Raw genomic sequence first — 288358 nt, forward strand, 5'->3', positions numbered from 1 at the left:
GGAGGGAACTGCCTTTCCTCACTTCTGTGGATGGGAGATTATATGAGTGGAAAGCTACACACAGGGTTCAAGCCACTATTTCTTTGAAAGCATTATTCAAGTACGGTAAATTATTCAGACCTATTTATATTTAGTACATAGTTCTACACATGTGCACACGAGTCCCACAGATTTTTGTGTCAGGCTGTGTCATATCTCTAGCCTCAATCTCCCCATCTCCATCTCAGGAGGGGAAGAGGTATTGCCCAGGGATCCTTCATCCCACACTCCAGAACTTTCCAGACCTGAGGGCTTGACTTTACCTGACACCTCAGACACAGAAGACCCACACACGGAGACCTCACCATAGTTTCCAGTGGTTGCAGGTTCAGGCAATTGGCCTTTAGGAAACACAGTTTTTTTCTGAATGGGTGAGGTTAACAGCAGGTGAAAATCATGGCATCTTGAAAAGGTCACAGCAGGCTGCAGAAACAATAGCTCTCTTTGGGTGAGTTCCAACTAATGTTTGCCTTTGTGATCTGTCCAGGGTCCTGGCAAAAGATACTGCCTTGCCTTTTGTGATCCACCATAGCTTACCATAATTCCATTTGCTCTTCTAGTAATTGCCACTTCTTCAAACCAGCCCCCCCTTGGGGCCTTGGGGCCACAACAGGTTGCAACGTAAGGCAACTTTAAAAAAAATAAAGTGCCAGGTAGCATGATAGCACTATTGCAGGGAAGCATATTTTCTGTAGGTTACAATAGACCTGTATTTGAAGATAATTTCAGACCATATGGAATTCTTATACAAAATGTGCATTATATTAAAGACAGATGTTTGTGTTAAAATAAATTTTAGTAAGTATTAGAATAATTGAGTGAAGCATTAAGCACTTTTATATTCCATTTATTTCAGGGAGAGTTAAATGCATGCTCAATTTTCCATCTTTAAAAATCAAATCAAAGTGCTAAACTTTGCGTGAAGTGCACCTAATGGTTATACTCGCAACATTATGTTACTCCCTTTGCTAGAATAACTTAATTTTAGAATCACTTATTATTTTCCCCATTTTATTCTAAAAATCCACTTGTGAATCAGAAATGTTATTATTTGCACTCCAAGTAATTTTGTTTTTCCCTGTTCAATGTATGTAATACCCCATTCAAATCAATATTCTCGTAACAGCAACTATACCTGTAGTTTGCAATCATTGATGGAACAGCAGGGGAGTTCAATTCCCTCTCAAGGCTTCCAGCTACCAATATTAATTAGGTGGAAAATACAAGGAAATATATCTGTGAACAAACAATGCTGCAGTAAAAATGCCAGGGCAGAGACCATTTTTATGTACCTTGTATAGTTTTATGTTTTTACTGGTGAAAGAAGATCTACTCAATAAAGGCCAAATAAAAGACATATGTGGATAAAGAAATAATATTACAAGGCAGAGTCTACCTCTACTATTTACTTTACAGCTTCTGAGAAATGGAACAACTAATAGGGCCTCCTCTGCCCCCTGAGGGGGTCTGTAGGGCTTTAAACGCTAATGTGAGCATCTGGATCTAAGCCTGGAAATGAACTGGCAACCAATGCAGCAGTTTTAAAACAAGGGTTATGTGAGATCTTATTGGAAGCCCAGCCACTAATCTGCTTGCTGCATTTTGAACCACTTGACATTTCCAAGTCATCCTAAGTATGTAAGTTACCAGAGAATGTATTGCAGTGGCCAGGTTATTTATGTCCAAAAGGGGTTGTTTCTGGTGAACCAAAAAGATACTTCTGCTCCAGAAGGCTACTGTGGTCAACAGTATCAAAAGCCACCAACAGATTGAGAATGAGCAGCGTTGCACTCTCCCCATCTCTCTCCTGATAAATATCATCACCCAGGGTGACCAAGGAAATTTGAGTGTCATGACAAGGCCTGAAGCCAGAGTAGAACAGATCCAAGTAATTAGTTTCCTTCCTGAAGCTGGACCACCATCACCTTCTCAAGCACCTTGCCTCAAAAGGGGATATTTGCCACCAGACAATAGTTATTTTAACAATTCTGGATCCAGTGAGGTCTTCTTACCAAGGAGACACACCACTGCCTCCTTCAAGGCAGGTGGCACCTTCTTCATTAAAACATTAATCACTTTCTGGACCCCCCCACCAGGCAACCCCCTGAAGAAGCCAGAATGCCAAGTAGCCCTGAATATGCTAAAATAAAAAGCTAAATACCTCACCCCTACACGTGCTGCTTCAAAATTCAACGTACCTATAGAAAACAAAGGTAATATTTGCAAAGGTGAATGTTTTTAGCACCCACCTTTGCAAGTTTAAAATTGTTCTCAATGCTGTTTTTATACTGTATCTTGCTCTGGGACCTTAGGCATAGCAGCCAGGTCCTAGGGGCTGAGGTTCCTTCGCCCCCACCCCAATACAATATTTGAAAGGGCCGGATCCCCACCCCCGAAGTTGATGACCATTGCCATTCAAATAGTGTGTGGGCTGCATCACTGGCCCTCCTGCCTTAGGGTGGAGGGCGGGAAGTAAGTAAGTAAGTAAGCAAGTAAATAAATAAATAAATTCGACGGATGTTTGTTCCTTTATTTTTCTTAAAAGGATAGTTTGTAGTTAAAATAATTTCCCCAAGGCTTAAACAGCTGCCGTGTCGAACAGTTTCGGAAGTTGCGGACTAGCAATAAATGCGCATCGGCTTTTGGATTCCTAGCTGCGTAACACCTGGCCTCCCTCGCAGACGGAGGGGCGAGAAACTTTGCAGCCAGGTGCGCGTGTCCAGGGAGAGAAAAGAGGGGCAAACGGAAGCGGGCGAGAAGCGCGCCGCCTGCCCGTTGAAGTCTGCGGTGGCGGCGCCGCCTCTTCCTGTGCAAGGGAGCGAAGCCGCTCCAAACCAGGCAGACCGCGAGCGAAACTGAAACACTTCTTCGGTTGACGTCCTGCCTCCTTGCCGTCTCTTCCCCCCCCCAAAAAAAGTCTATTTGTGCCAGTAGGCGCGCGCCGGCAGACGCACGTGACAGGACTAGCCCACGTTTCCCAGCCCCTTGCGAATGCGGGGGGGGGGGGAGGAGGACGGATAAAGAGCGGGCGAACTGCCTGTTCGAACTCTCCTCCCCTTCGATCCCGCACGTGATTCCCCCTCCCCGGAACGTGGTATTGTGTAATCACGTGACCCCCCTTTACGGGGCTCGCGCCTGCGCGCGCGCGCGCACGGGGAGAGTGGGGGGGTAGGTGGGCCGTTGAGGGAGGGCTCGCGAGTGCGGTGGCGGTTGGTTGGTAGTGGTGGGTGGGGGGAGGGGGGCTGCGTACGCGACGGAGCGGGGTGCGAAGATGGCGGACGAGGAGGCCGAGCAGGACAGCGGCAGCCACGGCCCTGGCGGCGAGAGCGGCCTCCTCCCTCTGGATATGCGGCGGTTGAAGGGGCGGCTGCTGGAGCTGGAGACGGGGCTGCGGGAGAGCCGGGAGCCCGCCGTGGAGGCGGCCGCCGAGTACTGTCAGCAGCTCTGCCAGGTCAGGACGGGGCCGGGGCGGGCAGGCGGGAGGGTCCTCTCTCTCCTTGCCTCCTCCTCCTCCTCCAGCGGGAGCAGGAAGGAACTGGGCCGCGCTGCTGCTGCTGCTGCTCTCCTCCTTGAAACTGGCTCTGAGGGAGGGAGGGAGGGAGCGGGCGGGCAGAAGTGGCCCGCCCCCCTCGCCGGGAGGGGAGTTCATCGCGGGCCCGGAATCCCCTCCCCCCGAACCTGTCTTCCCGGCAGCTCCCCACCCCCCACGCGGCTCCCTCTTCGACTCGGCCCCTTTGTTTTGCTGCTGCCGCCGCCTCGGGTCTGGAGGGGCCTTTGTCTGCTGATGGCGGCGGCGGAGAGCCCGTGCCCCTGGCCCAGCGTGAAGGAGGGGAGGGGAAGGGTGGCTTCTTCCAGCGGGAGGAAGCGAGGGAAGGGGCTGGCTATGGGGGCTCCCTCACCCGCTCGGTTGTATCTCGAGGACTCATGCTCCAGGTGCCAGAGAAGGAAGTCCTGCCCCGGTTTCCCCCTATGCCACAAATATTTCAATATAACCACCAGCTTGCCCATGGGAGCTAGCGCGCATCTGCCCCACAGTAGCGCACCGGGAGGCTTAGTCGTAAGGCTCCCTTCATATGTTACCCCCATAGACGAGCATAGGAAGAGTCTGCCCAGTGATCAGGGTTTCCGGAGTATCTTTAAGCCAGTGTTGTTGTGGTTGAACGATCTTTCCAACTGCCCTTGGATTTTGTCAGTTAAATCAGGTTACTCTAAACGAACATGGTATTTGTAGTGCTTGCTCAGGATGCACACTATTGCTCTTTCCACAAATGTCTTGCCCATCAAATGTCTGTTTCCGCCAATTTGTCGATTGGGAAACTGTCATTTCAGAAATCCACTTAGTTCAAAACTTACATATTTGAATGGAAGACATGAACTGCTTTAAACAATCATGCTTGAAACAGATACTTTTTGATACAATCACACAAAAATAACATATTGGCCTGGTTCTCGTGTCACTTAAAGTATCATTCACCTAAGTGGCATGCTGTTGAAATGTCTTACTCCGGCTCCTAAGCCATAGTTTGGTCTTAATGTTATGTTTGAACCCAAACTCATGATTGGTTTCTTTCTAAACTACGAGTAGTAAACCAAGGTTTGTGTTTGTTTACCACTCGTGTGTATGGCTGACTTGGTATAAGACAGCTTTCTATTTCTGTGCATGTTTGCTCAAAAGAAAATCCCGCTGTGTTGGGTGGAATTTAATTAATTGTTATTAAGTTTCTTTTTCTAGGTCAGAATGTTTTTTTAAAAATTTAGGCCTATAATAATGGATCACATTCAGTTTTTGTCCCTCTGTATACATAGTCAATAGGGAGTCAGCCTTAGGATTTACTCCTCACCTCTGTCAAACCATTTACAACCATCCCATCATTTCCCATGGTTTTGTGTTGCAAGTTCACAGGTGCAAGCAGTGGTTAACAAATTAAGATCCTTTGTCAACCGAAGGATGAATGATCCTCGTTTTTTGTTAACCATAGTTTGCATCAGTGCCATTTAACAATAACAATGAAAAAAGTCCCAGTATTCCTACAGGCTGGTCCTCTCTCGCTTGTCTAGGATAAAAATTTCTGTAGAGCAACTGTCATAGACTAAATTCCCATCTTCTTTGACATTATGCATTATACTTGAGCTAGAAAGAATAAGATGTTCCTTTTTGCCTATTGAGAACTCCTGAAAGTAGGAGTGAATAAAATCAACAGTGTAGTTGAGCTCTTGTACATCAGCTCAGTGTCTCTTGATCATATATATTAATTGAGATTTGAAATTGTGCATTTTTGAGAGAAAGGGAGTCATGCTTGACACTCTTTTCAAGCATGCCTCAAGCCATGAAAGGCTTCAGTTTATGTATTTCTAAAATGTATCAGGCCTTGTTCATGTGAACTAGCTATGGCATTTAACTTTATCAGTTGCCTTTTGGGGAAAAAACACCTTTGTTCAAGTTGATGTAATAAAATAGATAATCCTGATTTTATGAGATGAAATTCTAATTATTTCCATTTTACCTGTTCTTATTCCATTCTTCCACCTTTTCTCTTACACACAATCTAGCTCTTAATTATAAGTTTGTGTGTGTGTGTGTGTGTGTGTGTGTGTATACACACACACACACCTTATTTGTTGTGTATATGTATATCTTAATATTTACTATGATTTGTTCACTATTATGGATATTGATGTTTATGTGATTAATAATAATAAAATTCAGATTATGTAAACAAGATGGGTGGATGGGAGCGTGCCTTGCTGGATCCAAGGAACAGCCGGGAACTTTGGCTCCTGATGGTTCCTTTGGAGTCCCATCTTTACCCACACCATATCAGATGTCATGCATGGTATCAGGTGTGGGATGTGTGGGTATGACTTCCTAAAAATGGCCTGGTGGGTGGGTACATGGGTCTGAGGTTCCCCACCACTGTACTATCAGTGACAAGAGTGAGAATTCCTGACTCCCTAGCTGTGTATGCCCCTTTCTGTGATAAGGCGTGTTCAAACTGGCTCAAACAGCAATGCCAGAATAGGGTATAATAGTAGGAAAATCTATAGCATTTTAATTGATAGACTCCCCCCCTTTTCTAATACTTAATTTATCCTTCAATTTTAAAAGAAATTTTGTGATGGGTGTTTATGAAACATGTTACATCTAGCTAAAAGGCAGTCGTATCTTATAGCTATGCCTCTGTTGCAATCAAAGAAATTTGGGAGAGTCAAGTACTTCTTAGCTTTATAGAAGCTTGGATAAAGAATGGTATACCATGTAAAATTAAAGGGGACTTTCCTTTTACCTGCCTTTGTATTCTCTCAAGTCCTTGCATCTTCATTGTAGTGGCAGGCCAGACACAGGCCTGCCTAGTTAGAAGGGAACTCATCAAAAACTCTCCACCACAGTGTGATGGTGCTTTAACAAGTGAAAATGATTTCCAGGACTGAACTTACCTGGTGTCTTTCATGTATTAATGTAATTATGTAATTATATTTTTATTTCGCTTTTCAGACAAATATTGTATCCCAAAATGGCTTACATCAATCAAATGTTAGATACTGGCCCTGCCCTCAGACTTACAAACTAGAAAGACAAGACGTACAAGGGAAGGGGACTGGAGGGAAAAGGTAAAGGAGGGAGATCAATTTAACAATGCCAAAATAAATTGATTAGTTGTAATCAGGCATTTGTATCCAGTTGAGGTTAGGTGATCTTTCCTTACTGGTGTTTTTGAACAGATAGGCATGGTGTGGCAACCTGGCGATCCTTAGTTCTGACATTAGCAGAAGCCAGGTTGTCCTTTTCACAGTCTTGGGGAAATTCTTTGGGTGCAAAAGTCCATAGTGACTCTGAATTTGCACTTGGCAGTACTGCTTTGGAACAATTGGCCTAGCTCTCATAAAGAAAGGAAATAGAGAGAGGGCCAGATTTGTCCTCCTTCACAGGTGTTTGATACCCCCTCCCTTAGTGATCCTGCTCAGATGTATTAGTAATGTAAAATGAAATTTATTGTGTATAAATTATTGCATGTTAATAGATAATGCATGCTTTCTGCCACACTTCAGATTCTTTGAAGAAAAGGTCCAATACGATGTTCATGTATTATTCTCTATGTAGTAATATTCTCCTTTGGGGTTTTCCCAATTGAAGCCTCTGTTTCATGGCATCAATCTATAATGTTCATAAGGGTTACTTCCCATTTGGTAACTCTGGTTTTTTAGAATTAAATGATTCTTCACACTAGTTGAAAAAATATTCTAATATCCCCCAGAATTCATTCAAAGTTCAGTTGACAGCATGTAGTTCTTTATGATAGACCATATTAGTTTTGGGCAACAAAACAAAAAGGTCATGGAAATATAATAATTAAGAATTTCATTTTAGTGTGCCTCACTGGCAAAGCGTTCATTGTTATCTGTGCTAGGAGAATTCTTTGTGATTTATATTTGTGTCTCTTGAATTATTCCTATTCCCCTGCTATTCTAGTGGATTAGGAGACAAAAATCATTATGATTAATATTTCATTTTTAATTGTATATAGAATAGTCTCACTTGCTCATGGCACAGTACCAATCATTAGGCAGAATTTGAAGATACCCCTTGTCTACAGTAACATTACCAAGTTTAGCTCTAACATTACCAAGTCTAGATCTGCATTTCTATGCACCGTTAAATAGGAGTAAGTTCCACGCAGTGGGACTTGCTTTTGAGTAAACATGCATCACATTTCAGTGCATATTTTTTTTAAGCTTTATTGCTTTGTTAAAGAGAAGGACATTTTAAAAAATCATTCTACAGCTAGGCAGTACCTGGAAATCTCAGAAGCCAGAGGGGGTTAGACAGTACACAGAGGGTTTATTTATCTTCTACATATCATGTTGAATGAGCTGTGAGTTTTCTGCACAGTTTTCTCTCACTGTCCAGGCCCAGCTATGCTTGACTGAAAGCTTGAACACCATGTACCTCAGAGCCTCTCTTTCTCCAAAATGGAATTTTTGTGCTCTGCATAGCTCTGTACTATTACAAATTGGCTGACAAAAGCTGAGTAATAAAATACGCAAATACATGCATAGTTGCATACACTGGTCTCATCAGGAAATAATGAACTCTTCCAAAAGCAAGTGCAAGAGATATTTCTTAGTGTTTCTACTCTCCTCTGTCCCTCGTCCCTAAGGTAAGGCTAATAGGTCATTTTCCAACTCACAAAATTCCCTGTAGAGTTGTAGTACTAGACCAGAAATCCAGTCTTTTCTGCTTGTCCAATGGAGCTGTTATGAAGGGTGAGTGACATTATTTCAGCCAGCTACATCATGCACTACTTTAATTGTCCAGTCCTGCTATTAAATAACTCCTTTCCCAAGAAAGCTATGGCCCAAATACAGTGTTCTTAAGTACCTGCTACCATAATTAGGATTAGAGAATCACATCCCAGTTGCTGTGCAACAACTGGTAATATGTCTGTGGCTGATTGCAGCAGTTGCAACAGCTACCAGCCAGGGAATAGGATGCCACATGCTTGCAGCTTTGTGTTGGAGCTGTTGCATTAATAGTGGTGCAGAGCAGCTGTGATGTGCGGTCTCTCAATCCCATTTGTTTCTGAGGTTTGCTGTGTCTGGTATGTCAGCACAGTGCTTTGCAACAAACATATAGAGGTTCAAAGCACATAAATGTTCCTTCTCTTATGCTCTTTGGTGGGACATGGAAGAGAAAAGTCTTATTCATTTGGTAGATTCTAAAAATGTACAGTATAATGTTGAGGGGGAAAATGGTGAATGTGTCAAGTCTCATATCAGTGAATAAAATGGAAAAATGGACTCCAGTCTTGATTATTCCATCTTCATGTTTTCTCAACAGACACTTCTTGAATATGCAGAAAATTGGAAGACATCTGAGGATCCCTTGCCTTTGCTGGAGGTATACACAGAGGCTATCCACAGTTATGTTAAAGTGCGGTCTTACCTTACCTCTGAATGTGAAAATGTAGCCTTGGTGCTTGAACGCTTAGCACTGTGAGTATACTATAATTAGTTTTACGTACACTTGTTTTATATTTTCAAGCTACTTTGGAATATAATGCTGTATATAGTGATGGATAGTTCTTTTAGATAGTAAATGAGGGCCTGACGTACATCTTTAATACATTGGTGAGAGGAAATGGGACTAGATTCAGCTACTGTTGGACTAGGACCTGGGAGATCAGGGTTCAAATACCAACTCAGTAATGAAGCTGGGTGACCTTGGGCCAGTCACATTTACCACCAATCGGCCCACTGGCAATTAGATACCTTATTATTGGCACTGGGAATACTTGCCCCACAGCTGACATCACATATGACACAAGGTGAATGTGGTTTGTGGGACGCTACCTCATGGGCCAAATTAGGATCTGTGTCAGACCCAATTAGGCCTGTGTACTGGAGGTTCCCCACTCATGTTGTGAGCAGTGAGAAATTAACTGATTTTGCAATCTTTCTTTTTCAGAAGCTATGCTGAACTTCTGCTATCCCTGCCTCTTGAACTGCCTGAAAACCAATGGAAAGAGTTTCAGTCCTTTATTCAGGTAAGAATTTGGTTTCTTAACCAACCTATTCAACTGGAGTCATAAATATATAATGTTTGGTGCCTCGTGTTTCTCCTACAGTGATGAGTTCTGTTGTGTGTCAGTCTCTCAGATTTATTGTGATCTAAATCTCAGTGAGATGATGGTTTATAGTTCTGCCAGGGGAAAATTGTTCAGATGGAAAGTTTGGTTTAGTTTAGTAGCCTTCCATTTTTTCAAGTAAGTCACATAGCTACTCACCCCTTGTGTTTTGGCAAGGTAAAGAAACTTTGTGATAAAGGGGAATTGAAAATTTGAAGCACTCCACAGTTCTTATCATAATCCTCCATATTCTGAACAAGAATAGTATTGACGTACATAAATCTGTATAAAAATATGAACAAAATAGTGCAGGAACTCTTTGATTGCGGTACCTTTTTTAAAAAGCATGCTTTCTGTCCCACCAAGTTATTTTGCTTAGTGTATGATCCTGCTTCGTAATCTGTTAGCATAACCCCTTGAGTTGTAGGTGTGTTAGTTAGTTAGGGGTTTTTTTATTAAAAAAAAAGTATGATTGGAAGTGAGTTGCGAAAGGCAGATAGCAGTGAGCACTTCAAAAACTCAGTGTTCTTATCTCTTCTCAATCCGTTAGGTGCTATCCAGCTAACATAGTTTAGAGACCCATTTCAATCCCTGCTCAGTTTATTCAATTTAACAGAGAAACAGGAAAGATTGTAATTTGGAATTAGGAAGAATGGTACAAAGATACGATTACATGGCCAGAAAATTAATGGGAAGTGCTGCGCTTTTACTCTTCAGTATTAGAGCCTGCACTCTACAGATGTGAAGTGAAGATTTTATACAAGGTCCACCAGACAGGACATTGGAATATCCTTTGAAATTCCATGTACAGTACAGCATTGATCATCAACTGGAGAAGCCACCCATGCCTTTTAAAAGGCGGCATATCAGTCAGAAATTTAAAAGGCGTGACTGTCGCCCACTGTTGCATTTATTGAATTCCTACCTGTCACACAGCTTTAAAAGGATACGACTCCTTTCATCTCTTTTCTCCCTTCTTTTAACATATTTAGTTTGGTTTGCACAGAATGCTTTCAAAGTTCTCAAACAGAAGAGAGCACTGTGTCTGGTGGATGGACTAGGAATTCCATTTTTGTAGCCTACAGAGACCCTTCTGCTGTATGAAGCTGCATTCCCTTTCTTCATCTGTGGTTTCCTGAGGAATACCATATGATTGCCAGCTTCCTATCATTCAATGCTGTGATTGCATACCTAGTACACTAGTGCCTGAATAGAAGAGTATGTGAGCGCTTGGTAGCTTTTTCTGGTATTATTATTCAACTGAAAAGATAGTAGAGCTTAGATAATTAGCAGTTAAACTCCGACAGAAGGTGACAGGGCATTGTCTTATTTTCAGAGCTAACATTCATTTTGGGTTGGTTCACACCAAATGCTTTTAAGCTGTGATTTAGAGCTAGGTGGATGAGACTCCGCAAGCCAGAGCAAAGAGTTGGACTTGTATGAGAGCCAGTGTGGTGTAGTGGTTAAGAGTGGTAGTCATGTAATCTGGGGAACCGGGTTCGCATCTCCGCTCCTCCACGTGCAGCTGCTGGGTGACCTTGGGCCAGTCACACTTCTTTGAAGTCTCTCAGCCCCACTCACCTCAGAGAGTGTTTGTTGTGGGGGAGGAAGGGAAAGGAGATTGTTAGCCGCTTTGAGACTCCTGAAGGGGAGTGAAAGGCGGGATATCAAATCCAAACTCCTACTCCTCCTTTGCTTCTCCTGCACAGCCAGGAATCCTAGCTTAGGAAACAGGAATCGTAGTTGAAAATTGCAGTTGCTAAACAAGCCAGCTTCAAACAACAGCCCTCTGTTTAGAACAGCATCATTCAACTTAAACATGCTCCCTCTTCTCCTATCATGCAGTGTGATAAAGGCATTGAAAATGGTCACAGTTCAAAAGAGCAAATAGAAGTGGCAGAGAGAAACTATAAAAACTAAAAGAAGCTCTTTTTCACAATGTTTTCAGTGTACTGCAATATCCTTGTTCAAAAAGGCATGCTGATATGAATGTATATTTAATTTAAAATTGGCTTCCACTTTGTTCTTCATTAACAGTTCTTACCAGTGTTGCATTCAGGACTGAACATCTGTCATGTCAACTGTGGCAACGTGCTTAGTAAAAATTACTTAAACGTTTGATTATTAAAAGCCCAAGAGCTATTATGAGTTTTATGTAATTTGATGTACATATACTTGTTAAAACTATTTTGGTGTTTTTTTTCCAAGATGGCACACACAAAATTGATGGAAAGTGGCAGCTGCCAGTTGCATTTCTTATCTCTTCTTGCTCAAGAAAATGGGACTTGGAAGAATCCAGTTCTTTCTAGTATCCTTTCCCAAGAGCCTCTGGATCAGGATGAGGGTAAGTTTACAAAGGAAATGTAGGCTGAAATGTAGCCTACTGTACAAAGCTAAGAGTTGCATCCATTAGTCTGCTTGCTTTTGCCCCTGGCCCCATGCAGTCTTTGGGTGATTCATCGCAAGGGAATGTGGCTTTTGAGCTTGAAAGGTTCTCCAACCCTGCTATTAATTCTTTGCAGGATAAGGCACTTCTGCACTTCAGTTTCTGCCCCCTGTCCAACACATAGATTATTTGCAGAAATCCTCACACACTGTCAGGTAGGCTACAGCTACATGAAAAGACTTGTGAACTGAGAGATACTAACCAACTTTAGAAGTTGACAGTTATGTGTATTTAAATTAGTTCTTACTATAAAATAAAAGTATCCTTATTTACCAATTGTTATATCTTCCTGTATTAAGTGGAAATGGGAAGACAGAGAATTGGAAATAAGCAGAGAGCTTAAAAGTTTTATGCCTTACACGGGGGGAAAGCCCACTTTGAGTACTGGTTCCAGAAAGGTAGAGATAGTTATGCAGGGGCTGGTTCTGGGGTTGTTCTGACTATGTGCAATTTCAGCTTTACACACAGTCCCTGGAACCTAACCCCTGTGCAAGTTGTGAATCAACTGTATAGACAATAGTTTTCTGTTTGTTGCCCAATTATTCCACCTTTCTTCATGGTGTCTAAGATACAGCATTTTTAAATCTCTTCTCTCCATGAGAAATGGCATTATAGAATGCAAGTTAGAGAAGAAAATTCTTCGTAATTCCATGTATAGTGATTAGTTTATACGTGATCATTAATGACGGAGAAAAAGAAACGCACCATTACTTTTGAGTCAATTCTTCTATGGTAAAGCTTTCTTGTGGAAGCACCCATATTTTAAGATTTGTGAGTTAATACTTACCGTGGCAAGCATCCAGAGGGCAAACTATTTAGCTCTAGTGTAATCATGTGTTCAGTACTTCCTTGGTGTCTCGTCTCATCTTTAAAGTAATAGTTAGGCGCTTCCCATATCAGTGATCCATGTGTTCAGCTGGATCAGCTGGTGGCATGCATGAATTAAGGCAAAAATAAATAAAAATGCTACCCGTGCATTTAATTGGCATGGCACAGAGATACCTGCATACAAAATATTAAAATTTGTCACTGCCGTGTTACATGGCTGCAAGGGCCATTTTCTTTCGCTTCTTCTTTAAGGACTACTTGGGCTTAGTGGGAGTATGAAGACATGCATAGCAGAGATATGAGGAATGCTGTTACTGCCTCCTTTGGGAAGCAGTGGTTGGAAAACAGTTTAAGTGCTCATCTGCCATGATGGGAAGGCATGTAAAGAATTTGATTTTGCTTTGTATTTGTAAGCTTCCTTTGTCTTAAGAGAAGCAGGATGGTGATGTTTGCCACACCCCAATAATTGCTTGCAAAGCTATTTAATGTGTGGAAATCTGGGAATTAATTGAATATTTTATTTTTATTTTACTTATTAAGTGCATATCTCACATTTCTTCCCAAAGGACCAGGTGACAAACACTTCAAGTAATAAAAACACAATTTAAAATGAAATACTGACATAGAGTTGTATCTGACGAAGTTGTCCTATTCATGCAAAGGCAGATTCCTCCTCCTTCCCCTTCTTCCCAAAAATCTGTTACAGGGGTTTCCCCACCCTCCAGAACATTTTAGCAGGGTACAAGGAGAGGGAGGAGAAGTTTCATTGTAGAAGTGGAAATCCTTGTGCAAATTGGACAGCTTCGTCGGATACAACCCATAGAGTCTGGGAAGACTGACATAATGTTTGACACTTTCAGGGTTACCAAGGTGCTGAGGTACTTTAAGAGTTTAGTCCCTTAGTTATAATGGTCTGAATGAAGTTTGCATTAATTTCCATGCTGTTATTAATTACCATCTACAGTACATACAAATGGTATGTTTATGAATAGTGCTGCTCACACTAGAAATTTAGTTAGCACAATATTAAATCTTGAATTGAGGCCTCTTGCCAAATAGGGGTTGGGCTTAAGTTTATTTATGTAAGAATACAACTAAAACTATGATAAAACCATAATAAACACAATTAAAAATGTCCTGCACAGTAGGGATAGCCTTTAGGAGAAATGAAAGAACATCATAGGGGGAAACTAATGATTGAGGATTTATTTTGATAAAGAATTGTATTAGATGTGGTATGGGTGGGCGTCTGAGAGATAAATATTGGGTTTCTATTGTTCATTGAAGATTGAGCAGAGTGAAGTTTATAGTAGCTTAAAATTTATTTTTGTATTCTAAAATATATCTTGTTTCTGCATTGACTGTGTTATTTGTATTATGGTTGTGTTTTTGTAGCATAACTTGGTCTTGTGATCATCCTTGCTCACAGGTTAACTGTACCGTGAAATTAAAGGTTGCTGTGGATTTGCAAGAGGAAAACTAAAACCTTGACATTAAAACTCCAAATGTTAATAATATTAATGTGACGTACAGTTCCGATTCATGAGTTAAAAATGGACTTTTTTTAAACCTCAAGGTCCTTCCGTATCTTATTTCAGTGATAGCAGAGAATGTTCCTCTGTTAATGCAAGACAGGTTACCTGAAATGATAAACACGGTGGTTTAAAGGATTATTAGGGACCGTGGGTGGAAGAGCAAGGCTAAAAAATAAGAAATGTAATTAGTCACTGAATCATGTGGAAGATGGAAAAGAATATGAATGTTTTGGATTGGGCATGGAAAATGAACATTGAATAAATGCATCATTTTGTGTTTAACAATGAACAGTACTAAACCTTTGCATATACAGAACTGTCATCTCTAGTTATTAAAATAACTTTCTCCCAGATTTCACAATGGCCTGTGTGTGCATTTCTTGTTAAGAAAGCATGTCTGTGTTGCATAGCTTAGGAAAATATATTCTAATTTCTTACTTAGCTTGTCATTATCTTTTTTTAAAACTTAAGCTGATTTTAATAAGTTGCACAATTAAATATGCAAAGTGAGGCAGTTACTCTAATCACATAACATGGAGTAACTTCTCAAGTATGATTTGATTATCAGGAGCGCCATTGTGAACTGAGACAGCCTGCTCTTCTCCCCACCCCTGCCATGGTGTCAAAAATAGTTAAGAGTTAAATGTCACATTGCTTGACTCAGGCAAATGATGGTTACTACTAACCACAGTTTGTACCCAGACCAGATACTGAAACCAAGACGTGGTACACTGGACCGTTGTCTTGCCTCAGTAATGGACTGGACAAGAGCCAATAAACTGACAATCTACATAAGACTGAGACATTGTTATTGGGTGGTTCCCTAGATTAAATGGATGGGAGTGTGTTGTGGACACTTGGTCTAAAAATTGTAGACATGAGGATTAGCTAGGTAAGCCTAGGTAAGAAACCTGCCAAATTACAGACAAAGGTTTGTGTATTAGCCACCTGTAAACTCGATTGAGGTGACAGAGAGAACTAAAGGTGGTTTGCTTTATGCCCTGTGGTTTTGTGAGCAACTACTTTTTAAAATGGCATATATCATAGAGGTGCCTATAAGAAAGGAGCGTGCAAAATTTCAAAGGAATGGGGCCAGGGGCTAGTGACTTACATGATTGAAAAAAATCATGTTTGTGTTCTATTCACTTGGCACCAAAACTCCAGAAACAATGCAAAGCTGATAAATAGGAGTGGATGTGTAGCACAAAGGCAAAAGGGCATCAGTGTCCGGCATTTTCAAGTGAGCATTGCTAGCAGAACTAGCAAAGAACACAGAGCATACAAAAACAAGATGATACATCAACATCTGTTCTCCAAAGAACAGTGTTTAAAGAGCTTCTGTAAATCCATTCAAGGTTTTTCTGTGGATATGACACAGTAAATTTGCAAAACATTTTAATGTCTGAATATAGCTGTGTTAAAAGTTCTGAAAAATAGCAGTTTTGATACAATATAAACATTGTCTGGTTTTTTGTTTAGTGATTATAAAGTAATGGTTTAATAGTGGCAAAACAAAGCAATTTTGTATCTCATTTGCATGCTTTTAAGTGATCCTGATAGTTTACTCTATTTTTCTATTTTAATTTTAAAGAAACGTTTATTCAAAATTCTGCAAAACATAGTGTTGTCAAACAGAATCTGATGACCATATACATAGTCCACATACAATTATAGATCACTGTTCAACAAAAACAGACATAAAATAAAACCAAAATAAATAAACATCCTCCCATCAGATGTCAAGGAGATAATTAATTACACAACTGTAGAAAATATTTGAAGCACTACATGTGCAACCTGAGTAGGATTACGGGTGGTGCCATTTTGTGTGTGTCCAATTGACGCACAACCACCATTGTACACATCATTTTTGGCCCTGGAATGGAGGTGGAACAGGCTTATAGTGACCCAGAACACAACTCCTGCACAAGCGGGGAGTTGCCAGTACATGTATTCACTACAATTGTTGTCATTGCCAAAGTCACTGTTCAGTATAAGAAGAGGCTTCTCTTCTGCCATTGGGAACTAGATGTACATGTAGCTCTCTCACCATTCCCATGCAGGCACATCACTTCGTTTAATTGCTGCTGCAGTTAATGAAAAATATACCTTGACATTTGATTTTGGAAAGCATTGCCAAAGCATTTCGAGTCAGTATAGGGAGACTTATTGAAGACTGTTAAGTTTTTGCCTGTTACATATTTGTTTGACCCTTCCAAAATTACAAAGTTACAATTGCTTTCCATGCTCACTTAAGTTAAAACTTTGTCTTTCTTAAATGATATGGACATACTGTTTCACTTTTCAAAAACATGAAGATAAAGATTGGCTGAATAGTTCACTTTAATTTACGATATAGTTCACAATTTTAATTTATGAAATTTAGAAACTTAATTGTGAAGGCTTTATAACAAAAATACAAGTACATAGTTAAGGTATAAATACTAGTTGTAAATATTAACTAGTCTTAACTGATTCACACATACATTGGTGTTAAATATTTAATGGGCAGTTACTGATCACATATTGTTGTTTCACCCTGTTTGCATTTCACATTTTAAAGTGGAAAGTTCAATCACCTTACAGTTTGGTCTGAAACAAGTCTAATTGAAAGTACGCCTCATTGTTATCAGTGAAGCTTTCTTGCTTTGCAGCATTAATGTAGTAATGTTCTAGAATGTAAGCCAGTGCTTAGCTGCATTGGACTGATACTGTATTGTGTGTTTTGATGTAGTAATTTTAACACTTAACATTGGGTTTATACATTTTTATGTGCCTGAGATTCCGTAACAAGAACGGACAAAAGGCAAGTTTGTCTGTTGATGAATACATATTATTCTTGGTTTCTGAAATTTTAATTATAGGGATATTCATTAATTGCATTTAAGACTCTTACCTAAGTTGTAAAGAGCATTTCTAGCAATGTACCTAATGTTGGAAGATAGTATAAAACGTGTTTGTTTCTTGTATTTGAAATTATTATTGTGAGTTGTATTATCATTCAGTGGATATCACTGATAAAGCCTGTTTTTAATCAGTGTGTTAGTTAAAAAATATTATTTATTATTATATAATATATAATATAATATTATTATACTGGAAAGTATCTTTGTAAATAATTTATGGCTGAATTCAGATGAGATTGACCTCTGAATCATAAATCACAATTGTCTTTTTGTAGCTGTAATAATACTGAATCTGCCTCTTTCGTCCCATTTCATCAGCTTGCTCTCTGAAAAGTAATTAGAACGATTAATTTATCTGCAAGAATATCTGTTTTCATATTATAAAGCTACTTAATCCAGACAGGCTGCAGTGACATTGATTTTAATCTATTTCCGTAACCTTTTTGGTGGATCTTTTTTAATTAACTTTCGCATCCTGGCTTTATTGATTTATTTTTGTTTTTTTACCTTTAGACTCTATAGATGAGTCATAACTTTATATATAAAGCCATCTGGATTCTTCTCCAATTTCTCTCTCATTTTACCCCTTCTTCTAAAGACCAGTGTCTAAAATCTCTTTGTAAATATAAAAATGAGTGTGTGCGGATGTGAGAAAAACAAGTAGGTTTTAATCAGGGTTTGTTTTTGTTTTCTTTTGTTTTGTTTAAAAAAACATTTTAAATACTGTAATTTTAAATTTGGTTCTTATATGTGCAACTTAAAATATATCTGGAGTGTCTCTCTTGATGAAACCTAGCCCAGCCAGGTGGGTTTCAAGGTGGGTCACAATTTGGTCCCACTGCAGTGTGCACCCCAGTTCATCACTTCCCTTGTTCACATAGGTGTGCATAGCAGTCATTACCCTCCACCCATGCTGCGACTGGCTTTGGGCTGTTGCACAAGGATGCTGCCACCCAGCAATAGAGAGGGGTGTCACCACCACCTCTCCAACACTTCCGCCTATTGGTCAAGCTTGACCCCGGGAGTGGAGGTGTGGCCAGCTTGCAGCATTGGGCCGCCACACAAGGAAGCTGTCTCTGCAGATCCCTCATACACCAGATCCCTCTCAGCTGGCCCTAGAGTGGCCCTAAGGAGAAGGAGCTGCTGCCGCCGCTGCCCAACCCCAAAGGCTGGGCTTGGGTGCTGCTTCCTTCAATGAGGGAACCTGTTTTGGGGGTGCCTAGTTGCACACCCTCAAAAGAAATGTGTCTGGAGCTGCGACCCTCCCCGTCCTGCCCTCTCCATGCTATGCCACTGGCACTGGCTCTTATATATGTTCATCGCTGCAGCTTTCTTTGTAAGTGCTAGCTTGAGAGCCATAGGTGATAAGGAACTGCATGTCAGAGGGTGCATGGAATTCCATGGCAGTGAACGAGCCAGTGGAGGGGGAATGGAACACTGTTCCTACTGTGCACCCAGTGTAGAAACCAAGTAGGGTGCCAGAATCTGGTGCTTAGCATAAAAATACAATGAATTGTTGCAGGAAGGAAATACTTCTTTGTCTCCCTCTGTAGCCCCTCCAGTCCCTCTCCTGTTATAAAAAAATACATAATTGCAGACTAGTTTGTGGTCTTATTTATTAGGATTATTTGTTGGTTCTACCAATCCTGTAGTCATATATTTGTACAATTGTGTGCCGAATGAAATCTTACCTTGACACCATCCAGCATAAATTGTTCATTAAGAAGGTTGTTCAGCCCCCTCTCCCCTCATTATAACTTGTGTTCTCTGAAGTAAACTATGTTGAAATACAAATAATATTACTGCAAAAAAGGTAATCTCACTTATTTCCCATACCATAATTAAGAAAAGTTGGTATATCATAGGGTTTGTTCAGAAGTTGTCCCTGAGAAGGAATCAAGGTAGCATTTGGGTTTATGAACACCCTTACCCATGTTTCTACTTCTCTTTTCTTGATAACTGGTGACAGAACAGGAGCTTCTATACTCTTATGGTGAGAGGGATTGAGGAGGGAATGTACAGCAGTGAAATCATGTCCAAACTCTTAACCACATTGATGATCAGAGGGAAGAATTGAAGCTCTGGCTTGCTTTTTAAAAATTGAAATAGGTTTACTGTAGTCAAGTTGGGCCCTTTCAAAATCCTTCTAACAGTTAGTGCCTTTGCCTTTCATGATAAATACTGGTATGTAGACCTGTGTTAACACTTACTGCATGGTGAGCTAACAATATGTCTAATTGTCTTTCAGTGAATCAGTTTTTAACCTTTGAAGGCCCTATGCTACTGGATGTGCGCATTAAGCATTTGATGAAAACAAAGCAGTTAACTCAAGCAACTGCCCTGGCAAAAGTGTGCTCTGACAATCCAGAAATCAGCAGCAAAGGCAGTTTTAAGCAAACCTATCTAGTCTGCCTTTGTTCTGGGTCACCAAATGAAAAGCTAATGCAGGAGGTAAGTATGTTTTAGAAATATGCCTTGTGACTTTCACAAAACATCAGTAATAAGAGTATTGGGAAACATGGTTCAGAAGTGCATGTTGTAACATTCTCTGAAGAAAGAATTACTTGTGTTCTAGAACAGTTAAGCTTGAGTCAGTGCAAACTGTAAGGTATAAAACATCTTGGGCCAGATTCAACTACCCCATTCATGGAAGCTAGCACAAGGACTCCACCTAGCTCAATGGAGCTTTCCCCCTCTCTTCCCCTGTACCTGCTCCATATCCTCCCTGGAGAGTTGGGAGAACCCCCAGAACAGCATGGCAGGGAGGAGAAGGAAGATTGTTCCATCTGGCAAGCAGAAATGCTCTCATTGGTGGTATATTGAATTCCACCCATTAACTCTTATCCCTTAAAAAAAGAATTGTTGAAGTGTTTGCCATATTTTATTATATGGGGGTCTATTCGTTAATGTATAGTACCCATTATTTGGATACAATGGCTTTTAAATTGGAACAATTGGGCATAGAAAGGTTAGGAGGGAATTCATGATTTTGAATAATTCTGGGAGATTAAGGTTTTCAGGGAAGCTCTTAAGACAAGGGGTAATTAAATATTCTCAGTGGTCAGTCTTTGAAACATTCATATCTGTTAGACCCTCTTTGGCAGTAATCAGAAAGGAACTGACAGCCTTGTTCGAGCTTTTGAAGAGAAATGACAGAATGACTCCATTTGGCATTAATATATTTTAAAATGCCCTGCCTCTTTCAGCATTAACCACACTACCTGGTGAATGCTAAGCTTTTGACCACCTTCAAATCCTCTAACCATGGCTGGCATTGACCTCAGCGCAGATGCACTGCTGCAGCATTGTTAAAGTTGAAAAGGGTTAGAAGAAAGGGATTCTAGTACTGTATAAGGAAAGGAAGGCAGTTCATGAACTTGCTGAAGCCCAGAGGTCGCAATCTCTTAACCAAAATTAAGTCCTTTGATTCCTGGAGTCCGTTCACTTGGATTATTTTATATTTGGGAAAGATTTGTCCAGGTCCTTACAAACATAGGGTAGGATTTCCCTAACAAGACCTATCAGCAGAAGCCCTGCACAAAACATTTTGCTTGCACAGTGGGGCTTTTCCCCTCCGCCCACCCATGTGTGTTGGTAAGGCGAATCCCCAGAACAGTACTCAGAAGGTGGAGAGGTGAGTGGTTATTCTGTTTGGCAAACGGAAATGCTTGCACTGACAGAAGGATCAGAAGAGTGTGACGTTAAATTCCTCCCATAAACTAATAAAACATATACATAGAGACTTAAGTATTTTTGTCTATGTTAGCAGTATTTTTAGTCTCTCTGGATAAGTGTAATAGAAGATGCTGGTGTATAAATTTAAGAGATCATTGAGATGATTTATGTAATGTATAAACTGTACAATTTAGATTTTTTTTCTTTTTGATAGTCTATGTAAAAACCATGATTATCAATGTTTAAAGCAATTGCTTAAACTGCTGATATGTACTATGCATGTTTTGATGTAATCGGATTTAATATTTTAACTGAAAACAAATTACTTAATCTTTTTTTCCTCACTCTTCAGATTGCAGATATAGACTGCAAAGATGCTTTAGAAATGATCTGTAATCTAGAATCTGAAGGAGATGAAAAGAGTGCTCTTATTTTATGTGCAGCATTTTTATCTCGTCAACTGCAGCAGGGAGAGATGTATTGTGCATGGTAGGTTTGAATCCTTTGAACTATGTTAGTTAGAATATATTATACAGCAAATATACAAATGGAGTAATGGAACAGAAATATTATAAAATTGAGTATTTTGTCATAACTTGTGATAGCTAGTGCCATTGGTGTCTGTAATTCATCCAAATTAAGGATCAGATAGCAGATCAAATATTACAAAGCAACCGTAGTTTTATCTCTGTAGGAACCAAATTCTACAGCTCTTAGTAGACTGGTGTAATAGAAGTTAAGTTAATATATCTAAAATACTTACCTCATCATTGTGAGATTTTATTGTACCAGTACATTTCCAAGTACTATGCACTGAAATGACTAGTAAACTGTTCCTTGTGAACATAAACCAGAGCATATTTAACGCTGAAACGTGCATCCTTACCATTTATATCCGTATAAGATAGATATTGAGTGGGAAAACATAATACTTGGAATAAAATGCTTAGTCATGAAAATGTTAGCACATTTAACATTCAGGATTTTTCTGTAAATTTTATTAAAATAAGATTTCAATCACTAGAATGATGGATTGTAAATCACTCTTAGTTTTATGCTGCTCAAGATGCATTAAGCAAGCCAATTTCCCCATCTCAAGTATTCAGAAAGAATGACTTCCTTTCCATGTGTCCAGGCATAGTTTAGTCAAACAGCTCTCTTATATAAATAGAAGTGTACTTCATTTTAAATGTACTGTAATGTTTCTCCTGTTTTTGGCCAAAATATAATGCAGGTAGGCTGCCTCTGAAGCTATTATTTTTCTTTGTATTCCAACTGTTTCCAAAATTTCCCAATAAGTAGAAGCTGCAGGGAATTCCCAAGGTGCCATACTAGCAATTGTTTACCTTAATTTATAGGACATGGGGCTGCCACCTCTGTTGCATTGATTGCCAACTCCCAACCCCCTCCCTTCACCCCTGCCCACTTGCTACCCCTGCCAACACAATACCCTCCCCATTGTGAATCCCCATCCTTCCACATCTCTCACAGCTCGCCCCAATCCACTGTGAGAGGGTGAGAAGATGAGAAAGTATTTCATCGCATTCTGCCAGAAGGAAGTGTGCATTTTGAAATTCCCACTTCCTTCCAGGAGCAGTGGGAAAAGGAGAGAAAGACACACACACCCTTCTAGTGACTATAGTGTTTCGATGTTAGTATAGTTTTAACTTTGTAAATCTCAATTTTCAGGGAACTGACACTCTTCTGGAGCAAACTACAGCAAAGGGTAGAGCCTTCTGTACAAATATATCTAGAGAGATGTCGTCAACTTTCTGTGTTAACAAAGACAGTATACCACATTTTCTTCCTAATTAAAGTAATCAATTCAGAGGTAAGGATGTGCAGTAAGGTTATTTGTGATGCTGTGAATTGAAAATCTACTTGGTAGTGACTTGCAAAGTATAGTGCACCTACCTCATGAAAATACAGTTCTTCGCACTTCCAACTATGGTATCTGCATGCGTAAACTAGCAGTCAGAAGTTCCTGTGAAGCATAATTTCCTCTTGTCTCAGAGAATGCTGGCATGACAGTGTGCACTTTGCACTCAGTATCTCTGGCTGCCAAAAATGTCCAAAACACTAACCATTTGCTTAGAACATCTTTTAAAGAAAGTGAGGGACAATGAGCCCATCTGTGGGAGAGAGCTTTTGATTGCTTTTGACCATTCTAGATGGCCTTGACTCCTACATCAGTTTTATGAAGTAGAAAGATTGCATTGGGTACAATACAGCCAAATTTTGCTCACTCTGTTTCAATACCATCCTGGGTAAAGTATTTATTTTCCCATTAGGGCCAGTAAACCAGGTTACAAATAAAAACAGCTCAAAACTTAGAAGTCAACAGCTAAACAAAATAAAGAAAAAAAGTCAAATGCAGAGCAGCACCAAAACAACCTCCAACTGTTAAAAAGCAAACATCAAAATACAGCAAGAAACCAGGCCAGCATGAAATCAAGACCAAAGGAACAATGAAATAATAAAACAATTGTAACAGAACAGCCTATAGTGTGGAGGTAATACAAGTATAGGGGAGATAGTTCCACATCCTGTTGTTTCAGGATGATGTGGGCAAGTGGATGTTCTTCCAGGGAATAGGTCTTAGTAGGTCAGTTGTATTCCTTAGTTTGGGACCTTAATTTGCTTGACTCTGCCTTAAATTGTATAGCGATGTCTGCCCAAGAGTTGCTAAAGATGCTAGGTTGGATCCAGGGAAGAGGACATTTGCACAAGTAGATTTTCTTCATCTGTCCTTCACATGAAAAGCTACATGATACTGCTGTCTGATTTCAGCTCATTCATTCCCATTCTAGCATCTCATCTTCCAGCCATCAGAAACCTTTTATTTGATGGATGCAGGTAGCTGCAATTTGGGTTGGGAAATTCTTTTCATGCAAACATCCTTATGCTTACGTTTCTCTGGATACAACCCAGAGATATTTGAGAATGGCATTTACATGTAATAGCTCTGATAAATGTTGAGCCTTGCGGGACACAGCTGAATTAAGGACAAAGAAGTTGCTCTTTTCTCCAGTATTATTTTTTGTGCTTCTATATATTGTAAGGCAGTTGCTTGTTTCACTTAATAATTATGGGTTTTTTCAAGAGTTTGTAACAGGACCACATTAATCAAAAACTGAATTCTATAACTGTTCCTGGAAGAAGTGATTAATTTTGACAAAATGTAGACCATTATCCATTTAATGCAAAAATAAGGGTTTTTTAATTGTATGTTTAATGTTCAGATGTAAGGGAAAGAGTTTGAATAATCATTTATAGAATTTACTGAAATCAATTATAAGCATTACATAATGTTTTAAATTACTTTTTAATTTGTCTCCTCTTTTACAGATCGATGCTGCTGGACTTGCAACGTGCATTGAACTTTGTGTGAAAGCATTGCGTTTGGAAGCCAGTGAGAATACAGAGGTCAAGATTTCCATTTGCAAGACTATATCTTGTTTGTTGCCTGATGATTTGGAGGTTAAACGTGCTTGTCAACTGAGTGAATTTCTCCTCGAGCCAAATGTGGATGCATACTATGCTGTTGAAATGCTATATAATCAGCCTGACCAGAAATATGATGAAGAAAACCTTCCAATACCAAATTCATTACGCTGTGAGCTCTTACTTGTATTAAAAACTCAATGGCCTTTCGATCCAGAATTTTGGGACTGGAAAATGCTAAAACGTCAGTGTCTTGCATTGATGGGAGAAGAGGCATCAATTGTATCATCAATAGATGAGCTGAATGACAGTGAAATGCATGAAAAAGCAGAGGACTGCCAAGATGAAAACAAAGAAACTTTAGTGAATGGACTTTCTGGATGTTTTGATGAAGCTACAAACTTACTTAGAAGCATTAGAGATAAAAAGCAGAAAAACCGAGAAATAAAGAAACTGAGAGAGCGAGGGTTCATATCTGCTAGATTCAGGAACTGGCAAGCATACATGCAATATTGTGTGCTGTGTGACAAAGAATTCCTTGGACATAGAATAGTAAGGCATGCACAGAAACACTACAAGGATGGGATCTATAGTTGCCCGATATGTGCACAGAATTTTAATTCTAAAGAAACATTTGTTCCGCATGTCACACTACACGTTAAGAAGTCTAGTAAAGAGAGACTGGCTGCAATGAAACCACTGAGAAAATTAGGAAGACCACCTAAAACAGCAACCACTGGTGTGAACAAGAAGAACAATACTGTAGTTAAGCAGGAACAACGGCACATAAAAAAGAACAGCCTTTATGCAGCAGACTTCATTGTTTTTAATGATAATGATGGTTCTGATGATGAAAATTTTGAAAAAGACAAACCTTACATTCCAGAGATAACACCAGTTGAGAAACCATTGCCTGTCAATGAGTTTACATGTCCTGTTAGCTTGTGTAAGAAAGGCTTTAAATACTTTAAAAATTTAATTGCACATGCGAAAGGTCATAAAGACAATGAAGAAGCTAAACGGTTTCTTGAAATGCAGAGCAAAAAAGTCATTTGCCAGTACTGTAGACGCCATTTTGTAAGTGTTACCCACCTCAATGATCATTTACAAATGCATTGTGGCAGCAAACCCTACATCTGTATCCAGATGAAATGTAAATCTAGCTTTAATAGTTATGCTGAACTTTTGAGTCATCGGAAAGAGCACCCACTCTTCAAGGCAAAGTGTATGTTTCCGAAATGTGGGAGAGTGTTTTCAGAAGCATACTTACTTTATGATCATGAAGCACAGCACTATAATACCTTCACCTGCAAATTTGCAGGTTGTGGAAAAGTTTACCGCTCCCAAAATGAATTAGAAAAGCATATTGAAGACCATACTAAATCATCTGAAAAAATACAGCTGTCTGATGGTGAGAATAATTCTTCCCAACCTTTAGAAGAAAATGAGAATGCTGAAGAAATCCATCCAAAAGAAACATTTGTTCTACCACCTGAAAATGGTATAAATATCTGTGCCAAAGCAGAAAATTATGTCTCGGATCAGTTCAAAGATGAATCTCTCAGGACCGAGGGAACAAAAATGCCAGCTAGTGTACTGGAACAGATTAATTCAATCTCTGTAGAAAGTGTGGAGCAACCTATACCTGCTCCTCCTGCAAAGGCAGAACCGGTAGCTGTGGCCAGCAGTGTTTTGATGCCTCTTCTAGGCCAAAGAATTAGAGAAAACATGGCAAGAAAAGGTAAATTACCTGCTTTGAGTAGTAAAATAGATACTGGTGCATCTGTAGTCCAACAGTTATGCCCAGCAGTTGAAGATACTTGTAATGATCTTGCAGTGTTCCAGGAAGGAAAGGAACATGACTGTGTTGGTGAGTCCCAAACAGTTTCCATGCATTCAGTTAAACTTGAACCTGAAGTTCTTGCATCAAAAAGCCCTGAAAAAGAGATAAGTCTTATGTCCTTCATGCCGAATCAAGTAGGCTGTCAAAATTTACTCTCTCCCAAACTTCCCATGGAAGAGAACATTAAGACTGCTCCCAATTTTTATAATTTGCCTCTAAAGACTTTAGAAGGGATTGCACTTGCTCCAACCCAGAGCAGCCTCGGCACTCCTTTTGTTCCAGTCATACCACTGGCAGCTCCAGTTCAGAAGTTCACTTGCCAAGTTGATGGATGTACTCGAGTCTACAATTCTTGCCAAAGCATTGGCAAACATATGAAGACAGCCCATCCTGATCAATATGCTGCATTTAAGATGCAGCGCAAGAATAAAAGGAGTAAAAAAACAAGCAGTTTGCAAAACCTGTCAAATGATAGCAAAATTGTTTATTTTTTACCATCACAAGTATCTACTCCCACTAGTGATGCTTTTCTTCAACAAGCCAAGACCACTTCAAATCCCCCTTGTACAAGCCAACTGCAGCAGCTGTCTAACGCCCTTTTTCCAACACGTCTGGAAAGTATGACTAATTCCCTATTACCCAACATGGAAAATGTTATAAATATAGGTCTATCATCCCATATTAAAAGTGAAACAGAGAATACATTAGGCGCACAATTGGGAAGTTTGTCCAGTGCAACTTTACCTTCACAGCTGGACGAACTAGAAAAACCAGTTATGCCTCTGAACATTGACAGTGGTTCAGATCCTTTCCTTCCTTTACCTTCAGAAAATGGTCCAATTTCTCTCTTTCCTTCTCTTGCTGATAATGGTCCGAGTTCTGTTTTCTCACAAATGGAGAACAATACCAGTCACTTTTCCTCCCTAGAAGGAAACAATAACTCTGCTTTTACAAAAGAGGAAAGTGTTGATGTGCTCTTCCCTTCACAGGTAAATAATGAGAGTAACTTCAGTGAAACCACTCCGCAACTCCTTGTTTCAGAAAAAGTGAAAAAGGTTCGTAAGCGAGATCCAGATGGAAAAGAAAAGAAGCCAAAGCGTAACAAGCGGGCAAAATGGCCAGCAATAATCAGGGATGGCAAATTTATTTGTAGTCGATGTTATAGGGTTTTTTCTAATCCTAGATCACTTGGTGGCCACCTGTCTAAACGCTCCTATTGTAAGCCCCTAGATGAATCGGAAATTTCTCATGAAGCTCTACAGCTTAATGGACAATCTTCTCTTCTTGCCAGTATGATTCTTTCTTCAAATGCATTGAGCTTACAGCAGCAACAGGAGCCAACTTTTAATCCAGAAGTGTGTTTTAAAGAGCCATCATTCCTTCAGCTGCTGGCTACTGAAAATCGGTCAACTGCTTTTTTCCAGAACTTGTTTCCACGGACTAATACGACTACCTTCAATGCAAGCGAAAATGAAGAAGGAAATGAAATTATCAAACAGGCCTTGGAAACTGCAGGCATTCCAAGTACTTTTGATTCTACAGAAATATTACCACATGTAATTACAACTAGCTGTATCACTGGTACTACTGAAATAAATGCAACAGTTTTGCCAAATCCAGGTGTGTCACCTTCGTTACCAACTACCTTGCTATCAGACCAAAACAGAACAATTAACACCAAAATTTCCTCAGTAGAAGAATGCAACAGCTTACCAGTATTTCCAGATGACTTAATACTTAAGACTATTGAAAACGGCTTATGTTCCAACTTGGTTTCTAATTCTACTGCCACAGCACATAATTTTGGAAATAATACTTCACGTATTTCAGTCATAAGCAGCATCAAAAATTCAGAATTGAGTAACTTAAAGAAAAAGGGGGTTGGTGGTTCGAAGAAAAAGAAGAAAGCTGCTGCTGACATTTCACAGAACTTAGTAATTAATGATTTGTCAACATTGGGGCTTTTAGCCAGAAATGCTGAAGAAAATGTGCAAATATCGACAGAGAATCTCCAGTCAAATGTATTGACAAAATATGAGTCTCACGTGTTAATGGAAAATCTTACACAAAAACTGAGCAGTGTGGACAGCGAGTTAATTGCCAGTGTCAAAGAGAACTTTAATACTAGTCATGACACTCATGAAGAAACAGTTTGCTTATCAGTGAAATCTGAAAATGACAACTCTCAGGTCACTCTAGATTCCTGCATTCAGGAAAATTCCAATTTGGAGATTTCAGAGCAGAATGTAATTGAAAACTTTGAGAAGACCCTTGAAATAATTAAAACAGCTATGAACTCTCAGATGGTAGAAGTTAAAATGGAAAACCAGGAAGTGTCGATTGAGTCATTGCAGAGTCAGCAAATCAGTACTCCTGAGTGTACATCAGAAAACCCTTCACAAACTGTTCAACCATCCAACCTTGCGCAACACATAGCAGACATACAGAATGTCACCCTTGATAAAATTAGCCCTTCTAAGTATGACACCTCTCACAAAGATGATATTCAGATTATGGAAATATTAGAAGGGTTGAAAAAGCTGAAGTTAGAAAGTGAAACTTCAAGTCAAGTGTTTGACAGTATAATTCATTGTCTTCCAGCAGATTCACTACCACAGATTCTTGTTCCATTTGTAACAACTGAGAGCACTTCTCCTGTCCAGCCACCTTCAGAAACGCATAATCGGTTCAGTGAAAAAGCCCATAAACCTTTTATGTGCCAGGCCCCAAGCTGCAGTTACAGTGCTATGACCAAGGATGCATTATTTAAACACTACAGCAAAATACATCAATACACTGCAGAAATGATACTGGAAATTAAGAAACACCAGTTGAAATATGCACCCTTTAAATGTGTTGTAGCTACCTGTCCAAAAACATTTACAAGAAATTCTAACCTCCGGGCCCACTGTCAGCTGGTACATCACTTTACAACAGAGGAAATGGTAAAACTAAAACTAAAAAGACCCTATGGGAGAAGATCCCAAAACAAAACTGCAAACTTAACACCAAGGCCTGTTGAACTAAAGAGTATACCTTGTGTGCTAATGGAAAGTGCACAGGAAGCACAATTGACTAAAGATCTTGAAATAAAGAAAGAAGCATGTATAGAATCTGTGAAAGTGCCAGAAATAGTGGTGCCAGAGAGAGTGATCCCAGAGGAGGTGGTGCCAGAAAGTACGCCAGATGTTTCTGAAAAAATGGAAAAACCTCCACAAGTGGTTACCATTCCTCCTGAACTTTATAATGTTGCCACACTAAAAAACATACAGGTACAACCCAAAGTACGCAAAATTAGAAGACATAGGAAAGAAAAAGAGGAGAAAAAACACCCCAAACCAGCATGTAAAACTTTAGAACTTCCTACTAGTTATAGTCCCTACAGACCTTACAGATGTGTACATCAAGGTTGTTTTGCTGCTTTTACAATACAGCAGAATTTGATTCTTCATTATCAAGCTGTACATAAATCTGATCTGCCCTCCTTCTCGGTGGAAGGAGAAGAAGAAAGTGAGCCCAGTAAAGATGAGGAGTTTTGTAAAGAAGAAGACTGTGATGAAACTGAAACAAATGTAGTTGTAAAAGAATTCAGATGTGAGGTGAGAAATTGCTCAAGGATATTTCAGGAAGTCACTAGTCTTATTCAGCACTACATGAAGCTTCATGAAATGACTCCTGAGGAAATTGGAAGCATGAAGTCAGCCTTGGATGTTGGAAGATTCCCTTGTGATCAGTCTGAATGTAAATCATCCTTTGCAATGTATATTAATTATATTACTCATTTAGAAGTGGATCATGGAATAAAGATAAAACAAACAAAAACAGAGGATGGCATGTACAAGTGTGATTGTGAAGGCTGTGATCGTATTTATGCAACAAGGTCTAATCTCCTACGACATATTTTTAATAAGCATAATGACAGGCATAAAGATCATCTGATAAGACCTAGGCGATTCTTGACACCAGGTCAGGAAAATATTTCAAGTAAGGCTAATCAGGAAAAAAACATGAAAACTAAGCATAAAGGATTAAAATATAGGGCAGGAAAGCATGGAAACAAAATATCAATTAGGACTAAGCGAAGGAAACTTATAATTGTAGAAAACAAGAACTCCAAAATGGGCCAGATCCTTGAAAATAAGGCATATACTTTGAAATGTGGAAAGTATGTGTACTCAATAAAGAGTAGGCATGATGCTTTATCTGAATGTTCAAACACTTTGGTCACACAATATCCATGTATGATAGAAGGCTGTTCGTCAGTGGTCACAAGTGAAAATAATATAATTAGACATTATAAATGTCACAAGTTGTCTAAAGCATATACTTCAAAACACAGAAATATCCTAATTGTCTCAAACAAACATCCTGATTCATTGGAGAAAGAAGTATCTTCACAAAATGAGGCAATTGAGGACAAAACATGTGATGCAGAATTGCAGCCACATTTGTCTGAAACCCCTGAGGACTTGAGAGCCTCTACACCAGTGGCACAAAAAGAACCTGAGAAGAGTGAGAAGGATGAAGTGGATGAGCTTGCAGAAATGTTCATTACCAAACTTGTTAATGAGGACCTCACAAGTTCAGAGAATCATGGAAAGCCTTCTTCTGATGTAAATAATGACTGCCAAGAAACTAGTTCTTTCCTTTCGGAAAAGCAAAACGTAAATGGTAACTTAAAAAGAGCAAACAAAGAAAAAAATCCTCAGATTAAAAAGCGGAAAGTTGAGAAACAGGAAGAAATCTTAGCTGTTGAAGTAAGTAGTGTGCGGAGAGAGGAGGAAAATGCTGTCGCTGTTCAAACTGCTGAAGAGCAATCCGCATCTTTTGACTGGAGTTCATTTAAGCCTATGGGATTTGAAGTATCTTTCCTCAAGTTCCTTGAAGAGTCTGCAGTGAAGCAAAAGAAACCTACAGATAGAGCCTGCAATAGCTGTGGAACCAGAAAAGGTTCTCATTCAAACTCAAGAAAATCTAATGACAAGTCCTCGTTTGCAAGAACACGATCATGTTCTGAAAGTGAAATCTATGTACAGTTTGCTAACCCATCACAATTTCAGTGTAGCGGTACTGTAAAAATAGTTTTAGATAAGACTTTTAAAAATTGCACTGAGCTTGTGTTGAAGCAGCTTCAGGAAATGAAACCTATTGTCAGTCTGATAAGACTTGATGGACATTTGGAGAAAAATCCAGAGGTTACAAAATAATCGGGTAATATGTGTGGACTCTATGTTCTGATGATTAATGTCTAAACATGACCTGTACTGCATTTTTTATTTTATTTTAGTAGGAAGCCATTGAGCATGAGACTATTTCTTAAGGTTTTCTGTTGAAGTGATTTAACCTAGCAAAATCATGACAGTTGTCATGTAAATTTCTTTGTTTTTATCCCTATGGGACATGGAACAGAATCATTGTTTCAGTTTTGTAAATAATTGATCAGAACCTCAATTTTTTATCAGATTTTTGTCCTTTTCCATGACTCAAATATTTGTGTATTGTCTGTGGTATTTTTCACTGGGTCACAGCTCATATATAACAGTACTTTTTATTTGTAGATACATTTTTGTATATATTTATTATTGTAAATCATTTGCTGCTGTTAGCAGTCTGTAAGTCTGAAATATTAAATGACACGTTTATATTCAGAATTTTAATTTGTAACTAAGTGATCCAGTTTTTAAAATATTCTTTTAAACTTTTTAAAGTAACAACTAGGTAAGTCTACCATATCCAGTTTCGTTTTGCATAAAATGTGTATACAGGAGAAGAGATTGATCAGATCACACTTAATTGGTTAAAATACATACTGACACAGTTGTGTTTGTAACTTGAAACATCCAATATCTTTGGATGGTATTCATATGTACTTAACTCAAACTTTTTCCTATAACTGCATTTGCATTGCTTTTAATTGGATCGAAATTCTTCCACTTCCATAATATAATGGAAATGTAAATTTTAAATAGTTTGCTGACACTGAAGATTTTAAACAACATTTTGGTATTGAATAACCCATCGTGAATGTGATAGAAAATTAGTAGTGTGGAGCAGTGTATATTTTTGAGGTGGTGATTTGTGAAGTAGCCCAGTATTGCCTTAAATAAAATCACATTTCATTTCTTGTTTTATACATGTTATCTTACAAAGGTCCTTTTTGTTTTTGAAATTTAGATTTATTTATAGGGTAGCATCTACAACACAGCTTTGGAAACAATCTTTTTTAATGAATGCATTTTTACACTACTTGTTTTGATATTACCACCCTGGTATCTTTTTTTGTAAAATATATACTATAACATCATTAGAAACATAATATTTGCTTTTTCAATGGAAGATGAGAGTTTGTGCTCTTCCGAGTATAATTACACAGCTTTCTTAATAGATGACAGCCTCTCTTCTCATTCACAGTTACAGTAGAAAATGTAAGTTTCCTTCTGCTTTTTTAAGAATTAAGTTTCCTTGTCATTTGAAGTTTACATTACATGCACACAAAGATACTACTAGCACATCAGGTTGATCCAGGATAGTATTAAGGCAGAGAGACCACTGTCCCATCCACCATATTGAACTTCGCTCAAGATGGCCCTGCTACTGAGGCATCAAACAAATGACTTCAGGCTCTGCCTTGTATCTCAAAAACGTCTTTCCCGGCAGCAGAGCAAGGGAGCAGTAGGTGAGAAAGAGGAATTAATGATGAGCTGGTGTAGCATAGACTTACTCCTTTACTTGGCACCACGTTGAGACAGATTATTAGCAACCCAGTACTTGCCATCATGGTAGCAGTAAAGATTTGTATTTGAGCTCAAAATACTTGTTCCTACTAAATGTTTTATGTCACCAAGGTCAAAATAGAAGTGTGATACTGCCATAATAAAGAGTACATGTACACACAAGCCAGAAAAAATAAGCACAACTTCCTTTTCATATATAAATATATGGCTGATGCAGCTGGAAAAGGACTGAATTTTGATGGGTCAAATGGATTCTCTTACTGATTGTTAGACTTCAGCGAAGCCTATAGTAGATAAAACTGACTAATTTATCTTCTGCAGGTTATCACTATTGCATATTTCACTTGATAAGTTGAATTTGAATGTCAAGTATGGATAACATACCTGTTTATAATTTTAAAATGTCTGTTAAAGGAACAAATATGCAACAGTAACCACTTTTTTCCCCCACCCCCTGGGTTGTGCCCGGACTCTTCAAGAAGCATTGTTTGGTCACCATACTTCTCTCACTCTTGCTTCATGAAAATACTTGAGGGATTAAAAGGAGGAAGAGGCAAACATGAAAGGAGAGGCCCTCCTTTTTTCTTGTTTTGTCCCTCCACAACAGAGTTGGTAATATGCCCCTCCAGATACTGTTGGTACTCCCAACATTTATGAAACCTAGCCAGCTCCAGTGATTAGAGGTAATGGAATCTGTAGGTGAACAACATCTGAAGGGGTTCAAGTTCCTCATTCCCAAGAAGCTCACATACTGTTCTCTCAGGCTTTTTTTATGCTGTGTGATCTAGAAAAGGGTAAGAACATGAGAGCTTCCTGGATCAGGTCAGTAGCCCATCTAGTCCATCCTGTTATTGCAGTGGCCAATTAGATGCCCATAGGAAGCATACAAGGTAGACCTGAGCACAATAGCACTCCCCTGCAGTTTCCAGCAACTGGTATTCAGAAGCATTCTGCTTCTGATTATGGAGATGGAACATAGCCTTCATGGCTAGTAGCCATTGATAGCCTTATTTTCCATGATTTTGTCTAGACCTTTTTCAAAACCATGCAAATTGGTGGTCATCACTTCCTCCTATGGGAGTGAATTCCATAGCTTAACTATGAAGAAGTACTTTGTTCTGAATTCTCCCAACCTTCAGCTTTGTTGGATGTCCACCCTATTCCTGTGGGAAGCCCAAAGAAAGGACAAAGCTTTATGAGACGGGAAGAAAAACGCCTCTGCCCACTTTCTCCATGTCATGCATAATTCCATGCATTTCTATCATTTCTCCTCTTACATGGCCTTTCTCTTAACTGAAAAGTCTGAAGTAATGCAACCTTTCCTTATCCGCTTGATAATTTTGGGTGCCCTTTTCTGAACCTTTTCTAATTATAATATCACCCTCAGGAGGTTATGGACTCTCCTTCTTTGGAGGTTTCTAAGCAGAGGTTGGATGGCCATCTGACATGGATGCTTTAGTTGAGATTCCTGCATTGCAGGGGTTTGGACCAGATGACCCTTGGGTCCCTTCCAACTCTACAATTCTATGATTCTACCTTGTTTTCAGGAGACCAGAGCTGTATGCAGTATTCCAAATGTAGTCATACCACAGATTTGTATAATGTAACGGTATTGGTAATTTTAGTCTTATTTCCTTTCCTAATGATCTGTAGCATGGGATTTTTTTCTACAACTGCACATTGGATTGCTGCATTCTGGCTACCTGCTATGACCCAGTCACTGCCAGTTCAAACCCAATAAATGTATATGTGCAATTAAGATACTTTGCTCTGTTTGTCACCTTACACTTCTTTATGTTGAATGACATTGGGCATTTTACCATCCATTCCATTTGGAGAGGTCCTTTTGGAGCTCTTCACAGCCCCTTTTTGTTTTAATGACCATGAATGATTTTGGATCTGGCAGATCTGGCCACCCCACTGCTCACCCCCAACCCAGACCAAGCGCAGGTGTGTTTAGATGATGGGACACAAAATTGCACTTGTGGACAACTTATGAATGGCAATTTGCCTGACAACCCTTTCTCCCCGCCCCCTCTCATCACAGTTCTTTTGTAGAACCCAACAAATTGTCCAGAATAGGGCATGAATGCCCTTCCCCATCCTTCTGCAAATAGGAATCCCTATTGGTTACCCTCTGAGCCCTACTGTCACTGGCCTAGCACCCATCCTTAATAACAATCATTCCTTCATAGTTGATGTATCTTCATTCAGGAGCCCCGCCCCCAGTTTTTGGAAAGCAATCTATTCTGGGGGGTGAGTTATCTGTTCATTAGGCAGTTAGAAAGAAGTTAGCCCTCGGAAGAGTTGGGAAAATTGATACATAAGTCAGAGGCCTTGCTTGTTAGGAAATTGTATGGGTGCAGACCCCAAAACCCACTTTTGCCCTCAGCTATTGGATATAGTATGTTGGTGTCAGGGAACTGCCATCGGAGGAACGGGAGGTGGAAGGGCTCACAGAGGCTGGGAGGGAGTCAGCAGCAAAAGCAGGGACCAGCAGGGGGAGAGAGGGGTCTCTGGAGGAAGGTCTCATGAATGCGGAGAGAGACGCAGCAGCTAAAGCAGGAACTAGCAGGGAAGAGGGAGGGATCAGGGACACGTCCAGCGAGAACAGCGGGGAGGTGTCAGAAGCTCCCATAGGGAGACCCATTCTTCGCCGGAAGCTGCCACGTCGTGAGTCCAGAAGACGCGTTTCCGTTAAGGAGCTTCTATGCTGGAAACGCTTCCGCAGACAACCACTGTCGGAATCTACAAGTGACTAGGGCAGACATGTTTGAGGAGCTCTGTCACACACAGAGGTTTGTGGAGTTGCACAAACTCTGAGGGACCACGATTTTACGCACAAGCAGCTAATCATCCCATCACAGCATTCCGACAGTCTTTGTAAGCTGCCTGTGCAGGAGAAGGCATCATGAGCGACCCAGCCGGAGCCGGAGAGGCAGGAGTTGGAGCGGGTCCAAGCTTGGAAGATAGGTACCGAGCGTTGGAAATCCAATTGGCGCTGCAGACGGCTAGGCTTGAGGAGAGAAGGGCTCAGGATGCAGACAAGAAGGGGAGAGCCACCCAGTTCAACAGAAAGGTACCAGGATTGGTGCAGAAATTTGGGGGGGACCCCAAGGACTATCATGCCTTTAGAACAGAGATGCAATATGCCCTCAATGTGCAGTTTGATGAATTCCCTGACGAGGAATCGCGAGTGGCTTTCGTGATTGGGCATCTTGAGAGGGGGGCGAGAGACTGGGTTAGGCCCCTGATGGCAACGCACAACGACGTCCTAAAGGACACCATGAAGTTCTTTCGTGCAATGGATCTCATGTTTTCTAGCGATATTGAGGAAGGAGTGGTGCGCAGACAGCTAATGGCTTGCAAGCAGGGAAGCCGATCTGTCCGTGAGTACTGGACTGAGTTCACTATGCTGGTTCACAGATTGGGGTGGGACTTATCGGCGGCACCCATTCAAATGCTATTTGAAGAAGGCCTGGCTTCGGCCGTGAAAGACGAACTGTCCCGGGGTCCTAGGGCGGATTCCATGGATCAGCTGACTAAATCTGCGCTGACCATAGGCGCGCGCCAGGAGGCTAGAGCTTTGGAGAGGCGGGAAGGGAAAGGGGAACGCTGGAAGGAGTTCCGCATTCCTGAGATTCCAGAGACAACTTTCCCGCCGGCAGAGCCGATGGAAATCGGAACAGCGCGCGCGCGCGCAGTTTCAAAGCCCAGTGAGGGGGCTAAGAAGGAGGGAAAAGGCGCCCGGAAATGCTATCTCTGCCAACAGCCAGGCCACTTTGCCAGAGTCTGCCCCCAGAGGAAGGAATGGCAAGGGATGGTGGGAGCTGTTGAGGGAAGAGAGCAGGGAGAACCGGAGCAGGTAAAAGCCAACGCCTGGTTGCCACAGTCGGGGCACAGCAGCCAGGCCAAAGAGCAGTGAAAGTGCCCATGCCAGAAGCTCCTCAACCTGCTCTAGTGATTGAAGTGTCACTTGAGCTGCAAAATGGACACCCCCTAAAGATAAAGGCGCTGTTGGACTCAGGCAGCTCCTGCAATTTTATGAGCAAAGAGTTTGCTGCTGAACACCAGATACAGACGATCCCTTTAAGCAACCCCCTGCAGGTGACCACGATCGATGGCAGGGAGTTGTTGGGAGGAGGAGTCAGCTTGCAGACCGTCCCAATGATAATGAGGGTGGCAAGGCACACAGAACTGATAGCGTTTAATGTGGCCACCTTGGGAGGCGCTCCCATTATTTTGGGAATGAGCTGGCTAGCGCTACATGATCCGCTGGTGGGCTGGCATCAGAGAGTGGTTTCTTTTGGTTCAGCACATTGCTTAGAACACTGCAAAGGGGAAAAGGGTTCAGCAGGGGCCCAAGCCACCCTAGCAGGGACAGAAGTAATGGAGAAGGTGAAGGTACCACCACAATATGCAGATCTCAGCGACGTGTTCAGCGAGAAGGAAGCTGACCAACTACCCCCGCATAGGCCCTTTGACTGTCAGATCAATTTACTCCCTGGAGCACAGCTTCCTGTAGGCAAGTTGTATGCCATGTCAGACAGAGAAATGCAGGAGCTGCGAGAGTTCATTGACAAGAACCTGAAAAGAGGCTTCATCAGAGAGTCCAAAGCAGCGGGGGGTAGCCCAGTGTTTTTTGTGGATAAAAAGAACACGGACAAGCCGAGACTTGTGTGTGACTTCAGGGGGTTAAATGCAGTGACAGAACCAGTGGCTTTCCCTATGCCCAGGATTGATGACATTTTGACCAGGGTGCGGAAGGGAAAGATTTTTACAAAGCTGGATCTAAGGGGGGCGTACAACCTGATACGTATAAGGAAAGGGGATGAATGGAAAACCACCATGTTCACCCCTTTGGGGGCATTTGAATATCTCGTTATGCCATTTGGATTACAAGCAGGCTCAGCGTGCTTCCAATCGTTTATGAACCACGTACTGGGGCCTTTGCTTTACAAGAATTGCGTGGCCTTCCTAGATGACGTGTTGGTGTATTCGGAGAATGAGGAGCAGCATGTGAGAGACGTCAGAGAAGTGTTGAGCAGGCTGCAAGCCAACAGGCTGTGGGTGAAACTGGAGAAGTGTCAGTTTCATACCAAGGAGGTGGAATTCCTGGGGTACCGCCTGTCAGACAAGGGATTGGCCATGGATCCCGGCAAGGTCCAGGCAGTGCTGGAATGGAAAACACCCAAAACCAAGAAGGATGTGCAGAGGTTCCTAGGGTTTGGAAACTTTTATCGTAAGTTCATCCGAAACTTTGCACACCTGACGGCGCCCATTACGGACTGTCTCAGCAGTAAGAAGAAATTTGTTTGGACTGCGGAGGCGGAGCGAGCGTTTGAGGAACTGAAAAGGGCCTTCGCCTCTGAAGGACAACTTCTGCATGTGGATTTACAAAAAAAGCTGAGGGTCGAAACAGACGCATCTGACAGAGCCATAGGGGCGGTGCTGCTTCTTCTGCAGCCAGGGAAGGAGGAGTCAGAGTGGCGACCGTGTGCCTTCTTTTCGCGAAAGCTGAACAAATCCGAGAGGAACTACACGGTGTACGACCGGGAACTTCTTGCTATTCATGAGGCTTTCCGGAGATGGAGGCACCTGCTAATTGGTGCACAACATAAGGTGCAAGTGTGCACGGACCATAAGAACCTAGAGTATTGGAGAACTGCGCGAGTGCTCAACCAACGGCAGTTGAGATGGGCCCAGGAGTTCTCCAAATTTAACTTTGAGATTTGTTACGTGCCAGGCCCAGAGAACGTTAGGGCGGACGCTCTCTCACGCAAACCTGAATATTTGGAGGGGGAGGGAGCACCCGAAGAAACCCATGTCATTCCAGAGGACCGCTGGGTGTGTGGGGCGGCATTGGTGGGGCAAAGGGAACTGGTAGAGGGAACGGTGCATGATGAATACGCCCAGGACAAACTCAGGGGTCTCAGGAGGGAGGGAGACAAACCCGGGGGTTTTGAGGAGAGAAACGGGGCGTTGTATTACAAGGGAGCGTTATATATACCTGAAGGTGAATTGAGGGAGAAGGTACTCAAGCAACTGCACGATAGCCCCACAGCAGGGCATTTTGGGCAACACAAAACCATGTGGCTGGTTACCAGGGAATTTTGGTGGCCCAAGGTCAGGGAAGATGTGCGGGAGTATGTGAGAGGGTGTGACCAATGCCAACGAGCCAAGGGGGAGAGGCGGGCACCGGCAGGGTTATTAGAACCACTACCCACACCTGAAAGACCATGGGAAACAGTGGCAATAGATTTCATGACTGATCTGCCAAGGTCCAGAGGGAAAACAGCCATCATGGTTGTGGTAGACCTGTTAACCAAAATGGCCCACTTTATAGCCTGCTCACATGCGGTCACGGCAGAAGAAACCGCTAAATTGTTTGTAGAAAATGTGTTTAGGTTGCATGGCGCCCCCTTGAGGGTGGTTTCAGACCGAGGGAAACAATTTACTTCCAGGTTCTGGAGGAAGCTCATGAGCTTACTGCATGTAGAGGTTAATTTCTCAACTGCCCGGCATCCTGAAACCAACGGGCAGGCGGAAAGAGCTAATGGCGTCCTCCAGCAATATTTGAGGTGTTATGTGAATGACAGAGAGAATGATTGGGTGGAGAAGCTGGCGTTGGCAGAATTTGCCTACAACAATGCAGAGAACGTGTCCACGGGGATGAGCCCCTTTTTGGCTAATTACGGGTGCCATCCCCGAGCCTTCCCAGAGGGGGAAGGGGAGAACTGGAGCGTTCCAGCTGCAGAACAGTTCGTAGAAGAAATGGAAGCGATCCATCGCCAGCTCCAACTTAACTTAAACAGGGCCAAGGAGGAATATAAGAGGCAGGCAGACAAAAACAGAAGAGAAGGTGAAACCATTAGGGTGGGGGACCAGGTGTGGCTGTCAACCCAAGGGTTACCATTCAAAGGGGGTTGTAAGAAGTTAAGACCCAAAAGACTGGGTCCATTTGAAGTCACGCAGCAGGTCAACCCGGTGGCTTTCAGACTCCGGTTACCGAACCACATGAAGCTGCACCCAGTTTTCCACAGGTCGTTGCTGTCACCGTATAAAGGGGACAGAGAAGGGAGGGTCACTAGGGGACCAGCAATGGAGGAGAAGGAACACAGCTACCATGTAGCGGAGATTCTCGATTCCAGGTGGAAGGGAGATCAAGTAGAGTATTTGGTAATGTGGGAAGGGGAACCGGAGTCGGAAAACACCTGGGTCATGGCAGAGGATGTAGATGACGAGGTTTTAATAGAAACTTTTCATCAGAGGTTCCCACGTAAACCTCAGCCAGTGGCGAGGTTCCGGAGGGAATACTTTGCCACCACCGACGAAGAAGAAGAGTTGGAGGGGTTCCCTGATTCCGAGGAGGAGGAGGATTCAGCGAGCCGGAACGAAGACCGATGGAGGGAAATGTTCGAGACGTCTGAAGATGAAGAGGATTCTTTTCGGGGTTTTATCTCCTCACCGCCCAGAGGAGAGAGAATGGGCGGGGGGGAAGGGGGCCCTGGAGGGGAGGTGGATGTCAGGGAACTGCCATCGGAGGAACGGGAGGTGGAAGGGCTCACAGAGGCTGGGAGGGAGTCAGCAGCGAAAGCAGGGACCAGCAGGGGGAGAGAGGGGTCTCTGGAGGAAGGTCTCATGAATGCGGAGAGAGACGCAGCAGCTAAAGCAGGAACTAGCAGGGAAGAGGGAGGGATCAGGGACACGTCCAGCGAGAACAGCGGGGAGGTGTCAGAAGCTCCCATAGGGAGACCCATTCTTCGCCGGAAGCTGCCACGTCGTGAGTCCAGAAGACGCGTTTCCGTTAAGGAGCTTCTATGCTGGAAACGCTTCCGCAGACAACCACTGTCGGAATCTACAAGTGACTAGGGCAGACATGTTTGAGGAGCTCTGTCACACACAGAGGTTTGTGGAGTTGCACAAACTCTGAGGGACCACGATTTTACGCACAAGCAGCTAATCATCCCATCACAGTTGGTGTCTGTGTTCCCTTCCAAAACATCATGTAGGAAAAGGCCCACAGACATGGCAAATAAGATAGGCTTGAATACAATTAGAGTGGTGAAAATGCAAATCTTTTTCACTTTAATAAACGGTAGTTTTTTTAAAAAAATACAAAACTGAAGTCAGTGTTCACATGGAAATAACTTTAATATGTTTGCTTATTTCATATTTTATTTCAGCAAAAATTGCTTTGATCTAAATCTGCTGACATCACACTGTTGCTCAGAAAAAGTGGGAGCAACTTGCCAGCTAGCATTTAGTATTCTGGGGTGTGTTAAGCTTATTTCTGTAAAAATATGTCATGAGAATTGTATATGTTTGCTTTGTAACAAAAAGGTAATTGATTTAATAGCCTTCAACAGTGACCTTTTTTGTTCTTTGACATTTTCTCATGTCAAATCCTCATGCAGTGCTTTCAGATGAGCTTTACCAGAGCCATAGCTTAGTGGTTGAGCATGCAAGAAGGTCACAGGTTTTATCCCCAAAACCTCTTGGATGGAGCTGGGAATGCTCTTTGTCTGAACCCCTGGAGAACTACGGCCAGTCAGGATGGATAATATTGAGCTAGACGAAGCAATGGTCTGGCTAGTTATAAGGCAGCATTCTGTGTTCTTGTGCCCTTGGATAAACTACTTGTAACACCACAAATCACCAATAGCTTATGTGTTCTAAATCTTGATGGATGTTAGATTTAGCTGCCTTATTTTATTCCAGACACATCATTTTGGATTTCAGAGCCAAACATATTGGGAAACTTTAGCATTTGATTCTCCTCAGTGTGTTTATGCTCTTTTTCTGCCCAGAGTGGCTTACAAAAATGAAATCAAAACACAGGCAATTAAAATCCAAGAAAACAAAAATGGCAGCAAAATTAACTTACAAAATTAACGAGAACAAGTTTTCAGATTCTAACGGGTGAAGTGGGAATTGATCACAAAGAGCCCATCAAAGAAAGAAGATCTTTTAAGAGTCAAGATTAATATTGTGGGAGTCAGCATCATAGCTGTCAAATTTTCCCTTTTCTTGCGAGGAATCCTATTTGGAATAAGGGAATTGCCCTTTAAAAAAGGGAAACGTTGACACTATGGTCAGCATTCCTTTAAATGCTTTTGACCCAAATCATTTTGGGTGTTCAATGATAATAAGCAGCACTTAGAAGTGAGCTCAGAAACTAATGAAACCAGTTCAGGTCAGCCAAAATTGGAATTATATCCTGCATTTTAAGGGCTATGCTCCTGCTCACTCCACTAACCAACCCGCTGCCATTCCTCCCACATTAACACAGTAGAGCTCCCCCTTCCCATCCCATGCAACTACCAAGCTTGCTTGTCACATACCCAATCCTATTTCTGAAGCCACTTTGCTCTTCTGTTTTCACCTTCACCTCCATGTCCCTCCACATTTTGTGCAACCTTTCCTTGCACACTAACCACCCCCATGGTTAACTCCTGCATCTTCTTACTCCCAAACATTGCAACTACTAAGCATCCTTTTCACTTTCCACCCAGCTATGAAGCCACCATCTCTTCCTGTTCTTCAGACCTTTTCATGCCCCTGCTTTCATCTTCAACCCTATTCACATGCCTCGTCCTCTTTTTTTTTTCCTGCAACCCCTTTCGTACCCCCGTTACATTCCCCCTTTTCCACCCTCTTTTTTTCAACTCTCCTACACAGATCACTGCTATTTCCCTATCTCCTTTACAGTGGTACCTCAGGTTAAGAACTTAATTCGTTCTGCAGGTCCGTTCTTAACCTGAAACTGTTCTTAACCTGAAGCACCGCTTTAGCTAATGGGGCCTCCTGCTGCCGCAGATGAGGAATAGAAGAGGGAGAAGTTTAAAACAGAAAAAACCGCCCCTTACAGTGTTGCTCCCTTCTTGCTGTACTCAGTGGCAGAAGTTTGAGTAAAGTAGGGTGGAGTTACACTGAGGGGTGTTCTTTTATAAAAAAAACAAACCAGTTTTAACATAGAAAAATGAGCAGGGATGGGTACAACGCAAAAGTTAATGCAAAAAAGTAACACAAAACAGTGTTTTCCAACTTCCTTCTCACTGTACAGTGGTGCCTCGCAAGATGAAATTAATCCGTTCCGCGAGTCTCTTCGTCTTGCGGTTTTTTCATCTTGCGAAGCACGGCTATTAGCGGCTATTAATGGCTTAGCGGCTATTAATGGCTTAGCGGCTTTAAGAAAAAGGAAACAAACTCGCAAGAACTCGCAAGACGTTTCGTCTTTCGAAGCAAGCCCATAGGGAAATTCGTCTTGCGGAACGACTCAAAAAACGGAAAACTCTTTCGTCTTGCGCGTTTTTCGTCTTGCGAGGTACCACTGTACTCTAATATTGTTTCAAACTGCCCTTTAACCCCTGCCTTCTCTACTCAAACCTTTGCCATTGTTTAAAATTGCCACTAAGTTTCTCTCCATCCCTGCTTTATTCAAACCTCTGCTGTTCTTTAAAACTGTTATTTTACTCTGTGCCCTTTAGTGTTTAAAACCACCATTCCCCCCCCCTTTGCGTCCCTCCCTCCTCTCCCCATGTCATAGCTACTGCTGTGGTGCAACAGTTCCTTTTTGCTCCCTTGCTACTCCAACTTGATGCAAATCCAAGACTGTGATGAAACACAACCAATCCTCCAATGGGGGCTGCGTGATGACAATCTTATTTATTTACATTTATTTTTGTAGGAAAATAGAAACCTAGGTATTTAATGTAGTCTTTATTATGTACTGCTTAATAATATTTTTACAAAAATGAAGTGGTTAACACGAGATATAAGTAGAAATAACAAAAACATGTAAAAATATACACAATAGCGTTCATATGAGCAACTAAGTGGAAACAGAATTAAACTGTCTCATAAGTAAAATGGGGCAGTACATGAGGCAAGAAGCTTCAGTTGCAAATGCAGTGTGTCAGTACAGGGATGGATCTAAGAATGGTAACCGGAGTCTCACTTACACAGTTGAGGCTAGTAAGTTACTATAACCAGCCAATGGCAGGGTTGCCTTAATGGGTAAGGTCTTGTCTTTGGGGCTTGAAATAAGAGAGGGGGCTTGAATCTTATGATGTCCATGTATAAGTGGAACAGTCATTATCTCATGACCCCTCCAAAATCTGTTTCAGATAGATGGGAGACCAGAGCAGATCTAGAGGACACCTGGGGGAGAAGGGGAAAGCCGGATACTCTACTTACACAATCTTGGATTTCACCCAATTAAATTGTCTTTTTAAACTGAATTGTTGTGCGAAAACATTCAAAGTGACTATTGAATTTACTGTTCTTTTCAGCATTCTATATCATAAATATCAATATTTATACATCTTGAGGAAATGTCAGGTTTTGCATCTTAAACTTGGTGAACCTAAATAACTCCCAAGTCTGGAAAACACAGCCTGCTGATTAAAATCCCAAGCTGTCCTAAACTCATTAAAATGCATTTTAATTAACATTGTGTGCCTGTTATTCTTGCTGTTGGCTGGTGGGCAAGATTCTGCCATCTCCTTGGATACCGAAGATAGTGACTTCATCATTGCCCTGAAATAAGGTGGTTCCATTGTGATTCACAGAACTCGACTTTTTGTCTTCACGTTTGGATTCTTGAACTCTCTCGATGTAGCCTCTGAAACAACATTTGATGGAGTACTTGAAAACCAAATAGGTGAGTTCGATTACATTTAAGATGATGCACAAGGAGGACGTCACCACCACAATGTACAAGAAGACTCTTTTCTCTGTGGGCTTGGAGATGTAGCAATCGACGGTGTTGGGACATGGACTCATGTCACATTTCACAAGGCGGGGCACGTTGAATCCGCCGTACAGCTTGTAAAACAAAAAGAGGAAGCCGAGTTCAAATCCTGTTTTGGAAAGGAGACTGATGAGATAGGTGCATAGCAACCCTCCATCCATGCTTCCTGGGTCCTTATACAACTTCTTTCTGTGTCTCTTTTCCCTGCTTTCTCGATAGGCGACGTGGAGAACAACAAGAAGGGATGGGGTGGAGACCATGATCAATTGTAAGGCCCAAAGCCTCACCTGGGAAACTGGGAAAAAGTAGTCAAAGCAGACATTTTCACAGCCAGGTTGCCTAATGTTACACTCAAACTCCTTCTGTTCATCCTTCCAGACTTGTTCTGCAGCCACAACGTAGACAAGGAGGCGGAAGATAAACACAATAGCCAACCAGATTCTGCCGATTCCAGTTGAGTATTTGTTCACCCCGCTTAGGACATCACGGAGGAATGACCAGCTCATTGCTTCCACTTCAGAAAGGGGAAAGGAACTGTAACAAAACAAATACACAAAATGAGAATGCCCTCACTTTATTTTTATTTACACAACACACAGGACATCCAAACTGAATTACATTACTCGTTAGATTGTAAAAGTGATGTTCGATCCAATTGTACAATAACTCACGATTATAATTGGTTGTTCAGGGGGACCAAGTGCTGGATTTGAGTTTAAATTCCATCTGTAAACTGGAAATAACAAAACTTTCCTTAACTCCTCTCATTAGCTCCTCCCATTGGAATGTAGATGCCAAGGGTATTCTTAGGTGCTGGGAACAGTTCATTATCACCCCATACATGAATATATATATAACATACATGTAATATATATAACAGGGATGCAGGTGGCACTGTGGGTTAAACCACAGAGGCTAGGACTTGCCGATCAGAAGGTCAGCGGTTTGAATCCCCGTGACGGGGTGACCTCCCATTGCTCAGTCCCTGCTCCTGCCAACCTAGCAGTTCAAAAGCACGTCAAAGTGCAAGTAGATAAATAGGTAGCGCTCTGGCAGGAAGGTAAACGGCGTTTCCGTGCACTGCTCTGGTTCACCAGAAGCGGCTTAGTCTTGCTGGCCACATGACCCGGAAGCTGTACGCTGGCTCACTCGGCCAATAAAGCGAGATGAGCGCTGCAACCCCAGAGTCGGTCACGACTGGACCAACACTCGGGTAACGTATGAGGCAGTTCTTTTTGTCATGCATGATTTTAAAGAATAAAACCAAGTTCAGATTTGGGAGTTGTAGGCAATGCTAGTAGTTCCAATGACTTCAGTATCCACTCCTCCCCAGTGCCACCCCCAAAACTGCTCCATATGGTACCCCAACCCTCAAGAGCTGGCTTTGGAGGGTGCATGGGGTGCTGGAGGAGACAGAAGAGGAATCTGAAACTCTGTGGCATGCATGAAAGCACATGGTGCCATCAGAGCTGTAGCACTGGAGAAAGCCCTCTTATTATTTTCTCATGTCCATGATTTCTTTGGTCATTCTAGATTTGACTAGTATGGTTACCTAGTTTCCAAACCAGTAGTCTTACTAAATTCCCCATCCCCAAGTATTTGCTTAGGCCAAACACACCGTGAAACGGTTGGACTTGTCAAAGGCTTCAGGGGTGTAGAGGGCAGGGCCAGGTCTGAGGGGCCCTACAAGTACTTGCGGGGATAATAATGATAATTATGAAAAGACTGATAGGGATGGTTAAGGTAATAACATATAGTACCCGTAGGCCTCCTTGTACTTCGGTTTACATAATACAGTGGTACCTCGGGTTACATACGCTTCAGGTTATATACGCTTCAGGTTACAGACTCCGCTAACCCAGAAATAGTGCTTCAGGTTAAGTACTTTGCTTCAGGATAAGAACAGAAATTGGGTTGCAGCGGCGCAGTGGCAGCGGGAGACCCCATTAGCTAAAGTGGTGCTTCAGGTTAAGAACAGTTTCAGGTTAAGAACAAACCTCCGGAACGAATTAAGTACTTAACCCGAGGTACCACTGTATTTTATACTATTGTGTTCACGCTTGGAGATATTTTTGATGAAACGGTATATAAATCTGACTAAGTAAATGAAATAGGAATTTGATAGCATCATTAAGTGTCTACAGAATTGCTTGATGATGACCTATTATTTACTATTCATTAATCTACTCCTGCTATCTGCTTTCATGTCATTTTCCACATTTTCTCATAGCAAGAACTCCTTTCCATTATCAGACTTCCCAAAATATGAGCAGGTGAAATGGCTCACAGGTTCTAGCCTACAGCTCCTAGCATTAGCATGAGGGAACACATGATCCTCTGGGTTCCTTCCAACTCTACAATTCTATGATTCTCCCATCAGAGTAGATCAACTTTCAGTTCCACAGTTTTGCTGAGAGGTGGCACTGTTCTCTCACTTTATCATTAGTCTGTGTTACTTTCTCTTGCTGTATCACAATAAAAGGCCCCAGAGCAGCATCTATGCTACTATAACACCTGTCAAGTCATGTACTCTGGAGTCGAGGCCTTGATTTAGAACAGATTGCTGCAAATAATAAGGGGGAAACAGATACAAGGAGAGAGCGCATCATGGCAGGATGCATAAAGCCCATCACACGCGGAGGCCCTTTGCATCAGTGGAGTGGAAACTTTCTAAATCTTATTTATAATCAATTAAACGTAAAGCACAGATGGAGCCTGGATATATAGCCAGCCAGGCAGATCCAAAGAACTTAATTAAGTCAAGGAACCATTTCTCTTCTAGTTACTCCTTAAGTTGAACTTTAATTATCCGTTGTCATGCCTGCCTGGATAGCTCAGTTGGTTAAGAGTGTGGTCTGATAATGCCAAGGTTACAGGCTTGATCCCTGTGTGGGACAGCTGCCTATTCCTGCGTTGCAGGGGGTTGGGACTGGATGACCCTCAGGGTCCCTTCAAATTCTACAATTCTATGATTTTACACACTCTCTAGGCTGTGGATACTTGAAAAAGAAAAAGGCGGTTCTATTAAAGTGATTGGACAAGATTCTAACAATGATTCACAGAACATCACAGGCACTCCGTTGTTTTAACCCTGCCTCCTGACTTCTGCCAACTTTAGCTCCCCAGGCTTGTGAAAGCTACTCATCAGGATTGAGGAAGAACCTTTAGATAAGGATGGAGGAGATACTGATCCCAGTGCACATGCACAGTGAAATTGCTAGGTGTGCCTTCTGCTAAGAGAAATGAGCAAGCTGCTGGTGGAAAGCAATAGGGTAGGAGTGGCTAACCTGTGGTCCTGCAGGTGTTGTTGACCTGCAAGTCCCATCAGACCCAGTCAGCATGGGCAAAGGTCAGGGATGAAGGATGTTCAGCAACATCTGGAGGGCCAAAGATTAGCCTCCCCTATGGAATACATCCATGAATACAGGTCTCTCCCCCCCTTTTTTAAAATAAATCTCATGGTGGGGGGGGAATTCAGTGAAGAAGAGGAGCAGGTCAATGCTGGACCTTATTATTATTATTATTATTATTATTATTATTATTATTATTATTATTATTTCAATCAGCTGCAAGGTTTGCACCTTTTAAATAAACTACCTGCTTGCATCCAAAGTAGCCTGTTCATGGAAGGCAATATAGGCTGTGTACATGTGATATTTGATTCTAGATTCAATAGCAATTGGGTAGTTATTTATTCTACACAGTCCACACACAATCTAGATATATTGCATGTTTTTTTGCTCCTGAAAAGTGGGTTCATAGAATCGTAGAACTGGAAGAGACCATGAAGGTCATCAAGTCCAACCGCCTGCAATGCAGGAATCTTTTGTGCCCAATGTGGAGCTGGAACCCACAAGCCTACGATTAAGAGTTACATGCTCTACCAACTGCGCTATCCTTTCCCCAAAGTTCATTGCAGATTGATTCTGCATTACCCCATAGTGCGCCCATTTGAAAATGGATGCAGGCAGTCCCTGCAATTGGTGTGTATGTGTATCCACACCCGTCCAATGTCGTGGTGGGTATGCTGAGATTACAGTCATCATGTGCCTTCTTTATGCATCTGGGGCATGTGCAGAGTGGAAAAGGCATGGATAACCTAATCAAGGGGAGGGTTTTTTAATCTGTATCAGGTAACCACAACCACACTTGTGGTTCTAGTAGCAGGATCTAGTAGCCTGTAGAGGAGGAGCGTGAGCAATTGCAGATTGAGAAAAAAAACATTTTTAAAATGCTACGCTACAAACAGGTTAGCGTGTGCACAGCTGTAGACTGCATCACTTCCATGCATACATTTCTGTAGAAGATCATTTCTTTATCATTGGTTTATTTATTACATTTTTATTATCATTACCTTCCTCTAGAACACATTGGCTACCCTCACCTGGTTTGGCCAGCTAGTCAAAGCCATTCCCAGGGTGTGACCGCTGTCGCCTGCTGACAGCTTCTAGGAGCCACAGGTGAGAGCCGAGTGCAAAGTGGGGGTCAAAGGTGGACAAACGACCCCAAGAGGAGCATGACATGTCCCCCATCAGAGGTACTACACCTCCCCTAACACCCCATACCCCCTTTGGAAGCATACAGTGGCATGAGAACATTGCCATCTTGGCTAGTAGCCATTGACTCCTTAGACCTATGGAACTGTGAATCAAAAACAGCACTGTCCACCAAAATGGGAGAACACTGACAGGTAACATGGAGTTAAACATGAAATATTCCACAGCAGCTGCCGCTCCCATCATATGAAGAAATGTAAGTAGACATGTCATTTGATGGAGGCTCTGGAGACTGCTTTACTCTTTACGGGTGATCATGTTTGCCACAGGTACTGTTGCAACACAGGGAACACTGGTCACATTCCAGGGGCATGTATCAGACTGGGCACCCAGTGGGTCTTTTCCTTTCTCAGCACAGCAACATTGCAAGCAAGGGAGTGGCTGCTGCATCTGTGCTTGTCTAGCCTGGCGGTGAAAAGGTGAAGCACGTGTGCCACAGGGATATACAATACCCTCATTAGGGTTAAGGACATAACAGACCAATCCTGTGAGTTCTTGTATGAGCAAAGCAGTTTGTAAGATCAGTTGTTATGACAGAATTCTGCAGATTAGCCTTCCCTTTCTCCTAAAAATTTAAAAACTACTGCCATGTAACATGGAGAGAAATCCAGCAAAAATCAACCCTTTTCTGCCTACACCTCTTTGCCCTTTCCCCTCAACGTGTCCCCTCTGTACGTGATGGCTATATACACCCCACACACCTAAAGCACATTGAAAGGGCATAGCTTCCCCCAAAGAATTCTGGGAAATGTAATTTAAGGGTGCTTGGAATTGTAGTTATTTGAGGGGTGAACTACAGTTCTCGGGATTTCTTGGGGGGAATTGATGCACTTTAAATGTATACACGAGAGAGAACTGAAACATTGAACGCTTTCATATACCTTAACATCAATCTTTTCATAATTATCAGTTGTGAAATTCCATCCTGCTAGTACTTAATGCTAATTCTTAGGAGAAGCTACAAGAACCACTTAATAAGCTAGATTCAGTTAGGTAGCCGTGTTGGTCTGACATAGTCAAAAAAAATAATTTTTTTAAAAATAAAAAATTGTCCAGGAGCACCTTATAGTTTGTTCTGAAAGAAGTGTGCATGCACACTAAAGCTTATACCACAACAAACTTAGTTGGTCTATAAGGAAAATTTATTTTATTTTATTTCCACTTAAAAAGCTGTTCAGTGCAATGTCTTGTCAGGAACTAATTGTCTTTATATTTTATAATGGCCTTTAATGATCATGTACATTGTGAAGTCCCGTTTGCTTTAAGGCAGGCATGTCCAAAGTCAATTTCAGGGGCCTAATCCGGTCCACCAGTTGGTTTAATCTGGCCCCTGTGGCAGTTTATCTCCTGGGGTAAAATCCTAAATTTTCCACCTACAGAATCGGCCCTCACGCATGTTTACTTCATCAAATCTGGCCCTTTTCTCTTTGAAAAAAGTTTGGGCACCCCTACTTAAGGAAACTATCCCCTTGGGTAGTTCAGTAGGTTCATCATCAAGAGAACTCCAGCAGATGCAAGTTCTCCTACCACAATGCAGGAACAGCTTATCTTTCTACCATATTCCCTCCTAAATCATTTCCAAAGGCACAAAAGCTCTACCCCACATTGCAAGGGCCTCCATCCTTCCCATACCTTGGGGGAGGGGCATTTCACACCAGCCTTCAACAGGGGATTCACATCAGACTCTTCATCTTAGACATCCTTTTCCAACCAGAGGATTTGGTGCCACAACTTCCAGTGCTGGTCAGACACCAGGTTGGTGAAGGCTAATTCTCACCTATTCCTTCTTAGATCTGCCCTCCTATTGCCTTAGTTTTACGTTTGCCTTATTTCTCTTTCGCTTCCTTCTCATTCTCCTTGTTAAAAAAAGCTGACACGGTGACCTAAGGCAGGGTGTGACCCACCCTAGGTAAGGTTGGTGGTGATGCACTTGTAATTCTAAGTGACATGGCCCCTATTAAATTTGCTTCTACAATACAGGATTAGCCTTTTTAATTCTTACTTTGTCTCTTTATACTTAAAAAAAAAAGTTTTTATTGAAATATTTTCATGGATGACAAAGGTACATATAGCAATGCTGCAAGTAGATTTCCTGCACATTCTTGGCTACAAGTACTAATTCTCATCATATTTTCTGGTTAGTTGAATTGGAAATATTTTTTTCTTTTGGTGAGAGTTAATAGAGTGTAAAGAGAGTCCCCAGAGTAATCGATAAGCAAGTGGTCGTGTTTACAAACGCTAACACTTTTTAACAACCAGCACAGTAAAAAATGGAGAAGGACCGGGATCCAAGCTTTAAGTCCCTCGCAACTGACCATTACAGAACGACAGGTCTTCTTGCTACTTATGATAGCAAAACATCCACCCACCCACTTCCACAACAGCTCCCCCCCCGACTCCTATTCCATGAGCATTTGTACATTTCTGAGCAAAACACTTTTGCTTGGCTGTATTCTGTTGCTGCTGATGCTGCACTTAAGATTTTAAAAAGCTGTTATACTTCCATCCTGTTTAAAAAGAACACACATATACGCACACTTTATCATAAGTGGAAAACAGACTTACCTTGCAGAGCAGCAGATGGCTGTCAAAAAAAAGCACGCAGCAGGTTTCTGGTACCATTAAAAATTAATCATTTGCTTTCCCAGAAACGGAGTTTTACAGCGTCAAGCGTTGAAAATGGAGTATGATGGTTTCCTAGGCAGTGTAACCTAAACAGGTGTAACCTGATCATTTGTTCAGGCATACTATTCAAATGAGGGTGTCTAGAGGAGTATCAGGGTAAATAGAAACTAAGAACAAATGCTTTAAGCCATATATTGCTGCTGTGCTGTATGTATGGACACACACACATATATACACAGTACATTCAGATTCCCAAGACTGATGTATAATTTGAAAATTCTCATCAGACAGCATGGTATAGTGGATTGTGTATTAGACCTGGGGCAGGGCAATAGCTCAGGGGTAGAGCATCTCTTTGCATGCACAAGGTACAAGGTTCAACCCTGGCATCTTTAGGTAGGGCTTGGAATGTATGCTGCCTGAAATCCTGGAGAACCATGGCGAGTCAGCATGGCCAGTTCTGAGCTAGTGGCCTGACTTGGTGGAAGGGCAGTCTCCAACGTCCTTGTGTCAGCAACAAAGCTCACTTGGTGACTTTGGGCTAGGCACACATTCCTAGCCATTAAGACACTGTGACACAGGAGAAAACTGCTCTGAGTCCATTGGAGGAATGGTGGGATCCCAATACTACTAAGATATACCCCAACCTCTGTTGTTGCTGCCATTCATGTGTCTTGAGAGATAGAATGGAGTGTGCCTCCAAAGTCAAGCCGTTAGCAACACCAAAGTGACCTGTCTGGGGCGCAAGCCTGGGCAGTGTGTGTGGAGGTCCTGGGATGCCAGACAACAATGTGGTCCAAAGGGAAGCAGAGCAAATGTTTGGCACCAGCTTGGCTGCAGGAGTTGCCAGAAGGAGGCACACAGGGCGCCATCCAATTGTCTTAGGGACTGCACTCTGGTTCTGTGTAGGTTTTACTCCTTAGCTTTATCTTCTCCTGAAGATTCCTCACAAGGCAGCAGAGGTTTGGGTTCTGAGTTTTTCTTCTCTATGCTTAAGTTATTGTCATGCCGATCACTGTGGGCTTCCCACCCAACCACCCATCATTCTGTTTGAAAATAAATGTTTGGAAAGTTTGCTTAATCCCCCTCTCTTTCTAAACCCAAAGCTATCTGGTGATTGTGATTCACTACCCTAAAACTACAATAATCACCTTGCTTCAATTTTGTTTCCTGAAATTTGCATCTATGGAAAGCGATTTATAAATGGCAGCAACGCAGCCGGCTTCAACTGAAGCTTTCTTTTAATGGGAACTTATTTTCTTCTGAATTTGACATGTGCTTCCAACGATCCCAACGCAGACACCCTCTAGTTCTAATACAATACCTTTCAAAATTGGTGGACCTTGCTTGTGGGAGGGAATCCCACAGATTATGTGCTGTATGCAGGACCGTAGCTAGAGGGTGGTGAGGTGAGCCCCTGCCAGGGGCACAGGAAAGGGAACGCACAAAATTGGCTAAAAATATGTCCATAAATACGTCTATAAATAAAAATATTGATTATTGCATCATAAGAAAAGGTTTTAACTAGAGGGTGAATTGAATTGAATTGAATGGGGGTGGTGCTGGAGGAGAGGTGGAAAGAAGAGTTGATTTGTCCGTAGCTAGGGGGCAAGATCACCTAGCTAAGGCTCTGGCTGTATGAAGAAGTGTTTTATCTGTCAGCCCTGAATCTTCCAATATCTGGTTTAACTGGATGTTCCCAACTTCTAATATATTGAGCTCTATCCAGTTTCTCTGCACTCAGTGAGATCTGACTCTGTCTACACATTACTACTTACAGCACAGTTAGGAGGTTTATTTTCACAAATCAGATCAAAACTGGTTTTGGGGAAATTGCACCAAAAAGCAGTATTTCATCAGAAACGGCCAGATAGATACAGAATGCTGATTGTGGCTAATGTCATTCCAAACCAGCAGTGGAAGTGCACTGGGTGCAGAATAAACAAGAATGTGTATACAACCCAATGGAGTTTCTGATGTCTCAAAGCATCACAAGCGCATCATCTACCAAGGGACAAATTCTGTTATGTAGGAGAGGCTGCCTGGATTCTTGCTTCAATTTTTAAAACCTCTCTAATTTAATTTCCTATGTTTGGTAGAAATCAGACTCTGCTCTAGGAAAGGTTTTTGGCTGTGGGATGCAGCCATTACTTTACAGCATTGTTGAGTATGACTAGACCATATTACAATGAAGGGAACAAAACACTATTTGCCTACCGTGTTCTCTTCCTCTGAGATGATTCATTCTGTATTTTAAGGTGAACAATTGCTTTAATCTTTGCTGACAAAGGGCAAGGTCAAGCAATCTAATCCACCTGCTTCTTACAACAGATGATAAGATGGAAACAGCAGGGCTTTACTTCTGATATGATCTTTCATTTTAAAAATGTAAGTATTCACTACAATTGCTTTTTAACATTACCTCTTTGAACCCTCACACATATGCAAAGCTTAGTTCTTTTATATATCAAAATTTTTGTTAATGGAAAGATACAATAGGATAGTAGCCAGTCAGCGGCGTAGCGTGGGTTGTCAGCACCCAGGGCAAGGCAAGTAATTTGCGCCCCCTAACCCCTAACCTGCCGCCGCTGCCAGCTTCTTCTTGCTGCTGCCTGGTCTGGTGTGGTTCTCTCCCGCACTCAGCGCTGCGCTGGGCGGCCGCTGCACTGTCCCTCCCCCAGATAGTCCCTCGCTCTCTCTCCGCACCGCACACCTGGCACCCACCCCCTCCACAGTGGGCAGCGACCCAGCGGCTCGGATCGGATTCGCACAGCCAGCACTGCAGTGAGAGAGAGTGAGTGAGCCAGGTAGGGGCAGAGAGCTGCGAGTGCGAACGCCCCCCCCAGATGTTGCACCCGGTGCGTCCAGCCCCCCCTGCACCCCCCACGCTACGCCACTGTAGCCAGTCTTTTGATAAAGACTAGATACAATGGTTTTTTAATTGTGCTAGCTCTGTTAGGAATAAACTACAGTTCTCAGGATTCTTTGGGGTAAGCAATGTGCTTTGAATGAGTGGAGGCATATTTGCATCTAGCAAAAGGCTCTTGGTTGTTTTTTACATTTATACTTATTTTTAAGTTAAGAGGGGAAATGGTCATTTGCTGGTGTGGTTTGAATCCAAGCCACATCTGCAAATGGACTTCAAAGGGGTCTGCCAATCAGCTGATTGACTGTTACTGTGAGCCCCTGCCCACCTTTAAAAGTTCACCTATGGGAAGGGGAAGGGATTAAGGATCATGTCTCTCGGATGGATCCAGTTAGCCACACCAGAGATAGACAATACTGAGCTAGATAGATCACTGGTCTGCCCTGAAATAAGGCAGCTTCCTACATTCCTTTGTTTTAAATAAAAAGTATCTACAATAACAGAAAGAGTGGGAGGGGAAGCAGATGTTAAATATGCCTGTTTTATAACACTGTGAATATGAATATAAACCTCAAATTATAACGCAAAGTGATCTTTTTAATAAAACTGGGTATGCCCCAGTTTAAAACTGAACATTTCTAAGCCCCGCTGATTTCAACATAAAAGAGAAAATCAAATGCCTAACTCTTTCATTTAAATCCATCAGCCGCAAATGTCCTTAATTTTTATTGTCTGTAATTGGAGTGAGGAAAGTTTTGAACCATGTTTTGATTTGACTTCAGATAATCACAACGGCAACACACACAAGGGTCTTGTGAAAGCAAGCTTCTAATCTCAATTGCACACTATATGATGCAACACAGCCGAATACGATCTTGTCTGTTGACTTTTCAGTTTAACTACCATTAGCTCAATATCTGTGCTCATCATTGTGAATATGAGAGGGACAACCTGTATACTCCTCCTGATATTGCTGGAGTACAAATTTCCTAATCCCTGACCACTGGCCATGGTTGTAGTCCAACAATACCTGGAGGGACACACAAGTTCTCTATGGCTGCTATAGGAGGTCTTCAGCATCTCTGCATATGCACACTGGGCACCACATAAAAAGCTTCTCTTCCCAGTTTCATCTCTATGGGGATATAGTCCCCCTGCTGCATTAGTAGGCAACATTTTTAACAGGAGCTTTCCTAGTTATATGGAAAATAATGGAATCCAGCTAATATTATTTCTTTGTTTACTTCTCTGCAGATTCATCATAAAAGCTGTTGCCACAATAGCTACCAGTACAGCAGTTGAAGTGCAAGTTAAATATTGACAGAAAACACAGATGGCCCATTCAGTTCTCTAGTACCAAAGTAGAATCTCCGAATTTCCTACTTTCTAATATTTGCAAACTAGTGGTGCACGTGAATTGCATTCATAGTGGCTGGCGAATTCTCTTCCTTTAAAGTTCTTTTTCTTTTAATCCAGCAGTTGTGTAAAAGAGGAAGAAAAAGGGGAAGAAGAAAAAAACCCCAGCAGGTGTCGCTTCTTCTTACACCGGTTAAAGGCGCAGGAGGCCCGCTCTGGCGTTTGAAGCCAAAGACATTTTTGGAGCCCGCTTTACAGAGCAATCTTCAGCACGTTTACTCAGAAGTAAGTCCTGCTGCTTTCACCGGGTCGCCTCCTTAATTTCCTCCCGCCTTTTGCATGGTTGGCCGCATGATAAACTGCTAGATTATTGTCTAGGGTCCCAACTGCGGTGAAGACCGAAGCTTTCACAACTCCTGCAGTTTCTCTCCACCCTCCTCCACTCCCCTAATGCGGAAACAAAGCGGGGCGGTAATGGTGGTGGTGGGGGAGGATGTTAACCCTTCCTCTAAAGCGGCCTGGTGCCTTCCAGACGTTTGGACTTCAACTCCCATCAGCCTCAGTCGCGGTCCAAAATGGCCGGCCTGACCGGGGGCTGATGGGAGTTGTAGTCAAAGACGTTGGGAGGACGCTGTTTAGAGGAGAGCGCTGGCTTAGGTTTCGGAGGCGAGCGAAAGAGCGAGCAGGAGATATCTTTCTCCTAGGCCGCCCCGTGTGAGGAGCAGATCCCGAAGGTGCGCCCCCCCCCGCTCCCTTCTTTCCCTCAGGTCGCGGCTGCAGTATTGGATGCGGTGCCAGGTTGAGGGAGGTGTGGGGTTGTGCTCTAGTTAGCTGGCTTTGAGCTTGTGGGTCTGGAGTATCAAGAGGGTCGCGCGCACTCATGGTCTCAAGGTTGCCAGCCAGGAGGCGTAGTCGGGGTGGGTGAGAAGGGTGGGATTAGCTGAATAAACATTTGTGCAACTTGATGACCTACAGCTGGTTTCCCCCTCTTTTGTTATGCCTGTTCTGCAAAGTGTGTAGCGAGCCACTTGTTTTCAGTGCCTAGAAAACTTATATATAAGTTTTGAAACTTCTGGTAGTGAAACGCCCACAGCGTGAGGGGTGAGGTTATATTTGGTGGAAGATGTAAGGCCTGCTGCTGCTCACATTTACCTGGAAATAAACTGCTCTGGGTTCCGACGGATTTACTGCCAGGGGACCGGGTGGCGCTGTCGGTTAAACCACAGAGCCTAGGACTTGCCGATCAGAAGGTCAGCGGTTCGAATTTCCGCGACGGGGTGAGCTCCCGTTGCTTGGTCCCTGCTCCTGCCAACTAGCAGCTCGAAAGCACGTCAAAGTAGATAAACAGGTACCACTCCAGCGGGAAGGTAAACGGCGTTTCTGTGCGCTGCTCTGGTTTGCCAGAAGCGGCTTAGTCATGCTGGCCACATGACCCAGAAGCTGTAGGTCGGCTCCCTCGGCCAATAAAGCGAGATGAGCGCCACAACCCCAGAGTCGGCCACGACTGGACCTAATGGTCAGGAGTCCCTTTACTTTAAAATATGGATATGAACAGACTATGCAACATGTTCCTTCCTGCAGGCTGGAGCTGATGGGCTTGAAATACATATAAATAATATGCTTTCAAAGTGGTGGGGGAAACTCATTAACTGGCTAAACCAGGCATCCCCAAACTTGGCCCTCCAGATGTTTTGGGACTACAATTCCCATCACCCACAATCACTGGTCCTGTTAGCTAGGGATGATGGGAGTTGTAGTCCCAAAACGTCTGGAGGGCCGAGTTTGGGGGTGCCTGGGCTAAACACTCTGGCTGTAGTTATGGCAGGGTTTGTAGGAGTTGAAATGCATGTGCTGCTGCTATGGTTTATTTACACATATACTACCTGAGCCTAAGAGGAAAGGGTTCACAGCATAACACCCTAACAGATCTTGCTTCTCCCTCAGTCACAGCCTTGGGTTACAGCACGAATCAAGCACAGAGCTGTATATTGTACATGTTACCTTTATACATGTTTTTAGAACAGAACCCCTAAGCGAGCACTTACCTAAACCAAACTGTTTTATGCAGCAGTAAGATGTCTTCAGCACCTCAGCCTCCAGATTTACAACATGAAGCACCCAAAGAGAAAGACTATCGAACTCCCGGATTCCGAAGTGTCCGAACTACCACCTTGTTCCGTGCTGTGAACCCAGAACTTTTTATTAAACCTGTAAGAAACTTGTTAAGAAATAGCCATGATACGTGTGTGTGCATTCATTATATTACATATTACATCTAATTATAGATTGGGTTTTTTTTTATTATTCACAAGCAGCACTTGCTTTGATGGAAAAAATGAAGTTGTTAACTAGCTAATCAGAAATGTGTGACATATTTGGAGGTGGGGGGAAGCCAGACTATCTCCAGTGTGTTTTTTAATGTTCACAGAATGGGCAAATTGTTATGGTGTATGTACAGTCATGATCTAATAACTAGCTACTGTCTACATTTAAGCATTTTATAAATACCGGTACATGTTTTTACTATCGAGTTGGGTAAACTTCATTAAATCTATGAAGTAAAGTGGAGCTAAGTGCACCAAGATTTTGGTTGCAAAAGTTATGTAGATATACTTAAAAAGAGCAATGACTATCAGGCAAATGGTGTCCTGTGACAGTTTATTTATTAGATTTATATCCCACTATTTCATGGGTTCAGAGTTGACTATAGCAGTTTTTCCAAATACAAAAACTTCATCCCCAAGTGTCATGCAATCAAAGTACAGTGGTACCTCAGGTTACAGACACTTCAGGTTACATACGCTTCAGGTTACATACGCTTCAGGTTACATATGCTTCCGCTAACCCAGAAATAGTACCTCGGGTTAAGAACTTTGCTTCAGGATGAGAACAGAAATTGTGCTCCAGCGGCGCGGCAGCAGCAGCAGGCCCCATTAGCTAAAGTGGTGCTTCAGGTTAAGAACAGTTTCAGGTTAAGAACAGACCTCCAGAACGAATTAAGTACGTAACCAGAGGTACCAGTGTAATTAAAATGTTTGAGGTATAAAAGAAGTCAAATCAGTCAATATTTTTACTTTTTATATATGTTGAATTGTAACAGTGGTTAAACAGTTTGATTCTGTATGTTTCCATTCCCCATACTAAAAGCTGAACAAAAATGAAGGAAGTAACTGAAAAGTTGATAGCCCCCACCCACCTGTGCACACACAGATGTTTGTATATGAATTGGATTAAGTACAATATTTTGGATTTAAATACTAGTATGTATTTTTTCTTATCTTCACAGAACAAACCAGTTATGGCTTTTGGGCTTGTAACGATTACTCTTTGTGTAGTCTACATTGGATACTTGCATGCACAACAAGAGAATAAAAAAGATCTTTATGAAGCTATTGACAGTGAGGGAAAGCGACATATGAAGCGGAAGACTTCTAAATGGGACTAAAGAAACGCATGACTTGCACATGATCTGCATGTCAGGCGACACAAAAAAGTGGTATATTTAGTTTTCTGATTTGTGACTTTTCAGGATTTTGTGTGGAAAGCCAGCAATTTTCTTGGCAATAATGGATGTTTCTTTTGAAATATAATGCCCTTTAATAACTAGGAAAAATGATATTGCCTGTACTGAATAAAAAGCCAGCATTATTAAGAAATGTAATATTTGTAACAACTGTTGCAGATATTCTAAGAATAATCACCTTTCTTTCTTTCTTTCTTTCTTTCTTTCTTTCTTTCTCTCTCTCTCTCTCTCTCTCTCTCTCTCTCTCTCTCACACACACACACACACACGCCTGTTCTGTGTTTGTGTATAGAATGCTACACCGACTTACAAAATTTTAAGAGCAGAAAGGATAACAGAAAATCAGAAAAAGAACAATACATGATAATAAAAGCCATACAATAAATAACCTATAGAATATAGCCAGTTAAACAGCAGCAAAAGCATAATAATCTGTCTTATTATCTGGAAAATAACCTAAGCTTTTATTAAATGCTTGACTATCCTGTGTAAACTACTTGGGAGAGCACACAAAACTTTTTAAAGTTATTTGTTTAAAGGATCTAAAATGCTTTTGTGAGCAAAGCTTACCCAGCCTAGCAACAGTTACTGGGTGAGAAGTTAGCCTATATTATGAGACCTCTCACAGCCACATGATAGGCAGAGCTCCTTAACACCAGGGCTGCAGCTGAAGCAGGTATCATCTTGCCATCAAATAATCTCACCAAACAATGGTGAAACCTTTCTCTCTCTCCCCCTAGCATGCACAGATTCTAAGAAGACAATTCAGTTTAGGCTATGAGAACTAAGATTTCGCTTCCTCATCTAGTCCTCACTTGTCATTGGAGGAGGAAAAATCTTGACTGCAATCATGATTAGGAATCCAGATTTTGACACATTTGTTTGTTGTGCTGTTTGTTCAAAACTAATTCCACCACCTCCTAGACCAGAGACTTTTGAGCGGATTCGAGAATACAAGCCTTACAAAACTCGGTATTATACACACAGAGATATATTGGGTGAGTAGATAGTTACTTTATTTAATTTTAGATACTCACGCCTGTCCACCAAAAAGCCAATATATCTGGTGCTCAGTTGTTTTCATGCAGACATTGATCGCTCAGATGCACTTAAGGTGTATCCACACATATTACAGTAATTTACAGTTGCAGTAATCCCCATGTTAAACAGGATAAGAGTAAAATCTGGAGAAAATGCAGAAAGAAGGCCACAAACACAAGAGGGTAGAGACCTTAGTTCCGTCAGTTAGGGGAAGGGCTTTTAGCTTATAAAAAGATGTAAGTGTGTGAGAGACATGATGGAGAGTTTATGAAAGTTTAGGAAGAGTATAATAATTACTTGTCTCCCTGTCAACACAATCAATATAGTCGCATGACACTGGTTTGGGACAGACCAAAAGCAGTGCTTTATACAACGTCTAATGTACCTATGGGATTTACTGCTGTAGGACAGAGAGACTCTGATGGCCTCTAGAACTAACCTTCAAAAATTATTTGTTGTGAATGCATTTTTTCTTGATAAATATGTTAATGGATGAAAGTTTGACCAGTCATTTGATTAGCTTGTCTTAAGATCCGTGGGCATGTTAGCAAGAGCCAGGACCCGCTGCCCTGTGTGGCGAATCACCAGGGCTACAGGGTTTGTAGCATTCCTAGACTCCCGAACTCTCCTGCCCATTAGCCACTGCTTTCCCCAGCTAACAGCCGAGGCTGTTCCTCGATTTGTGACCACAGATTACTGGTTCCTGGATCTTGCTTCCCAGTGGCCAAAACCCAGTCTCCTGACAAAAGCCTAGTACCACTTGATGCAATGTTCATTCATCGCCCTATAGTGCCAACTGCTGGAACTGCACCCTTACCACTGTGCTCCGTGTTGCAGTTGCTCATGTAGGTGCCTGGTTGGTATGGTCTTCCTTTCTGCTTTTTGAAAAGGAAGAATGGGCATCTGCACTGTGGGGTGGGAATGCAGAGTGCCTGCTTCAACTGGGAAATCGCCTTGCTGGTGAGGGAGTGCTGCTGCTGCTGCTGCTGCTGCATTAGCACAGAACGTAGGAAGCTGCCTTATACTGAGTCAGACCATTGGTCTGTCCTAGCTTAGCGCTGTCTATTGCAGCCCTCCAGTATATTAAACGAGTCTCTTCCAGCCCTATCTGGAGCTGTCGGAGATTGAACATGGGGCCTTCTGCATGCAGAGGAGGTGCACTACCAGTCAGCTACAAAGATGAGCACAGCTGGGCCCACCAGTTACCGACACAGAATTTGTTTGTGCCTGTGTGGGGCAGTTGTGTGCCCTGTGGAATTCCTTGGGTTGTGCTACATGGTGCAGATTGTGGCTTGCTTTTTTAATGCGCAGGCCCAGAGAGCAGCTGAATCCCACATGCCTACTACGTGTGAATCCTACAAAGGCTCTCCTGAATGGGGCCAATGCATGCCATCACTTCTAGGTGTAAGCCTGATGTTAGTGCTTGCTTGTGTTCTGATGTAGCTCACTCGGTAGAGCATGGGACTCTTAATCTCAGGGTCGTTGGTTCAAGCCCCACATTGGGGGAAAAGATGCTTGCATTGCAGGAGTTGGACTGGATGACCCTAGTGGTCCCTTCCAGCTCTACAATTCTATAATTCTGAGCAGTCAAATCTGCTAGCAAGTTGATCTGGGTAATCATTTTTTATATACTGAAATCAACCCAAGGCATTAATGATGGGGGTGCACCAGCCTTCAGGAAATTATACGTGGCTGAATAATATTAAATAAAAATACCTTAAATCTTAAAGCGTCTATCTTAAATGTTCAAGCAAAGGAACAGGTGGCATGCGTAGTTTATGTATAACCTGTAGTGTTATGTTCCCCAATTGTGTGTTTTTTTGGCATACGTAGAATTGGGAGCTGACATTAAGCAAGCAGAAGCAGATAGAAGAGAAGCAGAAGTACAACAACGAATTGAAAAAGTGCAAGCTAGACTATTGCTTCAGGTACAACTGTTCTGCTGTCATCGCATTATCCAATCTGTTGCACTGGGGCCTTTCTGTGAATATTTACTGATGTATAATGCAGACAGCAAATTTTACAGAAATATGTGATATGTTGGGTGGGGAACCTGTGACTCTCCAGAGGCTGAGGGGCTCCAGCTCCCATCAGCCCTGGACAGCATAGCCAATGGACTTGGGGATGATGTGAATTGCAGCCCAACAGTATGGGCTATAACTTGCCTAACCTTGCTATATATGATTACCGTATTTTTCGCTCCATTGGACGCACCAGACCATAGGACGCACCGGACCATAGGAGGGGGAGAACAGGGGAAAAATTTTTTTCTTGTTCTCCCCCTCTAAAACAAGGTGCGTTCAAGGTACATTCACCAGAGCTTGTGGGGCTGGCAGTGGGGGGAAGCGCTGCTTTCCCCCACCGCCAGCCTCAAAGATCCCTGAAGCCTTTGGAGCGCAGCGCCCCGCTGCCCTACAGAGGTTTGCGCACAGCCGTCCCCAAGCTAGAGCAGCGAGACGGAGCCCTCTGTCTCGCTGTTCTGGCTTGGGAACAGCCTTGCTAGCTTCTGCAGGACAGCGGGGTGAAGGCACCCCGCTGCCCTGCAGAGGTTTGCGTGCAGCCGTCCCCAAGCTAGAGCAGCGAGACGGAGCCCTCCGTCTCGCTGTTCTGGCTTGGGAACAGCCTTGCTAGCTTCTGCAGGACAGCGGGGTGAAGGCACCGTCCCCAAGCTAGAGCAGCGAGACGGAGTGCTCCGCAGTGCTCCGTCTTCCTGTTCTGGCTTTGGGCTTAGCGGCGCAGCCTGCATTCGCTCTATAGGACACACACACATTTCCCCTTAATTTTTGGAGGGGGAAATGTGCGTCTTATAGAACGAAAAATATGGTACATGAGTTTTATAGGTTTTACAATGTTTTGCTTTTAGTGTTTATTTTGTAATCTACCCCTCCAAGACTATATTATTCAGTGTGGGATATAAATATTTATTTACTTAATAAAATAATTGAATAAAAATACCATTGTATGGATCAGTTCTGTATTTATTTTTCTGATGTGTTAATTTGGGGATCTAACTCACCAGTGTTATGGATCAGGGTTCAGATTTGCTCATTAGCAACCCAGTATGGCAGGGAATAAAGCATAAGCCAGTGCCAAAGATCACAGACTCAATATTATAATTGAACCAAATCAATTGATTTATCAGTACTACAGTGTTTTATTTAAGGCATGTTATTATCTTCATGTAGAAGATAATGATATTTTGAAATTAGAACAACTTAAAGATAGAGCAAATTAAAGCAATGTAATACAGAAATATAGTACCTTTAGAAAATAAATTTTACAAATGACATAGGAATAGCATAATAATTACATTGACAAAACAATGAATCAGTGTCTTCTTCCTGCCCTTCTCATTGGAACCTAGAATTTCTAAGTTTTGCAGCATATTAGCATTTTGGAATAAAGTTCATGGTTACCCAGCCAGCGTTGTGAGCTAAGATCTTGTGAACTTCAAAAGCAGAGTTAGATAAACTGCAAGCAGAGAGAGAGGGGGGATTCTTTGAACTGAGGATCTGGACTGCGAGGATGGAATTTCCCACTGTATATCAATTTCATTACTCTATCTTGGAGTAGGGAGAGGGAGTGAAACTGCAACCCTTGCCTCTTCATCAGCTCTTCACTTAGGACAGGGATGGGGAACCTGTGGCCCTCCAGATGTTGGACTACAACTGCTGGGGCTGATGGGAGTTGGAGTCCAAAACATCTGAGGGGCCACAAGTTCTCCATTCCTGGCGTAGGGCTTGTGCACCATTGACACATCCCAGGATTTGCTTTCCAAAACAGTTCAGTGTTCTGATCCTACATTTGTTTAGGCATTGTGGCTCATTGTCTTTAAGTTCCATTACACTGATGGTATGGTGTTTCCTTCTAATCTTCTCATCCAGGATGCCGAGATCTCCCATAGGCAGCAAAGAAACATGGCATAAAGTTCCAAGCCACCTTTGTATAGTGTCACAGAAGCAAACTTTTCATCCCTTTAGTGCATTGTGGCTGCTCTCCTGTGTGCTTGACATTGGTTCTGCTGGTGCCGCAGGGTCCTGAGTAACACAATCTACATGCAACACTGAGGCAAAAGCTATGAAATAGCCATTAAATTACTCCTGGGGAAACTACTGCCACCAGCCATGTAGAAACAGCAGCATCTGTCTTTTCATGGCAGCAATTGGGAATTTGTGGCCTTCCAGATATTGCTCTCTTCCCTGACCATTTGTCCAATGGCTCTTGTGCCAGCTCACCACCTTTCCCAGAAAGCTCTGTTTAGGGGTTTTCCCCTGGCTAATGCGAATTCTTCTGGTGCCGCCTCTGCCTGCCCATTTGGAAAAAAAGGTTTGGATTGTTCTGCCAACATGTTTCTGGGCTGTACCACTTTCAGACTGCAGGTGGGCATGTGCACAGTTGAATGGTTTGCTGTAGAAATAAAACCCCTGCACACAGGTTTGGTGTAAAAAAACAAACCCCCAACCCTTCACATAGAAAACCTAGACATTTGATGAGGCCCAAACCCTTCTCCCTGCTACTTCTCTGTACAGTGGTACCTTGGTTTACGAACTTAATCCATTCTGGAAGTCCGTTCTTAAACCGAAACCATTCTTAAACTGAGGTGCACTTTCCCTAATGAGGCCTCCCACCACCAGTGCCCTTCCACCATTCGGATTCTGTTCTTAGACCGAGGTAAAGTTCTCAAACCGGGACACTATTTCCGGTTTTGCAGAGTTTGTAAACCGAATCGTTCTTAAACCGGACTGTTCTTAAACCGAGGTACCACTGTACAGGGAACTTACTTTGTATGGAAGAACAGACAGTTGTGTAAGCTGCCACCTTTAGTCTGGAGTGGTAAAGCTCAAACATAGGCATATCCTCTATTCTGCTGCTTATGAGAACTACTGCTGTGCTGCTGCTTTAAAAAAGAAAAGTAATGGGGAAATAATAAATATAGGGTGATATCCAACTAAGTCATAGAGCAGACCCATTTAAATTAAGGGACTTGTTGCTTAAGGTCATTGATATTAATGGGTCTGCTTTGACTATGACTTAGTTGGATATCACCCAGAGCGATCTAGCTGATGTGCAGCATCAGAATGTCCTCGGCACAGTTTTCTTCATGGCTATGCATTGTTTTGTAGGCTGCAACAGAAAGAGAGGATGCTGTGGAAGATGCCCTCAATCGTGCAGCTGACCTACACCAGCAAGATATTGAAGCCCTTAAAGAGAAAGACGAAAAAGCATTACAAGTCAGTAGTCGTTTTATTTTTGTTTGCAACATGTCAAGAGACAATGCCTTGCATTCGGAGTTGTGTGGGGACGTATTCCTACCAATTGACACCCCCACGTCTGGATCCCTCTACAGTATGTCCCGCACCATTCCCAAAGCCGCCCCCCAAGTTCTCGGGGAAGGGAGTATGGGGCTGCAGAGGGAAGGGTGGAAGAAGCGGATAAAGTCCCACTCCATGAACTGAAATCTGCTTTGTTTATGAATGAAATTTTGGGTCCAAACCTACATAAACATGCAGAAGCTGCATGTGGCACAATTTCTCTTGTAACAAGTAGGTGGATGGGGGGGGGGGTTGTTCTTGAAAACTCAACTGAATTTAAAAAAACACCACCACAAATGAAAATCTAGGGTGTCAAGGTAAAGATTCAGCTGAAACCTCACTGACATGCAATGAGGGTTTGTTTGTTTTTTTAGATGGGAGCAGTGCTTTTTTTGTAGGGGGACACCTGGGGACACATACCCTTAAACATTTTGTGAATCTAAGTTTGGCCCCATTGAGGGGCAGTATTTCAATATGAGTAGGGAAATGAGACTATCCCTTAACATTTTTTTAGAAAATAAAGTACTGGATGGGAGAGTTCAAAACTGATTCATTACTGGCATTTTGACATCCTTTCTAGTCTGTGTCTCATTCTATTTCTACACATAAGAGCCGGCTGTAAAACTTTTTTTTAGAACTACATTTATCTATTTATTTAAACTGTAAAAGGGCATTTCATTTTTCATAAATATATAAAACTTAAGCGGTCAATGCACTGGTGAGGCAGTCACCAGAAAGATAACCTCAGTAAGCTATGTGGCTGAAGCATTTGAACTTGCATTTTCTACATCCAAAGTGGTTTATAAAGCGTGGTGCGTTCTTTCTAGGCTCGTCTTGTTTAAAAGAGGGATGAAGCAGCCTAATCCCTCCTTTCCTACTCTAATTTGTTTTTCTAACACTGCTGCAGGAGGCTGTGAAGAACACAAGGATAGAAATGCTCCATCACCTGGAACTGGAACTGAAAAGAGAATCGGAAGCTGCTGAGCAGAGGATGACACACAAACTTCAACGACTCATGCTGGAGCTCGCGATGGAGAAGTCGAAAGCCATTGCTGAAGCTAGACAGGAAGAGAGGAACAAAATATCTGGAATGCTTGACAAGCAAAACAAGTACTTGGCTTAACAACCCCATTTCATATTTTAAAGCAGGGATGGGGAAACCACTGGACTACATCACCCATCATCCCTGATAGTTGACCATGCTGGTTGGGGATGATGGGATAATGAGTTCAATGCCACCTGGAGGGACTTGGGCTTCCCATCCCTGTTGAATATAAGGGGATGGGTTTAAGAGAGCTGCACCTGACCTTGTTTGCATCCAGATATCTGCAAATATAGTACTTTCCACCACCAGTGTTCCTCCAACTAATCTGCAGGAGCTGGATGTGCAGTGGGTGCTTTCAAAAGTGGGATTGGTTTGCTAATGGGTCACTGAGATATTGCAAATGGGACATGGGCAGCAGTAAATCTGGATTAAATTGATGGGTATTTTGATGCCAATGGCATTGTGTGGATGTAGCTTGTGGTTAGTGAGGAGAGCACTTAAGCACAAGCCGAGGTTCAGGTGACATGCTAAATCAACTCTTAGCTTTTTAAAAGAGCCTCTTTTAGGTTGGGCTCCTCCTGGAAGCCTGCATGTTGATACAGCCCTGGTAAGCCATTGTTGGGCTTACTGTGATTTGCAAACAAGGCTGATGTGATCAGTGGAGTTAACTCCCTGTTATGTGTACTGTTGGATAGTACCAGATTTAATAGAATCTGATAGTAAAGATGGGCAGGGTGGGGGTTAGGTCTTCAGAAGTTTTGCTATCTGGTTTCCACCTACAGATTTAGTCCAGTTTATTGGAAGGCATTTTGCTTTGCCTCCAGCTGAAAGAAATGTGCAGTTCACACAAGACTGGCTTTCAAATTGCCAGTAATGAAAAATAATGTTGAAGTTATCATATGATCTTTTCTCTCACCCCTCCAGGAAGTTTTTGGAACAATTCCGGAAAGCTGGAGAGATTGCCAACGAAATTTATCAGAAGAACCTGCAGCAGTTGTCCGTGGAGAAAAAATATGAAATGGAAATAGCCTTTAAAATCTCCCAGAAAGAGTTTCAGGAAGAAACTGAGAAACTCATCAAAGACGCAGAAAATCTCCGTGAGGCTCAGTTGGAAGAGGTGTCACATGAGGTGAGCAGGAAAAATGGCGAGATCCTGACTCTTAGCCAGCAACTGGAAAGCATGACAGACTGGAAAGATAGCCTGGAAGCAGAAATATTAGAAACAAGAGAAGCATTTCAGAAATACATTAACCTCACATTTCCACAACTTGCACCAGGGCAAGCAGACTTTATCTTACCATTCAGAAAAGTATCTCAGTTTGTTGACTCTGGTGTAGAAACGTAAGCTGAATGACAACCAGGAAGGAGTTCTGCCCGTTTGCTGCAGCCATCCAGTCTTGCTGTAGAAGAGTTGCTTAACTGCTGGGGAAGGAGGAGAAATAAATCCAGCTTCTCTCACTAAGGTTTAACTGTGTGCCTGTGTCTATATTTCCCTTGGATAACTCATGAACTCCCCTGTGACTCAGACTGTGAAGCTGTGCTCTTTGAGGGGTGGATGGAGAATCTTGCTTCTGTATACTAAAAGCGAGCTGCTTCTGTAAAAGTTAGGGAGCACGGATGTCTCAATTTGAGCCCTGAAACTAGCAAGTGTGCCTCTGGACATGTGCAGAGAGCCTATCCCACCTTGCCACGGGGTTAACTGTAAGCTGCCTCCATACATATTTTATTTGAAGATGATATACTGCCATCTCAAGAAGGGTGGCTTCTAACAACTGCAAGCCCCAGCACCTTAAAGAATAATGAAAGGGGATGGAGGAGCTAGCAAATTGCTCCTGATTTACTGCAACACATTCTAAGGCTATGTGCACCTATCATAAAGGTGGCAAAGCTGTGGACTTCCAGCTGTTGCTGGACTACAACTCCCATCACGTATAAGCTCATTGGTCTTGCTGGCCGGTGCTGATGGGAATTGGAACACAATCAGATATAGGTGTGCCCTATTAAAGTGCATGGAAGTGTTGAGGAACAACAAATCAATCACCCCCATGACTTTTCAGTTAGGAAAGTGATGTGGAAATGCAGTGAAAGATGCAGAATAATGACTGATGGACACAAAATGAAAGCTCTATAAGCTCAATAAAGAGCAGACACTGTATAATCTCTGCATCAGCGAGGCTGGGGGGTGGGGTCTTGTCACCTGACAGTCCAGGACCTACATACACACTGCCCAGGCTTGCACATCAAGAGTTCACTGCTGTGCTGCTAATGCAGCAAAAACCTGGGAGATCATGGTTACCAGCCTCTACAGCAACAGCAGTGCTGTGATTCTCCAACAGTTTGACTTCACCCCACAAGGTGTACCCCATTGTCTTTTAAAAGAGACGGATGCCAACAATGTTGTCCTGTGCGATTGTCAAAAGGATCAAGCAGACTGCATTAATTAGCTTGCAAATAGTGTTCCCTTGCTCAGGGGATTCACTTTAGGAAAGTCCTCCCATAGGCAGCATGCCGAAAACAGTTCTCACAATCTCGTGTGGCCCAACAGTAACCAGTGTGTCCAACACAGTAGTTCCACAGTAGACGCTATTAAGAGGGGTGCAGAAAACAGCTTCCAAATGCCTCTTAGGTGGATTTGGGAAGTCACAATCTCTTGAGTTTTGTGTGTTTTAAAACCTAGCGCATAGCTGCTAGGAAGAGATGCTGCTTTGAAGAACATTTCTCCGGCTGCGTTTCCAGCAAGAGCAACAAAGAATGACAGGCTGGCGACGCATCCTCCAGCAGGGTGGGACGTGTGCTTGGAGACCCCTGTGGGCTATTACGATTCGCACCGTGTCCTGTGGGATGCAACCATAGGCATTGCCAGGGGGGACTGGGGCAGCTGCCCCCATCAAGTAAAACAGTAGAAATACTTAACTAACTGACCAATCACGTCGGCCCTGCTCCCCCTCAAATGTCCTGCCTCCCCTAACCAAGTCCTGCCCCTCACCCAAAAAAAAACCCCCTAGCTATGCCCATGGATGCAACGAGTGTGTGTATGTGAGAAACAGGGGAGGACAGTGGGGTAGGCAAGCGTGGGGACAATAAGCTCCGCGGCGGGGAGGCAGGAGCTCACAGAGGTCGAGAGGTGGATTAAGTCCCCCAGCGAACACGTGCGCGCCCATTCCGAAGACCGCTGAGCCTGACCTGAGACTGCGCCGCCTCCGGCCTTCTAGCTCCGCCTACTCCGAGGCCCCGTAGGTCTCCATGGAGACGCGGCTCCTCCGCGGAAACACGACGCGGGCGCTTCTTCCCTTTCAGGGGCCGAGAGAAGGAGGCTCCGAGGGCGCCGCGTGAGGCGGGAGGGGAGAAGCAGGTAAATCTCCGTGCTCGTCTTGGGCGGGGAGAGACTATTGTTATTTACAGAGACGGGAGGGCCAAGGGGCGGGGGGAGAGTTTTACTGGATCCAGGTGAGCGGGGTGGCAGATCACATACTGTTAAATTCCTTCAAGAGGGTCGCCAGTATCCCCTTCCTCCATCTGCCCAGGACTCTGGTGCTTTTCCTTGCTATAGAGAACAAAGAAATTACACAGGTGAAGTTTCCCCACTGCTGCACTTCGGGGGGGGGGGAGTATTAAACACCTGTTGAATTTCTTCATGTCTGCCGCACAGCTGAGGGGCAAAGGAATCCCACCAAGCGGGAGGAGAAAGTGGGGAATAGAGCAGTGTTCCCCAACCTTGGGCCTCCAGCTGTTTTTGGACTACAGTTCCCATCATCCTTGACCACTGGTCTTGCTAGCGAGGGATGATGGGAGTTGTAGTCCAAAAACAGCTGGAGGCCCAAGGTTGGGGAACTCTGGAATAGAGCACTGTTTATACCAGAAATAATAATAATAGTAATAATAATTATAAATTTGTATACCGCCCTATATCTGCAGGTCTTAGGGCAGTTACAACATAAAATCACAAAATAGATAACAAAAACAGCCCAATAAACCCACACCCCTCCCCAACATTTAAAAAGGGCATGGGCTGTAATTAACTCTGGAAGCCCAAATAATGTAATGTGGAGTCCAAGGACGGGACACAGCCAGGCAACTCTGCCATGAGTGCCAACACTTTTCTTGTAGCTGTGCAATATTTTGGCTTAAATTGCCTGTTGTTGCTTCAGTTTTCTGTACACTGCTTAGATATATTTTAATCCATTAAGCAGCATAATCAAAATCAAATGGTAGCTGTGTAAAAACACAGCCCATGACAGAAAAGGGCATGCACAGCTAGGGAGTCAGGAATTCTCACTCTTGTCACTGATATCACAGTGGTGGGGAACCTCAGACCAATGTACCAAACATGGCCCACCAGGCCATTTTTAGGAAGTCATACCCACACATCCCACACCTGATACCATGCATGACATCAGATATGGTGTGGGTAAAGATGGGACTGCAAAGGAACCATCAGGAGCCAATGTTCCCGGCTGTTCCTTGGATCCAGCAAGGCACACTCCCATCCACCCATCTTGTTTACATAATCTGATCTTTATTATTATTAATCACATAAACATCAATATCCATAATAATGAATAAATCATAGTAAATATTAAGATATACATATACACAGCAAATAAGGTGTGTGCGTGTCTATATATACACACACAATCTAGCTCTTAATTATAAGTTTAAGAAAAAAGGTGGAAGAGTGGAATAAGAACATGTAAAACACAAAAGTAATTAGAATTTCATCTCATAAAATCAGGATTATCTATTTTATTACATCAACTTGAACAAAGGTGTTTTCCCCCCAAAAGGCAACTGATAAAGTTAAATGCCATAGCTAGTTCACATGAACAAGGCCTGATACATTTTAGAAATACATAAACTGAAGCCTTCCATGGCTTGAGGCATGCTTAAAAAGAGTGTCAAGCATGCCTCCCTTTCTCTCAAAAATGCACAATTTCAAATCTCAATTAAGATACAGGTATGTATAATCCCTAACTAAAGTACTGTATTATATAATATTGTTTCTTTATGCAGAAGTAGGCAGCTTCTTGAAAACTTAAAAGATTGAGGAAGTTTTAATTGCATGTGCAATCACAATACTGTCAGTTATTCTGTGAAAAAAATTACCATGTATTGTAACGTGAGCCCTTCATATATTGATAATGCAGAATGACTCACTCTCAAGCTGAAAGTGTCATAAAGAATATCATCCGTGAAATAGGACAAGAATGTGCCATGAAAGGTCAAACCGTATCAGAAACTCTGGTGGCATTCATGGTAAGTGCAAAATACACAGTTTGCTAATGTGCTTTATTTAAAAGCTCTTCTTTCTAGCAGTGTTAGAAACTGAAATATGAAAGCTAGGAGCTAAATGGCACCTTAAACATAGGTTATGGGTGCCGGTGTTATGTACTGAAGTTCTCACCCTGGGCCAGCAGGGGGATACTGTAGATAGTTATGCAAATGAAGGATCGAAAAGTGACATTCAGTGATTGGATAGTTTGTATGCAAATGAAGGATCGAAAAGTGACGTTCAGTGATTGGATAGTTTTAGAAAATGGCAACAGTTGCATTGTTCTGGAGCTCTATATAAGCAGGCTGACTGAGCTCCTCAGCCTAGTTCTGTTCTGGTATCTGAATAAAGAAGAGCTGTTTAAAGAATCGCTGTGTTGTCTGACAAGTTCGCCCACAACTTAACAGCCACAACCGAATGTCTAGGCACGCTTTTTTAAACAACAAGAATACCAAGCTGAAAATGAATGAACTGCAGCGAAACCTATCAGTTTGCCTGACGCTGTATCAATCTCTTGGAAATTGAGGTGAGGGGAATTTCTCCTCTTAGGCCCTCAGCGCCAGCAGTGGCAGTTTTAATCTGAAATCTTAGACGCGGTACTGTGCCCAGAGCTCAGAAACTGCTCATGCGAATGAAATTCCCTGTTGCAAAATGCGCCTAGAACAATAGGAGTCTCAAACGCTGCTTTCTAGTCATGTTAACATGTCACTCCTGTGGCATTAAAATAATGTTAAAGGAACAGAACATCACAAAACATGATTGTCTTGGGGCTAAAATGCAAGTACAGTGGTACCTCGGGTTACATACACTTCAGGTTACATACGCTTCAGGTTACAGACTCCACTAACCCAGAAATAGTACCTTGGGTTAAGAACTTTACCTAAGGATGAGAACAGAAATCGTGCTCCGGCGGTGCGGCGGCAGCGGGAGGCCCCATTAGCTAAAGTGGTGCTTCAGGTTAAGAACAGACCTCCAGAATGAATCAAGTTCTTAACCTGAGGTACCACTGTAACACAAGAGTTATGCAGGCAACCCTTGGAACTCTAGAACCCATGGACAACTAAGGAAGCTGAACGTTGAAAGGTTCAGGACACACAAAAGAAGATGCTTTTTCACGCAGCACATAGTTAAACTGAGGAACTCACTTCCAAATGAAGCAATGATGACCACCAACCTGGATGGTTTGAGAAGAGTATTCATGACTTTCAGTGGCTACTAGCCGCAATAACAGTGCTCTACCTCCACTTGCAGACTGGGAAAGACTCATTGCTTCTTGTGCTTTCCACAGTAGTACACCTACTCTAGCATTTTGCTTCTTGAGCTGGGCAGGTAATGATGACATTTGTACTTACTTCCCCAAATGCTGGGAATGAGGCCCCTATATTTCTTCTCTGGAGCTCACAACCACACTTCTCCAAGCAATGTTTAAAAGGAGGCTAGAACTGAGAGCAGAATAAAACCTCATACTGGGTTGCTTCTATCCAGTGCCACCATAATGGCTGTACTTTTGGGGCTCTGCTCTATATTTTATTTAATAGAATGATAAATTAACCACTCAACCATTTATTGCATATTTAAAAATTATTTTTAGTTCCCATTGATTTTGATAAAATTTCCAAGTAAGTATGCTTGCTAGGACCAGGAAGTTAGTCCTCATGCCTATTAAATTAAACTGGGAAATGACATTTAGTGGGGAAACCTTGAGCAGTTGGGACATTTAATTTGTTTTATTCTGCGGTTGTATTTGGCAGTAATATATATTTAAGAGCACAAGATAAATATTTAACTGGAAGCCTGGTGTTTTTTGTTTTTGCTTTTTGTTTCTTTTTACTTATAGGTGAAAGCTGTTGTGTTGGATCCAAGGAATGGATTTAATGTGGACAGGACCCTTACAAAGGCTGATGTGCAAAAACTTATTAAGGTAATTTTGTGAATCTAAATATTTGTTTAACTATTTTTATACTGATTTCAATGAACTTACTAAGACTTATCAACAAATTAAAGCAGTCTCTCAAGCAACTCATGAAGTCTGTGGGAATTAAGCAGCCTAACTCTACTCAGGATTACAGCCTAAATTTTTGTTTTGTGTATAGTGTTTACCAAATTAATAAAAAGCTACGTTTCAGACCACAAAATCATTTAAGGCCTATTCTTTTAGAGCCATCTAAAGCCACATATCACTCAGTGATAAACCTTTGACTGCTGTCCATTTTCTCATTATACATTGAAATCTCCCCCAACTGCTTCTCCAAACTTGTACAGTTGGATCATAATTTTGTACACCCAGTTGATGAACACAAAATATAACGTTTGATTTAAGTGTAATGAAAATTTGGCGAGCAGATGACACTTAATGAATTCAGCCATAATAAGTAGAATTTAAAATATGCCTCACATAAATGGCTTTAGAAGCACAGCTACATACATATATCATTGCTTCAAACTCTGATACATGCCCTTTTGAGGTGTGTAGGACACCTTAAAGATGAAAATGCTTTGTTCTAAAGAAAGCCTCCTGTGTGTGATTTTGAGGTTGTTAGATATGTTAGATTTTAAGAAGGTGGTTAGACTAGTTTATTGCCACTAGTGAACTAGTATTCCAAGCAACAAATCTCTCTGTGTGTCTGCAGCCTAGTATTATGCACCAGCAGGCTGCATGCAGTGGTATATGAGACTGCTTGTGGAGAAGGGATTATTGGTGTCAAGGCTGAGGGCTGCATATTTGCTGCTTTAGAGTGTGTGGAGCTGCTTGCCTCCTCTCTGTGATGAGAATGAGTAGCTTCATGAAGCTATGTGCACTTCAGAGTTCCTGCAGCCACCTGGAAGCAGGCAATAGCAAAAAATCTAATCCGTATTATTCAACTCTAGGCAGCAGTCCACTTATTATGCTATTTAAGGTAAAGGTAAAGGGACCCCTGACCATTAAGTCCAGTCGTGACCAACTCTGGGGTTGCGACGCTCATCTCGCTTTATTGGCCGAGGGAGCCGGCGTACAGCTTCCAGGTCATGTGGCCAGCATGACTAAGCCGCTTCTGGTGAACCAGAGCAGCGCACGAAAACGCCGTTTACCTTCCCGCCGGAGCGGTACCTATTTATCTACTTGCACTTTGACGTGCTTTCGAACTGCTAGGTTGGCAGGAGCAGGGATCAAGCAACGGGAGGTCACCCCGTTGCGGGGATTTGAACCGCCGACCTTCTGATCGGCAAGTCTTAGGCTCTGTGGTTTAACCCACAGCGCCACCCGCGTCCCATTATGCTATTTAGGAACAAGTAAATTACAAAAACTGAACATTTTGTGTCTTTAAGCTACAGTATGGCAACACAACATTTTGTTCTTGCAGTGGTGCTTCTCAGCCCCTTAATCTGTTTTCTCAAGTAATGTTTAAGCAAAGGGCACCTTGTTTTGTAAATCTATTAAACTGATGGATTCTGTTTCACGTGTATAAATTCTGTAGCATGGTGTTTCTGGGTGCCCAACAGTAATATTATTTTAATAATTAGTTAAGGGGCTTGAAATAACTTACATCAACATTTTCTCTTTTTAGCTTTCCATTGAAAGACTGCTTGACACAAGCAATCCATCCCTGGACACTATTAAGATGCAAGTTTATTTTGATATGAACTATATCAGTCGAGGTAATCAATGTGTGGAATAATTTAATGTGAATATGGTGATAGTACAATCCTAGGCATGTTTACTCAGAAGTCACACTGTGTTCAAGAGGACTTGCTGTCTAGTAAATTTACATGGGATCGCAACCACAATGCATCTATTCTTGCTACATGTGAAAACTTATAGTACTGTAATACAATGGAACAGCAAATCCAATAATATGTGAACATGCTAAGAGATGCAATCTATAAGGAGGTTATAAATTAAATTGCCTCTTTAAAAAATATTCAACATTTACCTAACATTAGAATAGTTAATATTTATTGTGCATTTAAAATCCTGGAAGTGCATTTATGTTTTTTTAAAAGTTATATCCTGTACCAAATAAATGGAACCGATACATTCCACTGTCTCAATTTACTACAACTGAGTTTGTGCAATTATGTTACATAGTGCAGTCCTATGTGTGATTACTTGTATGTAAACCTCAGCATGTTCACTAGATAATGCCCTAGGATGGCAGCCCTCAGAATGAGAAGAGCATGGGAGGATTTAAGCATGTGAAATATGGGCATTTTCAACTAGCTAAGTTGAAAGTCTTTTGGCTTTTCTGTGTCTTGGGGTTACAACTGAGGTGTAACTGAAGAACTATCAAGTCCAGTGAAATCTGCATCACTATGTGGTCTGCTGAAGCATGCAAGTGGCACCAGTGATATAACTTGCTTTTGTATCATCCTCTGTGTTTCCTTTTAGTTGAGTTAATCAAGGAACAGCATCGTGTTTTGGATTCTCGCCTTGCTCCAGTGGGCAGAGAAATTACAGATAGCCGTGCTCGTACCAGAGAGGAATTGGAAAGTGTTTATCGAAAAATTGTCAGCTATGTCCTGCTGCGCTCTGGCCTTGGATCCCCTACAGACATCAAGGTCATTAGAGAGGCAACTGGTTGGTAACCGTTTCAGATATATGCCGTGAAGAGTTTTGCCAATATGCACTTTATGGTGGTAGTCATTGCATAGGAACTGAGCAACAATCGGTGGCTAGTTGGGGGACTATCTTTTTACTTTCTTTTGTTTTGAAGTATTTGTATGCTGCCTTTGTGCCTCAGTATGTACCTGTGGCAGTTCACAGCAAATCTAGAATCAATCCAGAATATGTATACAGTGGTGCCTCGCAAGACGAAATTAATTCGTTCCGCAAGTTTTTTCTTCTTGCGAGTTTTTCGTCTTGCGATGCACGGTTTCCCATAGGAATGCATTGAAAATCAATTAATGCGTTCCTATGGAAACCGCCTTCAGACCAGGTCCGGGGACAGTCTGTCCCCCGACCTCTTCTGAAGGCTGGGGGGGGGGGACAAGGGCTTTTCTTCCCACCCCCAGCATTTTAAAAAACCCCGGGACAGCGGAGGACTTCTCCGCTGTCCGGGGCGATCTTAAAATGCTGGCGGGCGGCATTTTAAAATCACCCGGGACAGCGGAGGACTTCTCCGCTGTCCGGGGCGATGTAAAAGCCCCTGGGAAGGCAGGCAGGGGGGACAAAGACTTTTGCCCCCCGTCCGCCTTCAGAAGAGGTCCTGGACCTCTTCTGAAGGCGGGCGGGGGGCGAAAGTCTTTGCTCCCCACCGCCTGCCTTCCAAAGCCGTCCAGGACAGCGGAGAAACGCGCTGCCTTTCTCCGCTCTCCCGGGAAGGCAGGCAGGGGGGAGCAAAGACTTTCGCCCCCCGCCCGCCTTCAGAAGAGGTCCAGGACCTCTTCTGAAGGCGGGCGGGGGGCGAGAGTCTTTGCTCCCCCCCCCGCCTTCAAAAGCCGTCCGCGATAGCGGGAAGCGCTTCCCTGCTATCCCGGACTGCTTTTAAAATGCTGGCGGTGGGGAGCAAAGCCTTTCGCCCCCCCGCCCGCCTTCCTGGACCTCTTCTGAAGGCCGGAGGGGGGGAAGGCTTTGCTCCCCACCACCAGCATTTAAAACAGGTCCCCGGAGATTTCCCTATGGGCTTTCTTCTTGCGAAGCAAGCCCATAGGGAAATTCGTCTTGCGAAGCGCCTCCAAAACAGAAAACCCTTTCGTCTTGCGGGTTTTCCGTCTTGCGAGGCATTCGTCTTGCGAGGTACCACTGTACCTCCCTGGTAAAAAAAATCAAAGAAAACACTCAAAAGTACATATACAAATATCTGCTCCGGATAGCAAAACCAGGCTGAGAATAGAACATAATCTGAGAGCCAGAAAAAGACACTTCACATATCCAACAGGCCAAATGCAAGCAACCATCCAACCCTTTCCTGAAGATATGGAGATCTTCTGAAGCAGCATTCAACACAGCATGAAGGGATGCAGCGAGGAGGACACAGCCCCTGTGCTGTGTATTAACCAAGTCACAAGTGTTGTGTCAAGAGAGCAGTGGTGGTGTTCTTGGCACTTGACAACTGCCCAAACTGGCCATTCACCATTCACCTCCTTACTCACTGTGGCCTTCCATTCAAACTAATTGCTAATAAGGGCATTATCCTATTCTGCATACAAGATTCTATACCTGAGATTCTAGGTAGTTCATGCAGAACTTGTAGTCTGGTGGTCTGCTTTAATGCCTTGCACAACTCCATACTTCCCTCCAAGCCTCCGCCTCCCTGATGATATTCCTTGACCACTTACTCTTGCATGTCATTCATCTCCATCCTAATCCCTCCTTACACTCTTCAGGTCCTTAACCCCCTCAGTCCCCAAGTCCAAATTATTCAGATTCTTACCTCTTGGAAGGAGAATTAGTGCGCAGAATTAGCAAATGTCTCCCAATGGCCTTATTCACTGACATTTATACTGGGGGCGGGAAAGTGTGCCAAAAGTCTCTAAATTCTGTAGAGGCTCTTGACACCCTTTTTTTTTTTTTGAGAGAGAGAGGGGTGGGGCAATTTAACACATGTAGCTTTGTCCATAAGGATTTCAGTTTAAGTTGAGTGTTATTGATTATCCTCTTCAGCCGTCATAAGATTTAGCATTTTATAGCTCTTAGTAAGTTAAAATACTTTATACTTAACTATGTCCAGGGGAGGAGGGCATGCAAAGGAGGCTGCAACAGGAATAAAAAGATTGGGAAATTCCCATTCCACAAGCAGAACATTTACAGTTCTTAGGATTCAAGCCATGATCTCCAGCATAGTGGGATCTCAAATGTGAATAAGTATCTTACTATACTAGGGGTGTTTCCATGGAAAATCCAGTAAGATACACCCACACCAGTTACCTGTTGGTGATACCTAAATGATTGATTTGCAAAATGAAGCCCCGACTGGGAGCAACCCAATGTGAACAAATTGTGGTCTCGTCCCCAAATAACTTCTAGTGCTCACCTTTCTGTTTTATTTGATGTTACAGCTGTTGTCTGCCTTTTTTTTTTTTGTATGACATTTTCCACATTTAATATTTTACAGCTGCCCTGCAGAGTGTCTTCCCTCAAACAGAACTTGCTGCTTTCCTCTCCCTTTCGAAGAAGGAGAAAGAGAGGCAGTTGAAGGAGCTCACCATGATTGTCACAGGAATTCGGTTATTCAACAAGGAGTGTGGGAAGGGAGGAGAAGGCATTGATGAGTGTAGGTATATACTTGTTGTTTAGTCATGTCCGACTCTTTGTGACCCCATGGACCAGAGCATGCCAGGCACTTCTGTCTTCCACTGCCTCCCGCAGTTTGGTCAAACTCACGCTGGTAGCTTCGAGAACACTATCCAACCATCTCGTCCTCTGTCGTCCCCTTCTCCTTGTGCCCTCCATCTTTCCCAACATCAGGGTCTTTTCCAGGGAGTCTTCTCTTCTCATGAGGTTGCCAAAGTATTGCAGCCTCAGCTTCACGATCTGTCCTTCCAGTGAGCACTCAGGGCTGATTTCCTTAAGAATGGGTAGGTTTGCTCTTCTTGCAGTCCATGGGACTCTCAAGAGTCTCCTCCAGCACCATAATTCAAAAGCATCAATTCTTCGGCGATCAGCCTTCTTTATGGTCCAGTATGGACCATAAAGTATGGTATATACTAGTAGGTGCTAAACTTGATGATGTCTGTATTAGCCATTTAAGCCACTTTCAAATGTGCAGAAATGCTCAGTGCTGACTGATCACCAATTTTTTAAGTAGTCCCATCTGAATTGCTTCATGCAAATACTGCATTTAAGTTGATCTTCCAAATGAGATGTGATAACATGCTGTTCAGCTGCAGGTTAACTTTATTGAATATCTTCAAAATTGATAATCTGTACTGTATTATCTATTAAAAACTCTGTTAAATTGGCTTGTTGTAAAGCCTTTCATGGGATTTTTATATATTTATATAAAATAGAAAGCCGTGTTAGCCCCCTGAGAGAAAAAAGAAATGTTTTTTAGTCTCACCATGAGACTAACTTTAAATAAGTTTCGTATTAGAAAAATAGTGTGAGCTTTCATAGGTGACAACATACTTCTTCAGATGCTTATTTTTGGAACTAGGAGAAGACAGGTTGTAGCCTACCTTGATTTCAGCAAGGCATTCGACAAGGTGCCCCATGATATTCTTGTAAAGAAGCTGGTAAAATGCGGTCTTGACTATGCTACCACTCAGTGGATTTGTAACTGGCTGACTGACCGAACCCAAAGGGTGCTCATCAATGGTTCCTCTTCATCCTGGAGAAGAGTGACTAGTGGGGTGCCACAGGGTTCTGTCTTGGGCCCGGTCTTATTCAACATCTTTATCAACGACTTGGATGATGGACTCAAGGGCATCCTGATCAAATTTGCAGATGACACCAAACTGGGAGGGGTGGCTAACACCCCAGAGGACAGGATCACACTTCAAAACGACCTTGACAGATTAGAGAACTGGGCCAAAACAAACAAGATGAACTTTAACAGGGAGAAATGTAAAGTATTGCACTTGGGCAAAAAAAAGGAGAGGCACAAATACAAGATGGGTGACACCTGGCTTGAGAGCAGTACATGTGAAAAGGATCTAGGAGTCTTGGTTGACCACAAACTTGACATGAGCCAACAGTGTGACGCGGCAGCTAAAAAAGCCAATGCAATTCTGGGCTGCATCAATAGGAGTATAGCATCTAGATCAAGGGAAGTAATAGTGCCACTGTATTCTGCTCTGGTCAGACCTCACCTGGAGTACTGTGTCCAGTTCTGGGCACCACAGTTCAAGAAGGACACTGACAAACTGGAACGTGTCCAGAGGAGGGCAACCAAAATGGTCAAAGGCCTGGAAACGATGCCTTATGAGGAACGGCTAAGGGAGCTGGGCATGCTTAGCCTGGAGAAGAGGAGGTTAAGGGGTGATATGATAGCCATGTTCAAATATATAAAAGGATGTCATATAGAGGAGGGAGAAAGGTTGTTTTCTGCTGCTCCAGAGAAGCGGACACGGAGCAATGGAGCCAAACTACAAGAAAGAAGATTCCACCTAAACATTAGGAAGAACTTCCTGACAGTAAGAGCTGTTTGACAGTGGAATTTGCTGCCAAGGAGTGTGGTGGAGTCTCCTACTTTGGAGGTCTTTAAGCAGAGGCTTGACAACCATATGTCAGGAGTGCTCTGATGGTGTTTCCTGCTTGGCAGGGGGTTGGACTCGATGGCCCTTGTGGTCTATTCCAGCTCTATGATTCTATGATTCTAGGTGGAAAAGTCAGTTAACATATGATAGTTTATTGACTAAAACCCAGCACTTTTAAAAGGTTATTGACCCAAACCAGCATCCAAAGATGCCAGCTTAAAAGTCCTTTTGCAGATGCCCAGTCTTGTCTGCAGTCATTCAAACTATGTTGGATGCTCTTCTGAGTTCTTTCAGTCCTCAGGAGAGACCTTTCAGGGCATGCAAGGGGGTTCAAGAGGAAGGGAACCCACAAAAGCTTTGGTGTGCTCATATGGAAGGCTCCATGCATCTCTTCGGATGTCAGCCCTGTTTATTTTAGACAGAAATAGGTGGGAAAAATGCTTGTGGTTAGTTACTGAATTTGAGGTTGCCATGCTTAGTAATTACTGCCATGCCCCTTCTATATGTTTCAAACCAACCCTGTGTCAACAGTACCAGCTATTCTGAATGAAGCTATCCCAGCAGCCAACCACCATATAGAAATAGAACTGCAAGCTTCCAAGGATTTGGCATACCAATACACAGCCTTGATTGAAATGATGCACCTGAGTCAAAATGCTGAGCTAGAACTTAAAACGACAATGTTAAAAGAAGTCCTGTACAACGTGAGACAACACGAGGCTTTCCTCTGCATCATTCTGGTAAGATTGTTTTATACTTTGCATCCCTTCTAGAATGCTGGCATATACATTAATTGTGCCGGTAAGCTTTTTGTATACTTATAACTATGCTTAGTAAATTTATATATAGTATTGCCCTTCATTTGAAGATCACAGGGCAGTTTGCAACATAAAAAATAAATTAAAAACCCAAATACAGTGGTGCCTCACAAGACGAAATTAATTTGTTCCGCAAGTCTCTTCGTCTTGCGGTTTTTTCGTCTTGCGATGCACGGTTTCCCATAGGAATGCATTGAAAATCAATTAATGCGTTCCTAGGGAAACCGCCTTCAGACCAGGTCCGGGGACAGTCTGTCCCCGGACCTCTTCTGAAGGCTGGGGGGGGGGGACAAGGGCTTTTCTTCCCACCCCCAGCATTTTAAAAAACCCTGGGACAGCGGAGGACTTCTCCGGGACAGGGGGAGATTTTAAAATGCTGGGGGTCGGCAGCATTTTAAGATCGCCCGGGGCAGGCGGGGGGGAAGGCAGGCGGGGGGGGGGAAGGCAGCGCTTCTCCTCTGTTCCCGGGGCTTGCGGTGGGAGGAGGGTTTTTCCTCCCCACCGCCAACATTCAGAACAGCATTCTGAATGTTGGCGGTGGGAAGGAAAACCCTCCTCCCACCCCAAGTCTTCAGGAAAGCCATCCGATGCCCGGCGGCGGGAGGAGACGTCGTCCCCCCCCCCCCGCCGCCGGGCATCGGAGCTTCGTTCGGATGCCCGGCGGCAGGAGGAGACGTCCCCCCCCCGCCGGGCATCAGAGCTTCGTTCGGATGCCCAGCGGCGGGAGGAGACGTTCTCCCCCCCCCCCCGCCGGGCATTGGAGCTTCGTTCCGATGCCCGGTGGCGGGAGGAGACGTCCCCCCCCCGTCGGGCATCAGAGCTTCGTTCGGATGCCCGGCGGCGGGAGGAGACGTCCCCCCCCCCGGGCATCGGAGCTTCGTTCGGATGCCCGGCGGCGGGAGGAGACGTCCCCCCCCCCGCCGGGCATCGGAGCTTCGTTCGGATGCCCGGCGGCGGGAGGAGACGTCCCCCCCCCCGCCGGGCATCGGAGCTTCGTTCGGATGCCCGGCGGCGGGAGGAGACGTCCCCCCCCCGCCGGGCATCGGAGCTTCGTTCGGATGCCCGGCGGCGGGAGGAGACGCCCCCCCCGCCGGGCATCGGAGCTTCGCTTCCCGCTGCCCCCGGACCTCTTTTGAAGCAAGGGGCTGCGGGGAGATAGCGATCTCCCTGCAGCCCCTTGCTGCAAAAGATGTCGGGGGAAGCGGGAAGCGAAGCGCTTCTTCCCCGCTGCCCCCGGACCTCTTTTGAAGCAAGGGGCGGTGGGGAGAAGCGATCTCCCCGCAGCCCCTTGCTTCAAAAGAGAAGACCCGCTGTCCCCGGGGCAAGCTTCGTTTTGCGAAGCAAGCCCATAGGGAAATTCGTCTTGCGAGGCAACTCGAAAACGAAAAAACCTTTCGTTTTGCGAGTTTTTCGTCTCGCGAGGCGTTCGTCTTGCGGGGTACCACTGTACAAAACAAAACAAAAAACCACCTATAATCCACCCACTCCCCTGAGACAGATTGTTTAATCAGCGAATGGCCTGGCTGAAGAAGAATGTTATCACTTGGTGCCTAAAGATCTGTAATGAAGGAGCCATGTGAGCCTTCCTGGGGAGAGCATTCCACAAACAGGGAGCCACCATAGAAAAGGCCTGTTTTCATGTTTCCACCCTCTGGACCTCTCATGGAGGGGTCACACAAAGAAGGGCCTCAGTTGATTAGCATTCCTTTGGTACATATCTTTGGACACTAGGCAAAAACATGCCTCTTCTCCCAGGCCTTTGGCTAATTAAACAATCTGTGGCCTTTTAAACTATGGCGGTGGGGAGTATTGTTTTCGTTTGTCACTATGGTATGTATTTTTGTGTTTTTATATTGCAAACTGCCATGTGATCTTTGGATGAAGGGCAGTATAGAAATTGTATTATTATTATTTTATTATTAATTCACTTCCCTGGCACAGCTGGCTGGCCCCTCCCAACTATGTTGCCACCGGATGAAGAAGAGCCAAGTGAGGAGGGGGAGGTTCAATTTAAGGAACCAACTTTTAGTTGGTAGAGAATTGTACAGGGTTCCAAGTTGGACTGAACTCCTTTTCATGCATAGTGGAAAAGAAGTGTCATTCTCTGTAGTACATGAAGCAATATAGTACAGTGGTGCCTCGCAAGACGAAATTAATCCGTTCCGAGAGTCTCTTCGTCTAGCGGTTTTTTCGTCTTGCAACCCGCTTAGTGGATTAGCGCTATTAGCGGATTAGCGGCTATTAAAGGCTTAGTGGCTTAGCGGCTAAAAGACTATTAGTGGTTTAGCGGCTTAGAAACGGGGGGGGGGGGAGCGAAAAAAAATTGGAACACTCGCAAGACGTTTCCGTCTTGCAAAGCAAGCCCATAGGGAAAATCGTCTTGCGAAGCAGCTCAGAAACGGAAAACCCTTTTGTCTAGCGGGTTTTCCGTCTTGCGAGGCATTCGTCTTGCGGGGCACCACTGTAGTACATGTCCTGATGACTGAAAATCTAATTGGAGATTGTCTCTCTGTGTCTATTCCATCCCATATTTCATTTAAAGAGCTCAAGATGGCATACATGGTTCTCTCCCTGCCCCCTGCTTCGTCCCATTACTTATCCTCACAGCAGCCCTGGGACGTTGGTTAGGCTTGCAGATACTGCCTGCCTCAAGGCCACTCAATGAGCTTGGGTAGATGTGGTAGATTCAATGAACTGTGGAAATGTTATCCTGAATTTCCATTGGTAATCTGCTGTATGCTGCCTTTTCAGTCTGATGTGATCACATGTGCCCAAGAAGTTGACATGATGCAGAAGGAGTTTGCAGCACAGATGGAGCACTTAAAAAGTATTATTCAGGCAAAGACAGCAGTGCCTACGTCTCTGGTTTATGTAAGTTCCTAAATTGCAAGAATGTAAAAAGGACTAGCTTGTGTATGTGTTTGTATATTCTGTAGCTGCTTTCTTATAGACACCATGCTGAGTTAGTGACACAGACCTCTTTTACACCAAGAGAAAGAGAGAGGCAGGATCCTTGCCTTTCTGCTCAGCTAGTCCAAGGGAATTTTGAGCTTGTTGATAGTGCTGAGAGAGGGGTCTTGACCCGACCCCCGACCCCCCGATGTTTTCCCAATTTCAACTGCCCCCAGGAACTATACAATTTGTTACATACAACAAAGCATACAGGTGCCCATATGATACCATAGAGCATATTGGGGTGGGGTATTCAGATTGGGGAAATAACCCATTACAGGGACAGGGGAGAATTAACCCACCCAGCATCTTCATGCAGCTTTATTTAAAACAAAAAACCCTGCAGGACATCAGATCTGTCATCGTAGCAAGTTTGTCTCTAGGATTTTACACAGAGCTGCTAAAAAAGAAAGTACTGTAAGTTCTGTAGGTTTGTACAGATAGCTTTCTGTCAATTTAACAGCATGAAAATTCCCTGTTCACTGTTTAACTTTCATCAGAGGAATCTATTGCTTTATTGTATACAAGGAGTATATATCCTGGCACCGTGATAGTCTTTGGTCCTATGCTGTGCTAGAAATAACATAAAGAAATCAGGGATGCATGTTAAGGAGAGGAGAGGGTGTAAATATTCCTTCAAAAATCCTTTACAATTCAAATTGTTAGGGTTTAAGATCATGAATTGCACCCCCTGCTTTTGTCTCCTCACCTGTGGAGTATATATAAAGAACAGCAGACTACATATTTTTGGCAAGCAGGCAGCATAATTTTGCAAATACAACTTCAGTTTCTTTGTTTTTCCCCCCTTCCAGCCTATATTCATTGCACTTTCTAACCTTTGGACCAGTTTTCAAGACGAGATCCTGGTGCTGAGTTTCCTCAATAACTTGACTATCAATCTCCAGCAGTTCCTAGGAGCCCATTCAGTGATTTTTCCAGAAGATGTGATGGAATCTCTTCTTGAAGATATTATTGTAAAAACTGATGAGGAAAGGTTAAAAGAAAGTGCTGGTACTAAAACCATAATTGTGCATTTTGAATTAATGTATAAAGTCAATGGAATACTCTTGCTATCTTCAGATTCTTAGCCTTTTGAGAGCTAGCGCTTCCATTTTATTGCTAAATAAGGATCATGTGTCATAGAAACCACTGAGCCTCTTTGGCTTGCTGATTGGAAGGTTGGCGGTTCGAATCCCCAAAACGGAGTAAGCTCTCATTGCTCTGTCCCAGCTCCTGCCAACCTAGCAGTTCAAAAGCACACCAATGCAAGTAGATAAATGGGTACTGCTGTGGTAGGAAGGTAAACGGTGTTTCCGTGTGCTCTGGTTTCTGTCATGATGTTCCGTTGTGCCAGAAGTGGTTTAGTCAGGCTGGAAACACGATGCAGAAAGCTGTGGATAAATGCCGACTCCCTCGGCCTGAAGCGAGATGAGCGCCATACCCCATAGTCGCCTTGACTGGACTTAACCATCCAGGGGTCCTTTACCTTTTGCCTTTACCATGTGTCATGCACTTATGGCTATATATATATATATATATATATATATATATATATATATATATATATAGCTGCCCTTGAGACTGACCTAGAAACTCCAGCGGGTGCAGAATGCCTCGGCAAGACTCTTATGGGGTCCTCGCCTTGGGATCACATTCACCCGGTGCTATACCAGCTGCACTGGCTCCCAGTGGAATACAAGATCAGGTTTAAGGTGCAGGCTTTAACCTTTAATGCCCTGTACGGCCTAGGACCCTCGTACCTACAGGACCACCTCTCCTGGTATGTCCCACAGAGGACCTTACGGTCTTCAAACAAAAACAGCTTAGAGGTCCCAGGCCACAGGGAGGTTAGGCTGGCCTCAACCAGAGCCAGGGCTTTCTCGGCTGTGGCCCCGATCTGGAGGAACACTCTGCCGCAAGAGATTAGGGCCCTGCAGGACTTGACATCTTTCCGCAGGGCCTGCAAGACAGAGCTGCTCCACCAGGCCTTTGGCCAAGGCACAGTCTGACCCCCTCCTTTGGTAATCCTCATAGAACTCTAGCCCAATGGTTGCCATTAATTTGATTCTGAATTGATTTTAGAATGAATTGATTTTAGACTGTATTTCAATTACCGTAATAGATTGTGATTTTTATGTAAATTATGTTACTTTTACTGTTGTTAGCCGCTCTGAGCCCGGCTTTGGCTGGGGAGGGCGGGATATAAATAAAAATTTGTATGGCTGCCCAATAACATATGTTCTCTGGGTTGCTCTCAGAAAATTAAAAAAAATAATGCAGTATCAAAACCTCCTGTGCTGCAAACTGTTCCTAGGCCACACTATAGCCTCATCTTTCCATATCATCTAAAAATAGTAAATATTTCACTTACTGCTGCTTTTTTATTCCATCTTGAACATGGTGTGCATACTTCCTCTTCCTCCATGAAACACATACCGGTAATATGTAACATAAGCCCTACACAGGGCGGCTATGTAGTGCCATGCACGCAACACATACATGAATTGGGACACTGGTCTAGTAAGTGTCAGAACCATGCCATTGTCGGTTCTGAGTGTGGAATGAGTATCTTGTATACTCCTGGCCTTAAAAGCTGTTCTATGTTTCTGTTGTTCTCATTCAAAGCGGAAACATTTCCTTCTAAGCTGAGTGTGGTGAGACCTACTAGTAGTCTATAAACACTAATTACCGTATTTTTCGCTCTATTGGATGCACCGGACCATAGGAGGGGGAGAACAGGGGGAATTTTTTTTTTCTTGTTCTCCCTCTCTAAAACAAGGTGCGTTCAAGGTGTATTCACCCGAGCTTGTGGGGTTGGCAGTGGGGGGAAGCGTTGCTTTCCCCCACCGCCAGCCTCAAAGATCCCTGAAGCCTTTGGAGCGCAGCGCCCCGCTGCCCTCAGAGGCTTTGCGTGCAGCCATCCCCAAGCTAGAAGAGCGAGACGGAGCCCTCCGTCTCAGTGTTCTGGCTTGGGAACAGCCTTCCTTTGCACGCAGCCATCCCCAAGCTAGAAGAGTGAGATGGAGCCCTCCGTTCCCTCTCACTGTTCTGGCTTGGGAACAGCCTTGCTAGCCTCTGCAGGACAGCAGGGTGAAGGCGCCCTGCAGAGGCTTTGCACGCAGCCGTCCCCAAGCTAGAAGAGCAAGACAGACTCCCCCATCTCACTGTTTTGGCTTGGGAACAGCCTTCCTTTGCGCGCAGCCATCCCAAGCCTTGCTAGCCTCTGCAGGACAGCGGGGTGAAGGCACCCCGCTGCCCTGCAGAGGCTTTGCGCACAGCCATCCCCAAGCTAGAACAGCAAGACGGAGCACTCCGCAGTGCTCCGTCTCCCTGTTCTTGCTTTGGGCTTAGCCGCGCAGCCTGCATTCGCTCTATAGGACACACACACATTTCCCCTTAATTTTTGGAGGGGAAAAAGTGTGTCCTATAGAGTGAAAAATATGGTGCTGGGAAGTTAGCTGCTGCACGTAACTTTGCTAGTTTCCGAGTCAGAACCTGTTCATAGTTTCAACTAAGAGATCTGGGAAGAAACAGCAGTGGTTTTTATTTATTTCTTAAAAAATATTTTTGTATTATTTTTTTTAAGTTTTAAATATTTTAAAAATATTTTTAGTACTCAGGGTTGTCATCTTTAACAGAGCTTGCTATGTACTTTCCCAGATACTTGCCGAGTATGTACATTGGTAAGGAAACTTGTTATTCCATAGGTGCCACATGGGTACAGGAATGTCTTCTCCGAGGGAAACCTTAATCAGCAAAAGGTTACCTGGGCCTTTGCTTTTTGCTGCAGCTGTTTTGATGAATTGTGTTATTGCTTGGGGGAAAAATACGTTTTAAAATAAATGTTTTGTGAGCTGTTCTGAGGGCCAATATTGTGGATCTAAGTAATAAATAAAAGTTGCCCTGAACCTTCCCACCTAATATATGAAATACTAGATTATTCAGTACCTCACTAGGTACTTGTGCCATGGGTTCAGTGGTCTCAACCTTCCCCAGTAACCATGTTTATACATGAGTATGATCTGGGGTGTTTCTAGGTAGGACCTCAATGTTGCAAATGGGTTATTGAGATACAGCAAAAGGGTCCTTGGCAACAGGTTTTTAACATCATATTACCCCCAGAAAGGGAACATCTTGATTAAATGCTGGGGGGTGGGAGAAATGTACTCTGTCATTTTGACACCAACAATATTGTGTGGACATTGCAACTAATAATAATAAAAATCTGCATGCATGAGCAAATTTCTCCTGCAATAAATACCTGTTTGGAAGCACTCTAATTTTTTTTTCTGATACTGAAAATATATCCTAAGCTGTTTTTTTTAATATATATTTCAGATAGCAAAGTAAATCCCGCTGACTTTACGGTAGAAGAATGGCTCTTCCCAGAAACCACCATTAATTTCAGCCAAGTGCAAATTCAGTACCATGGGTTTTGTGCTTACACTTTTGCCGTGAAAGATGGTCTTCTTATCCCAGGTTTGCCAATTGTAGATAAGTCCAGTTTGCTTTGTAAGAGCATTCTTACTGCTTCATATTATGTTTTAAGTTGTGGACTGCCTTGCTTTAGTTTTATAGAAGTTTGCTGTATAAATAAAATAAAAATACCTGACATATAAAGAGCTTGCCACCCAAACTACTGGGGCTTGACTTATAAATGGAGATGGAGAAGAATTTGAGGCAGTAGGAATGTGGGGGTGAGGAGGAAAGGAACAGTGACAAGCATTTGGTAGGCGGGAAATAAAGCTGAGGAAGGGAATTAGAAAACTAGTATACACAGTGATCGGTGGTAGTTGGGACAGAGAAACTACTGAAAGGAAGACCATACATATCAACAAGACAAAAGGACAAATCCAATCAGTGCCAGTCTATTGGAGACTACCGTATTTTTTGCTCTATAAGACGCAATTTTCCCTTCTAAAAAGTAAGGGAAAATGTGGGTGTGTCTTATGGAGCGAATGCAGGCTATGTGGCTAAGCCCAAAGCCAGAACAGGAAGATGGAGCGCTGCACAGTCCTCCGTCTCGCTGTTCTAGCTTGGGGTTAGCTGCGCAAAGCCTCCGCAGGGCAGCGGGGTGAAGGCACCCTGCTGCCCTGCGGAGGCTTCAAAGAGTGCCCCCGAAGCCAGAACAGCAAGAGGCTATCCCAGAAGCCAGATCCCTCTTGCTGTTCTGGCTTCTGGGGTTCAGAATTTTTTTCTTCTTATTTCCTCCCCCCCAAACTTGGTGCGTCTTATCATCTGGTGCGTCCTATAGAGCGAAAAATACGGTAATTCTCTTGGTTGGAGAGAAGAGGGATGTCGGAGCCTCCACTGCTTTAACAGCACCCTGTTTAGAATTCCATTCAAAGCATAAATTTGTATTTGTTTGTCCAGCAAAGAAACTAGAATTTAACAGTGCAATTTTTAAAAGGGTATTCCTCTTTTTAATGATGTAATCCACATCATGCAGGATTAGCTATGAAATACTTTAGTCTTGTTCTTAGTCCATAGAAAGTGATTTGCTGGGGGAGAGCATGATTTAAAGTTGACTGAATTTTCAGACAGGTTAGACACAAGAGCCATTCTTAATTTCAAAAGTGAAAACACTATAATCTGCATTAGGAATGTCATGAAGAAATCCTCTGTTCTTTTGTGCTTTGTTGTCAGCGAACCTTGCTGTTGGAATCATGAAGTTTCGGGAGAAATATTATGCCTTTAGTTCCAAGGAAGCGGCATATAATTTTGCCAAGAATCCAGAGAAATGCATTAAGATGATTGCAGAAAAAGCAAAGGAATCCGCAGAGCTTATTCAGCTGCTTGAACTTCATCAGCAATTTGAATCCCTTGCCCCTTATTCTCAGGTATTCAACACATTTATCCTTTACTTATTTAGGCCACTCCAAGAAAGCTTCATTCTAGAGTAAAACCAAATAAGAGGCAATATGATAGAACTTATGCATAGCATAGAGAAAGTGGATAGAGGAAAGTTCTTCTCCCTCTCAAAATGTGTAGATATCCAAGGAAGCTGAATGTTGGAAGATTCAGAAGAGATAAGAGAAACTACTCCTTCACACAGTATGTAGTTAAACTATGGAGTTCTGTCCCACAGGAGGTAGTGATGTCCGTCAACTTGGATGGTTTTAACGGGAGTAGACAAATTTATAGAGGACAAGGCTATCGGTCCCTACTAACCACAATGGCTGTGTTCTTTTTCAACTGTTGGATGCAGTATGCTTCTGCGAACCGTAGGAGAGGAGAATGTTTTTGTGCTTGGTCCTGGTTGTGGGCTTCCCATAGGTTTCTGGTTGGCCACAGTGAGAACTGGATGCTGGACTAGATGGGCCATTGGCCTGATGAAGCAGGCTCCTGTGTTCTTATGCTCCAAAAGCAATATAGCTACCATTTTAATAATACAGGAAGTTGATCAGGAAGTATCTCCAAGAAGAGGTACTTCTTAATGCATAAGGTTGGTGCCACACTTCTTGTTTTGGCAGTGTCTTGTCCTTACTAGTTCATTGTGGGTTTCGCTGTGTTAGCATGGAGAATAGCACAGTTCCAGAGTGGCTTGTGGTAGTTGGATGCATTGGTTCAGTACACTCAACACTCCAAACAGCCCCATCTGGAAGTGTGCTAAATGATGAGGTGTTGATATATCTTCCCTTTTAGTTTTTATCTAATGCTTGGTTGGAAGGTGAAAATGTGGAAATAAAAAATAGCTATTCCTTTTTGTTGTTGTTACAGATCAGAGCCAAAGACAAGAAGAGTATGATACCCATCACAAAATGTGACACCAGTACTCAGACAGACGTCCATATTTTGCCACCAAATATTGTGAAGAACTATGAGTGGAATGAATGGGAACTGAGAAGAAAAGCCATCAAACTGGTTTGTGTCAACATGATTTGAGAGACTAGTTCATACAAACTGCAAATAACAATTATCTCTCAGATCTTTTCAGACTTAACTCCATGCATTTGACCTTAAATTTTTTAGCCCCTCCGTCTTTTGTTCTCAGCTTTGTTTGGAATAGCATAGTGCAACATTCATGCTGAAGCTTTTACTTTGTTACTTTAAAATGTCTAAACTTTCCTTCATCGTGTCTGGGTGGTGTACAATAATGATAATATAAATAAATATATAAACATCACATATCCTTCATAACAATAAAACTGACAGGTAACAAACCTATGAAGCAGGCAGTGGAAGTAAAATGAATTAAAATGCCTGGGCAAACAAAAAGAAGTCTTGATCTTGTACCAAAGAAATGGAAAGTGCTTTCCCCTTGCTAGTTCATTGTCGACATAGGCTTTATACACATCCTAGAATTTGATCAGTTTATTCAATCCACCCTTGATAAGAAAGAATAAATCATTTATAAGTCTTTCAGGCAGTGCAATCCTTTAACATAATCTCACATTATGTTAAATGCAACTGTGATTATTCTTTTATCTTTGTTTTTTTATATTCAGGCAAACTTGCGTCAAAAGCTAACTCACTCAGCGCAGACCAATCTAAGTCACATGAGAAGGGACAACTGCAGCCAGGTGTACCCACTGAAGGATAATGGCACACAGACCAAGCGAGAAAGCAATACTAATGTACCCAAACCTCAGATTTTCCTGGCTGGTCTCCGTGGAGGAACACCTCCAACTACCCGCATGATCAAAATCAACTTAACAAGAGCAGTTGATGAAACATAAATGACAAGTCCTTCAATAAATGAACTTTAAAAACAAAAAACAAATTCATTGTGTCTCATTCTTTGTTCTATTATTTCAAAGGCAATCTTTGTATCATTAATGGGGCCAGATGAAAGGTATCATGGGTAAGTTGAGTCTTCTATCCCCAGCCTTGTCCCATTGTAGCGTCCTGTATTGGAAGGTGCAGTACTAACTATATTTGTGGACTGCTATTCCTCACCATGCAATGCTCCCAGCTATCCTGTGTCAATCTTAGCAATTAGCCCTCCCATTCTGAACACCTTTTTTCCTTCTTTTCGAGGGGACAACGGGAAATTCACTTTTCCTTTGGTCTTGGATTTCATCTTAAGAAATATTTCACATGACTGTAATTGTGCTAAAGACACTGAAATTCTGGTTCCTTGAGGCCTGACTGTAGTGAAGAAATCTAGAATTTTAATGCCGGTGTTTCCTGCTTGGAAACCAAAGGCAGCGGCAAAGTCCCGACTTTTCCTAAGTTGGGTATCATTTTGCATTGAAAATATTTTGCGTATTTATTTGAACATTTTAAGAAATTCCCAGCAGTACAGCCCGTTATCCCTATATTGCTACAGCAAGCTGGAGGCGGCAGTGAGTGGAAGAGCGTGGCTTGGGGGGTTAAAAAGAAAACAAAATTAGCAATTACATATAAAAGCTCTTTATATATGTGTGTGAGAGAGATCTATAGCTATATACAAATCACAAATTAATAGCGCGTACGTATGATACTGTAGTGCAGAGTAACGTGCTATATACGTGAAAGTATCCACTATGAACTCATGTAACGTTTCAACCCGGGGCAGGCTGCGCGCGCACGCGATACCCTCCTCCTGCATACATTCCCTTGGCTTCCGGCGCATTCTGCGCTCCAACCATAGAGCGGCTAGTCCGCTCTAGCCTTCCGATGGTTGCTCTCTCTGGTATGCTGGGAGGCTTGGCGGGGCGGGCTTGAGCGCTTGCTGAGACGGATTCCTTTTGGATACCATGGCGCCTCCGAAAGGTGAGTGAGAGGCAGCCTGCCGCCGCTGCCGCCGGTTTCCCCGTTATGCGTAAATGGAACAGTCCGTTCTACTGAGGCAGATAGCCAGGCGTCGTCCAGTTACTTGGAAGGCGGGGGGGGGGGATGTGAAGCGGGGGGGGGGGGAGTTTGGAGACCTTTTGCCTGATAAGGCGAGCGCCTGGCACCTGGGGCTCCGGGGGCAACAAAACAGGCCCGGCTGCCTTGCAGCTCTGCTGGGATGCGGCTGTCGCTCAGCGTCTGTCTCTCTGCTCTTGTGTCAAGCAGGCGAAATAGTACAAGGTTCCTCGATGGAAGATAATGCTTCCTCCCCTTCCTGCCCCTCTTTAAAGACATGGCAGGTCGGGGTCTCGCCAGGCTTTGGGAAGGGGGGTGAACCCAAAATGTTAATTATGTTTCCGCTCCCCATTCCCTCTCCTTCAGTTTGCTTAGGCGAAAGAATAGCCCCCCTTGAACCTCCCTTGGAGCATGGAAATATTGCTGACTTTGTCTGTGAACAAAGACCTGGAAACCTTTAAGCAGCTGCGTCTGGCATCATCCTCTCCTGCAAACGGTGTAGGATGATGCTCTTGTGTCTCTCACTTGGCAACGTATTGTAATGGCTGTTCTTGTGCAATGACCCTGGTCCAGAAGTCAAGCTCTTCCTCTGGATCCATGTGTACAGTGGTACCTCGGGTTACATACGCTTCAGGTTACATACGCTTCAGGTTACAGACTCCGCTAACCCAGAAATAGTGCTTCAGGTTAAGAACTTTGCTTCAGGTTGAGAACAGAAATCGGGCTTTGGCGGCGCGGCAGCAGCAGGAGGCCCCATTAGCTAAAGTGGTGCTTCAGGTTAAGAACAGTTTCAGGTTAAGAACTGACTTTCAGAACGAATTAAGTACTTAACCCGAGGTACCACTGTATTTATTAATCGGTCTGAAATGCTAGGACAGACGTTTTCACATTAGAAAATAAATAGGGATACATGAAATTGTAATGCAAGAAGTGGCTTCCTATCGTGGTGTTAGAAACGTGCTTTCTCCCGTTTCTGAAAAATTCGGCCGAATAGACTTATTTACGCAGAGCACTTTTTTGTGTGTGTTGTCATAAGGACGTTAGATTATCTCTGTTGGATCAGGCCAATGGCCCGTCTAGTCCAACATCTTGTTCTCACAGAGGCCAACCAGATGCCTATCGGAAGCCTGCAGGTAGGACTTGAGGGCGACAGCTCTCTTCTCACAATTCCCAGTATGATATTCAGAGGAATAGTGCCTTCTACAGTGGAGGTAGAATAGCTAATAGCCATTGATGGGTTTGTCCTCCATGAATTTACCTGTTCTTTTTTTAAAAAAAGCAATCTGAGATGGTGACCATCGGGTTACAGACGCTTCAGGTTACAGACTCCGCTAACCCAGAAATAGTACCTCGGGTTAAGAACTTTGCTTCAGGATGAGAACAGAAATTGTGCTCCGGCGGCACAGCAGCAACGGGAGGCCCCATTAGCTAAAGTGGTACCTCAGGTTAAGAACAGTTTCTGGTTAAGAATGGACCTCCGGAACGAATTAAGTTCTTAACCCGAGGTACCACTGTGTATGTGCTGCCTGAAGAAGTACTTTCTTTTGTCTGCCCCGAAGCTTCCAATATTCAGCTTCCTTGAATGGCCCTGAGTTTCTAGGATGAGAGAGGAATCTGCTTTCCCTACACAGTGATAATTGCATCTTTTGCAAATAATTCTGCTGTTTGCATTTAGCTTGATATACACCCAAATTAGGCTGAAGGAAATAGAGTTATATCTCTATCAGGGTGTACTCAGTTTAAATTATTGCAACAGTGCATCTATAATTGTACCTTGCAGGGATGTTTACACAGTCAAGGTGATAGTATGAGTAACAGGATTTAGTAATTCCCAGCCATATCATAATGTGGTGTAATGATTCAGGCATTCACTGTTGAGTTAATAAAGAAATAAAAGTTTATACAGATAAAGATAAATTGTTTAATCAACAGTCTGATTCATCTGTAACTATGTTATTTTTGGTGGCCAGAGACTAGATGATGGCTGTCTCTTCTATGAAGTATCTGAAGTTCCTTGATTAGTAGCTTCTTATTTGCTGATCCTAAAATCAGCATGTGGAAATAATTTCATTTATTTCTGTTGGCCTTTGGTTTCAAGTAGAGTTATAGGTGCCAGATGAGGTACCATTTTGAAAATAGCCTACATTTATCTAGACCAGAGCTTTCCAAACTGTGTGTCGTGATATGTTAGTGTGTCAGCTGCAGTGTGTCAGTGTGTCACACAAACACTCCCCACCCTCCTCTCAGGGCTGGAAAGGGGTCAATTTAACCTCCAGTTTGCTAATAAAACTGAATTACTATGTCACAAAATGATGCATATCTAAAAAGTGTGCCACTAACATGAAAAGTTTGGAAACCTCTGATCTAGACAGCCGAGAGTAGGATAAGGCACTCTTTTGCACCAGTTTGAAGGGCCTTTGAGCCCTGGCCCCACATTAGCCCTTGTGACAGGGGATGAGCAGGACTACTTTGGCATGCTAATCAATGAATCAATCGGTTAATGCTTATCAATTAAACAATTAATTAAATGTATATCTCTCCCTCTCAAAGGAGCCTAGGGCAAACACACTAGTGATAAACCAATACAGTTAAAAATAAAACAAAACATGTTTAAAACATCCCAAACCAATTAAAAACATCTGAAAGCAGTAACATACTCTCACAGCTAATAATTTCAGAGTTGCCAGGAACAGTATCTTTTGGGCATCAAATGCCTTGGTAAACAGGAACATTTTAAAGTTCCTCCTGAAACTTAATTGTGAAGGAGACAGATGTGCCTCACCAGGGAGGGTGTTCCACAAATGAGGAAACCACCACCAAGAAGGCCCTATCGTAAGTCAGTGCCAACAAGGCATCCCCTAGTGGTGGCACCACCAACAAAGTCACCTGCAGGTTTTAGGGTGCAAATCCTTCTAATGGTTAACCGTAATGTTTCTGCAGCAGGCCTGCCATAGCTTTTTGAATATAGAATGCTCCTGTTTTAAAAGCTGTTTTCTAAGGACCAAACAGCAAACATAACTTCACTGTAGTTGTCAAGGTGGTTCACGTCTCATGTCCAATAGAGCGATGCTTTTGTTTTTCAGAAAATGTCAGCTTGCTTTTTAAGTTGTACTGCTTGACGGTGATGACCTTGGTGGCTGCAACGTATACAGTAGCTTTGCGATACACGAGAACAACAGAAACAGTTTTATACTTTTCAACTACAGCTGTCTGTATTACAGAAGTTATCAAGCTATTCCTAAGTTTGGGCATTTTAGCAAAGTAAGTATAAATGTCGATGAGTAAATTGGAGTGGCGTATTTGCTCTTTTTCTGATTCTTTTATTTTCCTTGTTGTGTTTCTTGCTGTGGTTCATGTGGACTGTGTTAGGCTTCTGTGAGCGGGTGGTATCAGAGGAGACCTTCTCGAAGAGATTGGTTTTGAAACAAGTGAAAACATGCACATTTTAGTTTCCTAATCTCTCTTATGAATAGGCATCACTGCCTTGAGTTCATTGCTTTGCATAAGGTTCAGAAGTCTGTGTAAATTAAGTATGGACACTTGGCTGGCAGGTTTCTGGGTTGGTGTAGGCAGGAGACTTCAGAGTCATTCAAGAAGAACTTGTTTTCTCACCAAGGCGGTATTTAAGGATTAGAAGCAATCCTCTGAACCATGTTGACCTGTCCTCCCTCAAAAATGCCTATGATGTTCTAGAAGGGTTCTCAATCACAGGGCACTTATTACTTCTTTTAGCCTACACAGAAACTATTCAAATGGCTTCTCCCCCATGTTGGTAACATATGAATAATTGACTCTTTTTTTGTCTTTTAATGGGACCCCAGGCCTACTGCCTCATCTTGTGTAATGGTAGAGCTGGCCTTGAGCCTCATGGTGGGATGCTTGGGCACTTTCTGTAATAGTCACTGTTCTTGCTGTATCTTGTAACATGGTACAGTAGTGCAGCCTTGGCTAGGAATTTCTCTAGCCTCTCTGTCTCTCAGAACCTCAATATTTCCCCAAATCTGTGAGTTTATAAAGGTTGTTTATGAAACTCTAGCTTATTCAGTAACATGCTCTGCAGCAAGGGGCCCTCCAGCTCCCATAATCCCTGGCCATTGGTCATTCTGGCAGAGGCTGATGGGAGTTGTAGTCCAGCAACAGCTGGAAGGTCACAGGTTACCCACTGCTGACTTAAATCATGGTTAAGTGTAATAATAATAATAATAATAATAATAATAATAATAATAATAATAATAATAATTTATTATTTGTACCCCGCCCATCTGGCTGGGCTTCCCCAGCCACTCTGGGCGGCTTCCACAGAAACCAAAAAAACACTAAAATATCATACATTAAAAACTTCCCTGAACAGGGCTGCCTTAAGATGTCTTCTGAATGTCAGGTAGTTGTTTATCGTTTTGACATCTGATGGGAGGGCGTTCCACAGGGCGGGCGCCACTACCGAAAAGGCCCTCTGCCTGGTTCCCTGTAGCTTTGCTTCTCGCAATGAGGGAACCGCCAGAAGGCCCTTGGCGCTGGACCTCAGCGCCTGGGCAGAACGATGGGGGTGGAGACGCTCCTTCAGGTATACTGGGCCGAGGCCGTTTAGGGCTTGAAAGGTCAACACCAGCACTTTGAATTGTGCTCGGAAACGTACTGGGAGCCAATGTAGGTCTTTCAAGACCGGTGTTATGTGGTCTCGGCGACCGCCCCCAGTCACCAGTCTAGCTGCCGCATTCTGGATTAGCTGTAGTTTCCGAGTCACCTTCAAAGGTAGCCCCACGTAGAGCGCATTGCAGTAGTCCAAGCGGGAGATAACTAGAGCATGCACCACTCTGGCGAGACACTCCGCGGGCAGGTAGGGTCTCAGCCTGCGTACCAGGTGGAGTTGGTAGACAGCTGCCCTGGATACAGAATTGACCTGCGCCTCCATGGACAGCTGTGAGTCCAAAATGACTCCCAGGCTGCGCACCTGGTCCTTCAGGGGCACAGTTACCCCATTCAGGACCAGGGAGTCCTCCACACCAGCCCGCCCCCTGTCCCCCAAGAACAGTACTTCTGTCTTGTCAGGATTCAACTTCAATCCATTAGCCGCCATCCATCCTCCAACCGCCTCCAGGCACTCACACAGGACCTTCACCGCCTTCACTGGTTCTGATTTGAAAGAGATTTGAAAGAGAGTGTAGACTGCAAATTGCAATGTAGAACTTCTGTCCTGAAGTGGGTTTGCTAATCTTGGTCTCGTTCTGTCATGGTGGGTGGGGCCACCCACCTGTCAAGTACCTGATGTCACAATGATGGTGCTTTAAAGTGCCCGAGGCTTCGGCTTTACCACCCATCAGCTTTTTGCAGGCATTGGGTATGTGGGTGAATTGCCCGCAGGGAGCTCAGTAAAGCACAGCCTTATCCAACAAGTGAAGAGCGGTAGAGTCAAAATCTGATTTTTCTTTTGCCAATGCACAATTGGGAACGCATGTTAAGGCTCCCAAATATGAGTTGGCAGCTGTGCCTCTATCCGCCCCACACCTGACAACACGGGTCATGTCAGGTATGAAGCAAACAGGTGAGTGTGGTTTTGGGGGAAGCTGCCTCTAAGGCCAAAATTGAATCCCTAGGGGGCAAAGTTTGGCCAGTGTGGTAGAGGTTGTCCACCCCAGAATCTGGGACAGAACCTGGGAGAGAGTTTAGTTCTGCAAGCTGATATAACCTCTGGTTTGTGCTAACCTTGGTTAAACTTTTTGTCTGCATTCAGCATTTGTCTTTTTGAAAAAAAATCAGTTTGCCTTTTTGAATAAAACAGCAGTCAGTCAGATTTAATCTCTTCTCCTGCAGTTGTCTTTGCCGCCCTCACCTCTACTTTCCAAGAGATGTAATCTAATATGCGTAAATGTTTTATTCCCCTTCTCTTGCAGTTGTGTCCCATTCGCTTCCTTTGTAAAGTCAGCTGAGAAGCACACGTTAGAACGGTGGGGGCTGATATGAGGGAGTGTTTAATCCCGGGTGTTCTCTGTGTTCAGAGTGAAGCAATCTTCTCCTTAACACTGCTAGATCCCAGAGTTGAGTCTCAAGGGGCAAAAAGTAGGTCACCAGTTATGAGTATCTTTTCTGAGGCCTGGTTTCAGCTGCATAATCACTTTAGTCACCCTGTAATTATGAGGGCCATATGAAAAAAAAAAGACATTTCATGCTGTGCTGACTCCAAATACATAATTACTATCCTATCAAATTCAGAAATGACATAGATTCTTGAAATTGGGTCCCAGGAAAGCCCAACTTCCCTGGCAGGTATAGTTTAAACAAGCAAGTCACAAGCAATGGCTTGGACTTTTAAAATATAGAGATAGCATTGATACGAAGAGGCTGTCCTCATTTTAGTCACAGGAGGTAGATTTAAGGGGAAACGGCTTTCTTGCTGTTTCACAATATTTGGTGACATGTCATACTGTACTGGATTTTGTGAGATTGTGTATTTTGCAATTTTCCTGTACATAAGTGTATGTACAATGCCCATGTACAGGCTCTGTTACTTTTGTTCTCCCAGATCTGGTTCTCATACAGGGGTAATTTCACATGCACAGGAGTAAAGACAGTGTTCCTCTGCCCCCCTTTTTTTTTTGCATACCCTACGAAATCACAAAGGCGGATAAAATGCATGTGCGAAGCTGTTCCTTTTTGCAGCAGGAACAGGACTGCTGACATCTCAGGTGGCTAAAATTAGGCCATCAAAGTGGTGTACTGTATAAGATAAAAATCCTGAGATTCACCTAATGTAGAGTTGCCATATGTCCGGAATTGCCCGGACAGAGCCAGTATTTGGGTCTCATAAACAGTGTCTAGGCGGAAATCACTTAAATGTCTGGGAAAATCCAGACATAAGGCAGCCTATGTCAGAAGTATAGATATTGGCAAATTTCATTTATAATAATTAAAATAAATTTCATTTTTATAAAAAGCTCAATAACTTTGCCTAAAAGAGCTCACTTTTTGAAATATGGCAACCCTACCTGATGATCCCCAACAAAGGACAGCTGCACAGCTTCTGCTGTTTTTATGGTGCCTTGAAATGGTATGTAAAGGGTGATACATAAATTTAATTAATTAAGTACTTTAAAAATCTGCCTTACTGCAACATTTAGAGGAAGTTTTAAAACCAACCAACCCAACCGAATGTTGTCTTCATTTCAGCACTGCCAACTGGAATGTCTGGTTTGCATTCTGTCACCGTCACGGTGGTTACAGTCTTTGTTTGCCTTGCGGAAGGAGGAAGAATGTGGATCTTAAGCTTTCCAGGAGACGCAGCACGACTCTCCTTCCTCTAGTTGGCTTCTGCTTTTCTCTTTTTTTGGAGGGCCTCAAGATTGATACAGGATAGGAAGCGGGTGTTGTTGACAAGCTCATCCTGGCAGCTGAGAGGTTGTGGGGCTAGGCCTCTGTTGGGCTATTTCTGGATTGTTCTTGTTCTGCTGTACTATTGTCAAGCAGCTACAGTCATATTTGTGCTCAGAGCGTCTTCTTTTTTAAATGTTTTCCAGAGAGACTGGAAGCCCAGGTAGACTATTGACATCTTTAAAAGAAAATGTCTTGGGCAGCCCTAAAGAGCTACTCAAATTAAGCGTTCCATCTCTCGTCTACGCTATCCAGAACAACATGGCCTTCCTGGCTCTTAGCAATTTGGATGCAGCCGTTTACCAGGTAATGGTTGATGTTTGGAAGCTAGATGCAGACTCCCTAACCTTACCAGGCCACACTCCTCATTGGTCCTGCTTTGTAGCCACTATGAGTGTTCTTGCCTGCTTAGAATGAGCCCTGGAACTCTGACCACTCTTTGTGCTTGTCTGGGAGAGAGAGATTTTAATGTGTCTGGAAACACACCTACAGTACAAAGGTGAAATTAGCATTCCATCAATCAATCTTTATTGCGGTCATAGTCCAGGCAATAGAAAGAAATTAACATTAGTTTCTATGCCCACTGGCATGTGGCCCCTGAAGCATTGTCCAGAGGGGGCTGTGGCCCTCAGGCTGGCAAATGTTCCCCATCCCTGAGCTATGATGGATGAGCTCATGCAAGTGTGCCCATCAGCTGGTGGCTGCAACATCGGGCAACAGGTTGTGCGTGTGAAACAGCTATCACAAACAGAACACCCCAAACAGAACTCCTGCATTGTCTGATAGGAATTCAGACGCAGTATATTTTCAGTGGGAAATGGTTCACACTTTCAGCTGCAAGTCACGGAAGGGAAAAGTCATCCTGGGCGTGTAACTCTTTCCTGAGAGGAAGAGGATTGTTCACCAAGGAAGATCCTGCCACGAGCATAACATTTCTTACATGAACCAAGTAATGATGTTGGATGCAAACCAATATGCTTAGAACATGGGCTCATAGCTGTCAAGTGTCCCTTATTTGAAGGGACAGTCCCTTATTCCAGCGCCATGTCCCGCTGCTGTTCCTTATTGATGGATGTCCCTTAAATTTCAAAGTAAGCAGCTCCTCTCCTTCCCTCCCTGCCGGCCAGGGAGGAGGGAGGCTCCAACTGTGTTGCTTGGCTGTGTTGCTCACCCAATAAGAAGTCTAAGAACGACAGGGGGTGGGGTGGAGCTTGCATGCCTTGTGTGTGGCTAGTTAATGCAAGCTGAGGGGGTTTTTGAATTCTGGACGCCATTTTGTTGCATGTGCTGCTGCAAACTTTGCAGTGCAAAGCCAGGCCGGGGAGCCATCTTAAGTTGAGGCTGCATAGGCCTTGTGGTGCATGTGATTCCGATTCTATTCAGTTGAACCTCTGGTTACAAAGTTGGTTGGACAGTGTTCTCAAAGCTACCCAGCATGAGTTTGACCAGACTGCAGGAGGACAGGAAGACTGGAGTGCCTGGAACAGATGAGGCTGCAGGTCCCTTATTTTGGCTGCTGGTCCCTTATTTTCAAGGCTGCTGGTCCCTTATTTTCAAATCTGTATGTTGACAGCTATGCATGGGCTATGCATTAGTATAATAAAATCATAGAATCGTTGGAAGGGACCCCAAGGGTCATCTAGTCCACCACCCTCCGCAATGCAGGAATCTCAACTAAAGATTCCAATCTCTGCTTAGAAACCTCAAAGGAAGGAGAGTCCACAACCTCCCGAAGGAGTCCATTCCACTGTCAAACGGCTTTTACTGTCAGAAAGTTCTTCCTGATGTTTCATTGTATTACATTGTTGTTATAATGGTTGTGTTATATTGTTGTTATTAAATAAAGCAGGTTAGATATTAAACAGATTGTCTTTCTGCCCTTTTCCTAATAGCTACATGAAACATGCCCTTTCTTTCCGGCTTCCTAGGTGACCTATCAGTTGAAGATCCCATGTACCGCTTTATGTACAGTCTTGATGCTGAACCGCTCTCTCAGCAAACTACAGTGGTTCTCAGTCTTTATGTTGTGTGGTGGAGTCACGCTTGTTCAGTGGAAGCCAGCTCAAGCCACAAAAGTCCAGGTAAAGTTGATCACTGGGAGCCTTTCTCCATACCTGCTTTCTGAAATAAGTTGCTCGCGCATTAAGTTGCATAATCTTACCCTAAGGGCATTGTGGAAGAGTGGGCTGCAATTACTTCACTCCAGGGGTGGAGTAAATGCAGCCCTCCTGATGTTGCTCTGCTGCAGCTTCCATCTTAATCAGGATGGCCCTCCCTTTGAATATGAGACAGGCACTGTCTCTGTTGCCTTTTTGGTGCCTACTGAAAGCCCTCAACAAGCCTTCAACAAGTTGAGACCTTTCCCAGTCCACATCTGTATTGGAACCATTTTTAAGATGTTCTTCAGATTTTGTTTTTTCACTGTTTTAGCACTTGTTTGCCACCTTACACTCCTCTGGGAGAAAGGGTAGTATATAAATGTAAGTAAGTAAGTAAGTAAGTAAGTAAGTAAGTAAGTAAGTGAATGAACGAATGTCCTCATTGCATTTCAAGAATTAGCTAAGCTGTGGTATCCTGCAGCGGCTGGTTGAATAAACAGGAGAGGAAAGGAAGGAGAAGCTCTGTTGAGTGATGACCGCCTGTGCTACATTGGCTCTCACCCTCTTTTCCCCAGAGTCAATTGAGCAGCCTGGGAGTCAAATTTTGTAGTGCTGCTTATATAGCACTGGCAGATGTTGCCAGATGGCCTAAGTCATCTTTTGTTGTTGCAATAAATAACAATCTGGCTTGGCTTCCGAAAGTGACTGCAGCTATAAATAAACTTCCTCTGTTTTTATTTGTTTTTTAGATGGAGCAGAGCCCATTGATAGGCTTCGGTGCGATAGCCATTGCTGTTTTATGTTCAGGATTTGCAGGTAGTTAAAGTTGTAGTTAAAGTTATCTTCAAGTAGCAGGCATTTATCTGTGACTGTGGCTAGTCCGACAGTGAAGGCCCCCGCTTACTTTACCTTGCCAGCTCAGAAAACACCATAGCACAGCTCCTTCCCATCCTTCTCAGGTAACATGGGAGAAGCTCTGGGAAGTGTCTTGGGTCACATCCACACCATACATTTAAAGCACTCTTATACCACTTTTGGGATGTGGGTGGCGCTGTGGTGTAAACCACTGAGCCTTGGGCTTGACGAGCGGAAGGTCGGCGGTTTGAATCCCCGTGACAGGGTGAGCTCCTGTTGTTTAGTCCCAGCTCCTGCCAACCTAGCAGTTTGAAAGCACGTCAAAGTGCAAGTAGATAAATAGGTACCGCTCTGGCGGGAAGGTAAACAGTGTTTCCGTGCGCTGCTCTGGTTTCGCCAGAAGCGGGTTAGTCATGCTGGCCACATGACCCAGAAAAACTGTCTGTGGACAATCGCTGGCTCCCTTGGCCAGTAAAGCGAGATGAGCACCACAACCCCAGAGTTGTTTGTGACTGGACTTAACTGTCAGGGGTCCTTTACCTTTTTATACCACTTTAGCGGCCATTGCTTCCCCCAAAGAATTCTGAGGACTGTAAGATGTTTGTTGTGCAGCTACAATTCCCAGCGCCCTGAACAAACCCAGTGCCCAGGAGCCTTTGAGGGAAACCAAAACTGTTAAGAGTGGTGTAAGAGTGCTTTAAGTGTACAGTGGTACCTTGGGTTACATACGCTTCAGGTTACAGACTCCGCTAACCCAGTAGTAGTACCTCGGGTTAAGAACTTTGCTTCAGGATGAGAACAGAAATTGTGCTGTGGCGGCAGCAGGTGGCCCCATTAGCTAAAGTGGTGCTTCAGGTTAAGAACACTTTCAGGTTAAGAACGGACCTCCGGAACGAGGTACCACTGTACATTGTAGATGTGACCTATGTCGTAAGCTCAGGTCTGCCCAACCTAGGTCTCTTTTGTAAGACAACTCCTATCATCTCTGAGCATCAGCTCTACCTGCTAGGGCTAATGGGACTCAGGTGACAACACCTGATGGAGGACATCAAGTTGGGGAGGGCTGCTGTAGCTGTTCCCCACCTCAGCATCACCTCCCCCACAAACTTGTACGGTGGGAAGGTGGTGCAAGTTGACCCTGGGTTTCTTATCTCTGTGGGGTAAATTCCCTAAATCAAAATGTAATGTATGGCGGGAGCTGTACATTGTTTCATTTCTCCCTTCCCTTCCCTTTCAGGGGTATATTTTGAGAAAGTGCTAAAGAGTTCGGATACATCTTTATGGGTCAGGAACATTCAGCTGTACCTCTCTGGGATTGTAGTGACCTTGGTTGGTGTCTACATGTCTGATGGCGTTAATGTAATGGAAAAGGGCTTCTTTTATGGCTATACCCGTTATGTCTGGTTTGTCATCTGTAAGTATCTGATTGCCTTTTATCTTCAGTTCTACTTTTTTCTTCTTCAAGCTGGGGCCAGAGGTGTAGGAGATCAGCTTGGGGAACATATGGGGCAGAGACATCATTGAGCACAGCAAATTAAATTCACAGTGGTCTACTGTCCTGCAGGAAATATTTTGGAAGCATGCACTTTCCAGGGGAGTCTGAATAGTGGCAAGAACTTAAGAATCATGGGGTGACTATCAGGTAGACTGCATGAAAGGGATTCTAGATACAGGAAGAGACAGGCCTTATTTCCTGGGTTACAGAGAAATAAGTATTCAAGGGTAAGACTAACTGCTGTGCTGGCTTTCCAAAGGAAATGTAGGTCATGTCAGGTAGGGCAGGTTAGTCACATTGGTTTCATTCAGAGAATAAGCCAAGATGTAAACAATCCCTTTTCCTTGATATGCAGACCCCTCACTTGTCCAGAAATCAAACCAGGACATTGCTAACCATCATTTCCTCTGAAGTCCAAAACTTGAGTTACAAGCTTCAGAACAAGCCAGGATCCTAAACCAACTCCAATCCATGGTTAAGGTTCTGAAGCACCGTTTCCCAGTTTGGAGATGGGGAACTATGATTAATTGGACACTTCCTGGTTTGATTGGCTGTGCCATGTACAAGTGTCAGTGTGTATAGGAAAAAAGGCCTGTTTGGATCTTAGTGTAGACTTTGATCTTGCCCATCCTTGCTTCCTGCTGTCGTATGTTGCTGAATCGGCTGTTTATGTTCCCATATTGAACAGACGGGAATTAAAAGTTCTCTTGCAGCCTGTACTTGAGACTAGCACCAGCAAATAGGGGCTCTAGATGTGCTGTGTTGAATCTTGCTGGGTGATGTCCAAGGATAGCCATACTCAAGAGCAGACCCATTTAAATCCATTGACTTTAGGTATCACCCCATGACATTTAGGTCAGTATTGTAGGGATGTAAACAGCATTGCTGGTGCAAGCTAATAGGTATAGACTAATACCAGGTTAGGTGTCCCATGAGACAAGGGTATGCCATACTGGAACACAAATTTATTCCCCTAATGAGGTTGTGATACATGTCCCAAACGGACAGTATCTTCCATCCTTCAAAAGTTTTGCTATAAAAGGTATTTTCTTATTCGTTTCTTTGAACCCATATGGTAAGAAAAAGATGCCAGACACTTCATTAACAGGGATATATCCTTTTGCTGTCTAGTCCTTTCCAGCGTTGGAGGTCTCTACACTTCAGTTGTTGTTAAGTACACCGACAACATTATGAAAGGTTTTTCTGCAGCTGCTGCCATCGTTCTCTCAACCGTTGCCTCGGTCCTCCTCTTTGGCTTACAGATAAGTACGTTGCTTTTGGCCATTGTCCACAATCCTAGGTGACGCTCCTTTGGTGCGGGCTTGAATAACTGTTGTCAGCTAATTGTATTATTGTATAATATTATAATCTGATGTTGTCGGCCCACAAACAAATTAGCGAGGGTTAACATTTCAAAGCTGACAGCATCTACTATTATTGCCAGATGGGATGAAGCTTAAAGGTGAATTTAAATATGAAGTACACAGCAATCTGATAACGAGTTTCATATTAAAAAAAGTATTCTAGAGTTTCTGTTTGGATCAGTGTGCTTTAAACCATGTGCTTTATGTTTTTCCCTTTAGCCATCACCTTCTCTCTCGGTGCCCTCCTTGTATGCATCTCAATATACCTGTATGGACTGCCTCGACAAGACACCACAAAAATCCAGCCAGCAGAAGCAAAAGGGTCAAAAGAAAATCTTATTAGTGTGTGATGTTTTGCATCATGAAGAATAGAAAAAGACAATCTAAAGACTTGACATGAGTGTTTGTTCCCTTCTTTTTCTTTTTTTTTAAAAAAGCCTTAAACTGGTAATGCAAGATTGTTTGAACTAAAAGTGAAGTAACTCATTAGTGAAATGAAGGATTACACTGGAGCATGGAAACTTCGCTAAATTGTGAAGCACTGCTTTTCGTGTTGGACTATGAAGAGTCTGTTCACCAAGAAGAATGAAGAAATTGAATGTGCAGTTTTTAAATATATATATATTGTATATAAAATAAAGGGGAATGCCATTGGAATTTACTTTGATGAAACATGTATAATAGGGATTCTCTTCACGTGTTCTTGTAAGGAAAGGTGCTACATTTACTAACTAAATTGTTGATTCAGTCTTAAAATATCTCAATCAGATTCTCAAACACACAGTACAACACATCCCAGTACAGTGGTACCTCGGGTTACATATGCTTCAGGTCACATACGCTTCAGGTTACAGACTCCGCTAACCCAGAAATAGTGCTTCAGGTTAAGAACTTTGCTTCAGGATGAGAACAGAAATCTTGCTCCGGCGGCACAGCGGCAGCAGGAGGCCCCATTAGCTAAAGCGGTGCTTCAGGTTAAGAACAGTTTCAGGTTAAGAACGGACCTCCAGAACGAATTAAATACTTAACCCGAGGTACCACTGTATCTGCTTGTGCCTTGGCTTTCATATTGTCATGCTGAACTACTCTGATAATCAGCTAGCTGTCGTAGCCAAAATGAAACCAAGATGAGTGTTGGGAGGGGAAGTGGGGTGTGTGGGAACAGAATGCTGTCATCTGATTGTTGAAGTGAACATAGGTGTAGCTGAAATGGATTCTATGTCTTTTAAGCTTTTGATCTGCTGGATCCACTCTGCGAAAGCAGGAAGGAAAAAAATGAAGCTGCTGCTCTTAAGAGGATTTTTTTCTATTGTGATTGGGTTTTTAATATCATTTTGTATAATACTTATGCTTTTGTTGCACATCTAATATTCTGAGAGTGCTAAATATTTTTTTGTGCAAGTTAGGTAGTGCAGAGGCCATTTGGGTTTGAGCCCTTTGTTCTTGCATCAAATAAAACTTAATGGGGGTGGGACAGTATTTAATGCTACTTAGATGTAGTTTTTCATTTTTGTCAACTTAATCCAATACTGAAATTCATGAAGGACAAGTGTTTTGATTTAGCTTTTCTGCAGCTTTATAAAGATGTAAAGTTGATAATTAAACAATTAGGAGTGTGTAAGCTTCTCAAGTGGAGAAACTAAGACTGGAAAGGAGGTCCTAAATTCTAGACATGGCAATCTAAGGGGCTAGAATCTTAATTTTTACCTTGACATTCATACAGCAAACTTGTGTTCCTTGGGTTATGCTATAAATCCTTTTTGTTCTACGCCAGTAGTCTTAATGCAGTAGTTCTTGTCCAGTTATGCAAGATGGATTGTACAGGGACATGAGGGCTGCTCCTAGACCTTCTCTGTGGCAGACTACCCAACTCTGCTTGAATCAATGCCCTATCAGCGGCTAGGCACTTACTTCATTTCTTGGCTCTGTTGGGCACTTAAAACAAAAAAGATGGAAAGGTCTTTAGATTTTAAGATTGCTTTATTGTGCACAAGGTACACTGAACTTGCTGTAGCTGTTTTTTGCATTTGCTGTGGGGTTGGTTTTTTTTACATTTTACTGCGACATTTGTTTTACAAGGACAGCAACCTCCTCCCCACGACATATTTTGAAGAAAGGGGTGAGAATGAAAGGACTAGCTCTTCTCATAAGAATAATACAGACAAACTAATACAATGGCAAAAGGGAATGGGATCCGTTCTTCAGTGGCTAATGCTGTCTGTGTCCAATGATCTCGTCTCTAGGTACTGCTAGACTACAACTCCTTTAATCTCTGATCCATTGTCTGGGGTTGGTGGGAGTCCAAAGACATCTTAAAAGTCCACACATTTCCCACCTCTGGTCCAGGCAATATAGAGAAGCAAGGACAGAATAACAGCTAGTCTTCAGCACTCGTATAGTTTAGAATATGCAGTGCAGGAGATCTTCTCTTTACATTTTATTGACAGGTGTGATTCCTAGAAGCTTCATTCCGTTAGCCAGAACGGAGCGAACAGCCTGGAACAAACAGAGCCTTGCCTGGAAAAATAAAAGGTGGGGAAGAGGAGGACACTAATCCATTTTTATCCATAGCTCCCTTAAACAGAATTAATTCAGTAAATCTTGAATGTTTGGTGCATGTTCAACCACAGCAAAATTACAAACTACTAAAGAATAACAACAAATGTTAAGGTGCCCACTTTGCACCAACATCTGTTGCTTCCAGAGTTTAATCCGAGTAATGCTGAAAGTCTGCTATATCTGTTTCAGACACACACCTATATTTGTATCCTTGTTCCCCATGCATAATAAGAAGTAGGTTGAACGCTATTTCAGCTGAACATTACCTACCTCTCTGCAGTGAATGTATTTTTAGGGCAGCAAATACACTACGAACCGTATGATGTGAAGTACATATGCATGCACACACCCTGACGATGGAAATGCTGCATGGAAGACATGCTCATGCATAGTGATGAAGTCTTAATCTAAAACTACAATACATGAAGTGGTCCTAATACTCCTAGCTCAGCCTTCCCCTAGCTGGTGCCTTGCAGGTGTTTTGGACTATTGCTTCTATGTACCCCAGCCAGTACAGAAGACTACTCTAGCCAGTGATACACAGTCTATGGCACCAGGAAGAAAAAAGTGAAAATACTTGTTTCAGGACAATGGCCTCTTGATGAAATACAAGGATATCCTACATCCTGCCTCGCCTACATCAGTAAATATACCAAAGGCAATGTGCTTTTATGTTTCACAAATAAAGGTGGACAGAAGGCTCTGGTGGGTGCTGTCAAGTTGAAGACAGATGAAGGGAAGAATTGACCACATATATTGGAGTAGTTTCTTTTCAGCACAGTTGCAAGAAATCTACCTGGTAGGTTAAACCTGCTCAAGTTTGTGATTAATTAATTTGCCCCGAGTAACAGTGCAAACGCTATTATGTGTCCACTCACGTCTTTTGAGTACAATGGGACGTACTGCCAGCAGTCGTATGTAGTATTGCAGCCTAAACGGATTTATTTAGACTGCAACCTTATTTGGGAGTAAGTCCTACTGAGCTCACTGAAGCTTCTGAGTAGGTATATAATTTTGCGCTGTTAAGCCTGCAGCTGTATTTTTAGTTGATTAAGCAGCCGGAGCTTATTTTAAAAGGTAAGCTCAAACATTAGTGCCACACGTTTTTTGTCTTAACGCTGTTTTGATTTGGTGCACTACCTTGGTGTGCTGCCAAAATAGAGAATAAAGACAAGCAGAAAATAGTCTTTTCCAACAAGGATTGGTACGAGTTTATTAACTCGCTAACCCCATTTGTATCATCTCAAAAGGAAAAACAAAACCACACCACACCAAACCATTTTCACTCTGCCTCTGTTTAGAACAGTTCACATATCTATAGTACAGTGGTGCCCCGCAAGACGAATGCCTCGCAAGCCGGAAAACTCGCTAGACGAAAGAGTTTTCCGTTTTGGAGGTGCTTCGCAAAACGAATTTCCTATGGGCTTGCTTCGCAAGACAACAATGTCTTGCGAGTTCCTGCTGGGTTTTTTCCCCTCCCCCCCTTTTTCTAAGCCGCTAAGCTGCTTATCAGCTGATCCGATCAGCAGATAAGCCACTAAAAGCCGCTAATAGCGCTAATCCTTCAATGGGCTTGCTTCGTAAGACGAAAAAACCGCTAGACAAAGAGAATCACAGAACGGATTCTTTTCGTCTTGCGAGGCACCACTGTAGTGGTAGTATTTTGAGTGGCACTATAAGGGGGGAAGTGGGTAGATTTATTGTCTCTGGCTACAAAAAGCCTGAGAAAGCTGAAGTCTAACCGAAATGGGAAAGATTCTCCACGCTAAGGAGAAGGCTTAAAGAAACACGTGGCAATTGCAGAAAATGGCTTATTTAAGCAATGTATCTCCTCACCCCCACAATTATTAGTATGGGGCAGGAAAACATTTTAAACTAAACCAAAAAAATTATGTACCGTATTTTTTGCTCTATAAGACGCACTTTTCCCTTCCCTTCTTATGGAGCGAATGCAGGCGGGAGGCTCTGCTCAGTGCTCCCTTTAAAGAGCCACGTGGAGCGTGACACGGCCTGTCAGTCCCTTCTCCCTCCTCGGGGAAAAGCCCCCAAGAGCTGCAAACACGCCACAACAGCAGCAAGAATACTCATTGCAAAGTATTGGAAGACACAAGATCTACCCACTCTGGAAGAATGGCAGGTGAAGGTGATTGACTATATGGAACTGGCGGAAATGACTGGCAGGATCCGAAACCAGGGAGAAGAGTCGGTGGAAGAAGATTGGAAGAAATTTAAAGACTATTTACAGAAATATTGTAAAATTAATGAATGTTAGAAAGATGTTGGATAGAAACTAAGGGGTTTTTAGCTGCAATACTATAAGGGAATATGAAAAATGGATTACTAATAGGTAAAGATTTAATGTTATAATATTTTAAGATTAAAGATTAGGATAAACAAAGAGGGGAAGGATTTGCTGAACCAACAAACTGAACTGGAATACAAAAAAGGGAGGCGTGAGGAGGTCTGGGAAACAAGCTAATGAAAAATAAGTAATGGAAAGATTGAGTTGTTTTTAATTATTTTTATTTTGTATTTTTCTTTTTTCTATTTTTATTTTGTAATATTTTGAAAATCTTAATAAATATCTGATAAAAAAAGCTGCAAACATACTCCGTGCGCTCTTTAAAGGGAGCGCGGCTCTTGGGAGAGCCTTCCTCCCGCTGCCCAGGAGAGGCTGCGCTGCGATCTTGCTTGCTGTCCTGGCTTATGGGATAGCCGCATGCAGCCTCTTCCGGGCAGGGGGAGCCTTCATTCCCTTCATATCCCATAAGCCAGGACAGCAAGAGGCTATCCCAGAAGCCAGATCCCCCTTGCTGTTCTGGCTTCTGGGATTCAGAATATTTTTTTTCTTGTTTTCCTCCTCCAAAAACTAGGTGCGTCTTATGGTCTGGTGCGTCTTATAGAGCGAAAAATATAGTGCTTATTTGATATATACCCCATCCTTCAACAGACTGCCAGAATGTACTTCTTTGTAACACATCTCACGAGTAACGCATTCTATTCAAATAGCATCTCTTTTACTTTACCTCTGCTAGTTCCGGAACACTGCCTTTCACAGGTAGCATTTTGTGAGCCACAGCTGCTAAGTGACTGAAACAGAAACAGAGATATGAAACAAACTCTTTAAAAGCTGCAACCCTCAGTACGCATCTAAACTTACTGGCATTTGCTAGGGATGTGTAGTGAACCCAAGATTTGCATTGCATCTAGTGTTTTTAAACAACCCAATCTGTTTGGATCAGCTGTGTGTTGTTCTGATTCAATTCCATTTTAGGGGCCCAAATCTGATCCGTTGGATATGAAACTCTTGTTTTATCCACCTCCCCATTCACTCTCATGGGGAAATCTATGAACTGCTATAACTTTATTTACTCCTCACATATAAGTGAATGACATTTGCAAGCAAATGACCACTCAGAGTGGATTAAACCTACCAAATGGATCAGGCATCATGGAAATTAATGCATTTCCATGCAGGGAACCTTTGATGTTACTTTTTTAAAAAAGTTTGAAACTTTTTCATTCTCTGCCAGAATTGGATGCAAATTTCAAACCTAGTTGCTCCTACTTGAGAGGGATGAAGCCTGCCAAATTTCCAAGAGAGAGATAAAGCAGTTCTCCTGTAAAGGTGGAAGTAACCATTTTGGAGTGGAAAAATAGACATCACAATCCCTTCTTTCTTTCTTTTTGCGGAGGAAGCAATTAGTTTGAAAACTGGGTACATGAGGAAGGTCCCCTGGGTAAGAAACTTGTCAGAGTTCAAACAAACAGATCCAGGGGCTATTCTGCTAGGTGATCTGACTTTTGCAAGCCACCCCAATTCGCCTAACTCTGGCACTTGCATGCTGCTCTCGTAGCCCAAACTCAAGAGAAAACATGACCTAGGTATTTACTTCAACATCCCTCCCTCAAATCACGGTGGTTGGAGTCCACTGTGAAAATAATCTACTCTGTTTTAAAAGCTAGACCTGTCCATTCGAGCTCTGGGCATTTCCCCAGTCAGGTTGGTTTCTGTTTCTCTGAAAATAAAAGGGGTTGCGGGTGGGGGAAGGGATGAGTGTTTCATTAATGAATGGGGAAACGAAAGCAACAGAGTTGCTCGGAAGGTTGGGCACTCCCTGCTCCATCACAATAGGCCTTGTCAAGTGTGTGATGTGAAAGAGTACGTCCGATCACCCCTATTTACCTTGCCATTCAGCTTTGTTACCAATGAAATTTACTTAAGAGCAGGTTGAGTAACCATAGTTCTATAACACAAGGGTGACCAACAAACAGAGAAAACACTACAGTTTGGATCCTTCTGCCAATGGAACAGTCATTTTCGGACCTATTAAGATCAGCATTATGTGAGAAGCAACTCCTCCCATACCGGAAGAGTTTCTTCCGTTTGCACACGTTTTCCTCAATACAGTGGTACCTCAGGTTAAGTATTTAATTCGTTCCGGAGGTCCATTCTTAACCTGAAACTGTTCTTAACCTGAAGCACCACTTTAGCTAATGGGGCCTCCTGCTGCCGCTGCGCCGCCGGAGCCCGGTTTCTGTTCTTATCCTGAAGCAAATTTCTTAACCCGAGGCAATACTTCTGGGTTAGCGGAGTCTGTAACCTGAAGCGTATGTAACCCGAGGTACCACTGTACTTTTTATAGCCCACTGGAATTTGATAATTTACTCACTATGTTTCTCATGCTGTAATACGGAGCGAGCAGGAAGAACCTGTAGCTTCCCAGAGGTTGCTTGACTCCTAAGCTCACATAGGTTCCAGGCAGCGTGGCTAATGGCCAGAGATGCTGGGAGCCCAGAAACATCTGGAAGGCCACAGGTTCCTCAGCCCTGATTTAACGTCATCCCCAGGGCACTGCAATCCTTCCCTGGAGGAACTATTGCCTTGCCACACTTGCACAGGAATACACTCAAAGAATACCACCAATACATTTTTATTTTATTTTTAAAAAATTATACTTGTGGATCTAATCTCTGAATCCACAAGGAATAATCAGCAGGCTTGGAAAAATCTTTGCCCTTGTTTTTAAAGGAGGGAAACCTTTGCTGAAGTAGAAACAAAAACAAACCCACAACTTTAGGGGGCACAAAACTGGGGTGGGAGCACCTCAACACAGCCACCATTGACTGAAGATGCTCAGCGGCCATAAAATACTGTTGCAGGGAGGGAATAGGAAAACCAGACTGTGCATTCTGGGAAATGGAAGGACACCGCCACACATTTGTTTGCAGTTCCCACAGTTAACGTTATTACTGATGCAATGGCACGAAACAGTCACTAATGCATAGCTCTAGCTTTCCTGCAGAAGTTGTACATGAAGAGCCTGCTAATACTTGTGCAGTATATTGAAGAGGCTTCTGCAGACTCTTCCCCTCACCCCCATAAAAGCAAATAAGCTCGAAATGTCATGTACATTTCAGTTCTATTGACGCTATGCACTGTTGGCCTCAGTCACTGGACTGAAATCAGCTCATGAGGTGCCTCGGGGCAAAATGTCTATCAGACTCAGATGATGGACTTAACAGACCATTAAAAGTAACTGGTTTTTCTAGTTGAGGCAGATTCAAATTCTATGAATATGTACAGGGTTTCCTGGACAATGTGCCAGAAAGAAAGGGGTGGCTCATTCGGGCTGGGAAATGAAATAACACTTGACAGAAGGCCCATTTCAAAGTTTTCAAGCCTGATTCACAGAATGCATTCTCTTATGAGGCTTATTATTATTAATGGAAATGCAGTATTAACATGTGAAGCAATGCTCAAATGTTCAATCTAAAGAAGTTCATTCTTCAGTGAACCACAAGTTTAGGTTCTAGGTATAGATTTGGCTCTAAATAAAGCCTAAACTTCCTCAAGTTTGGAATGAGGGTCTGTGAATTTAATTACATCAAACTATTCCTTATCAAGCCTTGTTTTTTTAAGTAGGCTGAATTCTTGTCAAAGGGCAAGACGTTTCTCTCACCCACTCACCTACCTTAGTTTAAGGAGATAGGCAACAATATGCTTGGGCTGGAGATCTTGCGAAGACTTGTAAAGAATCTCATCATACCTGAAGAGAATAAATAGAATAGCTGACACATACTTCAGAATCTGATCATAGCTAGGATACGCCCAGGTCACATCTATATTCCCATACTTATTCTCATTTAACACTAATGGAACACCTGTGATTTTCTAAGCAATGTAGGTATATTAAAGGATGAGGTAGCCTGTGCCTGGAGTCTCACAATCTAATAGACATGATGCGCAGTCTGAGCAGTATAGTATAGTATAGTATAGTATAGTATAGTATAGTATAGTATAGTATAGTATAGTATAGGTCCTTCTATCACCTTCCTATACTGGCCACCAAGCTATATCCCCCTGAGTTGGAGTGTGGTGTCTTTCTGAGGCCAGTTTGCCTCTTTCTGATGTTATTTATGAATTGCCTCTCCAGTCAAAAATGCCTGAGGTTATATAAAATTTTGAAAAATCTCCAAAACTTGGTTTGCAGCCTCGACAAATCACAAGTTAATCATGAGTCATCAAGGAAACCATGGCTTGTTTCTCACAAAAAAAGGTATGTTTTGTTTTCCAGCTGTTGGGTTTACACAAAACAGAAGGCCTTAATTAAACTAAAGTTTATATGCCAACAGTAATTACTTCCGATCATGGCAGTAAAGAAATCATAGTTAAGATGCTGGGCAGGGTTCACACATAACAATAAGCTTTAGTTTAATAAAACAATGGAGCCATTGTATCTAATGCAACTTCAGCTCTCAATTAAGCAAGCAACTAAGTGAACAAGCAAGCAGAAGTTTGCAACTTATATTCTGAATACCTGAGAAGGTGCTGAATTAGCGAAATAGCCTGTGGATCTTGTAGGCATGCAGCGTTAATGTGAGACGCCTGATTGACTGCTCCACACATCTCTTCTAAACTGGGTGGAGAAAAAGACAACAGAAATATTAAACATCTAAAACGTCTACGCAATTTTACTGAATGGAAAAGAGCCACATTGCCTTTTCATGAATATTTTCATTGTACTCAATGGAACAGTATTGCTAAAACTGAACTAAAAGCACTTGAGGAGATTGGGAATCCTAAATCCCAAGATTAAGAAACAGTGGCTGGGATCTAAAGAGTTGTTTTAGTTGTGGGCCAAGGCTTTGGGTTGGCCCCCTGAGGTTTTCTTGGAACAACAGACCCTGACCCAGACTCTCGCCATTTTCAACTGCACTTCTTACCTGTGCAGTCTGGCGTGTGTGTACTGCAGGAAGACACCAGTATCACCTCGGCTCTGGAGAATACGATCCCAGCTGAACTGATAATCAGATAATAGGAGGCCCCTGAAGTCCTGAAATGGTAAGTTATTCAAGCATCTTGTAAACCCTGACAGCATCACTTTACATTTTGTCATGAAAGGATAACAGCATCAACAGACCTGAATGATAAATGCTGCGAGCCCAATCCTCTCAGCTGTCTCAAGAGGGTTGTCCAGTTCTTTGGTTGCTAAGCAGATAACAAAAGGTGAGGTGGGGAGAGTGTCAATGGCTGCATTTCAATGTCACACTAAACTGTGGATTGGCGAAGCATATATGAGGCTAGCGTTCTCCTGGGCTTGCAGATTCCTTGCAAACTCCCTTATGCTCCTCCTGCTTAAGTAACAGAAGGAGTTCACAAGTTTTCACATCTGTTTTTGGTTAACTGCAAGCCACTGTGCCATCTGAACTGGCACACTGGTCAATGCCTATAGGGAATTTTAACAAGTCAGTTTAGAAAGCAGAGGTTGAAGTTGTCTTGTTTGAAACTAATTGTAGCTAATGTTAAGCACCATTTGTTGGACTTGGAGGACACAACAAAAATGCTAAGGCCGGGCAGGCGTTTCCATTTGCACAAGCATTACGTTATTAAGAGAGACTGATCAGCTAACTTTTTGCAGAAGCACTTTGTTCTATGACCATGGAGCGAACTTCATCCAAAACATCGTCAAGGAAAACCACTTCTCCTTTCCGAGTCCTCATTCCTTGAACTCTTCCAAAGGGCACATGCTGGCACCTGCAGGAGGACAGGGGACCAGAAACTTCAGTTGTTTTATTTTATCACCTTAAAGGGGAAAAAGTGGCATTTTCCAAAGTGCATAAACTAAAAATGTTATTCCTTCTGAACAGAAATAATGTCAGTGTATTTTGGGATTCACAACTGTGCCCAGAAACAAATTACTTTGTAGTTCTTAATATCTGGGCACATGTACAAACATGAGGTGGAGGAGAAGGGAGATCATTCTTTCTGGCAAACATAAATGCTTGCACTGACTGAGCAATCAGAAGAAATCAACACTGAATTCCTCTAATAGGGCACCTTCAAAGCCTTAGTATGCCATGAAGGTGCGTGTATATATATATATATATATATATATATATATATATATATATATATGTTGCCATATATTTCAAAAATCAAAAATCTGGATAGAAAAGTTGTTGAGCTTTTACTAGTGACGTGGACCGTATACCATATGTCCAGATTTCCCTGGGCATTTCAGCAATTTCTGCCTGGATGCTGCTTAAGGGGGTTGAATATAGGACGTATGGCAACCCTGCTATAGATATATAGATATAGATAGGCAAGTACACATTTACCTTTCTGCCCATTGGTAACCCATTAATTTTAGTATCTGGAAGACCTGTTGAAAATGAGGGATCTGGCTTTTATCTGTCTTGGAGAAGGGGAAAAAAGAAAGAATCATTAAATGTACATTCAAACAGACACACAAGTGGAAATGTTCATATCCAAGGTGGGACAAATAATGGAGATGAAGTGAGGATGAAATTTGTGAACCTGATCTTCTAACATAACCTTTGGAAAAGCACTCAGGTATGCGAGATCAAGATCCAGTCTTGAGACCACCACCCATCTCCAAAAAAGTGTCAGAAAAACTCCACCCTCCCAACTTTGAAAGCTTGTCACCTTTTTATTTGTTCAGGCCACAGGTTGTACCAGAGATTATGGGCTGTAGCCAATGGCGTCCCTCCATTGATGGAAAGCTCTGATCCAGCAGAAGTTTCCATCCCTGCCCCGCAAGCTAATCTCACCCCAGCACTATATCTACTTTCATTTATCTTTCCTTTTGCTGCTGTCAAAGTCAGTGGGGTTTGAGGGCCGAATCAGAATTATGTGTTTGACGGGCTGGGGAGCTAGCCAGCCCTGCTGTACACCCACCAGTCTGCAGGACAGCCAGACTTACCACATATATCATAGTGTCAGGATTCCTTTTTTCCACTCTGTCTATAGCAGCAGCAAGATCTCTGGAAAAGAAATACAAATACAGTCGTACCTCGGTAGTCGAACGGAATCCATTCTGGAAGTCCGTTCGACTTCCAAAACATCTGGAAACCAAAGCACGGCTTCTGATTGGCTTATGGAAGCCGCAGAAGCCCCGTCAGATGTTCAGCTTCCAAAAATAGTTCGCAAACCGGGACACTCACTTCTGGGTTTGTGGCATTCGGGAGCCAAAATGTTCGAGAACTAAGCTGTTTGAAAACCAAGGTACAACTATAAGACCAAACAAAACTTTCCAAAATTAAACAAACTTTAACTTACCGTATTTTTCGCCCTATAGGACGCACTTTTTCTCCTCCAAAAATGAAGGGGAAATGTGTGTGCATCCTATGGGGCGAATGCAGGCTCCTTGGCTTCAGCGATAGCAACGCGAAGCCTCCGAAGCCTGCACTCCGGAGGCTTCGCGTTGCTTTCGCTGAAGCCAGGAGAGTCTGCTCTTTGAGGCTGGCGGTGGGGGAAAGCAGCGCTTCCCCCCATCGCCAGCCCCACAAGCTGGGGGGGGGCAGCGGGAATTCCCCCACCTCCTAGAAAAGCCCGCAGGAGCTGCGCAGCCTTTAAAGAGCGCATCGCTCTTGGGGGCTTTTCCCCAAGGAGGGAGAAGGGACTGACTGGCCGAGTCAGTCCCTTCTCCCTCCTGTGGGCTTTTGCGGGAGATGGGGGAATTCCGCCACCTCCCGCAAAAGCAGGGAGAAGGTCTTGGAGTAGCGCACAGGCTGTGGGCAGCCTGTCCGCTGGTCCCAGAGCTGCGGGGGGGGGGATCATATTTTTCCCCTTGATTTCCCCCCTTGATAACTAGGTGCGCCCTATGGGCCAGTGCGCCCTATAGGGCGAAAAATACGGTAACTCATTGTTAATCCTTTTGTGATTATGATTTGCCACTGGTCAATATTTTGTCATGTCTGTCTAACAGATGATGAGGCTGGCTGCAACTCTATACTGAGAAGCATATCACCATGTAGGCTGTCGCCCCATTTAACTCAACAGGTCTTACTTTGGAGTGGATACGTATAGGATTGCTCTGTAATAGAATCAGAATGCTGGGCCATTTCTATGGCGGCACCTAGGTTATAGAACTTCTTCATTATTTTATTTCTTTCACAGAGCTTTTAGTATGGGTGACAGTTCTGGGTGGGTTGTTGTTTTTTTGCCAAATTCTTTTATGCTTTTGTTTTTATTGTATTAAAGTTACTGCTAAACAATCAGGCAAAAAGAGTAACACTTGCCTCGTTAGGTAGAGCGAGGTTCCATCACTCCGCATCACAGCAGAACGGTCCTCCTTCTCCGATAGGTAAACTACTCCTGTTCCTTCTCTAGAAAAATGGAGAAACAGAAAACAATGAAGCAACCATATGCGATACACAGATGAATAGTCATAATCTCACAGCACACTTCTAACCATAGTGTACTCAAAAGTAAGTCCTCTTTAATTCAACGAGGCTTCCTCCTAGGCGCATGGGTTAGGACTGCAGCTTGTGATCACAATTCTACAATCACACTTATTTCTCAGTAATTCTCTCTCCCCCCACTATCCAGAATGAAGGTTCTTTTCAAACAAGGATGATTAGGGCAAGAGGGACTTTTCACAAAAAGAAGGCGATTACTCCCTTTCCTCAGCAACTTTACTGTACCCCCCAGCTCACTCTCACACCTCACGGATCACCTATATGGCAAATGTCTATGCTTCTCTCTCTACGAACCAGGCCAGATCCTGTACACCCCACACAAGAGAAGTATGGAGGGTGGTCACATGAGAATGGGCCTTTTCTATGGAATGCTATTCCCAGGGAGATATGCTTGGCACACTCTGTCAGTTTTTAGGCACCAGGATGAGGCTTTTCTGTTTACTCAGGTCTTCAATTAATTAATACTGCCCTCTGTGGTGGTGCTGATCTTTAGGACTTTGTTCTCATTAATTCATTGTTAGATGAGCATTCTATGCCTTTTGTATTGTTGGCTTAAAAAAAAAATCATCTCTGGTTTTAAATTGTTTTTAGAAGCTGGATTTTTTTATAAGAGACTGATAAATTAAATAAAAATAATAATGAATCCATCACATTTACATTACCTTCACCCTTCCCATTCTCACCTGCCTGCAGACTGCCAACCCTAACAACCTAGAGCAAACTTTTCACTTTGTTATGAATATCAGTATCAATTCAATACATGGTCCTTCCCCGCACAAAGCACAGGTAGGGAAATTGAGGCCAGGGGCCAAATGCAGCCCTCTACACCTCTCCATCTGGCCCTCAAAACTCTCCCCAGGCCACATTCCTCTCTGCCTTTGTTTTGCTAACTGATTGTGCCTGGCTAGAATGTGCACTCGAACCATGATAACACCTTTTGCTTGTCTGGATGGAGGACACAGAGGGGTGTGTGAATGGGTGTAGAAATTAGCCTACTGTACAAAGGTAAAATTTACATTAGTTGTTCTGCCCCAAAAACCCAAAGTTCGGACAAGCAGGAGAGGTGAGGATGGCAGATGGCTCAAAAGCTGTAAACAGAAGAACCTGTTCGTACTGAGTTTTCTTAAGGAGTCCTTTCGCGTCCAGCATCTTTAAGACTTCTTGGCTTTTCTCCTGGTAGAATGATTCTCCAGAATATTCATCAAAGCACACACCCAGGCGCTGAATGGCCCCACCAGGACGAAAGGAAAACAGTGTTACCATGAGACAAAGACGACCTTAATTTCTGTAAGTGCGTCATTCGGAATCAAGGTGGCAAACTGAACTTTTGAAACCATACTGATTTTTTGTGTGCTTCTTAGAATTCCCAAGCAATGCCAGATGTGAGGCTGCTAGTGATATATAAATACCAGAAAAAATGGACTCGAGTTAGCACCTTGTACATCCGGGCATAGTCGTCAATGCTAATGTCTCTAAAATGTTGCCACAATGACACGGTTTGTTCTTCACGTGCCTCCAATCTTCTAAAGAAATCTTGCGCCAGCTTTTTAATGTTTTCCTCCTCTTCTGATGCTTTATTGGCCTGTACATAAACCTAAAGGAAACGAATGAAAAATATGGGTCAGTACTAACTCGGAGAACTCTCTGCAACTAGGAAAGGGACCTAAGGCAGTGGTGAAGCACAGCTTTGTACCGAGATGGTCCCAAGTTCAATCCCTGGTGATCCTGACTCGGTGCCAGTGATCTCAGGAAGAAGGGAAATATATCTGGCATGAGACCTTGGAGAACTGCCATGCTAAAGAAATGAATGGTTCGAGTCAGTATAAAGGAAGCTTCAAGATAAAACAGAGTCTGAATTGTCCAACAAGGTTATCTAAAACACTGTCAAATAAACAGTACCACTATTAAAAAGCTATCAGATGCTTGTAGCATTCATTCCACACAGGTGCTCAGTTAAAAGAGGGCATGTCTGTGCTAGAGATTTGTTAATAGTCATTCCATCTTTACAGAAACCCTAGTTATGTATGCCTCCAGAGGAATGGTGGTATAAAATTAAATAAACGTAATGTGAAAATAAACAGTATTTTAAGGCTCAATTGCTTTTTTATAAATAAAATACCTATATACTGCAATTTCACTTAAAAATAAGCAGTGTACAACAAGCAAACGCACACATACACAATTTAAAAACCACATTTCATCTTCACTTTTGAGCATGCACTCTGATTAACCTCACTCTTTCAGATTCAAGCTTTTTCAGACTATTTAACTGTGGGTTAACGTACCTCAAAAAGATGCTGCAAAGGATTAGATTTTAGTTTTTCTTCAGAGCCAAACTGCTGGAAGCCAGCTCCCAACAAACCTGTGTTATTGTAGCCAATACAGTATTTGTTAACAAAATAACTGCATATTAATGACACAGTATTTTTTGACTACTTTTCTGCAATAGAATCTTACCAATCTGTTAAGCAAATATCAAGGGTAGAATAGCCAAGAGCATAGTGGTAGCCAGCACCTGTGTTGCACCTCACAATAAATCCCTATGTCACACTGCTGGTGGGAGGCCAGGTCACAGCGCTCCTCCTCACTATTCACCAGCTGCCTCAGTACTATAGCAGAGATCCTCAGGCTTAGAGTTTGAATACAGATGTACCTTGGAAGTCGAACAGAATCTGTTCCAGAAGTCCATTCGACTTCCATAATGTTTGGAAACCAAAGCGCAGCTTCTGATTGGCTGCAGGAAGATCCTGCAGCCAATTGGAAGCCCCGCCGGACATCTGGCTTCCAAAAATAGTTCGCTGCAAACTGCAACACTCACTTCTGGGTTTGCGGCGTTCGGGAGCCAAAATGTTCAAGAATTAAGCTGTTCAAAAACCAAGGTACAGATGTATAACCTTCCAGGACTCTCTTTCAGGCTCCTAGAACTCTCTCCCAAGGCCACATCCCTCACTGTTCCTGCTCTAAAACCTCCTTTCAGGTGTTTTTTTGTTTTGTTTTGTGTTTGCCAAGATGGAACATGTCCCTGGACTGCTCCAATGCCCTTTTCCTGCCTGACTAGAGGTTGGAGGTTTGTGAATATAAAATCCTCCGAATTTCTGCATGGCTGGAATACAGCCTATTGTGTGAAGTGAAGCGCCACGTTCATGGCTCCACTGACTTTTGCCTCTGGCCTCCACCAAGACTGGCATGCGCCTGCCCACTCCCGCAAAGGTCGCCCACAAGGGAATGCAACAAGTGGACTGAAAAGGGTTCCCCACCCCTGCACTATACATATCCTGAATGAGAAGGGGGGGGGGATTACTTACCAAACTGCATGCCCCAATCTCCAAGGTAATTTACTCTTGTAACATGATGTCCCGTTGCTTCTTTGATATTTGCTATGAAATTTCCTGAAAACAGAATGTGACAATTATTGATCCCTGCAGCACACTTCATCCCCAAACACTCAGTTATATGTAACCCACACTCTGCTTTTCTCCGTGACAGCCAACAAAAATAATGACTCTATAAGGACAGTTTCCTGCTGGATCTCTAAATAGTCTGAATGCGCTGTTCCAGAAACACTATTTCTTCTACACATTTAATTCAATGTTAAAAGAGCCTCCCTATTTTCATTGTGTTCCATTCATCCCAGAAACACAGTAACTTGACGCCTCTAATCTGTGTAAATATTATTACTCCCATGTTACAAATAGGTAAAAAAGGCACAAGGAGGTTAAACTTGGAAGGCAATGAGCTGAAAGAGAATCTCAAGCAGCAACGGTTTCTCATTAAACATGGAATCTCAGTGTGATCTCACTGGACTCCATCCAGAGTTGCAATTCTTCCCTAGCTGCACTCAAAAGGAGGTCATGTATCCGTATCACCAAGTTGTGACCCACCTATTACTGCATCCTCTGTGAATTTGTCCCCTCCCCTCTGTGTTGTGTACGGGAACCCAAAGCTGGGAAAAGTCATTCTAACTCAGCTTATTCCCCCCATGATGATACAGAAATTCTCTCTGGTCTATGTCACAAGTTTTTTTTACAATAAATGTCTCAACTTGTTTTGTTAAGTGCCTGTCTCAATCCTGCCTTGACTGACTTTTCCTATGGCTGACCTTTGATTTCGCTATTGCAGAGAGACTCAAATTCCTTATGAATGCCTACATTACAAAGGGAGAGAACCGCATAGCGCAACATCAGGATTATTGATTAATTGATTGCCTATTACCTGTCTCAAGGCAATTCATAAGCAGACCATTAAAAGAGCTAAGAAGTGCTTACAATTATACACACCCACCCACCCCGAAGATAGGTTTAAACAAAATTAACATCCATGTCATATAAGCCAGAGCAGTGTTGGGAGCCTATTATGGTGACACCACAAGTTGGGAGGATGGGGTGGAAACACCCACGGCAAGAAGGCCAGCCACATGAGCATAGAACATAGAGCATCAGCTACCTTACCTATTATTGTAGAGCGCAAATGACCCACATGAAACTTCTTTGCAATGTTGGGTGAACTGCAAGAAACAACAACAGTTACCATTTGAAGTTTCTTTTCCCCCTTGTCCGCAAAAGGCATATGTGCAGACACACATGCTCAGTCCTCACGGCACCATCTCCCAAACAAAACGGTTTCAATGTTTACCCCACACAATGAAAAATGAAAATACAACTGGCATGGTAACCCCCAAAAACAACTTATTAAAGTAAAAGCAAAGCCACAGAGTAGGATCCTGGGAGAAAACCCCATTCCAAAATGCACTGGCAGCTTTTTTGTTACTCGAGAACTAAATGTACTTTAGCAGTTCCCTTTGCACGACAGACTTCTTATGCGTGCGACAGAACTTCCCCTTCCTCTCCTGCCACCTGCAGCTCCCCACACAGCCTCAAAATGTGCTCCAGAGAGTTGGGGAACCCGCAAGAGCATATTTTAGAGACACACAAAGGGAGGAGAGGAAGAATTCTCACTGTGCAAATAGAAAACTGATAGCACTGCAATGGCTACAACCCATTACCTTCAGAGATTTATATGCTAATCCATAGCTCATTCATATACTCTTCATGCACGTGTTCTTTCATATATTTTACTGAATGGGAAAATGTTAGTGTCATAGCTGAGTTGAGAGGAAGGGAGGATGTAGCAGGTATGCTACAGGAGAGTACCGTATTTTTTGCTCTATAAGACTCACTTTTTCCCTCCTAAAAAGTAAGGGGAAATGTGTGTGCGTCTTATGGAGCGAATGAAGGCTGTGCAACTATCCCAGAAGCCAGAACAGCAAGAGGGATCACTGCTTTCGCTTCGCAGCGATCCCTCTTGTTGTTCTGGCTTCTGAGATTTAGAATTTTTTTTTCTCTTGTTTTCCTCCTCCAAAAACTAGGTGCTTCTTATGGTCTGGTGCGTCTTATAGAATGAAAAATACAGTATTTAACATGTTTGAAAACCTGTAAGCATGGAAGAACACAATCCCCTAATAGAATTTAAACTATCAAATGTCATCGTTGATGCGGAAAGACCACCAAACTACCAGTCTACATAGATCAAGCTAGATATTTCCCAGGCCACAGTGGGACACAAACCAGAGCCGTCACTTTGGAGAAAGGAGCAAGAAGACGACTAAAAAAACTGAGTCAAGCATCATAGTACATGGAAACGAAAGAAGCAAACAAAACCAGACTCTGTCCAGTGAATCTATGTTGATCCATAAGCCAAATATATTTGTGTAACCAGACTGCAGACTCCCAAGGCATTTTAGAAATATGCTTCAAAATAACTGAAGCTGTAATCTGCATTGAGTAAATATGTACATGATTGTGCCTATGAACTCACCTAAACTCAATCAGGATTTTTCTTTTTGGCAATCCTGAGAAAAGTTCACTCTTTATCCCATACTTGGAGCCATCCTCAAACACTTGCTGCAACACTGTCTTAGAAGGCAAAATATGTATACAAAGAAAGGCATTCATCAATAAGAATTTCAGAAACAGGTTGATATCCCTTTCACAAAAAAGCAATCAGTTCCACCTGAAAGTAAACTTCAAGCATGTTAAAACTATAAACCATCAAGCACACATCTCCCACTTACAGGTCTAACCTCAACAGCAGCTAACTTCAGAACTTCAACTCACCACTTGACATTAGTACTGTCAAACTGTCCTTTTCCTGCCATTTGTCTCCCCTCATGTATCGTCTTCTTGGCCTGTAAGCCCGAGGTTTGCATCAATTTAGTAGGATTGATGTGGGGTGCTTTGGAAGACAATACTTGTCTGAAAATGGAATCCAGACCCAATTGCTGCACCAACCCCAGGCTGGGAAAGTGTCGTCCTGCCCCTGGCCAGGAGTCTCAACAGGGCTGTGTGTGTGGCTGAGACCCTGCTGTTCTGTAAAGCTCTGCTGGGCAGTAGCCAAGTTAAGATCACATGCTTACCTTGGAACTCGATGGGCCTTACTTTCAAGCAGACACATACAGGATTGCACAATAAAAGGAGCGGTTGTTTCTCACTTGAGAAGTGTTTCACCGAGTGTGTGATCCGCTACCCAGAGAACTGCTGATTCTCAGAATTTTACCACACCCCTATCTATACTAAAGCTTTGCTTTGAAATCAGGCCTGCTCATTTTAAGAGGCCAGAGCTCCAGCAGCTTTGAATCTCCAAGCATCTGTGACACCACACAATGTTATCAAATATCTGTGGTGGGCTTCGAAGATTGGCAGCAGACAGAGCTTACTTCGGATTCTGCCTTCCGGTTTAGTTTCCTGTGCCCTCCTTTGGTGAACTGGGAAAGGCAGTTTGTTTTGCAGCATATTTCAGTGCTTCGGGCATTAAACACCTCATTCAAATAAACGCTAACTAAATTTCTTTTCCCCCAGCTTTTAGCTTAGTAAAATGAAAACCAAATGGACTGTTGTGGTTTTAAGTTTGCTGTGTTAGTTGTATGCTTCACTCCCCCCCCCCCCGTTTTTATTGTATTTCAGTTGTTTTTATTTTGTTACCTGCCTTGGAACAAACATTTGTGTAAATAAAGACTGTAACTGTCAACATACAAGGTATTAAGCCCCATTGAAAATAATAATAAAAATTTACATTTAACTCCCAACTTTCCTCAAGGAAAGTTGTATGTTGACGGTTACAGTCTTTATTTACACAAATGTTCTCCTCCTCATTTTATCCTCACAACAACCTTGTGAAGTAGGCTAAGCTGAAGGTACAGTGATTGACCCAAAATTACCAAGTGAGCTTCATGGCTGAGTGGGGATTAGAACTCTGGTCTCCCAGGTCTTAGATCAACACTAACTGCTACACCACACTGGCTCTCATAATGGGACTTACTTCTAAGAATACATATATACGTTTACAATCTAAATGCTCTAGAGTAGTATCCACACTGCAACCATAAGCCTTGACTTAGATTCCCCCCCCCCCCATTTATATCCAATAGCATTTTCACTGCTTATATATATTGGGTCTTACCTTTGCTAATAACTCTCGATTTATTGTGAAGTTTACCGTTCCTTCACCTGCGCTGATTTCACTCACCACTGGATCACATTTTAACTAAAATGAAAACACATGGACAACAGTGGATTACACAATCAATGAGTGGCACAGCTGACGCTGCTTTGTTATCGGTATTATCCCATACAGGTAGATCTTAATTCTATTTTGAGAGATTTCAGAACTACTTTATGTTGTCTTTCACTGCTGCTGAATGATGAGAATGGCATGTCCTTTACACAACTAACACTGCGAACACTACCAGCAGATGGTGCTTTTTAGCACCCATTACATGTCATTTGCTAATGAGCCTTACAATTAAAAGTTTAGACGTCCAACCCGACATAGAATTTGTATAAGTTCCTTAAGCTATACAGTATGTTTAAACATGTAACACACACACACACACACACACACACACACAGTTAACAGCTTAGGGCCCCACAGTTAACACACACAGTACAAGAATGTTCAGGAGTAGAGCATTAGTAAAGCGACTGCTTTCCAGATTACAATTTTATATAAAAATTGGTGATCTTAAAACCTTTGTAGAGCGCTGTCCAGAAGACAGTCACTGATGTTAACATGGAAGAGGCAGACATAATCTGAGGTGCATGACTTGTGGGGCTGCAGTATCCAACACCTGATCATTTCCAACCTACAAAGGTGAAGGCAAGCAACCATTTTCCCGCCCACTCCCCATATGTGCAGTAGAAGCACAGGGAGGAAAAGAGAACACAGGAATCAGCCTTTAGGCCAGAGGTTTCCAACCTTTTTGAGTCCATGGCTCCGTTGACCAACTATATTCTTTCTGCGGCACCCCAGTGGGGCTCAGGAGCCCTGTTATGTCACCCCTTGCCTGCAGAGCTGGCAGCCTCTCACCCTATTTCGAACACTCTCCCTTGTGGAGTGTTCCCTCAGTCTCCTCTCCTCTCTCTTCTCCTCGGGAGTCTGCCAGGCAGCCGCTGCTGCTACTGCCCCTGCCCCAAAGAGAGGTGCCTCCTCACACTGCCCCACAGCCACCTGGGACTTGTCTGTCCAGACTCCATTCCCAACAGCAAGGACTGGATGACTGGACTCCCTCGCCCGCTTACTCCAAGGCCACCTCAGCTTCTGGCAACCAGCACCCCCTGACCAGCCCCAGAGGCACCATTCGCCTGGGAAGCCTATAGCCAGAGCTGCTGAAACAAACAGCTGTGCAAGCCTTTGGGAGGCAGAGAAGTGAGAGGGCATCAAAGGAGGGTGGGGGGGGCAAGGAAAGAAGGATGAATGCCAGTGTTGCCTGCAGCACTCCTGACCATCATTCAAGGCACCCCAGGGTGCCACAGCACACTGGTTGAAAACCACTGCTTTAGGCTATATCAGGGACAAACAACCTCTGTGCCTGTTTAACCATTATGTCTATGCTATATAAATAATCCCAGTCTCTACCTTCCATGCATTCACATACCTATGATTTATTTATTTTGGTTTTATGTCTGCTTTTGTTCAGCCGTGATCTATAGCTGTATATGGACTATGTATACACTCCTCTGCCAACCTAGCAGTTCGAAAGCACGTCAAAGTGCAAGTAGATAAATAGGTACCGCTCCGGCAGGAAGGTAAACGGCGTTTCTGTGCACTGCTCTGGTTTGCCAGAAGCGGCTTAGTCATGCTGGCCACATGACTCGGAAGCTGTACGCCGGCTCCCTCAGCCAATAAAGCGAGATGAGTGCTGCAACCCCAGAGTCGGCCATGACTGGACCTAATGGTCAGGGGTCCCTTTACCTTTATACAGTGGTACCTCAGGTTAAGTACTTAATTCGTTCCGGAGGTCTGTACTTAACCTGAAACTGTTCTTATCCTGAAGCACCACTTTAGCTAATGGGGCCTCCTGCTGCTGCCGCACCGCCACTGGACGATTTGTTCTCATCCTGAGGCAAAGTTCTCAACCCGAGGTAATATTTCTGTAACCTGAAGCGTATGTAACCTGAAGCGTATGTAACCCAAGGTACCACTGTATTGTCATTAGATCCTGTTTTGGTAATACTATATTGTACAGGATTTTGTATAGCCTTTTGTGGGGAAATTAATACAAATTGCTTTTTTTTAAAAAAAGAAAACCTTAGGCCCACCAGATGGTTGACTCCACCTCCCATCAGCCCCAGTCTGTATGGTGAGGAATGATGGATGTTGTTATGTAGCAACATTTGAAGGACCACAAGCTTCCCACCCTGGGGCTATGCTGCCCTGTTTTTAATTGAATAAACACATTACAGTAAGTAGATCTCCGCATACCTTCTTTGCCAGCTTCTGGGCTTCAAGCTGAATATCTGACTTTGAGTAATTGCTGGAGCTAGCATCCAGCACAGAACTCACAGAGAGTTGGAAATCACACACCTGCCTAGGGGATGAATAAAAAGAAGCAAGAAATTAAGGGGGGGGAAGCTTTTATTTTATTACTGCATTATGGCATAAAGACCTTTATTTATTTGCACACTTTACAATACAATTACCAAACACAGGGAGCGGTCTTCCAAGACAAATACACGTACAGATGTTAGGCATTGTATGCCACCATCCACATGGTATCCAAGAAAACTTGGAAAACCTTTTACATTACAGATTCAGCTCACATCTACAAGCTATACATTAATCTAAAGCATTAAGATAATTTCTCCATAGTGGCTGCTGCAACTGTGATGAAAGGGAGAATACTGTGCTAGTGTTAATAAATGATAAATTGAGACCATACGGAGTCAAACCCGTCTTTGTCATTCCTCTTATCACCCTTCATATCAAAATAGCTAATGTTTATTTGTACTGGATTTCTTTTGAATACTAAAAGAATTATAACAATTCTATTTAAAAATTCCTAAATTATAAACAATGGCTAACTGAAATATTAGCAGCATCCTAACTTTTAGTCATCATCTTGTCTTACCATGGCAAAGAGATTTTAAGAAATTAAAATAATTAGAATATAAATTAGAAATAACTACCCTTTTCTTGACACTGGAACAGCATATATTGACTTAATCAAGTTTTCTGGCGGCGTCTCCAGAATATGTGAAAGCTAGATTGAAAACAAATGATCCGTATTAGTTAGGACAAAGTCAAGGCGCACGACTTCTGAGACCAAGTGTCCCGCCCCCCAACTTGTCCATCTTTCACCAGAGTGTGTGTGTGTGTGGGGGGGGGAGTTAGCGAGCTGCTATCCTTATAGCTAACTGCTCTCTGCAGTCAATCTTATGCAACCGCTGCATTCTTCCATCCCAGCAACTTTTCCAGGAACACTGTAGCAAGGAGGAACCAGGAACCAAGGCGAGGAGCCGGGGCAGGGCGAAAGCCGACACCCTGGCTGCAGAATGAAGGGGGAGTGGTACCTGAGCAGCAATGCTCCTCCGAAATCGACATGCCGCCATAGCGCGCCCTCCACCCCCTGCCGTGGACTCGGCTCTTGGGAGGGGGAGGAGCCACTCGGCTCCCGCCACCAATCGGATTGTACCACTTTCTGTCCGGCAGGGCAGGCGCGAAAGTTTTTTCCTCGCCCCCTCCCTTCCTCTCTATCTCTAGTCCGGCTATAGCGGAGTGAGGGAGTCACATGACTGGGAGGAGCACAAACTAGACCGGCTCGTACCATTCTCAGAGAGGGGGGGGAAAGGAAGACTACAAATCAGGTCCCGGAAGTGGCGGGAAGGGAGGCTCGAGTGCCGTTCGTGGAGTTTGGCCGCTGCATGTTGAGCGGGCTGGAGCCGCAGCTATGAGCACGTGCTCAGTCTCCAAGGTGAGTCAGTAGGAGAAGGGTGCGCCGCCCCGCCCGCCCTCCGCTTCAAAGAAGCCCCCCCACCCCACCCCCGCGCGCCTGGCTATCGCGTTGCCACGCGGAGGGTTAGCTGAGCTCCATCGACTGCAACGGCGGCCGCGCGTGGTTCGGCGCCCGTTCGTCGGAGCATGCGCGTAGAGGACCCCTGAAGCCGTATCCTCGCGCTTTGCCAGTCCATACGTCGCGGTTGTAACGCCTCAGAAGGGGCTGGACTGTCAGGGTGGTTGTCAGAGACGCTTCTTCCCCTTTCCTTCTCGGCTGTAATGAAGAAAGAGAAGCGCAGGAGATTCTGAGTCTCTTTTGACCACCAAAATGTGGAAGGAGAAAACCGGGAGGAGGAACAGAAATTCCTCTCCCTCTAGAGCCTTATCCAGAAATATGGCTGTTGCAAAAAGCGCACACATTGCACATGCTCTAATACGCCCAGCAGGTGGAATATTTGAAAGGTGCAGCATTTTCTCATCTGGAGATGCAGTGAAGGGGTGGGAATTTCCGCCTGTTGACTATCTGACAGGCCTACGTCAAGTATTTATTATAATTATTAATTATAAATTTATATCCTGCCCTTCCCCTGATGATCACTTGGTGGTTTATAATATAGAAGCACAAAAATGCATAACATAGTAGCAAGCAAAAATAATAAACCCCCCCAGCTTAAAAAGGCTCTAGATTGTTTAATTAGCCAATTAAAAGCAGCAGATCCTCTCCATGGTGGGGGTGAGGAAAGATGGCAAGCCAGTTCGCAGAATAGACTATGCCTGCTCTAGCAAAACCAACCACTTGACAGCCAGGTGCTGGCATGGAATCCTGTCTGAATCGTCCCCACCTTTTTATGTTTTTCATAAATTTACCCTAGTAAGGGTTAGCACTTACCACTTCACTCTGCATATGGATGCAAAGAAGTTTGGCTTGGATAAAGGGAGGAAAGAAAAAGATCAGGATAAATGTGATTTTCCACATACAAACTGGTGTACGCTACAAAAAATAACCTATCGTTTGAAGCCAGGGTTGTTGTTAACCATGATCTGTACCCAAGGTTTGTCCTATGATTACAGGCCATGGTTAAGGAGGAGAAACCTTAACCATGAACCTAGATTCAGATGACATGTTAAATCAAACCTTGACTTTGCTGCTATGCCATGCTGAGTTAAAAGGATAGGGAGGACCACAGCAATGTGAGCTCTTATCTGATAGCCAGGAAGTTTGGCCAATGCTAATAACCCATAGTTTATCATGATGTGCAAACCAAGCCGTTATATTTTCCTGCCAATCTGAAATTATGGTAAAATATTCAGTAGTTTTAGTCTTCCTTCCTTCCTTGTTACTCTTTAGGGCTGCTTTGTGTTCAAGCCAGATTCTAAGAAGGCGAAGGCATCTTCAGCAGGTTAGTACACAATATGTGTTATGAAACTCCACTTCCTAACAGTAAATTCAGACGGAAATTCAGACAGTGCCATTTTTATTTTCCCATCTGTTCTGGACATCTTTTGTAGTAGATATAACATTTCCTCCAGTATCTACAAAATCAAGGTCTTGAGGGATTCTTTTTTAAAGGATCAGGTCATAGTGTAAATTCCAGATTTAAAATTCTGCACTTGACATTTTCATTGTTTCCAGTGCTGGTATAATATTGAAAAACAGCCACTCTCCTAGCTGTGAATTTATTGACTGCTATGAAGGTCCTTTGTATTTTTAAAGGCAAGGATAGTAGGACAGTATGTCTATCTGTTTTCAAGGTAAGTAAAAGTGAAATAGTGTTCTTTTGAGTATATGAGGGCTTCTTAGATGTCATTTTGGTCCTTTCTTGTTCAGTTCAATCAGCTGCATCTCAGCCTTTGACCTTCCTCTCTTGTCTGACCATGGTCAAGTCCATTGTTCATCTTCAGCTTCCCATCATAAACTTGAAATGAGCCTTGGGCTCATGGATGGGTGTTGAAGGATTTTTAGCCAACATATGTATGGTCTCATCCTTGGCAAGTCATTTTCTGTGAGTCTCAGTTCCCCATCTCTAAATGGAAATAATGCAGTGGCTACGCCTCAGGAGCAAAGGCAAGCACACAAGGATAGATGTGCAGCAGCAGTAAAAAGGTGAATTCTGTGCTAGGAAGCATTAGGAAAGGAATTGAAAAGAAAATAGCCAATATCATAATGCCAATATTCACATCTATGGTGCAGCTATACTTGGACTATGTATTTTTAACTAGGAAAAGTCTTTTAAAAATTTAGTCATTTCTAAAATAATCCAAAGGATTATCACCATTCTTGTATTGATTATTTTTACCTTATCCATATTCTGCTAGATTAGATTTTTTAAAATTGCCCTCCATCATACCAGGAAATAAAAAACAATGTATTTCCAAGTTGAGTGCTTTTCTGTAGCATGCATTGAATAATATGCAAGGAAACCAGTTCTGCATATGTTTTCCATGTATATTACTATTTGACCCGAAAATATTTTGCAGGGAGGGATAGGGTTTACAGTACTGAATATATTATTTATTTTTCTTCAAATTTTAAGCTACCCTTCCTTCTTCATTAAGTTTACAAAAAATAAAAGAAAAATTATCAAACTAAAATATATTTAAAATATAAAGCCGTTCTATTTAAAATGATATATTATCAACGGATCACTAAAGTACAACAGCAAAGAACCCAATTATACTGACCACAGACATCTCAACCCCAGCGACTTATTGACCAGTTCATGAAGCTTGGGCTCAATTTGGCTCTTCACCATTGAGCAACTGACAAGAATCACCTTGTCTTCGGAAAAATTGTTGTGTGAATCTATCCTCTGTAGAGGGCTTATTCAAGTAAATATGATACAACATTGCTCAAGATTTTTTATGGGCAAACCTAAATACTTGGATCCTCTTTCTCTTCTACACGAAAGTCGGAGTGACACAGAAAACCTAAAATGAGGGTGAGAGATTATGGGAGTTGTAGTCAGTAGCATCTGGAGGGCCAAAGATTTCCCATCCCTGACTTAAAGGAACATGGTGGTGAAATGTAATTAGGGATTCTGGCTACAATTTTATACCTACTTAGCTGGTAATAAATCCAAATGAACTCAGCGGGACTTCATTTGGGTTGACATTTATGGATACAGCATTCCATACAGAGGCTGTATAAATCTTACATCTTTCATAGCTATTGGTGGGGGTTTCTTTCTTCCTGAGCTTGTCCTGACACCAGTTGCAACTCTCAGTTAATTTATACCTCTCCTGTGAAAAGAAATCTTCAGTATTCTGTTACACTTAAGTTTTTTGCTTGAGAGGAATTTTGTTTTATAAATATTGAGTGTGAATGTCATTTTCCTCCTTGTTTTTGTAGCTGATTATTTTAGTAAAGGCAATACTGACTCAGAGGATAGTGAGCTACGATTTGATACTTGTCAGTTGTTATGGAAACAGATTAAATGTGAAACAGAGGTGAGTGTTGCTGCTTTTAACATTAACCATGAGATTTACTTAAGTCAGTTGTGTCTTGGGTGGGGGAAGGAAGCTTTGAAAATGCTTTCAGTGAAGAAATAATGTGATATACAGTCTTTTCTTTTACTTAGCCTGTTTGATGGGTGAAACAGCAAGACTTTGAGCAATATTTTATACCCAAACTACTCCTTAACCTCTTAAGGTACTTTTTGCACACTACTTGTATATATTGTGGGTATCTTTCTACAATGTGTGAGCTGTTAGGAATGAGCTTGTACAAGGAGACAGATTGGACATCCCTAGAGCAAACCATGCATATGCTTTTTCCTGTCGAGAATGAATTCCACATTCTTGGTCATCAATATGCATGTAAATTCCCCATGGATGACCTGGTAGAGAAGGTTTTGTAAACTGAAAGAGGGTTTTTATTTTACCTTTTAGACCGTTCATGCTGTGCTGTTATTAAGACTTCAGTCTTTCGCCCTGTTGCTATCTGTAAATATGTAGCAGTTGACCTAAACATATTTAGGCTTGAACAGATATTCCAACAGATATTGAAGGGGTCGAAGACACCTTGGCCCCCTAGAGTTGGCGCACCTGCTTATGGCTGACAGAAACAAGTTGGATTCTGCTTGTACATCTTGTGTATGGTCTCAGCATGAATTCAACAATGACACTATCTCAGTTACTACTTAATTTGTTCCTTTTTTGCTGAGGAGCATTTGAACATAAAAGCTACTCTGTGGAATTTCTGTTGTCTTTGAACTGCTAAAGGTATCAGATCTTTGACTTTTTAGGGTCATATCTGTCTTAAGCAGCAACAAGTAAGGTATTGAATTTTTCCTACAACTGATTCCCCATCCCCCATATTCGTCTAAATGGCTTTAAGAACCCCGTACTCAAATAGAACATTTAAATCGGAATCGTGAGTTGACTGAAACATCTATGGAAACCACAGAAACAGTGTCTATAAACAATCGCCAGGAAACCTAAATAATTATGTGTTGTTGTATCTTGATTAACCTTTGGGGACTGTTCTTTAAAAATACACAGAATAACAATACGTCTCTTCATTCAGGCAACTAACAAAGTTCTGTGCATGTTATCTTTTTAACAGCAACTACAAGAGGACTTGAATAAAAAATTGTTTGATAACCTCATAACATTTTTGAGACAATCTCATTCAGACTTCCAAAAGAAGAAAACAAAATGGGCTTGTCGAATGAAGTCCAGTGAAATTCCCACTGCAGCTGTTGTTCTAGGTAACGTTTTATCTGGCATTTTTATTTATTTATAATAACTGCCGTAACTTGGTATGAATCCTAAAATTAAGAAAAAGGAGAGACTGGGTAGAAGACTTAATATAGGCAAGGATCATAACATTAAGAATTGTTAATGGGCAGATTAGACATGTTGGCAATGCATTTGCCAAACTGGCAACAGCTTAATGCTAACACAGGCTTTTCAGCAGTTTGCAAAGTGTTAAAGCCAATTACACAAACATTTAAATATACCGTATTTTTCGCCCTATAGGACGCACTTTCCCCCCTCCAAAAACGAAGGGGAAATGTGTGTGCGTCCTATGGGGCCTGGTGAGCGAGAGGCATCGGTGCGCACCGACCCCTCTCGCTCTCCAGGCTTCAGGAAGCTATCTGCAAGTCTGCAGCCCGAAGCACGGGGCGCCCTCCGGAGGACGCCCCGTGCTTCGTGCAGGTGTCTGCAAGCCTTGCGCGCCCGGCGGGAGCCTGCAGCCCGAAGCACGGGGTGCACTCCGGATGGCGCCCCGTGCTTCGCGCAGGTGTCCGCAATCCTTGCGCCCCCGGGGGAGTTCCCGCGGGCTTGCAAGGCTTGCGGGTGGGAGCCTGCAGCCCGAAGCATGGGGCGCCCTCCGGAGGATGCCCCGTGCTTCGCGCAGCTGTCCGCAAGCCTTGCACGCCCGGGGGAAGTTCCCGCGGGCTCGCAAGACTTGCGGGCAGCAGCTTGTTCTGTGGGCTGGGGTCGGGGGAAGCTCGAGCTTCCCCCGCCCCAGCCCCGCGGCTGGGGGGGGAATAATTTTTTTTTTTATTTCCCCCCCCCCAAAAAAAAATGAGGTGCGTCCTATAGGGCGAAAAATATGGTAAGCAGCTATAATTAACATAGACAATAATGCAATCCTATTAAAATGCAATGTTGTATCCAACATCGCAGTTCCATGCATGCAAAATACTTCTGCATGTGCAACAGAACTTCCACTTCCTCTCCTCCTTCCACCTGCAGCCCCTTTCCAAGCCCCATCTGCTGCAGAGACTGTGGAGCAGATTTGGCAGGCATATACGGGGAGGAGAGGAAAGGAAAATCCCATTGCACTTATGTGTCCATTTCCAGTGTTAGATACAACCCACAATCCAGAAGGCCTGGGTCAAAAGATGAAAGGAATATCTGTATAAACAGGTGCATCTTCTACAGCTTTGATTGCCAGTACAGATGGGTCCTTGGGTTTCATCAGGGAGTTATAACACTGGTGTTGCCAGTGAAAACTCATGTCTGTGTTACCATAAGGCATTAATTATCAGGCCGTAACAAGACTAATGAGTTCCATTTGTTGATCTTAATGCCTGTACCAAGCAATTGAGGGGTATTTGGTCTTTAAGTAATTTCATACAGAGCAGAGTTGTTTGGGGCTTCTACTTTTTTTAGATCAGTATGTCAGAAACGGGATCTGCCCTGGTCACATAAGGTGACTCATTCACTTTTAACAAGAAAAGAGCACACAGGCAGATGCACATTGCAGAGAGACAAACCACAAAGAGCTTTTCTCCTCAGCTGAGCTCCATCCAGTACTCGTCAAGTATGCAGTGCTAACATGGAAGTAAGTCAATTAAATTCAGTAGGACTTACTTTTGAGTAGACTTGGTTAGGATTACACAACTCCCTTCCTCTGGTAAGAGATACTGCTTATATCTGAGAGGATCACTTTTTCCATAGAGTTGCATTCCTAGATTTATTTCCAATAATCCTTAGATATTTCTCAGTAGAGATGTCCTAGTAATTCTCTAAAAGCATGAGTGAGGAAAATATATTTTCTTGAAGATGGTGGGGAAGGTATAGGATATACAGACCAGATTATGTATTCAAACTGATGAAACTGCTATTAAATTAACTTTGGTGTCATCCCAGACCAGAGTTCGTTGTCTGAGTAAAATAGTTTAAACATTTTGGCTCACGTTGGTAGCTAGCAGAGACTTGTGTTTGCCACAACCGGCTGCTGGAGGGGCCAGGACTCATTGGATACCACCCTGTGATTGAAGCTCATGGCAACTGTGAGGCCTTGCTCTCCTCCCAAGCTTCTGAGCTGGGAAAGAGGGAAGGATAGGACTCATTTTTCCTTTGCTGATTCATGACATTTAATGTGTTGGCAAATTATTGGATATGTGCCACCTTCATTGCCAGAGCCTAGTTATTTCAGTTTTGTGTCTACACATTCCTTCTAGGGTGTAAATTATTTCTTTTGCCTTTGCTTTTCTGTGCCTTTAGTTGTTTTGTTGCTTCTTCACTCAAGCTGCAGATCCGTTTGTTATATTGCTAACTGCCTTTGAACTTCGTCTCAGTTTTAATATGGAGAGCTAAAACAAAGGCCCAAACCTCCCTTGGGCATGCATTACTAGTTGCATGACCTTTGGATCATAGCCGGTGTGAGGGGAGAATGTCCTTTTGGATTTTTAGCTCTTTGCATTTTTGCATTTATGTGTAGATTTAACAGTATGTCCTCAGTTCCTTTGTCTAAGAGCCAGTTCTCATGTCAGCCTCATAATGAGGCATAACAAGTACAGAAGCTCCCCCTCTGTCTGAGCAATCTATTTCCAACACCACAAATGGTTGTAGATTCTAATGCACCCTCCCCCCTCCCATTGTCTCATTCAGTCTGTCAGCATCTGTTTTCTCCTCGAGAGCAGGACATGAAAAAGGGCAAATGAGAATGCTGGAACTGCAGCAATTTAAGTCTGTGTTGAAATTAAATACAATAAAAAAAATATCCAAATTGGCTACTGGTAGTGTTCTTTCTTAAAAAATGAGATCTTTATATTTTTAAAAAATGGGTTTCCTTATATTTTCCACCCACCCCAAATAACATCCTGGATATAGATTTTTAAGCTAGCAGGCCTATTGTTCCTTATATTCTGTGAGGTTAAGCATTATATTGTTGTGTCTGATCAGTTTGGACATCTCCTGTTTTATGGTAATAGCTAGTGGCTTAAATGTCTACAGCCAGTTCTTTGCCACAGAGAAAGTATATCCTAGTTTAATTAAAAGTAGTGAAATACTATTTAAACAGCTCTTTTAAAAAAACCTGACTTCTGTCCTTCACATATTATAAATGGTGACTTTGCTTATTACTTGGCCACGATTAATTTCTTCAGAAGTTTTGGAAGGGAAATAGGCACTGAGCACTTAAGATTGCATCTTCTGACAAAAGTTGATTGCTTTATTGATCAGTCAGCGCACAGTTTGTTTATCCTTCCTCCTACTTCTGATGTACTTGTAAATTTTCCTTTCCCTTCTTTCACTAGAGAAGAGGGGAATATATTGACCTTTAAAATAAATTACGATATGCAAGGCAGATAAAGTGGTTGTTCCTGAGCTTATATATGGAGCCTTCCCTTAACTTAAAAGTGTTTTTGTTAATCACTTTTTTCTAATTCAGGCTGCAATCCTATGGATGAATTTCCTAGAAGCAAGTTCTAGTTGAGACTTGCTGTACAGTGGTACCTCTGGATGCGAACGGGATCCGTTCCAGAGCCCCGTTCGCATCCTGAGTAGAGCGTAAGACATGTCTGTGCGTACGCGGGTTGTGTTTCACATGCGCGTGACGTCATTTTGAGCGTCTGCGCGTGCGCGATCGGCGAAACCCGGAAGTAACACGCTCTGTTACTTCTGGGTCACTGTGGAGAGCAACCTGAAAATACTTAACCTGAAGCTACTTTAACCCGAGGTATGACTGTATATATTAAAAGATATATTTAACTAGTACAATGTAGATATAGTTCAAGATAGTCATCCACATTACTACTGTTTTACTTCTACAAATGTAAAATGACTATATGGTAAGCATGATAGAAAAGTATATTCTGTCATGTTTAAATGCAAACAGCACAATACTGACTTGTCTTACTCCTAGGTGTCAATGTTATGGACCATGATCTGACATTTAAAAGCCTCTCAGAAGTTCTTCATGATGATGTTACTCCTTTTGTAGTGTCCCTAAGGTCCAAAGAATGTCCAGGTAAATACTGTAATAACTTGAAGAGGCTTTTTAGTTAAGTAGCATGCGGAATATGGGAAGTATTCCTAGAAATACAGTATATTTAGGCCTTTCCATCATTAGCCCTGGCAGTCAATGTTTGCTTTCATCAAAGTGCTGCTTATTATTATTATTATTATTATTATTATTATTATTATTATTATTCCCACCCATCTGGCTGGGTTTCCCCAGCCACTCTGGGTGGCTTACAGAATATGTAAAGCAGAAGAAAACATCAAACATAAAAAACTTTTCGATATAGGGCTGCCTTTAGATATCTTCTAAAAGTCGTACAGTCGTACCTTGGTTGACAAACATCTTAGCAGTCGAACGTTTCGGCTCCCGAACACCGTAAATCTGGAAGTGGGTGTTCCGGTTTGCGAACGTTCTTTTGGAAGCTGAACGTCCAGTAGGGATTCTGTGGCTTCCAATTGGCTGCAGGAAGCTCCTGCAGCCAATCGGAAGCCACACCTTGGAAGTTGAACGGACTTCTGGAATGGATTCCATTCGGCTTCCAAGGTACAACTGTATAGTTCTTTATCTCCTTGACATCTGAAGGGAGGGTGTTCCATAGGGAGGGCACCACTGCGGAGAAGGCCCTCTGCCTGGTTCCCTGTAACTTTGCTTCTCGCAGTGAGGGAACCACCAGAAAACCCTTGGAGGAGGAACTCAGTGTCTGGGCTCAGCGATGGGGATGGAGACGCTACTTCAGGTATACTGGGCCGAGGCAGTTTAGGGCTTTAAAGGTCAGCACCAACACTTTGAATTGTGCTCGGAAACGCACTGGGAGCATTAATATTCTAACACGACTAGTTCAATGGGTTCAAATCCTTTCATTCTATACTGGGTATCAATTTGTAACAAAGCTTTTGTATATATAGCTTAGAAAATTGGTTTTGACTGGGCATTTCTTATCTCTGGAATATACACACTAAGTGCAGAGATCTGTCTTTAGTTTTAAAAGTTCAGAAGCATTTATTAACTTTGAGGCATTGTTGTAGTGGATAAAATCACAAGCTACAGAGTAGGCCCATTGAAACCATGACTTAAAATGCAATCCAGGCTCTCTTGCTTTCTTCCAAGTGTCAAGAGATGATAGCCTAGAATTCAGTCATTTTGCACAAGTGAAATTTTTAAATATGGAAGGCAAAGGGAAAGATCCATTTCTTTCAAAAAAATTATAACTGGTAGACTTACTTTCAATTCCTTTCTAGAAGTGAAATAAAATATTTTGCTTAAGTTGGAACTGGGCCAGAAGGACAATCTGATGGTAGTGAACGGCTTATTCCAAACAGATCAGCAAACTGACTCCTAGTTCTTTCTGTTCAGACAAGTTGGTAAAGATGCTGTTCAAATAATACAGAACACAAGAAGCTGTGGGCGTATCTTGAGTACAAAGGACAAAGTTGTGTTTTTTTTGCAAGGGGGCCAGCATAGAGAAGAGTTATTTATTTCATGTACTTACACATAAGAGAGTCAAATGACCTTTGTATGTATTATGTGTTGTATATAAACACATTACAGGTTTGGTAACATTCCAAACAATAAACTGAAATTTGCCTGACCTCCTGCACTGTGTGATTGTCTTTTATAGAGATGCAAGTGGTCAGTGCATATTCAGTGCTTCTCCTATTGCCAGCTTGAGACCTTTAACTGGAGGTGTCACAAACTGAATCAGGAAAATTTTATGTGCAAAGCATGAATTCTATACTGAGTGGTGCTGTTTTAAACTATGCAAAATAAGCACACTTTATTCTGTTTTCTATATTTTAAGAATCTAGGCTGAAGAACTTGGTTTACCTTTGATGTAAATTTGATACAGGATTTGGTTAGTTTAGTCCCTGAATGAAAATTAGTGAACAAGTCTTAGTCACATAATTCCTTGAAAAATACAGTTATTCATATTTTTTAACAAGATTGCTGAGAAATCTAGCATTTTCATTATTATTTTAAATGTTTGTGTATGCATATTTGTATTGTCAAGGCATCAAACAGCTCCTGCAAAAGCTGATGATTCAGCTGATGGGCTGTCATGTAGATGTGGACTCATCCGAAGAAGAATATTCCAAGCCTTCCTCAAATCGGATACGCTGCTCCGTGGCATCTCTTATTGATTGGTATAGGAACATAACCAAGGTAAGCTTCAGAATTGCCTCTTGTAACGTGTCACTGTTTTCCAGACTTAGTTTCCACCAGAATTTTCCCTGATTTGCCCCATCTAGTTAAATAGCTTTATTGGTGAAGTGTAGATTACATGAAGATAAATCCTGTGTTGGGATAGATGCAAAGTACTTTAATGGATAATCCCTCTTCCTAGGGAATTCTGGGAATTGTAGCTGTGTGAGGAATAGGGGTTTCCTAACAACTCACAGCACATTCCCCAGGAAGCTGTGGGGGAAGCTGTGATTGTTCAAAGTTTTATGATGATGCTTTAAATCAATAGCGCAGATAGTGCCTTGGTCTTGCTAAGGTAACAATTTGCACTGTCAGTCTTAACACAAGCTAAGCTAACACAAGTGAGGTTTTTTGTTTGTCCTCCACTCCACTTCATTCATATATATATATATATATATATATATGCTTTCGTAGATTTTCACGGGTACAGGAATGCAGGTTTTGGTGTCTTCGGGTGTCTTCCCGTGTAAGAGTTGGGGTGTCTAGGCGACGTTTCGACGAGGTCTCACTCGTCATCTTCAGGCTGGTGCTTTCGGCTTCTTGTTACTAGAACAGAGCAGGGTCTCAGTGTTTGAGTTCCTATAAATACTGTTGAGGGGGTGTGGTGTATAGCCTCCAACGTTCTGGGCAGAGAGGAAGTTCCCAGGTTAATGTGCCTTTTCTTCTTTTGTTCATTAATTACTTGAGGGATATCTTGAGTGATTACTTGAGTGATATTCTGAGTACCACTTAGGAGGGTCATTAGGTGTGGATTAGTTGCTAAAGCTTTCGTGTCTTGACCTCTTGAGCTTGTGAAAAGTTTTTCTGAGAAGATGGCTGTACTGCACTTAGTTGTGCTCTGGCTTGGCTTCGTGTATAGGGGCGAGCTGTGGTTTTGTGCCCTGTGCCAGCCAGATCTGTGTAGGGATTGCAGGGGGGTGTAGCATCCGGAGGTGCCACTATGGTTTGGCTACTGGATGGTGTCTGTAATTTATCTGTGGAGAGGGTCTGGGTTTGGGTCTGGTGTGGTTGATTGGAGATGGCGTTCTGTGTGCCTCTGGTTCTGGTGTCGGTTTTTGTGGGGAGGGCTAATTTCCAGATGTCTGGCAGGCGGGACGTGTCGTCACGCTTGTTCATGTTGTGAGGGTGTTTCTCTATCTCGATGGCTTCCATGATTATTCTCTTGTGGTGATGTTCCATGTTAAAGAGCAATTTGGAATCTGCAAAATTAATTTCGTGTCCTGTTTCTTTCATGTGTTGGTAAAGAGAGGAAGTTTTTTCTTCTTTTTTGACGGCATTCTTGTGTTCTGCGATACGTGCATTTATTCGTCTGTTTGTTTGTCCAATGTACGTGGCTGGGCAGACTTTGCAGGGTATTTCATAGACCCCTTGGTTTTCTAACTGGATTTTATCTTTTGGGTTTCTGAGGATATTGGCTATTTTTTGGTTGGTGCAAAAGGCTGTTTTGATATTGTGTTTATGGAGGATTTTGCTAATTTTATCTGTAGTGCCCTTGATATAAGGAAGGAGGGCCATGCCATTGTTTTCTTCTGTGTCTTGGTTTTTGGGGGGTGTTTCTTTTTGGATTAGCTTCGTAACCCTTCGTAACGGATACCAGCAAAACAGGGTTACGAAGCTAATCCAAAAAGAAACACCCCCCAAAAACCAAGACACAGAAGAAAACAATGGCATGGCCCTCCTTCCTTATATCAAGGGCACTACAGATAAAATTAGCAAAATCCTCCATAAACACAATATCAAAACAGCCTTTTGCACCAACCAAAAAATAGCCAATATCCTCAGAAACCCAAAAGATAAAATCCAGTTAGAAAACCAAGGGGTCTATGAAATACCCTGCAAAGTCTGCCCAGCCACGTACATTGGACAAACAAACAGACGAATAAATGCACGTATCGCAGAACACAAGAATGCCGTCAAAAAAGAAGAAAAAACTTCCTCTCTTTACCAACACATGAAAGAAACAGGACACGAAATTAATTTTGCAGATTCCAAATTGCTCTTTAACATGGAACATCACCACAAGAGAATAATCATGGAAGCCATCGAGATAGAGAAACACCCTCACAACATGAACAAGCGTGACGACACGTCCCGCCTGCCAGACATCTGGAAATTAGCCCTCCCCACAAAAACCGACACCAGAACCAGAGGCACACAGAACGCCATCTCCAATCAACCACACCAGACCCAAACCCAGACCCTCTCCACAGATAAATTACAGACACCATCCAGTAGCCAAACCATAGTGGCACCTCCGGATGCTACACCCCCCTGCAATCCCTACACAGATCTGGCTGGCACAGGGCACAAAACCACAGCTCGCCCCTATACACGAAGCCAAGCCAGAGCACAACTAAGTGCAGTACAGCCATCTTCTCAGAAAAACTTTTCACAAGCTCAAGAGGTCAAGACACGAAAGCTTTAGCAACTAATCCACACCTAATGACCCTCCTAAGTGGTACTCAGAATATCACTCAAGTAATCACTCAAGATATCCCTCAAGTAATTAATGAACAAAAGAAGAAAAGGCACATTAACCTGGGAACTTCCTCTCTGCCCAGAACGTTGGAGGCTATACACCACACCCCCTCAACAGTATTTATAGGAACTCAAACACTGAGACCCTGCTCTGTTCTAGTAACAAGAAGCCGAAAGCACCAGCCTGAAGATGACGAGTGAGACCTCGTCGAAACGTCGCCTAGACACCCCAACTCTTACACGGGAAGACACCCGAAGACACCAAAACCTGCATATATATATATATATATATATATATATATATATGTTAATTACATGTATATTCCATCTCTCATTCACCATGAACTCAACAAAATCTCCTATCCAGGCACTGATTTTAACCCTATTTAGCTTCAGCAAGGTTGCTGCATCATGTTGCCTTCAAACCATGCCCCTGGGGCATTATGTTCGACGAGAGGTTTAATTTTCTTTTTGTACTTCCCCCCCAACATGCACTATGACTTGAAGGAAACTGATACTGAATCTCCATGCCGAAAAAGGATGTACTCTTCCAGACATCTGGAATCTCCTCCAGTTGTAGTTATTTTCAAAGACTTGGAAAGTTTCACAACCAAAGTTCTGCAAGATTTCATATTTATTAGCAGGTAATATGATAGATTACATAAGGGGGCGGGGTTTGTTCTAATTCATGAAATCAACTGATAATCTTGACTCGTGCCGGCATTATTATTATTTTTCTGTTTCATAGTAAGTACAAATTCAGGTTCAGGTTACTCTGTTGTGTCATTTGATGGTTAAATTATAGGCTGGGGGCACAGTGATGTGTACAATTCAAATGTGGAAGCAGACTTGCAGCCCACTCCTATGCCTCCCCCCCCCCAAAGTAAGCCAATAAGGTTGCAATGCAGTGCATGCTTACCTGGGAGTAATATATCTCATTTAACTCAATGGGACCTTTGTTTGAGTAGTCACAAATGAAATTGCATGGTGGATTTAGTTTTTAAAAACAATTCCAGGAAGTGTGCATAGAATAATAGCCAAAAGATATTTAGAGAACAAAATAGGAAAAATCTCTGGGATTTCTGAACAAACACTGGCCTAACGTAAAGAGCTAGCTGAGAAGTGGTCTAGAAATCAAATAAGAGCCTCAGCATAGTTTTACATTTTCTTTTGTTTTTTTTATTGACGCAAGCACGACAGTAACAAAGCCAGGGGCACTTGTTTGTTTTAAATATAAAATAGTGATTAGGCACAAAAGTCAACCTCCTAATTCTGTGAAGGTAGGCTTGAAAGTATGAGTACATTAGTGGATGGAATCTCAAAGCCAGGAGGTCTCTGAGCAGCATCTTCAGGAGCAAGGACTGTGTTTGTGCCCTGCACCACACTTTACCTGTCTTCGCACCAGCAGAGGTAGAATAAATCATGCAGATAAACAAACATGTGAAAGTTGTCTTTGTCTGCATAGTTTACAAAGAATCCAGCCTTTCTTGCTGTGAAGTACAGTGGTACCTCGGGTTACATATGCTTCAGGTTACAGACTCCCTAACCCAGAAATAGTGCTTCAGGTTAAAAACTTTGCTTCAGGATAAGAACAGAAACCGGGCTCCGGCGGCGCAGCAGCAGCAGGAGGCCCCATTAGCTAAAGTGGTGCTTCAGGTTAAGAACAGTTTCAGGTTAAGAACGGATCTCCGGAACGAATTAAGTACTTAACCCAAGGTACCACTGTACTTAATTTTTGCTGCACACAAACTTGTGTGTTTCCTTTGTTCTATATATCACTTTCAGTTATAATTTGAACTTGAGATACAGTTAAAAGGAAAGCTTCAGATTTATTTATTTTTAATCTACTTTCAAATCTATATTTCAGCTGCAGCTCTGGCTGTCCAGATGTTGCTGGACTCCCAACTCCCATCGGCCCTAGCCAGCACGATCAATCCTCATAGATGATGTAGTTCAAGGCTGCTGGTTCTCCATTCTGCCTGCGGTCTTGAACTACAGATAGTGCACTGAGCAGGGAGTTGGACTAAGTGGCCTCCAATCAAAACCCCATGATTCTGTGATAAATGGCACAGCACAACATGTACCTATTAAACTGAGCACAGTGTAATAGCTGTGTTACACTAGCCAACACAGGACTTGACAAAACTCCTCTTTCTGATGTCTTCCTGGGAATGTCCGCCCCTGACAGTCCACAATATGCAGCTGATTAGCTCCATTCTCTTTGGTATGTATTAAGTTGTACATGCCAAAACTAGGATGGCCAGAAGGATTTAAAGGCCACATTCCACATGAATAGAGGGTGTGAATTGTAAAATTATGTTTTTGCTTCCTTGCCTCTTTAATATTGACACCACTGTATTGTTTAATGCCGGGGTGGGTGGTGGTGGAATGTATTGCCCTCTGATCACGATATACAAATTTAATTTTCCCTTCCTGTCTTTTTCTCTTGTGTGCCATAGTCACTGTATACAAGAATTTCCACTGGTACTTATTTTTGGAATTGCCACCTCTCCAATGATCATCCATAAGTTACTTCCTCACACAGTTTCCTCTTCGTTATGCATAGAGCTCTTCCAGTCTCTTTCATGTAAAGAGCATTTGACAAAAGTAATTGACAAGGTAATTGCCTTTAACTACAAAGGAAAAAGTAGTTTTTATTAAATAATATGGTAAAAGTAAATGTAGATTTTTGAATGCAAGGCAACACCCTTTTAAATGTGTCTTGTGTATGTTGGGAGAACCCGCCAAATTATGTAATAAATTGAAAGGAGCAAGGTTTTAATGAATGTTATTTACTTCTTTTTTACTTCAGCTACTCCTGACAAGCCAGTTTCCCTTTAAACTTAGTGAGAAAGTTCTGCAGGTGCTAATAAATATATTTTTATACCATGATTTCTCAGTGCAGAACTTCATCAAGGGATTTCAGGTAAGAACAACACAGTTGATGAACTTTAGATGTTACATTTCTAGCAAACTTATAACAAATAACACTGCAGACTGCAACTGGGTTTCATATTATTGAGTACTTCTACTTACTTCCCTGCACAAACAGAACTGGCATGGAGAGGAGAAAAACCCTTCTCTTTGATGTCTGCTTTCTGTGTACAAAATCCCCACATATGTAATGGCGCTGTTTCATCTAGAACAGATTGATAGGTTACAATCACTCATTTAGCTGGGGATCACGCATGTGTCTTACAAGATTGAAATGAAACAACAGTGGTTTGGCTGATTGATTTCACTCAGAAGAAAAAGGAAATAGGAAATGAATGGGTGGGAAGATAAAATTTGTAAACTTTAACAAAATCTATTGAGCTATTCCTTCAAGAAAATACATGGAGTCAGCATGATATCTTTCTGTAACACTGCTGTCCCAGTGAATAAAATCTATCAGATCAGTTATGTATACATTAATGGGCTGGTTTCATAACTAATCCATCTGGTTGCATTTTGAAAATGTACTCTACAATTGGCATAATTGCTATTTGTTCAGAGTATATAATACTGAGCAGCAGTGGTGTTGGTTGCGGTTGCAGAGCAGGGTGGAATGAAAAAAGCAAAGTGGTTGATTATTGGTCTCTGTGGATAATTATTCTTTTGCCTTTTAGGGAAGCAAGTGATTTCTGTAACCTGATTTACTGCCATATTTTTAAAAATGCATTGCACATGGTTTCAGCTTGATGCTAATTATTTAACAAAATAGATATCTTTTTCCAATTGCTAACAATAGTTCTCATATTTTGAAAAATAAAATTTTGAAATCTCAGCATTGATATGCACTGTGATTACCTTGTTGCCTGTAGCTCTCTCTTTTGGAGCATTGTTATTCCCACCCACTCAGTGTGCTGTGCTGTGAGCTCCAAGAAGCTAGGAAGAGAACAGAAACGTTATCACACAGTCAGTGTGAAAACATTCGAAGACTGCCGTCTTTTAGAAGGTAAAAGATGAAAATAAATCACTGTCTGCCTTTAAGTGAATTTCTTTTCAAGTTTAGCCTTTCTCATGTGGTTATATATGGCTTGTATAGTTGTGTGTAATTTCATATGAGACTGCATGCGTGCTGTGCAGAGAGGACTCTTGAATCTGGTCTTGAAAATGACCATATTCCAATGGATTTATGCATGCATGGGAGACAAACTGTGTTTGCAGCTAGAGGGTACTTTTGCCATTTTTGCTGCAGCCACTTGCTGTGCTGAATGTACAGGCTCCATTTTAAGCCGAAAATCAACTTTCCTTGATAGCAGCATACCTTTAGCAGCATTTCCGATAGTCAAAAAGTTAATCTTCCTGTGCCTTTCCCTCTATCAACTTGCTTTAGTTCCATTTTTTTTACTTCATTTCCAAGACTGAGCTCCCTGTTGTTGCTATCAACCATCCAGACCTTTATCTAAGAGATTCTAAATGAATGGAATTCTAATGGAAATTCTGATTGAAATGAATTAAGTGAACACAAAATTGCACATGGATATATCCCCCGCCCCCCCGAGTACTATCTGTCTGTCTGTCTGATTTGCCACCTGGTACACATAGCCTGGAAAGTACTGTGTTAGATCCAGATCTCAGCTTTTTTGAATGAAACAGCTCCTTCTGTCCACAAAAGCCTTTTGATCTACAGTGAGGGGGGAAAGTATTTGATCCTCTGCTAAATTTTCCCGTTTGCCCTCTGACGAAGAAATGACCAGTCCATAATTTTAATGGTAGGTTTATTGTAACTGTGAGAGACAGAATAGCAACAATTAAGGTCCAGGAGTAGCCTAGCCAGTCTACAGACCTTAATCCCATCGAAAATCTGTGGAGGGAGCTGAAGGTTCGAGTAGCTACACATCAGCCTCATAATCTTACTAACTTGGAGAGGATCTGCAAAGAGGAGTGGGACAAAATACCTCCTGAGATGTGTGCAAACCTGGTGGCCACCTACAAGAAACATCTGACCTCTATAATTGCCAGCAAGGGTTTTGCCACCAAGTACTAAGTCATCTTTTGCAAAGGGATCAAATACTTATTTCACTCATTATAATTCTGTCTTCTGGGTTTCTGGGGTTTTCCCTGTTGTTATTCTGTCTCTCACCGCTACAATAAACCTACCATTAAAATTATGGACTGGTCATTTCTTCGTCAGAGGGCATGCGGGCAAATTTAGCAGGGGATCAGATACTTTCCCCCCTCACTGTAGCTGGGAAATGCCATAGTGGAAAGCGGGAGGGATAAGAACGTAAGAAAAACCTACCGCATCAGGCCAATGGCCCACTTAAGTCCAACATTCTGTTGTCCCAGTGGCCAGCCAGATGCCTATGGGAAGCCTGCAAATAAGACCTTCTTTGGTTTCCAGCAACTGGTATCCAAAAGCCTACTGCCACTGACTATGGAGCCAGAGCATAGCCATCATGGCTAGTAGCCACTGAGAGCCTTATCCTCTATGAGTTTGTTTATTTCTTTTTTAAAGCCATCCAAGTTGGTGACCATTGCTGCCTCTTGTGAGAGCAAACTCTGTAGTTTAACTATACGACTTTGATGGTCTCCTCTCCACCTGCAGTCCCCCACTCCATCTCCAACACTATTCCAGAGGATCCCCCAACTCTATGGAGCAGATTTTTGTAGGGTACATGAAAGAAGGGAGAATTTGCAGAAGGTAGTTTTTCCACCCCTTACACCAGCAAGTGCAAAGTCTAGATCCAAGCCATAGTTAGTTTCTCTTATGTTTAGGAAGATAATATGTAATATCCTTCTTCATCATCATTATTATTATAATTTAGAACATGCGTATTCCAGATGGGACAATAACAACAGCTCATCTAGTATAAACTGGTAGATTCCCAAGGTTCCAAAATGCTGTAATGAAGTCACTTCCTTAAAAAAATGAAAGAAATATTGTATGGTTTGGTTTGGCTTTTCCTTTTTTGAAGCACACTTTTCTTTTCTCTTCAGGTTTGTTGAAAACCAAGTATCAAACAAGCAGACAGTTCTGCTGACTGATGATGAATGTTTAAAGGTAAAATGTAGGCTGAAAAACCCCCTTAAGCTTTTAAACCCCTGAGTTCAAGCATTCTTTCCTACTGTGCTAAACAGCATAGAGTGAGCAGTGGGACCAAGGAGCAGCCCTGCTCCCAGCACTGCTTGCTCCATCTAAGCCCCCCTGCAGTATCCATGCATACAGCAGGTATGTTTGTAGGGAGAGGGGCCTCTTCACATGTAGTTGGACATGCAAAGGTTTTCCCTAGAATCTGGTGATTGTTCAGGGTTTGATGAACATGCGGTCAACAAAATGCATGACAAATCTTTTGGATAACATGCATTTCTGTGTAAAGCAGGAATGGGGAACCTGTCTCAGTGGAGAGCTGCATGGTGGTAAGAGGCAAAAGTAGGCAGAGCAATGAATGTGAATGTTACTTTGGTACAGTAGACAAGTTTCTACACACATGTGCGTGGGCACACACGCACACCCTTTTTATCCTCCACCTGGCCAAGTAAGAAGAAGCATTGGAGTTTGAGGACACCTTCCAGCTGTGCAGAAACACTCAAGGAGGGTGAAAAGCAGGGCCAGTGAGGATATGGAGAAACCTAGAGGGTTGTGTTTGGTCCCCAGCCCTGATATAAAGCCCCCGGATGTTGCAGAATTACATTCCATTGAAGTCTTTCATATTACACATTCGATAATGTGAGCCAAACCCATATTTTCATGTGTTATGTTTAACCAGCCCATTCACTAAGTACGGCTTGTCTCTTCAACCTGAGCATGCATAGGATTATATCCTTCCAGCAGCACTGTGCTACTTTTTTATGTATTCAGAAGTCAATCCCATACAGTTTAGTGAGGCTTACTGTTGAGTACGGAATGAATTACAGCTTCAGATGTTTATATACAGAAATTCATGAGCCTTAGAAAAGTCAACTGAGGTCCAGTTTTTTATACGATATAATGCAGAATTTCCAGAAAGATTTATACCTGATATGCATTAAAATGCTGCTCTGTTGTCTTGGAAGTGAAAGATTCTCTTTGGAAAATCACCCTCCTCAAGTCATCTTTATCTGCTAGAAATCATTCATCAAATGAGAGACAGAGTGGCAAACAAGGGCAGTGAAAGCACCAGTGATTCAGTGCTGCGTCTTTCCAGCTTAGATAAGGCTTTCATAAAACCGAAATTAAATCTTCCTCCTTTGGGAATTGTCAAACTTTATTTCAAAGTTATAACAACGGTTGAACTTAATAGAAAAACCTGCCAAAAACAACCCAATACCATCAAATAGAAGGCCATAGCACAAAATTATCTGTCAGATGCATCCAATAAATTTAGCAGAACTGGCACACAAATGGATTTCCTCTGTATATCTGTAAGGGGCTGAAGATCTCTAAAGTAAATTTTGTGTGATAGGAAGATATAATCTCAGATCATATAATTCTGCTAGAATAGAACAAATGGACTAACTTCTCAAAATACTGACTTCTTCCATCTGCAAATTATAAGAAAATTTGTCGGGCTTTGTTATGGCACTAAGTTTTCAGTCTTTGCCAAAAATTTATGTAGTCTGCTGTTCCCTGTATAAAGGCAGGCATTAAGTGTTTGACTACATACACACATAGTTTTATTTGTTGGCTTTTATAGGAAGAACAATGAGATTCATTTCAGCCAAGAGATAAGAAGTTTGAGCTTCAGACACACAGGGGCACAGCTTGTTGGAGTTGTAAGGCAATCTCAAACACAAATGAACTTCCTACAGGAGATCTTTAATCACGACTAATTTAAGACACATTGATTTCAATGGGTCTGCTCCTAGGTATAGTTAAGTCTTGATCCAAACCATTAAAAGTTTAAGTTGCTTATCATATAATTTTGAAGATTCACTGTTTAAGAAGTAGTTGCTTTATTGAAGACTTTTTATTTTCTGCCACAGTAGTGGATTTCTTTTAAGGGAAGAGAGTCTGTTATTCACCTCTATACCAAACTGGTGTAAAATAATAGTAGTAAAATGGGGAGAATAGAAAAGGTCATTGCTTTCTCTCTGATAGTTGCCACCCACTGCCCTGGATATTGTGGGTGTACTCCTTTACATCCACTAGGAGGCAGATTCTTTGAAGAAAGATTGCCCAGGGATTGGTCTAGGAAGCACCTCTCACTTTCACCCTTGAGCCCGTCTTTCTCCTGCCTGCAAAGTAGCTTTACTTCTGTTACAGATGGTTACTATTATTTGTTCATTATAAGCTAGCTAGCACGTATGAATAGAGTTCATTGTACTCCATTTGCAGAATATAAATAACAGTTCTTTCTACTTTGTGTGTCTCTTCTTCATAGGTATTTAAAACAGCCTTTTCCTGATTTGTCACTACAGAATCATTATTTTGAATTAATTTGGTATTGAATATGCAAAATATTTGTGATGGTGGTTCATATCATCCAGCTTTCTCCCCCAACCCTTTCTGTGCAACAAGTTAATTTTTATAAACCATTATCAGAATAAAAAGGCACGCATCAGAAGTAGAAACAGTTTGTAAGGTGGGGGTTTTGGGGTGGTTGTTTTTTTTTTTTGTTTTTTAGTAGATTGAAAATGCTATCCTGAGTCTGTGTTTAAATGTAGATTATGGCCTTTTCTTTTCAGCCTTAGGGAACAAAACTTTATCTTACTTGGATCCAATCAGCAATAGGGTGGGTGGACATTTTCAAGATTATTTTCTTGAGGACAAGAAACTTTTTTAAAAAAAGTTATTGGCATTCCAGCACAACTCCTAAGACTGTAACCCTATACACACTTACCTGGGAGTAAATTTCATTGAACTTTGAGTAGACATGTATCAAATTGTGCTATAACTTGTACAGTTGGACTTGCTGTAGCAAGTAGTAGGCTAATCAGACATTTTGCTTTATCAATTTAGGAAACAACACAAGAATTGCTGCAAGACCTACATACTTACCATGAAAATTATTTTCCAATTCTGTGTTGTCTTCATGCTTTCACATCTTCTCTTCCCAAGTATCCATTAGGCAAACAAGTATGTACAAATCTTTTCTGCTTCATGTTTTCACATCTTGAGGAGTTTGAATTCATTTTGCAGTCCTGCTGCTTCACTATCTGCAATAGAGCCCAAGCACTATTGAGTTTATTTTTCTTTCTTTTTACTGTTAGCATCACCCAATATCCGTGCATGTACATCCATCTCAGTGTCTTCTTGACTCTGAAGCAAACACTTAGGTTTTTAGGCCTAGTTGTATTGGGTTGCATCTTAACCTGCTGGCCACAAATGGAAAGGCTGCAGTTGGACCTGCAGAGAGTCCTCTGTGAACCAGATGCTTACATGGTGGGAGGAAGAGGTGACTTCTGCTTATCTTTTTCCTACCTCCTGTCCCCCAGAGCTACCTCCTAAACTGTTCAAGATGATCTCCCAAGTGTCTCAAGCAGATTTTCAGAGAGAGGAGATTTAGCAAAAATCATTACCCATGCAGGAAAGCGTTCAGTTCATGGAGTTCTGTTCTGCGTAGCTCTGGAGGATCAAAGATTTGGAGCCATCTAATTGCTTTGGCATCCTTCTGGAAGTCAGTACAGTACTTGAAGGAGCATCTCCACCCCCATCGTTCTGCCTGGACATTGAGGTCCAGCACCGAGGGCCTTCTGGCAGTTCCCTCGCTGCGAGAAGCCAAGTTACAGGGAACCAGGCAGAGAGCCTTCTCAGTAGTGGCACCTGTCCTGTGGAACGCCCTCCCACCAGATGTCAAAGAGAAAAACAACTACCAGACTGTTAGAAGACATCTGGAGGCAGCCCTATTTACGGAAGCTTTTTAATGTTTAACAGACTATTGTATTTTAATATTTTGTTGGAAGCCGCCCAGAATGGCTGGGGAAACCCAGCCAGATGGGCGGGGTATAAATAATAAATTATTATTATTATTATTATTATTATTATTATTATTATTATTATTATTGAAACTGTACTCTAGTTAAAGGGCTAGGAAATAATAAAAGATACCGTATTTTTTGCTCTATAACTCACTTTTTCCCTCCTAAAAAGTAAGGGAAAGTGTGTGTGCGTCCTATGGAGCGCATGCAGGCTGTGCAGCTATCCCAGAAGCCAGAACAGCAAGAGGGGTTGCTGCTTTCACTGCATAGCGATCCCTCTTGCTGTTCTGGCTTCTGAGATTCAAACTATTTTTTTTCTTGTTTTCCTCCTCCAAAAACTTGTGGTCTGGTGCATCTTATAGAGTGGAAAATCTGGTAAATGGTATTTAGAATTTCAGTAATGGGTCGTGGAGTGTGTTCCATAATGTAATCATTATGGAATCAGAGTATTTTATTTATCAGAATATATCAATCAGAATATTTTTTTTCTTGTTTTCCTCCCTCAAAAACTAGGTGCATCTTGTGGTCTGGTGTGTCTTATAGAGCAAAAAATACGGTACATTTCCCAAGGGACAGTTAAAGTAGCTTACGTCTGTAGTGTAGATTTATGCATATCCCATATCACACAAGTGTCCTGTTTGGGGCAGGACACCCTAGATTTACAGAAGCCACTTGGCTTCTGGTGCCAGTCCCGAAGTCCCATTTTGGTTCTCACCACCGTTGCTGCCACAGCCACCAGTGTACTTCTGGAAGCCAGTGCCACACTCACCTGGGAACCAAAAGAGTGCCAAACCAAAAGACGCAAGTTTGTTGGTGCTGCATTCTCCTATTCCTCCGGCACTGCTTCCGGAAGTGTGTGTGTGTGTGTGTGTGGCAGTGGGCAGTGGTGGGTAAAGGGCTGCTGTTGGCAAGATGCGGCGGGGAAGCAGTGTGTAAGTGCGGTGGGATGATGTGGAGGGGGAAGCAGCAGTGGTGCACACAGGCAGGCAGGGGCGGAATGGTGCAGGGGGTGGGGGGGGGGGAGGCCAGCAGAATGGTGCGGCAGAAGGGAGGTCATGTCCTAATTTGCACTCCCAGGATTTTTGAGGGTATGATATTCATCATTTTCCTTTTCCTTACCATCATTTTCAACTGAATTGGTTTTCTTTGTAATCTGGGTCTTGGGCTACAAACACTCTCCCTGCCAGTGGTGGAGCTTCATGCTCCGGCACTGGGGGGCAGAGAGCAGGCGGGGGCGGGGCTGACATGCGTCCTGGGGCGTGGCGCTCTGCCTGAGGGGGCGGAGCGGCCAGCGCAGGCGGGGGGCAGCCGCGATGGCACGCTGCCAGGATCGCGCTGCCAGGGGTGGGGCGCTCCCCCCGCACACCTCTTCCTCCACCAGTGCCCCCTACCCCATTTTAAAGATCTGAATGGTGTTGAGTCATCCACATTTGAGGTCAGTGAGTTCTGAGGACTTCCAGCTTTTCATGAAAACAGTGACAACTTAGCCCTTTGTGTTTTAGATTTTTTTAAAATGCTAAATTTAGTCTATTCCATGCTTGTAAAACGTTCTCTTCTATTTAACAGATCAGAGAGTTATATTGCACATGTTTGGAAAAGAAAGTGTGGGAAACAGAAGAATATGAGTCAGCTATTCAGCTGGTGAGGTAGCCTTCTTTCCATTCTCTTCTTGTGTTTTCGATATTTTAAATGCCTCCATCTGCTATTCAAGAAGAACTCAAGAATGTTGCCAAACAGGAAGCTTTTTTGTAACTGACCGCATTGTTTCTCTTTGATAAAGTGGATGTTTTTAATTTACATTTCTATCCTTTATAGTGGGGTTGCCAGCAGGGATACAGAGCCAAACTCTAATTTTTCATTCATGCTTAGTAACGCTGTGAGGAAAACCATTGAGCTCTTAGTTCTGTTCACTGTATCCTATTACATTTCATCCCCACCCGTTTTCTCCAAGGATTTTGGGACAACAAACATGGCTCCCTCCCCCATTTTATTATGTGAACAAGCCAGTGAAGCAAGTAAAAATGAGTAATTGGATTAAGATACTGAGATTTTGAACCTAGAACTTCCTGTTTCAAGCCTGACACTCTATTCTCACTACATTACTCTGGCTGTCATTGGTGTGTGCATATGTATATACGTACTTTCAGCTATAGATGTGAGGATTTTGAGGGTATGGTTTTGATTTAGAAGTTTTTGCTGTGAGCCTTCCCATCAGGGCTCTTATTGTATCTAGCTATCCCTGGTGACATTTCTGTGTAATTTCCCATCTTCACAATGTTCTTACAGTAGCCCTGAATGCGCTGTGTTGAAATATCTTGAGTTTGAATGAAAGGATTTTTACTAATGGAGAAGATTCAGAATAAAACTATTTGAGATTTGTAGATTATAAAGAGTGGAATCCAGATTAAGTTAATTGAATGTAGTTACCTTTGAAATCACTAGGAACTAAGCAATGGCTAAGTTAAGAGTATCTGTGAGCTCTTAGAGTTGCATCATATATAGTGCACAGTTTTGTAACTAGCCAAGTAGGGAATAGTGGGTTATAGCCAATGCTCAACAAATGACATTCCACTCTCACAACAGGATGTTCCTTTTCTCTCCTCTCCCTGCGGGCCCCCAAAATCTGCACCCTCTGGAACAGATTTTGAGGCTCCACAGGAGAGGAAGAAGAAATTCTATTGCACAAGCAAATGGAACAGCAGCATTGAATACAACCCAGATACTTAAATGGTTTTAGCTTTGTTTCTTAATAGTCCACATTCTTAAACAATAAAACTGGTAGCTTGAAAACCGTTATGAGTTTTCCATGCTTTTGCAAAAATGCTAGACAAAAGGCCAGGCATTCTGCTAAATGCTTCAAGCAGTTTACTGTGTCTGTAATAAGTTACTAACATTGTTGGGCTATTTTTTCAGGATGATGGCCAAGGATGAGTTGGTGGTGATTCTTGAAAAATGTGTGGAGATTATTACTTCCTCTCCTTCAGAACATCTTAAAATCCCTTCAGAGAAACTGAAGCAGTACCTGGACCAATTTAGGAATCTTGAAGGTATTTTGTACCAGTTTGTGTTAGAAATTTAAAGTCCATTCCCAGCATCAGTCACCATTCTCACTGAAAATTTGGAAAATAGCTTCAGTATACTGGGCACCGTTAGAAGAAGAAACTATTGGCAGACAAAAGAATTATTGAAATGTTTGTCACAGTTACAGCAGCCGAGGAAAGTAGATAGTCATGAAGTCTGTAGGCTTCCCAACTTTTCTGAAATAAGTCAGCAGCAGGCCTGTTTAATTTTAGAAAATGAATTCCTGAAGTAGTAATGCAAATAAGAAAGTGGCTGTGGGTTTTTTTGTGTACAGCTAACATGCAGACCTGCAGCAACAGGTCATTGTCATTGTCCTTTTTTTTTATAGGGGTAGCCTAATTTATTTTACTGTACTACACGATTTCTAGACAGCCTGTGATAATACCACAGACCAGCACTGCTTGTTAAGATAAGGCAGACTGCCATTTGCTGAGCATTACTCCAATTAGATCTGCCCTTATCGTACACAGCTTAAACTAAATAGGAGAAATGTTAGTTTTCAGGCCTTGCACTGCCCCTGCATTTGGCCACCTACTCAATAACTGTTGCTGAATAAAAAAAATGAATCTGGTGTTTACGAAGCAGTGGTTTCATTTATGTGGTTTTTGACCTATGCCCATTTACAAAGGTTTTGCTTGTCTGCCTACCCACATTGATAACCAGAGTAACAAAAATGGCCAAATACTGGCTTATTTTTGGATTTCTGGCCCGTTCCTTAGCAAAAGATTTTATACATTTCTTAAATGATACAACTTGAATAAAGAGAACTTTAACTTGAGTAATGTTTACTCTAACTGTCCAGTGTAGGTTGTAGCCAACCCACTCTTAATACTTTAAGAGGACACCTTGAAATCAATGGAGTTAGGTTACTTCTGTGCATGGTTTTCAGTGGGCCTCCTTGGAATATGACTTAGTTGGAGTCAGCACACCACAATTCAGCTGCTGACTGAATCGGTTCACCTCAGTATCCTCAAAGTGTTTATAGCTCTTCTTTACATGAGAGTTGTGTGGTGAAGTGGTTAGTGTCAGGTTAGGACTTGGGAGACCTGGGTTCAAATTTTCACCCAGCCATGAAGCTCACAAAGACCTTGGTCCAGTCACTCTTTCTCAGCCTAAACTACCTCACAGGCTTGAGGGAGAACTATGTATGCCACTGAGTTCCTCAGAGGAAAGGCAAGATATAAATAGGGGCTAGCAAGACTGCTTAAAATTAGCAGTCTGCAGATGTTATTAAAATGTATTATTCTTGGAAGCATTATTTGCTGTTTTCGATGTTCTGAAAAAAGACCCCAGATATTTAACCAGTGACTCTTTTCCACCTGTGAGCTCATCAAAGGGAAATACATAAACAGAGGCGAGGATTATTTTGATTTGTAAGAAATAGAAGTTTTGTGCGAAGACTACATGTATTAGGCAATTGGCAAACATGAGGTTTAAATCTGTTAAAGAGCTTAATGCTGAAACCTCATAATCAAGGGCTCAACAGATGTGAGAATAGAATTGCAAATATAGGAATATGTGAAGATTTTGAGGAGAACCATCTTATGCGTGCCGTCAATGGGAATAGGTGGAAATCATCCAAATATGAATCAGAAAGCTGTAGTTGAGCTCTGTGCTTTATTTTTGTGTACTTTTAATTCCGTAAATCTTTGGTGCTTGAGGCAGTAGAAAATAAGCCTCTTTTCTTTCTAAATATTTTACATAGGGGCAGTGGAGTGGGGTGAGGCACAAAACGTTGTATCCTGCTAAGTTATACTAAGAGTAGACCCACTGAGATTAGTGTAGCTAAATCAGTTACAGCCATTAATATCAGTGGGTCTACTCTGCAGATGACTTAATTGAATACAGCTCCTAAAAGTATATATGTGTGTGTTTAACAATAAACAAAAGCTCTGGAAGGCAATGGAACAGAGCAGTTTAGTTTCCAAGAATGTGCCCAATAAGATTTAATATGGGATTAAGTGATGCACAGGGATTTCAGTCTTGATGCATCTTATCTCTTATTCTTCTTTGACTAGGAAGTTCTTAAGCTGTCCTGTTTGAATGCAGGAAATTGATGGGGGCAGGGAGAGAAGGGGATTGCAAATTTCTCAAAACATATTGTCATCTGTTTTCCACTTAACTGTTTGCACCTTTCTCTTCCTTCCATGGACAGGCAGTAGCAGCTCACATAACCCACACAGTTTTCTGTCTGACTGACCCCCTGTTCTTATTCTGATAGCAGAAGCCAATGGTGGTCAAGAGGAGCCCATCTCCTCACTACAAGAACTTCAGAAGAAGACAGATCTTTATCACCTGCAAAAGGTCAGGCTACCTAGGAATGAAAATATTATTAGCTAGACTGATGGCCGTATTTTAAGCACCTTTGGAATTCAAACCAGATAAAGCGAGCAGTTTCAGCTTCAACACAGTGTGATCTTGAAATTCTGACACAGGCCAATGTAGCGAAGGGACAGGGTCCTCCCCAACCCAGCGTTTTCCTTCTTGGTGTGTTCTTTACCATGCCCATTCTTGTCAAAATATACTGAATTCTCTGAACACCCAGATGTTACAACTTGTGCAGAAGTGGATGATAATATGATTTGATTAATGCTGAGAGTAGGAGTTGGGTTTTGCTTGGCACAAATGTTTTCCTCTCCCTTGTGCAAAATATCGCAGGGTGCAGGTACTAATTGAATTTTGCATTATTGGTAAGTTTTAATCTCAAGGTGCTCCGGGGCTTGGTTTTTTTTTCTTCAAAAGTGAATAATCTGAAGTTATACCAGTAAGAGGCAGCAATTTATGGCTCTTGCTTCACAATAGCTGACCTTGGGCCAGTCACTACTTCTCAGCCCAATCAACTTTGCATATTAGTTGTAAGGACATAGTAGCATGGAACCATGTGCTGAGTTTTGGATGAAAGGTATAATTCAAAGGAAATACCTAGTTAGAGAGAGGCCCATCAACATAAACAATCTCCATTGTTCAAGCATGTGGTACTACATACTCATTGGGAAGGAAGGAATTGATGGAAAAAATCTTGCTACAAAGATGTAGCAGTCACATAAGCACTGGCAGTAACCTCAGATCCTGAGTAATTGAGGATCTGCCATGGAGAGCTAGCCCTTTGGCTCAGCTTGATTGGTCAATCTATCTACAAATCAGGATTGAAGTGTAAAGCAGATTTTAAGAAAACCCAAGAGCTTCACTTGCTTGCTTAGATCAGTATATTATTCTTTCTGTTTGCTGTAATAGAATCACAACTGATGAATTTTAGAAGGAAAGAATTGCCTGGAATTTCTGTATCAGGTGGTCATGAGTTTGTGGAAACTGTGTTAGTTCTAGTCCAATAAAATTTCACTTACATGATAGTTGTTAATACTTGTAAAAGTGCAACTGTACTAGTTAAGGAACACAATACTATTTTGTCATCAAGCTAATCCTCTTTATTATTTATCACTGAAATCCTCAATAATAAGCTTTTTCTTTTCCATTTTAAAAAAATCTAATAACCTCATTAGCATTGCCAAGTGATTTACTCAACATAACTACTTGGAAATTCCTCTTTTGTTTTGCTTTAGACCCTGCTGGAGATGAAGGAATCAAGAAAGCTTAAGAAACTAACAAAATTTGAAATGCTTCGTTTTGAAGTGGTTGACTTTGTAGATGGCCTTGTAAGGTTAGCTTTGCTTTCTTCCTGACTTGGTTATACAACTTTGCGTAACAAATTTAGTTCAACGGTAGACAAAGGCGCGGTTCAGCTGTGACGAACCATGGTTTGTTCAACCAAGGCAAATGTGCACAGCTTCCTTCCTCTAATTCCCTCATCCCTGTGCAATAGGAGGGGAGGGAGGTGCACACACAAGATTCATTCCCAATCCAACAAATCTGAACTAAGCCCAGATTGGAAATGATAAAATTGGGTAAAAAGTATCTGCAGAAAACCACTCTGTTTCATGCCAATACATTGTGTTCTTAACTTGAACTTGAAATTGGCCCAACATTGCATCAGGAACAAAGAATGTTGTCAACTAAATAGCAGTCTGGCAGGATGGAGGGTCAAGGGCAATAGGAGGGAGTAGCACATGATGATAACTGATGGGTGTCATAATAAGACAGCTGTGGAGTGCAGTAGCATTAACTATGGGGGTTGTGGCTGAATAGTTTATAAACATGGCTTATTCAATAAATCAGGGTTTTTATTTGCTTTGGATGTTTTTCAGTTTCACTTTGGTTCATGGAAAATCAACTAAGATCGAAATACAGCTTTAATAAGGAAATCACCTACAGAATGTTGTGTTAAGTAGCTCTCCCAAGAGGAAAGATTGAAAGACAGAAGAAAAAGAAAACAGGCAGAGAAGTTGTTAAGTAACGTGTCACTACAGACTAGGAGACTTTTCATCCTCCTATATTTGATAGGGCACAGATTAGCAAACAGATACTGGACCCAAGTCGCGTTTTTTAAAAGCTACTGAGGTGTGTTTTACAACTGCTGCAAATATGTAGAGGAGTTAAATCTGCACAGATCACATTTTGGAGGAATCTGAAAATGGGACAAAATGTGGTAAATGTTGTGGGTAACAATTGATGACTTTAGTCCTTCAATTGCTAGTCATTTCCATAAAGTGAGATTGCCAGTGGTGTGTGCAGATTGTTTGTAACAACTTGCGAGAGAGAAAGAGTCAGAACTTTTCATTGCCAAAATTACAATGAAAAGCCCCCAATAATTTCTGTTTATGGCATCTAGCCATTTGTCTACATGGTATCAGAGTTCATTGCAAAATGTATATGCCTTGTTGGTTGATGAACACTGTGATTGTAGTAGGAATTAAGAAAAAAATCCATGTGTAATACTAGTCTCTCTCCTGCCCTTTATTCATTGGTGGTTTTTCAGAAATTACCTTGCGCCTGCAGAGATGCAGACATTGCATGAAGTGATGTATTTCAGCGCAGCTAATACCCTCCGTGAACATTTGAATGCTGCCCCACGTGTTGCTCTTCACACTGCTCTCAACAATCCATATTTCTACCTGAAGGTAAGAAATGGGCGGCTAAGCAATGTGCCCACACCCTCCTTGTACCTGGCGATCCCTAACTATGTTTAATGCTGTCCTCCCCTGGCTTCCTTCATTGGGTTCAACATGATGAGCCCCACAGCATCTTATCGCTTGAAATGTTGCTAAATGGTATTTAGAATCTCAGTTAGGGGTCGTGGAGTGTGTTCCATAATGTAATCATTTGAAAATCGTGGCACTGTGCTTGGATCATGCAAAACGATCACAAGGTGGCTGTTCTTAAATACTTGTGAATCATTTTTTTGACTTTGTGAATTGAGTAATCCTGTCCCATGATCACTCCCATGGCTTTTATTTAATAAAAACCTAGATTTTGTAAGATCCATAGACAAGCCTGTCACAAGATTTTTCTCTTAACCTCCTGAGATACTGAAAATTATCTGCTAAAATATCTGTTGCCTGTTGTTATTGAATTTTTCAACGACAGATCTTCTTCCACTGAAGCACTTTTATCAGTTCCTTAATAAAAGTATCCACATGCTGACAAAGAAAAAGGAGGAGACTTTTGCAGGCAGATAGCATTTCCTTTTTTAAGATATATTATAAAAATAAACCTATTTTTATTTGCTGCATTGAGTTAAGTCGTGGAATATAAATTGACAAGAGCCAGGTTGGGAAAAGAATGTAAATTGTCTATGTGCCTGTTTTATTTATTTGATCTTATCAGTTATCTGATTTTATGCAGTGTTACACAATTTAGATGGGAAAAACAAGCTTAATTCAAGTTCCAATATATTTGATAAAAAGCCAAGTCTTTGGCCTGGCATATCTGATTAATTTCTTATGTGCTTTGGGCAACTGTTTCGGGTATCTATGAGTAGTAATCTCTGTTATTCCAGTGCACTACTAGTATTTAATTGTGTTTTGACAGAAAGAAATAGCTTTTCATAGTATGAATTCAGTACATTTTGTTCTTTCATGAATTATAAAACTAAGATAAAAAATTATCTTGATAAATATAACTATAAAAGATGTAGGCTGTATAAAATCTAGACATTACTGATTACATAGATACTATTTCTCCTGGTAATATTATGTACCAGTCCTTGAAGAATGTTAGGATCATGTTTATGCTAATCTCTCCATCTTTTCACATGTGTGGCTAAAGCATCAACTGGGCAAATCCCCAGCTTTACCCACCACAGTGAACCCGCATGACCCCTTTAAGGGGCTATCAACCAAAAATGACTTGCCTCACCTCATCTTTCATTCTAGGTCAAAATTCACAGTCAAAAATTTTCCTCCTGGAGTGCAAGAGGACAGTGTCATAAGTAATGTCTACAGCAGGACCTTGTCTTGAGGGTTAATGGGGCTGCAGGATGTTGCTTGTATTAGATTAGCCTTATTTTTAGGGTTTTGTTTTTTACAGTCAATATTTTATGGAATTAAATAAAAGACAGCTAATTAAGTAAAAACAATAATGACTGGAGATGATTTCTGCACATTTTTATCATTGTATTGATTCTGTAAGAGGCACAGCAATATGTGGAATTTCCCACTGTGTTTCCTCCCAGGTTGGAATGCTGCTAGAGGCCAAACTAGATGTCTTGTCCAGTTTGTCTGCCTGCCTCCTTCCTAGCCTTTGTGCATAGCGTTGTCATACCTAGCCCTTCTCTGACCATCCTGGGTGTCCTCCTTTAATCTTTTGTCAGGCTGTTCTAGGTCTTTTAGTTCATTATCTACCCTTCCCCAAAATGTCTCAGGGCATTTTACAAAAAAGAAAAAGAACAATGGTATAAGTCATAAGGTGAAAAAGGTGTTTAAACCTTAGACAATATAAAATGTCATGTCCCTTCTTTGGGGTCTTGCTGTGTGTGCTGTGTCTCACGTCAAGATGAATAATATACTGCAGCTGTTGGTTGCACTAGACTTTCAAGTAGTAGGGCCCTCACTGCCATCCTGCAGCCCTCCTGAATGATCAGGTGGTTTTCAAAACCAGTCTGTCAGCTAAGAGAGAAAAGCTTTTTCTTTGTGCTTGGTTCCTCCCTAACCCTCTTCTCTCCCAGCTGACCCTTTCCTAACCGCCTTCTCCTCCTTAGCAACCTTTCCCTAGCACCTGTTGCCATGACTCTTGCCCTTCCCAACAGCTCCATTTTCCTGACTGCTGCTACCCGGCACAAATGACCCTATTTACTCTTCCTCACACTTGCCCCAAGGAAAATCCAGAGCTGAGTTGAGAAAAAAGTGAACTGTGTCAGCTGCATACTGCACTTGCAGCTACTATGCCTGGTGTAAGAGCAGAGATGAGTAGATGAATATTTCAGAAGGCTGGATGAAGTTAACAGCTTTCTGACATAGTGGCATACGTTATGATTGTGATGTCCAGAGGTTGGGAAGTGGCTTAGCATAACATTTGCTTGGTGGGTCTGGGATGATGGCGTTATTAGCATATAAATGAAATGTACATGCATAAGTCTCATTCTCACTATGAATTTTGTTTATCAGAATGAATCCTTGAAAACTGATGCAGGGTGCATTTCTAATGCAGCTCCCGATATCTGTATAGCATACAAGCTTCATTTGGAGTGTGGCAGATTAATTAACCTTGTTGACTGGTTAGAGGTATGTGAACATGAATCGATTGACTGTTTCTGTGCTTTGCTGAATACTTAATCTGCTGTTTCTTTCTAAGCTTCATTTGTTTTGACAGCTAAATTGCTGCTGTGTAACGCTCAGAGTCCTCTTTCTTCTTATTTTTCCATGGTCCCAAAATCAGTCCACATAGCCTTCCCAGCTTGTACTAGGACCAGAGTTAAATACAGTAGTACCACTTGCATCTTTGGTAATGCCAAGGGCCCCCAAGGAACAAGCATCCTAGTGTTCCCATCAAGCCTTGCTTTTATTAGTTTCTCTCCTTTTCTCTCCTATTCTCTAAGTGTGAAAGGTGTGCTCTCTTCTGCAAGCTGGGCTGTCACAAAAAGCACCTACACCTTCTTCCCATGGCTTTCTACACAAACCAACAGGGAGAGAAATAGCACCCCTTTTCTTCCCCATAATGGAAAGAAGTAATCCCATTCCCTGGCTTGCGGTTTTTCAGTAAATGGCAGCAGGGTGCTGGTGGTGCATTGTAAAAGCCAAGCTGTTTTTCTTCCACTGAGAATGGAAAGAAGCAGCTTCTGTCATGCAAGCAACATTTGAAGGAAGCACCTCTCATTCCTCACTACTGATTCTTCAACCCCCAACTAGTGAGGCATGAATTGCATGTTATGCAAAGTCCAGCTTTCAGGATAGAAGCCTCCTTTCCTTCCTTCCCCCTTCACTGTGGACAAAAGCAGTCCTGATTTTGTTCCCACTTATTGGATTTATTTCAGAAAGTAAGTCATGCCTCGCTGCAAAAGCCCAAGATGGGAGAGAAAGAAGGGGAACTCACTTCTTTCTTGTTTGTCATCTTTGGGGTTTTTTTTTTTTTTTTTGCAAGAAACAGTAGTTAGGTGTGGCTGCCCCTTTCTTCAAAAGCCCAAATCATGGAAGCAAAATTGCATCTCATGTCATCCTCCGAGACTGCGGAAAAAGGAAGTGTATTCTGCTAATCAGGCTTTTGTTGGGTCTTGTTGCTGCTACCTCCTGTGTGGTTTAAGTGATCTCTCCAAAACAGGATATGAAACCAAAATTAAACTGATGTGGAGGTGGCAGTAACAAGGTGTCACATGTACCTTCTGCAAAATTCCAGCATTCTAGGAGAGGTCATTGGCAACACTACAAATGGTCTTTACTAACAAGCTGAACAGAAACTTGTTGGCCACTGGTTGAGACCACCCCTGCCCCCCACCAAAAAGCCATTTGTGCTGATCTGAAGTACTTCAACTCTCCATGCTGTATTCAAAACTGTTTAGGAGGCCCCCAAAGTCTTCAGGAGCTGTTTTTTGGTGAAAATTTGTTGTCTGTAAGTGGAAGTGCTCTCTGCTAATGCAAAGCTATCATTGGATTAAACCCTCAGTTTACAAGGATCTTATTTCTCCTCTGTGCTTTGTTAGCATGTCGATATCAAACTCTTTCAGCGTATATATTAATTTGGGACATTTATTACATTTACAAAAAATGGTATAAATCAATACGGTGTTTCCTCCTAGGCTTTTGCTACAGTTGTAGTTGCTGCAGAAAATCCAAATTCCAGTGTCAAGGACCAGATAGATGATGCTATCCAGTATCCTTTTCTGATTCTCTTCTGATTTAGCACCAGCTAGCAAACCAAAATATTATCTTCTTACAAATAACCTGAACAAATCTAAAAGGGTCTAGCAGAACATTTTGGAGTGTTTTTCAATCCATGTTAAAACAGGGCTGATATTAGAAAGGAAAAATGAACTTATCCAATTTAGACTGATAATCTCCCTGTGTAAGTTGTGTGTGCTGTGCCCAGACACTGTTGTTCTATAAAACATTGTCTATCAACATGCCTGCCTTGTAAAGGCTGTTGATGTTATTTCCAGAGAATAAAGGATGCAATTATTTTACATAACAAGTAACAGTGGGTGGTATGCAACTAAGTTTCACTCAGAGTAGACCCATTGAACTAAATTAACCTTAGTAATTGTTCATTAATTTCAGTGGGTCTACACTGAGTAAAACATAATTGAATACCACCCAGTATGTTTAAGCTCCATCAAATTTTAGTGAGTCTGGAGTTGGTCCTGTACTGACTAATCTGGGAACAAGACTCATGAAACTTCTGAGATGATATGTATAAGATTGCAGTGAAAAGCTGTGGTTCTATGCATATGTTGAGATAAGCCCTCGTGGAACAAGAGATTTATTTCTGCATGCAGAGGGTTGTGCTGTAAAACACTTATGACAGAGCTGTGTAGTTTAGGACAGACCTTAGATGTGTTTAGGTGACAAGTTAATTTATAACAAGTCTTTGGAAGAACATCAGCATATCCTAGTCTTTAGAAAAAGAAGCCATACCTTGGGTAGAGAATACATTATTCACCCTGATCTTTGAGGCAGATGTCTCAACTAGACTAAATTTGTTCCATGTTATTATATGAGCCATATCATGTGTTAGATGAAGAGTGTACACACAGCTGAAAGACTTGCAGTTGCCCCAAATGTATGTGTATATGAGTGATTTGTAAGCATGTGAAAGCAGTGCTTCAGTGAACTATGCAGAATACTTATCCTATTAGCAAAAAATATATCGTTCTGTATGTTTAGCCCATCTGTGAATATCCCTTTGGTAGAGTGAAATGTATTTTTCCTTGACTGCCACTCCCAAGTGCTCGTTTCATTAGAGCAGTCTCAGAACTGGAACTCTTGGGATTCATAAAGCCTTCCAAGCAGAAAACTGATCATGTGGCGAGACTGACATGGGGCAGCTGCTAGTATACTTTCTAGTGAGAGAAGGAAATGCTCTGTACACTGTGAACAACTGTGGTAACACTTTCATAATGAGAAGTGCTATTTTGCCACTGTAACATTAACAAGAACAAGTAGCTTCATGGATTTTGTTTCTTTGCATTAAAGAACAAGCTAAATCCATCCATTTTAGAGAATCCAGTTGATGTTTGTGTTTGAGCATTTTGACATTTTTGTGCCTTTTCTGCAATGCATGTAAAATAAAACCGAACTTATCGTCACTGATCTCTGTCCTATCTACAGAAATGCTGAAGAAAATATTAATATTGTTCTGAGCTGAGCACATTAGTATGACTGTACAGTGCAGACTAGACATGATTGTTGAGGTGGGATGTGAGACTCCCTGCTGATGTTTCTTTGCTACTTTGGGAGGCTATACTCTAATGTGGTGAGTTAACAAAGCTATTTAGAGAATGGTGATCAGCACCACTGTACTTAAGTAATTTTATTTAGAAAAAATTGTAGAAGCTACCTTATTTTCAGTATTTGCAGTATATTTATTTTCTAAGAAAGTGAAAAAATGGTTGCTTATAAGTCTGAAGCAAGCTCATCATCAAAGGAAGACTGATCAATACTGGCCTGCTCGGTACCAAAGCTGTGTCTAATGCATTGTTTCTAAGAGACCAGGAAGATATTGAAGACTTTATGCTTGTTTAATCTCTGACATACTGAATAGTCAGTATGACACTTTGGATAACAGTGTTCATCATTGTTTTAGCTGGTGTTCGAACAGTTCTCTTTAATCTTTCCATTTCCCTTGGCATGGCACTCAAACAGTTGCAATTTCCTTTAAAAAACAACAACCTTAAAGTGAGGAAAAAATGCAATCAAACCTCAAATTTAAATTTAGGTTCTTATGGAGCAAACATGAGTGGGGAATTTCAAAACTCTAACCCTCTTGTAGCAGACGCCTGGCTGAAATTACAACGGGAGGAAAGAACACTAGCAAAATTCAGGCTCAGAATGTTGCAGTGTGGCCATCCAAATGCAATATAAGAGGCTCCCAGAATGTAAAATTGCTTTGAACAATTTCAGCAGCATCAACAATACTAGAAAAAGAGATTGAAATGAAAGCCAAATGAGCAGTCATGTCTTTCAAGTTAAAATCTGAGATTTTAATCCAGAAGTTTAAGAATCAACATTCACTGCCCCCCCCCAGCTTGAAAAGGCTAATTCTCGGCAGCTGTGGTAGCAAAAGCAATGATTACTTCCAAGAAAAAGTAGTTTATACAAAGACTTGGACCATACATAAAAGTTAAGAAGCTATTTACGTGTGGTAGCTATTAGGAGTGTGCACCAGATGTTTTCACATAGCGAATTAAGCTTTGTAAACTGTAGGCAGATGCATGCAGTAGTTTTGTGCAGCACACCTTTAAAGTATGGTCTAACTTTTATTTTATGCCAGAACTGCACACCTTTTGCAAGTATGATCACCCCTTCTGACTCTACAGAGCCATATGGAATCTTGAGAGTTCCTGATCGCACTGAAACACTGTATTAATGGCAGTTTGACTCAAAAATATGAAAAACCTTCAAATCACACCAATTTGTCTTGAAATATTAGTTCAGAGCTGACCAATCCCCCACAGTGGCTATGAATATGCTTTTTAAAGTATTGATACAAACTAAGGGATGCGGGTGGTGCTGTGGGTTAAACCACAGAGCCTAGGACTTGCCGATCAGAAGGTCGGCGGTTCAAATCCGTGACAGGGTGAGCTCCTGTTGCTCGGTCCCTGCTCCTGCCAACCTAGCAGTTCAAAAGCACATTGAAGTGCAAGTAGATAAATAGGTACCGCTCCAGCGGGAAGGTAAACGGCGTTTCTGTGCGCTGCTCTGGTTCGCCAGAAGCGGCATACTCATGCTGGCCACATGACCCGGAAGCTGTACGCCGGCTCCCTCGACCAATAAAGCGAGATGAGTGCCGCAACCCCAAAGTCGGTCACGACTGGACCTAATGGTCAGGGTCCATTGATACAAACAGGAATAGCAGACCTTCTAAAGGTGGGGTATGTTCCTCTTGGCAGTGCTTTCTACGTACTTGTGAGTTTTTCAGACAGGGAAACCTTCCAAAAGATGAAGGCAGGTTCTTCTAAAATCCTTATGGAAAGGAACTTTGGCTCATCTCAGATTTCTGAGGTTCAAGCGAGTCATCCCCAAAGCTAACAGTTTCTGAAAGTCTGCCTCAGTCAGCAGCAGGTCAACTGACTATAAAAAGGAAGCTTTCTTAACCTCTGGTTTGGTCACCTTTTTCTTCCTGATCTACCAGCTAACAGCTGCTCAAAGTTTCACTTATTTTATCCAAATGGTGACAAAATGCCACCTATATATTCAAACACACAGGTTAGAAGTAAATGTTTATTCTTTCAACTAAATTCCAGTACTACAAGGGCAGTAAAACAATGATACACTGAAAAATTGCAGCAATAAACATTTGTTAAAGACTGATAGAATAAATAAAACCTACAAAAATGAGAAATTATATAAACCCATTCTTAACCCCCCAAAAAGTCATGGAATACAGAAATGCCCTCCTTCACTATTTCACAGGCAGTACTGTGGGCTATTTGCTTTAAATTTGTCCAGGAATTACATTCTAATTTAACTGTGAATATAGCTTTGCAGTGCACAGTTATGAAAACCACACTAACTTCAGTCAGAAGTGTCATTCTACACTTTTATTTACACAACCAGTGAAGGGCAGAGTTCTAGTACACCAGCTTTAATCCTTTTACTTTTCAAACTTATTAACATAAGCCAAATTGTAATGATACAGCAAATGAGACCACTGGTATTAACAGGTAGCAAAGGTCCACATCCAGGTGGTACTGACATCAGGGAGCACTCCAAAACCAGTTGCTGCATAAGAGTGGTTGCCACTGACAAAAGCTTGAAATAACCAGTGTATACAGAGGGGGGAAGGGGGAATATGGCATTGTTGCAAGTCTTTAAAGGACAGCTTGCAACAATAGAACAGGGTTTCAGGGCTGCCCACATATGCAGAAAACATGATTCATGAAACATCTGAAAAGAGAAAGAAAAGAATTGCATCAGGGAGAACAGCACACAAAATTCTACTATCAAACTCTAGCACTAAACTGCAACTTGCCTCAGCATAGAGAAAGCCAACGTGTGGATCATAGATTCCACTGAGCAGAGTTCTGCTCACAGGATTCCCCTACCCCCAACCTAAGAAGTGGAGGCAATTTCTGTGGCTCCCCACTCCCAATATGCTCAGGGATGGGGCGTTGGTCTCTCTGTGACAACATGGGCGATAGCTCAAAATACTTACAACTTGCAGGCTGTTCTCCATATCGTCGCATGATCTGGTCATGCGTGAACTTCACAAATGCGTCATACTGTTCTATAAGCAAGGAATATTCCAAGTGAATAATCAAATGTAACAATCACTTGAACAGACTCTACAGAACACAGCCAGTACAGGACAAAGGAAACACTTCACATTAAGCACACTACACTCTTTTGTGTCAGTTGGCGCTCTTTGCATTGTGCCTAAGCACCTGCTGACTTGTTATCCCTTATAGCACTCTGTCTAGATGTAATAAAAGGAAGTCAGAGAAGGCCTCACATCCTCCCTTTAACCCTTTCATCGTTACATGTGGGCACAGATATTGTGGACTAAACAGGCGGCATCCAGCACACTCATGCACTGATATCATCTGCCAGTAAAGTGACATATTATCAGGTCTAAGTATTGTCATTTAAAAGCAGGCAAAGGATCATCAGATCCAAAAGTCAGCTTTCTACACAGGCAGTTAACCTAAACTAAAGCTCAGAGCAAATTGTGATGAGCATTTATGTTGGGACTGTTTTTAGGGCAACATGTGAGAACTCAAGTGGCTCAGCCAAGCCAAGCTACTTTTCCTGCTCAGCATCATGGTGCAGGAATACAACTTGGTTAGTAATCATTTTGTGACTGCCATCCTACAGCAGGGGTGGGCAACCTGTGGTCCTCCAGATGCTGGACACAAACTCCCACCAGTCCTGGCCAGCATGGTCAATAGCCACAGATAAGAGCTGTTGTCCAGCAACATGTGGAGGATCCCTTCCCATGCTACAGTAGAAATATCTTGCAGGAAATTAAAAGGAACAGGATCAGCCCTACCTCCTCCAGATAGAGCCAACTCACAAGAACTCGGCTGCAATTATTACTCAGGAGACAGAGATTTATTTGTAACAGCTCACTGCTGACTAATGTATAATTACTGCAAGTTTCATGCACTGTTTATTTTTGTCATACCTGCAAGTTTTGTGGTCAAAATTTCTTCATACTCTTCACGGATTTTCTCTTCACGTTCTTTGAGCAAGCGTTCACATATCATTCCAACTTGTCTGAGAGTAAAGAGGGGCTGTTCTTTTTTCAGTGGCGATGATGCTGCAGATGAAGTACCTATGAAAAAGTATTTTCATAGGTAATTAAGGTATATTTTAGAGATCCTCCTAATTACTGATGAATGCACTGTATATACTTGTAGGTGTTTTGAGGATCAGATTTTTGACCAGTGAGTGCAGCCTCTGTCACAATCCAAAGCGAAGTCAACTGCTTTATGTTTCCATAGATTTAAGTGTGTAACTTTCTCTGTATGGTGGCTTTTGAAGACAACAGTCTAAGTGCCTGTCAATTATTTACAACAATATGTATTGGCAACATCTCAGAGTATCCACAAGGTAATTTGTCTGCAAACATATAAAATATGGCTTGATGTCCCATTTGCTAGTTACTCTTAAAAGTCTGGCAGAGGAATCTCTGCTGGCTTGCCGGCATATATGTTGGCCTGTTTTGTTAAAATCTCCTCTCAAGCTGAAAGAGATTCCCGTCCCTGGTATATAGTATGTCCTTCTTATTTTATACTCAACTTTTGGCACCCTTTTCAAAAAGGGTGGGCAACAGCCCATTTAAAAGTATATTATCTCAATGATTATCTGGAAGAGAGCAGATAAAAGTTTCTTATGAATATACTCTTATTTGTTACCACTGTTCATACTAACAGAGTATATCTCCTCTTCAAATAAAACTCTTCCTTCCACAGAGTTTTTTCATAGTGACACGCATAACTTACCTAGGATCCAAATTATCAAATGTTATGCAAGTTTACTTTAAAAAAATTACCTGGCAAAGCTGGTCCAGTAAGGAGAAATGCTTGTGACTGTGCATCAGTAGAACAACAGGGATCTGTTTGCTGAAAGTTTTCTAGGTGTCTCCTCTTCTGCATGCGTTTGTACTCCTGTTTTATATTGTACAGAATTTGCTCTAGAAAAAGGAAAACATATTCATTATGTTTCTGCTTCTTAGTCTAGCAAAGATTTCAAAACCCAAACATGTTACATTGACTATATAAGTGCTGATTTACTATAGTATGCATCTTAGAAGTGTGGCTATGCAGTTTTGTCAAAACATTAAGAGCATTTAAGTAATTTTCAATGAATTACACTTTTTATGAAGCTAAATTATGCACCACAAAAGATAACATTTTGTATTATAAACCCCAGCAATGTTCTTTCCCACACAAATTCCTAAGCAGCAACAGGTAGGGGGCCTAAATGGTTACTTCTAGCAAAGGTCTCTGTTAACAGAAAGGGAAATGATTGGAGATTGGAGCAAGGTGGAATGCAAGGGAGGGAATCAGCAAAACTTGCCTCCACACCCCTTTTGTTAGCAGAGGGGAACACTGAATCAAAGCTCCCTCAGTAGTTGCACTCCACTCCACCCAATGTGGATCCACTACCAGCCTACTATGACTTCCACTTTGTCCTAAAAGAATAGTGAGAAAAATGACAGGTCACAAGCGTTAAATTGCGAACCATCGTTCCATGACATAGATTTGGTGGCAGCTACATTCATTCCACCTCCCTGATTTAGTCCGGCTTTAAAGGCACTAGACAATCAAGGACAAGTTCCATGAACATGTTGTCAGTACCTCCTTATTTCCTGCATACTGACTCTGTGTCTGGGCCACATATGCAAAATAATCTGTGCTGCTTTTCCAAAGTAGATCTGAATAATTATGCATCACATTATCTCATTAAACTTAACTAAGTATTACCATTAAAAACGTACATCACTGTATAATTCATTTCTGAAATACTGCTGTACATTGAATGCACTACTGGCTTAAATGTGCACCATCCCCTTCCATTATGGCTTCTCTCGATCTTATGATAATATTCTCTAGACTGCTGCCTGGTGGACAAAAATGCATGCTCTCCCTTACAGATCTGCACTTCACCAGAAAGAAACAAAAGGGGAAAGCAATCAGCCCTATCTACAGCACTTGCTTTGTGGGGCAAATGTAGTGAGACTGATTGTGTCTTTCTCCTCTCTTCCCCTCTATCCCATGCGGAGGGGTATCCACAGAAGAAGCAGATGTTTGCCAGGAAGCATCTTTCTTAAGTCTCATGCAAGCACTTCTACAGAAATGCATCCCCAACACTGCTGACAGGGGAGGAGTAATCTGAGTGCAGATTCTCTCTCCCCACCCCTCCAATTTCAGCTTGCAGGGAAGACTTCCACATGTAAACTCAGAACACCAAGATGCACATGCCACCTTTAATTTCACCCCCTCCCCCACATCTGCCAGAATTCATCCTACTAGACTGTAGAATAATCTCCTTGCCATCAAAAGCCAATCTAGATTGACCAGATTCTCTGCATGCCAGACCATGGGGTATACTACTACCATTTCCTTTAAGGCAGTTAATATAGCCTCTTTTGCCTCATCTAGCCAGCTTGCAAATACCAACTGAGTACAGTGGTACCTCAGGTTACATACGCTTCAGGTTACAGACTCCGCTAACCCAGAAATAATAACTCGGGTTAAGAACTTTGCTTCAGGATGAGAACAGAAATTGTGCTCCGGCGGCGTGGCAGCAGCAGGAGACCCCATTATAGCTAAAGTGGTGCTTCAGGTTAAGAACAGTTTCAGGTTAAGAACGGACCTCCGGAACGAATTAAGTACTTAACTCGAGGTACCACTGTAAATCTACAGAGTCACTTCCATTACTTAGGCGCGTTTGCTCATGTCCAACCTTGGAAACATTCCCAGATGGTTGTCTCATTATGGTACTTTTAAAAATGATTACTGTATCTCTTTTCTTTTTTTGAAAAAACTTTCACTCTAAAAATCATAGAGTAACAGTAACTTCCTGATCTGCTATAAAGTCCCATGTAAGATGAAACCTGGCACTTTGCTAAGGCAACAATGAAAGAGTAGCAAAATCTGTTCTCTTGGAAAGGACAGCACAGTATCTTCAACACCTCAGCTAATAAGTGAAGTTGCACAGGATTCAAACCAGTTTAAGATATACAGTACAATACAGATCCATTTCTCCTAATTTGTATACCGCCTTTTTATTTTACTATACCCACGGCTGTTTACAAGCTGAAGAAACAAAGTATGTACACCTTATAACAATCTAATCCAATACAAAAATGTGATAATAAAACATAACTTTAAAATAAGCAACTTATATCAAATAAAGTAATATTCAACAATTCATTGGAATAATCATTCCAGTCTACAGCAAGAGTTGCTAACCTGTGGCCCACCACAGGCTGGGACTCCCAAACCCACCAGCGTGGCAGTGGTTAGAAATGGGAGTTGTAACCAACAACATCTGGAGAAACATGGGTTAGGCAAACCCTGATAAGAGCGGGATTTGAGAAGTTCAAGCTATCAAGCATCTACTAGTTAGACAAAAATTAAAATAAAATAATGGAATGCTTGTTTTGTTCGCATTAAGAAACGTCCTTTTTTTTACATTTAGCATCTGAATCCCTAACTCCTTCTAAACCTTCAATAGATTGAATCCATGCCTAATCTCACACTGTGAAAACTATCCCCCCTTTTGCATTCAGTATTTGTTCCCATTAAAAATATAAATAAATCCATATATTGCTTTTGAAAAATGTCAGCTAATACCTGTATGTAGAAGAAGTGAAACTTAAAACTGTCTATTTTCACTTTTTGGGACACTACACAGAAAATATCAAGAGGCTGCATTAGTCCAATCCAGGGGTGCCCATTTCCCCCCCAAAGCAGGCCAGATTTGACGAAGTGAGCATGCGTGAGGGCCGACCAGACCTTTTTTTTTTAGGATTGAAGTTGTTGAGTTTTTTAGGATTTTACCCCAGGAGACAGGATATAAAAGGTGTAATCTAAAGAACAGTTAACAAGCATCCCTGAATCATGCCTTGGAGGGAGAAACCAAAGGAGGCTGGTCCCAGTAGTCTAGTCCTTTTCAACAACCAATAGTACATTATTTCTTTCTTTGGAGTATGCTTCTCATATAGGAAACTATCATCACTAAAGAAGCATATTCACTTTCAATGTTGTATTTAAGCTAATGTTGTTTAAATAATATTTAAATCTAATTTTAAAATTGTTAGCTATTTCCATACTTACTTTCTTGTCATACTGTAAGCATAGTTTCAATGTCATGGTAGCATTCCTGACACAAGGCCCAAAATACCCAAGATATTGTCACTGTCAGCCAAGGTAGTGTAGTAGATAAGAATGTTGGGAGTAAGACCTAGGAGACCAGGTCTTGTAACCCCTCACCTAGCCATGAAGCTCAGAGTCTAGTTCACATCTACTACCCCAAACTATAGCTTAGTGGGAACCTGCAGGCTCCCACCAACTTGCAAACACTTTGTTTTTCTGTTATTATTTTTTGCCACCATGCTGAGCTACACCAAGGTTTGCCTGACAATGTTGTCTGAACCATGGCTTGTGGTCAAGCTTTGTCTTCACCAACCACAAACTAGCCACAAATAAATCTAAGACAAATAATCAGGACTGCCAAAAATCTTAGATTGGATTTGAGTGTCAAGGAATTATAACGTACAGTATTTACATTCAAATGCTGAGAACAACCATTATGATTGTCTTTGAGTTTAGATTTACCACCACTCCTGGGTTTGACAAACCTGGAGTTCAAAAGCTAGTCACTTTAAACAAGGTACTGCCAAGAAAACAAAAAAAGTATTCATATCAACAGCCATAATCCAGAGGCTCCACCTGCCACTGATCTGAGCCCCAAAGAAAAAAGAAATTATCCACAAATGGAGCAGGGTAGACAGTGCATTCACAGACCTGTGCTGGAATGAAAACTATGTACTGATGAGAGTCCTGGGTGTAGGGAGGAGTCTCCACACACACACATTCAATGGAGCAATCCAGAGCATCCAGATCAGCCCTTGTTGGATTAAGGTTCAGGTGACCAACTTTATGTTGAAAGAAATATTGCAAATTACAGTTTTCCATCTTCCTTTAAGTTCTTAAATGTCTTGCCACTTCAAATTGTGTTGATCCAATAAAAACAGACAGAAGTCTATTGTCCATTATACAGTAATATGAACAGAATAGTCCAGAGGGTGAGGAGGAAGTAAAAAATCCACCCCAACCCCCCAAAACAAGCAGAACTGGGAAATCCCCAACCAAAGATTCTGCTAAAAGCAGTAAATCCTAAAGTTTAATCCAAAACTGTCCATGTGCAAGCCAAATGGACTTCTGTTTGCGCAACAAGACTTCACTTTCCTTTCCTCCCCCTGCAGTTCTCCGCATGCCCTCAAAATCTGCTCAGGGGGGTTGGGGGAGTGCAGGGGGCAGCAGATGAAGCTAAAGCCCAATTGTGCAAGTGGAAGTCCACTCACACATTGGATTCCACCCCTAATCTCCCAAAAGAATAATGTGGATTATATTCATATTTCCACTCTGGCTCAATAACCTCTGTTAAACAATAGAAGATGATGCAACAATAATTGTTACTTCTATTACACTAAGGGCATTCCACGGAATACAGACTGGATACATGGTAGCAAAACCTATTACATAATACTGATCTTTAACTGGTGGACTCAAACTCAAGTTGGTCACACTAGCAACATAAACCAAAAAAAATTCCTTTTTGGGTTAGTGATACTTTTTCTTCTTTTAAGCAGAGAAAGAGGAAAAACAGAAGAGACAAAAAAGTACTAAAATAGTTCTTGTGGTTTGCTAGTACACTGAGATATAAAAGATGATATTTAAAATGTTTGGAATGTTAAGGCTGAAAGCTGCCACTGATATATCCACATGCTTCTCAAGTTCTCCATAGTTTTACCTCTTCCTGTAACTTAGGAATAACATTATACCAGCACATCAACTGTACCAGCTCTGCCATCTTCGTATTTGTGGTTTGAAATGTAGGACAGTTCAAAAAGGACACAGCAGGATAAGCATGGATCATATCATATGAAGTCTTATTTTAATTTGCTCAAATAAAAAATATTATGGTTAGCAACTTATCGGATAAATGCCCCAAAGGCTTCGTGAATAGCATCTGAATGTATAAGCATTAAGGAAGTATGTTTTCAAAATGACTGGGCAAGTGTGTTACTTAGTCTAGGATGGCTCTGTCATGCAAGGTCATCAAGTGAGGGATAGGCACTTACACATGGGTAGGCAAACTAAGGCCCGGGAGCCAGATCCAGCCCAATCGCCTTTAAATCCAGCCCATGGACAGTCCAGGAATCAGCGTGTTTTTACATAAGTAAAATGTGTGCTTTTATTTAAGATGCATCTCTGGGTTATTTGTGGGGCATAGGAATTCGTTCATTCCCCCCCCCCCAAAAAAAAATACAGTCCGGCCCCCCACAAGGTCTGAGGGACAGTTTGCTGACCCCTGCACTTACATGTGAACCATCTTAAGAGGAGGAGTATTAGCACTGTTCAAAGTCAGAAACTACATACCAGATGACCCAACTATAAAAAAGAAATTGCAATAGAATTGTTTTAAGCATCTATTCACTTAGTTTTCACTAAGGTGACAAATTTGTGTCTGGGCTGTAACTTCTTTAGACTGCATGACTGATTGACATTTTTTTCTATGGAGATGCAATCTTAGGACATCTCGACAGACAAGACTTACCAGACTTCAGTCAAAGTGTGGCAAGTCCCAGGTAAGTGTCTATATAGAGCTGAGGAATCTATGACCCTCCAAATGTTGCTGAGCTACAAATCCCATCACACCAACCACTGGCTATCCTGGCTGGGGACGATGGAACAGTTGGAGGGCCACAGGTTTCCCACTCAAATGTAGAAGATTGAAGGAGCAGGCATGTGATTCCTTAACATTAATCCCTACTGATAAAACCCAAACAGAAGTTTAGTATCAAGATGCTACTATGGCAAGTGATCTTATACTTTTTTAGTTATTTGGATTTTATATTAAAGTCTGTGAACAGGAATGCTACAGGTGTCTGCATTGGCATTAAACCTAGATATACAAACAGATCATTTAACCAAAACTTAGCTAGAAATTCCCAGATGGGAAAAGCTCTATAGCTCCCCAAGATAAAAAGTACTTTTCCCACCATGATTGCTCCAAATAAATACACTGCACACCAAAATTACATCTTTGTCATACAGGTTTTAAGATATGCAATTTCTTTCAGACATGTACAAGTAGAAAAATCATAGAGAAAAGGCCAATTCAGCATGAATTCAGCAACACAGCAGCTGTCCAAACAATGTTTAAAACTATTTGATACAATATTTACTCTGAATGTTTCCCTTCTCCTCTCCTACCAATAAAGCACTTGTTTACCTATTCAAAACAGCTGGTGGCTCAGTTTTTTTAGTGACACACCCACCAACTCCAAAGCTAGATTTTCTTCCTTAATTAAGCATGATTGGCCCAAATCAATGTTTACATTGGCATAGATCCAAACATGCCTTGTGTGAACAGAAAGGTATTTCTGCTTGTGCAATGTACCCCAGTAATTCTTCTGTTTCCTCATCCTGTTACAAGCCTATATGCCCCATTCCAAGCCATTCTAAGGAACAGCTTGGTTGGGTGTGTGCAAGGGGTAAGAATGGGGAGAGGGGGGGGAGAGACAGAACACCCCACTGCACCAGTCCACTGTTCTTCTCAAGATCCAATCTCCTAAATTCAGGGGGAAATTGAGACCTGAAATGCTGTACATTGAACTGCTTTTAACAAACCAATTCCTATAGCCAATTAGATTACTCAGTCTACAGCCTGATGCATGAGCTAATATGCTGACACAGCAACTCTGAGAAATGAGCAGAAGATGACAGAACTGATGTAAGGACCAAACTTCTCTTGCTGGGCTAATGCAGCAACTCGACCCCAGTCCAATGCAGTTGGTGGTGTGGGGTCATAACATTTTTATACATGAAAAACCTATTGTTACATTTTTCAATGGAAAAAACTCCACTTTAAGAATGCATTCATAGAATTAAGTTAGTAACATAACTAAAGAATAGAATACAAATTCAAATCTGCCAACTAGAATGGATATACTAGTTTAAATCTAAAATCTAAGTTGTAATTAACTTTTTCATGTGACTATTCATAGACAAAATATTTTATGTGCATAATTCTTCATGCATGCTGAAACTTAATACTTTACAATGCTTTCATTTCATTTATTAAAATATAAATAATGCAAAGGAATTATATGTCATTCAGCTATCATGCCAGAATTGAAGTAAAAATAATTTCCAAGTAAGCCAGGGGTGGAAAACCCTTTTCTTATTAAGGGCCACTGACCCATGGGAAAAGCCAACCATGGAGGCCACTGCTAGTGATACGGAGTTAGCACTTCATTATCTTTCTGCCACCCCATCTCTACTTCTATATTTTGTCTTATAAATCTACCTGCACTATGTTCCACTAACTCTGGGAGTGCACTTGCTGGGGACAAGTGTGCGAGCCTTCTTGGTGGCAAGCACTCAGATAATGGAAATCCCCTCTAAAAGAGGTTGATGTTTGAGTTTTAGGAGAGCAGTAATTATTTCAATCTGTTCTAACAAGCCTTCCTGTTGAGTGATGTATTTAGACTGCCCTAGTTGTTAGATGCCCTTTCATGCTGTAGTTTGAACTTATTTAATTAAAATACTGTATTTTTGTTGTCATGTTTCTGATCTAGATGCCTCCTTGGGAGCCCAAAGGCAGGGTAGAAATGATCTAAAATAATATTTTTAAAAGCTTAAGTCAAATAAACACACAAAGTCAGCTTTCAATCAATTAGGGCAACAAAAAAATTACCAATAAAACCCACATCACTGAGTACTGCCACTACTGATGGCAACACACAAGTGGTACTGGGTTTTGTATAAAATAGCTCTATTCCATGAAACTTTGTTGCCCTTAACGGAACAAGCAACAACTAACATTGCAGAACACAAAAGTCATTCAGGGTGTCTCCTGAATGTAAAGGTATTTAGTACCCTTATCAATGCTTATTAAAAGCAACCAAACCCACATCCTATTATGACAGCATTGCAACCAATCCTTACATCACACCTATGTAAGAAAGTCTACTTAACTGGCTTAACAGTTCAATGTTCTTGAACTGCACATATAGGAATATTTGTTGTGCTACCTGATCTTTTATATCTTTTGCTAAATTAGTATAACCTAAGGTTTGCTAAATTACTGTAACTCATCAATAGACAATTTAATTCATCCTCTTGCATGGAAAAACAGGCACATATCTGAGGCCCTTATTGTCATGCTGTAATTTACAGACTAGTTAGATTAAGCACATGCCTGTTTCTAAGACCGGAAACATACAATAAATAAATTTCACACATCATTGTATTTCTTGTGGAGTAAGACATTACAAATCTAGGTTATTTCACCCCCAAGTTATTATTGGACAATTTGAACAAAGTCGTAAGAATTTACACAGAAGCCCCACATTGTGAAGATTTACTTAAAGCTAAATACCTCTGAATGACAAATCTCCAAATAATTTTGAGACAGATCTCATCTAAGTGTTTAAATACCTAGTTTTATACTTTTTTCTGGGTTTTTCAGCGGCACTGAAATTTTCAAGAGGATATGTGCTCCTAACCACTAATGCCTTCAAACTGCAGCTCCTTGACATGCCCAGCTGTTCACATCACTAAATCAATTTTAAACCCACATTTACATTAAATATTCATTGCATGGATACTTCTACTTCCAGCGAAGTCACCAATCATAAATGTAGCATTTAACTAACACAGCCTTGGTTCCTGCTTACACATTTAGCAATGTTTAGCTACTTTATGATTCAAACTAAACTGCAATCCTGAATACATGCTCCACTAACATAATTTACTAATGAGAAAGGTGTTAATTTAACTACCACACTTTGTTAACCCTATTCAAATCAAATGTAGTCCACCAGGGTTTAACAGGAGATAGCTATGGTCCCAGACATTTCAGCATATCAGCTCTCACAAGTGAGATTATCTATACAATGGGAAGACCAACATAATTTGAAGCAAGTTATTGTAGACATACCAAGATGCAAGATTTAAGGGCTAATTTAAATATTCATATTTCCATGTGACAGCAAACATTCTGTAATTAATGTGGCTTACACAGATCCACTTCTTACTATATGAAAACACAAGCTCTTGGGAAATGAAAGCTTAATAAAAACCAGCAAATTACTATGCCTGCTATCTCAGATAATCTTCAGACTCAAATGCCACATCCATATATGCAAAATAAACTGAAGATAATAGTCCCTACATTCATTAATTACTTGAGAACTGGAGGAGGGGGTGAAGACGACAAAATGATTGGGGAGGGTGAACTCTATATATGGAATAAGATTCCGAATAGATCCAGTTAGTGGAATCCACTCTGGGCCAACCATGTAAATACCTTCAGAGGTGTAATTCAATGAAACCTGATCCTGCAATTTATTTATTAGGTCTTGGGGTGCAGGAGGAAGAAGAGACAGGTTATCACTTTAACATTTCTGGCGAAGTGACACTGAAATGCATTCTCATCCTTACTAAGAGATGCTCAACAGCCACGGCCTTATTACAGCTTCTTCTTACAAGAACGCCTTTATTGATTTGAGCCCCCGCGGAGACGTGAACAATACCCGGCTCAATACTGGAAGGGGGTGGGGTGGGGGAGAGAAATGCAATTCTTATCGTGGAACCGGCCCCTGCCGTCGCCCAAGCAGTCCACCTTGGGATGATTGATGACAGCCCCCGCTCCGTCCCTCTCCCTGCCCTCCCCCGGTGTTTGGACGGGAAGGCGGAGGCACGGCCGCCTCGGCTCAGGCAACATACGCCCAAGAGTTTAATGGCTGCAACAAATCGATCGCCTGCACCGGGGAGGAGAGAAAGAAGGGCAAAGAGACGGAGAAAGAGACAGAGACACATTTCTCCCGGCCAAGATCCCGCCTCCCTCGCGATATAATTTCTCGGTTCCTCTTTCTCTCCGCACACATACAATTACCCCCGTCAAACGCCAAGGAGCCAAGCAGCCCTCTCTCCCCCAAGGGGGGTGGGGGGGGGAAGGTGCGGTGCTGAATAGAGAAATTCCCCTTTCCCAGACGCAGCCCGGCGGGGCTGAGTCTCCCCGCCCCTCTTCGCCCATTACACCGGCTCAGCCCCATTATCAACCCCCTTTCTGCGGCCTCTCCCGTATCGCTGCCACTTCCCCGCCCCCACCGCGGCGAGAGCGGCCATTTCCATTGTGCCGACTCCGCGGCGAAAGCGAAGCCAAAAGAGGTGGGGGGAGGAAAATGGGGGGGGGTAGAGAAGGGAGGTGGCTGGGAAGAGAAAGCGGGGCGACAGGGAGAAGCCAAGCGAACTCATGAAAAGCAAGCCAAGAAAGGGGGGAGGCGGCGGAGGCGGCCTTCGCCCCTTATCCTAGAGTCTCTCTCTCCCCCCCCCCGCCGTGCCCCGCCCTAGGCGCCCCTCGGGGCCCCGCTTACCTGTGGTGAGGCGAGTGGACACTTCCCCGAAGGGCGAAGGCTCCATGCGCAGGTATTTCTGCGGGGACGAGGCGAAGGAGGCCGCGGAGGAAGAGGAGGCGGCGGCCGCCGAAGCGGACAAAGGGGCGCAGCGCCGCCGCTTCGGCGAGGCCGGGCTCAGGAGCGGGTCGAAATCCAGAGTCCTTTTTAGGGTGGCGCCGCAAGCCATGGCGGAGGTGGAGGAAGACTACGACGAAGAGGCTGAGGGAGCGGAGCCGGCTGGGCCTTCGCCACCGAGAGAGAGCGCGAGCGGGGCCGGAAGGAGCTGACGAGACCGGGGGGGAAGGAGGGAACGGAGGAGAAGGGGGGGCGGAGGAGGCGCTTCAGGCGCTGCCTCGCCGCGTCAGGCTCGGGGTCGCCACTGCTACGCGCCTCCTGGACTTTCCTGCTGCCTGCCGGCCGCCGGCTCCGCCTGCGTCTCCAGGGAGCGGCCCGGAGCTCTCGGCCCGGCTTGGCTGGACTCGTTGGCTCCGCCCGCGGAAAATCCTCCCCGGGCCGAATCCGGGAGGGTGTCTAGGCCGGTGGGAGCGGCACGACGGGAGGCTACCCGGCCTGAGGCCGCCGATGACGAGAGATAGCCGCGGCGGGAGCTGCCGTGCGCCTCTGTGACTCTTCCACACAGCAATATGGCGTCAATAACAACGCCGCTGATTCAAAAAACCATCCCTCGCCGACGCGCCTGCGCGGCACGGGGGTGGCGCCCGCCGCAAAGATTCAGGGGAGTTGTGGTTTTCTCAGGGTCACCTCCCGGCGTTTGATTCAAGGGTGCAGGAGGGAAGCGGGGGACTACGTTTCCCGTCGTTCTTGGCGCTAAGGACATGACTTCCGGGTGGAATTTAAATCCCCGCAGAGAACCCTGTACCTCAGGAATGCGAATGAAACGGGGTGAAGGAATGGAAGCGGTCCTCTTAATATGGGGAGTAGCAGGAAAGGAGCCGGGCAGCGGGGAAAGGAGCTTAGTTTGCGGAAATTATAAATGGCTGATGGTACTTAATTATAACATCAGCCAAAATAACATCTGGTCCAGAAGAAAGGGCGTTTCGTTCAGCTATCTCTGAAACACTGAAGTAGATTGTGGGAAAAGATGAATGAATGAAAGAACAAGAAAAAATCCCCGAAAGGAAGAAATTCGCATTTATAATACTCTTCTTGACTGTGCTCCAGCTAGTGGGGTGTGGAGAAAAAACTCCTGTCCAATGGCTTCACCGTTCTAGACAACATTTTGTATTAAAGGAAATACCGTAAATCACACATACAGCTCTTAAAATGTTTGAATTTAAATGCCAATAGTGACTGAAATAAATTCAAATATCTGTGAAAACAAACATTTGATTCTCAAAAGCATTAATAATTGTACAGATAGAAAACCATAGTGTGCCTGTAAATTGATTTCTTTGAATGATGATAACAATACAGTATTATTTTTTTTAAGGCCAGCCAAGAGCAGCATATTTCCCCCCCCCCCCCATGCATCACTCTGTTTGGGGGCTATAGTGAGTGATTATAGAACCTACAGTCTTACTCTGGAAAAGATGATAAGGTAAAGGTAAAGGGACCCCTGACCATTAGGTCCAGTCGTGACCGACTCTGGGGTTGCGATGCTCATCTCGCTTTATTGGCCAAGAGAGCCGGCGTACAGCTTCCGGGTCATGTGGCCAGCATGACTAAGCTGTATCTGGCAAACCAGAGCAGTGCACGGAAATGCTGTTTACCTTCCCGCCAGAGCGGTACCTTTTTATCTACTTGCACTTTGAGGTGCTTTCGAACTGCTAGGTTGGCAGGAGCAGGGACCGAGCAACGGGAGCTCACCCCGTCGCGGGGATTCAAACTACTGACCTTCTGATCAGCAAGTCCTAGGCTATGTGGTTTAACCCACAGTGCCACCTGCGTCCCGGAAAAGATGATAGCATGTAACAATTGATCACATTTTACAAAGGCTCTCTCAGTAATACAGCAAACCTGTAAAGTAGGCCAAAATTATTGTCCCCATATTGCAATTGAAAAGTGAATATATTTGATTGGAAGAGTTAATATCTATACCACTTTATGAGAGAGAGTGGGAAGCTTCCCCATGGTCACGTAGTGAATTTAAGCTGGGGAAAACATTTTAAGTCAGGGACTTCCTGGTTCTTGCCCACCATTCTATTCAAGGAAAGAGCTATGGTTTTCTGAACTGGAATATAGAAAGGACCACTTAATCTTCTCAAATCAAACTAACTACATAGGGTGCAAATGCAGTTGTTTCATACCAGCCAGGCTGGAAGGCAGTGTGGCAAGCCTGGAGCTGGCACAGCAGTCGGGCTTGATGCTTTCAAGAGGTGGCCATGGAGCAGACTCGAGATCCAGCAGATACTAGCTCAGTCCCCACCCCAGAATCAACATTTTTTTTCTCCCTCTCCCATGCCACTAGAACTCATAGAAGTGTAGAGTTGGAAGGGATCCTGAGGATCATCTAGTCCAACCCCCTGCAATGGAGGAATCTGTCCCATATGCAGGGAACTGAACCTTCGCATTATCAGCACCACACTCTGACCAACTGAGCTATCAAACTAGCAGATTTTTATTTTGTGGTGTAAGCACTGATTATTGGGGAAACAGTAAGTAGGTCGTGATTAGGCTTGAGCCGCAAGGTCTAATACTCAACTAAATATTGTACCAATACTTGAGCAGCTGGTTTTAACGTATTTTTCGCCCTATAGGACGCACTTTTCCCCCTCCAAAAATGAAGGGGAAATCTGGGTGCGTCCTATGGGGCGAATGCAGACTTTCGCTGAAGCTTGGAGAGCGAGAGGGGTCGGTGTGCACCGACCCCTCTCGCTCTCCAGGCTTCAGGAAGACATCCGCAGCCTAGGCAGCCTGCTTCCCGGAGCGTCGGGTGCCCTGAAAGCAGAGCGCCCGGCGATTCAGGAACACCTCCGCAGCCTAGGCAGCCCTGCAGGAGTTCCCCGCAGGGCTCCCCACGCCGCAGATAGCAGCCTGCCGCCCGGCGGGCGGGGCGCCCTGAAGCAGAGCGCCCCTCGCACCGGGCAGACATCAGCCAGCCCCACAAGCTCGGGGGACAGCAGGGAGGCGCAGCGCCGCCATCCTGCTGTTCCTCGACCTGGTTCAGTTTCCCCGACCTGCTTTTGGGGGGGAAATAAAGGGGGAAAATCCTTTATTTCCCCCCCCCAAAAAAAACTAGGTGCGTCCTATGGGACGGAGCGTCCTATGGGACGAAAAATACGGTATTTCATCATTTAATGGCAAGAATACAGAAGATGAGCAATATGAGCAACATGTTTAGAGATCAGGAAGCTTGGCCTTTGGCATCTAATGCCAGTGGAGGGAGCCCTGATGCCAGCAGATGCCCCTTCCTAGCTTCCTATATAAATATTAAATATCCGTACAGAGATCACTGTCAAACAATCGCAGACAGTGATAATTAGATCTCCACATTACTGGAGTTTCCCACACCACTACCACAGAACTCCCAAGGGAGGCAAAAGTCCAGATGGAAATGTGACATACACGAGCCATCTTCCTGCCAGTGTGCTGGCTAGGATTCTGCACAAAGAAGCACAGCTACCATTTACCCTTTACACAAGCACAAGCCTGTCTGAATCAAAGAAGGTCTGGCTGTAACTGATGAGTTCCAAGTATTGTTCACATGGGTTTGTTCTTCAATCAAATGAATTGTTAAGACATGTTCTAGCATCACATGTCCAGGTATCAGGTTCTGGCTAAAGGCCAGGATTTGGCCATGCACTGACAAAGTGTAATTTCATTGGGGTGCTAACAACACTTTTTATTTAGGCATTTTTGTACTGCTTTATTTGTTTCCTTGAAAGGCCATCATGAAAAGGAGCATAATAAAAACATAAAGCATAAGAATAGACAGCATTGGTTGGCATCTGTTTCAGGAGGCAATGGAGGAGTGAGTCTTTGGGGGTGAGGTCAAGCATCATAATAACAGCCCCCCTTTTAATAGGGCATGGGTTATTTAATGGCCAAAGGTCTGAGTATAGAGGAATGTTTTTGCCTGGCACCTAAAAACATGTAATTATGGTGCCAGGAGAGCCCCTCTGGGGAGAGCATTCCACAGACAGGGAATTATGACAGAAAAGGTTCGTTCTTGTGTTCTCACCCTCTGAACCTCTCAGGGTGTGGGGACATAGAGAAGGGCCTTTGGTGAAAAGCACAGGGTCTGGGTTGGTTGATATGAGAAAAGGCAGTCCTTAAGGTATTGAGGTCCTGAGCCATGTAAGGCACATTTATAATGCACATGTGACCTCAAAGGAAAACTTACATTTTGGCGCCACAAGTAACTCCAAAGTTATGTCTAAGATATTCTTTGTTGAAACAAAATCACGAGGTTGTGCTCACTTCGGCAGCACGTATACAGAGGTTGTCAATAACCATTAGGTATGCAGCCAACTCCCCATTTGCACACAGTTGAGGCATAAGTGACACCTGGAGCGGGTTTATGCTCATCCTGCTGAACGCAACCCCTGCACAAATGGGGAGTTGCCTGTAGTTAAACCATATTAGGCAATTTCTGCCTTTAAATTTGTATAATTTTCCAATTCTGTTGGCAAAGTATTTAGAACTAAAAGCTTCAACCTGATGGGGCTCTGGAAACTACCTTTTCAAATTAATAATAATACGATTGGTGTCTGTTTAATTAATAAGCACACTATAGAGCTGCAACTACAATATAGAGCTGTAATGTTTGCAAAAACCTAGCAGTGATATTTGGAAAGCATAGTAGAATAGTGGTTGTGGACAATTACATTTCTTGTCAAAATTCAACAAGATGCACTGGTATAAACAGCCTTCACAATTTTTTTCACATGGAAATCAGGCCTTTGGGAAGGATAAAAAGGACTGCAGCCTTATGCACACTTCTGAGAACAGATCCCACCAAATTCTTCTGAGTACACATGCACAGCATTGCACTGTAAAAGTGGGGGAAAGCTTTCAGATTCACTTATGGCCTTGTAAGAAGAAAGCTGTGTCCCTTTCCGTTATTATACATGAATCAGCTCTGCCTGCTCTCTAGACTAGAACAGACTTACCATTAAAATGAGACAACCGAAGGCAACCTTTACCATAACTCAGCATTTTAAAATATAACAGTGGCAAGGATAGAACACAGAGTTCTTGGTCTTTGTTCACACAGGTGCTTTGGGGAGAGACATTGAAAAATGACTTTAAATGCACAACATTGTGCTATTTAAAGCTGAGAATTAAAAACCAGTGAGCACTGCAGCAATTTTTCCATTGTTAATCTTGCCCGATGGAAGATGCTATGGATTGCTTTTTTGCTTTAGGTTCCTATCATGTGCCATTTAACCTGGCAGCAAGCCCCCATTGTACTTAGCAGAACTTACTTCTGAATAGACATGGGCAGGACTGCACTGTTAATGAATTTTATGTAGTGCTTTGAAAATGTGTCTGTGTCTGGACGCCTATTATTTTTTTAGCCATACCAGTCTCTCAGGAACTCTATCTCCCAATTCTAAGCAAGCCAAGAAAGTGGATCAGCCACTCAGTCAGATGAACACTGATTTTACAAGCTTCCTAAAAATACTATCACCTTCAGAGCATTATCACAAGGCATGAAACACTCCTTCGCAAGTACTAAGTCCTAAATTCAGAAGACTCTTGTCTTCTGTCCTGTCATTTCCTCTTTCTGCCTCTCTTGCATAGAGCTTCGTTGACCCATCTGCTCCCATATTCCTTACCCCTTCTTATAACCCTTTTACTTGACTAGATTTCCCCCTCCCAAATGTATCCCTCATGAAAGGAACACAATGTTTTCTCATCTTTACTCCTTTGTTGATCTGGCTTGTTGTCTAATCATAGTTGAGTCACTGCTCTTGGAGATATGGTGCCTCCCTGCTTGAGACTTCAGGGAGTACTATAAACACACAGTATATAATTCAAAGAGATGGGATGAGCAAACAATGCAAGCTCCTTTATGAGCAGGCTTAGTACTGCTTAAGATGCCTAAGGAAATCTTACTATTAAGAAAGGTTTGATGATGTGGCCTGAAAATGCTGTATGAAAGATCTCTTGAGAGTCAGTAGAGTCTTGGTATACAAATGTCAGGGAGGACAACAAAGAGAGGCTAAGACTATGTGGCTAGCTTTAGCAATCACTACTTCATAGCTATGTTTTGAAATATCAGCAAGTTACCTTCAGGAAAAATAAATATTGGTAAAGTTTGAGGTGTGAAGATTACTTTGTTGGTATTTTCAAAATAGGCATTGATTCAAACATTAAAATCAATACAAACTTATACCACTAATTCATTACGCAAGCTTTAGGTAAAGCATCAAATCTATTCAACTCAGAGTACATCCACTGAAATCAATGGACCTAACTTAGTCATGTTTATTTTTTATTTATTTTTATTTTTCTCTCCCTTCCCCCGGCATGTTTATTAATTACAGTGGGTCTACTCTGTGTAAAACATAGCTGAGTACCAACCTATTTATTTTCTGTAAGCCATTCTTGTACCACTCAACTGTGACCAAGTAAAAGAAAAAAAATAAGAAAAAAACCTGTGACCAAGTAACAGAACCCAAAATGGGCCTCTGCAAATAAGAAATGGCTCTTTAGCAGCTCAGATTTCTATTGCCAACACTGCAAGAACAAGCAAGTGTTTGGGTTGCATGTTCCCCCTTCTATCTTGCATGTAATAAAATGAAGCTTGTTGTTCCTGTTTTGGACAAACCACAGTTTCCAGTTATGAAGACAAGAAACTGTAGCTTGTTCTAATCTCAGCTCAAATAAACCCGTTTTCAGCTGTGGTTTCAGATCCTGATTTGTTAACCAATGAAGAAAAACAAATCAGCTTCTCATATTCAGATATAGCACTGTGGTTTGTTTGTTCTTAAAAGTCATCAGAAGCCTTAAGCTTCCTTATCTTGAGAGGAGACTGTACAAGTCTAAGATTTGCACTTGCTCATCCCTGTACTGTAATCCTAAACAATGCTTTATAATCAATGGCAACTGCATGGTGGATAAGGCTTTTAGTGGCAACTAACCAGATGGGACACGGGTGGCGTTGTTGGTTAAACCACAGAGCCTAGGCCTTGCCGATCAGAAGATCGGTGGTTCAAATCCCCATGACAGGGTGAGCTCCCGTTGCTTGGTCCCTGCTCCTGCCAACCTAGCAGTTCGAAAGCACATCAAAGTGCAAGTAGATAAATAGGGACCGCTCCAGTGGGAAGGTTAACAGCGTTTCTGTGTGCTGCTCTGGTTCGCTAGAAGCGGCTTAGTCATGCTGGCCACATGACTCGGAATCTGTACGCTGGCACCCTCGGTCAATAAAGCGAGATGAGTGCCGCAACCCCAGAGTCGGCCATGACTGGACCTAATGGTCAGGGGTCCCTTTACCTTTACTTTAACCAGATGGTTATATACTATCCTCTATTATCAGAAGCAACATGCCTCCGAATACCGGTTGCTGGCGTACGAGAATGGGAGAGGGCTATTGCCTGATTATGGTCTTCCCATAGGCGCTTAGTTGGCTACTGTGTGAAACAAGATCTGATCAGCAGGGCTCTTTTAATGTCTGGACCAAGCCGTTGCATTTAGGTAGGACAAAGTAGAAGAGCTACAAACAGGGACCAGGGTTCAAATCCCCACAGCCATGAAGCTCATTGGGTAACATTAGACATGTTACAATCTCTCAGCCTAACCCACCTCACAGGGTTGTTGTGAGAACAGTATGGAGAGGGAGAGAACAATGTACTCTACCATGAAGAAGTGTACTTTTCCTTGGAAGAAAGGTGGGATTTTAAAAAGTTTTTTTTTAAGTAAGTAAAAAGTCACCATCTACAAATTAACTATTTCAATTTAATTATATTTTAATGTTCAACAGGACTATTCCAGAGTATGTGGTATGTAGTGAGAAACCTCAGACTATTCAGTATATACAGTACAGTATATTAAAAGTTCCCTTACAGCACCCCTATACCAGGTAGATTTTATGTAAAAGTTAAAGGCAGAGGAGGAACTTACTAAATGCCAAGGATGTTTGTTTAAGATCCGAAGCATAAATTTCCTCTGTGGGTCATTTATTTATGGGTAACTTATAACCTTTGCTTGATCATTTGTTTGTTAGAGATAACCATGCACATCCTGGATTCAGCTGGGAAATCTTTTCTAGCTAGTAGGACTAAAGGGTCAAAATATGCCTTGTGAAATTCACCATGATTCCCCATTGCAAGTTGGAGGTACCCAAAGGTGAATTTGGCTTCAAGAGTCTGGTTTACAATAACAGTGGCCATTATTGCACTTGCATGTTGCAGATAGGGGTAAGGCCTAGCATCTGAACACCCATCACCAGAGCCTTGACACCAACATCTTAAACCCAGTTCTGTGTGTCATTGAAATAACTCAAGAGCCTGATGAATCTTAGGCCCTAGGTAGACAAGACACAGGATTCCATGCCTCTTTTCTGCGATGGACTTTTGCTCTGAAATGAAAAGTATCCTTGGAAGGCTGCAACCAGGAGTTGAAGAACAGATGGAGGAGTTACATCATCATCATCATCATCATCATCATCATCATTTATTTATACCCCGCCCATCTGGCTGGGCTTCCCCAGCCACTCTGGGCAGCTTCCAAAAAAATATTAAAATACTGTAATACATCAAACATTAAAAGCTTCCCTAAACAGGGCTGCCTAAACCCTCGGGCAACTTGTCCACCCATGATTACCCTCAAGCTGCTTTCTTACCAACAGCAAAATGGTGGTGATTTTGAGTAGACAAATAGTAGGTAGGGAGTTAAGTAGAAGCTGCAAGTCTTCCTCGTCCACCACTACTCTTCTTTCAAGTGCTACTTTACATTTTTTTAAAAAAGGTGGTAAGAGACAGATAACTCTTTTCACATATATTTTGGCTATTGCTTACAAAAATAGCTAGCTTTTGAACCTTGAAGCTCATAGGAACCCCAGGCATTACCATCTTCCAAGAGTTTTCCCACATACCAACCATTTACTTCATGAAGCTTTGGTGAAGGGTGATAGCATATAGGTATAGCATCAGCTTTACGTGCAGAAGGTCCTGAAGTCAAGGAGGGCAGAGAAAGGGTCCCCATCTGAAGCCCTGGAGAAAGCCACTTCTGGCCTGCCCAGGAGGTGGGGTTGCGGGCTTCACGCCCACCCCATGTGAGCGGGGGCTGGTTTCAGCCCCCGTGAGAGCAGGGAAATCCCAGCCGCGTCGTCCACCCAGCCAGCCAATTGGGTGGCTGGGGGGGCGTGGCCTGCCCTATTTAGGGCTGGCGCGGCCGGGGCTCACCCTTTTTTGCTGGCTAGCCCCCACGTTTTAGCCCCCTTTAGGTAGGTTTCTGACTTTGCTATGGACTTCGGTCTGTCGCCGCAAGGGGCATGGTAGGAATTTTTCCCAATTGGCAATTTACAGCCATTTGGTTTTTCGCCTACCTCGTAGCAACTCGTCACAACTTCTCAGCATTGGCGGTTAGGCATTGGTAAGAAGGGGTTTAGAGGATGTGGGGGGGGAGGAACGCCATCACCTCCCCCCAGAGATTGAAGGGTGGTCTGGTAAAGGACTCCGGGGGGCGTGGCCCTGTCCGAAGCCTATGGAGGTGTGGGCCTAAGGCACGCCCCTGAGCGGTGACCCGGGGGAGCTCCTAGTTGACGTGCCTCAGCAGGAGACTCCCCCACTATGGTGTTAACCCTTCCCGTGTCTCCAGCAAATGGGCTGGAGCCGGATAGTCGATAGGACCAATGCCTAAGCCAATGCCTCTCATTCCTGAATTCAATAAAGTTGTGGCCTAATTTGCCCATTTACCCTTAAATTCTGGTGTCTGGTATCTTTATTTATCCTTGGTGGGGGGCAGGAACTCACCACGCAACCACTGTCAGTCATCCTAGATGATACTGAGCTAGCTAGGCCAATGATCTGACCAGTGGCGTAGCGTGGGGGGTGCAGGGGGGGCCCGGCCGCACCTGGCGCAACATCGGGGGGCACCCTCGCACTCGCAGCTCTCTGCCCCTACCTAAAATCCATGGGTTAGGGGGCGCAAATTACTTGCCTTGCTGACAACCCACGCTACGCCGCTGGATCTGACTGTTAAAAGTGGTTTCCTGTTTCTGTACATTTGAGAGGATCTGGTGGCTTAAATGGCACAGAGATGGTAAAACAACTTATCTACCACCCAGGTAGATGTTTGGAGTAATCAAGAGGTTACAGGGGAAAAACAGTCTCCTTTTCCTCTGTTTTCCTCTCTTCAGTCAAAATTGCTTATCTGTTTTGGTTATGGAAATTTGTTGGGGAGATCAAGCTACTCATCTGCCCTCCAGCAAAGCAGTCACAAAATGCTTCACACTTTTAATAAAGGATCTAGGTTCCAAAGGAAATGTTCACTGCATGTTATCTTTAAAAAAAAAGAAAGAAAAAAGAGTAGTAGTTAGTTTCCAGGTGTGGGCACTTCGGTGAGGTAGTTTTGGGCAAACAAAGGAAAGGAAGGAATAGCTTCTCACCTCCACCTCTGGCTACTTTCCATTTTAAGATGTTGGAAGGAAAGAGACAAGGCATCTCAAATTCAGCTCCTAGCTGCATGCAAATGAATGCTGAGGAGGCAGTAGGAGACATTCATTCAGCTGAACTTTGTGATGGAAAGAGAGATCCACAGCTGGGAATGCCTCCCCATCATGTGGGTCAACCATCTGTGCTTGGGAGATAAGCGCCTCCCTGTGAAGAGGTTGTGCTTGGCTAATTGTGGAGAATGCACGGGAGACGCAGGAGGAGCGAGTGGCTCTTAAAGTTGCTTGCAGGGCAGAAAGTCTGGCGAAATGAGTGTAAAGGCTGCTTCTGATTTAAGAAAATTTAAAAGGGGGCACGTGTCCTATGATGACCTTAAGCATACTTGGAACGTAACAGGGCAAATCTAGGGGTCATCGGATGAGCTCTAGTGTGCATCTGTCCGTGAGTCATTTGTTCCACTGTAGACAGAGGCAGCCTGTGTCATGGTAGGAGTAACACTTGTATGCATTTTATCCACCCCACATTACTCTTGTATAAAAAGAGGCAGGAAGTTTTCTTGCAGCACTTCCCACACCTACCGGTATATTACATGCAAGCAGAAGAGATGGGGGGAAAGAACACCTGTTTTTATATAATGCACATATATGTTTACTGGGGAAGTAAATTCCATGAACATCTGAGTTCCCATAAATACCAAGAGCTTGGTATTTACAGCATGGTGGCTATTGGTTAAACTACATGTTACACACAAATCTGTATGGTAGAGGTGGATGTCATTTTTTTAAAAAGAAAAGATCTATGGAGGTGGCAATTGAGAGCAGAGAAGTGATTGGGAGAAGGTATGCTTCATCCTCCCCCCCCCCCAATACCATTTTCCTGCTCCAATTGCCCCCAAATGAGTTTTCTTTCTCCATCCTGGAGTTTCAGATATATGTTTGTAAGGGCAGAAGGGATAAAGCTGAGTTCAAGATTCACAAGTGAAAATTTATCATAGAATTTATCAGATTCCACATTTCACATCTGGAAAATACAATCCCCACAAGGTACAATGCTCCCCATTTTTAATGAGTTGAAGAAAATGAAAGAAGAGCTTGTGTTCACCTGGCAACAAGAAATTTAGTTTTTAAGAGCTCAGAAACACCTTGTCAGACTCAGAAGAGTACTTCCTGGCTGATCTGCAATGAATCATCACTGTTTATAGGGCTCCAGCATGCGGTAAGCCCTGAGGCAATCTGGCTGGAAAGGATGTGAATGAGATAATTATGTTGCCTGTCTACTTGAGGAACACCTGCTTTTCAAAGGTATTTCTATTGTTGAATAAAAGAATTTGCATGTGGGTATAGCAACACCACACATTTAAACTCTGTAAATTATAATTATGTGTCTAGCAGAACATTCTCAGCACTGAAACTGAGCCACACGTCCTAGGATTCTTTGGAGGAAAGCATAGACAGTTTAAGCTAGTTTTAAAAATAAGCGTAGGCTGTAGGTCTTGCCATATAAAGAGTTCCCATATTTGATATTCACTTGTTTCCCCATTTGTATATTTCTGCCTAGGATACAGTAGAAAAAAGAAAAAGAAAACAAAGTACAGTGGTACCTCGGGTTACATATGCTTCAGGTGACATATGCTTCAGGTTACAGACTCCACTAACCCAGAAATAGTGCTTCAGGTTAAGAACTTTGCTTCAAGATGAGAACAGAAATCATGCTCCGGCGACACGGCAGCAGCAGGAGGCCCCATTAGCTAAAGTGGTGCTTCAGGTTAAGAACAGTTTCAGGTTAAGAACGGACCTCCGGAACGAATTAAGTACTTAACCTGAGTTACCACTGTATTAGATAGGTAGCCGTGTTGGTCTGCCATAGTCAAAATAAAAAAAATTCCTTCCAGTAGCACCTTAAAGACCAACTAAGTTAGTTCTTGGTATGAGCTTTCGTGTGCATGCACACTTCTTCAGATACCACTGTATTGTTTCTCATCATTTTGATGACTTGAATGGATATCATTCAGGTAAAAAAGGGTGTGGAAACCCAGTTGCCTCACAGGTACTATTTACTTCATGTTAGAACGTAAGAGCCCTGCTGGATCAGGCCCAAGGCCCATCTAGTCCAGCTTCCTGTTTTCCCAGTGGCGAAGTGACTAGATGTACAATATGAATCAGTAAGGTGTCAATTACACCTTATATGTTTTCAGGTCCCTTTCTTGGGGAGGGAAGTTGCATCACTGAGAAGCTTTCCTGACTTTACAGTGCAATCTGGCCTGCAAGGCTGATTTTCCTATAGCCAAGCTTATCTGTCCTATGCTTGACATCATCTAGGACATCAGGTGTGGGGCAGGCAAAGCTGGGGCTCTCTGATGAAATGGGGGAAACAGCCATTGACAGCATTCATACCTTTGTCTCGTTCTCTTTTAAAGCCAAGTTGGTGGCCATCACTGGCTCCTGTGAGAGCAAGTTCCATAGATTAACTACAGTGTGTCAGGGCCAGTGTGGTGTAGTGGTTAAGAGCGGTAGACTCGTAATCTGGTGAACCGGGTTCAATTCCCCGCTCTTCCACGGGCAGCTGCTGGGTGACCTTGGGCCAGTCACACTTCTTTGAAGTCTCTCAGCCCCACTCACCTCACAGAGTGTTTGTTGTGGGGCAGGAAGGGAAAGGAGAATGTTAGCTGCTTTGAGACTCCTTCAGGTAGTGATAAAGTGGGATATCAAATCCAGACTCCTCTTCTTCTATTTGAAGAACTTTATTTTCTCTGTCTGGAATCTTCCAGTGTTTAAGTTCAAGTATTATGCTTGAGGATGAAAAAAACCCTATCTTTATCCACATCCTCCACGCCTCTGACATGTCCCCGCCATAACTCACTTTTATTCTAAATTAAAACACCCCCATAGTTGTTGCCTTTCTTCATAGGGAGCTGCTCTAGCCTCTTGAGCATTTTGTTTGACCTTTACCTTTTCCAATTCTACAATATCCTTTCTGAGATAGGTGACCAGAACGGTACATAAAAATGAACACACAGAGACACACAAAGACAGAACAGGGAGGTAGAACTTATTGCCCTTTCACAACAACTGCACATTGGATCAACACCATACTTGAGCTGTCTGCTAGGACCCCAAGGTCAGTCACTGTCAGTTCAGATCACACTAGTGTGTGTGTGTGATAATATATTTTTTTTGGTCCAGTGTGCCTCAGTAGTGATCAGCAGGGGTGCTCACCTGACCTCTCATCACCGGCTTACTGGGATGGGGAGGTACAAGGCGGGAGGTCGGTCGGTGTGGTGCAAACACAATAGCAGAGCCATTTCACTGCTCCCATTGGTGCGTTTGCACCACACCATCCTCAATACCATTGCACCCCTCCTAGGAAGGTGCAGTGACTGCAGTGGCAGAAGGTCAGATAAGCACTGATGACTACTACTGGTGTACACTTACTGACGCTGAACAGCATCTGCCATTTTACTGCCCACTTATGCAGCCTGGAGAGAGATTTAATATTTTGTTGGAATCCGCCCAGAGTGGCTGGAGAAACTCAGCCAGATGGGCGGGGTAACAACAACAACAAAACAACAACATCAAAACAACAACAATAATATATTATCATTATCATCATCATCATCATCATTATTAAGCTTTTGCCACTTCTTATGTGTTTCAACCTCTCTGAACAACTGGGCTTAATCAGCAAACTTGGCTATATTACCGCTCATTCCTAACTCCATATCATTTATGAATATGTTAAAAAGTACATGTCCCCAAATCAATCCTTGAAGGGCTCCACTTTCTTCATCTCTCAGTTGCAGCCCCCACCCTACCATGACACAAATCTATTCCAAACATTGGGGAAGTTTTGAAAGCAGTTTCTAATGCAGCATGATTCTATTATTATTTTTGATGCTATGCAGAATTGGCTGTTGGAAGGGAGATTTAAAAAAAGTCAAAGGCAGGGATGGCTCTGCACATGCCATTAGGCCCACCCAAAGGCTCAGAACACGCCTTACAGTGGGCCTCCATACAGTGGCCAGTATGTTTTAAGATCAGGATGCAGAAAGCTTTATTAACAAGAAATCTATGCAAATATGATTTTTTTTCCATGAATGCATTTTAAGGGAAGGCAAAATTATATTGTAATAAATGTCTTTCAAAGTATATTCTGGGCATGAAAATGACTGTGTCTTCCCTTATATCTGTGTTCCTTTTGTGTGATTTTATGCCCAAAGCAATGAAGTGAAACTCCAAACATTGCTGCTTCTACCTCTCCATCAATATATACTGCCCATGGAGAAAAGCAAGAATTGCAGTAGGTTTGGCGGGGTGGGAGGGGGTAGGGGAGTGGGGATGAGGGAGGCTGACAGTAGTGATTAAAGAAACAAGTTTCTTACAAGCAGACATTCATGTTGCTAAAGGATGTTCATAAATTGTTTCCATGTAACTGAGCAAGTAGGAGACTCTGGAGACGGCAAGAAACAAGAATCCAGGCGATGCAGATATTGTCACTCACACCGCCAGCATCTTTGTGCTTAGTAATAGGGCTATTGGGATAAAATATAATGCACCATTATTGTTCCTGGCTAGCTGAAAGTATTTAGCAGAGCTAGAAGGAGCGGATCAGCATTTTATCAAGGGTACAAGCAGTACCTGCTGGGGTGAGGGGAGTGTTCAAATGCAAGGCACTGCAGCATGTTCTAATTGTAATGTCAAGACAAGTATACTTTTAGGCAATGGGAAAGTGGAACATTCTGTCCTCTTTTGTACATCACAAATGTTCTTATCTGCAGCCTTGCAGGAGTATTAAAAAAAGAAGAAGTTTGTGACAAATACCATGCCCCTCTCCCCAACTCAAAAACATTTTCTTCTGTTTGTAAGGGAATTAGCAGAACTACTTCCACAACAGCTTATCATGACCAATGGCCAAATTCTTTGTCAGGCAAAAGAAGATTAATGGCTGTTTGATGCTCCGAGATGGCTAGTGAATGTCTCTTTATGAGAGGTGATTGTCACAAGATGGTTTCTTGATACGAAGGCCTCTTTGGAATGTTCTGAACACAGGAAGCTATTAGCTTTCAGAAGATCCCATGTCATGTTTAGGGCAGGTCCATTTCTTGAACCAGACTATGATCCCAGAATGCTATGGGCTAAACACAGAGACCAGGCCATCTTGGAACATACAGTAGGCAGGTGTGGTGTGGTAGGGGATTATGGAAGGAAGGACATCAGTTTGCATATAGCTGTAAGCCTGCTGTCTGAAAAGCAGTCTTGAGTCTAGGTTTTTATTTTGAAAAGTCTCAGGCCTCTCAGGCCAACACCTCTGACTGAGGGGAGAGCTTTTGAAAGTGCGTGTGTTTGGGAGAGAGAAAAGCAATGAACGGAAGTAGTAGCTTTGGAAAAGACCCTTTAGTGGCTGCCTCTCTGGGAGATCCGAGGTAGCCTGCAGGACAGTGGAATAGCTGCCTGTATTAAAAAGAAATTCTCTAGATAACAAACTGTGCCACATTAAAGATCTGCTCTGCATTGATGGGTAAATGTGTGTGTCCTTGTGTATCTTTAGAGGATACTTCGTGGAATGTATTGTTATGAGTTCGGGCAGGGGTATACCTAGGGACCCTCGCACCCTTGGTAAGGAGCTGTATCAGTGCCCCCGCCCACCAAAAAATTACTTTACCACAATAGCCACATTATTTGTCTAAAAATTACTGCTAAAATGAAATTAACTACTGTTGGTTTAGATGGGAATGCTTTAATTTCATCGATTAAATGCTCCAAGTAATTTAATGGTGCAAATAATAAAGTACATAAATCAGTTATGCACTATAAGCAGTAGATCAATGTACACTATATGCATAAATCAGTAATATGCTATAATACATTGACTTACCTTAACCCTGGATTACTAACCCTGACTAAAACTTACATTACTAACTCATCATATTCTTTTATGACCTTTTTTTAAATACTTATTTTCCTGTTCCTATTTATTTTGAAAAAATTACATGATCTACTTTGGCATAGTATGGAGATGCAGGATTAAAAGAAATATCTGGTCTAATGTGTTTAAACAGTATTTTATTACTTATAAATCTATGTGTATGAACAAGTTAAAATTTCACTTTTCTTGCTTTGCCTGAAGCAAATTTGCTATGGCATCTACAATAATCTGTGAAACCACTTCATCTTTGATTGATAATAAGGCAAGGCTGGTCAATCTTTCTTGGTTCACAGTACAACAGAGATAATTCTTTATCAACTTGAGCTTGCTAAAGCTGCGTTCGCAAGATGTGTCTTGATGTTTGGCTAAATTTCATCCAGAGAGTACTCTTATATACACTTGTTTGATGCAACTCAGTATTCTTCCCCATCTTTGAAGAAGGCAGAACAAAATGTGAAGTCTATTTGTCTGATCAAATCTTGTGCTCCAAAAGCTGTTCCATTGCTATAATTTCTGTGATCTGCCATGTCATGCAGTACTGAAAAAACACAATTTACTGACTTTCAAAAAGCACTAATTGCTCTCTGTTTAGATGACCACCTCATATCACTGTGACCTTTTAAAGAAACTCCAAGTATGTCCATTAAAACTTGCTATTTTCCTGTAGAACCACTGAAAAAAATTGAAGAGTTGTTGTACAGTTCCAAAAAACATTACAATCATTGCTCAAACATTTGCAGCCTGGTATCTAACAAGATTTAAACTGTGGGCAGCACAGGGTATATATCTCACCAAATCATAAACCTGAGATAATCTTGCTTGTTTGCCATTGTATTTTCCAGCCATGCTACTGCCATTATCATATGCTTGACTATGGCAGCCATTAATTTTCAAACCGTCTGCCTGTAGTTTTAATAAAATATCATTTGAAAGGCCCTTTCCTGTTTTTTCATTTGTGTTTACAATATGACTTGGCTCGTCTGCTCCATCTAAGCACTATTTGTGGTGCAGTTGAAGATGACAGAAAAATATTTTGCTGCTTTAATTTCTCCCAATATCTCTCATCCTTTACTTTCCCTGCTATCAACTCAATCAACTCATTTTCATATTTTTTTTGGGGGGGGGGATAACACAGAACTTATTTATTTGCATTCACATAGGTCATGTGAGCTGCTAGCTGAGGGCTTATCAATTCCAAGGTACTGAGGAACAGTGCTTTCTTTTCTGGGGGGGACACAGGGAGACGCATACCTCTAAACATTTTGTGAATCTAAGTTTGGCCTCATTGAGGGGCAGTATTTCAATACGAATAGGAAAATGAGAGTACCTCTAAACATATTTTTTTGGGGGGGAAACATTGCTGAGGAATATACCAGGCTCCCATGAAATTTCCCTCCAATTGCCTCCATGAAGTACCAAGTTGTCTTGGGCACAAAAAATGATAACATTGACAGCAACTTTTAGAATGTTTTGCCATTTCTCAGTATCTTAAAGGCTGTTTTTAACATCCAGAGTTTTACCAATTCGTAATCTTTCAAAGTCTTTTCACGTTGTGTATCAATGTCTGTGATGAGATGCATTTTAATGAATTTGTATAGAGGGATTCAAGTTTTTCCAATACTGAAAACCCTTCTCAAAGTCAGAAAATGTTGTGAGTTTTGGTCTCTCGAAGAAAAACAAAACACAATGGGAAACAAAAAAAGGGAGCATTTTTAGATTGGCTAAAGGATTGAACATTCAGTGCAGGAATACACATTTCCCCCAGAGCTGCACCCGTTACAAACAATGCTACAGATTTCCTTCAGATGGCTGTATACTGTGCAGTCTAGGCAATGCCACTGGGGGAGATAGTAGTCACGGATTGCAGAGCCAAGCCACAGAGAGACTGGGTATGTATTGAACAGTGCCAGGAACAGGGAAGACAGAGGAGAGCCGATGTCACTCAGAAGGATCATAGATCCAGAATAAGAGCAAGCAGCAAAACAGATTGCCAGCCCCCCCTGCAAACTGGAAATGGTCCCCAAAAGAGGGACTTCAACCCTGCTGCTTCATGTTCCTTCATGACAGTGAAGGTTTACTATAAGGAAAGAGCCACAGGTGACTGACTTCTGTCCCTACATACTAGAAAAAGAACCCAGAAATGAGACTTATAAGGGCACAGTGGTATTTAGCAAACTGGTACCTCTGTGTGGAAAGCTTTGTCCTGTCTTGTACAGGACTGCCAAGTGATGCCAAGTTAGCTGCTAAATCTAGAGAGATGACAGGATGTCTGACAGGCCTTAGACCAGGCATAGGCAAACTCGGCCCTCCAGATGTTTTGGGACTACAACTCCCATGAACTCAGGTAACAGGACCAGTGGTCAGAGATGATGGGAATTGTAGTCCCGGAACATCTGGAGGGCCGAGTTTGCCTATGCCTGCCTTAAACCTTGAAGAATTCTTAAATTGTGCTTTAGATTTTGATTATATAAGGCTGAAAGCCTGCATTCAATTGTGGCTGTTGGAATAATTTGATATGAAGGGCTGAAGTTGTTTATATGTGGGGAGGAAAGGCAGCATTTTTATTCCCTGTGTTGCTTGTTTTATTTTTCCATTTGTTTTTGCTGGCAAGTGTTGGTTTGGGGATAAAATATTTTGCAAGGTGTAGAAATCTTTAGTTTTATCCATGATGAAGCAGAGGAAGCTGTCTTATGCTGAGTCAGGTCCACTAGTCCATCAAGTAGTGCAATATTGTCCACATGCACTGGCAGTGGATCTCCAGGGTTCCAAATAGGGAACACTCCCAATCCTGAATGGGGACACCAGGGGAGGAATTAAAACGTCACACTGGAAATTGCTAGATTTTTTTGCTGAAGAGCTTTCCTTGTGGCAATGAGTTTCCCTTAAGTGAACGACATACATTTCTTCTGTAGATATTGTATCAGCCTCTTTTTCTTTTATATATTTTTTCTTTTCTCAACCCACATGCGTCTCAAAGTATTTTTATCCATCTCCTGTAAATTCTTCTCCCTTCACATTCAGCTCATACTTATTCTCCTCACCACCACTATGCCAGTTTCTTTCCTCACTCCCTCCTACATTCACTTCTTTCTCCTACAACAGCTTTCCTCTTATTCCCTTTTCAATTCCCTGTCTGTTTGGTTTGTTGTTGCCAAATTCCACACATTTAAGAATCTTAGAGTTGGAAGGGACAATGACCATCATCTAGTCCAACCCCCTTCAATGCAGGGATCTTTCATCTAACCTGGGGCTCGAACCCACAACCCCAAGATTAAAAGAGTCTCATGTTCTACAGACTGAGCTATCCCTCACCGTTTATTTCGCTTTCTAGTTTCCTCCATCACCTCATCCGGCCATTTCCCCTGAGAGGGGGGACACACACGAAGTCAAACCTCGTTGTCCCCCAGCCACTGTTACTTAGCATGGGAGAAGTTGCTGGCGCTGGCATTGGTCTAGCTAAAGGGCTATGGAGCAGCTAGGGGGCAAGTGACAGACAGCTAGGGAGGCCTTGAGCAAGATGTGGCACTGAGGCCCACCTGAAAGTGGACCAAGGACCACTGGAAGGCCACACTCTTTGAGAAACACTGTTCTAGACCAAAAGAATCATCAATGGCAAAAGTGAACAGGGAGTGGAGTCAGGGTCAAATTTTGCACAGCTGAAAGAAAGAAAGAAAGAATGAAAGAAAGATTCATTTTTATTACAGAGTTCTTGCATAACGTCTGGAAATGTTATCTCCTTGCATCACTTATGGTCAATCTGAAAAACTCCCCCAAAGTTTTGGCATTTCACCAATATTCTAATTCCTGGTTGTGCTCGTTAGCACTAAATAAAACTGGAGTAGGTTAAATGTCTCGGTGAAGGTGCTTGTTGAGAAAGGAAGGTGGTGTCAAAAATGTTGACACGATTTTGTAAAAAGATGCCAGGCATTTAGGAGATTCTGTAATTGGTAGCTCTCTTAGGCTTGCAGGCAACAACCCGCACACAGAAGGAGGATACTTGCAAAACAGTAAAGACCTAATGGGAAAGAATTTTCAAACCACCTAATAATACCTTTTCTGTTTCCCTGAAATGACAGGCAGGAAGATTGCAGAACATGTCCTGCTATTGATTCAGCTTCTCCTGTGTTGTCAGACTTGATTATCTCAATTTCTCCCAAGGTTTGACTTGATGGAGAAGGAATTTGGCTCATTAATACACGTCTTTCGAGCAGGCACTGCGGGGAGGGGGTGGAGAACAGCAAAACCAGCAACACCCAAATGCAGGAGAACTCCGTGTGGTTCTAGAACTAAAATCGAAAAGGTTTATCCATGGAGATGGAGCGCTACAGCTAATCCAGTGATGGACTATTAAATAAGTCTGGCTAAGGGGGGGGGATGAGGCTTTCCTTCCATCAGGCTTTGAGATAAAGTCAGGACGGCATGCTCCAGCCTGTCCTTTCTGTGGGCTACACCCTTTATTTAAGCCAGTGACGCTGAAATGTCCTTCATTTCAGGTAAGCTGGGTGTGGCAGATAGAATCCTGGCAAGCTTCCATTCACTGCAGCCTTTAAGCAGGGAGAGAACTATGAGTGATCTTGCCTTATTGACATGCCTCATCCTCATAGTCATCAGCAACCTCCCCTTTAATTTTTCAGGTCATCAGAACAGGATGAAATCAGGCAGGAGAAATTCACAATTCCTGAGGCCCTTCCTCCCATAAAGATAGATGCTCATGGTACACTGATAGACTATAGTAATGAATGAAGAGTTTACACGCTGTATGAAAGCAACATAAATGTCACTGTTCTCTCTTCTTGGAAGCATGTTGCCAAGTTAACGCACACAGATACTTCGTTGTCATCATTTGTGGTATAGTTGTTGTGTTTTTTTTTCAGGCCAGGGGCAGGGGTGGCTAAAACTTGGTGTATCCATCCCACACGCTCAGGCACACACAGACACTTGCCCTCATCAGCTATCTGTGCAAAGAAGCTGTTAAGACAACAAGCTCCCTCTCTGCTCACCTCATCCAGTGATGGGTCTAGCGGCCAGGAAGGGGACAGTTTGACTCCCCATTGGAAAAACGGAACTCTGCCCACCCTCTAGCTGTGTCTGCTTTGTTATATATGTTTCTGCCACCACTACCAAAATCAATCGGTTCTTGAAGGGCTTGTAAAATCTGCTTGGAAGGACTGGATCAGACTTCCAAAACAGGGGTTAGCCACCACTGTCGTATGCACTTGCTCCCACTTTGAAACCCCACTGAAGTTAGTAGGACTAATTCCTGAATAGACATGTAAAGGATTGCACCATAAATCTCCTTTGGAGAAGGGGGAAAGGTAGCTCCACTTTTCTGATGAGTGGTACAGTTGTAGACCAATCCAGGTGTGTGAAAATCAGTCTATCCATCAGTCCACCTCATTATGGTCAATCATTAGTATTAAAGAGAAAACAAACTTTGCAGAAATATGTAAAATAATACCAAACAAATCAAAATGGAGAACCGCAAAAATGAAATTAGTAGGAACTGTATTGTATTATAAAACACCAGGCATAGAAAACAAAATTATAACTCTGCCAAAATCAGTCCCTGGTGAGCTTTAGCCACACTGGAAAATGTGGATGCATTCCGATTTAAAAAGAATTTTAAAAAAGCACAAAATGCACCGTATCGTCCTGAGAATCGCTGTGAAAAGAGCTCAGTAAAAATCTTACAAAATATCACAATAAAAGGAGCAAAACATAAGAAAACAAGGTATCAGTTCTACCTTTCCAGATTCGCAGGGACATGTGGGGAGAAGGTATGTCACAAGGCTCCCCCGCCAATTTTCCTCAAATGCTGCAGACAGTCCAGGCAAGCGTGTGATTGATGCAATACTAGTGCAATAACCTTGCATTCTCCTAAGATGTTGTCCAACATCTTTTCTAGGCACATTTGTATACATTTTCATGGCGCATGGCAGCTTAGATGGTCAGATCACTAGTAATCCAATGGGACAGATTCTATAGAGCAAGGGAGATGATCATACTCGTAATATGGCTTATTAGAAACAGCTGAAGCTGCCTTAGACCAAGTCCACTGGTTCACCCAGTTCAGTAGTTGTGTACACTTGACTGGCAGTGGTTTTCGACAGTTTCACGCAGGAGTCCTTTTTAGGCTTACCTGGAGATGCTGGCAATCAAACCTGAGACCTTTTGCATGTAAAGCATGCAATGCATTCTAATTGTAACCTCCTCCATTTTCATATCCCCTTACCCCTCCTGCTGGTCCCTTTGGCTCAACTTGAAACCACCAACATTTGCTGCACATTATACAGGGCAGCTCAAGTCAGGGGCGAGTATTGCGTAACCCGTCGTTCTGCTGTTTTGAGCCAGATGATTATTTGGTATCTGCTCAGCCACCAGATCTTGTCACACTGAGTTAGTAGAGTTCCTCTCCTAACAAGGCAGAGGCAAGTCACAATGGCGGCAGATCCTTGCACTGAAAATGTGCCTTCCCTAATCATGTAGAAAGACGACGCTTCCACTTTTAACTGAAAAATGAGGAGTTCAGAAGCCATGGGAGTAGCCGGGGGGGGGGGAAGCAGGAGGGTAGCAGCCCCCACAGCAAGTAAATCAATAAAAGGTAAAGGGACCCCTGACCATTAGGTCCAGTCGTGACTGACTCTGGGGTTGAGGCGCTCATCTCGCTTTATTGGCCGAGGGAGCCGGCGTACAGCTTCCGGGTCATGTGGCCAGCATGACAAAGCCGCTTCTGGTGAAACAGAGCAGGGCACAGAAACGCCATTTACCTTCCCGCTGGAATGGTACCTATTTATCTACTTGCACTTGACGTGCTTTCAAACTGCTAGGTTGGCAGGAGCAGGGACCGAGCAATGGGAGCTCACCCTGTCACAGGGATTCGAACCGCCGACCTTCTGATCAGCAAGTCCTAGGCTCTGTGGTTTAACCCACAGCGCCACCTGCATCCCTAAATCAATAAAAAATACTTAACTAACTGAGGTTCTGACTCCCGCCCCCCTAACATGAAGCCTCCCCCCACCAACATAAAGCCTGGCTATGCCCATGGAAGACTTTCTTCTGCAGCTGCTTACCTCTCCAAGTACTGCCCCTCTCTCCAAGCACTTTTCTCCAGTCCAGCACTGGAGGAGGGAAGCTCCTGGTGCATGGGCAACGCCATGAGGAAGCAGGCAGGGCACCTGTTCCAGAACTGAGCTACCTGTGACGCGATTGGTCAGTTCCCAGAAGCCATGCCTATTGCTCAGTTGGGTTGCCAGTTGTTCCGCTAGAATGTGCCACAACATCATCGAAGTGACCTCAGCAAGCGTTTCAATTTCAAATATTCTGATCACTTCTACTCTTAGTTAAGTAATTTTGTTTATTTACCTGATTTACAGGGTGGCTGCCTCCCTGCCCTCAGGCCATGCTAATGCCCAGTGCTAGTGTATGTTGTGGGGCGGGCAAGCAGGCAGACTTAAGAAACTGCAGTGGGACGGCTCTGTGCTGCTCACCTGTGTGACTCATTTGTTTAAAAATATGTACCCTCTTTCTTTATGGCTGGGAGAAATCTGTGCTTAAAAATGTGGATCACCTGCCCTCTAGTTTGGCCTTGAGAATGCTGTGAAATGCAGTCTGATTTTCACATTTGGTACCTTAGTGCTCACTAGTTCAATAAAAAACCATTAAATCTCTCTCTCTCTGTGTGTGTGAGTGAGTGTGTGTGTGTGGATTCAGGTGGAAATGGGAAGAAAGCAAACTGTTAATATAACTTTCCTGACTGTAACCTTGTCTTTTATGCATTCTAGCTATTGAATGATTATTTATTCCTATGGTAAAACTCTTTAACACTGAAATACTGCTAGGCAGAAAATGGAATTGATGGTAGCTGTACAAAGAACTTCTTTGCACTGGCTCGTGAGTGGAGGTGGAGGCTTGGCTTAGGAGTCTGCGCTACGTGAATGCAATGATCTGGCTTTTCAGTGTGAAAAATTGGGTAATTCGACAATGGAGCGAGTGGGAAGCTTCTGGCTAGGTCATTCTGACTTGCAATGACCCTTATCTTCCATGAGGGCAGTATGAGGAGAGGTGGAAAGATAATTAATACAGACCTGCTGAGGGTTTCTTTCTTTCATCCATTAATGCTTTGCAGCCTGCAGAGATGAAATGACCCAGGTGTCACTTGCCTGAGCCTTTGAGGACACAGTTGATGTTCCAAATGAATGTTTAATTATCTGGATATAAATTTAATTGACATAAGCTTAAGCAGTCCTGATATTGTGAAAAAGACTTACCGGTAATAAAAATTAATCTCGCAGCAGCCTCACTTGCTCACATGTTGCCTAAACAGTTACCCAGCTCAAAACGGTAATACAAACTTGTACGTTAAAATGAGCTATTTAGAAAAGTGATGTTCTTTGGGGCCAGACTGCTAGTTACACACGGCATTTTTTTGGTTTCCTGATTTATTTGCTATTGAAAAGATACCTTGGGGACTACCATAGAGAATACCCAAAGAGAGGCTGTATAATCCTTTCCTTTACTGCTAGTAGTCTGCTCAAAGTTATCCCTCAAGCTGTTTCTCCACTCCCTTGGCAAAAGACATGGAGACCACACAAGCTGCCTTCTGTTCATGCACAAAATATGCCCTTTTGACAGGATTTGAAGAATTCGTAAGTGGAAAGAACTATTGGGAAAAGTGTTTCCAAGATATTTCCTTCTGCAGAGGAAATATTTGGGGTCGTTAAGAGTCAAGATGGCTTCAGTACTGCTCTCCTATACTATTTCAAACATGTGGTTTATGTATGTGTTTTTCCCTTATGCGCTCATGAACGTTCATTTTATTTATAACCTTAGATGTCTTATAACAATTCCCCTCTCTGGGGCTATAATTTTAACTAAAATTGCCCCCCCCCCAAACAACCTGGTATCCACCCTTCCTTAGTATAAAACAAGAGAAATAGGCAAGGGTAATGGACAAATGGCTTCTGTAAGAGTTGGGTGTTGTAAGTGAATCTGATACTGTCAATCCACATGGGAACTGTGCCAATCTCTTTTGTGATTGCTAACAGCCAAATGGGCTAGCAGAACCAGCGTAACTGGAACAGGAAATGTGACACGCAACCAGTGGCTTCAACTTCAAAGCTCTGTGCTAGCAGGTATCTTTTGTACAAGGTACTTCCTATTTGGTATTAATGTTGGCTGGGGGAAGCACTCCGTGACACGTTGCTTCATCTCATAGCCTTATTCAATATTTAAATTAAAAACTTAGTTAGAACCGAACCTGGATTTCCTCTTGGTCAGCTTGAATATATTTTTACAAAAGTCAGGTGCCACCTCCACTCTCTGCTGAGCAATAGAAAGATCACAAGGGGTTCCAGGCACTCACCCAGGGTATGTGTTTCTTGAGAATTGAGACACGGTGGAGACTGTCATTGCTTTAAGAAACACGGTTCATCAACCTATTTACACCTTCAGTCTGCATGGAGGGAGTTCAGAGCTTACAGCATGGTCATTTCAAGAGGGGCTTGTCCCCCACAGCAGTGCAGCCAGCCTTCAGCCAACCTGCCCAAGATGGATCCCTGTCTTTCTTCTTCCTTCTTTTTCTCAGAACACTCTGCTAAAAACTCTCTTTTCCTGTCACCTCACACCCAGTTACCCTGGCAACCTTCCAATCCCCAATCTCTGTTCACACCTCAGGGCAAGGAGGGAGGACAGTTCTATTGCATTGCCAGTGGGTCTCAGTGGCCATGTATTGTTTCTTAATGGCCCTAGCTTGGCCAGGTCACTTTGCTAGGCTAGCTCAGGAATTCCTCTGTAGCTTGTATCCTCCCTTTCCAAATAATCAAAATCCTACCATTTATTAATTTCTAGGGTTTAGGGGTGGGGGTCTCATGCCCTCATCAGATGTGTGAGACTCTAAGTGTCACAAATTGCTTTGTTTTTGTTGCAACGGACAAGCATGGCTGGCTACCTCTCTGGAAACTCTTTTTAAGCATATTTGCTGTCCCTATCTTTGGCTATGTACACATCACCACTCTGGCTCCAGTGCTCTCGCACCACTGTTGACAGCATGTGCAAAGATGGAAACATTCTTGAATAGGGGTTTGGGAAGGGGGCTGCTGGTTTAGGAAACAAATCAGGCAATGTGTACCAGGTGAAGACACCCATTTGGCTCCTTGGTGCATACAGCAAGTGGAAATGCAATTTTAAGTGTGTGTGTGTGTGTGTGTGTGTGTGTGTGTGTGTGTGAACCAACTTGCTGTGTTTTAAGCCATGAATATGTAGATCAGGCTGTTCAAACCAGACCATATTTAAAAAGGAAACATTGATGTTTTTGCTTTTGTTCGCCCTGTTTATGAACACTGGCTGACTAAAACAGGAGAGGAAGCTAATGGTGCTGTGTTCCTTTGTTCCTGAAATGTTTTGTGATCAACTGGGCAATGGGGTGGGGGAAGCTAGAGGGAACTAAATAAGCTGGTGAACTAAGCTTGAACTCTACGTGTGAAATCAAGAGAGAATCAACAGGTGTGCTAACAGCCTCCAAAGCTGTGTGCCAGCAGGTTGCCCTTTAAATGGCTGTGTTATCACATATACCCCATCTGCATAAAGCATCTGTGGCTGGACTGGTATAGTGTTTAGTGTGTTTGGGTCTGAAGAGTGGAAATCCCTCTGAAAATCCTCCACTCTGCCATAAATGTAAGTAAAGCAGCAGTTCTCAGTATGGATACAAGGGAAGTTAAGCCCCTTTGAAGATGGAGAGACTTGCTTCTGAGTAAATATGCATAAGATTGAATTTGGGGGAGGGCCGTAGCACAATGAAACCTCAGCATCTGCAGGTAGGGCTAGGAGAGTCTCCTACCTGAAATCCTGGCGAGCAGTTGCCAGTCAATATAGACAATACTGACCTAAATGGACCCACGGGTCTGACTTGAGAGCTTCCTATCTTTCACGGCTGCAATACTATGAACAGAAGGGGATGCAGGTGGTGCTGTGGTCTAAACCACTGAGCCTCTTGGGCTTGCCTATCAAAAGGTTGGCAGTTCGAATCCCCAGAACGGGGTGAGCTCCCGTTGTCCTGTCCCAGCTCCTGCCAACCTAACAGTTCGAAAGCATACCAGTGTGAATAGATAAATAGTTGGCAGGAAGGTAAATGGCATTTCCGTGCACTCTGGTTTCCGTCATGGTGTTCTGTTGCACCAGAAGCGATTTAGTCAGGCTGGCCACATGACCCGGAAAGCTGTCTGTGGACAAACGCCGGCTCCCTTGGCCTGAAAGTGAGATGAGTGCTGCAACCCCATAGTTGCCTTTGACTGGACTTAACTGTTCAGGGGTCCTTTACCTTTTACTATGAACATTTACTAGAAGTAAGCTTTTACTTCAGCGGAACTTGCTTCTAAATGTGCCTGGGATTGTGTGGTAAGTAACCTTGAGTTGCTCACTACTTCTCAGCCTAACCAATTCACAGGACTACTGTGGGAATAAAATTGCCATTGGCTAACTAACCCCATGGACATAGACATGAGCTCATTCAAGGAAGGATGGAATACAAATTTAAGTTTTCTTCTTTGACTGCTATTAATTTGCAGATCATCTTGAAGATCCATGACCAGCTCTTGCATATCTTAATACTGATCAGTAGGATTTGGAATTTGGGTTTTACAGAAGACAAAGCACATTACTGATACTGCTATGTGATCCAGCTTTATCTGTAAGAGTTATCACTTTGACTTCTTCATGATATTATCCCAGTACCCTTTGTTCTAATCTCAGCTTTACACAGCTCTTGGCAAAATGGCGAATGCTTTGTAAATCTTGATCAAAGTCAACTGGACTCTTCCCTCGGAGTTTTATATGCAATGTTCTGCTATGCTGCTTGAATATACAGTTTTGGCATCGTGCGCTGGGGGTGGGGAGGAGCATGAGAAGGCAAGTGAGCTCAGAGCCTTCTTTTTCAAAAAGAAAAAAGTGAAGAAAAGAAGAGAGAGAGAGAGAAAAGAAATATAGTATATTAATACACCAATTGCTAACAGTTAACAATAAAAAAAAACCTACTGCATTTTATCTAAATAAGTTCAATTCATTATACCTGTCCATGCAAAGTCAGTCTCTGTCTATAAGCAATTAGCTTTTACTGGCAAGTGGAGTCAGGTCTTCCATCCACTGAATAAATGGAGTTGTACATTTATTTTTCCAGTGCAGTGATATCAGCCTTTCGGCCACAGTAAAAGTATGGAGAACCCATTTACATTATCTAGTTGTCAAATTCCACGTAGCAGGTATATAGTTCAAAAGAAGAATATCCTCTGGAAATTTTAGCTTTTTCCACACAGTCATATTTATATAATACACTATTTTCTCCCAAAACTTACTAAGTACAGGGCATTGTAAAACATGTGTTTTAAAGAAGCATTATCTTCATTACATCTCCAATAAAATCATGGGATAGTTCCCAGCTGGATGTGGAGACAATGGGGTTCAAACTTGGGATCTTTTGCATACAAAGCAGTTTCTCTGCCATCACAGCTGATGGTAAATAATTATGTAAGAATAACTGTTTGGAGGAATGTCAAGTGGGAATTAAAGCACGACATTCCTTGGTTTTTGCTTTCACACTTATTACTTACTTACTTATTACAGAACATCCACTGTTCAAACAAGCAGTGCAAATGCAAAACACGATGCAGACTAGCATGAGTTTCGAATCTGATCACCCTTTCCCCTTCCAGCTCACTCACATGGCCATTTAATCTATAACCCCATCTATTTCCTTTGGACATCCTAACTATTATAATTGTAAATATCTTTGACAAGATTGCTTGAGGCTTGTACTGTATTCTCATTAGGATTTTTTTTTTTTAATGCTTTGTGTTGCAACAGTGCGGTCAGAGGGAGAATAAAAAGTCCACGCCAACAAAAGTAAAAAAAAAACACCTCCACACAGAATAAACACTTCAGTGCTCTCGCTTCTTTATCGTGCATGTAACCATGGTGATTGTTTTCTTTTTGAATTCTTCCTGAGTAAGTTCAGGGCTATCTTTTCATGTCATCCCATTTGACAAATTTGTTCCTGACACTGCCAGATTGTTTTGGCATGACCAGACTGGCCTGCAGAAGAAAAACAATGCAGTTGTGTGAGGACAGGAGTTGCTAATATGTATTATACCTGTTAAAATGTGGGAAGTACTTTCCTGTGGGGAGCTGGAGATTTGGTGATGTTCCCCTGTTGATACATGGAAGAATTCAGACAGTGTGCCTTCAGGGCCAAGGAGTTACTTTGGCCTTTGTCCAGTTTTATCATTCCTCCTCCTCCTCCTTCCTCATTTTGTCCAGTCAGGATTATGATAAATTATGCTTTGGTTCCAGAATAGTCCATACCCCTTTATCCCGGTTTACTTTGGGCTATATCCTGGATTTGCAACCCTAAAGTCCTAAACACTGCACTGAAAACAGGCTTATCAAGAGCAGGAAGTTGACAGGACCCGAGCAAGCCCAGCCTTGATGCTTGCCCTGCTCCCACGCACCATTAAAATAATAATAATAATAATAATAAGAAGAAGAATAATAAGAATAAGAATAAGAAGAAGAAGAAGAAGAAGAAGAAGAAGAAGAAGACGACGACGTACTGAATTACTTAGTCTGGAAGCCTAGTCTAGATGACCCATATCACTCTACAGTTCTATGGTTTTAATTTTGCTTTTAATCAGGGTGAGGCAGCCACCACAGGATGCAGAGGCTGAGGGTGAGGTGGGTAAGTGGCAGGGAGCTGTAGGAGAATGGATCTGGGCACTAGCTGATGTCTGCCCACAGATGCAGAGGAGGAGACTGGTCCATCAGGCAGCAAAATGACTTAGGCTGCTCCTGCATTGGGAAGATTGTGGCAAATTTAAATGGTGGCTCGCCACCAAGCACTGTTAAAAGCACTGCAGTGGCCTGCAAAGCGGCATCCACCCTGGAAGAGACCCAGTATTGACATGTGCTTTCTCAGCATTTGGCAGGTCCTGGAGCTGAAGGGGCCGGTGGGTAGACTCCTCTGTACCTCCTTGTCCCTACACCTTTCAACCAGTGGCGAAGGAAGGCTCTACAGCACCCGCTGCGGGGTGTTGAGGGGCGGGGCAAACTGCCCGGCGATGCATGCGTGGCGCCGATACAGATGGCGCTCAAGCGGAGCCCATACTGACGGCACGCATGCAGCGCTGATATGGACAACACTCGAGCGGCGCTGATACGGATGGCGCATACACGGTGCCAATACAACTGGTGCATGCGTTGCATCCATACAGATGGCGCTCAAGCGGTGCCCATAACAACGGCACGCACGTGCCCTTGACCACCCTACAGTGAGTGTAGCCCTCAGCCACTGCCATTTTGTCACCCCCCCTCAGGGTGACACCTGGGGTGAACAGCCCCCCGCCCCTTCCTACGCCCCTGCTTTCAATCAATCCAATATAAGCAGTGGCATAGGTCTTGGCCTCTGCCACTAGGTGGTGACACCAGCTCTGCAAAATCTTTGGCGGATAGTTTGCAACACCTATTTCCTGGTCCTTTTAGCTGTGGAGGCCAGGGATGAAAACAGGAGCTTTTGCATGCAAAAATTTAAAAAGCTAGCACAGAGTAGCTGTATTAAGGGTACAGTTTAGCATGAAGTGTAGAGTTTGGTCTGCTTAACCTTGTTCTTGTCACATGAATAGCCTTCTAATAAAGCAAACATTGAGCTCATGGCACCAGGATAGAAAGGGGATTAAAAAAATATTGGCAATGACATCACGTTGCCTAGCAGATGGCAGCTAGAAGGGAGCCAGAGGGGAGATTGGGCAATGGGGGGCACCTTGTCCGGGGTCCCCCCTCAAGCCTAGCCGTGCATCTGTCTGCACCAGCAGACTGACTTGGCTTGGAAAATATTTGATTTGGGGAGCATTTCTGTACCATAACCTTTCAAGGGACAGTGTATTGCTTTCTTTAATTAAGTATTTCAATTAGAGAGAGATGAAGGTTCTGTTCCCGCTCCTGGATATATTAGCCTAAACTTTTTTTTTAATTATGTGGACACATTTATTTTTGATGGCATGATAGAGTGTTAATTGAATAGCACATCATTAGAGCTGATAAACCAGACAGAGTGTTATTTTGGTATTAAAAGCCAGGTGCTGAGCCGACATCCCTGGAGACTGAGATTTTCTCTAGAAAACAGCTGCCCTATTGTCGCCCTGTAAATTCCAGGAATAGTCATTTCCCTTTATTCCTTCAGACACCTCTTGCAATCCATTCTGAAATACTAATTCTTATTCTTTATATTTCCTTCATCATTAAATCCTTGCCTTTATTCCTGTTTTTCTGAACAACTTGGCTCTCAGAAACAAGCTCCTCCCAGAATAGTGTGTGTCTTTAGCCAGAGGTAGACACCAACCTTAAAATTTGGTTTGTACCCCAATATGGCAGTTTGGAAAACAGTCCCCTTCGTTCCTAAGGTACTTTAGAGTCTGTCCAAGTCTGTTTTGGGAAAAACGAGGCTTAATTTTTCTCCATTCAGTATGGGAATTAAAAAAATTATTATAATCTATTATACTTTGGACAAAAGTGGATGAAATTTTCCAGAACAGGCACTAAGAGTTTAGCAATATAAACAATGATGATGATGATGATGATGGCTTAATAAGGCAGACTATGGCTTGGCTGATAAATAATACAATAAATAAACATCACTTGGGACAGCCTAAGGAGTTTGTGGGTGGGAGGGAGAGGGTGTGTCTGAGAGAGAGACTAAGAATTTAACAATATAAGGCGTACTATGACTGAATATAATTACTTGTGACAGACTAAATGAAATAGACTATGTGGAACTTAAAGCAAATCCTCGGTCCAGAACTATTCTAAGAGGAAAGGCGGTGTGGGGTGGATCCAATGACTCTAGTAAGAACAAACAAGCAGCATAAGATTAAAAAACCAGAACTCTTCAAATAATGCTCCTGTTTCTCAGACAGCAAACTTGCACAAGAGCAAGAAGAAAAAGAGACCAAAGCTCTTTATTTACTTTAACAGCCCTCTCCAAAATGCACCAAGATTGAAGATTCCTAGGAAAATTTCCTGTGATTACAAGCTTGATCTGACAGTCACACTCCTCGCCCTAGTGTTTGCTCACCACCCCACTGCTACCTAACCCCTCATCCCATTGTAACATTTCCCCCATTTAGTAAAATTAGAGAAATCAGTTTTGCTTTCAGGAGATATTGGTCTCTCTCTCTGATCATTCCTGGCAAATTTATTCTGAAGAGTATGTTTAACATAGCTGTGTGTTGACAAGGAACTCCCCCCCCACCTGGTAACTGTGTTTTTTGAATGGAACACCCCAGTTTCTTCAGCACAGGTACTTCTGGTCATTAGATACAACCTTAAAATGTCCCTTCTAGGACAGGATACCTCCAACAGGATGGAACAAGCACATACCCACCAGGCCGGTCAGCACTGCAAAGGCTGCTTTGTCTGCTGATAGAAACAGAATCATTGACATGGAATTTAAGTAACGCTGAAACTTTTCAAACTTGCTCTGTAATGAGTCACAAGAGGATGCTACAAGACTGTTGCAGAGAGGGGTGAGGGAAGCAATAGTACCGTACTTCCTTTAATACTTCCTTTATTTCCAGTGTGGTGATGAAACAATATCCCAGAAACAGTTTCTAAATCTACTTCTGCATTTTCCAGTAAGACTGTGTTATTTACAGTAAAGATAAAGAGCCGAAAACCTAAAGGTTCTGTGTTAAATATTGTGTGTGTCTGAAACAGAACAAAGTAGTACAGCTCTCAAAAGAAAGGCTGTAAGAACAACAGCAAGGTTGACAGGCAATTGCATTAGGCCAGAGATTAATTCTTTACTTCATTAGGATACAGGAAACATAGGCTAAACTACCGGTAGTCTTGCTCTTGATGGATGATGCCTCAGCTCCAAGAGTTCCATCCAATTAGCATTCAGTCAGTAATAATGTGTGTGAATGGGAAAGTGTAAGGCTTGCCTGGCTGAAGACAGAAGAACATGCATAATACATTTTAACTCTCCCAGTGCAGCAGGAGATGAAACAATGGTGACTTCTCCTGCCCCGTTTCTGCTGTCTAGCCTCCTCTCTTACCTGCAGTTAAGTGATCAGGACTCCAGGTGGACACATAACACAGCAAGTATGGGATATAACAGTGGTGTCCAAACTTTTTTCAAAGAGGGCCAGATTTGAGAAAGTGAAGGGCTGTGAGGGCCGACCAAAGTTGTTGACCTTTTAGGATTGAAGTTGTTGAGCTTCTTTAAGGATTGAAGTTTTTGAGGTTTATTTTAGGATTTTACCCCAGGAAATAAACTGCCACAGGGGCTGGATTAAACCAACTGGCGGGCCGGATTAGGCCCCTGAAACGGACTTTGGATGTGGCTGGGATATAACATGGCCAGGGAAGGAAGGAGGGATCTTGCTCTATCTAGAGACTTAACAGCAGATGTTCCCCAGCTTTTGGCCTGGCAACCCTGAAAAGGAGAGCTGGGGAAGCTCTGGTCCATAGGCCAATTGTGGCCCATGAGGCCATTTCCCCCAAGTCACACCCACCTGCTCATCAGCTGATATCTCTGGCGGGATGACATGGTTTAATTCTGCCTCAGCTGTCTGTCCTTGGGAAAGGACAGCACAGCCGAGGCAGCAGGATTTAATTTTCGCTCACCATCTGATAGCAGAGAAGAAATCCAGCTTCAAAGGACTGTTTAAAGCAGGTTGTGCATTTCTTGTGGGTGGGCGGGTGGCATCAGCGCTGGGGTTGGGGAGAAGAGTTTTTCCGTGAAAAGTATGCAATGGGACCAGAGCACCGAGAATGTGGAACTGCCACCCAGATGCCACATTCAGGAAAACCACTTCCATTCAAGAGAACTCCAAAGTCCACCAGATGGAGCCAAATATGAAAGAGTGGCTTAGAAAGAGGGGCGGAAAGACACCCGGGATTGGGGAAGAGAACGCTTTTGAGTGCATCCCCTCCCAAATAATTTGCTTTCAGTTTCAGAAATGAGCTCATAGTCCACTTCTGGTTTTACCACAAACTTTCCTCCCCACCCCATTTCAGCAGCTGAATTTGAAAAAGAAGTGATTGTTCTTGTTAAATACCTGTAGCTGAGAGTTGGAAATCCTGGGTGATCTGCTGCAAGTTACCCAGAGAGACCTATCAGTAGATCCCGATCTGCCTAATCCCATTTTAATATATTGAAAACCAACTGCCCCTACACCCACTCCACATCCAGCCTAAAAAATAAAATAAAATCCATTTAATTAAAAAGGTTCATGATTGTATTTTAGAATATTCTGAACAAAGGAGTCTTTGTTCACTGGCTTTGTTCTGTTTTATATGTTTGCTGTTAAATGCTTCAAATTCTCCCATTTAAAATCAACAAGAGAGCAGGAGAATGGGTGATGTGTGGTCAGGCTTGCTTGGTACTCTGCTGCCCACCCTCTAATTGTTAATATTAAATGTCTGCCTCTTTTCTGCACCTCTGCTAACCCCCATTACCCCATCTGCCTTGTTTTAAACTCAGCTCATCTGGCCATATCCACTATAATCAAAAGCAATAAAGCAGAAGTAGTAAAAGAATAGCCTGTGCCTGACCTCATCTAACTTACGAGGATAACCTATTAAAAACACCACGTTTCAGAAATTCAGACTTTGTCTTTTTGACACAGGTGGCCCTCAGCACTTTCCCAGCTTTTATGCCCACACTCTCTTTCACAATGGTCCTATACTTCGTGCCTGAAGCCTTGATTTATCAGTAGGGATGAAAACTTTTGTTTTTTATAAGTTTATAACAAAAAATATTGTTTTTATATTTTGTTGGAAGCTGCCCAGAGTGGCTGGGACAACCCAGTCAAATGGGCATGGTGCAAATAGTCGCCGTCGTCGTAAATAATACTAATAATAATTATAGTAGTAGTAGTAGTAGTAGTAGTAGTAGTAGTAAAGGTAAAGAGACCTCTGACCATTAGGTCCAGTCACGGACGACTCTGCGGTTGCGGCACTCATCTCGCTCTATAGGCCGAGGGAGCTGGCATTTGTCCGCAGACAGCTTCTGGGTCATGTGGCCAGCATGACTAAGCCGCTTCTGGCGAACCAGAGCAGCGCATGGAAACGCCGTTTACCTTCCCGCCAAAGCAGTACCTATTTATCTACTTGCACTTTGATGTGCTTTATTTAATGAAGCACGCTCTTTTCTTCTTTCTTTCTTAATAATAATAATAATAATATTTTAAAACATGTGCAAAGTGCCTCTCCATTGTGAAAGGAAGACATTTCTGATTTTAAAAATAGATGAAAAAATAGAATGTCTCTGAATGTGTAGAGTGTTCCTTCTGAAAACTCTCTCCCCCAACCCAGCAACTTATAGCATCTTGTAGGCAACAATGAAAATGCCACAGACACCCTCCAGGATTTGCACTCTCTTCTCTCGGCAGCTGAACTAGAGGATGCAACACTAGCTGGATCAGTTCTCGTTGACAGGGCTGTCTCGGGAATTCATCTCCATGTTGATGTTGGCAGGGCTGGTTCAGAGAGATGTGAAGGTACCTTAGAACACAAGAAGAACCTCCCGAATGGCCCATCTGGTCCAGCATCCTGCTCTCACAGGAGCCAACCAGATGCCTGTGGAAAACCAGCATGCAGGATTCAATCACAAGAGCACTCTCCCTTCCCGTGGCTTCCAGAAACTGGTTCTTAGAAGCATTACTGCCTCCAACTGTGCAGGTAGACCGTAGCCTCTGCTAGCCCTCTCCAACATGACTTTGTCTAATCCTCTTCTAAAGCCTTCTGGCTTGGTGGCCATCGCTGCCCCCTGTGGGAGCCAGGTCCATAATTTAACAATGCGCTGCATGAAGAAATACTTCATTTTATCTGCCCTGAATCTTCCAACATTCGGCTTCATTGGACATCTAGGAATTCTAGTGTTACAAGAGAGTGAGAAAAACTTCTCTCTAGGCACCTTCTCCATGCCTTGCACAGTTCTATAAGCTAGGAGGTCTGATTCAACCTAGAACCCTTAGACACTGCATCAGGATAGGCAATACCCAAATTCTGCTAGCAAGTTACAATTAGACCCCGTTACACTGATTTTGGCATGGGGCGATCAAAGGTCACAGATGACTAAGAGAGACGTGTGTGTAAGAATAAGCAAAACATGCCTGGGAGATTCTACCAGCAGATCATGCCTCTGTGCTACATGAAAAGGTCAGAAGGTGCCAGAATTGCAAGACAATCTGAGCTGGGAAACAATTCCTTTCTGACCTCGGTTGACTCGGGATTCTGCCAGACCAATCCTGTCATTGCAGATCTCCCCATCTAACAAATTTTAGAGTCCAGGTGGAAGCTGTCTATAAGGGAAGCAGCCTGCTTGCATTTGCCACTCCAATTTCAGTGTACAGTCCTCCTAGCTAGTCAGGGGTTTTCATGCCTGCCACCATCTCTTGTGATTTATACGAACCAGCTCTTTGCACGGAGAAAGCTGTTTCAATATGCAGGTTGCCATTCAGCAGACTCGGGCTTAGCAGTGCCATCTTATGCAGAAGTGACCCTGTTATGTTCTGCAGAACTACCCTCTACATAAATGTGCATGATTGCAGCCTAAGTGTGTAAGAGCAGCTAAAACGCAAGGACACTTGCCCTGAAAACTCCTTCCTTGCAATGGGGTGGTGAGTGACAGAGGCACTAGCTGCTCCAGCATATTGGGAGTGGACAACATGAGGTCACGTGATGTTCTGAGGTCACGTGATGTCATGAGGAGCCAGGGGGCTGAGCTGAACACCCTCTGAAAAATTAGGGGGACTGGCTCCCTCAAAAAATACATGGGAAGGGGGAGGGGGAGCCAAAACTGCTTCCGTGCCTTTGGTGAGACAGCTCAAATTCTTGTTCCCTTATTGTATTTATGATATATTTTTGAAAATGAGACTTATTTGGTCCGTAATAATAGTTCCATTTTTAATGTGGCACTGCTTTTAAATACACTCTCAGAGCACTTCTCCCCCTTTTTCCTTCTTGTGCTTTCTTTCTCAGCCCTCCAATTCTCTCCCCCAACCTGTCCCGTATTCTGCCCAACCAAAGGTGACAACCCTAACCCATCCTCATCCTGACAAGCAGAATGCAACCATCACTGGAAGGAGGACACCACAGTCACTGCTCCCAACAAGTAACCACAAGGGGTAATGTCAGGGAACTGCCATCAGAGGAAAGGGAGGTGGAAGGGCTCACAGAGGCTGGGAAGGAGTCAGCAGCGAAAGCAGGGACCAGCAGGGGGAGAGAGGGGTCTCTGGAGGAAGGGCTCATGAATGCGGAGAGAGACGCAGCAGCAAATGCAGGAACTAGCAGGGAAGAGGGAGGGATCAGGGACACGTCCAGCGAGAACAGCGGGGAGGTGTCAGAAGCTCCCATAGGGAGACCCATGCTTCGCCGGAAGCTGCCACGTCGTGAGTCCAGAAGACGCGTTTCCGTTAAGGAGCTTCTATGCTGGAAGCGCTTCCGCAGACAACCACTGTCGGAATCTACGAGTGACTAGGGCAGACATGTTTGAGGAGCTCTGTCACACACAGAGGTTTGTGGAGTTGCACAAACTCTGAGGGACCACGATTTTACGCACAAGCAGCTAATCATCCCATCATAGGTAACCTTAAAGTTCACTCAGTGAGGTTACCTTGAGTATATAGCTTATGTTTTGAAGAAAGACCTCTATATAAAACCATTGTTTTTGCTCCCGGACCTCACAGTAGTTCTTGTCTTTTAAATGGTAATAACTGAGGGAGGCGGGTGTCTGATAATCCCAGGACCATACTGAAGGAAGGCTGCAAACTTTGGTAACACCCACCATTATTTCTTTAAAAAGAAAATGAATTATTTTCCGTGACTGTTTTTAATTCAACCACTAGAGAGCAAACTTCTTCTTTCTATCAGGCTGTGATTTATACTCGAAAGGAGAAGATGGAGCACGCACTTGTGCAATGCTTTCGTGCTTGAAAACTTCTTTAAAATAGAGAAATGTACATGCGGGTGACCTAGAAAAAAATAAGTGTGTGTGTTTTTAAATTGGGTGGTCTAATTTTCAAAAGAAAGGAGAGCAAAGTAAACAAGTGTGCCTTTGTGTATAGTTTTCAGAATATGGAGGTGCACTAGGTTCTGTTCTAACATTTCCTTCTTCTAACCCCCCCTCCCCAAACAGGTCATGTTTTTCAAGGTCCTCTCCCACAAATAGTGGTTCTCCATGGAAAAAATATCTGAAAATATTCAGTGATGCAGGTATATTTATAATGATTAGGGCTCAGACCTGCTTTATTTATGGCTGTAAAACTGCATAGAGAACCTCAAGGACCTCTGAGTGGACAATTAGTATTACCAGCAAGATTTTAACATGTTTGCCAGCCTTTGAAAACCCACAGTGATCAAACTGGAGTTTCACCTGCCTGATGCTTAAGTCCCTGTCTTAAGACTGTGTGTCATGCTGTTGGTAGAGTTCTTTCATGTGCCAAATGAGCTTGTATGGGGGGGGGGGGATAGTTGTCAAGATCAGATATACAGATGGGGACTTTGGCATTTTCAACCGCTTCCTTGCTGATCTCCTTCCCAGCTCCTGTCCTGAAAGCAAACCTGTGCCAGTATTCTTTAATGACACATCTGAGAACAGAAGTTCATACCCTTTTTGAGAATAACTGGCAGCGGGGTTTACAGCGCGCAAAAGGCAATGAGTTTAATAGCGTTAATTGCAACCGTCTATTACCTAACTTCTGGCGATCAATGTACCATGCATTTAAAGTGCGTCAACTTTCACGATCAGACAGCTAGGGACCTGAAGTGACACGCAACACAATCTCTGCTCAGAATTAAGTCCTCCTGACTACAAAAGGACTGACTATAGTAAATGAGTTTAGAATTGTAGCTTCAAGGTACTTTAAATTCATATGGAATTAGTCCAAGAGTCGCCAGTGTGGCACTCAAAGGCACTCAACCCTTTCATAGTAGTTTGAAATAAGTCTCTTTTTGCCAACAGAAGATGTAACTGAGGCATGGGGGTGATTTCAGCATGTTGGAGTGTAGTGCCCACAACAGTTTCTCTGGCTGGCCAATGTGCCCACAGGTTCAAAAAACTTTGCATTCTGCATCAATCAGTTTATGCCACCCATGTACAAGAGGGAAGTGTCAGCAGGCCTGAGGAACCCCAAGGGTTTGCATGTGTACAAAACAAAATTATATCTAATGGTGGATGCGCCCCCCCAAACAGCCCAACGAGGACTAATATTTTCAGTGAGTACAGAGTGCTGGCTGACTGTTACAGGGTGGGGGTTAGGGATGCGAGTGGCATCATGGTCTAAATCATTGAGCCTCTTGGGCTTGCCGATTAGAAGGTTGGTGGTTCGAAGCCGCTCGACAGTAGTGAGCTCCCGTTGCTCTGTCCCAGCTTCTTTCAACCTACTAGTTCGAAAGCATGACAGTGCAAGTAGATAAATAGGTACCACTGTGGCGGGAAGGTAAACGGCATTTCCATGCGCTTTGGTTTCCATCATGGTGTTCTGTTGTGCCAGAAGCAGTTTAGTCATGCTGACCACATGACCCAGAAAGCTGTCTGTGGACAAACGCTGGCTCCCTCGGCCTGAAAGCGAGATGAGCACCGCAACCCCATAGTCGCCTTTGACTGGACTTAACCATCCAGGGGTCCTTTACCTTTTTACCTTACAGGGTGGGACTGGGAAGGTAGGGGAGGGGAAATGGAATGGAGTATCCTGGAAGACGTTATGCTTGGCTGGCTGGAATACTGGAGCACACCATAGACACCATTTGTTCACCTTGTTTTGCACTCAGGAGGGATTTTTTCATTATCACAATCTGGATTTGTCTGTGCTTTTGCCAAAGAGGTTAGCCTCTCCTGGAATAGCACAAGAGAGATTTAGTGTTGTTTTTCTTCCATCCTCTTCTGTCCCAGTACTGTAAACATAGCAAAAATAGCATTGGTAACCAATTTGGCTTCCCAGAGTGTCTTGATTCTCAGAGGAAACATCTTAAAGCATCTTGATTCTCAATGAAAGTACCTGGATGAGCACATGGGACCCCCTGGAATCTTGTCTACAGCTCAACAGAGATTTGGGTTTGACATGCTGCCTTTGTAACAGTGCTACCCATATTCTGCTCAAATACCAGCACTGCAATCAGACTAATTTATGAAAATCATGATCATTTTTGTGATTTATTCTGGGAACACAATAAAGATTTCCTTGGCACAACGTTGGGATGTTTGCTTTGGCACAGGCTAACGCACCCTGCTCTGAACAATATTGAACGCTAAATCATTTGGATGGATCAACATATCTGGAGTAATTGTGCCACACCGCCATCTTCTCATTACCTGGCATTAAAAGAAGCAGCAAAACCCAGCCCCTCCCGAAATCTCCCCACAACACGGCATTGCCCATGTGTGCTTGCTAGGTCAAACTGCTGGGAAGTGCTCAGACAGACAAAGCTTAAAATAAAAAGAGTCACAAGGCAAAGTAAGTGGAACAGCACACATCTCCGTAACAGCTGTGCAGCCAGCCCCTTTGTTCTGTGATTAATTGCACAGCCCAAACGGTGTCTGTGTAAATTCAGCCCAGGCAGCTGGCAAGCAGGTTGCGAACACCTCTGCATGCACTCTGGTCAACACAGTGAGCTCTCAATGTCTCGTTTCTCTGCTCAGCTGGCTCAGAAGAGATGTTGGTCTAAAATGCTGACAGCCGTAATTCAGGTATAGGGAAGGATGTGTACATTTCCCACTATCCCGCTTAAGAAAGGTAGATTTCTGGGGTGGTGGTGATGGTGAGTATTCCCCCCCCCCGAAAAGTGGGTGGTAAGCCAAATAACTTTGGGAACCTCTTGTTTAGAAGATCCTTATGCTTCAGGGCTGTGTTTTGAGAATGCTTTCCTAGGAGGAGACAGAAGCAAAAATATCAGACATCCGAAGGCAGCCCTGTTTAGGGAAATTTTTAATATTTAATGCTGTATTGGTTTTAACACTCAATTGGGAGCTGCCCAGAGTGGCTGGGGATACGCAGCCAGATGGGCGGGGTTTAATTATTATTATTATTATTATTATTATTATTATTATTATTATTATTGAAAGCCACATCTGGCAGGCATTTGTGCATCTCTGATGGAAAGACTCTCATGCTTATATAAAAAAAATCCTTCCAGTAGCACCTTAAAGACCAACTAAGTTAGTTCTTGGTATGAGCTTTCGTGTGCATGCACACTTCTTCAGATATACAGATTCTGTGTATCTGAAGAAGTGTGCATGCACACGAAAGCTCATACCAAGAACTAACTTAGTTGGTCTTTAAGGTGCTACTGGAAGGAATTTTTTTATTTTGACTATGGCAGACCAACACGGCTACCTATCTGCAACTGGTCTCATGCTTATGTTTCTGATATAGTCCAACAGTGCCCCCTAGAGTCTCTGGGAGTTGGCACCTCCTGTGGTGAATCACAAATAGACAGATAGCTTGGGTTTTGTTTTCAAATACGCTGTCTGGTGTTGATCCCTTTTTATATACAGAAATACAGGAAGCTTCTAGCTTAGTAATGTTGGCACTAACTGGAAGCAGCTCTGCAGAGTTTCAGGCAGGGAGTCTTTCAACTGGGGGGCATGGGGGGCTCACAAAAGCATATAGGGGGCTGGATACAATCCATGGGCCACAAGACTGGCACTTTGCTAAACTGTCTCCAAAGTGCTCAGATTCTACCTCCATAAGTGGGTTGTCCATTTACATGGCCACCTGCCATCATTAAGAAACAGTTACATCCTTTTGTCGAAGGCTGTGAATAGTGTTCAAGTCCACAAAACCTGTTGATGATACTCACACAAACACACACACTTATCTCAGCATTATTCCCTTACTAGTGCTATGAAGTGAAGTGATTTTTTCGGCTTGCAGAAGTCCCAGGAGCTTTGAAATATATGTTTGCCCTGAGGCAAGAGTAGTAACCAGCCTGTATTTCAGATATTATACTCTGAGTCTTGGGAATGGTGTTCTTTTGCTCTGAGTCTCACGGGGAATAGATAACAATGCAAAATCTGCTTTGTTGGCTGAGACAACGTTTGCTTCAGCTTGTAAAGAAAATAAACCTTTTCACTGCTCTTTTATCCTTCTCTTTCATCGGGCGGCAAAATGCAGCAATTTTCTTAATTCCTCTCTCTGTTTCTCTGTCTGAAATTAGCTCCATAGCCCTTATCTCTGCTGAGGGCCATGAAGGTATGCTATTATACTAATCAGTTCCTTATCTATTTTCTTTCTTCCTCTGGTTTCTTTCCAGAAAATGTGTCTTCTGGGACACATTTTGAAGTAAGGGGAAAGAAGATAAGTAAACCTATGGTCGTAAGGTGTCAGGGCTCTGAAGAGTGGCTCTGAAGATGGTGTGGCGGAGGCAGGGGACCAGGGGAGTGACCCAGGAGAGGGGACAAGTGATTTATGGAGTGTCATGCCAACCACAAGACAGGAGCACCGGGGGGCCTCCAGAGTCTGCTTGTCTCCTCCCACTCAGCCACCCTACAGCTGGGGGCAGGGAGGCAGCGGTCGGACTGTTTGGGCAGCATGGAGAGACACATGGCTCGGGTGCACTGCAGGCCCCACAGTGAGCGCCGCCTGCAGTTTGTCACCCCCCTCAGTGGTGATACCTGGGGCGGCCCACACCCACCGCACCCCCTTCCTCCGCCGCTGCATTTTCCCCACAATAAAGATTAACCCCATTGTTGTTGAACAGTATGCCAAACACATCTGTGCTAATCTTCAGGATGCTTAACTACTTTTGAGTATAAAGAAAATGGAGGTGACAGAAACCAGTATTATTGATATTTGTAGATTCAGTACATCCAACACATTTTGGCTATCCTAATTAATGTGTGAGCAAGATTGACTCCAAATGCTGTTGAAGTGGTGGGGGCACTCCGAGTCAATAGCTTCCTTTTTACAAGCATCTGCAGAACTGTCAATTATGACTACAAAAACTTGTGAACTGACCAGACTTGGGCAAATTCTGATGAGTAAATGCTTAGGGTTTTGGGGTTTTTTTTGTACTTTAAAAATCATATGTTGCTTTGGAACATATGGAATATAAGGGAATAAGGGATGTACATAACCATTTATTTGTATCACAGAGTTTTGTACTTTAATACTAGAAGATGCTTGGCGCATAGAACAAACCCAGATCCTCTTTGTTGCCACTGAATCCACAAGCAGCCTGAGTTAGACTTCACTACAAACCATGGGTTGCTGTAAGTGATACATGAAGTGGTCTCTTTTGAACCAATGGTTCTATTGTTTGCTACAGGAAAGTACATCTTAATCTCCAAGTATAGATTTATTTTACAGAAAGCATCCAGATAATTCTATAGTTGTTATGTTTTCATTCTTTGTGCCTCACATTTTAGAGGCTGCATGTTAAGAGTATGCTAGTTTTTCTAGCATGAAAAGCTAAGGGATATGATCTCCTCCTTTACAAAACACACTTGCAAAGATTTCAGCATGTACGTTATGAGATGGATTCTATTATCCACGCCCCCATCTATGACAATACTTTAATTGCCTCTTTACAAAAATCTCATTACATTTCCTTTTTCATGTAAAATATATCCATTGCTGTTAGTCAATATGAATATAGTTCTCTGCTTCCAGCTTCAGTATCAATTTATTGTGGTGCAAAAGATTTTGATTAACCTGCAAATGATTTCCCCCCCTTTTTTGGCGGTGTCTGCTGGCTTTATCTAAAATTTGCAGAACCGCTGCAGGCAGCATTTGCCGCAAAGGAACAAATGCACTTTGCTCTTGCTATTATAATTTAATCTTTGAAAACATAATTATTTTTGCTTATTCAATCTTTCACAAAGCTACTCTGTACACATTCCAAAACAAGAGGAATGAGAGCTCTCTCTGTCTCTCTGGTGTTCACCCCCAACCTCGTTCCAGCTTTCTACAAACATAGGAAAAGAAATAAGTTTGTTTATGTTACATTACACACTTCAGCATTCTTCACTCTGCCTGTCATGGAAATTTCTCATGAGCTTGCAGTGAACATCACAGAAATGGTGACAATAAAACAGCTCTGATAATAGGCAAGCAAGCTTTGTGCTCAACCAAAAGTTGACACGTTAATGTCAAGATGATGCTCCATCATCCACATTGCCAGGAGCATTAGTCTGTGTCCACACCAACTATGTAACTTTATCCAGTCTGCTCTTGCAGTTAATGCCCACACTCACTTTCCAACCTTCTCATTGCTTCCACTTTTCTCTCGCCTCATCTTGTTTTTGAGGTGCTATCGAGGTTTCTTTGCAACCCTTCATCCTTCTCTTATGAGGTCTGCCTCTCCCCTCCTCAGTTTGGAGTGTGCTTGTCCTTGGCAGCCTGCTTTGCCCACCCACGCTGCAAAGACAAGGTACCCTGGGATGTGCTTTGATGATGCACGTTCTGCTGTGCAGAACCTCCATGCAGAAGTGTGCTGCTAGCTCAGTGCAAGAAGCCTGGGTGCAGACATACCATGCTGCAACTCAGTGGTAGAGAATCTAATCTGCATGCAGAAGGCTCCAGGCTCAATCCCCAACATCTCCAGGTGGACCTCGGAAAGATTCCCTACCTGAAACCCTGGAAAACTGCTTTGAATCAGTATAGGTGGACCAATGATCTGACTGCACACACACACACATGATAAAACACATTTGAAGCACATTTCCCACCTCAAATAATTCTGGGCAATGTAGTTTGCTAAGGGTTGCTAGGAAAAGTCTCTCGGTGAGGGGTGAACTACTGTGCCCAGAATTCTGTGAGGGAAATACTGTAACACGCTTTAAATGTATTGTGCGTATGCAGCCGTACACAGGCAGCTTCCTATGTTCCTATTTCTGCTAAGTATGATTTTCTGAAAGGATGTGTCGGTAGGCTTTGGGAGACAGGGGAGGGGTATGTACAAGCCACACAGCATGGGCGCATAACCTGTATAGAATGTTTATGTCTGTCCACATGGCAAATTTAGGGAATTACCTTGCTGACTCCATATGGGGAAATAAAGGAGAGAGGAATGAGCCTGGTAACTGCAACAGTTTGGCAGTGGTTTGGAGGTGATCCTAAATTTGGGGTTCATAGTTAATGTTAAGTACAAACCCCGTGTTTGATGTATCAATTGCTAAATTTGTGGGATGCTGCAAAATGTGGGGTTTTCGCTGCAAAAAAACCCTGCAAAACTTTGGCCCAGGTTTGGAGGGAATCCCAGAGTTGGGTGTTTGTAGTTAACTTTCCTAGCCTGTTGAGTACTTTCACTTTTGCGTTTCACAGCACAGAATGTTGAAGGATGACTCTTGTCATCACCTCACAGCCTCAGTTCTCCATCAGTAAAAGTGAGAATAATAAGCAGTTACAAGACAGTTATGAAAAAAGGAAAGCGTTTTATGAACTAACAGCACAGTACTGTACATGCCTCAATAGTTAGCCCCACTGAGTTCAATGGTGTGTATAGGATTGCAGCCTAAATATGTTATTCATAACTCATATTCTACAGGGCATTAGATTTTAGGGCTTCTTTGTCTTCAGTAAGGTAATTCACAAATCATTCTGGTCTAGAAGCCAAAGTCAAGGTACATTATAGGTCAATAGCACAGGTCTCCTCTAAGCGTTCCAGCTCTCTGAGCTTATTTTGCCTGACAATATGAGGCGTCTTGGAGCAGGGGGAGGGGGAAAATTGCTGAAGTGAACTTTATTAGATACAGTGATGACCTTTGGAAATCCCTTCTTAGCTCTCTAGGGAATGGTCCGTGTTTTTCCCCTCTTTGTGTCAAGTTACAATAAGGCTGATGTATCCATGGCAAAGGAAAACCTGGCAGATTTACTCTGCTTAGTGCCTATGGAATTACTGTAACCATTTCAATCACGACTATATAGTTTATTTCATGGTTATTTAACAGCAGCCACACACTGGGCTGACATCTTCATCAAGTTATCTTCTACAAGCCCAAGGTCTCATTAGTGGTCAGTCACTGTAAGTTCAGACCCCATGAGTGTATATGCAAAATTAAAATATATATATGCCCCAACATGTATCACTTTACACTTATTACAATGAATTTTATTTGGCATTTTATCACCCATTCACTCAATTTGAAGAGGTCCATTTGATGCTCTTCACAATCTCTTTTTGTCTTAATGACCCTGAACAATTTAGTATCACCAGCAAACTTGGCCACTCATTGCTCACTCATAGCTCTAGATCATTATGAACAAGTTAAAAAGCACAAGTTCTGATACCAATCCTTGAGACTTTTCTCCCTTTGGAGAACTGTTCATTTATTCCTGCTCCTTGCTTTCTGCAACTTAACCTATTCCTGATCCACAAGAGGACTTTTCTTCTTATTCATCAACTGTTAAGCTCACTCAGGAGTCTTTGGTGAGTTACTTTGTTGAAAGCTTTTTGAACGTCCAAGTATATCATGTTAACTGGATCGCCTATGTCTATGTTCTTGTTACATTCTCAAAGTGCTTGAAGAGGTTCATGAGACAGCACTTGCCCATGCAGAAGCCATGCTGGCTCTGCTTCAGTAAGGCTTGTCCTTCTATATGTTTCGTTATTTTATCTTTAACAGTACTTTCTACCAGTTTTCCTGGGGCAGACATTAAGCTAACTGGCCTATAATTCCCAAAGTCCTCACCAGACCCATTTTCTGGTGCTCAGTTATGGAGGCTGATCTGAGGGATGTTACATATTTTTTTTAGCAGATCAGCATTTCACATTTGAATTGTCCACCTTGAATTGTCCACCATTATGCCAAGATCTCTTTTCTGGGTACTCACACCCCAGCAGGATATATAAAGCTTGATTTTTATTTATTTTTTGCACCACTTTGCACTTACTTTCACACTGAATCTTATTTAACCTTTCCTTGTCCAATGACCCAGTTTGGAAAGAGCTTTCTTTAATTCTTCACAGTCTACTTTGAATTTTATCTGCCTGAACAGTTTGGTGTCATTTGCATTCCTGGCTGCCTCACTGCTCACTTCTGACCTCAGATCATTTATAAATATAGTAACACTTCTAACTTCCATCCATTGTGTCCATTTATGTCTGCCATCTTCCTATTATTTAAATAGTTGATGTTCTATAAAAGATTTTCTTATTTATTGAGTACTAAGAACCTTTGGATAAGGGACTTTGTCCAAAAGGTTTTGGCAAGGCCAGCTAAGTGTGAAATATACCGTAACTCCTACATAAATGCTTGTTGACCTTTTCAGAAAATACTAGATTGACAAAGCAGAATGCCCCATGTTGATTGTTGTCAGTCATTTCCCTCTTGGCATGTAACAATTTCTACTTTCGTTATTATTTCTACCAATTTGTCCTGGGACAAAACTTAGGCAGACGAGTTTTTAATTCCCTAGTTTCTGCCCCACCAACCCACTTAAAAATAAAATGAAATAAGTGTTAAATTAATTGGGTTACCCTTCCATCCTGTCTTAAGAAGGCTGCTTTTAATGTGACATGCTTTAGTTAAAATGTTCAGCAACCTCTCATTTCAGCACTTCCAGAATTCTAGAGTGAATGCCACCAGGCCCTGGTTACTTTTTAATTTGTAGTTTGAAAATTAGCTCTACAATTTCACCATTTCCCACATCTATTTGACATAGTTCCGCAGGCACCTTCCCAGGGGCAGGGAGTGGGAGATTGTTCAGATATGAATCTCTTTCTGACACCTTCTGCAGTGAGGGCTGATGCTAAGAATTCATTTAGCTGCTCTGTAAACTCCTTGCCCTTCTTTAGTATTCCTTTCGCAGTTTTGGATTCTAGCAGTCGTAGCACCTCCCTGGACGATTTCCTGCTCCTGAGGTATTTAAATATTTGTTTGTAAGCCTTTAGCAATTTGCTCTCCTTATCACCATCTTGCATTTGTTTTGCCTGAATATGTTCTGCTTTTTTATTTTCCAAAACCTACACTTATTAAAGCATGGAAGGGGAACCTTAGATCTGGGGTCAAATGCAGCCCTCTGGACCTTTCTATCAGGTCTTTGGGATTCTCCCCAGGCCACAAACTTCCTGGGCCACACCACTCACAAGCCTGGGCAATGGTTCCATATTCCATATTCCCAAAAGAGAAGTGTCTGTTGGCAGGAAAAGAAACAGAGTAGATGCCATATTCCGCTTCCTCCTCCAATCTCCTCTTCCATGGGAGGTTGCTTCAAGATGGCCTCTGGGACAAGCTTCCATTTCCTGATGGGTGGCTACCAGAGAACAGCTATTATCTTTGGATCTACTTCCTCCATTAGAGCCACCATGCGCAGAGGGAAGAGAGCTGTGAGGTGGGCGAAATGGTGGGAAGGGGGCCATGATACAGTGTCGTAGCTATTGCGGGGGGCTAGCCAGGTTTTTTGCCCTGGGAGAAGCCTCCAGAGGGGAACCATTGAGGCTCCCAGCCTCTCTCTCTTTCTCTCTGTATGCAATTGTGTGTGGGGTGTGTGCCAAACTGGGTCTTTGATACCCCCCTGATATGCCCAGCTTCGAATACATGCTGAGACGCAATGCTCACTGGTTGACCTTAGATACGCTATCAGTTCTCAAGTCTGGTTGATGGTGAAGATAAATAAGACTAGAAATGTACTTTGTAAACCTGGAAACGTGTGTAGAAATTATTAGCTTTGAAGCCTTGTGACTGTTTTTAAATGTTTTCAGATTTTTAAAAAATGTATTGATTTGCTACATTGTTATTTACTGCCCTGGGCTACTTTGGGAGGAAGGATGGAGGAGAAATTTAATAAATGAATAAATCCAAAATTTGCATTACTCCTGACATCTGGAGGCTCTGCCTTACTGCCTGCTATGGTTTTCTTTACCTTATTTCCCCACACATACACAAACGAGGATAAAAGTTTTCTTTAAATACCAAAGTCAACATTTGCAATTTAGGTATTTTTAGACTGGGTTGACATTTTCCTCCACCATTTACCTACTGCATCTTCCACAAGGCAAGTGATTAAAATCATGCATACAGTATGGATATTAAACCATGACATTCTAAGAGCCCATTTCTAATTGCCTGGATGAAGGCAGTAAATGAAGACATGCCTTTCCGTGGATCAATTTTTTACTTGGCCGATTCCCCTACACTTCTCTACTAATGAAATAAATAAGAACAAGGAAGCTGGATGAACAAAAGCAGAGACAGCGATCAATGTCTGAGTTGGAGGAGGGTGGGTTGCTGCCATCTCCACCCACCTCTGCAGCAGTATTTTGCAGCAGTACAACTGAGGACTCTTGTTTGTTTTAGGAGCAACAGCCTCCCACCCTACCCTAGGAGAGAAGCTGCACTGATATGGAAAATGCCAGCACTTCAGGTGTGCCTTGTAGACACTGCAACATCAGAAGCAGACCAAAATGCTTGAACTTCAGCCCAAGGTCCTGGAAGTGTTGGGAATCCCTCCATTCCCTCCTCTTCCCCAAATTATGTATGATCAGTCATTTAAGACAGCATCACTTACCTGTTAACCAGTGACAAGTGGGGAATGAGTATCCCTGGGCAAACTCTGGAAACAGCTTCTCCCCTTCTTCTCAGCTAACAGGTGATGATTGGCTTTTTTCAGGGTCAGAATCAGGACCTAGCATCTCTAGGCAGTGGCCAGGATTCCGCTGCTTCAGCATGGCCTGCCAATGGTCAGCTGGATCCAGTGTCCATTGTAATTCTTACCCTCCAACCTTTCTCCAATGGAAATAGGGACGTCCCATTCCATAATGATAATTTAACTATTTATCTTACTGGGTTGCCCCAGCCATTCTGGGCAGCTTCCAACATATATAAAAACATAACAAAACATTAAACATTTAAAAAAGCTTCCTTATAGGATTGTCTTCAGACAGCTTGGGGGTTGGATAACTCCGTACTCTCCAACATTTCTCCACTGAAAAGAGGGATGTCCTAAGGAAAAGTGGGACATTCTGGGATCAAATCAGCGACATACCAGGAAAATAGGGACACTTGGAGGGTCTGTTAATTTCCCACAATGCATTGCAGCTGGCAGGAAGGAGGAACAAAGTCAGGACCCTGGACAGAGCTGAAGGCAAAGAGATCAGCGGCTAAGCTCCAGAACTGAAGCTAGCAAATCTGCAGCCAAGACAGGACAACTTTACCTCAGCACTGGCCTGGTCAAGAGTTTCATCCTAAAAATTCCACATGACTCCCAGCTCCATGCACACAAGTGCTGCATTTGACCAGTTTAAATGGCTGGTTCCTTTTTATGCAGTCCTTTGCTTCTTCTAGGAGAGGACTGAAGAGTCTTGAGGGCAGCAGTCCCTTCACACCATACGTCAAGTGGTGGGCAGGGTAAAAGCAACACTGGGTGGAGCAATGGATGAAAACATAACCTTTGTCCAGTTGACTATCCCTCTCTATCCTCCATCCAAGGTAGAAGAGGCATTGTGAGAGTTCAAGGACACATTCCAGCTTCCACACTCAAGGAAGGTTGTAAAGCAGAACTAGATGGGAGATGCCGCTAGGGAGGAGGTGTAACCTGAGGAGAATCCCAGGGCCAGATAGAGAGGCATGGGGCCACATTTGGCCCCTTGGCCTAAGGCTCCTCACTTCTGTTCTAAGAGGATAGGTTTGGAGTAGGACAGAGGTTTTCAACCTTTTTGAGTCCACAGCTCCATTGACCAACTACATTCTTTCTGCTGCACCCTGTGGGGCTCAGGAGCCAGTTATGTCACCCCTTGCCTGCAGAGCTGGCAGCCTCTCACCCTTTTCAGACACCCTCCCTTGTGGAGTGTTCCCTCAGCCTCCTCTCCCCTCTCCTTGGGAGTCCTCTGGGCAGCTGCTGCTGCTGCCCCTACTCTCTGAGCTGCCTCACTCTGCCCCACAGGCGCCTGGGAAGTGTTGAGAATTTCCATTCCATTAAGAGCATTTGCAGATGACCTAGTATTGGCTTTGCAAGAGCCAAACACTAGTACGAAAAAGGTCCTGGAAATAATCCAACAGTTTGGCCAGGTAGCTGGATTTAAGTTGAATAAACAAAAAACCAAAGTTCTAGGAAAAAATTTAACAGATACGGAAAAGGAGAAATTCCAAGAGGAGACAGGGTTGACGGTGGTCAAGAAGGTGAAATACCTAGGGGTTTATTTGATATCTAAAAATGTGAATTTGTATAAGGATAATTATGAAAAATGTTGGTCAGAAATTAAAAAAGATCTAGAAATATGGTCAAATTTGAAATTGTCAATGTTAGGCCGAATCGCAGTGATTAAAATGAATGCATTGCCTAGAATGTTATTTTTGTTTCAGACCTTGCAGATTCTTGACAAGATGGAATGTTTTAAGAGGTGGCAGAAAGATATCTCGAAATTTGTCTGGCAGGGCAAAAAGCCCAGAATCAAATTTAAAATACTGACAGATGCTAAAGAAAGAGGGGGTTTTGCCCTGCCGGACTTAAAATTGTACTATGAGGCAGCAGCTTTTTGCTGGCTGAAAGAGTGGATGCTCCTCGAGAACACAGACATCTTGGATCTGGAAGGTTTCAATAATGCTTTTGGTTGGCATGCATATCTATGGTATGATAAAATCAAGCTGCATAGCGCCTTTAAAAATCATATTGTTAGAAAAGCATTGTTCAATGTTTGGATAAGATATAAAGATCTGTTGGAAAACAAAACCCCCAGATGGGTGTCACCAGTGGAGGCTAAGGCAGTGAAGAAACTCAATATGGAGGTCGGATGGCCGAAGTATTGGGAAATTTTGGAACAGGAGGGAGATAAATTGAAATTACAAAGTCATGAGAAAATGAAACATAAAGTACAAAATTGGTTTCAATATCATCAAATAATGGAGTTTTTCAAACAGGACAGGAAAATTGGCTTTCAGGTGGAAAAATCAAAACTAGAGACTGAACTGTTAGAACCCAATACTAAGAATTTATCAAGAATGTATAACTTGCTGCTGAAATGGAATACTCAGGATGAAACAGTTAAATCGGCTATGATTAAGTGGGCACAGGATGTTGGTCATAACATTATGTCTGCTGACTGGGAATGGTTATGGAACACCGGTATTAAATTCACGGCATGTAATGCCTTAAAGGAAAACATTATGAAAATGGTTTATAGGTGGTACATGACCCCAGTCAAGCTGGCAAAAATTTATCATTTGCCCGATAACAAATGTTGGAAATGTAAAGAGACTGAAGGTACCTTCTATCACCTTTGGTGGACATGCCCGAAGATTAAGGCTTTCTGGGAAATGATCTATAATGAAATGAAAAAGGTACTTAAATGTACTTTCCCTAAAAAACCAGAGGCCTTTCTCTTGGGCATTGTCGGCCAATTGGTGTCAAAGAGGGATAGAACGTTTTTTATGTATGCTACAACAGCAGCAAGAATACTCATCGCAAAGTATTGGAAGACACAAGATCTACCCACTCTGGAAGAATGGCAGATGAAAGTGATGGACTATATGACATTGGCCGAGATGACAGGCAGAATCCGTGACCAAGGAAAAGAGACGGCGGAAGAAGAATGGAGAAAATTCAAAAGTTATCTTAAGGACTATTATAAACTTGATGAATGTTAGAGTGTTGTGGTTTTTAGGAATAAAGGGATACAGTGATATAAGGTCAGAATACAGAGATGACTAAGATGACAGAGGTTGGAAAGGAACAATTGGGAGTTGCTATAAAATTATGGACATTGGGATGCAGAAAGGGGGGGTATGGGGGAGTCTCAGAAAAGAGGTTTATGAAAAAAGGTTATGAAATTATACGTGTTTGTATGTCTTTTTAAGTGTTTGTTTGTTCTTTAAAATTCTGTAAAACCAATAAAAATTTCATAAAAAAAAAGAGAATTTCCATTCCACCTTAAGGAGCAGATGTGTGGAACTGTTGCATGTCACATGTCTGTTTACATTCCAGCACAGCTTGCTGGGAACTTCCATTGTGTGCATAGCTTTTGCTTTTCCCTGTCTCTCTGAGAAGACGAAGAGAGAAAGATGACATATTTCTTTGTCCTGATTTATGATTAATAAATCTGTAGTTGTAGTATGCTTCCATAAGCCTCACACCTATTCTGTGTGCGCAGTTCGATCTGCTGATAGTGTGCCCTGGCTTTGAAGCACGGGTTGCTGATTTACGTCAGAGCAGAGGCCGATGGGTCTTCACAGCGGGATGGCTGGAAGGAAACAGCCCAGCTGGGGCTAGCCAGCTGGCTTTGCGGCCCTCTGCATGTCGACAGGAAGCACCCCCTGGCCAGCTCCAGAGGAACCATTCACCTGGGGAGCTTGTAACCAAGGCTGCAGCAACAAACAGCCGCGCAAACCTTTGAGAGGCAGAGACACAAGAGGGCATCAGAGGAGGGAGGGAAGGAAAGAGGGACAGAGGCCAGTGCTGCCGGCGGCACTCCTGACCATCATTCAAGGCACATTGGTTGGAAACTACTGGAGTAGGGAATTTTCCTCAAGTTTTTCCTGCTTGGTGGAGGACTCCATCATTAGTGGCAGCTCCCTGGGGTTCAGTGGACAGGGCAGGATCTTTGGGTGGGGGTAGGAGAGGGGGGGCTATTTGAGAAAGTTTGAAGAATGAGCCCTTCTCGTTATCATAGTTCACACTGCACCATCACGCCACCTCCCAAGGCTCTTGGTCTGGGGCGGCAGCAGAAGAGACCTGAGGGTGAAAACAGTTCAATCAGCACCTTGTTTCCTTGGAATTAAACTTCATTGATTTCATCAGGAGGAGCTTGCACCCAGTTTGCAGCTACTTACCATCTCCCAAGGAACATTTCTGTTGAGGATAGAAATAAACAAGATGTTCTTTTAGCCCGTTCGCATTTGTTTTGTTTCTCTAGTGCATTTTGTAATCCTTTCTGTGGAAGACCTTATATATAAGGAAAAATGGAACCAGAGCGGCTGGATACTTTTGCAATATTGAATCTGGAACAGAACTGTCAAAAATATTGCTAGGAGAAGCAATATCACATCTTGCAGTGGTGGTAGAAGGGCTTGCCACACAGGCATGAAAAATACTTTTCTACCTTCATATGGAAACTCTTCTAATTTGTGCGCTGTACAGAAGCTTTTTAAATGCTCGTTCCTCCTCATTTTTGTTGTGTGTGTGTGTGTGTGAAACAAATTCCTTTTTCTACATGCAAAGCAAGCTTGTAGTGTTTTCAAAGGAATGAATGGGAAGGTAATTTTATTAAAGTTCAATAATATTTCTTTGTAGGTTACTGGTTCTGTTTATCATCATTATTGTTAGTAGTTATAATGGGATTTTAGTTGTATCTCAAAGCCTTAAATATGCTGTAACTATATTAAGTTACGTAGAAACACAAAAACTGTAACAATTACTTCAGGCTTTTTCATAGTTATAACCTGTTATATAACTTTTTATGTCAGCCCCTCAGACAATATCTTCCATCAAGCAGTGCAGTTAATTAAGCCCTCATCTGGTATGGGAAATAGTATATCTAAAATAGCACAATTCCCATATTACATAAAGTTATCAAGGGAGGATTCTTCCAAATGAGGACTTAATTTGAAAATGTAAGGACTCAGCTACACAGCTGCAAAGAAAACATTTTAAATATGTTGTAAAGTGCAATATACAAATGTGGCACTAGATGGTGACAGCGAGCTATGCAAATTTCAATGTATTTTTCAAAACTTTTTTTTTAAAAAAAGCATTTTCACAGACTTTTTAGGAGTGCCTGGCGTGCTCTGGTCCATGGGGTCACGAAGAGTCGGACACGACTGAACGACTAAACAACAACAACAACAGATTCCACCTGAGTGGTGAATTCAGATAAAATGAGATGTGTATGGAATGTGAGTTGGTATTTTGATGCCAATGATGTGTGGATGCTGCAAAAAGAAATTCATGAAGAGTAACAATCCCAAAATAAACAACCATTTGGAACCACTCAGAATGAAGCGTTAGTTTTGGATTTGGAAGGTGTCATTTTACACCTTTCTCACCCATAAAATGACTTGAAGGTCATGCTCAAATCTCTGGCTCAGTTCAGATATACAGTGGTACCTCGGGTTAAGTACTTAATTTGATCCAGAGGTCCATTCTTAACCTGAAACTGTTCTTAACCTGAAGCACCAATTTATCTAACGGGGCTTCCTGCTGCTGCCGCCACGCTGCCGGAGCACGATTTCTGTTCTCATCCTGAAGCAAAGTTCTTAACCTGAGGTACTATTTCTGGGTTAGCAGAGTCTGTAACCTGAAGCGTATGTAACCTGAAGCGCATGTAACCTGAAGCGTATGTAACCCGAGGTAGCACTGTAACACCAAACTATATTTTATGCCAACCATAGAATCATAGAATTGTAGAAGTGGTAGGGACCCCAACGGTTAGTCCACCCCCCTGTAATGCGGAAATCTCAACTAGATCATACATGACAGTTGGCCATCCAACCTCTGCTTAAAAACAAGAGGTGTTATACTGCTCCACTGTCAAACAGCTTTTACTGTCAGAAAGTTCTACTTGGTGTTTAGTTGGAATCTCCTTTCCTGTCACTTGAATCCATTGATTTAGGATCTACCTAAACAAGCTTCCTCCATCTTCTATATGACAGCCCTTTAGCTATTTGAAAATGGCTATCATCTCTCCACTCAGTCTTCAAATAGCTAAGGGACATAGTTAAGAGCATATACCATGGTAGGAGCTTCCAAACAAACAATAGGAAAACCATGGTTTAGAGCTACTTTTGCACTTTAGTTTGCCATGTGGTTAGTATTCATCTTCATAAATTCATAACTTCACCCCTGTCTTCATGGTGCAGCAACCTCTTGAGGCATAGCAGTGACCACAGCTGCAGTTTTTGCCAATGGCTTTTGAGTTTGGGCGCAACCCACAGCACAACTTCTGTTTTGCATACCAGCTTCAGCCTTTGGTTTGCTGTCTTATTTTGGCAGCCACCAGCAAGCCATAGTTTATAAAGCGAGCATAGGCTTGGACATTTAAAACACCCACACCATGGTTTGGTGTGCCTGCCAGCTGAATACAGCTAAAGTTATCTAGGAAGGTATGTAGCAGCAATTATACTGTTTCTTGTTCTCCCTTCTTTTAAGGAGGGAGAAGCCAAGGCCAGCCATTAAACGACCAGTTTCCTTTGAGAGAGACGTGGACATTTATGGTGTCTATGCAGCTATGTTTGCTTAGGTAAAGGTAAAGGGACCCCTGACCATTAGGTCCAGTCGTGACCGACTCTGGGGTTGTGGCATTCATCTTGCTTTATTAGCCAAGGGAGCCAGCGTACAGCTTCCGGGTCATGTGGCCAGCATGACTAAGCCACTTCTGGCGAACCAGAGCAGCGCATGGAGATGCCGTTTACCTTCCCACCGGAGCGGTACCTATTTATCTACTTGCACTTTGATGTGCTTTCAAACTGCTAGGTTGGCAGGAGCAGGGACCGAGCAACAGGAGCTCACCCTGTCGCGAGTTTCGAACCGCCAACCTTCTGATTGGCAAGTCCTAGGCTCTGTGGTTTAACCCACAGCACCTCCTGCATCCCTTATGTTTGCTTACAAATGTACTACCGGTAATTCTTTCAGTGATGTCTTTCTCCTTCCCCACCAGCTGCTCCTGCAAATATGAAATATTTGCTCATTCCATACCCAAAGCACAAGCTATCAGGGTGCATATTTGGGCAGCACTTCTTCATCCATGAAGGACATGTTTGCAATGAACCTTCTTGAGTCATTTGGGTGCTTCAGTGCAGATAAATGTTTCATCTCAAAGAGCAGCTCATTTGATCTGTCCGGGAAAAAGTGTTTTGATGACGGAGTCATGAATAATATCTCTTCACAGTCGTATCTGCTCCCTTGGCTTCGTTTTTCTGAGGTGATTAACAGTTTTAGGAACTGAGAGAGAGTGAGGAAAAAAGAGAAATCCCCAAAAGGCTGAATATTTTGTTTTCTCTCTAACAAGTTTTCTTTCCTGTTAGAGACAGATAAGGTTTTCTTTGCATAAGAAATAAACTTGGCTATTTGCTTCTTAAAATCACCTGAATTTGCCATGATCCTCTGCTACAATCAAAGGCATGGAGTTACTGGGGCTGAATGGAAGCTGACAAGGTAGACCAGGACCCTGACGAAAATGGTACATCTACATCATTTCAGTCTTTTAATACATTTTCAGACTGTTTATAAGTAATTTGCCTATGGCTTGAAATAAAATAAAGCAGGATAATTGGGGGGGGGGGGAGTCTTAACAATTCCGAGTATCATAAAACTACCAGCCTCCTGCTTCAGTAGTCAGAAGCATACTACGGTAATTATTTAGATTGCAGAGAATTGCTTCCCTGAAGAATTTCTGTAGTCCATAAAACCTTGTATTTTTTCTGCTCCCAGTGTGATCATAATCCCACTTCCTAAATTTGTTTGATGGGGCCCCTCTTGAGTCTCTCCCCCCCCCCCCGCCCAATTATCTTTGCAAAGAGACAGATAGTATCAATGTGTTATCAATCTACCGCAGGCCTGGTGCTTAGATACAGAGTGAGTGAGTCATCAGTGGGAGAAGGGAGGATTCAGGTCAGTCCTACTAAATTGTAAGAATGTGGCCATAACCTACAGAGAGAACTCTCTGCCCTACTTAGGGACTACAGTGGGAAGAACTGACAAAGTCTTGTAGATACCAATATTTTATTGCTATGTTTGTTTAACCTCTTGAGCACTACATAATAATGCATTGCTGTGCACTCCTTACTTCTCTGAATGGCAGAATTTTTCAGAGACAGTGCTCTCTGGGCCTGGCTTCCTTTGGATCAGAGGGCATGGAGCACTGTTGTGATATTTGCTTTATTTAAAAATATGTGAGTAGACCATAATGTTAGGCATGGGAAACCTCAAGCCCAGGATGGAGATTGTGGTATCTCAGCGAGCATTTGAATTTTAAATATCCTGATTATTTCTACTTTTAGTTAAGTATGTATGTATGTATGTATGTATGTATGTATGTTTATTTATTTATTTATTTATTTATTTATTTATTTATTTATTTGACAGGGAGGGGGCAACTGCCCCTCCCTGGCCCCCTGGCTACACCCATGGAAGAAACTAGCCCACTGTACAAAGGCAAAATTCATGTTCATCGCTCTGTCCGCTTTTGCCTCTGGCTCTGTCTACTGATGGCATGTGGGCCTCAGAAGGATGACCTTAACCATGGTAGAAAGGTTCTTCAGAATACTTTCCTTGAGTAGTCTATTTCTTCTCTTTCCCTCAAGCCCTTATTCTTCTGTTAGGTTCTTTTTTTAGTCCATTCCTGACTCACACTCTTCCTCCAGTTCCCTTGTCCCCTGAGATTCCTGTACCTTAGGGTGTGGTGTTGTAGTTAGACTGTTGGATTAGCACTAGGTTCAACTCCTCACTCAACTATGAAGATCAGTGAGTGAGTATCTGCCATTTATCCCTTTTGAGGTTTGAATCCGAACCACATATATCTTCCCCTTCCCTCACAGAAGGAGGCCTGCAAATTGTTTCAATCTTGAAGCAACTGAACGTTACCACATCAGCTCAGCCACTTCAGAGTCTATACCACTACAAGCACAATGCAACAGAGACAGAGATGCCCATAAAAAGAAAAAGCTAGATAGGAATCAATGTTTATGCAAAATGTAGGGCATGTTCTCAGGCTTGCTCCGCTGAGGCATGTTTGAGAACTTTCCCTGGATTATACACACGGCTGAGAAAATGTGTTTCCTTTTTTGTCACACTTTGGTACTGAGGTAACATATAAAATAGATTAAAAAAATAAAAATTGTCCAGTAGCACCTTAGAGACCAGCTAAGATTGTTCTGGTTATAAGCTTTTGTGTGCATGCACACTTCTTCAGATAAGGTGCTACTGGACAAATTTTTATTTATTTTATTTATTTTGACTGCGTCAGACCAACACGGCTACCTACCTGAATATAAAATAGATTTTTTTTTTTAAAGTAACTGATTCAATAAAGCTCTCAAATTATTCTATTACTTTTATGCACCCCCTTGATGCATGACTTTATCTCATGTAAGATGGTATGAGTTTGACTATTTACTAATGTATTCAAATATATGCAATGAAAATGCATTTAGAGTGCAATTAATGTGCCATTTCTGCCCATTTCAAATGCCAGTGTAATTAAGGTGCATAGACAATGTAATCTGTTAACTCTGTATAATTTCCTGTGCCTTTTTTGTTCGCTTTGCCCACCTGTGTGAAACTTTCAGTTTCTATTATTACCAATCATTGGTTAATTGTGACATTCAATAGCTCAAACCAGAGCCCCTGCAGACCAAATTTTAGTGCACGAAACTCAAGCTGTAAAATTAGTAAGTGCTTTCTGTTACATAAAAGTTCTCCGACTGCAACTGACTGTTTATTAGAAGCATACTCTGCAAAGCACTTAGCAAAGGAGAACCATTGTTTTCAGTTTTAGGGCCAGATGAGGTATATTTCTAAGATGTCATTTATACTTAGAAGAGTGCCTTGCCAATGCCAACCACCTCAGACCCTGCACTCAGGAGGTGAGGCTAGGTTGATGGTGCTGCCACTGGGAGTTACCGGTTGGCACAGTTCCATAATAGGGCCTTTTCAGGGGTGGTTCCCTGGTTGTAGAATGTCCTCCATAGTGAAATGCACCTATCTCTATCATTACTCACTTTCAGATGGGATGTGAAAACATTCCTGGCTGCCCAGGCATTGGGTGGCTGGAAAATACTGCTGCTGGTAATCTTGAGATTAGTGGGTGGGAGTATATATTTAACTGTAACTGCTTTTAGATGCTTTTAATTGAATTGTTTAATCTGTTTTAGAATGTTCTTGCTTTGTGGTGGTTGTTTTTTTAATTGTATATCTGTTAGCTTCCCAGGGATTCTTGGGGAGGAAGGGTGGCATGTAAATTCAATCAATCAGTGTAGAAAAGTTGTACAGCACAGGCTCCAAGATAACTCACCTTTTTAGTTCTAGAATAATAATAAAAAAACCTACGGAGTGATACAGTAGCTGTTTAAAAACTTGCTTTTTGGCACTTGTAAGCATGTGGGAATATAGTCAGATGGTTGGCACCAGCAGATGGTTGGACCAGGAGATGTCAAAATAGGCCCAGCAGATACCGCACAAAACAGGACTGAACTCCCCATGCATCAGCCGATGTGCAGGGATTTTTTTGTAGGATTTGGGCGTGTCAGGCGGTTTCTAGCCAACACTTGGGGACTCTTGCTTTCTGCAGCTGCATCTCCACCTGCCCCACAGTTGGCGTCACATTTTATGTCAGATGTGGGGCAGGTGGGTGGAGTTTCTGAAAAAGGCCTCACAGACCAAATTGGAGAGGCCCGGTAGTCCATGTTTGGCCCTGAGGCAAGAGGTTTCCCCTCCCTGGACTAGATGATCCTTAGTCCTGCTTGAGATGTCTGTGGAGGAAGGCACTACATGCTCCTGCCTGCTGCTACTTTTAAAGCCGCCTCTTTTCAAAGGACACTCCTGCATTTAGGAAAAACGGAAATCTACTGGGATTTTGTGTGTCTGTGTGTGTGCAGATGGTAATAAGTGTGAGTTAGCATTTGTAAGCTGACAAGCACATATGGTTTTTACATATCAATTAAAGCCGTTGGCTAGTCATTTTAAATTTAATTACTGATTCATCCGTGTAGTTTCAAATAGGCATTTACACTCAGCCTGACAGAATTTTATAGGCAGGGCCAAGACTGAACCGTGTGCTTCCTTCACCACCAGTTGCAGTCAATAACATGTCCTTGGCATTGAACATCTGCACACGTCTCAGCAGTGTGTGGGCAGTTCATCCGGCCTATTCCTGATGTAAAAGGCAGACACGTAACATGTTTTGTGTGTATGAGTGAGTACAATGATGATTTCTTTTTAAAGGGCTGTGAGCTGGTGGGCTGGGAATGACAGCCACCGTTTATGTCCACCAACGCAGGAAACACATGTCGATTCATGCATGTGTTCATCTGTCTGTCATGCTGTCTCATTGAAGTGTGATGTTCAAGGCAATGATGATTCTGCATACGACCTTTTGCACTCCTTGAGTATTTCATAATTTACCGTATTTCATGAACTTAAGGCAACTGGGAAACTGCTAACTGCATGCTACAAAGGTTTCGCTGCCCCCACAACTGTTGAATCCCAAAGCATACAGAGTTCTATGTTATCTGCAGGTAATCAGAGTTGCGTAGAATATGCTTAGGGAACCAACCTAACCAGTTAGTCATTATGACATCAATAAGACCCCTGCTTGATCAGACAAAGGCTCCATCTCGTTCAGCCACTTGCTTTCCACAGTTGCAAATCAGGTGCCTTCAGGAACCCCATAAGGAGGACATGAAGGCAAAAGTCCTCTGCTTCTCAGCAACTGGTTTTCAAAGAATCATAGAATTATACAACCTTGAGGATCATTTAGTTTAGACTTCCTCAAACTCGGCCCTCCAGATGTTTTGAGACTACAATTCCCATCATCCCTGACCATGGGATTTGTAGGCCAAAAACATCTGGAGTTTGAGGAAGCCTGATCTAGTCCAACTCCCTGCAATGCAGGAATATGCAGCCATCCCATAGGGGGATTGAACTTGCAACCTTAGTGTTATCAGCACCATGCCCTAACCAACTTTTATAACACAGAGATGGAGCCTTTCTCATAATTGGCCCAAAATCCAATCTGCCTCTCAGAGGCTAGTTTCCAGTGGTCTCAGATTCATCAGCAGATGAGGCTTCACTTGCAGGCTTAGTCTCATTGAAACCATCCAACCAAGTGACCAAAAAGATGGTCTTTCATTCCTTTAGATCATATTTTCTGGGAGGAACTCGGCACAGCTCTGAAACCTCAGGGTTACAATTTAAAGGTTTCAGCTTAAAATGGTTTCTATCCAATGTTAATCACACTCGGAGTAGATTCAATGAATCAACATGCCTAACTTAGGTCCAGTAATTCGAATGGGTCTACTCTGGAGACAACCCTTGGATGCTGTACTGGCAGGTAAAATATAACTAGTGAAGTCAGGTTGACTTTATTGATTTGATTTCTAAGTCGCAGTATGTGATTGCTGCATGGGAGGTGGTGTGGGGGAACAGCAGGAAGAAGGAAAAATAAGCCAAAATTGTCTCTTTTGCTTCTTCCAGCAAGAACTTCTGCTGGATCGCAGCCCTTTCTGTGGAAGTGCAATTCTGAACCCATCTCTGAAAAGACAGGTGTAAATGATGAATTGTACACAAAGCTGGTGTGTTTTTTTTTAAAAAAAACCGTAGTCGCAGAAAAACACAGCATATATTTTATATAACTTCAAATTGCTTATATAATTGTAAGTCTACTGCATGCAAAAATATTTTAGGTTTCTTGGATTGACTAATTTGATTTAGGACTGCAGTGTTGTTTAGCAAATATATATATTGTGATCAACATGCCATTATTTGTATCTATTTAAAGATGAATACAACTGACAACTGACAGTTGTAGGGGGATAAAAGAAGCTAAGAAAGCTATAAGGCTCACACATGCTTTTTTGTTCCTTATAGCTGCAGAACTGAAATCAAATATATCTTATTTCCCAGCAGAGTATCATTTGGAGCCCACTGCTGTTTGAAATATTAAGACCCTTACCAGATTGGTGTTGCACATTATCTTTAGCATTACATCCAAAGCGCCGATACTGTATGACGGACTCTCCATAATCCCCAAAGAGGATTTCTAAGCATATCTCCTTTATAACTGATTCAGCCTTAACAACAGCACTGATAATGCTATGAAACATCTCTACTAAAAGAATTCCTTGTGAACTTTGTAGGTATTCTTTTCTGCTTCGCCTCTGAAACATTAAATACAAACTAATATCTGGAGCTGAGCAGGAGCAGCGGGATCCATTCATTCCAAGCTGCTCCATCTTGAGAGCTCAGAGGACTCATATTCAAAGCCTGTTCAGTCTCCACATACAAGAATGTGAAGTCCTGTCTCTGAAATGTAGTGTGTATATTTGGTCCTTTTCCTTTACAAGTTGTTTGCAGGCCCATGCAAAACCTGAATGTATACAACAGACACAACTCAAGCTGTATCTGTAACTAGTGAGGCCTCCTGCACTTCATAAGGTGCAATGTTGCATGAGAAATCCTGCACCATGTGCTTCTGTACTTTTCCTTGTGACCCAGAATCCTGGGAACTATAGATTGTGAAGGATGTGAAGAATTGTTAGGAAACCCCAATTCCCCTCACAGAGCTGCATTTCCCAGATTTCCCTGAGAAGAGGGACTGACTGTTAAACCACTCTAGGAATTGCAGCACTGTGAAGGGAATAGGGGCCTAACATTGGATCTCACCCAATACTCTCCAGATGTTTTGGATTACAACTTCCATCATCACAGACCATGCTGATGGGAGGTGTAGTCAATAGCATCAGTTTGAAGGCATCAGGTGGGGAAGGTTGCTCTAAACTGCTGTATTAAATAGCAAGTGTTGGGTATTTGTGATGTGAGTTTTGATGAGCAAGAGGACTGCCTCATCTCATGCTTGCAGTGTTTTGATGATACAAGCACTGGGACTCTAATCTAGCCACGTTTTCAAGTGGCATTTGCCGGCAAAATGATCTTTCCTACTCCTCCCTTCTCCAGTGTCAGGTAGCAATGCCCCCCATTTTGTGTAACTATTGACCTTTTGGTTTTATTTTATTTTAAAGACTTCCTCGGGGGCTGCGTACCCTCCTCATCCTGTGCTGGAGGACACATCTAGGCAGGTTTCTGACAGGAAGAGGCAGGGGGCTCCTGCAGGATAGCTCCTTATGGCAAGCTGCTTTCCTCTGCATCATTCTGCCCCACCATTTATTATGTGCAGCAGACAGGCTACTGTGCTGCTATCATTACTGAAAATGGATAGGGCTGGCATGATTTGACTGATCATGTGAAGATGCCCTGCAACCTGTGCCTAATTGCAGCCAGCACTCAGTGATTCTGCCCACAGTCACCCTCTGCATAAGCAATGATCAATCCAGGTTTTCTATGTGAGCATGCCGCTGTTCAAAGTGCAAGAGAAAAGCTGGAAACCCAAGGTCACTTCCTTTGCAGCTTGCCCAACTCTCCCCCCCCCCAATGCTCTTTCTCTCTGTCTCCATCACTTTCCTTGGTAAGAAGGCTATATTTTTAGTATCACATGTATACATCAAAAAAGGGGCAGGTGCAACAAATAAAACAAATTGGTTTTCAGGGAGAAAAATACACTTCATTTATTCTCTTGGTAATTGCATTTTTATTCCCTTATTAGTTTTCTCACTTGAAGTTTTAATGGATCCATTTTCCTGTTTTGGTCACTGCGGATGAATAGTTTTGGGGGAAATGATGTGAACCCAGCAGTAAGGTGGCTCATTCAGTTCCTACACTTAACTGGAAGAAATGCACCCACCAGCTATCAATTGGTTCTTTCATGTTTGCATATTAATCTCTCCACTTTCTACCTTAGCTTTGACAAAGGCTCTTCATCAGCGTAATCCTCGCAAAATGGTGGTACCATCTGCCTAAGATTGTGTTTATCATTGTGCCAGTTCTTCACTTCCCTCAAAAAGATACTCTTTTCAGTAAAACTCAGTCAAATAGATATTGATTCTATTATATATTCTGAAGCAGATCTCAGTCTATTAAGGCATATTAACGTTTGGTATGCAAGGATCTGGCTTCCTATGTACAATGTGCAACGGAGCAGAATGACATATAGATTTTATTGGCATAGACATAAGATGTCTACATTATTCATGAGTATTGATGCCTCAGGTTACTCCAAATGAATGCCAGTAAAAAACAACAACAAAACGTGTCTGAAACAGTAGCATCTGCTGTTGCACTCCAACCTGTTCTTACAGCGACTAGTTCTTACAGGCTGCCTTATGCGAGTACTATGGGCCTCATTAGTTTAAATCAAAAGATGATGGTATACAGTTGATTGTTAATGTTTTATTGTTTTTTTATGGTGTACATTCATGTGTGCCTTTATTCAAAATTGGTATGCATGAAAAACAGAATACTCTGATTGTAGGGTGCAAAGGAGGTCTTCATCTGGGACATTCATAAGCCAGGATCCAGTCCTAGACTTCTTCTACCATCAGCTACAAGCCTTGAAGAGTCAGCTCTGTGCTGCAGCACCAGCACCTAGATGGCTCAGCGCAGCGCAAACACGATGGAGCCACACCATACTCTTATACCACGGAACCTGCATCACATGGAGCTCTGTGTCTCACCCCTCCTCCTCCTCTCAAGAACTGGCAGCGATGCTCAGCAGCATTGGGAAGGCAGGTGAGTGATACTGCCCTGCCTGCCCTGCCTCTGAGCATAAGCTCAGTCCAGGAGTTTGTTGTCACATGAAAATTGACATTGGGTTTCCCCTCAAGCTTTCTTTAGTTCAGTAACCTAATGTAAAAGGGGTTTGTGGAGACTTTTGTTATTGCTATTATTAAATTGCTTTGCAAACTGCTTAGGGTTGGGTTATTTTTAAAAGCAATTGTCAGGGAACTGCCATCATTACTGGAGGGAGAGCGCAAAAGCCAGGGGGATTCCAGAGAGCGTCCGGGGATCGGGAGGAGCAGCCCATCTTCTGGGGAAGAGAATCAGCGTAGCACCAGTGGAGAAGGGGGGCAGCTGGGGGAAGTGGCGAGGCGGTCCCATGACTCCTTGCCTGGGACCAGCGGGGGGACTAGGGGTCCTCCGTTGCCCACACCCTCCCTGCTTAGAAGGCTTTCGTGCAGAGAGGGTAGGCAGAGACTAGGCATCAAAGAGCTTCTTTGCTGGAAGAAGTCTAAGAAACGCCCACTCACGGATTCTGCCAGCGACTGAGTCAGCCATGGATGAGTGGTGGTGCGGACAGATAAAGTTCACTTTGGCAGCCCAGCCAGGTGTTTGCACCCAGCCAGGGAGATAGGTGCCTGCCTACGCACGAGCAACCCCTTAGAAACCATTACAGCGATGTATAAATTTTATTAAACAAACAAAAACTAATGGGTATCAGACCTTGCTGATATTCTGCAAATTGCCCAGAGATCTACAAGTAGATCCCAATCTGCTTTCTACCCACCCCTGGCCTATGCTGTTGGATGCCCTAAGAAGAGATATGGAAGGGTCACTGTTTAGAGCGATAGGCCTATGGAGACACAGCTCATTCAGCATCATGGTGGTGTGTTGAATTTAGAGCAGCCCTGGCGGGAGGTGAGGCTGTGTTGGTCTCTCAGAAAAGGATTCTCAGCACCCTACTCTGGGGCATTCATAAGGGGGTTGGACTCGATGGCCCTTGTGGTCTCTTCCAACTCTATGATTCTATGATACTCTGCTTGCCCTGAATATAGGAATTCAAACCCTCTCCATTGGTTGCCAACACCAATTTCATGCCCCATTGCAAAAGATCAGTTGTCGATTACTGCTGTTACTTTACATTGTTGCTCCCGCTATTATTCAGGGCTAAAAAGTTAAATTTAAGGCTTGGCAGGGCAGTGGTTTGAAGTCCTTGTTACATTCTGTTCCATCTGGCATTTGATTTTGTTAATTGTTATGCATGGAAGAGACAAATGAGCATTGAGCAAGTGAATTGGTGCTTATTATTAGCATGTCAAACTTTAGCTCATCCAGCCCTGTTGTTTCTGTCATTGAATTTCTTGCAGTTTGATGAGGAGCATTGATTTTCTTGAAATGAGAGATTTAATGAAGCTGGTCTTGACTGTGCCTCCTAACTAGTGAAGCACTCTGGCCAAATCAGGAAGATAAAATGGGTCCTCCACTTCATATCTAATAAATATATCCTTGTTGCTTGTTGAGACTTGGCACTACGGTGTTAAGGATCTCTCCATCAGTGTCCTAAGATTATGGTACAGCCCTGGCTGACTTTCCACTCCAAAAAGTGGTTTGTGTAACTGGTGTGTTCTAGCACATAGGGTCACGCTGCTGCCTAGTTAGACACTTAAGCATCATCTTAGAAATGAAGGTACAGATTGGTAATTGTGAAGGTTTCATTTCCCTCCAGATGAGGGAGAGTTTTTATGGGGGCACACTGAGTGGGCTTCCTTTTATTCTGCATTATCTCTTGTAAAAGCAGAATAGTTCTAGCTAATAATTTCATCTTGTAACCTTGAGGTACCTGTGTTGGCACTGAAAACAGCCTTTTCACAAATCACTTTGCTGAAGTCCCTTCAAGCTTATAAAGAATAAAGTGCAGCCTTGTGTCATGGTCACCTCCCGCTGATCCTTACTCAGATCAAAACAAGAGAATTTGGTATTGGGAAAATAACAATAATGACAAAAAAGACTTACACTGTCACCAGATAATCCCGTGGGCTTTTGCTTTAAGATTAGTTTTCAAGCAAAACGTTTCTTGCTGATCCTGCTAAGATGTGGGTGTTCATAATATACTGCTTCTCTTTCTCTTAATACCGTTAGAGTGTTCAGCCAACAAAACTGAAACCAAAACCATTTCAGGGACAAAGTGATAGAAAATTAACTCTCTATTTTAACATAGATGTAGTGCCTGTGCTTTATTTCTAAATAAAAGGTACAAGAGATCTGGGCCCAGGGCCAGCCCAAGACATGTAGGCACCTGAGGTAAATCCCCCCACTGCCAGGGAAAAAGGGGTGAGTAAGAACAGCATTCAATCATAGAATCATATGAGTTCGAAAGGACCCTGAATCCAGCCCCCTGCAATGCAGGAATCCTGCCCACAAATGTCCCTGAGTAGGCTTGAACCATCAACCTTCTGATTAACAGCCAAATGCACTGTCCCATTAGTTATGGTGTAGTGGTTAAGAGCGGTAGACTCGTAATCTGGTGAACCGGGTTCAATTCCCCGCTCCTCCCCATGCAGCTGCTGGGTAACCTTGGGCTAGTCACACTTCTCTGAAGTCTCTCAGCCCCACTCACCTCAGAGTGTTTGTTGTGGGGGAGGAAGGGAAAGGAGGTTGCTAGCCGCTTTGAGACTCCTTAAAAGGTAAAGGGACCCCTGACCATTAGGTCCAGTTGTGGCCAACTCTGGGGTTGCGGCACTCATCTCGCTTTATTGGCTGAGGGAGAAGGCGTACAGGTTCCGGGTCATGTGGCCAGCATAGACTAAGCCACTTCTGGCGAACCAGAGCAGGGCACGGAAACGCCGTTTACCTTCCTGCTGCAGCAGTACCTATTTATCTACTTGCACTTTGACGTGCTTTCAAACTGCTAGGTTGGCAGGAGCAGGGACCGAGCAATGGGAGCTCACCCCGTTGCGGGGATTCGAACCACCGACGTTCTGATCTGCAAGTCCTAGGCTCTGTGGTTTAACCCACAGTGCCACCCGCGCCCTTGGGTAGTGATAAAGTGGGATATCTAATCCAAACTCTTCTTCTTCATCATCATCAAAGTCCACCAACACCACGGTAGCCTTTATAGCAAACATAACAGCACTTCATATTCCCTTAGCAGAGAAAGAGCAGGATGCATTGATTTACTTATTTTTCTGTCCTTGAAGTGGCAGCACTCGACTTCAACCAGGAACCAAAACTGAGGATCCTGTGAATAACCTATAGCCTTCCATGTCTGACTTCTGTTGAAGCAACAGCTGCCTATTTATTCACAGCACATCTTGCCTGGGGGCCAGAAGGCACGGAGCCCTTGCTCAACATCTGTTGTCGTTTTGTTGCCTGACAGCTGGAGCATGGATGCTAGATGGCTGCGTTTTGCTAAAGCTGATGCCGTTGTCTTCATTCCCAGACATTTTCAGGGCAGCCACAATGGACATGAGCTTTGGCAAAGTGTTCGGGTGCACCAAGTAGATGTCGGCCATAATGGTGTGAGCTTTAGGGTTAAGTGTCCTGATGGCAAGCTGCCCACTTGCCCAGAGGACTGAATCCAACACACAATTCAGATGAAGCTATGGCATTTCTTTGCTATGCTAAAGCGTGTTCTCCAATAAATGAGAGCACGTGTTGCGGTGTGGGCCACCGGGCCAGGCCTCTTGTTGCCAGGCAGGTTAATAGTTGTTGCCTGGCATTGTGATTGGATAACCGGGTTGCTGGGGCAAATTGTATGTTGCAAATTGGGTGGGTGGGACCATAGTCTTTAAATATTGGTGCACTCTGGTTTCTCTTTCTCTTTGCAGAGTGCATCGGATCACCCGCCCGCCCGCCCTCTTTTCCGGTTGACCTTGCTTTGCCTGTCATGGGGTCGTCTGCCTTGGCGCAGGGGCCTAGTAGGAATTTTGCCATTTGGTGATTGGCTGTGCCATTTGGCTTTTGCCTACTACTCAGCAATTCGTCACAACTTGTAAGGTTGCGGTTAGGCAATGGTTATAATATGCTGGTGGTGGAGGGGTCAGGATAGGCTGTACCTGCCCCTCCTATTGCGCTGAAGGGAATTCCGTTAAAGGAATCCTGGGGCTTGCCACGATTTCGTCCAATCCCTGTCATGGGACCAGGCCCACCCAATCCCTGTCATGGGAATCCTAGTCATAGGACCAGGGCCGGCAAGCTTTCGGGGAGCTCCTGGGGTGAGCGGCGTGGGTCCGACGCTTAGCTCAAATGACCCCCAAGTTTGACTTTCCCTTCTACTGGCTACCGATCAGACCTCGGGATGTCAGTTCTGTCCCAGGCGGGGGGACAGATAGTCATAACCAATGTCTAAACAACCACTCACTGATTTTGTATTTTAATAAAGTTGTGGCCAAAATAGTGCCCAAAAACCAAAACTAAATTACGTGTTATGTGTGAAGTTATTTGAGGGGTGGCCTGGGGACCTACACACGCAATACCAGTCTGCAAGAAGAGCCTCAGGACTACCGGTACGGTACTTCATTTTGTTCTTCGTCATGCATACTGGGGGCAAGGAACTTTTTTCAACCTGAGGGCCGCATTCCCTTGTGGGCAACTTTCCAGGGGCCGCCTGCTACTGGGGTGACAGATGTGACTCTTATCCTTGTACAGGAGACAGCAATCTCACGAAACAGGCTTCTCTGTCTACGCCTCTCCATCCAGGCAAGCATTACAGTTCGAAGACACACTCCCCTTTTTGGGTATGCTTTGTCTTTTTTGGTTTGTAAGGTGAACATGAATGCCTCTTTCTCTTGATATCAGCCACTTTGGGAGACAAGAATGGGCTGCAAAGCAGTAGAAAAATACAATGGGTGGAGCTTAACTCAGAGTACACCAATTGAAATTAATGGGCCCAACCTAGTCATGTGCATTCATTTCCACGGGTCTTCTATGAGTGATGCTTGCCTGTGTACCACCCATCAAATAAATCCCTGGGATAGCTTAGTCTGTAGAGCATGAGACTTAATTCCAGGGTTGTGGGTTCCAGCCCCACATTGGACAAAAAGATTCCTGCATTGCAGGGGGGTTGGACTAGATGACCCTCATGGTCCTTTCCAGCTCTACAATTCTATGATTCTATGAAATATTATTAATATTGTAGATGGGACTTGCTTGCCTAAAGCCATAGTGACCTCATGGCAGAAGCAAGATTCATGGATTTTCTAGCTCAGCCTCTTTGGCACTATGATACACCAGCTATACCAGCTCTGTGCCAACTGCATGTACCGCATGGGAATGGCTACCTGGGAGCCTCTCCTTCCAAAATACCTCATAACCATCCTCATGTTACATCACAAAGCAAGAAGCAGCTTTATGCTATGTAAACACACAAATTTCTTTGCTGGCGTTCGCTTAAAGCATCCTGTTTCTCAGTGCCAGCTAACCCACTCTCTTGGCTGATTATAATTTAGATAGGCAATCCTTTTCTGAAGTATAACTACGCAGAGAAACATCTGGCCTTGCATGAGCTTTGAAACCAGATACACACTTTTCACTGTTTCTTGTCACTCGGTCTAGGCTGGGCAAAATTAATAGCCAAAGACTTCTTTCATTTCCATTTCAAAGTTGCTATCTTCTTTGTTCAGAAAGTACATGCCAGCTTGACTACAAAGGTCACCCCCATGTTGGCAGAAACTGTTTTCTACTTTAAAAAAACAAGAACCAAGTCTAATATTTTTGCAAACAATGCAGGGGGGGGGAAACACCCCACCTTTAAGCACAGTAATAGGATTTGGATCTCACAGCCTTATCGAGTCCAGCCTGTTAGTGGAAAGCAGTGGCATTATTTATTGCATGCGCTCCAGGCTAGGTTCTTAATACTGTGGAAGTTCTGAAAGACAATCTGACCTCTGCTTTATTTGTGGTAAATCAAGATGGCTGTGGATAACACAGGAAAGTGGATTAATCCAAATTGTTAGTTGCAGATCAGATGCATGATTCCCCATTATAGTGGAGGTGGAAACACAAAGCTTCACTTTAAGCAGAGCTGAATTTCTGGTTGAAGTGGAGAAAATGCAGAGCAACTCAGAAACAGAGTGGAATTTTTCTAATTGCACAGATACAGATACACCTCTACCAACAACTAATACCCAAATCATGCAATGTGTGTTGAATGTGCTTTAAAGCTATAGTGTGTACACAGCTTGGAAAACATCAAAGATAGGAGATTCCACAACTCCTCTAGACAACGTATTATGTTGTCGATCTGCTCCTGTAGTTAAGACATTTATCCTGAAGTTAAAACTTAAAACTACCTTCCAGTAGTTTAAACCAACTCCTTTTTTTGTCCTGTCGTCATGGAATCAAGCGAACTCTTTCTGACATTTGAAAATTGTCCATTTGCCCTTCTCTTGGTCTTTTCCTTCTCTCTTGGTTAAACATGAGCCAAAATGAAATTGGGCAAAGTTATTAAAGTTGAATATTTATTCAAATTTCAAACATTCATATTGCTTTTCAAGTTCAATTTTGAGAGAGGCTTTTCAAAAACATGCCTCCCGCTGATGCATTTTCAGACAATATGCTTTACACAAAGTTTGCAAAGTTTTCCATATTCTTGCAGCATCCTTCCACGCCCCCCACCTCTTCCACAACCCTTTACAGTCAGAACTTCCATACTTGGGAATTCATTCAACCGTTTGTTCAAATATTTGGAGAAGATAAATCCACATTGCTGCAGCAACGTTTAACTAACCAGAATTTATTGAAATCTCCTCCCTATTCATTTTGTGCATAGGTCAAACCTTTCAGCTTTATGTGGCATGCCCTTCTGTCCTAGTTTGCTAGCATCTTTTTTGAAATTGCTGCTCCAAATTGATACTGTGCATTTGTGAAATTGTGCATATTTATTTTGGGCTGGATTCAGCTCAGCAGTTCCATTAGTGTGAGGCAGTACAAGGGCACTCACTAATACAACAGGGCTCTGCCCCCACTATTCCTCACCTTCAAATCAGCTCTGGGTGTGGGGAGAACCCCATGGACTGTACATGGGGGGGGGGAGGCAGCGACAGGGGGAGGCCAAGCCATTGGGCAAGCAGCAATGCTTGCACTGATAGGACATTTGTTTTAGCTTGACGTTGCAACCCTCCCTCTAAATATAATTTAAAGATTCCCACCTCACTTTTCAGCCGAGAGAGAGCTCACACAAATTAATGAAATAAGACACCATCTTTACTGTCCTTTCAGCACCTATTCAAGGCCTTTCTTTTTCAACAATCATTTTAGCTCCTGGCCCTTGGCACCTAACACACACACACACACACACACACACACACACACACACACACACACACACTTCTTTTGATTGCAATTGTTTAAACTGATTCAAATCTTGCATTTTTATATTGTTGTAAGCTGCCCTGGGACCTTATGACAAAGGATGGGTAAGTAATCCAGTTAATCATCATTATTTTAAATGGAGATGTTTATCTCAGTATATTGGATTTGAAATGGTTCTAATATATATGTTTTCACTGTTGATGTTTTTATTGTTCAGTCGCTTTGCGATGTTTCATGTGAAGCGATAGGTAAATGAAATAAATAATTGTGAACGGAGAAGCTATGACAGGAGGGAGTACATTATAATTCTCATACATGAAATACATTCCTAGATTAAGGAAGATGAGATTTTTTCGCTAACTTCAGGGTGATGATTAATTTGACACTTCTCAATTTATGCGAAGCACAATACCCTGTTGCCACATGACTCTGTAATTATTGTTAGCTTGTATGCAGATTACAGTGGTACCTCGGGTTAAGAACTTAATTCATTCTGGAGGTCCATTCTTTTTTTTCCTTTTCCTTTTTTTGGAGGTCCATTCTTAACCTGAAACTGTTTTTAACCTGAAGCACCACTTTAGCTAATGGGGCCTCCTGCTGCCGTCGCTGCACAATTTCTGTTCTCATCCTGAAGCAAAGTTCTTAACCCGAGGTAATATTTCTGGGGTAGCAGAGTCTGTAACCTGAAGCGTATGTAACCCGAGGTACCACTGTATGGTAGGGACGCGGGTGGCCCTGTGGTCTAAACCACAAAGCCAAGGGCTTGCCGATCAGAAGGTTGGCGGTTCAAATCCCCGCGACGGGATGAGCTCCCATTGTTCAGTCCCAGCTCCTGCCAACCTTGCAATTCGAAAGCACGCTAGTACAAGTAGATAAATAGATACCGCTCTGGCGGGAAGGTAAACTGTATTTCCGTGTGCTGCTCTGGTTCGCCAGAAGTGGCTTAGTCATGCTGGCCACATGACTAGATCAGCTGTCTGCGGACAAACGCTGCCTCCCTCAGCCTATAGAGTTAGATGAGCACCGCAACCCCAGAGTCAGGGGTACTTTTACCTTTATGCAGATTATTACATAGACTTCCATGTTTATACAAAGTTTTGATATATATATTCTCCTATGGAAAAGGGCTATAATGCCCCCAAATGCATTTTTGCAATTCTGGCAATTTGCAGCCTTTCAAAAATTACTTTTTCTGTGCCTCTTTTTATAGTTTCCTTTTTGGATTTTAGTTGATGTGATTTAATATTTCTATTGTGCTTTCTCAACAACAATGCTGAGCTCAGAGTGGCTCATAACAATAACAATAGCATTTAAAATGAGCAAGCATTTAAATATCCATTATCATATCAAAAACACTGTATAAGGCAAAAACAAACGGGCCCTCAGCAAACAATACAATTCAATGCAGACTGATAATGATTCAGAAATGGCTGGTTTCCTCCTGGTAGCCTCCTCTTTTGTGATCCCAATCTCAGCCATCATTTTCTAACCTAGCATGGGAGTTTATTGATCTCTGGGTGTTATGTGTGAAGGTTTGGCCAGAACCTGCATTCTCTCAGCTGGAGCTTTTAGCAAAGCAAATTAGCTTATGCATAGATTTGAGGAAGCACAACACCATTGCTTCCTTGCATGGGGGAAGGAAGCACGAAGTGCCATAAATATGTGCTGGGCATATTGTGAAGCAAAAAATGAGGGGGGGGAGAGAGGAAAGCTCAGGCAGAGAGAAGATGAGAGACGAGTGGGATTTGGTTGTTTCAGTACAGTGATATAACCTAGATATTTTGAACATCCTTCCTGAGGTGAAAAGCTTTTTAAATGTGTGAGACAGTCATTTCCAGTTCACAATTATGAAAGCCTTTTGAACAGCAATGTGTTAGGAATAAAGGTGGCATTTCTTATTCACAAGATGAAAGGGGTTAATGACATTATAAAAGGAAGGAACGTCACCTGTATGTAAACACAATGTGTAGGCATAACTCCCCGGCCTTCAGATAACAGGATGAAATGGGGGGGGGTATGTGGAGATCTTGCTGTGTGGCATAATGCCTTTGATCACGCAAGAGCTGTACTAAAATGAGAGGGGCTATCGCTGACTCTCTGGAGATGGCGTCCTTCTGGCCTGGATGCATTCGCCCCGATCCCATATCTCTGCAGAATGCGAATGACTACTAAAGGGAAATGTATCAAACCAGCTTTACAGGGCCAAAACCATAGCTAAAATATCTAAGATAATTCAAGTACCCCTGAGATACTTTTAAAGTTTGCACCTATGAGGCAAATAACTGCTGGGGGTGCAGGAGTCTGATTTTAACTGAGAAAATGTTGTGGAAGAAAGAGTTAACCCACTAATAGACCTGATTGCATTCATTCAAGGTTGCTATTATTATTATTATTATTATTATTATTATTATTATTACTACTACTACTACTATGGAAATATCCCACATCATATCCATCTGGGTCCTTGGATGAATTGTTGTCACAAGTAACATGTTAAAAGATATGACAAATAAATTTATAATCTCATTTGATGCTTTCTCCTTAGACACAGATTTGAACCATGATTTCTTCCTTGGCTGGTTGATATTATGGCCAGGGTGTTCAATTTGGGCCTGTGAGGGCCTGTAGCTTCAAAACCCTGCTCAGCCATGAAGTTTATTTGATAGCCTTGGGCAGATTATGGTCTCCTTAACCCACCTCACAGGGTTGTTGTGTATATAAAACAGGATTATCTCATGCCTGCCACCCTGGGCTCCTTAGAGAAAGAGATAGGATGCAAACGGAATTAACAAATAATATTGCTAGCTTGGTGAAACTGATTGCAGGAATTGCAAATGAAATAGTGTTGCACTGTGAATGTTACGAGACCTTAGCTTTGGTTAGATTTTGCCCATAATCTGTTGCTTGCTACAGATCAAGCTTTGCATTTCCTGCACCTGTAATTAGAATGAAATGGCACATTGCACTGAACATGCAGTTGATTTAAGTGAGGAGATTTCACCCCTCCCATATCCAAGAATCTCCTGATGAGTCTGGTGATTTTCCAGAGAGGAGAGGCGGTGTTCTGCTCTCTACTTATTCTGCTCCAGCACCACATCAAAGAGTCAGTCAGTCAGTGTGTCGGAGAGAGAGAGACTGAGTGTTAGAGATCGTGTGTATAGATAAGGTTGCTGCTAAGAGCAGCTGCAGACACTCAGTGCAGTTCAGCTTTTTCATTTAGCTCTGTATATAGTTGTGTGTTATAGTTGTAGATAGAATAAAGAAGATATTCTACAGAGCTGCTCTCCAAGTCATTTATACTCTGCTGTACTCTGCTGTACGACGACTGTCTTCTTGTGGAAGTGAATCCGGTGCTCACAACTCTAAGCTGTGAGTCCACAGCACTTTGACCTGTTCCTGTCCAGAAGGTGGTCTCTGGAAGTGCTACCCAGCTCGCCTAGCCTAGTCGGGGCTGAAGTGCATGAGTCCAGTTGGTGGCACTGGCTCAAGGGCGATGCCTACATTAAGAATAGTCTTCTCCAGCTTTGCATCCTGAATTAAGGACACGTAGAAGCAACTCATTCCAGACTCAAAAGTGTTCTCAAGAAATTTGTAAAAAAAGCCTTATGCATGGTCAAGACACTGAATGCCAAAACTATCCCCCCCCCCCTTAGATCAGCCTCTGGCTTGCTTGCCATTAATTTCAAGTGGGAATGACAAAGTCAAGAATTTGGTGAAATGATTGGTTGGTATCCAGTGACGTAGTTCTGTTCACACAAGGATTTCCATTGCACAATGGAATTTTCTCTTCTCAGATCTGCTCTGGAAGGCTGGGAGAAACTCCAGAACAGATTTAGGGTCTGTATGGGGTGGGGGACAAAGGAGGAGAGGGAGGTGAAGTTCATGGCACAGCCAGAAGTCCTTGCGCTAAGGGCACTGCTTCGTTGGTTACCATTCACTGCAACTGAAACAGTGAACCTTGGCTGTAACAAGCACTGTTGTTAATAGCATAAGCTATGAGCTAGAAGTCCACGATTCAATCAAATTCCACTTCCAACATGAACCTTCTGGGTGGCCTTTAAAGTGCTGATGCTGTATTGATTAGTTCCATTTACAAAATATTGATCCAATAAAAACTATTTTTATCTGCTCTTTGGTTTTTAACCAGGGCAAATCCTGCTCATAACAAACAAGTCTAATAAAATGGTCCTATCTATCTATCTATCTATCTATCTATCTATCTATCTATCTATCTATCTATCATCTTTAACCAATTCTGTTATCATTCTTTCTTTCTCATGGGCTGACCGTGGATGCAGGCTTATTTGTTCTAAGTTTTATGGGGAGAGCAAGAGGAAGTTTCCACAGAAATCGGAACACTGAAGTGGTGATCTGTTTTCCTTTCTATTGCTTTGAATATTGTCTCTTATTTGTCAAGAAATAGTCAATGCAAGGCTATAGCGGGCTGGCAGAGGTAGGGCAAAAAAAGAAAAGAAAAAGGATGCTGCCGTCATTTTCTCAATAGCTTTAAAGGGCACTGGCTATATATTTTACAGGCTGACGTTATTATTAATTCATTCCTTCAGACATCTGTGCGCTAGAGCAACTGAGTACCGCAGATGATGTATAGTTGAAGCCACCCTCCTGCAATTATGCCTGAATAATCTAAATGCTGGATTACTGTAACATAATTATAGAGGGCTATTTTGACTATTAGCTCATTAAAAAGCTGTGATGCAAATTGGAATCTTCAAGAGTGTGCGAAAAGGATGACATACGTGTCTGCAGCGGGAGGGGAAATGTCAGCCTTCCTCAATGCTATCTTGCATTTCATTAAAGCAGAGGATGGATAGAGGCCGTAAAGGGGCCTTGCCTCGTGTCAGAGCTTTCTTCAATGAAATTGCAGCGCATAGAACTGAGCCTCTCTAACACAGACACACAGGGAGCTGCCTTATACGGAGTCAGACCCTTGGTCCACTCAGCTCAATATTGTCTACACGGGCTGGCAGCAGCTTTCCAGGATATGAGACGGGGATGTTGCCCAGCCCTACCTGGAGATACCAGAAACTTGGACTTGGGACCTTCTGCATACAAAGCAGATGCCCCACCACTGCTACAGCACTTCCTGCAAGAATCATAGAATTGCAGAGTTGGAAGGGACACTGCGGGTCATTTAGTCCAACCCTCTGCAATACAGAGATCCTGCCCACAGCTGTCCCTGGATGGGCTCAAACCACCAACCTTCTGGTTAACAGCCGGATGCACTGGCCCATCATGCCATCTCCAGTTATGGGTTATATTTCTGCCAGAGCCATTTCCTTGTTGGGTGATCCCACACCACGCACAGATTAATTTGTAAGAAAAAGAGTGATTTCAGCTCACGGCATGCCTTCTACCCAGCTTGCAGGGGGAAAGGGAGAGAGACACAGAGAGAATTAGAACCTTTATCTATTGCTTCATTTCCATCAACTGCAAAGCCCATCACTCTCATTGAACCAACATCCATAACCTGTCTGCAACTATTTTTCAATTCCTCAGGTGGGGTCTCAAGCCACTGCTTGAAAACCTAGTCACTAGACCTAGTAGGAAGAATTTTTATTTTTGATATTGAAAACTGCTATCCCTACACTAGGGCTGACATAAAACAGAGGTTCTCATGGGAGCTAGTCTTATAGGAAGGTTTGCATGGAACTATTAATTTAAGCTGCTGCCCTGTCTAGAGCTGCAATCCAAGCAGTATTTGCAGGCAAGACCTTTTCTGAACATGTAGCTGAAGTGTGTGTGTGCAAAGCCCATAACCTTCCCTTTTTTTGCGGGAAATTCCCTTATTCCAGTGCCGTTTTCCGCTGCTTCCGGCTGCTATCCCGGATTGTTAGATATCCCGTAGACTGTCCCCGGGACAGGTGTGGCTGCTGATCCCTTATTTTTGAGGCTGCTGATCCCTTATTTTCAAATCTGAAAGTTGACAGCTATGGCAAAGCCCCTGTTCCTATATCCATGATCTATTGGCACTAAAGGCGGAGGTAGTATTGATTCTCTTCAAAGAACCACTAGGTGGTGCATCCATACTAGAATACAGAGAAGAACAAGGACTATGGAAATAGACTAGTAAAATATGGGTAATTATGTGGCCTCTTTGCATTGGATCAACAGGAGGTGAAACTGGGAAGGCCTATATTCAGAGGCAACTAATATATCAAAACTCTTTCTACAAATGATCAAGCATTAAGGAGGTAAAGTTCAGAGGCTGTAAAAGAAAAGAAAAACTAATACAACTCAATATATTTCCACTTGAACTCAAACATGTCCATGTGCGTGCATGTGTGTGTGTGTGTGTGTGTGTGTGTGTGGAGGATTATAGCTTTACTGTACATATATGGTCAGGATGATTCTGATGGCAACTAAAAAGCAGGTTGTTATACTAAACCCCTCTTTCTTTCTTTCTTAGGTCAGTCCTAAAGCATTGCTAAAGATACCAGTATAATTGATGCTCCTCACCTGGTTCCAAATACAATGAGGTTAGTCCAGAAACAGATTTACTACAAGACTAGCTGGTGAAGGCTTGCTGCAGGTGGTGATGGGGTGGGGGGAGAATATTCTGCTACTCAGTCATTTCCTCTTTCAAACTTGTGCACCCATAGAGGGAAAGTGCAGTTTTCAGAGATGAAAGCTTTAGAAGCTGATAGGACAGTTATCACACAGGAATCTAGCCGACTCATGGCTTGTAGTTGATCTATTTTCCTAGATTTGCAGAGCAATCCTATACATGTTTATTTAGAGGTTAGCCGCACAGAGTTCAATTAGACTTGATCCCAGGTAAGTGTGTATAAGCCTGCCACCGGACAGTCCTAATCATGTCAACTCAGAAGTAGGTCCTATTGAATTCATTGGGGCTTACTCACAGGTAACAAATTGCTTTATTTGTCCACTTAGCAGTAACAGAGCAAAGCAAAGCACTAGTGCTTCAGTTTGTTCACTGAACAAGAAGATTGTAGGACTCTCAACAAAATCTTTTAAACCCTAAGGCTTTTACCCAGAATCTGACTTGACTGTGGTGAATGCCAGGCGTACAACTTTTTTGTGGATGCTTGCTACTTCATAACATAAGGGAAAATATAATAGATCTTGGCCAATTTGGTCAGTAACCTCTTTTATACATTTCTCCTTGGGATAGGCTTCAATTTTTCTCTATGGATGCTCAACAAACACAATCCAGATGATTGATTTTCACTCAGCGCTGAAGGTATCCATACCTTCACCCTGTGCAAAGTGCTAAAGGACCGTTCAGTTGTGCAGTTGGGAAGGAAAGTGCTGTAAGCATAAAGGCTTTTTAAAAATCTCCAGCTAGGATGCATACAGAGTATGTGTGTATATCTATATCTATATCTATATCTATATCTATATCTATATCTATATCTATCTATCTATCTATCTCTATATATCTATATATATATATCTATATCTCTATATCTATCTATCTATCTATCTATCTATCTATCTATCTATCTATATTAAAGGGAGATGCTATGCTCTGGAAGTAAACTCACCATGTCTTTGTCAAACAAGGCTTTACATCTACACTGCACATTTAAAGCTCTTCCTTCCCCCAATGACTCCTGGGAACTTTAGTTTGTTCAGAGCGATGGGCATGATAGCTGTGTGAGGGGTGAACTACAATTCCTAGCATTCCTTTAGGGAAGCCATGTGCTTTGACTGCATGGTGCAGATGTGACCCAAGCCTGGGAGGAAACTGCTTTTGGCACGTAGTAGCAGACGCTTGCTATGAACGGTCCTGATTGTGATAATGCAAATCATCTTTGTATGTTTGCAGTGTTTTAACATGTGGCTTCATTTTTAAAGTTTTGATTCCTTTGAAATGAATTATCACATTAGAACATTTTTGAAAAGAGTGGCAAGCCTAGAATCAAGAGTGGAGTTCCTGATAAGCACACCAGTTCATTGGGAGTGCTCTCACAGTCTGGTGTAGAAGGAATTCAGGAGCCTTAGCACAGTTAAGGAGATACTCAGGTCATAGTGATATTTGTCTCTGTAGTGAGCAGGGGTAGTTAACACAAAGCCCTCCTGATATAGTTGGAGTCCAGCTCCCATCAGGCCCAGCCAGTATGGCCAAGGCTTAAGGATGATGAGAGGGCACCGTGTTGGTTACTCCTGGTGTACAGCATTAAGGTATGGCGGGGGACAGGGGGACGGGAATGAAGTTTGTGAATCAACCCAGCAGCCGGTTGCAATTCATTCTGTTTCTTTCCGAACAATATTGGAACACAATCCATGTTAACAGATCATTTGCTGTGGAGTGCATATGCGTCATACAATAATCTGGAAGGGTGACCAAGATAAATGATGTTATTTTAGTGTGTTCAAATAAACATTTATTTTTTGGATGTTGGATGCATCAGTAGGACTACAATGGATACGATCTTAGAAAATAACACCATTTATTATGAACCAGTGACATATTGCAGTGATGTTCAGCCATTGGCAAAATAAACTAAAGAACAGAAGATCACAGTGCCTCACTATCTACAAGGTGGAGGGAGGGGCTGAGCTGGGGTGGAAATAAGCAGAGTAGAGTTTGAACTATGTGCCTCCAATAGGCCTGCGCAAATTCCAATGATAAACCAAGCTGAATTCAAAGCACCACCTATGTCTGCTGGCCCACCAGGTGCTTGATGATCTCTGGGCTTTTGCCATCTGGAACAGATTGGGGGGGGGGGAGGAGCAGGCTTATTGAGCCCCAAGACAGATCTTCCTTCATGGATTTGATGGGTTACAATTAGTGTAGGCCTGAAGTACCCCATTAAATAAAACAACCATAGAGTGGGAGAAAACTCGCTGGGGGATTCTTCAGATGTCCTTGGAGGGGTTCCATTGAAACTACACTCAGATGCCTTCTCCCAACATTGCCACCTTTTATGCATCCTGTGACATTGGTTGCAACCTCGGCCTGCTCATCTAAGGTATATCTTGCTCCTTATTTAAATCAACAGGTTAGTAGGCTTCTCTCCTACTGCCAATGGAACCAAGGGAACTACTGCCCTTCTATGAGCAGCACCTGGAATTTCTAACAGAATTCTCAGCACCCTCATCCATACTCAATTCCCAGATTTCTTTGGAAGAAGCTATAGCAGTCATTTTGGGGTATGCCTAGAGCAGGAGTAACCAACATGGTGCCCTCAACATCTTGTTTGACTGCATAATTCCTGACCGTTGGCCATGCTGCCTAGGGCGTTGGAGTCCAACAATATCTGGAGAGCAGAATATTGGCTACCTCTGCTCAAAGCCAGTCAAGGTTGCAATCCAGATATTATTATCTACGATGCTTGATGAGTCCAATTTTCAAGCTAATTTGTGGAATGATACACAATTATTCTTTTGGATTTATCAGTTTTTAAAATTTTATGATGCTGTCCTCTGTTCCAGCATAATCAACCAAAATGCATATTTTAAGATAAGATATATTTAGAAATGCCCGCACTGAGATTAACATAATTAAATATTTTGTGAGGGTTTTTTTGTATGTGTTTTTTTTTAAGTTGATTAATGCAGAAATGAAAGAGAATGAACTTGTGTGAAACTGACACAATCTGGAAAGAGAATGATTCTTCCATTTCTATTACTATCTTTGGACAATTACCTCCGATGTGGATAGCCCTGATACTAGCTTTTTGGCAGATCTAAACCAACTTGTCAAAAAGCTCAGTGAGCCTGGAATCCTTCACACAGCCCGTTTTCATAGTAGTCCCGCTGTGTTGTCATTGCACACAGTTACCACTGGAAGCCGTCTGAATCCACTCGTAACTCCCCACCCTCTTTGAAGTCATGCTGAAGTGAGGGCCGACGGAGGGGAGAAGGTTCCAATTTTTAGAAATGGTTATTAAAAACGGCCCTGCTGTTCCCTGGTTTTCCAATAAAACAGCAAGAACATTTGCCTCAGAGGAGTGCTGAGAAACTCAACTTGTTAATGTGGTCCAAGACTTCTGTTTGATACTCCTTTAAGTGAAAGTTGAGATGGAGGGGCTGTTTAAGGCCAGCACAGCGACTTTAAAGGACAAACAGAATGCCTCTTAGAGTCTTTATGTGTACATCTTCTACATGGAACAGCAAAATTGAGCAAGATCCCTTTTTCAGTGTTTCAGATCAATGACTGCAGCATGCTGTGAATCTTTTCTCTTTGATTTATTTTCATGGTTTCCCTTCCCTCATACAGAAGTCACTGCTATTCTATGTGATTCTGACACAGGAGAAAATATCTAGCCAAAGGCACATAACAAGGCCCCTAGCTGCCTGGATAAGAACATATGAATAGACTTTCATTCCTTCTCCAGTATATTTGGAATGACCTGACCAAAGTTAAACACAAAATGAATGATAAATCTTTGACATCAATATATAATTTGAATACCAGTATTTTATTAACAGCATAACCATGTATGGAGCTATTTGAATGTGCAGTGTGCTATAGAAACTTCATTTTTTTAAAACAGCAACAACAAAACTCCACCATATTTTCCCACTGAAACAATAACTGCTGATGGTAGCGACATGAGGGTTAGTACACAGTCAATAATGTTATAAACATTCACATGGATGTACTCTATGGAGAAAAACCAAATGAATTCAGTGGAACATATTTTACTATGAGTGTAACAGTGTGGGTTTGCTTGTTTGTTTGACAATTAGGCTCTGCCCCCCTGCTTGCCTCACTCACAAACCTCTGTCATTCCTCTATATTATCCCCCTAGAGCTTTCCCTTCCCAACCCATGCAGCTACTAAACTCACTTTACACATTTTTATAAACTGCATTTCTGAAACTACTTGATCTATTCTACTCAAACCTTTGCCATTGTTTAAAACAGTCACTTCCACCCCTTTCAATGTTCCTTCCTTTTCACTGTCCTCAAACCTCTCTCTCTTCCATTCTGCAGCTACAGCTGCAGAATCAAGTGAGACAGATAAAGGAGGTGGAGCCCTCAAATATTCCATTACTTTACTTAAACCTCTACCATGCCTTACAACCACTACTTTCTCCCTCTCAGTGGCCTTCCCTTCTCACTCTCATGCCATGGCCACTCTTGTGAAACCTGCCTTCTATTTTGCCCACCCTGACTTAATGCAAATTCAGGGTTGGAACAAGGCACTACAAATCCTCCAACGGGGGCTGCATGATGACAGCCTTACTTTTTATTTATATAGAAAGAAATGCATATATTGTTTAATTCCTAACTGGTTTACGTAAAGCAATATAAACCATTTATTTAGAATTGTATATAAAAATTAAACATTAAAAACAAGCTGGCATAAAATGTATCAAAGATAAATAAAACTAGTGGTATAAAACAAATATACATACTAAAATTGCACATCACATTACATCCTAAGCATGTTTACCCTGGATTAAGCCACACACTGAGTTCACTCAGACTTAGTCAGCATGCTTAAGGATTGCAGCCCAAGTCTTGTGCTGGTGGGTGTCATGTGCTGGTTGCTTGTGTCATGTTGCTCACTCTGTTCTGTGCTGGCTGAACAGCATGACGAATGGAGCTGTAAGAGAAACCTTAGGCTGTGATAAAAAGAGAAGTGTCTGATCAATGCTGGGGGCGGTGGAAGGAAAGCTGGTACCCAACCTTTGTGCTTGGACTAATTGAAATCAATATGATTAGTCTCTGGTATTCAGAGGCCTTGAATTTACTCACACTATCAAACATGGATTGCACTGAGAAAAGACTAATCACCCTTTCCTGCTGCACTCACCTTCTTTAAAATAATAATTAGAAACCCACAATCTTGTTTTGACTATTTCTCCCCTTCTGTGAGAATCCTGTGAATAAAACTTCATAAGATCAGATTCAGCCAGAAAAAGGGACGCTTCTTGGTTTGAAATCACTTTTCCATTTCTGTTTCCAAAGGAAGGTGCTACCTGTGAGAATGAATATGCCTGATAACTTTAGCCTAGTGAACCATCTCAGAATATATAGTATTTAATACAAAATGGATGCCCCTTTGAACAGGATAAGGCTGTAGCAGGCAACATTTTATAAATATCTTGGGAATATATATTTATTTTTTTAAAAGAACCGTTCCAAATTGTTATTCACAAACAAACCTGCTCATTCAAGGAGGCCATCAACTGGTCCACAGAAATTTGCTTTGTAACTCTTCTTAGTTTTTAACCCCAGTTGTTGATATTTAAGGAAAGCCATTCAGAACTGAGCTCCCCCCCTTTTTTTTGCAAATGGATACAGAATACTTTGTCATACAGTGCATAGTTGAACTGTGGAATTTACTGCCTCAATGTATAGTGATGGACAGCAACTTGGACAGCTTTGAAAGGGGTTTAGACAGTTCCATGAAGGGTAAGGCTGTCAGTGGCTATTAGTCACGATAGCTCTACCCAGGCTCCAAGATCAGAGGCAGCATGCCTGTGGAAAAACAGCAGGAGTGGGCCATTGTGCTCATGTATAGCTTGTGGGCTTTCCATAGGCACCTGGTTCACCACTGTGAGAACAGAATGCTAGATTAGATAGCTCTTTGGTCTGATCCCACAGGACTCCTCTTATGTTCTCCTGGGTTCATTCTTGTCTTCATCTTTTACTTCATCCTCATGTACTGTAGCTCTGGCACTGCCTGCAGTGGAGGGTTGAGCAGTGGATCGTGGAGGAACACTTTAGGCCTTGTTGCAGCATCTATAATGATGTAATGGCAGCATGGATGGGGTGCCAAACAGAGACATTAGAGCTCTGTTTTCTGAGCTGCCCAAGATGGAAATTGTAGTACAGTGGTACCTCAGGTTAAATACTTAATTCGTTCCGGAGGTCCGTCCTTAACCTGAAACTATTCTTAACCTGAAGCACCACTTTAGCTAATGGGGCCTCCCGCTGCTGCCGTGCCGCCGGAGCATGATTTCTGTTCTCATCCTGAAGCAAAGTTCTTAACCTGAAGCACTATTTCTGAGTTAGCAGAGTCCGTAACCTGAAGCGTATGTAACCTGAGGTACCACTGTATTGCTGTTTTAAGATTTTAACTGAATAAGACTGTTCTCCTTGTACCTATGGTGGATCTACACAACTTGTGCCCAGACCAAGCCAAACACAGTCCATCAGTCATGCATTGTGGCATGTCAATAGCTAGCTGCCTCCTTTGTTTTGGGTGTCTGGGCTGGGGGGGAGGGCGGTTATTGAGTTTGCTGGCAGGCTGCAAACCTGGCCAGTGGACTCTGAACCAGAGCCCTGTTAGATCAGACCAAAGGCTCTTCTCCCTCAACATCTTGCTTCCACAGTGGCCAACCAGATGCCTTTGGGAAGCCCATAGGTAGGATATGAAGACGACCACCCTCTCAATAGTGGTTCCCCAGCAATTGCTGCTGAACCCAAAGGTTGCATGTAGCCACCATGAGTAGTAGCCATTGATGGAACTTAAGCTACAATCCTTTGCACACTTATCTGGGAATAGGTCCCATTGAATTTAGTGGGGCTTACTTTAGAGCAGATGTGCAGAAGGTTATGTTGCTAGTCAACATTAATTTGCCCAACCTCCTTCTAAGGGCATCACCACATTGTACTTGAGGAGATTTCACCCCTCCCATATCCAAGAATCTGCTGATGTTCTCTGCTGATTCTCCAGAGAGGAGGGGGCGGTTTCTTCTCTCTACTTATTCCGCTCCAGCCTCACATCAAAGAGAGAGAGAGAGACTGAGTGTTAGAGAGAGATCGTGTGTATAGATAAGGTTGCTGCTAAGAGCAGCTGCAGACACTCAGTGCAGTTCAGCATTTTCGTTTAGACCTCATTTAGCTCTGTACATAGTTGTGTATTATAGTTGTAGATAGAATAAAGAAGATATTCTACAGAGCTGCTCTCTGAGTCGTTTATGCTCTGCTATACTCTGCTGTACTCTGCTGTACGACGACTGTCTTCTTGTGGAAGTGAATCCGGTGCTCACAACTCTAAGTTGTGAGTCCACAGCACTTTGACCTGTTCCTGTGCAGAAGGTGGTCTCTGGAAGTGCTACCCAGCTCGCCTAGCCCAGTCGGGGCTGAAGTTTATGAGTCCAGTTGGTGGCACTGGCTCAAGGGCAATGCTGACAGTACTCTGCTCGTTGCATCACAAGTTATACAAGCTTGGCATAGGTAGTTGCTTTAGCAGCCTGCCCTTGGTTTTGTGAAGTGGATCCACTTGTGATTCTCCCTCATAACAACTGATGCTGGAAGCCCTGCTGGCTGAATAGCAGAGGCAGAGAAGAGGAGAAATCTGCAGCTCTCATGTAGCTTTATTCCAGAACACAGGAAGACACCCTTTTCTTTGCCGAGAGCCAAGCAAACTCCCATCCATTTAAAACTGCACCCTTAGATGTATCAGACCTCTGCCTTCTCTCCCTGAGTACTAAAGATGTGAAACAGGAGAAGGAGAATCTCCTGTGACTGTACGAGAGGAGCTTGGAACGATTCTCGATTTGCCGTTTTTCTATGGTCTGGCTGTCAGTACAGTTTGTTTCTGTTTTTACAAAGACTTAGCAGACGCGAATCCAAAGGAGTGTGGGGAGAGATACAAGGCAGGCGGTGATGCATCTCTGCCACGAGAGCCCCGAACCCCTCTTTTCTCTTGCCTAAATGTGCCCTGATGACAGCTCCTACGTGCGATAAAAGGGAAGGAACTGAGACATTGCATGTTTGTGTGTGTAGCGGAGGAGGGGAAATAACATTTGCTAAATGAAGACAACTGGCTGCCGACTCTGACTGAAATGGCTTCATTTGGAAGCGCAATATGCTCTGAGATGATTAAAAACGAGGGAGCTCTAATGATATGTGGAACCAATTCTTATTAATTCTGACCTGGCATGCCTCGTCTTGAGTGAAACCCTTACATTTCTGTAATGGCAGTTGCCACCTTAATGATCACCATGCCCCTAGTTCCAAGGGCTTCTTGGCAAATGATTCCCTTTGTATTACATGCTTTTACATCTTCATTTAAGCAGGCAATTCTCTCCTCTTTATCTGTACTTCATGGGCTTAATTCTTTTGGCAGCCATCCCTTCCTCCTCACCGAAAGACAATCAATATTACATTATCTTGTTAACTGCAGTGCCTCATACATGATGAGATATGTTGGAGCAAGTTCCTGTGGGACTTGTTTTTTCCAACCCTTCCTCCAATGAGTAAGGCTATGAGAAGGTATGGCTGGACCATAGCCCAGACGAGATTATCATAGGGCTTTCACCTTCCTTTATGGGAGCTGATGTCTGTGAGAAATCCATATGCTGCCATTTGTGCTCGCAGCTGAGATTAATACACGATCAATGAGACAGGGAGAGAGAGAGGGAGAGAGAGAGAGAATGAATTTGTTTGGCCCACACAGAAATTTTTAATTCTCCATGTTTGATGGTTAGGACCATTCAGCATAAAATATATTGTAGGCCAGAGTTTTGTACAGGATATAATATTATGTCATGCAGTGATGGGACAACCTTTCTAGATTTTGTGTGATGGAATAACAGACAATGCTTGTCTAAGAAGCACTTGTGGCCCCCTGAGGCCATGAAGGTAAGTCACCCACCACCTGCAAGAGAGGGTGGCCTGGGGCGGCTGTTGTTTTCGGGGACAGGTGCTGCTTGAAAGACTTGCTCTGCTTAATGGGGAGGGGGAAGCTGCCTGGTTTTCCCTCCATGCTCAGCCTATATATTTGGAAATGACACAAGATGTTACAACAACACTGTAAATCCCTGTTACCACTCTCATCAAGGAAATTTACCTTGTAAAAGGCTACCTCAAAAAATGCTTGCTACCGTTTTGGGGGAAGTGCGGACTCTTCCATTTGTGCTTGCAGCCAAGATCTGCTATACAAGCAGGAAGAGAGAGAATTGCATTATTATGTAAATCTAACAAACATTAAAGACTGTGGATAACGAGATGTTTTCCTGAGCTCCATCATTTCTCTCTAGCAGCGAGATGGTTCTGGGGACAATGGTGCAATGATACAGGGCTGATATAGGGATTACCTTTGGAGGAAAGGTAAACAGAGACTAAGTGTGATATTCTACATTCAATATATTCAGTATACACTGAGACTTGTCGTCCCCCCATCAGAACCTATTGCATATTGTTACAGATCTAGAGTTGGTGAATGTTATAAATTAGTAAAATGGTAGAATACAGATATTGTTTGGAGTATTGGAGGGAAGAGTCCAGGCCAGTGGAAAAAATACAGACTAAGCTTTCTTTCCAGGCCAGGGCCTCACCTGAACTGGGGGGGGGGGGAGACATACAAGGGTAAATGCGTGTTCCAGCTGAGGTGACTTCTCTCCCTCACAGAGCCACTCAAGGACCATCTTGTCTGGAGGGAATGGAGGGGAAGAACTAGCTTTCAAATAGCTTGCTGCTTTTTGCTTGGGGGTGGGGGGGTGGGGCTTAGTGTTTAACATTTTGATGTAAACCACTTTGTGAGGTTTGTCTGAAGAGTGGCATATAATACTAAATAGCAGGGCTTTTTAAAAGCTGGAACTCAATGGAACTCAGTTCCAGCACCTCTCAGGTGGGCACCATTACCAGTACAGTCGTACCTTGGTTGTTGAATGCCTTTGTTGTTGAACAAATCGGCTCCCGAACGAATGAAACCTGGAAGTGAGCGCTCCCGTTTTTCAAGGTTTTTCAGGAAGCCGAATGTCCAGTGCGGCTTCCGATTGGCTGCAGGAGCTTCCTGCAGCCAATCAGAAGCCACACTTTGGTTTCTGAATGTTTTGGATTTTGAATGGACTTCTGGAACGGATTCCATTTGACTTCCAAGGTATGACTGTATAAGAGAACAAGAATTCGTGGTGAGTTCCAGCACCTCTTTTTCTAGAAAAATAGCACAGATAGATAGAGAATGAATTAAAGAGGAACAGGGAGATCAGTTTGACAATTCCAGAACAAAGCAGTGCCTTTTAAATATGCCTTTAACATCAAGTGTTGGGGTCAGGCTGTTCTTCCCAAGTTGGTGGCTTTGTGCTTAGATAGGTGTTGCAAATGGCCTCCTTCCTCTGGCTGGTGGCAGAGGTCCTAGTGCTCTTCCTTTCACTTCTGCAGTCTGAGGGCAGCTGCCATTTGGAGCTGAATGTTCTTTTTGGCAGGGAGCAGGGAAGCAAGTTCCTCGCAGCTGCTACTTCTCTGCCCAACGGAGCGGGCCAGGCTGTTTGCCCGTCTGCCATGATGTTACCCTTGGGAGGCAGGGGACATGACCTCTTCAACAGACCTTGATCTCCTGGGTGAAAGCCGAAGTGTGCTTTCCTTTTGCTCTCACTGTCCCGGCACAGCACTTGGGAATATTCCTACAGTATAACTTTCAGATCAAAGATGTATGTTGGATCTGCTGCAGCATGACAAAATAGATTTTGGAAATTAAAAGTCATAAATAAGATGGATTTCCAAGCAAGGGCTCTTGGTAGCCTCGGGCCTGCCAGCCATGATAATAGCTAGCCTTCATTTTATGGATTCATGTTGTTGCAGCAACGCTCTTGTCATTAGATGTGTGGTGCTACAATGCCGTTGTGCCTTAACGCATGACAATAGAATGATGATATCAGTCCCATAGTTCATATGCTATAGGTCTCTGGAGGTGGGATGACTGGCATATGTGAGACTGAGGAATGTATTTTCAGTTAATTCTTAAAGTTAAAAAAAAAAAGTGCTTCCACCTGTAACTGGATAGTGTATTCCCTGGAAAATGATGGGATGGGAACATAGCCGGCTAGTGACAGGCTACCCTACCCTACCCTATCGTTAGCTACCCTATTGTTATCTAAACCACCAAGCCTCTTGGGCTTGTCAATTGGAAGGTCAGGTTCGAATCCACTTGATGGGGTGAGCTCCCATTCCTCTGCCCCAGCTCCTGCCAACCTAGCAAGTAGATAAATAGGTACTGCTGCGGTGGGAAGGTAAACAGCATTTCCAAACGCTCTGGCTTCCATCACGGTTGTGCCAGAAGCGGTTTAGTCATGCTGGCCACATGACCCGGAAAGCTGTCTGTGGACAAACGCCGCCTTCCTTGGCCTGAAAGCGAGATGAGTGTCACAACCCATAGTCATCTTTAACTGAACTTAACTGTCCAGGGGTCCTTTACTTTACCTTTACCATGCCTCTTTATCTTGGATTTATTTATTTTTAGCAGTTTGCACATTTTCATTACTTTTAAAAATTAATCCACATGTAACTGCAGTTCCTGTGGAGGGTCTTCCAATTTGGCAAGAACCTGCTTGGTTTTAACAGTATTATGTGCTCTCAAACCCTTCACTGATCCCTTTATTGCAAACAAGTTCTTCATTCTCTTCATTCTCTGTGAGAACAACAACAAAAACACCACCTTTAGGTAGAGTTTTCTTTTTAAAAAACTTTTTTAAAAGTTTGAGAGTAGGTCAATGCAGTTTATGTTAGAGAGTAGCAAGGCCAATACAACTGAGCAGAATCAATTTTTCACTACATAAATAGGAGGAGGAGAAACATTTCTTATGCAAAAATAAAGCTCTCAACCTTGATTTCTAAATGCCCTAGGGAAAAATTATTATGCGGAAGAAAAGTAAACTCTGATTTACCAATTTGCACAAAAAAGGAGAACTCAAATAAATTAAAAAGCAACTCAAGAACTAATTCAAGGTGATAATTTCACACATCACATACCAGCCTGTAGAAGCAATTACCAGAAGATATCACAGCGGATGAGGATTTAATAAGATTAAAAATAAGGCCTTTAGTAGCTGACCAAAGTAGCTATTCACAGGGGATAGAAATCATTCTTTATATAAGAACATAGGAAGAAGTGCCTTTCTGAAATAGACTAAGCTGCAAACAATACATGCAGTGGTATACTGTGGGTTGTCAGCCCCCAGGGCCCCATGGAGGGGGTGGAAGGGAGGGAAATGGATGGAGTATGCATGCACATCCAACTGCCTAATGGCGTCTGCATCACCCAGGAGATCATAGTCACAGACATAGGAAAAGAAGAGTCGTTCTGTTTTCTGGAGAGGTCACTTCCTGGTTCGCGTGGAGAAGCCTTTTCCAACAAAGCCCAGTGATAGAAGCACGTAGTTGTATTGAGGCAGCACTGGGTGTTGAAGTTTTGTGCCCCTAACAATTTTGTGCCCAGAGCAACTGCCCCTGTGTCCCTCCCACACTATGCCACGCTATACATGCAAATACAAGTAACAAAAATCCAACCACTGCTATTTTTCAAGCACTTCCCTTCTCTGCTTGTTCTTCACACACCACCTCCTTCTTCTCCATTAAATGGAACACAGTAACTGGAGTTCTGAGATACGCCTTTGCATGTAATGTATAAAGGTAAAGGGTAAAGGGACCCCTGACAGTTAAGTCCAGTCACAAACAACTCTGGGGTTGCGGCGCTCATCTCGCTTTACTAGCCAAGGGAGCCAACGTTTGTCTGCAGACAGTTTTTCCGAGTCATATGGCCAGCATGACTAAGCTGCTTCTAGTGAAACTAGGGCAGCGCACAGAAATGCCATTTACCTTCCTGCTGGAGAGGTAACTATTAATCTACTTGCATTTTTTGACATGCTTTCGAACTGCTAGGTTGGCAGGAGCAGGGACCGAGCAACGGGAGCTCACCCTGTCACGGGGATTCAAACTGCCGACCTTTTGATCAGCAAGCCCAAGGCTCTGTGGTTTAGACCACAGCGCCACCCTAAGAAACATCTAGTCCAGTGACAGTCAGCTCAATAGGTTCACAAGCAGCATGTGGATGCAATAGGCACCCCTTGTTTGTCTTCAGCTTGTCACAAAGGACAGGTTCAGGATTTCACCTCAGTGGTCAGTAAGGGGGGAGGGGGGAAGTTGCCATAGATTTGGAGGAAGGGGAGGTAGAACTCTATGTGGTGCTGGCTAGAGGAGGCTGCACACAGAGACCGGGAAGCATGGCTACCTGCTGCCTTTGGACCCAAGCTTGCTGAAGCTATGAGAGAAGCAACAAGAGACACTCCTGGGGTGTCATGTTCTGCACTCCCTCTATCGAGACTGAGATTGTAAATATGTGAAAAATAACCATTCTCTGCTGTGCTTAATTCCAAAGGAACACAAACCCTGGTTAAGTGCGAAGAACCCAGGAATCTTGCTACTACTCAGCAGAGATTGGGGTGGCCAGAAACAATATACTAGGAGATGTATTCATTAGGAGAAATGTGCAAAAATGCATACTAATTTTTGAATGGGATTTTTTTTTTTAAAAAAAGCAAACTGATATGGAAATGGGGCAAACTGAGTTTAAGATTAGAAAAATGAAAAGCTGAGAGGTTGAAATTATATTTGTCCAACCCTACTTTCTTCCTCTTGCTTTACTGGTTTTATGTATGCTTCTTAACAGTATCTGTTGAGGTGGCCTGGTGGAATCCTCCCTCAGAGAATCATAGAATTGTGGAGTTGGGAGGGATCCCCGAGGGTCATCTAGTCCAACCCTTGCAATGCAGGAATCTCAGCTAAACATACCCAATTCCCTCAACTGTTCTTCATAAGGCTTTATTTCCAGACCCTTGATCATCTTGGTGTCTCTCCTCTGCACACATTCCAGCTTGTCAATATCCTTAAATTGTAGTGCCCAGAACTAGACACTGTATTCCAGGTGTGGTCTGACCAAGGCACCATAGAACAGGATTATTACTTCCCTTTACCTGGACACTATACTTCTGTTGATGCAGCCTAGAATATTATTAGCTTCTTCTTCTTCTTCTTCTTCTTCTTCTTCTTCTTCTTCTTCTTCTTCTTCTTCTTCTGCTGCTGCTGCTGCTGCTGCTGCTGCTGCTGCATCACACTATTCACTCATGTTAAGCTTGTGGTCTACTCAGAACCCTAGGTCCTTTTCACATGTACTACTGGCAAGCCAGGCGTCCCCCTCTGTTGATGCATTCACTGTAGGCCTTTGATACAACCAGTGCTTGAATACTATCAGTTTTGACTTTTTTGGTTTACTTTCTATACATGACCTTTGGAAGGTCTCAGTGATAATGCTACAGAAATAGAGCATTTATAGTCACAAAACATGCCAGGCATCCACAATCTGCTTGCTTTAAGAGCAGATTTCCATTGAACTTGCAATAAAGGTTGATACGGTTCTTTGTTCCATTCTTTGCATGGTGTCAGAGAAACCAGTTTGGCACTATTTGTAATTTGTTTATACAGGATCCCTACAGGCCTTGGGAGTTATCCAACAAGCTTCAAGTTGGAAATCAGTGGGGGAGTCTCAAATGCACTCAGGCATGCTAGTGTTTTAGTTAGAGAAATAACCAGTTGAGAATATTGCCCAGTTTTCTCTTTGTCAGCCATTTCCTCTTTTCTAATCAAAGGGTAATTAAACTTGTCCCAGTACAGCATTCTCCCATCATCTGGTCTACTTTGCTTGACTTCAGCACCTCCTGTTCCCCAAAGATCTTTTTACATTACAAACACAAAAAGTCGCATTACCTTCTGAGAGTCGGAATGTTTCCAGACCTGCAACCTGAGGTGTTTTAAAATGGAGGATAGGGTTTCAACCATTTATGCACAAAACATGTATGGCCTTCCCTTTGTGGGAGGCATGGTTGTAGCTGAAATCCTCTACTACATACGCAGCAATAACTTGTGATGGGTTTAGCCTCCTCACAAGGAACACATGGAAATTTTGTTACCACATTGCGCTGAACAGTTAGGAGCTGGTGCTAAACATGTAGAGGTGTTTGTGTGAAAGAATGTACAATTGTGTATTGGAACACCTCAGCCATGATGTCCAGAAGCTATGGGGAGGTGTCTGGCAACATAGAAGTGGTAGGTGGGGAAAGGGTTAAGCACCTCCACCAGCCATCTCTCCGGTCTAGATTGCTCCCTCTCAAAGTTGCTTTTGCTTTTAAAAAAATGGCTATCATATTTGTATGTGACATACATACATCTAGGCCCTAAGAGCAAAACAATGAAAAAACATCCCTTCTTCCTTTGGCAGTATAAAAGTCACACCAACTCACTTTCCATTTTCAAGTTGACTTTAAACTTCAGCTTTTGGTAATAGCAATGCTAGCCACACCTGGTAGATTTGTTCCTTTTCATTAAGCTGCTGAAATCCCTGCTCCACCATTGACAGAGAGAAAGGTGTCAAAGACAAATAAACCATTTTATTACCTCTGCAAGAGATTGCATTGTCTGGCTTTCAAAATATCCCTCTGGGTTAATACAAGACAGTTTATACACTTAATTGGCAAACCATCCTAAGTGGCCACATGCAGAGTTTTCAATCATATTCTAATTGTTTCTCAAACCGGCAGGCGCACTTTGAGAACCAGTAAATGCAGAATGTTTAGGCTGAGCTGGGCTTCATCAGTTGACATACATGATACAGGCAAATTGCGTAAACGGTCTTTGAATCATACTTCCATAATCGCGCTGTGTGTGTGTGTGTGTGTGTGTGTGTGTGTGTAGGAATAATGGAATGATGCAACAAACTGAGGGGAATAGAGGCATTCAGTGTATCAATATTTCTGATCACCAAAACAGGCCAAGGTCCCATTTCATCTCAACTGATAGTCAACACCACCAATTTTCAACATCATGTTCTGTAAGTCTTTATGGTTTTTCAGTCATCCTCTGATAATGGATGAGATCTCTGGCTAATGTCATGCGGCAACAATCTTGTGTTTATGAAGTATGGTGTAACAAAGTGAGGGTCACATCCATCTGGGTTGTAGGCTGCTGCCATTCTGTTGACTTATGTGTTCAGCAGCCAGTATGATGTAGCAGGCAGAGTGTTGAACTTTGACCAGGGAGACCTGACTTCAAATCCATCAGCCGTGAAGCTTGTTAAGTGATCAGTAAGCAGTCACCATTCCAACCTAACATCTCAGGGGGTTGCTATGAGTCTAAAATGGAATAGCTGGATGTATGCCATGCTCAGCTCCTTGGAGGCAAGGCGTGATACAAATGTAGTCAATGTGCTGTGGTCCTAGTTTGACAATTGCATTGCACTGTATTATATTCTGCTAAGTTGGACTACTGCTGGGTTTTCTAGTTTTAATAATGTTGGATAAAGAATACACTGATTGTTTCAACTGGTGCTTATTGTATGCCTTGTATTTTGATGTAGTGTGTAAACTGCCTTGGGAAGAATTTTATCTTTGAAAGGGGGCATACAAAATTATGAAACAAATAAGCATTTCAGAGGCAGATCTTTCTCTTAGTTCCTTTGCATAGGTTTGGTCCACGATTAATACCATATTGGCCTGAATATAAGCCTCACTTTCCCCCCCCAAATTCTGACCATGAAAAGTTAAAGTCTGGCTTAAATTTGCAACCTTACAAAAATGGGCTTTTACGATATCGCTGCTGAAACAGACATATGGTAAAACCGAACAAAAAAAATGTTTTATTGCCGATTTGTGAGCTTGAGACTGTTTATTTGCCATTTACGGGTGTGAGTGCGTGTGGAATTGTAGCAACTGAATAGCAATTTGCAATTTTAGCGATTGTATGGTAACTTTTGCAGACATGCAAGATCAAAGGCTTAAATTGGCTTGGAGTTACAGTTCTACCAACCGCAGTGATTTTCAGCTTGTAACCCAATTTTAAGGGAACGGCTTATATTCCCGTATTGTCTTTTTTTTTTTCCCGCCCCCGAATTTTAAAGGTATGGCTTATTTGTAGGTGTGGCTTATATTCAGGCCAATATGGTACCAGTATTTCCCACTTGACAAAATCCCATTTCATGCAAGACTTTAGGGCTCTAAGAGGCTGTGATGACAACCTACCTATTTTACTGTATGATGACTATGATATTTATTTGATAGTGAAGGGCAAATATTTGACAGATTTAATGCTGAATGCTCTTGTGCTCTAGTAAGTAACATGTTTACACATGTCCAGACAGAGGTGAGACCCATTGAACTCAATGGGTTAAATCCACAGTTAGTTGAACTTAGAGTAGAGTAAGTCATGTCCATTAATTTGAATGGCTGTACTCTGAGTACGGCTAATATTGGATCAGTGTGTATAGAATTACAGCCTGAGCCTCATTAAACTCAGTAGGATTTACTTCAGAGTAGACATGACAAGGATTGCATGGCACGCTGCTTATTCCTCTAAGAGGGGATACAAAAGATTAACCTGGAGGCATTTCAGTTGTTTAAAAAGACAAAAATATATCTGTTCATACCAAAGCCTGAAATAAATGAAGCCATTGTTTTCATAAGCATAACTATTCTCTTTAAGAAGTTTCCATTCCCTGGAAATTTGATGCTGGCTCATGAATAGGCAATTAAATATTTCCTCCTTCCAGGCTTCAAGAGGACTTTTTTCTTTTTTAAGATACCTTCTTATTTCTCAGGATGCTAAGCTTCTCTCAAGGAGATCATGCATTTTATCCTCAATGAAATAATGAACAATTTTTTAAAATATTATATAATTTTTCTTTTTGATGTACAGTATTAAAAAGAGGCATGTAAGGCAGTATTTTTAAAATGAATACTCTATAACTCATGCGATCTCAGTAGAGGGTATAACAGGCAGAGAATCCAAATGCCCTGAAATTGTCACCTTACCTTAAAGCACAGAGCAGGCTCTAGAGTTGATGGTTCCATCTGGAGAAAAAGAAAATCCCATTGATGAGCATACTGTGAATGCCCAGCTAGATGAATGGATCTCACGGCAGGCTGCAGTCTATATAAAGCTCAAAGATGCTGTGGTGATTAGTGCAATAGAAATCCTGACAGATGGAGGGATCAATAAAACAGCAGCAGCATGCAGTATAAAAACAATTCAATTCAATAATATCTTATTGGTTTGGCAATCTGTACATGGGCTCTGTGCGCCTATGCGTTAGAGGAAGGCAGATGCCTTAGGTACTTATGTGGGAAAGACTTCTTTTAAAGAAAATCCTGAAAGCTCCAGCATTGTTGGGTGGGAAGAGAAAGGCGATTGGCAGTGGAAACCAGAAGGAGCCCTAACATATCAGGCATTAAACGCTAGGTCACAAGTAACTAACTTCATGCTTTTTGTATGTTGTTGGGCTCCAACTCCCACCAGCCCCAGCCAGCATGGCCAATGGTCAGTCCTTTCATAAGGGGGGGGGGAGAGAAAGATGCCATCCTCCCAGCAGCTCCAGTTCAAGTACTCAGAGTAGATAAAATCCTGAAAAAACATACCCTTTCTTGAGGAAGATATCTGGCCCACCCAACAGATGAGCAATATTTGTTGCCTTTGGTAAACTGATTGTCAAAAAAGGCTCCCAAGAGTTTTAATTGGTGTTATCATGAGAGATGCCAGGATTCACGCCTGCCTACCATACATCCCCTTGATTGAGTCCGGATTTGACACCTTAAAAAAAATAAATCTTCTCCACTATCTCTCTGACTTTTGCCGTGTCTTCTTCTAAAGTGACTTGCAGCTTTTCCTATCATGTGGTTATTGTTATGGCACCAAGACCATCGGGGTGCACACCAGCTAACAGTAAAGACCCAGTTCAACACTTCCAGCTATTTTGAGCCGAGAGATTGCGTGAATAGGGGGTGAAGCCATGTGCCTTATTTCACAACAGGCAGCTGTGAGTTCATGGCTGCACAAGAGCACAATGGCAGATCCAATCTGGGGCTCCTGCTGGTGTGCCTACACAGCTCCAACCTCAATGGCCACCCTTCTCCTTCCTCGTATTGTCCTGATAAGGGTCAGGAATGCCACTGCTATGAGAGCAGCAACGCCACAGCAACACCCTGAATAAACCACAAACACGACCCCCGATGAGCCTTTCTTATTCCTCCAAAATATCCCAGCGATATATTTTCAGATTTCATGGTGGACTTGACACCCTTCATATGCATGCATGCGAATGCCCAGCCAGCCACACTCCCCAGTAACAGCAGCGTCACCCCTAGTCTGAGTTGGCTGAAAACTCGCAACTTAGGGTAGAATTAAAGATCGCAGGAAACATTGGGCTGCCACAAAAAAGGCAGCTCTATGACAAGACTTCTTCCCCCCACCCTCTGTAACATCTAGTACAATTTACCTTGTGTGTTGACATCATTTCCTTGTTCTCCTCATGGAAGGCGATTTGAAGAAAGTGGTTTGCAGTTATAGAGAAAACAGCTAGTTGTTGTTGTTTTTTATTTTGGCGTGCGAGATGCAGGCTCTGGAGCCTGACACCAGTTTCCGCAGCAGATTTTGGTGTCAGCTGGAATGAAGTGCTGGAGATTTCTGTTTCCATTATCCTAGCCATGAAAATAACATATCCACCTAAGCCTAGCTGGAAGGCATGTGATATGTGCTGGTGGAACTGAGCTGGAAGGATAGGCACATCATATTTTATATCCTCGTGAAGCCCCACAGAATAGTAGGACCATCTAAAGGAGGTGGTGCCTGAAGTTGGGGTGGGGCAGGGAGGGGGGGCTTTCCTTCTTGGGCAGGACAAACGCTTTTCACAAAAAGATGTATGTTCTCAGGGTAGGCATTAGTGGGTTCTGGCACAAAGGAAGTGTTGCAATCTCTTTCTCAGGAGTTTATTGCCACTAATAAAAAATGTGCAGATGTTTTTCTCTCCTCTGGAAGACAAGATAATCATGCCTTCATTTTCTCCCTCAATTTTCCATTTTGTCAGAGGGATTAGATATACCTGGAGGTCAGAATTAAAGTAGTTCTGATAGTTGGGAAAGTGATACGAAAGTGGTTGTTTTTTATGTATATTAACATGTTGTTTACTGAGTTTAAAAATGAAGTTTCCCAGAGTTCAGGGTGTCACTTTCCCCTGCTTTCCTTCTTTGCTATCCTAGAAGCATTTTCCTGCTTAAAAGCTTAGGCTTGAAGAAAGGAAACTTAAATCAATCAGTGTGATTAGTCACTTAAGTTTCAACGGCTGATTAAAATTTGCTCCTAGATTAATTGGCCAGGAAGAAAGCAAGCAGCTTCAACTTCCTGAATGGCCCTCCACTGCCTGGCAGAACAGATGCAGCAACCACCAAATACCAAATGCGAATACATATAAACTTGCAGAAAAAAAACCTGTGCATGCTTACTCAGAAGTCCCACGGTGCTCAGTGGGGTCTGCTCCCTAGTTACAGAGCAATTCATAGTGGGGAAATCTGCCAGAGGATAGGTTGTTTCAATTGCAGGTGCCCAGAGCAGCCAATCTGGGCACAGCTCCTAGCATGCATGTTTATGTTGTCAATCACACACATGACCAATCAGGTATTCAGACTGATGCCACACCCATCCATTGGTGTCATTGTAAATAAACATATACAGCAGTGGTGTACTTTAACAATATGGAGGTTGTCTCCAGTTCCCATCACACACACACACCCACACCCACACCCACACCCACACACCACACCTTGGAACTAGGGAGAACAATGCAAACGGCTCTCTATTGCAGTGATGGAAAAGAGGACATAGTACAAGGAGGCAGAGAAGGAGAGGACAGGAGCAGAGATGCCCTCACCGATGGAGCTCCACCCAGACAAGAAGTGGACAAATGAGGAGACCATCCAACAAACAAAGGCACAGCAGGAAGCAAACGATCAACAAGATTGGGCAGGTACAGCAGCAGCACCCCACCCCAGTACCATGGACAGGGCCATGGGCAGCAGTAGCAGCAGGCCAGCATGCTGAGCCCAACCCCAGTTTCCTTGCCAGTCACCTGCATCAGCTTAGACCCCTTCCTGATAGCCTGTTTGCCATTCAAACCGGGATGGTGTGACGACAAGTGGGGAAGTCCTCTCTTCCATGAACACCCTTGCAGGAGTGCCAGCTTGAATAAAATATTGCGGTGGGGGCAGGTATGTCCCACCCTGCATAATCGATCACAAGATGTGGCTCTCACACACCATTTGGATGGTAATGTCCATCAGCTTGGGGTTGGGGGCTCAAATATTTTATTGGGTGGGTGGTGAAGGGACCTAGGTCCCTAGCAGTTGTCTCCTATGCACCCTTGGCTGGCAGCGCCACCGAAGCACCTGCACACCTCCTGCAAAGCTGAGACAAGAAATTGTCCAGCACTCCAGAACCTGATGGCAAGGCTTGATGGGGACTTCCAGAGCTGCTAGCAGGCATAGGTAACTTGTTGCGCACAGTGACAGTGCATCATGGGACATGCTCATGGAGGACTGTTCTTGGCATTCCACCAATGGGTGTCTCTCCCTACTCCACAGGGCCTTTCCACACATGACCTCTCCTCACTTGGGACCTGCAACTCTATCCATTGCCTTTCATGCCACAGCTGTACACACTGAATATCCCCACCAGCAGATGTCTCAGAGGCCCTCACTCTGCCTGACATCCAGGCAAAGGGAGGTTCCCCATTCTGGATCTCCTGGTCCATGTTCACAGGGAGCAGAGCCGTCCAAAATTATCTGACACTTTCAACCCTCCACACCAAAACAGACAAATCCACTTTGCCTTAGAAACGTTAGTGCATTTAATGTAAATGTAATCAATGGATAAACCAGACATTTATCACTTTATCAATTAAAAGTCTTTAATAGGTTGGTTGATTGATCTGATATATTTGTGCTCACTTTATGGAAAGAGCTCAAAGTTGTAATCCAGATAACTGTTAGTATTTTAATCCCGTAACTCATCTTTTATACTTTGTTCAATCTTCCCTCAGTTTGACTGCCATATTGAAAATATTGTTTGTAAAGAGAAGAGAATTACGAGAGTTGCATCACGCAGCAGCATATGCTATTTTTCCGGGGGGGGGGGTGGTCATTTAAAACCCAGTACATTGGAGAGCAGAGAAATAAAGAGAGAAAGGCAGACACAAAGAGAGGACAAAAGGAAGGAAAATGAACGAAGGAAGAAGAAAGCCAAGCATCTACTGTATTTCCTTTTTCCAGTGAAATTGTATGCAGGTACAATAATAGCTGCTGGCCCAAATGGTTTAGGGAATAGGGTTTATTTCACTCAAGGGGAACAGGGAAAGAAATCAAGGTAAACAAGATGCACAATTTCAGACAAAGCTATTAGGGAGAGGGGCACCGAGTCCATTGCAGTAGGCTGCCCTTCTCCTGGCAATAATCAGGAGTTTATTTGAAACAGCTCCTGTATCAGTCTTTTCCCTCAGGCTGGCAGCAGGCTGGCAATTAGGCCTTGGTAAATCTCCAGCCCCTCTCTGCCTAAATTGTAGCTATTACAGAGTCCTTGGCGGGATGCAGGCAGGCCTCCAATCTCTCAATCACTCCCCAAGCTTGGATGCTGAACTGCTCCAGGGGGCGTGTGCTCATCGGAGGTGGTGACTGAATAAGGCTCTACCGTCTCCTTGACTGCCTCCCTCCTCATACATCTTCTCTGACTGATTTCCCCCACCCCTTTCAGGCCATGTCTAATTTTCCTCATAGCATCCCTGATTTCTCCTCAGTTTCCTACAGCTGCTTTCCTCAGATGAAAGGGAGACCTTGCCTGAGAGAAGATGGGGGCAAAACGTACAAGGTTACAGATATGAGAAGTCTTATAGCATTTTGTCCTTGGGAAGAAAGCCTCAAGAAATGCTTGCACTGTTCAGGACAAGTGCTGCTTGTACTCTAATGTTCTTTCTTTTTATTGCTTTTTTCGGGGAGGGCCTAGCATTTTACAGAAAAAAACAGGACATTAAATATTTCATACAAGAGAGTAGCTAACAAGTACAAACCAACATGAGAGCCAGTAACATTCACCTTTTCTTTCACAGATACAACTTTCTATGCCACACATGCTTGACCTCAAAGAACATGCCAGATCGAACCATTGATTTCTGGAAATGGCCAACCATCAGCGGTTTCTTTTATTTATAAAAGCAATGAAATCACACCAAGTGACCTAAAACTCTTCTACACGTACATGTCCTTTAGCCTTCTGTACTGCTAGCACTCCTCCAGATGACTTATTTATTGAGAAGTCATTTTGATTTGTTTGCACAAAACTTATGCAGAGGTTAGACTATGTCCAGTCTTTACTGAGCATTTGTTCTGATTTGTTAGTGAGGAGATCACACAACAATGAGCATTTATCCTGCTCTGCTTGTGAGATGTTTACACATCTTCCTGTTAACCATTGTGTTCATGTCACACTTTTCAGTGCATTTCTCTGAGCCCCTTTTTATTGAGCACTCATCCTGATTTGTGCTTTGGGTGGGTATATATAATTGTGTTTTCTACAATGCATTTGTGCCTGCAAAGGTTTTGGGTCTGTCTTTCTGCTTTCTTTTTTTCTTTTTTTGCAATAGGTGCATGCATGCCCCATAGTTCCCTTCTAAAATCATGTAACTTTTCATACCACAAATCATAGAATCATAGAATTGTGGAGTTGGAAGGGACCCTGAGGGTCATCTAGTTCAAACCCCTGCAATGCAGGATTAGGCCACTGTTTCATACGGGGATCGAACCTGTAACCATGGTGTTATCAGAACCATGCTAGTTTTGCAGTTGTTGTTGGTGGTGGTTTTGTTGTGCTATGGTGCAAGAGTGACCCTTCAGGTGACAACAATGCAGTAGCATTCAGGCGTAAGTATGGACCAATGGTATCAAATAGTATGGGAAACAGCCTTATTAGAAAAAACTAACCAATAAACCGAAACTGACACGGGGACAAATAGAAGAAGACGCCTTCACCCCGGTTTGGTTCCCCTTTTTCACATACACAGCCCAACAAGACAACAACAAGAATCCCCCGACAGCATATGAATCAATATGGCTAACCTGATTCAAAAATACACACACACACCCTGCTCACACACATACACACAAATTCTCACTACAGCCAACCAAATACAACCAACCACCCTAAGCCACACCCAACCTCTCTCACCACCAAGGAAATACAGCAAGTGAATAGTAAGAAAACCCATACAAGTAATGCTGATACAATCCCTCACACACACTAAGTAGAATAATAGAAGCATAACCACCCCACCCCACCCCACCCCATCCGACACCCCCTCCCCTCTTCTCCCCTTTTCTTCTTCTTCCTAATTGTTTAAACCAATTCATAAACAAAGAACTCATACATTGACCACTAATAATGAAACATATGTTGTAGATTTTTGCTATTTTTGTGATATACATATGACATGAGAAAACTTGGTATACTTATTTGTATAACATTATTCTTGTTTATAAAACCCAATAAAAACACACACACACA

At 42.7% G+C, this 288358-nt stretch overlaps 9 protein-coding genes and 3 long non-coding RNA genes across 28 annotated transcripts in view; 6 read left to right on the forward strand and 6 right to left on the reverse strand.

Annotated features, from left to right (window-relative positions):
* Positions 1-37, reverse strand: part of CGA (glycoprotein hormones, alpha polypeptide) — an 8961-nt gene extending 8924 nt beyond the window's left edge. Inside the window, exon 1 of one of the 2 annotated variants that reach the window (XM_081187518.1) lies at positions 1-37. This exon is cut by the window's left edge and continues 182 nt beyond it. The gene's annotated coding sequence lies outside the window, so the exon portion shown is untranslated. The other variant, XM_081187519.1, reaches the window with a different exon arrangement.
* A 3001-nt stretch (positions 38-3038) lies between these two features.
* Positions 3039-32472, forward strand: ZNF292 (zinc finger protein 292). 3 transcript variants are annotated; one of them, XM_081187491.1, is made up of 9 exons: positions 3396-3490; positions 6533-6648; positions 8876-9030; positions 9503-9581; positions 11871-12006; positions 19626-19828; positions 21405-21541; positions 22742-22883; positions 24401-32472. In XM_081187491.1, exons 5-9 carry the CDS (start codon positions 11871-11873, stop codon positions 31544-31546), a joined length of 7764 nt encoding a protein of 2587 aa, XP_081043617.1. In that variant the 5' UTR covers positions 3396-3490; positions 6533-6648; positions 8876-9030; positions 9503-9581; the 3' UTR covers positions 31547-32472. The 3 variants fall into 3 exon arrangements, with proteins under 3 accessions (XP_081043616.1, XP_081043617.1, XP_081043618.1); XM_081187490.1 differs by lacking the exon at positions 6533-6648 and having other exon boundaries at positions 3039-3490; XM_081187492.1 differs by lacking the exons at positions 3396-3490; positions 6533-6648; positions 8876-9030; ... (1 more) ...; positions 11871-12006; positions 22742-22883 and having other exon boundaries at positions 19692-19828.
* Positions 32473-43782: 11310 nt separating this feature from the next.
* Positions 43783-52101, reverse strand: GJB7 (gap junction protein beta 7). The gene is made up of 2 exons (XM_081187516.1): positions 51950-52101; positions 43783-45362 (listed from the first exon to the last, which is right to left on the reverse strand). Exon 2 carries the CDS (start codon positions 45332-45334, stop codon positions 44540-44542), a length of 795 nt encoding a protein of 264 aa, XP_081043642.1. The 5' UTR covers positions 45335-45362; positions 51950-52101; the 3' UTR covers positions 43783-44539.
* A 4242-nt stretch (positions 52102-56343) lies between these two features.
* Positions 56344-68614, forward strand: LOC308583513 (small integral membrane protein 8-like). 5 transcript variants are annotated; one of them, XM_081187511.1, is made up of 5 exons: positions 59713-60752; positions 62629-62723; positions 65919-66026; positions 67015-67217; positions 68077-68614. In XM_081187511.1, the coding sequence occupies exons 1-5, from the start codon at positions 60605-60607 to the stop codon at positions 68495-68497; spliced, it is 975 nt and encodes a 324-aa protein (XP_081043637.1). In that variant the 5' UTR covers positions 59713-60604; the 3' UTR covers positions 68498-68614. The 5 variants fall into 5 exon arrangements, with proteins under 5 accessions (XP_081043640.1, XP_081043638.1, XP_081043639.1 ...); XM_081187514.1 differs by lacking the exons at positions 59713-60752; positions 65919-66026; positions 67015-67217; positions 68077-68614 and adding exons at positions 56344-56516; positions 58300-58441; positions 59518-59706 and having other exon boundaries at positions 62629-62768; XM_081187512.1 differs by lacking the exons at positions 59713-60752; positions 65919-66026; positions 67015-67217; positions 68077-68614 and adding exons at positions 56823-56965; positions 58300-58441; positions 59518-59706 and having other exon boundaries at positions 62629-62768.
* Positions 68215-70433, reverse strand: LOC308583517. 2 transcript variants are annotated; one of them, XR_014006269.1, is made up of 3 exons: positions 70336-70433; positions 68451-68574; positions 68215-68353 (listed from the first exon to the last, which is right to left on the reverse strand). It is a non-coding gene; the product is annotated as an uncharacterized lncRNA (long non-coding RNA). The 2 variants fall into 2 exon arrangements; XR_014006270.1 differs by having other exon boundaries at positions 70265-70342.
* Positions 70380-93028, forward strand: CFAP206 (cilia and flagella associated protein 206). 2 transcript variants are annotated; one of them, XM_081187505.1, is made up of 13 exons: positions 70380-70504; positions 72297-72405; positions 74259-74342; positions 75967-76057; positions 76788-76976; positions 79453-79611; positions 82067-82275; positions 85105-85224; positions 86118-86316; positions 89644-89784; positions 90952-91145; positions 92026-92169; positions 92754-93028. In XM_081187505.1, exons 2-13 carry the CDS (start codon positions 72298-72300, stop codon positions 92982-92984), a joined length of 1869 nt encoding a protein of 622 aa, XP_081043631.1. In that variant the 5' UTR covers positions 70380-70504; position 72297; the 3' UTR covers positions 92985-93028. The 2 variants fall into 2 exon arrangements, with proteins under 2 accessions (XP_081043631.1, XP_081043632.1); XM_081187506.1 differs by lacking the exon at positions 70380-70504 and adding an exon at positions 70595-70722.
* An 832-nt stretch (positions 93029-93860) lies between these two features.
* On the forward strand, positions 93861-107681 carry SLC35A1 (solute carrier family 35 member A1). 2 transcript variants are annotated; one of them, XM_081187509.1, is made up of 8 exons: positions 93861-94002; positions 97161-97338; positions 101589-101748; positions 103371-103523; positions 104291-104357; positions 105634-105810; positions 107023-107157; positions 107475-107681. In XM_081187509.1, exons 1-8 carry the CDS (start codon positions 93987-93989, stop codon positions 107603-107605), a joined length of 1017 nt encoding a protein of 338 aa, XP_081043635.1. In that variant the 5' UTR covers positions 93861-93986; the 3' UTR covers positions 107606-107681. The 2 variants fall into 2 exon arrangements, with proteins under 2 accessions (XP_081043635.1, XP_081043636.1); XM_081187510.1 differs by lacking the exon at positions 93861-94002 and adding an exon at positions 94451-94575.
* Positions 107682-109673: 1992 nt separating this feature from the next.
* Positions 109674-131774, reverse strand: RARS2 (arginyl-tRNA synthetase 2, mitochondrial). 2 transcript variants are annotated; one of them, XM_081187508.1, is made up of 20 exons: positions 131638-131774; positions 131000-131073; positions 130296-130401; positions 127995-128078; positions 126354-126451; positions 124988-125043; positions 123845-123928; positions 122825-122901; positions 121975-122133; positions 121654-121760; positions 120360-120446; positions 119042-119102; positions 118437-118513; positions 117728-117852; positions 117239-117306; positions 117042-117151; positions 116636-116734; positions 115790-115864; positions 112841-112904; positions 109674-109772 (listed from the first exon to the last, which is right to left on the reverse strand). In XM_081187508.1, exons 1-20 carry the CDS (start codon positions 131638-131640, stop codon positions 109686-109688), a joined length of 1701 nt encoding a protein of 566 aa, XP_081043634.1. In that variant the 5' UTR covers positions 131641-131774; the 3' UTR covers positions 109674-109685. The 2 variants fall into 2 exon arrangements, with proteins under 2 accessions (XP_081043634.1, XP_081043633.1); XM_081187507.1 differs by lacking the exon at positions 131638-131774 and adding an exon at positions 131384-131536.
* ORC3 (origin recognition complex subunit 3) lies at positions 131661-168721 on the forward strand. Of its 6 annotated transcripts, none has more exons than XM_081187495.1 (20): positions 131661-131784; positions 133156-133207; positions 135157-135254; positions 136372-136516; positions 140410-140514; positions 142517-142668; positions 145693-145829; positions 147645-147804; positions 147998-148111; positions 148989-149122; positions 151111-151174; positions 154052-154168; positions 156577-156656; positions 157924-158057; positions 160313-160395; positions 161652-161749; positions 162965-163106; positions 165591-165707; positions 167216-167289; positions 168362-168721. In XM_081187495.1, exons 1-20 carry the CDS (start codon positions 131761-131763, stop codon positions 168465-168467), a joined length of 2136 nt encoding a protein of 711 aa, XP_081043621.1. In that variant the 5' UTR covers positions 131661-131760; the 3' UTR covers positions 168468-168721. The 6 variants fall into 6 exon arrangements, with proteins under 6 accessions (XP_081043621.1, XP_081043622.1, XP_081043624.1 ...); XM_081187496.1 differs by having other exon boundaries at positions 160316-160395; XM_081187493.1 differs by lacking the exon at positions 131661-131784 and adding an exon at positions 131990-132348.
* A 2120-nt stretch (positions 168722-170841) lies between these two features.
* AKIRIN2 (akirin 2) lies at positions 170842-184957 on the reverse strand. The gene is made up of 5 exons (XM_081187517.1): positions 184255-184957; positions 173629-173769; positions 172759-172908; positions 171790-171861; positions 170842-171521 (listed from the first exon to the last, which is right to left on the reverse strand). Exons 1-5 carry the CDS (start codon positions 184460-184462, stop codon positions 171511-171513), a joined length of 582 nt encoding a protein of 193 aa, XP_081043643.1. The 5' UTR covers positions 184463-184957; the 3' UTR covers positions 170842-171510.
* On the forward strand, positions 173718-183761 carry LOC308583518. The gene is made up of 3 exons (XR_014006271.1): positions 173718-173839; positions 173875-179457; positions 179953-183761. It is a non-coding gene; the product is annotated as an uncharacterized lncRNA (long non-coding RNA).
* Positions 184958-201074: 16117 nt separating the features above from the next.
* On the reverse strand, positions 201075-207868 carry LOC308583119. Its single transcript, XR_014006062.1, has 3 exons — positions 207788-207868; positions 204769-204931; positions 201075-201389 (listed from the first exon to the last, which is right to left on the reverse strand). It is a non-coding gene; the product is annotated as an uncharacterized lncRNA (long non-coding RNA).
* Positions 207869-288358: the final 80490 nt, after the last annotated feature.

This window comes from Podarcis bocagei, assembly GCF_964188305.1.
Source record: "Podarcis bocagei genome assembly, chromosome: 3".
Classification (NCBI taxonomy): Eukaryota; Metazoa; Chordata; class Lepidosauria; order Squamata; family Lacertidae; genus Podarcis; species Podarcis bocagei.

Excerpts from the sequence above, each read along its gene's own strand:
- SLC35A1 (XM_081187509.1), top strand. Across the intron at positions 103,524-104,290 it reads CTCAAGCCACAAAAGTCCAG|ATGGAGCAGAGCCCATTGAT; the intron begins GTAAAGTTGATC and ends TTTGTTTTTTAG. Across the intron at positions 107,158-107,474 it reads CCTCTTTGGCTTACAGATAA|CCATCACCTTCTCTCTCGGT; the intron begins GTACGTTGCTTT and ends TTTTCCCTTTAG.
- ORC3 (XM_081187493.1), top strand. The coding sequence starts at position 132,136 with ATGTGGAAGGAGAAAACCGGGAGGAGGAACAGAAATTCCTCTCCCTCT. Across the intron at positions 142,669-145,692 it reads GGTATAGGAACATAACCAAG|GAAACTGATACTGAATCTCC; the intron begins GTAAGCTTCAGA and ends TATGACTTGAAG. Across the intron at positions 163,107-165,590 it reads ATCCATATTTCTACCTGAAG|AATGAATCCTTGAAAACTGA; the intron begins GTAAGAAATGGG and ends TTTGTTTATCAG.
- ZNF292 (XM_081187490.1), top strand. The coding sequence starts at position 3,311 with ATGGCGGACGAGGAGGCCGAGCAGGACAGCGGCAGCCACGGCCCTGGC. Across the intron at positions 19,829-21,404 it reads ATGAAAAGCTAATGCAGGAG|ATTGCAGATATAGACTGCAA; the intron begins GTAAGTATGTTT and ends CTCACTCTTCAG. Across the intron at positions 22,884-24,400 it reads TTAAAGTAATCAATTCAGAG|ATCGATGCTGCTGGACTTGC; the intron begins GTAAGGATGTGC and ends CCTCTTTTACAG.
- RARS2 (XM_081187507.1), bottom strand. The coding sequence starts at position 131,422 with ATGGCGGCATGTCGATTTCGGAGGAGCATTGCTGCTCAG. Across the intron at positions 122,902-123,844 it reads AGATTGGGGCATGCAGTTTG|GTTTGTTGGGAGCTGGCTTC; the intron begins GTAAGTAATCCC and ends ACAATAACACAG. Across the intron at positions 117,307-117,727 it reads ACAAAGTGCTTCTGCAAAAA|CAACCAAAGAACTGGACAAC; the intron begins GTTAGCTGATCA and ends TTATCTGCTTAG.
- GJB7 (XM_081187516.1), bottom strand. The coding sequence starts at position 45,334 with ATGAGCTGGTCATTCCTCCGTGATGTCCTAAGCGGGGTGAACAAATAC.
- AKIRIN2 (XM_081187517.1), bottom strand. The coding sequence starts at position 184,462 with ATGGCTTGCGGCGCCACCCTAAAAAGGACTCTGGATTTCGACCCGCTC. Across the intron at positions 172,909-173,628 it reads TACTGGACCAGCTTTGCCAG|GTACTTCATCTGCAGCATCA; the intron begins GTAATTTTTTTA and ends ACTTTTTCATAG. Across the intron at positions 171,862-172,758 it reads TTTGACCACAAAACTTGCAG|AACAGTATGACGCATTTGTG; the intron begins GTATGACAAAAA and ends CCTTGCTTATAG.
- CFAP206 (XM_081187505.1), top strand. The coding sequence starts at position 72,298 with ATGACTCACTCTCAAGCTGAAAGTGTCATAAAGAATATCATCCGTGAA. Across the intron at positions 79,612-82,066 it reads AGGAGAAGGCATTGATGAGT|TACCAGCTATTCTGAATGAA; the intron begins GTAGGTATATAC and ends CTGTGTCAACAG. Across the intron at positions 86,317-89,643 it reads AAGGTTAAAAGAAAGTGCTG|ATAGCAAAGTAAATCCCGCT; the intron begins GTACTAAAACCA and ends TATATATTTCAG.
- LOC308583513 (XM_081187511.1), top strand. The coding sequence starts at position 60,605 with ATGATTAGGAATCCAGATTTTGACACATTTGTTTGTTGTGCTGTTTGT. Across the intron at positions 62,724-65,918 it reads AAGCTAGACTATTGCTTCAG|GCTGCAACAGAAAGAGAGGA; the intron begins GTACAACTGTTC and ends ATTGTTTTGTAG. Across the intron at positions 66,027-67,014 it reads AAGACGAAAAAGCATTACAA|GAGGCTGTGAAGAACACAAG; the intron begins GTCAGTAGTCGT and ends ACACTGCTGCAG.